Source organism: Salmo trutta, chromosome 29 (assembly GCF_901001165.1).
Source record: "Salmo trutta chromosome 29, fSalTru1.1, whole genome shotgun sequence".
Classification (NCBI taxonomy): Eukaryota; Metazoa; Chordata; class Actinopteri; order Salmoniformes; family Salmonidae; genus Salmo; species Salmo trutta.
Window position 1 is genome coordinate 5,844,253 of NC_042985.1, and position 216,160 is coordinate 6,060,412.

Sequence of the window (216,160 nt, forward strand, 5' to 3'; positions counted from 1 at the left end):
TCCTCCGCTTGGGTTCCCTCCCTAACACACAGTGTCAAGGGGCTACTGCCGCCACTCTCGTTCAGGGAGGCCGAGTGGAACTGTTCGTCACCCCTCCACTGTGTTAGACAGGAAAGGACCTCTTCTCTTGTCCAGCTAGCTGCCTCAGACCTGACAGGGCAGCAGAGCAGTGGAAGGATTAGCCAGTGTTGACACTTTACTTGAAGGTCTGCTTACTTAAAGGTCTGCTAGTAAACTGTTTATGAACATCGTTGTATACTTTGACTTATTTAGAAACAATTTACTAATAAATAATTTCCTATTAAACGATTTACTAATGAAAACTATTTACAATTAAACTATACAATTATTTACTATTAAACTATTTACTAGTAATCTATTCACTATTAAACTATTTACTTTTAAACAATTTACTAATGAAAACGATTTACTATTAAACTATTCACTATTACATGATTTACTATTAAACTATTTTCTATTAAACAATTCACTATTAAACTATTAAGTATAGCAACCTATTTACTATTAAACTATTCACTATTAGTTGACTACTATTTTATGACTAAACTATTTAGCTTTATAATGACCCCCTGTCCACCAAGCAGTATTGCATTCATAGCTGGTACCCATGGAGAGAGGAGAAGTGTTGTGGTAAATATGGGATATAGGAACCAAGAGAGACGGGTCATTAGACGGGTCACTAGACTGGTCACTAGAGTGGTCATTAGGGAGAGACTGGTGATTAGACTGGTCATTATGGAGAGACGGGTCATTAGACGGGTCACTAGAGTGGTCACTAGAGTGGTCATTAGGGAGAGACTGGAAATTACACTGGTCATTAGACTGATCTTTAGGGAGAGGCTGGTCATTATGGAGAGACTGGTCATTAGACTGGTCATTATGGAGAGACTGGTCATTAGACTGGTCATTATGGAGAGACTGGTCATTAGACTGGTCATTATGGAGAGACTGGTCATTAGACTGGTCATTAGACTGGTATTAAGGGAGAGACTGGTTATTAGACTGGTATTAAGGGAGAGACTGGTTATTAGACTGGTATTAAGGGAGAGACTGGTCATTAGACTGGTATTAAGGGAGAGTCTGGTCATTAGACTGGTATTAAGGGAGAGACTGGTCATTAGACTGGTCATTATGGAGAGACTGGTCATTAGACTGGTCATTAGACTGGTCATTAGACTGGTATTAAGGGAGAGACTGGTTATTAGACTGGTATTAAGGGAGAGACTGGTCATTAGACTGGTATTAAGGGAGAGGCTGGTTATTAGACTGGTATTAAGGGAGAGGCTGGTTATTAGACTGGTCATTATGGAGAGACTGGTCATTAGACTGGTATTACGGGAGAGACTGGTCATTAGACTGGTCATTATGGAGAGACTGGTCATTAGACTGGTCATTATGGAGAGACTGGTCATTAGACTGGTCATTAGACTGGTATTAAGGGAGAGACTGGTCATTAGACTGGTCTTTAGGGAGAGACTGGTCATTATGGAGAGACTGGTCATTAGACTGGTATTAAGGGAGAGGCTGGTTATTAGACTGGTCATTATGGAGAGACTGGCCATTAGACGGGTCACTAGAGTGGTCACTAGAGTGGTCATTAGGGAGAGACTGGAAATTACACTGGTCATTAGACTGATCTTTAGGGAGAGGCTGGTCATTATGGAGAGACTGGTCATTAGACTGGTCATTATGGAGAGACTGGTCATTAGACTGGTCATTATGGAGAGACTGGTCATTAGACTGGTCATTATGGAGAGACTGGTCATTAGACTGGTCATTAGACTGGTATTAAGGGAGAGACTGGTTATTAGACTGGTATTAAGGGAGAGACTGGTTATTAGACTGGTATTAAGGGAGAGACTGGTCATTAGACTGGTATTAAGGGAGAGACTGGTCATTAGACTGGTATTAAGGGAGAGACTGGTCATTAGACTGGTCATTATGGAGAGACTGGTCATTAGACTGGTCATTAGACTGGTATTAAGGGAGAGACTGGTCATTAGACTGGTATTAAGGGAGAGGCTGGTTATTAGACTGGTATTAAGGGAGAGGCTGGTTATTAGACTGGTCATTATGGAGAGACTGGTCATTAGACTGGTATTACGGGAGAGACTGGTCATTAGACTGGTCATTATGGAGAGACTGGTCATTAGACTGGTCATTATGGAGAGACTGGTCATTAGACTGGTCATTAGACTGGTATTAAGGGAGAGACTGGTCATTAGACTGGTCTTTAGGGAGAGACTGGTCATTATGGAGAGACTGGTCATTAGACTGGTATTAAGGGAGAGGCTGGTTATTAGACTGGTCATTATGGAGAGACTGGTCATTAGACTGGTATTAAGGGAGAGACTGGTCATTAGACTGGTCATTATGGAGAGACTGGTCATTAGACTGGTCATTAGACTGGTATTAAGGGAGAGGCTGGTCATTAGACTGGTCATTATGGAGAGACTGGTCATTAGACTGGTATTAAGGGAGAGACTGGTCATTAGACTGGTCTTATGGAGAGACTGGTTATTAGACTGGTATTAAGGGAGAGACTGGTCATTAGACTGGTATTAAGGGAGAGACTGGTTATTAGACTGGTATTAAGGGAGAGGCTGGTTATTAGACTGGTCATTATGGAGAGACTGGTCATTATGGAGAGACTGGTCATTATGGAGAGACTGGTCATTATGGAGAGACTGGTCATTAGACTGGTATTAAGGGAGAGGCTGGTTATTAGACTGGTCATTATGGAGAGACTGGTCATTAGACTGGTATTAAGGGAGAGACTGGTTATTAGACTGGTCATTATGGAGAGACTAGTCATTAGACTGGTTATTATACTGGTCATTATGGAGAGACTGGTCATTAGACTGGTCATTATGGAGAGACTGGTCATTAGACTGGTATTAAGGGAGAGACTGGTTATTAGACTGGTCATTATGGAGAGACTGGTCATTAGACTGGTATTAAGGGAGAGACTGGTTATTAGACTGGTATTAAGGGAGAGGCTGGTTATTAGACTGGTCATTATGGAGAGACTGGTCATTAGACTGGTATTAAGGGAGAGACTGGTTATTAGACTGGTCATTATGGAGAGACTAGTCATTAGACTGGTGATTAGACTGGTCATTATGGAGAGACGGGTCATTAGACTGGTCACTAGAGTGGTCACTAGAGTGGTCATTAGGGAGAGACTGGAAATTACACTGGTCATTAGACTGATCTTTAGGGAGAGGCTGGTCATTATGGAGAGACTGGTCATTAGACTGGTCATTATGGAGAGACTGGTCATTAGACTGGTCATTATGGAGAGACTGGTCATTAGACTGGTCATTATGGAGAGACTGGTCATTAGACTGGTCATTAGACTGGTATTAAGGGAGAGACTGGTTATTAGACTGGTATTAAGGGAGAGACTGGTTATTAGACTGGTATTAAGGGAGAGACTGGTCATTAGACTGGTATTAAGGGAGAGTCTGGTCATTAGACTGGTATTAAGGGAGAGACTGGTCATTAGACTGGTCATTATGGAGAGACTGGTCATTAGACTGGTCATTAGACTGGTCATTAGACTGGTATTAAGGGAGAGACTGGTTATTAGACTGGTATTAAGGGAGAGACTGGTCATTAGACTGGTATTAAGGGAGAGGCTGGTTATTAGACTGGTATTAAGGGAGAGGCTGGTTATTAGACTGGTCATTATGGAGAGACTGGTCATTAGACTGGTATTACGGGAGAGACTGGTCATTAGACTGGTCATTATGGAGAGACTGGTCATTAGACTGGTCATTATGGAGAGACTGGTCATTAGACTGGTCATTAGACTGGTATTAAGGGAGAGACTGGTCATTAGACTGGTCTTTAGGGAGAGACTGGTCATTATGGAGAGACTGGTCATTAGACTGGTATTAAGGGAGAGGCTGGTTATTAGACTGGTCATTATGGAGAGACTGGCCATTAGACGGGTCACTAGAGTGGTCACTAGAGTGGTCATTAGGGAGAGACTGGAAATTACACTGGTCATTAGACTGATCTTTAGGGAGAGGCTGGTCATTATGGAGAGACTGGTCATTAGACTGGTCATTATGGAGAGACTGGTCATTAGACTGGTCATTATGGAGAGACTGGTCATTAGACTGGTCATTATGGAGAGACTGGTCATTAGACTGGTCATTAGACTGGTATTAAGGGAGAGACTGGTTATTAGACTGGTATTAAGGGAGAGACTGGTTATTAGACTGGTATTAAGGGAGAGACTGGTCATTAGACTGGTATTAAGGGAGAGACTGGTCATTAGACTGGTATTAAGGGAGAGACTGGTCATTAGACTGGTCATTATGGAGAGACTGGTCATTAGACTGGTCATTAGACTGGTATTAAGGGAGAGACTGGTCATTAGACTGGTATTAAGGGAGAGGCTGGTTATTAGACTGGTATTAAGGGAGAGGCTGGTTATTAGACTGGTCATTATGGAGAGACTGGTCATTAGACTGGTATTACGGGAGAGACTGGTCATTAGACTGGTCATTATGGAGAGACTGGTCATTAGACTGGTCATTATGGAGAGACTGGTCATTAGACTGGTCATTAGACTGGTATTAAGGGAGAGACTGGTCATTAGACTGGTCTTTAGGGAGAGACTGGTCATTATGGAGAGACTGGTCATTAGACTGGTATTAAGGGAGAGGCTGGTTATTAGACTGGTCATTATGGAGAGACTGGTCATTAGACTGGTATTAAGGGAGAGACTGGTCATTAGACTGGTCATTATGGAGAGACTGGTCATTAGACTGGTCATTAGACTGGTATTAAGGGAGAGGCTGGTCATTAGACTGGTCATTATGGAGAGACTGGTCATTAGACTGGTATTAAGGGAGAGACTGGTCATTAGACTGGTCTTATGGAGAGACTGGTTATTAGACTGGTATTAAGGGAGAGACTGGTCATTAGACTGGTATTAAGGGAGAGACTGGTTATTAGACTGGTATTAAGGGAGAGGCTGGTTATTAGACTGGTCATTATGGAGAGACTGGTCATTATGGAGAGACTGGTCATTATGGAGAGACTGGTCATTATGGAGAGACTGGTCATTAGACTGGTATTAAGGGAGAGGCTGGTTATTAGACTGGTCATTATGGAGAGACTGGTCATTAGACTGGTATTAAGGGAGAGACTGGTTATTAGACTGGTCATTATGGAGAGACTAGTCATTAGACTGGTTATTAGACTGGTCATTATGGAGAGACTGGTCATTAGACTGGTCATTATGGAGAGACTGGTCATTAGACTGGTATTAAGGGAGAGACTGGTTATTAGACTGGTCATTATGGAGAGACTGGTCATTAGACTGGTATTAAGGGAGAGACTGGTTATTAGACTGGTATTAAGGGAGAGGCTGGTTATTAGACTGGTCATTATGGAGAGACTGGTCATTAGACTGGTATTAAGGGAGAGACTGGTTATTAGACTGGTCATTATGGAGAGACTAGTCATTAGACTGGTTATTAGACTGGTCATTATGGAGAGACTGGTCATTAGACTGGTCATTATGGAGAGACTGGTCATTAGACTGGTATTAAGGGAGAGGCTGGTTATTAGACTGGTCATTATGGCGAGACTGGTCATTAGGGTTCCTGCAGAGTAGTGACATTTAGAAGGGGAGAATGATGGGAATTCTTCATTGTAGTTTGGATGGATGTTCAATGTAATATACACTGGACAGAGCCCATTGTGGTGTGGATGGATGTTCAATGTAATATACACTGGACAGAGCCCATTGTGGTGTGGATGGATGTTCAATGTAATATACACTGGACAGAGCCCATTGTGGTGTGGGTGGATGTTCAATGTAATATACACTGGACAGAGCCCATTGTGGTGTGGATGGATGTTCAATGTAATATACACTGGACAGAGCCCATTGTGGTGTGGATGGATGTTCAATGTAATATACACTGGACAGAGCCCATTGTGGTGTGGATGGATGTTCAATGTAATATACACTGGACAGAGCCCATTGTGGTGTGGATGGATGTTCAATGTAATATACACTGGACAGAGCCCATTGTGGTGTGGATGGATGTTCAATGTAATATACACCGGACAGAGCCCATTGTGGTGTGGATGGATGGATGTTCAATGTAATATACACTGGACAGAGCCCATTGTGGTGTGGATGGATGGATGTTCAATGTAATATACACTGGACAGAGCCCATTGTGGTGTGGATGGATGTTCAATGTAATATACACTGGACAGAGCCCATTGTGGTGTGGATGGATGTTCAATGTAATATACACTGGACAGAGCCCATTGTGGTGTGGATGGATGTTCAATGTAATATACACTGGACAGAGCACATTGTGGTGTGGATGGATGGATGATCAATGTAATATACACCGGACAGAGCCCATTGTGGTGTGGATGGATGGATGTTCAATGTAATATACACTGGACAGAGCCCATTGTGGTGTGGATGGATGTTCAATGTAATATACACTGGACAGAGCCCATTGTGGTGTGGATGGATGTTCAATGTAATATACACTGGACAGAGCCCATTGTGGTGTGGATGGATGTTCAATGTAATATACACCGGACAGAGCCCATTGTGGTGTGGATGGATGGATGTTCAATGTAATATACACTGGACAGAGCCCATTGTGGTGTGGATGGATGTTCAATGTAATATACACTGGACAGAGCCCATTGTGGTGTGGATGGATGTTCAATGTAATATACACTGGACAGAGCCCATTGTGGTGTGGATGGATGTTCAATGTAATATACACTGGACAGAGCCCATTGTGGTGTGGATGGATGTTCAATGTAATATACACTGGACAGAGCACATTGTGGTGTGGATGGATGGATGATCAATGTAATATACACCGGACAGAGCCCATTGTGGTGTGGATGGATGGATGTTCAATGTAATATACACTGGACAGAGCCCATTGTGGTGTGGATGGATGTTCAATGTAATATACACTGGACAGAGCCCATTGTGGTGTGGATGGATGTTCAATGTAATATACACTGGACAGAGCCCATTGTGGTGTGGATGGATGTTCAATGTAATATACACTGGACAGAGCCCATTGTGGTGTGGGTGGATGTTCAATGTAATATACACTGGACAGAGCCCATTGTGGTGTGGGTGGATGTTCAATGTAATATACACTGGACAGAGCCCATTGTGGTGTGGATGGATGTTCAATGTAATATACACCGGACAGAGCCCATTGTGGTGTGGATGGATGGATGTTCAATGTAATATACACTGGACAGAGCCCATTGTGGTGTGGATGGATGGATGTTCAATGTAATATACACTGGACAGAGCCCATTGTGGTGTGGATGGATGTTCAATGTAATATACACTGGACAGAGCCCATTGTGGTGTGGATGGATGTTCAATGTAATATACACTGGACAGAGCCCATTGTGGTGTGGATGGATGTTCAATGTAATATACACTGGACAGAGCACATTGTGGTGTGGATGGATGGATGATCAATGTAATATACACCGGACAGAGCCCATTGTGGTGTGGATGGATGGATGTTCAATGTAATATACACTGGACAGAGCCCATTGTGGTGTGGATGGATGTTCAATGTAATATACACTGGACAGAGCCCATTGTGGTGTGGATGGATGTTCAATGTAATATACACTGGACAGAGCCCATTGTGGTGTGGATGGATGTTCAATGTAATATACACCGGACAGAGCCCATTGTGGTGTGGATGGATGGATGTTCAATGTAATATACACTGGACAGAGCCCATTGTGGTGTGGATGGATGTTCAATGTAATATACACTGGACAGAGCCCATTGTGGTGTGGATGGATGTTCAATGTAATATACACTGGACAGAGCCCATTGTGGTGTGGATGGATGTTCAATGTAATATACACTGGACAGAGCACATTGTGGTGTGGATGGATGGATGATCAATGTAATATACACCGGACAGAGCCCATTGTGGTGTGGATGGATGGATGTTCAATGTAATATACACTGGACAGAGCCCATTGTGGTGTGGATGGATGTTCAATGTAATATACACTGGACAGAGCCCATTGTGGTGTGGATGGATGTTCAATGTAATATACACTGGACAGAGCCCATTGTGGTGTGGATGGATGTTCAATGTAATATACACTGGACAGAGCCCATTGTGGTGTGGATGGATGTTCAATGTAATATACACTGGACAGAGCCCATTGTGGTGTGGATGGATGTTCAATGTAATATACACCGGACAGAGCCCATTGTGGTGTGGATGGATGGATGTTCAATGTAATATACACTGGACAGAGCCCATTGTGGTGTGGATGGATGTTCAATGTAATATACACTGGACAGAGCCCATTGTGGTGTGGATGGATGTTCAATGTAATATACACTGGACAGAGCCCATTGTGGTGTGGATGGATGTTCAATGTAATATACACTGGACAGAGCCCATTGTGGTGTGGATGGATGTTCAATGTAATATACACCGGACAGAGCCCATTGTGGTGTGGATGGATGGATGTTCAATGTAATATACACTGGACAGAGCCCATTGTGGTGTGGATGGATGTTCAATGTAATATACACTGGACAGAGCCCATTGTGGTGTGGATGGATGTTCAATGTAATATACACTGGACAGAGCCCATTGTGGTGTGGATGGATGTTCAATGTAATATACACTGGACAGAGCCCATTGTGGTGTGGATGGATGTTCAATGTAATATACACTGGACAGAGCACATTGTGGTGTGGATGGATGGATGATCAATGTAATATACACCGGACAGAGCCCATTGTGGTGTGGATGGATGTTCAATGTAATATACACTGGACAGAGCCCATTGTGGTGTGGATGGATGGATGTTCAATGTAATATACACTGGACAGAGCCCATTGTGGTGTGGATGGATGTTCAATGTAATATACACTGGACAGAGCCCATTGTGGTGTGGATGGATGTTCAATGTAATATACACTGGACAGAGACCATTGTGGTGTGGATGACTGCATGTGTGTGTGTGTGCATAGATCAATGTGTGTTTGCGTGTGTCTGTGTGTATGTTTACAAACTGGGGACTTTCCTCTGATTGTACCCATTCATCCACACACTGTAACGACCCCGGCCAACCACTTCTGTCAGCGCTGAAGGTCGCTGAAGGTCACCCCGGCTGTTCAGAGCTATCAAACAACCTGACATGTGTCGTCCCCCCCTCTCTCTCTCTCTCTGTCATTCTTTCTCTCGCTCTCTTTCCTCCTCTCTCCCTCCCCTCTTTCTCTCTCTATTTCTCTTTCTCTATTTCTCCCCTCTTTCTCTCTCTCTGTCTCACTCTCTCGTGAGATACTGCGGAGTGCTGATCCAGACCCTTCATCTGCTTGCTGGTTACGGCACATGTTCCAGTCTCTCCAGTTACCAGCCTTTAGTGTCTAACTGATCTCCTTAAAGAGTGTGACCCAGTCATCCTGAACACCTCTCCGTTTCACTTGGTTTCATTAGGACACTATTCACTTAGCTTTATGTGCTTCGGAGGACATGTGAGGTGAAAATCTGGTCTATTCTCTCTCTTCGCTCTTTCTCTCTCTCTCTCTCTTTCTTTCAAACACACACACACACACACACACACATCATATAAGTAGCTACATCAGATTTCTCACAACACTTGCGTTTGCGATGAAATGCGTTTGGATACTTTACATGCCCGGGGAAGAAAAATGAACAAGTTTATTTGTACATTGTATCAGCGAGGTGTGAGTGAGTACCACAGACAACTGTCTCTGAGAGTACGCTTCCTTGTTTGCCCTGCGTTTACTGCCGTGTACACAAAGAGCCCCTTCCAGCTGTCTTGTCACAATGCCATTTGCATCCATGTTGGTGAATACATTGACAAGCACTGCACTATGTATGGCTGCCACCCCCCAGGTTACACATACATATGGAAGTGGTTTGATAATCCCACTGAAGTGAAGTGGGGGGGGGGGGGGGATTTGCTCCAGTAACCATCCTACCTCGCGGTTAGCTCTTTGTTTTACCACGTTGAAAACACAGTGCCATGGGATTGAAACAGAGAAAGCCAATTAGCTTAACCAGCGTCCAGCTTTTTCTCCCGAGGTGGTCCTTGCATTTTTTACCTCTTTTTACTCCTCCGCCAGGAGACTGAAGAGGTTAGCGAGAGAAGAAAGTCCTCTTCTTTTGGTTATTTATTTATTCATGGAACCATTTAATATTCATGATTTTTCCAGGACTATCTGGCTGCAAAGGGGAATTTACTGCTCTGGAGGCGACGGACTGGGGACAAAATCAAGTTTTAGCTCCATTGAGCTTTGTGGTTGAAGGGAAGGGAAAAGGAGAGAGGGGGAGGGAGAAAGAGAAGGAAAGGAGGGTTTATGTGCTCTCCAGTAAATGGGAGGTAGGCCTGTAAGGTGACAGGCTGTGTTTATTACTGATCTGTCAGCCGGTTAATAGGTAGAGGAGAGTGGAGCAGAGCAGCTCATATAGAGGCCAGGCTGTAACTGCATGGCAGGCAGAGAGTGAGCTCTCAGCAGTGGTCTGGATTCATAGTACTACTTCTGGCAGACCCAGTCTTCAAGGTTGCTTCCACAGTCCCAAAATAATAACCCCATCGCTTTCTCTAGATTCTCGACCGACATTCTCTCCCAGACTTTATTTTCAGTTTCCCCCTCTCCCTCGTATAACAGGCAGAGAGAGCTCTTAACAATGGGACTCAATGATAGTACTATTCTAACAGAATCAAAGATAGTACTACTCTAACAGAGCCAATGATAGTACTACTCTAACAGAGCCAATGATAGTACTACTCTAACAGAGCCAATGATAGTACTACTCTAACAGAGCCAATGATAGTACTACTCTAACAGAGCCAATGATAGTACTACTCTAACAGAGCCAATGATGGTACTACAAACAGAGCCAATGATAGTACTACTAACAGAGCCAATGATGGTACTAGTAACAGAGCCAATGATGGTACTACTAACAGAACCAATGATGGTACTACTAACAGAACCAATGATGGTACTACTAACAGAGCCAATGATGGTACTACTAACAGAACCAATGATGGTACTACTAACAGAGCCAATGATGGTACTACTAACAGAACCAATGATGGTACTACTAACAGAACCAATGATGGTAGTACTAACAGAGCCAATGATGGTACTACTAACAGAACCAATGATGGTAGTACTAACAGAGCCAATGATGGTACTACTAACAGAGCCAATGATGGTACTACTAACAGAGCCAATGATGGTACTACTAACAGAACCAATGATGGTAGTACTAACAGAGCCAATGATGGTACTACTAACAGAGCCAATGATGGTACCACTAACAGAGCCAATGATGGTACTACTAACAGAGCCAATGATGGTACTACTAACAGAACCAATGATGGTAGTACTAACAGAGCCAATGATGGTACTACTAACAGAACCAATGATGGTAGTACTAACAGAGCCAATGATGGTACTACTAACAGAACCAATGATGGTAGTACTAACAGAGCCAATGATGGTACTACTAACAGAGCCAATGATGGTACCACTAACAGAGCCAATGATGGTACTAGTAACAGAGCCAATGATGGTACTACTAACAGAACCAATGATGGTAGTACTAACAGAGCCAATGATGGTACTACTAACAGAGCCAATGATGGTACTACTAACAGAGCCAATGATGGTACTACTAACAGAACCAATGATGGTAGTACTAACAGAGCCAATGATGGTACTACTAACAGAACCAATGATGGTAGTACTAACAGAGCCAATGATGGTACTACTAACAGAACCAATGACGGTACAACTAACAGAACCAATGACGGTACTACTAACAGAGCCAATGATGGTACTACTTTAATACCAATGATGGTACTACTAACAGAGCCAATGATGGTACTAGTAACAGAGCCAATGATGGTACTACTAACAGAGCCAATGATGGTAGTACTAACAGAGCCAATGATGGTACTACTAACAGAGCCAATGATGGTACTACTAACAGAGCCAATGATGGTACTACTAACAGAGCCAATGATGGTACTAGTAACAGAGCCAATGATGGTACTAGTAACAGAGCCAATGATGGTACTACTAACAGAGCCAATGATGGTACTACTAACAGAACCAATGATGGTACTACTAACAGAGCCAATGATGGTACTACTAACAGAGCCAATGATGGTAGTACTAACAGAACCAATGATGGTACTACTAACAGAGCCAATGATGGTACTACTAACAGAGCCAATGATGGTACTACTAACAGAGCCAATGATGGTACTAGTAACAGAGCCAATGATGGTACTAGTAACAGAGCCAATGATGGTACTAGTAACAGAGCCAATGATGGTACTAGTAACAGAGCCAATGATGGTACTAGTAACAGAGCCAATGATGGTACTAGTAACAGAGCCAATGATGGTACTAGTAACAGAGCCAATGATGGTACTAGTAACAGAGCCAATGATGGTACTAGTAACAGAGCCAATGATGGTACTAGTAACAGAGCCAATGATGGTAGTACTAACAGAGCCAATGATGGTACAACTAACAGAACCAATGATGGTACTACTAACAGAGCCAATGATGGTACTACTAACAGAGCCAATGATGGTACTACTTTAATACCAATGATGGTACCACTAACAGAACCAATGATGGTACTACTAACAGAGCCAATGATGGTACTACTAACAGAACCAATGATGGTAGTACTGACAGAGCCAATGATGGTACTACTTTAATACCAATGATGGTACCACTAACAGAACCAATGATGGTACTACTAACAGAGCCAATGATGGTAGTACTGACAGAGCCAATGATGGTACTACTGACAGAACCAATGATGGTAGTACTGACAGAGCCAATGATGGTACTACTAACAGAGCCAATGATGGTACCACTAACAGAACCAATGATGGTACTACTAACAGAGCCAATGATGGTACTACTAACAGAGCCAATGATGGTAGTACTAACAGAGCCAATGATGGTACTACTAACAGAGCCAATGATGGTACTACTAACAGAGCCAATGATGGTACTACTAACAGAGCCAATGATGGTACTACTAACAGAGCCAATGATGGTAGTACTAACAGAGCCAATGATGGTACTACTAACAGAGCCAATGATGGTACTACTAACAGAGCCAATGATGGTACTACTAACAGAGCCAATGATGGTACTACTAACAGAGCCAATGATGGTACTACTAACAGAGCCAATGATGGTACTACTAACAGAGCCAATGATGGTACTACTAACAGAGCCAATGATGGTACTACTAACAGAGCCAATGATGGTACTACTAACAGAACCAATGATGGTACTACTAACAGAGCCAATGATGGTACTACTTTAATACCAATGATGGTACCACTAACAGAACCAATGATGGTACTACTAACAGAGCCAATGATGGTACCACTAACAGAGCCAATGATGGTACTACTAACAGAGCCAATTATGGTACTACTAACAGAGCCAATGATGGTACTACTAACAGAACCAATGATGGTAGTACTGACAGAGCCAATGATGGTACAACTAACAGAGCCAATGATGGTACTACTAACAGAGCCAATGATGGTACTACTAACAGAACCAATGATGGTACTACTAACAGAGCCAATGATGGTACTACTAACAGAGCCAATGATGGTACCACTAACAGAACCAATGATGGTAGTACTAACAGAGCCAATGATGGTACTACTAACAGAGCCAATGATGGTACTACTAACAGAGCCAATGATGGTAGTACTAACAGAGCCAATGATGGTACTACTAACAGAGCCAATGATGGTACTACTAACAGAGCCAATGATGGTACTACTAACAGAGCCAATGATGGTACTACTAACAGAGCCAATGATGGTACTACTAACAGAGCCAATGATGGTACTACTAACAGAACCAATGATGGTACTACTAACAGAGCCAATGATGGTACTACTTTAATACCAATGATGGTACCACTAACAGAACCAATGATGGTACCACTAACAGAGCCAATGATCGTACTACTAACAGAGCCAATGATGGTACTACTAACAGAGCAAATGATGGTACTACTAACAGAGCCAATGATGGTACTACTAACAGAACCAATGATGGTAGTACTGACAGAGCCAATGATGGTACTACTAACAGAGCCAATGATGGTACTACTAACAGAGCCAATGATGGTACTACTAACAGAGCCAATGATGGTACTACTAACAGAGCCAATGATGGTACTACTAACAGAGCCAATGATGGTACTACTAACAGAGCCAATGATGGTACTACTAACAGAGCCAATGATGGTACTACTAACAGAACCAATGATGGTACTACTAACAGAGCCAATGATGGTACTACTTTAATACCAATGATGGTACCACTAACAGAACCAATGATGGTACTACTAACAGAGCCAATGATGGTACCACTAACAGAGCCAATGATGGTACTACTAACAGAGCCAATGATGGTACTACTAACAGAACCAATGATGGTAGTACTGACAGAGCCAATGATGGTACAACTAACAGAGCCAATGATGGTACTACTAACAGAGCCAATGATGGTACTACTAACAGAACCAATGATGGTACTACTAACAGAGCCAATGATGGTACTACTAACAGAGCCAATGATGGTACCACTAACAGAACCAATGATGGTAGTACTAACAGAGCCAATGATGGTACTACTAACAGAGCCAATGATGGTACTACTAACAGAGCCAATGATGGTACTACTAACAGAGCCAATGATGGTACTACTAACAGAGCCAATGATGGTACTACTAACAGAGCCAATGATGGTACTACTAACAGAGCCAATGATGGTACTACTAACAGAGCCAATGATGGTACTACTAACAGAGCCAATGATGGTACTACTAACAGAGCCAATGATGGTACTACTAACAGAACCAATGATGGTACTACTAACAGAGCCAATGATGGTACTACTTTAATACCAATGATGGTACCACTAACAGAACCAATGATGGTACCACTAACAGAGCCAATGATCGTACTACTAACAGAGCCAATGATGGTACTACTAACAGAGCAAATGATGGTACTACTAACAGAGCCAATGATGGTACTACTAACAGAACCAATGATGGTAGTACTGACAGAGCCAATGATGGTACAACTAACAGAGCCAATGATGGTACTACTAACAGAGCCAATGATGGTACTACTAACAGAGCCAATGATGGTAGTACTAACAGAGCCAATGATGGTACTACTAACAGAACCAATGATGGTACTACTAACAGAGCCAATGATGGTACTACTAACAGAGCCAATGATGGTAGTACTAACAGAGCCAATGATGGTAGTACTAACAGAGCCAATGATGGTAGTACTAACAGAGCCAATGATGGTAGTAGTAACAGAGCCAATGATGGTACTACTAACAGAGCCAATGATGGTACTACTAACAGAGCCAATGATGGTACTACTAACAGAGCCAATGATGGTACTACTAACAGAGCCAATGATGGTACTACTAACAGAGCCAATGATGGTACTACTTACGTAGCCAATGACCGTATTACTCCAACAGAACCAACGATAGTACTACTTACGTAACCAATGACAGTACCACTAACAGAACCCATGATAGTACCACTAACAGAACCCATGATAGTACCACTAACAGAACCCATGATAGTACTACTCTAACAATACCAATGATAGTACTACCCTAACTATACCAATGATAGTACTACTAACAGAACCTGTGATAGTACTACTAACAGAACCTGTGATAGTACTACTAACAGAACCTGTGATTGTACTACCCTAACAGAACCTGTGATAGTACTACTTACCTAACCAATGATAGTACTACTAACAGAACCTGTGATAGTACTACCCTAACAGAACCTGTGATAGTACTACCCTAACAGAACCTGTGATAGTACTACCCTAACAGAACCTGTGATGGTACTACCCTAACAGAACCTGTGACGGTACTACCCTAACAGAACCTGTGATAGTACTACCCTAACAAAACCTGTGATAGTACTACCCTAACAAAACCTGTGATAGTACTACTTACGTAACCCATGACAGTACTACTTACCTAACCAATGATAGTACTACTAACAGAACCGGTGACGGTACTACTAACAGAACCGGTGACGGTACTACTAACAGAACCGGTGACGGTACTACTCTAACAGAACCGGTGACAGTACTAGTCTAACAAAACCGGTGACGGTACTAGTCTAACAGAACCGGTGACGGTACTACTAACAGAACCGGTGACGGTACTACTAACAGCACCGGTGTCGGTACTACTAACAGAACCGGTGACGGTACTACTAACAGAACCGGTGACGGTACTACTCTAACAGAACCGGTGATGGTACTACTCTAACAGAACCGGTGACGGTACTACTCTAACAGAACCGGTGACGGTACTACTCTAACAGAACCGGTGACGGTACTACTCTAACAGAACCGGTGACGGTGCTAGTCTAACAGAACCCGTGACGGTACTAGTCTAACAGAACCCGTGACGGTACTAATCTAACAGAACCCGTGACAGTACTACCCTAATACCAATGATAGTATTACTAACAGAACCCATGATAGTACTACCCTAACAATACCAATGATAGTACTACTCAAACAGAACCAACGATCGTACTACTGAACAGAACAGAACCAGTGTCCAAGGCTCCTTTGCAGTACATCCACTTCTCTCTCCATCTGCTAAACCCTTCTGTAGTATTGATCGGGCTCAACGCTGTGCTGTGTAGGCGGTGTGATTAATATCCTTGATTAGGAAGAGATTACCCTGGTGTGGGGAGTTAGCGCTGGCCCTGCTACAATTCATTGCACTTAGACTGCTGCCTTGTTTTTGTTCATTTGTCAGGTCAGAAATCAAGGATCAATCGCTGGTTTATTTGCCTAGTTCAAGTAGCAATGCGGGGTGGGGATGTTATTATGGACACTTTCAATCTGACTGGTCACAGTCGTTGACATTGAGTGGGCAGCGATTGGCGTCATTTGTTTACAGATTCTGTGTCTGATTGTGAAGAATTGTGTTGTTACTGTGAAAAGGGTTGTGTGACATGATCCACTTGGAACCGTGATTGCCGTATCGTAATATATTTTCTGTCGTGGTATGTATTGTGAGCTTACAATACTTATCCCTACTATTTCATGCACCCACCTTTTTTTAAAGCAATTCAATTCATGTATGTATTATTTATAGAGTTGTTTTGATTCACGCGTAGTGTGGAAATGTTCATGTACAAACTGCATGTTGTGTTATTTACAGCGGACTGTGTTGGCCCCACTGTGTAGCCAAAGCATCAAAATCCAGACTTCAGTAAACTGTTTACCCAACATGCTCATTCACCACATCTGGCAGAAGGATCAACATTACTCAAGTCCTTCATCAGCTTTCTGTCTCCAACCTGCCTGTCCTGAATACAAAAAAACATGTGGCTACTTGTGATTCTCACTCACTTAAAGCCTCTTCTCCATTTTGAGAAGACCAACGCAATAGCTATTGTTGTCATGGAGACCGCACAGTCCATGTTTAACGGGCTGGTTTTTTTACAGTCCAAGAGAAGACTATGCAAACAGTGAGCTGTGTATGCCCTGTGTGGTTGAGCAGTGATCCAGCAGTGACTCCAAACAGACCATGACTCCAGTCCTCATTATAACAGTGGGACGGACCACCTGAGGACCGAACATAAATAATGCAGAGAGAACCAGAGTTCTGCCGCCACCACCTCGCTGACGAACCCTTCCCCCTCGACCACATGGTTGAACCCCTAGCCCTGGAGGGCATGGTAAAGACATCCCTTACGACACCATACCACACCGTTATGACACTCTATTCCTGTGAGTGACGTATTTTCTACCTCTCCACGGGGCTCTATATGGGGTTTCCTATGGATGTGGGCAAGGGCCAGCAGCTTTGGCTCTGAAAAATAACCAGCAGCAAAAAAATCGAATTCTTTATCTAAATTTGCTCATAATTTCCTCCGACAGTCGCAAAGAAAAGTGTGAGATGAAAGAGTTGAAATTCCAATGAAGAGGTAATGACCACGGCGAGTCGATAGTGATATTGGTCTTTCTCTGCTGTGTGTTTTCCCCATCTCCCGTCTGTATGTTTAGCTTGGTCTCTCTTAAAATGTAGACTGTTTCCTACTTTGTTACCAGAGGCAAGGGCCCTTGACTCACTGCCACCAGCCTCTGCCAAGACAGCCTTTTTAAGCTGTGATAAAACATTTACGAGAGAGAGAGAATGCTATGGTGGAGAACAGAGGCCACATTCGGAGTGAAGCAGCTGCTCCCTGATAGCGGTTGGAAGGTCTCCTCAGTACTCGGCAGTGTTCTGCTCTCCCATGCCCACCATGAATATTGCATTAGCCCACTACAGGGCCCCTTGTGTTTGCCCCCCAAGAGAGGAGAGGAGAGCAGCCATGGTACTGAAGCGTACGAGGAGTCAAGCCCACACTCCCCCACACCGCCAGGCCCATACACATTTAGCTTGCACAGGCAGACGCTCCAAACTCCAGACCAGCTTTCCATCAGCATAATCTCCCAGACTGACTCAGAGGACTCCTGTCTCATAATGTGTCAACCTCAATTATATTAATGTGCACACCTGAGAAAAATGTCTGACATTTGCTGGCATTTACAGGACGAGTAACTGTTTTCTGGCTGGTGTTTTTTGCTCAAGCTGAGTCGTCTTAGAGGCCCTTTTGAAATGAATAAACCACATATTGGCTCTGTGATGACCCGTCTCCCACTGATTAGCTAAAGAAACAAAGCTATGGTCAATAGCAGCACCGAGGCCACAATTATGTCAAAATACAATTTTTTTGTTCATATAATCTCCACATCAATTGAAAATTGGCACCTCTTTGAACAAGGTCAATGATGGTACAAGTGAAGAGGCCATTTTGAGAGGCTAGCCTAGCTGGCTGTTATTAGCCATTAGCTTAATTCCCTGGCCTTTAAACACAAACACCTGGAGGCCAGGGGCAGTCCTGACCGTGAGGTCAGCCCCTGTTAAGCTGAAGCTTTCGTCTCGCGAGCTCCCTCCTTCCCCCCCTCCTCCATAGTGTTTCATTAGTGTTTCACCGACTCCATTACCCTGCTGTAATGTGCACTTAGCTGCCTAATCTCCATGCGGCTGACATGTGACTCCCCCAGTGCACTTTGCACACCTTCTCTCATTTGATCAGGGGACATCCTCTGAGAATGCCAATTTACTGGTTAATGCAGAAGAGGCATGTGTTCCTTTCTTGCTATCACTCAACCTTCCTGTCGCTGCACTCTATCGCACCCCCGCCTTAATTCTTACGTAATTTTTAAAATTCTGTCCCATTTCCTCATTGCTGTTTCTGCTCAAGGTGTTATTTTCAATGCTAATGAGGCACAGCAGCGAGCAGCGGTTTGTGGCGAGGCAAGCTGAAAAGATGGTGATATGCTAATGAAGACGGTTCAAACACGAGCGATTCTCCTCAATAAAGCTAAAGCGCTACATGCTGTTATGCTTGAGGTCAATGTGTTCACTTCAGCACCGTTCTTCACTTTTTCCTACAACCCATGAGACCTGCAAATGGAGGACCAGTAATTGAAGAAAGCGCATACTTTCTCAAGACTAGCACTTAAAAACAGTTCAAGGGTTCAAACTACCTTGAAGAGGTAAACAACTTGTTCTGGGTTTTTGTTGAAGGCATAGGTTTTGCCTGTCCATCTGTGTTTACCTCAAGGGCTTATGTTGTCTCTATGCATCATGCTTGCTAGCACTGCTGCACTTTGCCCACTCTCACTGTGAGCACATGCCCAGCCACTAGCCATAACTCTCTCTGGTAGTCTAGGAGATGTGCTGATCTGTCCAAGCTCTTGGATAGGTTTGGAATTCCATTTGTAAGGGTGGCAGGTAGCCTAGCAGTTAGAGCGTTGGGCTAGTAACCGAAAGGTTGCTAGTTCGAATCCCCGAGCACCAGGGTTGACGTTGATATTGGCAGACCCTGGCCGTGACCCCACTCTCCAAGGGTGTCTCGGGGGGAGTTGGGATATGCACAAAACACATTTCCATTCCACACCTGCCTGTATATGTACATGTGTGAAATAGGACAAATATAAGCACCTAATTATTATTATAAGCCCCCAGCAATTAGGCCAATGTTTCTGGCATTCCCTATCGCTAATTAACTGGAACCAGCAAAGCTTTCCTCTGAATCTCGACTGGGTTGTGTGTCTTCCAACAGATCTCATGTCCCAGTTTAGTATCCCACACAGTTTTTCACACCAGAGATATAGCCGCAGATCGAGACCGTAATCACTGGGAAATATCACATCTTTTCCCTCCATTTTGACAGTTCACATTGCAGAGATGTACAGCTCACCAGCCTGTGCATCTGAAAATAATCTCCTTCGTCTTGACTTGTCAGAACAAAATGTGAGAACCCAGAGGGGTTCTCCACTGAGTCAGCGATGAGGGAGGGAGATGTCAAAGACGTTGTGGCTCTATTTCAAACCAGTTCCACCTGCAGGCAGCTTTCGCTAAGTAGTTCCTGTTGTTTAGCTCGCCACAGCTAAGGCCAATGAAAAGAATGCCGTGACAAGAGCTAAAGCAACGACTAAGTAAACTGATTAATGCGTAACTGTGAGCAAAGTTGGCCCCAGGTAGTAAGCTACATCTGTTACAAATGACTTCATAGATCTATGGAGAGAGACTGGCATGATGTCAGCTAGCCTCACTGCAGGTGTTTAGCTTCAACGTTATGTTATTAGCTTCACTGTTTTGCTAATGGGAAGAATTTATTCAAGTAATCCTTTTGCTTGTAGTCTGTAGTCACCCACTTCTTTTTTAATTATATGGATATGCATGCATATACTATCTCAGTCGGTAGAGCATGGCACTTACCATGCCAATGGTCTTGAGTTGGATTCCCGCTGGGGCCACCCATATGTACAAATGTATGCATGCATGACTGTAAGTTGCCTTGGGGAAAAGCATCTGCTAAATAACATATTATACTACTATAGCATCTACTTTCCTTTCCCAGATTATTCCATTATTATTATTATTATTATTATTATTATGATTATTATACTATTAAGTAGCACAACTTGTCACCAAAGTTTCATCATATAAACGAATATATCAACTTTAGCCCTAAAGACTCTTTAGTTCTACTTTACACTTGTGGTGTTAGGCTAGTTGTTGCATTGTTCTGACCAACATGTTATCTCTGCTAATGTCTGTTCTAACCAACTTAGCCCAGGATCAGGGACCTGAGCAGGATAATCCCTCGTCTGGCTCCACCCCCCCCACACCCCCCTCCACGTTGGGCCAGCAAGCTGTCTTTGTGCCATGCATCCTGAGTTGGCCTGAGGTGTGGTGGGGGTTCTACTTAATATAAATGTCTTAGAAACAACACCCCTTTCCTCACTTTATGGCTATGCTAACATCTTTTAAAGCTAGAATCCTTGGTTGCTACATCCACTTTTGGACTTATAAATGAATGATATATACCCATTGATTCTTGAAGACTATAACGTGTACAGTAAATGCCTCATGAGCTTAGTTCAACTGTCTTACCCCATCATAATCCAATATATAAACTTGTTTTACGCCAATGTTTGTAAACAACGTAAATGCAAACGAACAATGTACAGCTTCAAAACATGGTTAAAACTATACATTTGGTATCATGGATGGTCAGTCCTTGCATCCATAGCTCTGTCTATTAATTTGAGAGTGGTTACATTTCTCCAGCCTCATCCCTTAGCTTTTTAGAAAAAACAAGGGGTACAGAGCACGCTTTGTTATTGTTTCAATTAAGGATTCTAGCTTTAAGCTAGCAATTAGCTATGCAGCGAACGTCTAACAATTGTAACTGTTACTTACCGCAAGTGATCTGGTACGTGCTTCCTTTCTTCCTGCCTTCCTTGAAGCAATCACTGATCCAATATTATTGGAATGGTGAAAGCTACATAGAGGAATACTTGCTTTCACCCATACTATCGGGTAAGATCTGTGAATACATGAAGAAAGATCATTTTGGGGGGTCTTTAAAAAGCTTCAGATTGTGAATTTGTTTGCTTACCCTACAGTAACTAACACATAAACCTCCATTGATGTGACTTGTAGACAAGAGCTAGCTTTATGAAGCAGGCTAGTTGCTACACTCTAAGAACAACAAGTGCTATCTACAACCAAAAAGGGTTATTGGGCTGTCCCCATAGGAGAACCCTTTGAAGAACCCATTTTGTTTCCAGATATAACCCTTTGAGGTAGAACACTTTTGGATTCTATGTAGAACCCTCTCCACAGAGTATTGTACATAGAACCCAAATGGGTTCTGCCTGGAACCAAAGAGGGTTCTACCTGCAATCAAAAAGGGTTCTCCTATGAGGACAGCCTCAGGAACCCATTTCAAACCCTTTTTTCTAAGGGTGTAGATAACCTACAAATCATACCGTGTGCAACAATTTCCTAGTCCAATGAAAAAAAACACTTCTTGGCTTTCTTGTTTGAAGTGTGTTCTTCCAACGTTAGAGTGCTACCAAGACTGGTGTACAGTACATGGGAATAGATTAGAGAGAGAACTGAAGACAGAGGGATTTTAGAGAAGGCAAGGTGAGTTTTAAAGACAAATGGCAGTAATAAAGAGATATGAGTCATAAGAGTTCAGAGTATTTCCGTTGTATGAACTTTGTTAAAAGTCAAGGAATTTAAAGTAATAGAGGAAGCTGGAACAATCTAATAATGAATGTATCCATTGAATTTCAGTTGTCAAAAAGGGATATTTGTTCTTGGGAAAAGTGGATGTAAAACAGGTGGAACTGGTTATATAAGATATGTCTCTGGTGAACTCAAAATAGTTGTGGCTTTGGAATCTGCTTCAAATTCCTCACAAAGAGTTATAGCCCACACCTTTGTATTTGAAGTCGGCTGAGAAGACTGAAGACAACTCTTAATGTTTCAATAAATGGTTTATTTGGAAAGGTGGCTGGGGGATTATAATAATCCTGCAGCCTATGTTTTATTATTAATGGCATGCATTTCCTCTGTGCCATGAACATTCATCTCACTCATTACTGGATTCCTCCTCCCTGATTTTTCAGCAGACATATTTATTCCGACCGGGACTATACCAGTATCACGATGCTTGTTAGTATCATGGCAAGGAAACAAAACACAAAGCGGATTTAACTTCTTTAGGAAAACAGACGTGATGTTGGAAACAAACATCATTATGTTCTCATTCAGAGTCACATGTATTTATTTTCTATCTATAGCTCACAATATTTTACATACAGCAGGTGTTTAAAGGACTAAAGAGTTTGATCTGCTTCGTGTTTTCATTTTTCCCATGGATTTTTTTTGGCAACACTGGTATCGTCACATTGCTGATATATTAAACAATATTAAGAAAAATGTTCTTTCACATTATAAATTGGCTCTATTCTTTATAAATCCATCATTTGTTTTTAGTAATCAATTATCTTTAGTGTTATGACATTTTTGTCATTTAGCAGACGTTCTTGTCCAGAGCAACTTACAGTTGCTGTATTGACGTAAAGATGGCTAGGTGAGACAACCACACATCAGATACATTTTCCCTCAATAAAGTAGTTATCAGCAAAGTCAGCGCTAATAGGAGGAGGTAAGTGCAGGGTTAGATATATTTTAATATTTCAACTTTTAAAAATGCAAATTGGTGGATCATCACTTCAAACCGATGGTTGAGAATCTTCCATCTCATGTCAGACACCAGGCACATGATCCCACCAGCACTTATTTAGTGCTTGGGCATGGAATGTTTAGGCTAATGTTCATATTGAGTGATTTGGTCATTGGCTGTACGTTGGGTGCATCTTGTCAAGTAGTTAATGCATTGACATATTGCATTCTATTATGTAGGGCCGGGACGATACTAGTAACGCTCTATTGTTTCCATGGCAAAAATGAAAACACGAAGAAGATCAACCTCTTTGGTCCTTTAAAAACATGCTGTATGTAAAATATTGTGTCCTATAGCTTGGAAAATATATAAATACATGTGACTCTGGATGACATCATGATATTTGTTTTCAACATAAGGGCTGTTTTCCTAAAGAACTTAAATCCGCTTTGAGGTTTGTTTGCTTGCCACGATACTAAGGAGTATCTCGATACTGGTCTGGTCCCAGCCCTACTGTAGTACTATGGTAAACTGACGTTTGTGTCCCCCCAGTATGACTTGTTTAAAGACAGTAATTGGCTTACGGAAGATATTGTACACAATCCGACTGCTTGCTTCAAACCAAAACCAGTCCAGAACCAGCTGAGTAGACAAGTAACAGCAGATTGACCTTGGGGTCAACGTTGATTAAGCAGGCTTATGGAGCGAACCAGTTAACTCTCAAGCATATGTTCTGCCTCAGCCTGTTTTTGCTGCATCAAGCAAAAACAATTAACCAACCAACTGAAATTGTCACAGCGATACAGTACCTCCCATCTGTTTCCTCCTCCTGCGTGATACTTCCTTACATGCTTTTTCACCACATAATGTTAGCCTGCACAGTCCGTGTTTGTAGACGGATGTCGGCTTCTTTTTGTAGACCATATACAGTACCACGTGCCACTCTAAACGTTTCTGACATGTGGCAGGCAGGACCCTTGGGGTTGCCCTCTGAAGTTTTACGTTGCTAGCTACCTAGCTAACTGTGTTGGCTGCCCTCTGCCTTGCGTCACCGGTTTGTTCTTCTTCACACACCACCTAAGAGCAACTGAGCTTCCGGAATACTATGTACGCAAGTGTCAGTCCCAGCTGAGCCTCTCTTACAGTGGGCTAAATGAGCTACTTAACGCCCCCAGGCTTGCAAATAACCTGATTACCAATGACTGTAAAATGATGTCGCTACTGATGCTGACAGTCCTTTATATTGTTTTGGATTTTGGTCTTCAGCTAGGCTCTACATTTAAAATGTTCCCCAATCAGCCCACACCAACCTCACTCTTCATAATTATGGAGCACGCCGTCTTAAATCCTCTGGCTGCTCGTTAAGCTCTGGAGGAGCAGGGTTGACCCACTTTACATGGGAGCCTATGGAACCCCTGGTGAACAGACAAGCCCCTCCTGCACCAGGAAGCTCTCTCTCCTGACAGAATATAATATGACGTTTAGCAGACACTTTTATCCAATGACACTTAGTCATGCGTGCATACTTTACATACAGGTGTTCCCGGGAATCAAACCCACTATCCTGGCGTTGCAATCGCCATGTTCTACTAACTGAGCTACAGAGGACCGTGCTCTACTAACTGAGCTACAGGGGACCGGGCTCTACTAACTGAGCTACAGAGGACCGTGTTCTACTAACTGAGCTACAGAGGACCGTGCTCTACTAACTGAGCTACAGAGGACCGTGCTCTACTAACTGAGCTTCAGGGGACCGTGCTCTACTAACTGAGCTACAGGGGACCGGGCTCTACTAACTGAGCTACAGAGGACCGTGTTCTACTAACTGAGCTACAGGGGACCGTGCTCTACTAACTGAGCTACAGAGGACCGTGCTCTACTAACTGAGCTACAGGGGACCGGGCTCTACTAACTGAGCTACAGAGAACCAATCAGGTTTTTAGAGCCACATGCAAAAAAAATTATATGAGTCTTATGCATTATAACCATTGATGCATTTATTCAGGCTTTCATAAGGGCCTTTTATGATAGTATGTTTTTGATGCCTAATGTCTGTATGTGATTAATTCTGAATGCATCTGTAGCGTAAGGGCTGTTCAAAGGAGCTGTGGGCTGTTAGCCAGTCTTCTCATGCACTGCTACTGGGTGATAGAAGGTACTATACATTAATTCACTATGCATTATACACAGGTGGTTCTGGTAGAGAAGTTCTGCCCGTACTGTGGTCCACTCACTGAATAACAGAGGCTTTTAAATAACTCTCTGTGCCTGGCTTTGCAGGTTGATCTCTGACACAATCGATCACTGTTAGAATGTAAGATTTAGTTAAGCAATAAGGCACGAGGGGGTGTGGTATATGGCCAATATACTACGGCTAAGGGCTGTTCTTATGCATGACGCAACGAGGAGTGCCTGGATACAGCCCTTAGCCGTGGTATATTGGCCATATACCACAAACCCTCGAGGTGCCTTATTGCTTAATTAAATCTTACATTATAGTTATTTAAAAGCTATTATAAACTGGTTACCAATGTAATTAGAGCAGTAAAAATACATGTTTTGTCATACCCGTGGTATACGGTCTTATATACCATGGCTGTCAGCCAATCAGCATTCAGGGCTAGAACCAGTTTATAATAAACCATATTCCATTATTGTATTTGAGGGAGCTCCATGCTGTAATGTTTATACACCCCTCTGACGTGTACAAAGTAATGAAAGTGTAACGAGCTCTGAAATTGGACCATGTAGATATTCAGACATTGACTCCTCTGATCTTATTAGCAATGTATCAGTGATGAAGAATGGGGCTTCCATCATGTAGGCAGTGCACACACACACACACACACACACACACACACACGAGTGTCAAGCAGAGCTCTCACACAGAGAAGCCAGCGATACAATACACAACGTTAATTATCCATTTAAAACCATGGCCCATTGGCAGTGCTGAAGCACCGCTGCTGGAAAAGCCTCTCAGAGAGCCATAATTGCTTCTTATCTTTTGGAGGTCACACTGTGTCCAGTAGAACTAATCAATCTCTGGCTCAGACCTGCTGTTAGCCCCAAAGAGCTCCATAAAATAACATTCTGAACATTTGGACCATTTTAGATACCCCACCTTCTCCTAAAAGAAATCAATAGCTGCTCATGGCGGGTGGGTAAGTCTGCTCTGTTGCTAAGGAATAGTGATGGGGAGCTGGCCGGTGGGTAAGTCTGCTCTGTTGCTAAGGAATAGTGACGGGGAGCTGGCCGGTGGGTAAGTCTGCTCTGTTGCTAAGGAATAGTGACGGGGAGCTGGCCGGTGGGTAAGTCTGCTCTGTTGCTAAGGAATAGCGACGGGGAGCTGGTCGGTGGGTAAGTCTGCGTTGTTGCTAAGGAATAGCGAATGGGAGCTGGCCGGTGGGTAAGTCTGCTCTGTTGCTAAGGAATAGCGACGGGGAGCTGGCCGGTGGGTAAGTCTGCGTTGTTGCTAAGGAATAGCGACGGGGAGCTGGCCGGTGGGTAAGTCTGCTCTGTTGCTAAGGAATAGCGACGGGGAGCTGGCCGGTGGGTAAGTCTGCGTTGTTGCTAAGGAATAGCGACGGGGAGCTGGCCGGTGGGTAAGTCTGCGTTGTTGCTAAGGAATAGCGACGGGGAGCAGGCCGGTGGGTAAGTCTCCTCTGTTGCTAAGGAATAGCGACGGGGAGCTGGCCGGTGGGTAAGTCTGCTCTGTTGCTAAGGAATAGCGACGGGGAGCTGGCCGGTGGGTAAGTCTGCGTTGTTGCTAAGGAATAGCGACGGGGAGCTGGCCGGTAAGTCTGCTCTGTTGCTAAGGAATAGTGGTGGGAGCTGGCCGGTGGGTAAGTCTGCTCTGTTGCTAAGGAATAGCGACGGGGAGCTGGCCGGTGGGTAAGTCTGCTCTGTTGATAAGGAATAGCGACGGGGAGCTGGCCGGTGGGTAAGTCTGCTCTGTTGATAAGGAATAGCGACGGGGAGCTGGCCGGTGGGTAAGTCTGCTCTGTTGATAAGGAATAGTGACGGGGAGCTGGCCGGTGGGTAAGTCTGCGTTGTTGCTAAGGAATAGTGACGGGAGCTGGCCGGTGGGTAAGTCTGCTCTGTTACTAAGGAATAGCGACGGGGAGCTGGCCGGTGGGTAAGTCTGCGTTGTTGCTAAGGAATAGCGACGGGGAGCTGGCCGGTGGGTAAGTCTGCTCTGTTGCTAAGGAATAGCGACGGGGAGCTGGCCGGTGGGTAAGTCTGCGTTGTTGCTAAGGAATAGCGACGGGGAGCTGGCCGGTGGGTAAGTCTGCTCTGTTGATAAGGAATAGCGACGGGGAGCTGGCCGGTGGGTAAGTCTGCGTTGTTGCTAAGGAATAGTGACGGGGAGCTGGCCGGTGGGTAAGTCTGCTCTGTTGATAAGGAATAGCGACGGGGAGCTGGCCGGTGGGTAAGTCTGCTCTGTTGATAAGGAATAGTGACGGGGAGCTGGCCGGTGGGTAAGTCTGCGTTGTTGCTAAGGAATAGCGACGGGGAGCTGGCCGGTGGGTAAGTCTGCTCTGTTGCTAAGGAATAGCGACGGGGAGCTGGCCGGTGGGTAAGTCTGCTCTGTTGCTAAGGAATAGCGACGGGGAGCTGGCCGGTGGGTAAGTCTGCTCTGTTGCTAAGGAATAGTGACGGGGAGCTGGCCGGTGGGTAAGTCTGCGTTGTTGCTAAGGAATAGCGACAGGGAGCTGGCCGGTGGGTAAGTCTGCTCTGTTGCTAAGGAATAGCGACAGGGAGCTGGCCGGTGGGTAAGTCTGCGTTGTTGCTAAGGAATAGTGGTGGGAGCTGGCCGGTGGGTAAGTCTGCTCTGTTGCTAAGGAATAGTGACGGGGAGCTGGCCGGTGGGTAAGTCTGCTCTGTTGATAAGGAATAGTGACGGGGAGCTGGCCGGTGGGTAAGTCTGCTCTGTTGATAAGGAATAGCGACGGGGAGCTGGCCGGTGGGTAAGTCTGCTCTGTTGATAAGGAATAGTGACGGGGAGCTGGCCGGTGGGTAAGTCTGCTCTGTTGATAAGGAATAGCGACGGGGAGCTGGCCGGTGGGTAAGTCTGCTCTGTTGATAAGGAATAGCGACGGGGAGCTGGCCGGTGGGTAAGTCTGCTCTGTTGATAAGGAATAGTGACGGGGAGCTGGCCGGTGGGTAAGTCTGCTCTGTTGATAAGGAATAGTGACGGGGAGCTGGCCGGTGGGTAAGTCTGCTCTGTTGATAAGGAATAGCGACGGGGAGCTGGCCGGTGGGTAAGTCTGCTCTGTTGATAAGGAATAGTGACGGGGAGCTGGCCGGTGGGTAAGTCTGCTCTGTTGATAAGGAATAGCGACGGGGAGCTGGCCGGTGGGTAAGTCTGCTCTGTTGATAAGGAATAGTGACGGGGAGCTGGCCGGTGGGTAAGTCTGCTCTGTTGATAAGGAATATCGACGGGGAGCTGGCCGGTGGGTAAGTCTGCTCTGTTGATAAGGAATAGTGACGGGGAGCTGGCCGGTGGGTAAGTCTGCTCTGTTGATAAGGAATAGCGACGGGGAGCTGGCCGGTGGGTAAGTCTGCTCTGTTGATAAGGAATAGCGACGGGGAGCTGGCCGGTGGGTAAGTCTGCTCTGTTGATAAGGAATAGTGACGGGGAGCTGGCCGGTGGGTAAGTCTGCGTTGTTGATAAGGAATAGCGACGGGGAGCTGGCCGGTGGGTAAGTCTGCTCTGTTGATAAGGAATAGCGACGGGGAGCTGGCCGGTGGGTAAGTCTGCTCTGTTGATAAGGAATAGCGACGGGGAGCTGGCCGGTGGGTAAGTCTGCTCTGTTGATAAGGAATAGTGACGGGGAGCTGGCCGGTGGGTAAGTCTGCGTTGTTGATAAGGAATAGCGACGGGGAGCTGGCCGGTGGGGTGGGTCAGATTGATTTAGTATTACGCCGCTCGCTTTTTTGAAATGAAGGGTCCTCAGTCCGACCGCTCGCCTCTGCTGCTCCCATTTCTTGGGGTGATGGCCAGTGTGATGAGGTTACCAGTATCACGTTAAGTAGGGGGGGAAACGTTTTGAAATAGCACGATCTGAAAAGGTCATTTTGGTTGCCAAGAAAGAATTCCTATGGCTTCAGTTCCTACTAATTTGTGTGACGGGAAGTAATGCTTTGCCAAACAGGAATATGAGGGCGCTAGTTGTGTGTTGTGACACGTTTTCCATAATTATCAACCCCCCACCAAAGCCTGCATTTAATTGTTAACCCTCTTAAGTGTTTCAATAGGAAACATAACAGCAAACCGTTAATCAGAAGGGGCTTTATTACCCCCTGTCGGTTTCCTCTTCCCCTCCCCCCACCTCTCCCTATTCATTTCATAGCCATGCAGGCATTTGATGTGCTAGTTTGCTGCCTGAGGAACAGAGGAATGTAGTAGTATCTAGGGGAGGACATAGGGAGGTGGTAGGCTTTGAATTGGTCCCGTCGTTTAAATGTCACCAGGACAGCTCTGTGGGAGGTAGGGGTGAGGAAGGTCGGGCGGGGAAGGTGAGACGATAGCTGCTGGTAGTGTGTGTGTGTTGTGTGTGTGTGTGTGTATGTGTGTGTGTGTGTGTGTGTGTGTGTGTGTGTGTGTGTGTGTGTGTGTGTGTGTGTGTGTGTGTGTGTGTGTGTGTGTGTGTGTGTGTGTGAGAGAGTGATAGCAGCATGGCTCAATTTCCATTTTTATTAACAATCCAGTTACCTCTTCATGGAGAGGGATGGAATGGGCCCGGCAGATCAATGTCATCGTGCCTCCAGCATGCCAAGGAGCCTGGCCGCGGTGTTAACCACTTCCTCCCCCCCTCTTTACACACACTGCCCTCTCCCACCAATCAGTAGCCTGAATAGAGATTGGCAGGCCCATCAACACTGCACTCCCCACTCTGAAGACCGACATGGACATCCACAGCCCCTGGAGACTGCATCGTAACCTTGGGCTAACATAACCTTGGGCTAACATAACCTTGGGCTAAATGGACTACTTAACCAGACCACTTGATCTTCCTGTTAGCAGCAATGTCACATTCACAAATACCATTGACTCCTTTAAAAATGGCAAGCTACTGAACTGTAAAAGACTTGTCAGAAGAAAATCCAGACATTTCTAGTCATAAATATGGCTATTAAATGATGTCAGAAGTGTGTTTTTTAAGCCATTGACGAGGCTCAGAGAAAGTGTTGCTCTAAAACACAGCTTGTCCAACCTAAGAATGAAGTCTCTGACGCCATATTAGACAGCTCAGAGGAGATAGAATATCCTGTGGTGTGACTGTCACAAAAACACATTCCCCTGTGTCTGCTTATAACTGTCAAAATTCCAAAACAACAATTCCATGTTCTCTAGTCTACTTTAAGTTGTCATTCTTTGGCACCAACAACATCTCGCCAACACAATGGCCAACGTCTTTCGACGGACATTTCAATTACCAACGTTTTCATAGCTCAAATGGGTAACAAACAATGTGAGAGCTGTAAGAGTCATTTGGGAAATGGCAGTCAGATGAATATAATGGGATTGAATAGATAAGATGCTTAGATAGGGGACATTGGACATTGTTTAGCTAGCAGTGTAGTGCTCCTACAGTACTCTCACCAGAGTGGGAACACAGAGGCTCTGTATGGAGAATGGTTGCTGAGTTAACATGAACTGGGGCTGGTGTTGGATACAAAGCATTGCTCCTCTTTCTCCTCACCATTGGTCCTTTTAAAGCCATGTGTGCATGTCATAACAACAGTGTATATATCTATTAATAGTTTTGTTGTGGAAGTGGAGCAACCCAAATATTCATCCCCATGTAGGTAAAAAGTCATGTTATATTTATAAACCAAGCTATAGAGGGGAATAAGCTACTGTAGGGATTTAGATCCTGACTACATAATGTTTCTCTTGTTATGTCTCTAGCTTACTCTCTCAGTTTCACACACACACACACACACACACACACACACACACACACACACACACACACACACACACACACACACACAGATGTCTCCGTGTGCATGGAGGCACTTCACTGGGGCTTTTCCCCAGAGATGAGCCTTGCACTTGAGCTGACCGTTAAACAAACGCTACTGTACACAGTCACGTGGGAACACAGCAATCCTCCCACCTGATGTCTGTTGTGTGTGTGTGTGTGTGTGTGTGTGTGTGTATCAGAGGGAGCCTGAGAGAGCGCCTGCAGGGGTGTCAGTGAAGGTTTAAGATATTCAGCTTGCTGTCAACGCTGACACATTTCTCCCTCTGCTCCGCTGCACTGATATGCAAATGAAGCCTCCTCAGAATGCGGAGCACTAGATCAGCATAAACGTATTCCCCCTCTGCTCTCTCTACCCCTCTCCCTATCTCTCTCCCCTCTTTACCTCTCTCCCCTCTCTCTTCTCTCTTTCTCTTTCTCTCTCCCCTTTCTTCCCTCTCTTCTTGCTCTCTGAGACTCACTCTTTCTCTCTCTCTCTATGAGACTCTCTCTCTCTGAGACTCTCTCTCTCTGAGACTCTCTCTCTCTGAGACTCTCTCTGAGTCTCTCTCTCTGAGGCTCTCTCTACCTCTGAGTGTGTCTCTCTCTCTCTGAGTGTGTCTCTCTCTCTGAGACTCTCTCTCTCTCGGAAACTTTCTCTCTCGGAAACTCTCTCTCTCTGAGACTCTCTCTCTCTCTCTCTCCCTGAGACTCTCTCTCTCTGAGACTCTCTCTCTCTGGGACTCTCTGTTTGGTCTTGACTGTTCTGTTCTTGACTTATGCCCCTGATAAAGGATTTGATTGTTTCTCTCAAAAGAAACTGTGATGTATAGGCAAGAGAATTGGTCTACACACACACACAAGCGTTCTGAAGGTTGGTGTGTGTGTGTGTGTGTGTGTGTGTGTGTGTGTGTGTGTGTGTGTGTGTGTGTGTGTGTGTGTGTGTGTGTGTGTGTGTGTGTGTGTGTGTGTGTGTGTGTGTGTGTGTGTGTGTGTGTGTATAACCCCTCTCCAAATCCCAAATGATAGAACAATGACAGCCCCTTACCGCCAATGTAGAGATACAATTAGTCTTATCATCAAAGCCTCTGAAATAAGCTATCTCCCCAAAATACTGTGTCATCAGTAATCTAGTCCCGACACAATGTCATCTAAATGCCAATGTCTGTCCCCAGTGATCCATTCAAAGCCCACGCTACATTTCCATTCTAATTAGATGTGGGCAGTCAACAGGCTTCTTTATAGGAACAATTTTTTAATAACCAGCAGTATTGACTTTTTCAGAGTCCCTCATTGGCTGTTAGAAAGAAGTTCCTGTTGATATGTTGTCCCTTTGACATTGGGGCTGCAGGGGAACGAAGTCTCTGTCTAGAAACCCAGCGTAAACACACGCCTATCGCTAAAGCCTGTCATGCTGTTTCTTTGGGCTCTCTGTATTTGCAGTGGTGTGTGAAATATACATCAAAAGAAAGCTGTCCCTGCAGGACTTTACCACTGACCCTATTCTTATGACCGGTTAATTAACACGCAGAGAAAAATAGAATAATCTTGATTGAATGACTTCTTTTAATTCATTACAAAATGATTGTCACTTACCATTAGAAGAGGGTTGAATATAACCCAGCTTCCTGATCCACCATGATGGGGCAGTATGTCATTCTTACAACTTTAATACAGGCATTGTGATATGCCACTCAAGTTATATCAATGTCTTATTATGATTGAAATAATACAAAATATGAATTTGTGTTGCCCCCTCAGCGGTTTAGCTGATTTGATGATTTTTATAGCCGGGCCAATGTTTCTGAGGCATTTGACTACCTGAGGAGACATGGGGATTTTAGCGACGGCACTTTGCGTTAACCAGAGTGCCATGATGGAAGCTAATGAGAAAGGAATGAAATGTCTTCTGGACACGTGCCCTCGCTGCAGCAGCATTGCCTTGGGGGCGTTTACTTCACACGAGGTCGTGGTGATTCAGCATTAGCACAAGGCGATCCCACTGTATCTAACACACTGCGTCGCTGCTGCACCAGTCACTCTGGCTCTCACTGTAAGAGCCCAGGGTGATTGATAACCACTGGGGAGCTGGCTCCATACTGGAATTACTCATGTACACAGGAGGAATCTGTTTCCCTCGGTTGGGGCACATTAGTATGGGTGACCCTTGTCACTGGGAGATTTTTCACTGGAAAACCCCCAGTCAATGTTATGTGAGTAGGTTATAGAGTTATTAGACCAGAATGTGCTCTCTCCTTTTCTCCCTCCCTCTTTCCCCCTTAAACATGTCCGTTCTGGGCATTCTGTCCATTCTGGAAGTGGCCAAATATCCGGGAGTAGATTTCTGAAATGCTTCTTGATTATTTAAACCAACTCATTTGAACATGGTGCCATTTTACTGGCCAATCTCCTGGAAAGAGATGCTGTGAAGCAGGATTAATACGATGATGAAGTCATAGAAGAAACATGGACGCCACACATGGCAGCCAGACTGATTCCCTCCTTTTCGGCTCATTCACTTCCATTGGCTTTAGCTCCCCCATGTAGCAGGGTAAACCTCCAGGAGAATAGTTAAATATGATTCCACAAAGCACTTTTCTATTTCTCTCTATCTCATTATTGTCTCACTTCCCCTCTTTCCAACCCACCTGAACCCACTCCCTGGGCAAGGTGCACAGCAGCAGGTGCGATCGACGGAGCGTCAGCCCCTATTTGGGACAGCGGCGTAAACACGCTGTCACCCTGCCTCAGAGTCGCTAGCTACCCACGCTCTGTCATTTGTCCTTCCCTTCCTGACCTGCCAGACTCAGGCTGCCGGCCCGGTTAGCCTAGCCTGTTGTGTGCCTGACTAAAGCAGCGCTGCAGCAACAGTAGAAATCATTCAGCCATTTCAGCCCCTCGGTGTCTATGAAAACAGCTTGAGGGGGAGAATGGAGAATGGAGAATGGAGAATGGAGAATGGAGAATGGAGAATGGAGAGAGAGAGAGAGAGAGAGAGAGAGAGAGAGAGAGAGAGAGAGAGAGAGAGAGAGAGAGAGAGAGAGAGAGAGAGAGAGAGAGAGAGAGAGAGAGAGAGAGAGAGAGAGAGAGAGAGAGAGAGAGAGAGAGAGAGGAGAGAGAGAGAGAGAGAGAGAGAGAGAGAGAGAGAGAGAGAGAGAGAGAGAGAGAGAGAGAGAGAGAGAGAGAGAGAGAGAGAGAGAGAGAGAGAGAGAGAGAGAGAGAGAGAGAGAGAGAGAGAGATATCCTCCAAGGGGAAGCTGCCTGCAAGTCGACTCACACAGCAGTACAACCCCCACTTGTAAATCTACCAGCCAGGGCTGAGGAAGAGAATGTAAATTAGGTGTGACTAACACCGGGATGAGAATCCAGGCAGGTTTCTTTCTTTTCCCCTCCCTCCTGCTGAATGATGTGTACACATCTACTTGGCTGCAGTAGTCAGTGTAGAGCCAGGAGATGTAGTCTAGGTCTGGCAGGTAGGGATTCTCTTGAGGCTCACTGAGTACGAGCTCTATTGGAAAAACCAGAAACAAGATGGATGCCATAGTGTCATCCCCATGCCTTGGCTTTAGGCCCTATCTAAACATAGATTTATACCCTGGGTATTCTCATGCCCGGTTGTATTCCCAAGCAACATTAGAATGTAGACTATTCTTTAATAGGCCATCATTGTAAATAAGAATTTGTTCTTAACTGCCTTGCCTAGTTAAATAAATATAATAATGCATTTGTATGCTTTTACTCTCCTCGTCCTCATCACAATCCTCTGTTGGTGTGGAGTAATTGCCTGTAGTCTGAGTGTATCAAGCTTTGGTTATATTTGCACAGCAATCGTAAATCACCTTAGTGAATGGGGATTATCATTCTCCAATACAAGGTATGAATACAAAGAGCTCCCTAGCTGATTCATTGATTGGCATATCGGATATCCATTATTCCTTGTTTACGCCTAGAATTATTCCATTATCCCTCAATCGACAGTGAAGTGTTGCCTTTCAGTGTTTATGATCATCTCAAGGCCATTGTATTTAATTGGTGCGGTTGTCAATGGTCCTCCATTACAGGGTAGTAGTATACAGACAGACCTCTTGGCTCCATCTCTTGGGTTCTGAGGCTGGATGTGAATGTTTATCAGAAACGATTTGGGCTCCTTCCCATCGGGCTGTAATGAGAACAGTGTGTGTATAGTATAGGGTCAGAATAGTGGTGTGGAGTGTGGACACATATCAACTGGTTAGTCTGTGTCCATAAGGAAAAAGGCTATTTTAAGCTTAGGTTCAGGGTTACGATTAGAGTAAACAGGGTTGGGAGTTTGGGTTAAGGTTTAGGGAAAATAGGATTTAAATGGAAATTAATTTTAGGTCCCCATGAGGATAGAAGAACATAACGTGTAGGGGTGTATTTTACAGGCTTGATGATGTAGCGCTAGCCCTCTGCAGACACACTGCACCTATTATTGGGCCTCCCCAGCTGTAGTGTGTGGGTAATAAACCTCTCTACAGCAGCCCCCAAACAGACCAGCAATCAATGGGAAATTATCTCACCGATCGATGTGACAGCCTCTCTCTTTCTGTCTCTATATCGCTGTCTCCCTTTCTCTTGCTCTCTCTCTTCTCCCCATCTCACGCTTTCAGCATCCAGTCTGAAATGCTGTTGCTCAGCAGCCCACTCAGCAGCCCACTCAGCAGCCCCTTCAGCCATTAACAGAGAGGATCTAGACTGAGCTGGCATTAGCACTTCCCAGACACAATCAGCCGAGCTGGCCAAACGCTAACTCTTAATTACGCACTTGACAAGTGAACTATCAGCTTGCCATGTCTGGCTTGTTGTTGTTTAGCTCCGTGGGTTTCATGGTAAATCGTTTAGGGGGGAAATACTAGTTGATTTTATATTGATGCAAAGAAGCAGTCAAATACTATTCCTGATTTGGTATGAGTGAAACTAGTGTACATGTTCTGTTAAAACCAGTCACCTGGTTTGGATTAGCCTATGCAAGAACACAAGTTTTCTGCAAGAATTCATGCTAGATGTACAGTATGTACACAACTTCAGGGGAAATGTTATTTTCACTCAGCCCAGAAACAAAGTCCTCTGTGTGGTGCAGGGCATTGGTCTGTGACATAAACATTCCCAAGCACTCAACATTGTCACTTGGGCAACCACTGTATTTTTAGCTAGTTGCCAGAATCCAGAGGCACTCCCTTTGCTGTGGAGATTTGGCTTCAGGCATAACAGAGAGACACACAAATAATACATGTCAGTATTTGAGGCAAGTTTGGAAATGGTGAGCAAACAGCACTTCTCCTTAATACCGTGCTTACACAGCCACTACCAGGGCATGGAGTTGAGCTCTAATGTGACGAGACAGATAGAAAAACAAACAGAAGTGACAGCCACTGCTGCCTGTTATACATACATCATGTTTGTCCTACCTCAGCCCCTTGGATAACCAACCTCAGTGCTAACTGTCTGAATAGTATGAGTGTTTCTGGGCTCTGCCGTGCTAGATTACAATGTGTTTAGCTGTTAACTGCTGCTTCCACACAGACGATCTAACCTAATATGGCTTGTAGTGGCCAGGGATCGCTTGAGGGGCCTATGTGATGTCAATGACCTGTGTTGGGGGAATAGAGATGCTTATTTTGGCACTAGCTACAGTATTAACGTTTTGCAAGGGCTTTGAGAATAAGTAGGTAGGGTTATGTTAAATGTCGAGCCAGGTGACTGGTTGAATAAAGAATAAATGGATGGGCTATGTTGGCGCTAAACTCCCAGATGGCTTCGATACGGCAATGAATAAGTACTGCTGAGAAATAGCCATATTAAGAGCAACGCAAATGCTAATTCAAGACTTGCAAAGAGTTCAATGTCACCAGAGGGCCTACAAAGCAGAGACCAGCGTACAGCCAACTCTTGATACCTGTTGTGCTGCTTGAATATCCACAGAGCTTTCTAGGTCAAACAGCCGCTGCTACATTTCAATTTGAGTGATTTAGGAGACGCTCTTATGCAGAACAATTTACATGAGCAATTAGGGTCAAGTGCCTTGCTCAAGGGCACATCGACAGATTTCTTTACCTTGTTGGCTCGGGGATTCAAACCAGCGACTGTACCCACCTGGAGAGAAACAGAACCAGGGTTAAAACACTACACTAACCCTCCAACGCTCTTAACCTCTAGGCTACCTGGCTGCTAGCCTGCCATTGCAGATTAACTTGAGAGTTTTCTGCACAGCGTGCCATCTGCAACTGGCCCAGGGTTGGCTTTCAACTGCTTAGCTTGTTTGTGTTAACAAGCTAACTAGTAAACATTGCTTAACCTGCGATTACAAGATATCATGACTATGCTGCGGTCCTGATTGGCGTCAAAGTCTTGGCTGTTCAAATAATCCAGTCATACAACTAGGCCTACTTCAACATAAAACTCTGCTGCTGTTTTGTACAATCTATCCTTGCCAGCAGCAGTCATATTGAGCCCTGTCATCACCCAAAGAGGAAAGTCTGCTTAGAGAGCTTCTAGTGGACGACTGTAACTTGAAATGGTTGGGTAGGATGAGAAAAGGCTGGTACTCACTACTCAGATATACTTCAGAAAAGCAATCAGACTCATGTTTGCAATGGAGGAAGGGACAGGATCTGCCGGACATGTCTTGAATTGATGGTGTCAAAGACCTGTGGAAAGCTTCTATTAGGCTCTTATCTCCTCCATTGCAGGCTATGAGGCACGTTAGTGTATGTATGGGGGGTTTCTTTGCCACTTTGACTGGTCCATAAAGCCTATTAGGAAGTCAGTCAGTGGTGTAAAGCTGGGTTAACACTATGCTCTGTATTGATGGTCCTTTGAATGTAATGTGCTGTCACCGTAGTAGCCTAGCGCCCTGTGAGGACACATCAAATATTTAAACATTTTTATTGATTTTCCACTGCAAAGGAATTGATCCCCACTCTGATAATGTAATGCAAATTATATGATTAAAGGTTTGACTAAATGATTTCACTCAGAAACCATATAACCTGTTGAAATGTATTCGAAATAAGGCTATAATAACGGGTTAAAAACTATATTCCAATACTGTGTGTGAGTAAGACACTGTTACTATTTCAAAATGAACAGGACATAGTTGATAAGACGACCTTGTGAGAGGAACAGGAACAGGGCCTCCCTAAGTTAGGGAGAGAAACAACGGCCTGGGAACAGCTAGGCTGGCAAAAGATAAGGAGACAGGTGGTCTGGGTACTGTGGAAAAATACAGCCGCCTAAAGCTGGGTGGAGTTCTTTACTGGTGTGTGTGTGTGTGTGTGTGTGTGTGTGTGTGTTAATATAAAAGGCTTTGTACATTGTAAGGATTTTCAGAGCTCTCATAAATAATCGTTTTGACCCTTTTAGGCTGGGTATCCGTCTGCTTCATTCAACCAGAATCTTACACACTCTGGTGGGGTAGACTGAGTAGTTTCATTGAAGTTCGGTTTAAGAACATTGATAACTTAATTCACGTAACAGATAACCATCCAGTATATATTCTTAATTATGAACTGGGTGGTTCGAGCCCTGTATGCTGATTGGCTGACAGCCGTGGCATATCAGACCGTATACCACGGGTATGACAAAACATGTATTTTACTGCTTTAATTACATTGGTAACCACTTTATAATAGCAATAAGGCACCTCGAGGGTTTGTGGTATATGGCCAATATACCACGGCTAAGGGCTGTATCCAGGCACTCCTCGTTGCGTCATGCATAAGAACAGCCCTTAGCCGTAGTATATTGGCCATATTGCTTAAAAGTAAACCACCTCGTATAGGAATGGTTCTGTCCAAATGGCTACTATAAGCAGGGGCTTATTAGACCTAGTTAAAAGTGTAGTGTGATGTAGCCTAGAAAGACTTGACTAGATGTACCCAGAACAAAAAGCTGAAGGCTAGTCTGTGGTAGCAGCAGGATAAACAGCCTCGCTGGCCTTTTCCCTCCTATCTGCCCCGGACGCCTCTAATCAGCAGGCCTTGAGCTCTCTGAAAGGTCATTCTGTCCCTTTGATGGTGTTTTGATTCATTCCTTCCTCCTTCTCTTCCCTCTCTCCTCCCCCTCCCTTCCTCTCTGCTTTCCCCCTTTCACAGTCAAGCTGGAGAGTCAATATCATAGGGGTGCGAAGATGGGACTGGTTCCGTCGGCGGCCGTGTGACGTTGGCGAGAGAGAGCGAGAAAGCAAAGAGAGAGTGTGGACCAGCTGGAGGAGAGGCGGAGTTTGACGAGAACATCCAGAGAGGGTCATATTCTGACTACTGTGTTTTATCAGGAGTTCCAGCAAAAAATAAATATGGACACACTGGCTATACATGGCATCCTCTCAAGGGATTTACAGTTTAAGGACGATGACTAAGCAGACATTCACCACACAGGAAAGTTATTACCAGATTCTCTACATTCTATACTGTGTACTCTTGAACAGTTGTATTTTCTGCAATAAACAATGTTGAAATTTAATTTCGGTCTTTTATTTTATTTTGACCATAGACAGGTTGGTTGTTTAGCAACAAAACCGAGGCGTTTGCAAATATGGGGAAAAACAGATGGGGTTGGCTTAGATTTTTGACCGCTTGTAAACTACAGTATATTTTGTCTACAATGTTTATTTAAAACATAAATACATTTGCACAATGAGCACTTGTCTTTCAAATACGCTGTTACAGTTGTTGGTTAGCTAGCCAGCTATTTTTTTGTTGTTGCCATATTGACATAAAATCAGTCAAAACAGAACAAGATAATACGAGCTGAAACGAGCCACTTACGATTCCCTGCATGTTAGTTTCTTGTCATTCTTGCTAGCAATCTGGCCATCCATAATCACAACAACCCACTGACTTGTACACCATGGAGACATCGTCTCATGACGTTGTCAGCTAACCCATCTATAATGAGAGGGGAAATCCAAACGAGAAAATGAATCTAAAAGAAACGTCAACCATAGCATCAAGCTCTCTTGTCCTATCAGTCATCCTCTTGTTCACTCATTCAACCGTCATTCAACCGTCACCATGCATTTTTTGTACATTTGTGAAATATAACTCTTTCCAGAAAAAACACTCCTTTCAGATGTAATGGGGTGGTGGAGGCCGAACAGGGAATTCCGTGGTGACTGACGGACCAATTGGCCACAAGCGATTAAGTTCCTGTTCTCGCTCTCCATTATATAGCTGTCAGAAGCAGGCCTCTTGAAGTCATGTCAGGCTGGCCCTCGGTGGGATTGAGTGTCCTCTTGGTGACAGGAGCATCTTTACCTCAGTAGGAGATTAACAAAGGTGCCAACCGAGCATCATGACCACACAGAGGCCCAGTCATTGAAAGCCAGCAGCGCTGGAGCCCATTAAATGACTCTTATTTAGTCTGATTTGCACCGTTCTCACCTTCAAGAAGTCACTCAATTGTCATTTTCTTCAAAGCGTGTGCTGTTTTTACAAGTTTTGATTTGTTTTTGTGTCGATGCATAGTAATTATGTGCTTCTGTGTTTTAACCACTTTTGCTCGGCGGTATGGTTATTTCCATCAAGATGTTTTGTTTGAGTGGTTGTTTGACTAAGCCCTTTCTTGCCCGAGGGGGTTCTTTGCCATGAATCACCTCACACACACACATTGCAAGTTGTAATGTGTTTGTGTATCCATGCCTAGCATTGTAATTGGCCATTGATTAGCCTAGATTTTCTCTTGTTTGAGTTGCAGATTAAGCCACAGCCCTCCCATAGACAGCCTTTACCATGAGCCTACCTAATTGCACCAATCCTCCCAGTCATCTTTGCCACCCAGAGAGCGTAAGCGCTCTCCTTTGTAAAAGTTCCCCCCCACAAGGGTGTACAAGAATTCTCCAAATTTCAGCCTGACTGAATCAATGATGACAGCTACTTGCCCTGTGGGTGGCCTTCTTTCCTCCCCCACCAGATCAGGGCCTTCACTGGACAAGAACAGACACCCGGTTCACACAAACACAGGCCATGTTTGTGTTATTCCGACATTCAAACATTTGCAATGTCACTAAGCATGTTTAAATAAACACGACTTAAATCACTCACGGCGTTCCTCGTGCGCAAAATGACAGAGATCTAATGATGTTAACAAAGGGCCAAGTGTGAGACATTATAATGAGAAAGGACCCGGTCCTCTGCTCTCTGAAAGGAGAATGAACTCTAATAGGATGGAATGTGAGCAGCAGCGGCACTTCCTGTTCTCTTCCTGTTCTCTTCCTGTTCTCAGTCACGCCAGCTTCCTAGCAGCAGTTTTCCCCTCTCTCCCCTGCCCGAAGCTAATGCTACTGCAACTACTTCACACGTCCCCCCCTCTGTTATCCACTTCCCTGAATAGGAGAGGACAGACACATGACTGTACCTAAGGCTATGAATAAGGGGGGCTGCACCCAGGCCTCTCACGAGCTAAAGACACCCAGCGACCACCTGCTTTATAGTGGGGGTTCCAATTCCTATTCAATTATTTCCAATCCAATAAATTGACTAATATGCAATAAGTAGCAGCAACTAGTTCATGTTGGTCTTTTTCAATTATATTCACTTGAATGTCCAATTGAATGTCTGAGTTTGAATGTAGATCAATTGAAATGGAATTCATTGGGGTGGGCTCTAGTAGTGGTAGCAGCAGGTCTTTAGTGTTGTTGGCTGAAGGTTGATTGGAAAGGGGATTGGGGGAAATCCCTCCCCCCTAGGCTTGGATGTGGAATGAGGAATTGTAGGAGGTGGCTGGGGAACAATGCAACACAGGAACGGCTTGTGGCGCGTCATCCATTACTCTGTCGTCAACTGCCCCCCCCCATTTTGGAACAATGTACCTTCAATAAAAATTCTTCATAGTCTTCAAAATGGCTGAGAATGCTATTTTGAATCACCTTGAAATTGGCTGAAATTTGTTCTCAAGCAGCCAACATCTAAACAAACCTAAGATTTTTTTCCATAGTAAAAAACAAAACTTGTTCACCACTTGTGAAACCCACCACAGATTGTCAGTTACTGTCTGCTGTCTGTCTCATCCAATCCCTCCTCCCAAGGTCTTGTGTGTGGAATGCATCATTTCCTCATCACACCCTTGATTGCTTGTGTGTTCGGTATGCCACGGATTCCTTGATGTAAGACTGGCTGATAAAGCTGTTAAGTAGAGCAGAAGTCCTGTCTGCAGCCGTGGCCTGCCAGCTCCAGTGTTCATCTGCCCAGCCCGCATTGGGGCTCATGGCTCGTCAGCTTCAGTTAGTCAGGAGGTCGCAGGCAGGCCCAGTCAGAGGAAGTGAAGCACATGAACCTTTGAACGAACTGCCTGTCTGGCTCCCCAAAGGCAAGTCAGTGTGTAAGATGGAGAGGGAGAGCATTTTTATATCTGACGTTCTCCTGTTATGGAGAAAGCAGCTGGAGAGCCGACCTGATTGACCTCCAGGGCGGGCCTGAGCTCGTAACCGTCCGCGGCAGATACTCAGATCTACAAGTCAGCCAAACCTCCAAACAACAGGGCATAAAGATGTACATGCCAGGCAAAGATAAGTGAGTCTGTGCACCAACCCTAGTGAACAACTCCTCCGGCTCCGCGTGATCATGGGTATTGGTTTCTGAACATCCCACAGCTGTGCAGAAGCATTGATCTATACCTTATGGACGTGTCCATTACAAATTGGCTTTATCGCCAGGCAAATTCAACTGGCCCAATTTGTCTTGGCCCCTTTTGACCTGACCAACTAAGATAGTAGCTGCAACAATTGTCAAATTCTATGGGGATTACTCAAAATGGTACAGGTATAGTATCCCCTTTATGCATGAAATAGCCAACGCAGTGCTTCTTTGCCTGACAATAAATCTAAACCACTTGCAGAGATACAAGTCAGATATGCAGGATATACTATATGGACACCAACGCCATTATCATACCTGGACATTTCTACTCTCCATACTAAGCTTCCTACTGGGACTTTTTATGGAGCTTTTCAGAACTGTATTGTATTACTGTCAGCTGCAGAGACGTCTGTCCAGACGAGTCACTCCAATTTGGGACCTAATCTGTCATCAGAACTAAATCGGGTCACATGGGTTGGTCTAGCGAACAGCTATGCTCTCTGTAAGCACTGCAAAGGAAAAAAACGTAGCGATCCATCTTTCAAGCCTCAGGGATGGGTTCTTAGTCAGGTATGTATTATATCTATGTATTTCTAGGAGACTATCAGCATATCATCGCAACATGATGGGAAAGCAAAGCACTGCGGTTGTTTACTGCAGGAGCTAGAGACGGTCGTTTACTCATTCATTTACTCAACCTCAAAAACTGTGATGGAATGATGGATGGCATAATTGGTGCAATTTGCCAGTGGAGAGAGAGAAGGAAAAAAGAGCCACAGCGGAGGTGGATAGGATACACCCTGCCATCTCCATCCCAAAACTGTAGTTAACGTCTTCTGAAGTGTTTTTCAACACCAGTCAGGGAGATCAAATTGAATACACAGTTGTCTCCTCATGACTGTACTGGAATCAATGTGTGGCTGTTGTGATAAAATGCCCTTGCCTACCTGCCACATGGTTTCTGCATTCTCACTCTTGGATGAATGTGTAGTGTTTCCATCCATCTTAGTCACATCGTGCCAGTCTGAAGAGGTAACATTCTCCTCTGAGCCCTCCATTATAGTACTTTAATGTATGATTAATGTGGCCAGGACAGGAGTAAACAGTATTTACATTGTTTGGTTAGAGACAATGCCTTTTAGACAGCAACCACAGTGAGGACATCCTGTAATCAGATACGATGGTGTAGTCCAGCTCAACTGTCATTAAGTACAGGTATATCACCAAGGTATGCTGATTACCTTCTCACTCCTATCTGGAACATCTTGTTCCAGGGGTTGGGGTCAATTCCATTTCAATTCAAAAAGTGAACCAAACTCCAATTCAAATTCTAATGTTTCCTCATTGAAAAGCATTGAAGAGAATTGGAATGTTAGTGTACTTCCTGTAATGACTGGAATTGAAATGGAATTGACCCCAACCCTGCATTGTTCATCTTCAGTGTATGCTGTACATGATCCCATGCTTGTTACTCTTTAACCTACCCATATCAACCATATTCATATTAACATGTTCTCCTTTGCCAGACTGAATTTGAGCCATCATCTATCCTTTCTTTCTACTTTCTAAATTAATTCATGTTTATCACCAATCCCACTGTTGTGACAAGCAGTGTTGTGGACAAAAAAGAAAGGTGCATTATTTGAAAATTAAAAAAATTTGCGGTTGGCTCAAATTATTCATAATTTGTGTTAGAACAATGCCTAAATTAAAAGAGTGTTTATCATCCCTGGGTGAGCTTCAAGGCTCACAGTGTCTCTTTAATGTGGTAATGGAAGATCATACTCCACAAATCAAACCGGTGCTTCTGTTATTCCAAATGACTGATTGATTTGCCATTTTTCAGCAAGGGAAAAAATATTACACTGTCGACACAGCTTGTTCATTTGGGTTCTGGCTGGCACGTCAGGCAGACAGACAGAGAGGGGCCTGGTCTAATGCCTGCGACTTGAAGGGCGAGTCATCAGTGATCTCTCTCTCCCCACTGTGCTCATTCACTGACTGTTATTTATCTTTCCAATGGAGACTGGCTGCTCCTTGGGGGAGGATGAGTGTGCCTGCCAGCGGGGAACGCATGGGAAGATGGAGGACGGTGGCTGACTGCTGCTTTGGCTCTGTGTGAAAATGAGCCCATTAATTCAGTTTCCCCCCAGGCCTCCCTGTGCCTGTTGTCTCTGTTTGTTAGTGAGATGATTCCTTCTGTCACGTCAAAGGGAACATTATCATATTCTTGTTGCCGGGGAAACCGTGCAGCAGCCAGAGAGAGGGCGAGGATCTCTTTAAGCCGTTTGAAGCGGGTAAACATGAAAGGTTATCTGTGGCGCTTTATGAGAAATGGCAATATGACAGACACATTTTTTTCCTTGTGTCTCCTTCCTGTACTGTAATTCTTCTGCCTGCTTCCTAAAACGATACAACATAAAATATCTTGGTTGAGATGTAAGTCTTTCTGAACAATGGAATTTAGGTACTGTGAGTGAATCTTGTGAGGCCTTCAGACAGCTCATTCCATCAAAGTTAGGCTTATATAAAATCTCCAACTGACCTGCACTTCAAATAGTTCAATCCAAAAAAGGAGTGCGGATCAAACCTCACTGAAATTTCTTCCTGTGTCAATTGTTGTGTAATTACCTTGCTGTGTGCAATCAAAACCATCAACCCTGCAGTGAAAACTCTTGGAGATTCATCCAGCCAGTGTAAGCCACACTATACCATTGAGGTCCCAGGCCATAAATGAAGAGCCACACTGACCTGGTCCAGGAATGTCTCCTAGGCACTTCTGAAAAGGCTTGAATAAGTATAAGCAACATGGGGAACATGTGGAGCTACTATATCGCTTATACTTACATTTTTACATTTTAGTCATTTAGCAGACACTCTTATCCAGAGCGACTTACAGTAGTGAATGCATACATTACATACATTTCAATTCATACATTTTCTTTTCTCCCCGTACTGGCCCCCCGTGGGAATCGAACCCACAACCCTGGCATTGCAAACACCATTGCAAACACCATGCTCTACCAACTGAGCCACAGGGAGCATACTTAGCTATCAGTGGAGGCTGCTGAGGGGAGGATGGCTCATAATAATGGCCAGAATGGAGTATATGGAATGGTATCAAGCACATGTTATAAAAAATGTTTTCATGTGTTTGATACCATTCCAGTCATTATTATGAGCCATCCTCCCGTCAGCAGTCTCCACTTTTAGCGATCCAATTCATTCAGATATACAACGTGCCTACAGGGTGTGGGGTCTAAGGGTTGTTTCTGCACTGGACCTGTTTAAAGACAATAAAGAACAGAACAACTCATGAGTCAAGACATAACAGTATTGCTGGTAGTATCATTCTCTCATTACATTTTTGGCCAATAAAATATTTCCTCTCATCTCCTCAAAACCAATAGCTGACAGATATATTCTACCCTGAAATATGTCATGGCATCCACATGGGAAATGTATTCTGCTCTCCAAATATACAGTTCTGAGTACATTGTGTCAAATAGGCACTGGAGAAATTGTTTTTATTATCCCTAATTGAAGGAGGCACTCTATAAAATACAATTTCCTTCAGGAAATTAAATGTTCTTATTATGTTATGCATTTTTTGTCAAATGTTATGATAAATTGTCACTCATAATGCAGGAGGACACATAATTAATTTATCAAGCCAATGTTTTTTTTGCCATATAGTTTATGTATTATGAATGTATTACTTGGAGATGTGTGCAGATTTCATTACATTTTAGCAAACATTTGGTCAAAACAACAATATAATCCATTCAAATTCCAGTTCTGTCTGTTTTTACTCAAGCGCACCCCTCCTGCCAGATAGTTCAATCCGAATGGAACGTTTGTCCTGGATTTCCTAGCAGCTCGTTCTGCTTGTTGGTTACGTTGTATCAAGCTCCAGTATTGGAGGGTACTAACAACCAGCAAGATACAGATACATCGAAAGCAGAGGAATTAACCCGGGGAGGAAATCTGTTCAATGTTGGATTTACTGTACAGAGGACCAAAGGGAAATATTAAATCATTGAATGGTTTGAGATTTAACCTAAAAATGACCGCCCGAGCTGGTATTTTCGATTTGGAACGGGATCTCAAAGTGTGATGGCAGCAGTCCAGTGAATTGCTGGCCTCTCCTTTTCCTTGCCGTTGGATTTCTTGTGGAGTGCATTGGTCTGTGGTTATTTTGACACATTTTGTTGTCATTCTCGTCAATTACTTTTACTCTTTCTATCTATGGAGTGTACGTAATCCGTCGTTGTACTGGGGTTTGCACACGGGGTAAGTGTCGCCTAAATATAATTATCTTGTATTTTGATATGTGGTGGGACTGGGAGAGACTGCATGCCAGCTAGCAATGAAGCTAGCTAACGTTAGCTAACTAGCTGTGCCCTGAGAACTCATTGTTTGAGACACCTAGCTAACTAGCAATAAGTTTGTCACAGAAAGCAACGTTATTTGACATGTATACAGTTTAATGCTAGCTACGAAATTAAGGAACTAACTAACCAATATTTATTTTAGAAGAAGCCCTTTTGCCATGAACACAGAACAATATACTGAATCTGGGTATCAAATCGTGCAGCTAGAAGCCAACTAGCCTAGCTAACGTTAGTTAGCAAGCTAGCTTGACACGCTTATTTCACAATATGCTACAGGGTAATAACAGTCTTTGGAAGTTAGCTAGGTAGCCATATTGGCATTCTGTACATTTATAAACTGTGAGGTGATTGGGGTTCATATTTTGGTTCTATGCTAACCAGTAACCTAAGGTCAACTCGAGCAGCAATGTCAGGGCTGAGATTAACACCTCATGCACGCTGTGACATTATTTGATTGCTCAGCCACATGCATTGCAAGGATTGCCTGGAGTGGAGTTTGTCGGCCAACAGAACATTACATGCCAATACAACTCTCCCTGGCTCTACATGTGTAAACTTGCTAGCTAAACGCTGTATTCAAATATCATACCATTTCCCAATCTCAAGCATATCTGCTATTATTACAGTAAGTACCACATGTTAGAGCCTGACAGATGATTTATCTAGTTTGGACATGGCTGTGGTTCTCAGCAGCCAATACTGGTATAGGATAGGCGTTGTGAACATTCACTGCCTAGTAAAATGAGGAAAGTACAATGTCAACATGGTATGAAGTTATTCTAGTACTTGAAATTAATTAGGAAAATAACAAGATGTTGGCTGAATGCCTTGGAAGTCTGATGGGGATTAGGCCCATGTTGGCTTGGCGCTTTTAAACATTTCCACTACTAACAAATCAAACCAGATGTGGAAAAACATTGTTTGTTGTGAACCACACTTATCTTGGTTACTTATCATTACCTTCCCTAATACATAGTAGACAGTACTTTCCCAATAGTTGCGTGTGTATTCCATAGTACTGCTAGATATCCCTAGTGAGTCAACGCATTGTAAAGGCTACAGGTTCCATGCATGTGGGCAATTCCATGGTAATGGAATTACGCTGAGACTCAGATTTTTCACTTTAAAATCTAAACCAAACAAAAACCATAGATTTTGTTTTTACCGTTATTTTGTGACCAAACTTTGAACAGTTTTTCCAGTAAATTTTTTTATTTATTTAACTGTGTAAATTGTTCAAAGTAGTCATTGTTCATAGATCTGTATGGTTTGTTAAACTCGGAAATCACTGGTTTTTGTTTGGCATATATTTTAAAGTGTGAAACCAGAGTCTCAGCGTAATTCCATTACCTTGGACTGGCCCACATGGGTGAATCAGTGATTTGTAGTCTTCTCTATTCTGACGATGGAGAAATCAAGCTTGCTAGCAGGACTTTGATCTGGAGTGTGGACCCACGGAAGGAGTGCATTCTACAGTGACTATGTTCCATGGAATATAATGGTATGTCTCAGAAACAAACATGTTTTCATTTTACCTGTCTTGGATCAGCCAATTACCTGAGGTCACTTTGAGAACCAGGAACAGTAGAGCATTAAACTCAAGTAGAGCATTGAACTACAGTAGAGCATTAAACTACACTGAACAGTGACTTTTCAGCCTTTTTGTTTAGAGGCTAAAAGCATCTGATAGTTTTATTTCAGGAAAGGGATTACGTCAGTGTGGCTCCAGTCATCTGATGGTAACATCAGCTGATGACAAACTAGAGAGCATTTACATCCTAAAAGGTAGCTAGCAATTTGAAACCTCAGGGGAGTCACTGACAGTCACTTGAACAAAGCCAATTCTCAGAGGTTGGCTGGGATTGAAATGAGGCTTAAAGGAGGGTTCCAATTGATTAAAGAATGTTGTTTTGAAATGTGCCGATTTATGATTGAATTGTTTTCTCAATTGTGTTTGCTTCACCTTATTCAAGGACGTGTATTTCTGACCTAGCCTATAGCCTTACTTGAAGTGTGTTTTGCACACATTTTTCAGCTCCCCTGCCACTTCCTATTACGGTTTGACAAAGCTTTCAGTCCAGTGGGCTTTACCTTTATCGACAGGTCATGAGTAACACAGCTTCTTTACTGTACATCAGCATCTCTTATAAATACACAGATTCCCACTGGGCAACACACAAAGCGCTCCTCTCCCCTAACAAAAGTTCCAGGTATACAACTTCAAAGCCTAATGACCACAGGGTGAAGGTATCGTTAAAACTCCAATGGACTCTGTGCATATGTTGTGATCTTTATCCAGATTTTTTACATTTATCCATTTATGGATGTTTATGTTCTTGAAGCTTGTCCTGTTTAATTGCATTGCTTTAAGTATCATTAACAGCTCAATATGATTGAATAGCAGAACCCGTGTGGTGAGATATTGAGTTTTGTGAGAACCTCAATTTATATTCAGTAGGCTTAGCTGCATTACATTTTGTAACTGAACTTTAAGCCTTTCTGAAGTCTTGTGTCAAGGATGTGCCTGGTTTGTCTACTTTTATCAGTCTCTGTTGTAAGCCGTTATTGGACACACTACTCACATACACTGAGTATACGTACGGGATAAACGCCAATGTTCTGTGTGTTACCTTGGAATTAATGGACGACGCAGCGGGAAGATGTGGAGCCGAGTCCCTTTGCAGAGTACATTTTTCCGAGGTAATGTACAGAACGGAAGCATTTATCCCGCTTAAACCAAAGTCGCTAAAGAAAACAATATAAAAGCACACTGGTAGAAAAACGTTCATTGGTATTTTTCAATGCAAATTCATACTTTCTCATCTTTTGGTTGCTTAGAGACTTGACCCAGTCGTTCGTTCTTTGTTCCATTGCCATGCTCAGTGGCAACGTTCTTATTCTTGCTTGCTGACACTTACCCAACTAGCTATGGCTACACAGTCACGACCTCTGCAGCCAGAAAAACAGCCAATGAGCTGTTTTGTTGACATTAATTTGGATACATCCACAACCATGTGCTGATAATGCCCGATGATGCCTGGCATAGCTAGAAGAGTTTGCCTTCTCGTCAGGACACTCAACATTGACTGTTAATTATGAGGAGATTGCTTTGCATATCAAACACTAGACTAGATGCTAGCTAAATAGTTTGTTGCTAGCAAAACTGCCAATATGACAACCAAATTAAAAAAAGATCAGTTTCTGAAAACAGCTGGTCAAACAAGAAACATGGGAGGATTTGACAGCTTGAGTGGCGGAGGGGATAGGAGAAATTCATGTTAATCACTCACCACGTTGGTTCAGATGCTCAAATGTCTCTGTAAAAACAAATCAATGCTAGCTAGCTACGTCTTTTCCTCGGTGGACCTGCGTTTACAATGTATCCAATTTCAGTTTGTGTGATTGTTGGTTTAGCTTTCTGTAACTATGTAGCAAGTAGTCTGCATGTGTACGTGCATATTGCGTCATGATTTGAAGGTTTCCCGATGTCTGGTTGTAATGTCCATTCTAGAATGCCCTTCTAGCCAATCAAAAACGACTATTCAACAATGTTGTGGTATAAAAAAAACATTAAGGACACCTGCTCTTTCCATGACATAGTCTGACCAGGTGAATCCAGGTGAAAGCTATGATCCCTTATTGATGTCCCTTGTTAAATTCACTTCAGTCACTGTAGATGAAGGGGAGGAGACCGGTTAAAGGATTTTTAAGCCTTGAGACAATTGAGACATGGACTGTGTATGTGTGCCATTGAGGGTGAATGGGCATATCAAAGGATTTAAGTGCTTTTTGAACGGGGTTTGGTAGTAGGTGCCAGGCGCACCGTTTTTGTCAAGAACTGCAACGCTGATGGGTTTTACATGCTCCGTTTCCCATGTGTATCAAGAATGGTCCACCACCCAAAGGACATCCAGCCAATTTGACACAACTGTGGGATGCATTGGAGTCAACATCAGCCAGTATCCCTGTGGAATGCTTTCGACACCGTGTAGAGTCCATGCAACTCAATATTAGGAAGGTGTTCCTTATGTTTGGTACAGTGTAGTTGACAGCTATGAACTGGTGCGTATAGCCATTCTGTCAGACTATCGAAGGACCTTTCTCATCATTCAGGCTAGTGAGGTTTTCAATTGTCCACAGATTTCTGTATTACTTCTCCCTTACTGAGCTCACTTTGCAAAATACCGGTTTGTGGCCAATTCACCCAGTGTTCTGGCTGTGCCTCTTTGCATTGGTACTGATTTATGCAGCAGGGAGTCCTCTCAATGCAGAAGGTAAAGTCTGTAGCGGTTTTCTAGGCATTGGTCACTGAGCCACTGTCTGGATCAGCAACACGTCTCTGTACTTGCCCCTTAGTTTATTGTGGCCTCTGCAGATAATTGGATAAGTGAGAGAGAGGCAACGTTTTGCTGTAGACTGCTTCCTGCCAAATGGAAAAGGATTCCAGTGTGTTTTCATGCTAATCGCACCGGGCCTAAATTACCAGCTCTATAATAACGTTATCTAGCTACTTCTGTTGGACATAATCACACACAACCTTCCTCATTCTGGTTTGGTTCGATTTTTATAACTAAACCAAGATGCAACACAGTCTGTTTCAAATGGGATCAAATGAGCCATAGTGGGCAGAACAAGCAAGGAGGTGGGCAGTGCCAAGCACGAGCTAGCAAGATCCTATTGGCGCGTTCTAGCATTAATTTGCATATTTCCGTTGAGGAACGCCTACTCTGAAGTGTGCGTGTGCAATAACTCAATTCGACCTTTGCACTCCTTCTAAACAACATTTTATTTTTTTTACTTTGGGAAAGGGTTAAGTCTACTAAACTTAGTCCACTCTGTTTGTAACAGATTGTAGTTCTGGGAACATGACTGTATTGAGATCTAATGTTTAATCGATGAGTAAATGGCCAGAATATCGGCATAAATCCATCTTCTCCCACTGCCGGCCACTAGGCTTCCTTTCACTACCATATTTGGTAGTGAGTGGAAACGCCAACCGGATGCTTCACATTTATACATCATTTGAAATATCTGTCTCATTTTTCTGTGCTATTAGTACCTGATGCCTGGTTTGATCTAGCCATCTGACTGAAATGCATAAGTCTAGGACAGTTGATAAGACTTAGTTCTGTGTCTTTTCCTAGCGCTTTGTTTACATTGTTCACAGCAAGTGATTTGCAATGCCAGTTGTGTCAAACAAGGCTTATTCTCATTGCAAAAGCTGCTTTATGGGGACTTGGACTAGCCTCCATGTACAGTCACTGCAAACAAAGATGTTGCTTATGATGAGACAGTAGTTCATAGAATAACTAGTATAGAAGCCATGGCCTTGTGGTGTCTCCTTGTTAGACTAATTATTATACAATTGGCCTGTCTCTAGACAGGTGTCGGGCTGTTGACGAACTGTTCAAATAAGGTGCTTGTCTGATTGCGTTAAATACATTCAACAAGTTATTGCTTTTGAAATGTGTGTGAGTGGTACCGCGGTTTTTAGAACGGTCTTTAATCCCCTCTTATAGCTCTGAGCTACATGGCAACATTAATCACTCTCACCCCACATCAAGATGCTGCTGTTGTCCAGGCCTAGGAACCCCAGGAAGAGTAGCTGCTGCTTTAGCAACAGCTAATGGGATTCTAATAAAATACCAAAAATACTAGGGGCTAGTCTACATTCAGTGTGTTTTAACGTATGACTTACCATTCTGGTTAGGTGAGATGTTCAGTGTCCCCCATACAGACTTATGAAAGGAGCAGTGTCTATTTCCAGTGAGGTATTTGGCCCATGTCCTATAATCCAATTGTAGGCACGGTATTGATTGACCAGATACTGGTATGAATGTAATTTTTAGGTCTAATATGCTAGTCATTCTCCTTTTATCGTGCTGAACACAAGGAATGTCCCTTGAATTGGTCGACTCAAGTCCGTTGGAAATGAATGATGTTTGGTTAATGGCCCAGAGTCTAGATTCAGCCCAGTTCAGAATATTGACACACATTTGAGTCACTGTTGTCTAGATCTACAGATGGACTCTTGTTGGCTGCTCACTCACACAAACGTTCATGCAGTGAATCCATCAAGTCTGTTGTGAATAAAGTTGAACTATGCATTCTGGATAGGAATCATTCAAGATGTCCGCTGGGTTTGATCCAATTCATCTAGGAAACAGTTTTTTTTTGGCCCATCTGAGCTTTTGAAACGTTCAACATGCTGAGTGGGGTAGGCTAGGTCTTTACATATCGTATACCAGGGTATTTGGAAATAGCCATGGGATGGTTTTTCAATACCATCAATACTTTGAAACTATTTCTTTTGAAGTTTTTCAATACTTTTTTTTATATTTGTAGCTACTTATGTGAATACCTGCAGTCAACTCGTGCGATATGATTTCACCTGTCACATTATTTTACATCATAAAGCTTTTACCATAGTTCCCCAGAACAGTTGAGCCAGTCACTTGTTTGTAAATAGCACAATGGTGAAAGCAGGAGCAGGTAAGTCAAGCTGTCTATTGACGGTCGGCTTTCAAGTTTTTTTGTTGTTGTTGTTGCATAAATATAGTGATCAGGGACGTGCAACTTGTTTCCCTTCACAGAAAATACATCAGTGCAACACATTTGGTAGAGAATAGCTTCATTTTCATCAGATGACAACAGAAGTGCAATGCTATTTGGCTGGCAGCCACAGTGAATTAGTAAATGAGCTGACAATGAAAAATCAAGGTCTTTTTTTTTTGCTTAAATGATGCATGTCCATCCTATTTCTAATGTTTATTATAGAAAGAATGCAGCCAGCTACATTTCCTAATGTTTTGCTTCAAGTTAATCTGGCATTTTACCAGAGAAAAGTAGACTACACTGAGAAAAGTACCTGAGAAAAGTAGACTACACCAGTCAGAGCGCTGTCTGCTGATAGAATCCCGTTTTACGAAGCACAAAATGAGTCTGATGACAGCAGAAATTACAATAAGAAGCATTTTAGGTTTAACTTGCTAGTTATCTAAATAAGTGACTTAATTAATAAGGTGATGGTGCATCATATTGTGTAAGCTTTCTGCCGTCTTTGAGAAGTCAAAGCCCTTTGGAGGAGTTATCTTTATATCCTCTTCTTTCTCAGCCTGTCTGACCCTCCCTCCTCTTCTCTGAGCAGAGCAGGCAGGCCCTTTCCCTTGTGACTCCAGACGGGTGTGTGTGTGTGTATCGATACAGTTAGGAGTTTTGGCGCAGGTACCTACATATCGTAATATTATTTTGGACAATATTACATCGATATTCTGACTCCAAATATTCATTTGTAAAAACAATCTAGGTAGCGTTAGCGCCAGTCAGCTGTACCAGCACCAAAACTCTGGTATTTTTCATCTTATAGCTTGTTCTCCTTTTTAAATAGTGAGCCAACCTGTTTTCAGCACTTTTATATCCATGACTTCTCATGCTCTCTCCTGTTCCTCTTCAGCAGAGCATTATGTTTGGATCATTGAATCGCAATGCTTAGGTGCTGATATGGTATTTGCGATTCTAACTATCGTGATAATATCATACCGTGAGAACCCTGGCAATTCCCAGCCATACATGCTATCATTTGGTTATGTTCAAACCAAATCAGATCAATTATTGTTATTATGTTTCAGTGGGTTTTATTTGAGTTAGGCAAAAATTTTACTTTGGCTACCTCAAGTAGCCTACTACGCAGAGCTTTTTGGTTTCAGAAATAGGCACTTGCTGTCAGGCAGGCATGTGTTTTTCATTTTCATGCCAAATTGCATTGGAGGTTTCCCTTCTATGAAAATGTCTTCTCTTCTCATGATTAGAGCTGTTAGCGATAAGCTGTTTTGCCAGCTGTTAAAAAGGTATGCTAACACATGGAACATGAGGAGGCCTGTCAACCAAGTGAAGGATCTCTTTGCTTGAATTCCTCTAATTCCGCATTGGCAAGTAATGCAGTTTCTTTGGGTGTAAAATGAAGGCCAGATACCTTGCACAAGGAAGAATCATCCAGGTTGATGTGATGGAATAGGCCTAGAGATTGCTTTTATGAGCAGTTGGTATTCCGTACTGTGTTTTTGTTGTAATTTGGAAATGTGAAATGGTCTAAGGTAATGCTGTCCTCCAGGACCAGATGGTGCTTGATGTAGGCCTACTTGACTCCATTTAACTTACTCCACTTAGGCTACTATATTAAGGTACGTTATCCTATTGATTATTGCCAATTGGTTAGTTCCAGCCTCACTAGATTTTTGTCAATGTGTAGCCTATTTCAGCCATGACAATTTATTAGGAAAAGTGTCTTGCTTAGACTGTAATAATCTCATGTAGGCCCTGGCCTATGTTCTGCATACAATGTGTATCAACATCTCTTCATAGAAAGTGGCCTTGGGCAGTGAAAACCTCTGGTCATAGGCTAACGATTCAGTAGTCTGAGTTTCTGCTACACAGGGTTATTATATTTTCTTTGGGTTAGGTAGTGTTTCTGAAGTCCCAAAGCTCTTTGATGGAAAACTTGTTCTGTTGGCCAACTCACAGTAAAGTTTGGGGCGGCAAGAAATTGGTCTTGAAAAGCAGCATGAGTCGACTTATCCATCGACGTGGATAAGGTTCAAGTTCAGAACAAGCTTCATTTTCGCAATTGGTGTGTGGGGTATTACTGGGAGAGTCCATGACTGTGAGGTCACTTCTGGTTACTGTTTTAAAGGGCATTCTACTCCAAAAATCCTTTGAAACTCAGTTGAATTTAATCTCTTGATCTTAATGACATCACCAGCCCGGCGTTACTGGATTTGATTTGATTTTGTTCATGCTCGCTGTCGACACAACTGAATTCTGTACAAATCACATTTAGACAATAGTACGTTCAATTAAAAATGTCCTAGCTTACAAGATTTTAGCTAACAATTATTTAGCTGTGCACCCTTTTACTAAATTGAATATAGGAGAATCACTGATCATGCTGCTCACATTTCAGTCTGACTTAGGGATCTGAAGTCAGTTGATTAGGTTTGATTCAGTGCAGGTTTAGTGCTGATGCATTTGGCCTACATCGTTTAACAGCTGCAACAGCGTGCTTGTATGGCTTTACATTCCTTACACCATCTGCAAAGATCAACTGGGAGTTTTCCTTGAAAGTTATTTTGTCTGAAAGTAGACCAGAAGGAAGTATTGAGAAAGGCAGAGGTAAGGAAAGAAGAGACCATATGGAGGGATAGGGACGGAAGGAATGAAGAGACCATATGAAGGGAGAGCGGGGGAAGGAAAGAAGGGACCATACGAAGGGAGAGAGGGTGAAGGAAAGAAGAGACCATACGAGGGGGGGAAGGAGAGAGGGGGAAGGAAAGAAGGGAGAGCGAGGGAGAAGGGACCATACAGAGAGGGAAGCAGAAGGCTGAGGTGCAGCAATGTCTACCTGTGTCTGGGGAGTTCTCTGAGATTGCCTGCTGTTATGGAGAAATCATGTCTGAATGGCGCTGCTGAGCCTATTAATGGAGTTGCTCTTGTTTCTGCGAAGTTGTCAGCCTCTGAAGAAGGGTCCTCCCTTCCACCCCACACCCTACTGTATCAACTGCCTGGAAGAGATCAGTGACATGAGGGCCACAGACAATTTCTCTGCAGGTACATTAGCGAGAAGGCCTTCACCCAATTTACTGAAGCATTTTCCCCTTGGACTGGAGGTGTGATGACAAACGTTATTTGACTCAAGTACATTATCTCCCGAGCCCAGCCATAGTGGCAGTACATTATCTCCCGGGCCCAGCCATAGTGGCAGTACATTATCTCCCGGGCCCAGCCATAGTGGCAGTACATTATCTCCCGGGCCCAGCCATAGTGGCAGTACATTATCTCCCGGGCCCAGCCATAGTGGCAGTACATTATCTCCCGGGCCCAGCCATAGTGGCAGAATTGCAAATGAAAGTACAGAATCTTCTTTATCATGCAGCATCATGGAGCCATTTGATTGATTGTGAGTGATGGGTTACATTATGAGGCAGCTGGCCATGGGTCGGCACCGACCATTACACTATTGTTAACCAGTATATTGATTCTCCCCTTTTGGCTCATATGCCGCTGAAAAGACACTGCATTGCTTGATAATGTTCAGTGGTGTCTGGCTTCAGTTCTTTTTCCACACAGACACAGAACCGGCAATGGAAAAGATTACTTTTCATAACATCGCTCACAAAATTATATTGCTTTGTTTATGTGTACTCTGGGACTAGATAAAATATACAGGAAATAGCCTACTTGAAGTGTTTTCACCGCTTAGGTTTTAGACTGTGTACTTCACCACCGTTTGAGCAATGGGGATGTTTTCAAAGCACTGTAGACACTTCACACACAAGATGGGAGTCTGGTTAGTCTACATGCTACAGTTGAATCAGATAAAATGTGTCAGATTGTGATGTGGCAGCTGAGCATTACTCTTGTCGTATTGATGTAGGGCTTCCCAGCTACGTGGCAGAAAGGCAGTAGCAAGTTAATACTGGCAGTATTGTATATCAATATAGCAGTAACCATTGCTGCCTTGCAGACACATAAACCGGTAGTGGACAGACTGGACTCTTTTTAATGAGCTCTGTCGCATGCCACAGGAAATGGAAGTCCCACTGTGAATGGGAGCTTGTTCTCCCCAGGTTGACATTAGCCGATATGGAAGCTGGCTGACCCGCAGGCTCCTGATTCCCATCACCTGGAGTTCCCTGTGCAGTTCTATTTTGGTAACCAGCTCCAAGCACACAATCCAATTACATGGAGGTTACTGTTTGGCTCTTTGGACGGGGACCTGTCTTATACCAGGAGGCAGGGAAAAATTGCTCCTGTGCCAGGTTCTGCACTATTCAATTGAGGTTTTATTGGGTTATTACTCTGCCGCAGTAAATTATTGGGAAGCTCTTGGCAGGTGCCACAGAATCTTTTTAATCTGCCGACGACTGTCAGCTTTCTCTGCATCATAACCCTGTGACTTTTTGCACACTGATGTTGTGTGGTGAGAAAACCCTCCATTTATTTCATGGCACTCAAACAGCCAATGTGTTGTTGAGAAACCCTTACCCTGGAACTGTTCACTAAGTTGGGAGTGGTGTTCTGCTAACTAAGAACCGTGTGTGTAGCTTTAACATCCGATCCATTCCAATAAGACACGGTTAGGAGAGAAGGGCGGAATGAGTCTAGCGGTGTTGCTTGTCACTGATTCTATTCAGGTTGTGTTGGTGTCTGCTTATCCATGACTGATTAGCCTGGGCTACGTGTTCTAGTCCCTAGTGTCTGCACAGATGGTACCCTCTAACATTAGGATGTAGAAACTAGCCTATATCAGCTCATTTTAATTAAAGGGATACTTCAAGTTTTTCTACTTACCCAGAGTCAGATGAACTTGTGGATACTATTTATATGTCTATGTGTGCACTATGAAGGAAGTTAAGAGGTTGTTTCGCCAGCCAATTAACTAGTGTTAGCGCAATAACTGGAAGTCAACAGGTAAAGTAGCATACACTAGCATACTTATAGACTTCCAGTCATTGCGCTAACGCTAGTTAGCACTGGCTTGTGCAACAACCTAAAACTTCCTTCATACTGTATGCATAGACATCAAATGATATCCACAAGTTCATCTGACTCTGGGTAAGTAGAACAGCTTAATTTGAAAGGTAAATCTTGTAGAGTTGGTACATTCTGTGTGCAAATAATAGAAAGTGGACAAATCCTTTCTGTAAAGAGGTGTGTCTCTTTGGACAGGCCAGATATAATCCCCAGCCTGACATGGGTGTCTGATGGATTGCTGGGGGAAATTGGATCTCTGAGAAAAAGACAAGCACCGAGGGGGGTACATAGCCTCGTGCCCTCGGTCAACAAGCTGCTCACTGGGACGTTTCCTCCGTGGGTCTTTTCAAAAGGCTTGCTCTGCAGTTCTGGCGAAGGGCAGTACAGTAGGTCAACCGAAAATAGAGCTACAAACCCTCTTTTATGAAGGTGTCGGCTGATTTAGACCCCACCACTGTTTAGCCAGCCAAACGTCACAGCTGCAACCCCCCCCCCCCCCCCCCCCCCCCCAGTTTTACCACACTTCCATGTAGGCTCATCATATGGCAGTTTACCAGTTTTACCACACTTCCATGCAGGCTCATCATATGGCAGTTTGCCAGTTTTACCACACTTCCATGTAGGCTCACATGGCAGTTTACCAGTTTTACCACGCATCCATGTAGGCTCATCATATGGCAGTTTACCAGTTTTACCACACTTCCATGTAGGCTCATATGGCAGTTTACCAGTTTTACCACACTTCCATGTAGGCTCATCATATGGCAGTTTACCAGTTTTACCACACTTCCATGTAGGCTCATCATTTGCCAGTTTACCAGTTTTACTACACTTCCATGTAGGCTCATCATTTGGCAGTTTACCAGTTTTACCACACTTCCGGGTGGCGGTTGCTGTGAATCGGCCCTTACTGAAACCTGTTGAGTTGTTAGGCTGCCATGAAAGCGCCCATTTGGGAGGCTTCCGTTAAGGATGGCTGAATAATGTGGACGCCTCCTGCTTCATTTCCCATCTCCATTACAGGTCGACCGACTAAGATTTTTCAACACCGGTACTGATTATTGGAGTACCAAAAAAGGTACGCGGCCGACTCTTCTTTTTTAAGTGTGTGTGTGTATATACATACATACATATATACATACACACACACACACACAGTGAGGGGGGGAAATTATTTGATCCCCTGCTGATTTTGTACGTTTGCCTACTGACAAAGAAATGATTAGTCTATAATTTTAATGGTAGGTTTATTTGAACAGTGAGAGACAGAATAACATATAAAAAAATCCAGAAAAACGCATGTCAAAAATGTTATAAAATGATTTGCATTTTGATGAGGGAAATAAGTATTTGACCTCTGCAAAACATGACTTAGTACTTGGTGGCAAAACCCTTGTTGGCAATCACAGAGGTCAGATGTTTCTTTGTAGTTGGCCACCAGGTTTGCACACATCTCAGGAGGGATTTTGTCCCACTCCTCTTTGCAGATCTTCTCCAAGTCATTTAAGGTTTCGAGGCTGACGTTTGGCAAGTCAAACCTTCAGCTCCCTCCACAGATTTTCTATGGGATTAAGGTCTGGAGACTGGCTAGGCCACCTTAATGTGCTTCTTCTTGAGCCACTCCTTTGTTGCCTTGGCCGTGTGTTATGGGTCATTGTCATGCTGGAATACCCATCCACGACCCATTTTCAATTCCCTGACTGAGGGAAGGAGGTTCTCACCCAAGATTTGACGGTACATGGCCGCGTCCATCGTCCCTTTTGATGCGGTGAAGTTGTCCTCTCCCCTTAGCAGAAAAACACCCCCAAAGCATAATGTTTCCACCTCCGTGTTTGACGGTGGAGATGGTGTTCTTGGGGTCATAGGCAGCATTCCTCCTCCTCCAAACACGGCGAGTTGATGCCAAAGAGCTCCATTTTGGTCTCATCTGACCACAACACTTTCACCCAGTTGTCCTCTGAATCATTCAGATGTTCATTGGCAAACTTCAGACGGGCATGTATATGTATTCTTGAGCAGGGGGACCTTGCGGGCGCTGCAGGATTTCAGTCCTTCACGGCGTAGTGTGTTACCAATTGTTTTCTTGGTGACTATGGTCCCAGGTGCCTTGAGATCATTGACAAGATCCTCCCGTGTAGTTCTGGGCTGATTCCTCACCGTTCTCATAATCATTGCAACTCCACGAGGTGAGATCTTGCACCTTGCACGGAGCCCCAGGCCGAGGGAGATTGACAGTTCTTTTGTGTTTCTTCCATTTGCGAATAATCGCACCAACTGTTGTCACCTTCTCATCATGCTGCTTGGCGATGGTCTCGTAGCCCATTCCAGCCTTGTCGGTCTACAATCTTGTCCCTGACATCCTTGGAGAGCTCTTTGGTCTTGGCCATGGTGGAGAGTTTGGGATCTGATTGCTTCTGTGGACAGGTGTCTTTTTATACAGGTAACAAACTGAGATTAGGAGCACTCCCTTTAAGAGTGTGCTCCTAATCTCAGCTCGTTACCTGTATAAAAGACACCTGGGAGCCAGAATTCTTTCTGATTGAGAGGGGGTCAAATACTTATTTCCCTCATTGACCTCTCTTGGGTATGTGGGACGTGACCGTCCAGCCAGTGAAATAGCAGGTCAGCAAATTCAAAACAACCAAAATCTCATAATTCAAATTTCTCAAACATACGACTATTTTACACCATTTTAAAGATACACTTCTCCTTAATGCAACCACATTGTCCGATTTCAAAAAGGCTTTACGGCAAAAGCATAACATTAGATTGTTAGGACAGCGCCGAGACAAGAAAAATCGTACAGCCATTTTCCAAGCAAGGAGAGGCGTCACAAAAACCAGAAATACAGCTAAAATGAATCACTAACCTTTTGATGATCTTCATCAGATGGCACTCATAGGACGTCATGTTACACAATACATGTGTGTTTTGCTCGATAAAGTTCATATTTATATCTAAAAACCCCATTTTACATTGCCGAGTAATGTTCAGAAATGTTTTGCATCCCAAAACATCCGGTCAAGCACATCAATTTACAGAAATACTCATCATAAACGTTGATAAAATATTCAACTGTTATTCAAAGAATTATAAATACACTTCTCCTTAATGCAACCGCTGTGTCAGATTTCAAAAAAGCTTTACGGCGAAAGCAAATATTGCAATAATCTGAGTACAGCGCTCAGATATCAAGACAAGCCATACAGATACCCGCCTTTTGAGTCAACAGAAATGACAAAAATTACATCATAAATATTCACTTACCGTTGATAATCTTCATCGGAATGCACTCCCAGGAATCCCAGTTCCAGTATAAATGTTTGTTTTGTTCGATAAAGTTCATCTTTATGTCCAAATTCCTCCATTTTGTTTGAGGCGTTCAGTTGAGTAATCCAAATCCACTGTGCTCGCGCAGTGAGTTCAGACGAAAAGTGAAAAAAGTTATATTACAGTTCGTAGAAACATGTCAAACGATGTATGGAATCAATCTTTTAGGATGTTTTTATCATAAATCTTCCATAATATTCCAACCGGACGATTCCTTTGTCTTCAGAAATGAAAAGGAACACAGCTAACTCTCGATTGAGCTCATGTCATTTTCTCAGTCATCTGATTCCAATGGCTCTTATTCTCTCCCCATTCACAGTAGAAGCATGAAACAACGTTCTAAAAACTGTTGACATCTAGTGGAAGCCTTAGGAAGTGCAAAATGACCCCATTGACACTGTATACTGGATAGGGAATCACTTGAAAAACTACAAACCTCAGATTTCCACACTTCCTGGTTGGATTTATTCTCAGGTTTTTGCCTGCCATATGAGTTCTGTTATACTCACAGACATCATTCAAACAGTTTTAGAAACTTCAGTGTTTTCTATCCAAATCTACTAATAATATGCATATCCTACCTTCTGGGCCTGAGAAGCAGGCAGTTTACTACGGGCACGCTTTTCATCCGGACGTGAAAATACTGCCCCCTACCCCGATGAAGTTAATATGGTCAAATCCGGAAACAAAACCTTTATTCTTTCAGTGAAATACAGAACCGTTCCGTATTTTATCTAACGCGTGGCATCCATAAGTCTAAATATTGCTGTTACATTGCACAACCTTCAATGTTATGTCATAATTACGTAAAATTCTGGCAAATTAGTTCGCAATGAGCCAGGCGGCCCAAATTGTTGCATATACCCTGACTCTGTTGCTCAGAACGCAAGAGAAGTGACACAATTTCCCTAGTTAAAAGAAATTCATGTTAGCAGGCAAAATATATACTTGTGTATTGATTTTAAGAAAGGCGTTGATGTTTATGGTTAGGTACACATTGGTGCAACGACAGTGCTTTTTTTCGCGAATGTGCTTGTTAACTTCTTGGAGCTATGTGGGACGTTAGCGTGCCACCCGTGGCGCACCCTATCAACAGCAGGTGCATTTCAAGAGCGGCAAATTTGAAACCAAATAAATGTCAAAATTCAAATTTCTCAAACATACAACTAACTTACAGCCATTGAAAGATAAACATCTTCTTAATCTAACCACGTTGTCCGATTTCAAAAAGGTTTTACGGGGAAAGCATAAAGTTAGGTTATGTTAGGAGAGTACATTGATAACAGCTGTGTGTAATGCATTGTCGATTCAAAGACAGGCGTCACCAAAAGCAGAAAATCAGCTAAAATTATGCACTAACCTTTTACAATCTCCATCAGATGACACTCCTAGGACATTATGTTAGACAATGCATGCATTTTTAGTTCTATCAAGTTCATATTTATATCCAAAAACAGCGTTTTACTATGGCGTTGATGTTCAGGAAATCGTTTACCTCCAATACCGGCAGTCAAGTCATGACAACAAAATAATTAATTAATATTAGAAAACATTGGTAAAATATTATATTGTCATTCAAAGAATTATAGATTTACATCTCTTGAACGCAATGGACTTGCCAGATTTAAAATTAACCTTACTGGGAAATCGCACTTTGCAATAATCTGAGCACTGCGCCCAGAAAAATACGCTTTGCGATAGACTAACCGCCATGTTGGAGAGATCTAAAATCGAAAATACTATGTAAATAATACATTACCTTTGATTCTCTTCATCAGATGTCACTTCCAAAGAATCCCAGGTCCATAACGAATGTAGTTTTGTTCAAAAAAGCTCATCATTTATGTCCAAAAACCTCCGTGTTGTAGCACATGATCTAAGCCAGCCGGACTTCACTTCAAGAACGGAAAAAATATATTTACGTTCGTTCAAACATGTCAAACGTTGTATCGCATAAATCATTAGGGCCTTTTTTAATCAGAACATGAATAAAATTCAAGGCGGACCATTGGGTTCTCTTTTAAAACGTTTCGGAATGAGAGTACCCACCATCAACTCGCGCGCCAGGTGTCTAATGGGCCATCACGTTCCAAGGCTCTTCTTCAGTCAGATCTCACTGTAGAAGACTCAAAACACTTTCTAAAGGCTGGGGACATCTTGTGGAAGCAATAGGAAGTGCCAAAACATTCCTCAGCCCCTTTGTTTTTCAATGGCATAGGCTCAAAGTCAATTCAACACATCAGGTATCCACTTCCTGTCAGAATCTGTCTCAGGGTTTTGCCTGCCAAATGAGTTCTGTAAATACTCACAGACACCATTCAAACAGTTTTAGAAACTTTAGGGTGTTTTCTATCCATATATAATAAGTATATGCATATTGTAGTTACTGGGTAGGATTAGTAACCAGATTAAATCGGGTAAATTTTTTTATCCAGCCGTGAAAATACTGCCCCCTATACCCTAACAGGTTAAATCACCCATTTGGCGAAGTAGGCGATGATTCGATGATAAATTAACAGGCACCGCATCGATTATATGCAACGCAGGACAAGCTAGATAAACTAGTAATATCATCAACCATGTGTAGTTAACTAGTGATTATGATTGATTGTTTTTTATAAGATACGTTTAATGCTAGCTAGCAACTTACCTTGGCTCCTTGCTGCAGTCACGTAACAGGTAGTCAGCCTGCCACGCAGTCCCCTCGTGGAGTGCAATGTAATCGCCCATGATCGGTGTCCAAAAATGCCAATTACCGATCGTTATGAAAACTCGAAATCCGCCCTAATTAATCGGCCATTCCGATTAATCGGTCGACCTCTAATCTCCATTAGGTCTGCAGGGACAATCCTGAGAGCTGAATAATGTGGACGCCTCCTGCTTCCTTTCCTCCCATCTCCATTAGGTCAGCAGGGACAAGCCTGCGAGTGCAATTGTGCCAAAAGCAGAACAGCTGATGTCAGAGCAGCTTAAGCAGACGCTGCGAGTGCGTCTGGAGCACAGGAGGTTGGTGGCACCTTAATTGGGGAGGACAGACTCTTGGTAATGGCTGGAGCAGAATATGTGGAATGGTTTCCGTGTTTGATGGCATTCTGTTCCAGCCATTATTATGAGCCGTCCTCCCCTCAACAGCATCCACTGGTTGGAAGTCATTGGAGAAAGTGGCCAACTGAATAAAAAAAAAAAGGTGTTTCCAATCAGACGATCCACAAGGCTTTGTCTGCTGAAGTTGGGGAAAAGATGCAATAGATTTTTATCAATGCTGAAGCTTTCCTCCCTCCTCACACAAGCAGGAGCCTGCTGAGCACGCTTTCTGAGAGCAGCAATTGAAACGTTTCACGGCAATGACCTTCCAAATGGTGCAGATTCTTTTCATTTAATTTCAGATCCTAAATTACATCTCAGCGACAGAGGAATTAGAAAATGAAAGGTTTTGGCCAGCTATCAGAGGCAGGAGCCTTTTCTCTCCACAAACAGTTTGGCTGAAGTCCTATTGTGTACACTGTTTGGCCCTGTGTTTTTGTCAGTGGCAGTTTGCAGCACAAAGAGAATCATCAGAATTCAGTCTTCTGAGGCGGTATTGATCTCATCTCCACAGACCCCCTCTGAAGAGTCTTTTGTGCTGGGTTTATTTGCCCCTGCACGTTCCTTATCACAGGGGGAGACGAACAGTGCAGATGTGAGTGTTAATTATTCACTGGTTTGTGTTGGAGGGAGGGGTGCTGCAGGGGCAGAGGGGTCACGATGCTCAGAAAGGAGGCAGTGTCTTCCACTCTGCTCCCGTTCAACCCAGCCAGCCCAATGCTCAGCGACGTGGAGGAGAATGATAAGTGAGTTTCTGGAAGTTGTTTACAGTCCCTGAAAGGGCAGCACTAGCACAGACATGCTAAAACCTGATGCTTGTGGAGCTTTTATAGGAGTCAGTGGAAAGGACCATGTGTTTGGGCTTGAGGGAGTTATTGTCTGTTACATGCTGACCAGACCGCGTCCGCCTACCATCGTGCACATTTGATTTTGTCCCCCCACACCAGATGCGATCAGGACACGGTGGTTAAAATATCAAAACAAACTCTGAACCAATTATATTAATTTGGGGACAGGTGGTAATTTAGTTAGCTATGGTAATTTAGTTAGCTTAGCTTGCTGTTGCTAGCTTGTCCTGGGATATTAACATTGGGTTGTTATTTTACCTGAAATGCTTAAGGTCCTCTACTCCGACAATTAATCCACAGATAAAACGGTAAACCGAGTTAGTTTCTAGTAATCTCTCCTACTTCAGGCTTCTTCTTCTTTGGACTTTATATGGCGGGTTGGCAACCAACTTTAAGGTGCATTACCACTAGAGGTCGACCGATTGTGATTTTTCAACGCCGATACCGATTATTGGAGGACCAAAAAAACAGCCGGTACCGATTAATCGGCCGATTTTTATTTTCTTCTTTTTTTATGACAATTACAACAACGCTGAATGAACACTTATTTTAACTTAATATAATACATCAATAAAATCAATTTAGCCTCAAATAAATATTTGGTTTAAATAATGCAAAACAAAGTGTTGGAGAAGAAAGTAAAAGTGCAATATGTGCCATGTAAGAAAGCTAACGTTTAAGTGCCTTGCTCAGAACATGGGAACATATGAAAGCTAGTGGTTCCTTTTAACATGAGTCTTCAATATTCCCAGGTAAGAAGTTTTAGGTTGTAGTTATTATATTATTATAGGAATTATAGGACTATTTCTCTCTATACGATTTGTATTTCATATACCTTTGACTATTGGATGTTCTTATAGGCACTTTAGTATTGCCAGTGTAACAGTATAGCTTCCGTCCCTCTCCTCGCTCCTACCTGGGCTCAAACCAGGAACACATCGACAACAGCCACCCTCGAAGCAGCGTTACCCATGCAGAGGAAGGGAAAAAACTACTCCAAGTCTCAGAGCGAGTGACGTTTGAAACGCTATTAGCGTGCACCCGGCTAACTAGCTAGCCATTTCACATCGGTTACACCAGCCTAATCTTGGGAGTTGATAGGCTTGAAGGGGTGGGTATAATTTGTGGAATGTTCCAACAGGAATCTGTTCCAAAAAACGTTAAGTAAAAGGTTGCCAACCAACAACGCATACAAAGTAGCAACGCATACAAACCTAGCTAACTAGCTGCCGAATAGGCATCAACTCACCACGTAGCTTATTCTTAATGTTTGTCCATAGGCAAACAGACATGTGAGGAGAGACATTTTTCGGAATAAACGTGATGAGTGAAAAACGCAATGAAATAGACCACTCCCTACCCGGTATCTTATTCTGCCGCTATACAACTTTGTATGTGTTGTTTTTTGGAAACCTTGTTATTTACGAAGTTTTTGGAATAGATTCCTGTTGGAACGTTCCTCAAATTATACCCACCTGGGTTGAAGTCATAAACAGCGCAATGCTTGAAGCACAGCGAAGGGCTGTTTGAATGAATGCTTACGAGCCTGCTGCTGCCTACTTCCGCTCAGTCAGACTGCTCTATCAAATCATAGACTTAATTATAATATAATAAACACACAGAAATACGAGCCTTGGGTCATTAATATGGTCGAATCTGGAAACTATCATCTCGAAAACAAACGTTTTTTTCTTTCAGTGACATACGGAACCGTTCCGTATTTTATCTAACGGGTGGCTAAGTGTAAATATTCCTGTTAGGCATTGATGTTTATGGTTAGGTACATTGGTGCAACGACAGTACTTTTTTCGCAAATGCGCTTGTTAAATCAACACCCATTTGTCGAAGTAGGCTGTGATTCAATGAAAATGAACAGGCCCCGCATCGATTATATGCAACGCAGAACACGTTAGATAAACTAGTAATATCATCAACCATGTGTATTTAACTAGTGATTATGTTAATATTAATCTATTTTTATAAGTCTAATGCTAGCTAGCAACTTACCTTTTGCTTCTTGCTGCCATCGCGTAACAAGTAGTCAGCCTGTTAATCCTTGTGGAGTGCAATGTAAGGCAGGTGGTTAGAGCGTTGGACTGGTAACCGAAGGTTGCAAAAACGAATCCCCCCTTAACAAGGCAGTTAACCCCCGTTTCTAGGCCGTCATTGTAAATAAGAATGTGTTCTTAATCTGACTTGCCTAGTTAAATAAAGGTGTAAAAAAAAAAAAAAGGGCAAATCGGTGGCCAAAAATACCAATTACCGATTGTTATGAAAACTTGAAATCGGCCATTCCGATTAATCGGTCGACCTCTAATTACCACAACCAACTGGACTGGAGTGTGGACCTCAGTTCATCTTTCAATCACCCATGTGGGTATATGCTCCTAAAAACCAATGAGGAGATGGGAGAGGTGGGACTTGCAGCTCGTCGAGCATCACAAATAGAACCAAGTTCTATTTTAGTGCCTGGCTACGCAGATGTTCGTTGACTCGCGCAAGCTATGATTGAATAACATGTATGTGTAACTATATTTTGCAATGCAGGTGACGCAAGCGGTGTGGTCAGCATGTTAGAGCTGAGCAGGCATGTGTTTAAGAGCATAATGTCTCTTGGATAAGATGGACATTATGGATAATTAAAAGTGATGTCAACTCGTGTGTGTGTGTGTGTGTGTGTGTGTGTGTGTGTGAGTTACAAATACAGAGGCCATGTTGGAGAAAGCTATCACATCTGGTGCAGTAGACTGTATTTGAAGAAATGGTAGGCCTAGACCTAAGCTTTAATAACCTCTTATGGATCTCTTAAGCGCGAATCCTGTTAGCGGGATTGATTTGACAACATCCAGTGAAATTGTAGCGCGCCAAATTCAAACTACAGAAATATCAATATTCAACCTTCACAAAAATATAAGTGTAATACATCAAAATAAAGCTTAGCTTGTTAATCCAGCCGCCGTGTCAAATTTCAAAAAGGCTTTTCGGCGAAAGCAAAACATGCGATTTTCTGAGGACAGCGCCCTGCATACAAACACAAAAACATATTTCAACCAGGCAGGTGCGACAAAGTCAGAAATAGCCATATAATAAATGCCTTGCCTTTTGAAGATCTTCTTTTTGCAATCTCAAATGTCTCAGTGACACAATGAATGGTCTTTTTGTTCGATAATGTTCTTCTTTATGTCCCAAAAATGTCAATTTATTTAGCACGTTTGATTCAGAAATACACCGGTTCCAACATGACTACAAAGTATCTAATACGTTACCTGTAAACTTGGTCCAAATATTTCAAGCAACGTTCCTCATCCAACCTCGGGTATCCTAAAATGTAAATTAAACAATCAAATTTAAGATGGAATTAACTGTTTCTAATACTGGATAAAAACAACGTGAAGCGCGCTTCAGTTCACGTGCAACAAAAGACAAAAGCCCTTCAGAGTGACACCTACAAAGAACAGCCCTACTTCTTAATTTCTCAAAAGAAAAACATTGAACAATTTCTAAAGACTGACATCTAGTGGAAGACATAGGAACTGCAATCTGGGCCCTAATAAATCAGGTCTCCCATAGAAACCCATTCGGAAAACACAGTGACCTCAAAAACAAATTCCTTGGATGGATTGTGCTCGGGGTTTCACCTGCCAAATCAGTTCTGTTATACTCACAGACATTATGCTAACAGTTTTAGAAACTTCAGTGTTTTTTCTATCCAAATCTACTAATTATATGCATATCCTAGCTTCTGGGCCTGACTAGCAGGCAGTTTACTTTGGGCACGCTTTTCATCCGGACGTGAAAATACTGCCCCCTATCTCAGAGAGTATATGAAGCTAAGTGCTAACATGATCACAATGCGTTTGTGTAAGGCATGCCTTTTAACAGCACTTTATTTAGCCTACATTATGGTGTTGGGCTGTGCCTTTCCTCTGGCATCATTCAATGTTAGTGTTTTCTTAAGCTGCCGTGTTGATGCAGGGGTTGTCAGTGTCCACTTGACAGAGTATGGCTATGTTAACCCTGTGAGCGTGAGCAGTGAGGCCAGTTAGTCTTCGTCCCTCACCAGTGACACTATCAGCAGTCCTTCTGGAATGAGCCAGTCACTCAGAACAGTGGGGCCACGGTTGGCCGTCAATCAGGATTTACGTTTCCCAGGGTTGCCATGGTGACTGTGGGAAATGGTTATGGAGACCAGGATTTCTGTGCAACGCGGTAGCACCTTTGGGATTATGGTGGAGTTTGGGCAGCTTTTAGATAATGTAGTGTTAAAGGATGGATCATTGTCCCTGTTTAGTCACATTTGGTTAACAAAATGCATCTTTTGCTACAAGCATTTGGTTGTATTTAATCAAGAAAACAATGTCTCTACTACTGGGTGAAGAGAACTGTGGCTCCAGGATAAACAAGCCAATTTGACACCTATTTATTTACTTACAGGACTAGTTGAATCTTTCTTTACCTTTACCTTACCCCCGACCTTGTTCATTACCAGTTTGATTGAATAGGTCCCAATGTAATGGCATGTCGTTGTTTTTTTCTTGATAGTAAAGACATCACAAGCCTTCCTGAACCGAATAATGTTAGATCAAGCTGTAGGCCTGTCAGTTGTGAATAGTGTTAGATCAAGCTGTATGCTTATGTCAGTTGAATAATGTTAGATCAAGCTGTATGCTTGTCAGTTGTGAATAGTGTTAGATCAAGCTGTATGCCTGTCAGTTGTGAATAGTGTTAGATCAAGCTGTATGCTTATGTCAGTTGAATAATGTTAGATCAAGCTGTATGCCTGTCAGTTGTGAAGTGTGTTGGATCAAGCTGTATGCTTGTCAGTTGTGAGTAGTGTTGGATCAAGCTGTATGCTTGTCAGTTGTGAATAGTGTTGGATCAAGCTGTATGCTTGTCAGTTGTGAATAGTGTTGGATCAAGCATCTAACTTTAAGAATCAGCTGTCAGAGCAGCTTACCAATCACTGTACCTGTACACAGCCAATCTGTAAATAGCACACCCAACTACCTCATCCCCATATTGTTATTTATCATCTTGCTCTCTACTTGCACACCATCTGTACATCTATCACTCCAGTGTTAATGCTAAATTGTAATTATTTCACCTCTATGGCCTATTTATTGCCTTTTCTCCCTGCTGTTCTACATTTGCACACACTGTACATCAATTTTCTATTGTGTTATTGACTGTACGTTTGTTTATGTGTAACTCTGTGTTGTTTTTGTCGCACTGCTTTGCTTTATCTTGGCCAGGGCGCAGTTGTAAATGAGAACTTGTTCTCAACTGGCCTACCTGGTTAAATAAAGGTGAAATAATTAAAAGCTGTAGGCCTATGTCAGTTGCATGAATGGAGAACATGTGCTTACATGTTTTGCCTTGTGGTCTGCACTCAGTCTTCATAGAGGTCTGGAGGGCTGCACTGAAATGTTATATTTTCTCATCATTAGAATTTGCAATGGCCCTCTGTCCATAAATAAAAAATAAAAATAAATTATTATCGAATGTTTCCTAACTCTGTAGCTTTTGTTTCAGTAGTTGTTTGCAAGCTGGACAGAGTGAAGTGACAAATTGTAGAGCTGTTATCATTTCAACACAGTGTCGGTTTAGTTTTTGTAATTTAAATGTAGATTTAGGCTGTAATTTGCGAATCGAATGCACACCAATTTTACCTGTAGAATTGCATGAAAATGTCAGCAGTCAGACATCTACAACAGGTGGTCCCTAAAACACAACGAGCTGAACGATTTTCAGACCAACGCTAGATCCACATTAGTGCAATGAGTTTGAGCCTTGAGGTTGTTTTCATTGGCAATTAAAACAATTCTTGAACCTTTATTCTTCATTGCTGTGAGGAGTTCAAAGGTTTTATCACCTTCAAACTTCCTGTGAATTTTTGTTGTCTTCTGTGGTGCTGCTCAGCCCTTTTTGTTTTATGTCATTGGTTGGCTGAGCATTACCTACTGTATTGGATAGATGTAACTATTTTTCTCTTTTTCCCCCCAGGGCAAAATGTGGGTAAATAGGAAGGGGATACCTAGACCCTAAGGATTCTCTCAACCCAGTCCCCCAGCAGTCAGAGAAGGTGGCGGACCTCATTGAGGCAAACCTGGGCCGTTGGCACTAAAATGTCCTTAAGTAGTGGCACTGCAGGCGGGAAAGGTGTGGACTCGAATGCGGTGGACACTTACGACAGCGGTGATGAGTGGGACATCGGTGTAGGAAATCTGATTATCGACCTAGACGCTGACTTAGAAAAGGACAAACTTGAGATGTCTGGAACCAAGGACGGAGGGGCTATGACGGCTCCGCCCAGTGCTGTTGCAGCTTTGCCTGACAACATCAGATTTGTTAGTCCTGTACCTGGCCCTCAAGGCAAGGAGAGTAAATCTAAATCCAAACGCAGCAAAAACTCAAAAGACAATAGTAGCAAGGTCTCAGCTGGAGATGGGGCCAAGAAAGAAGGGCAGACGCGAACCCAAGGGGAACCAACCAACACTGGTGCTACTGCAGGAGCCACTAGCAACAATTCCACTACTGGCAAAGGAATGGAGAAGGGTGGCAAAGTCTCTCGGAACAGTGGTAAAAAAGACAAGGAAGGGACAAGTGGGAAAAGTAAGAAGGAGAAAAGCGAGGGAGTGCCAGTGGTGGTAATAGCTGCCACTGAAAAGGAGGTGGTTTCTCAAGTAGCTTTGGGGGTTAACCGTAGTACCCCCTTTGAGAACACACAATCTACAGACTTGGTAGGGGATGATCAGTTGGGGAATATTGCACTTGAGTCTGTTGGGATTGTTCCAGCATTGACAATTAAAACTGAACCGCAGGAGCTGGACAATATAGAATGCAGAACATTGAAGAAAGTGAAAAATGAAAAGGTGAGTGCTATTAAACAAATTATTGCTTGGAATGTTTAAGCTGAATGTGTATCACTATGCAAGACCAATTTCCAAACCTTTGCCAAGCTGTAGGTTCAGATTTAATTCCATTTGAGATGTGGTTTTTGGTTGAACTATATTCTAACTTTATTGGAACAGGATGTAGCCTTGTCAGGGGTTTGGAGCTGTGCCTGCTGTTTCTCACCACTTTAGTTTTGTCTAATTGAAGACATTGCCCTCATTTCACATCAGTTGTGAGTATCAGTCAGGACAATCTGGTCATGATGGCGTTTCTGAAATATCTTGTCCCTCTGCCTTTCGTTAAACAGGAAAAGCCTGGAAGAACTTTAAAGTGCTTGGCTACAGTTCATTATTATTATTATTATTATTATTACAATTGTGTCTGTGGTTATTAAACTTCATAAATATCCTAACATGTTCTACACAGGATATTTGTATTTCAAAATCAATCAATTAGCTTGCTGACTAGCTAGTTGATTGCTGATGGCAACGCCTGTTTTCCCCTCTTCAAACATAGACATTGTCATGCAAGAAACTCATGAACAGTTGCTTAACTATTTACCAGCACTTATCCTGTCTCCTCATTGAGCTGGTCTATCAGTGTGTCTATTGTGTGCTCAAACAGCCTTTTCATGCTCTGTTAGTACCAGCACTGGAGGGAGGTGCTGGGGATTGTTTTGTCTGTCGTCGTGTTCCATTCTTAATCCCACAAGCCCCGGCAATGCCTGGTGGGTGGGGGAGGGGGTGGCAGAGCACTCCCTCACTTTCACTGCTGCTATGAAAGTGAAGTGGGGGGGAAGGGCCTTCGAAGAAGCAAGTTTCCCTCTGTCAGGAATGCAAAGCTGTGAAGTCTCCTCAGATAACTCAAACAGGGAAGGAAATCTAAGGACAAAAGGTTTAGCAATCAGAAAGGACTCGGGCAACCCAATCAGCTCGGCATGGATTGGTTGACGACCTTGAACAAAGGCAAAGGGTCAGACTCAGCACTGGGTTCTTAGACTCATCAGGGTCTCCAGAAAACTGTTGCCAATAGTGTTTCACTGAATTCATATCTGATTCCTTGAGAATCTAAAGGCCTATGTTTAAACGGAGGCCTCAATACAATGGACGTCTAGACCACATTAATGATGAATACAATGTATGTTGTATTGTTTTGTATGTATGTTTTATGACATTGACATTTAAAACATTTTTTTTAACCTTTTATTTAACTAGGCAAGTCAGTTAAGAACAAATTCTTATTTACAATGATGGCCTACCAGGGAACAGTGGGTTAACTGCCTTGTTCAGGGGCAGAACGACAGATTTTTACCTTGTCAGCTCGGGGATTCGATCCAGAAACCTTTCGGTTACTTGCCCAATGCTCTAACTACTAGGCTACCTGCAGCCCCAAAAATATGGCATATTCAATGTTGTCCAACATGTCTCATCTTCATGCCATGGGTGTTCCAGAGTTCAAATCACATTTGCCCAAACTGTGAACAGTATCTATAATAAAAGTCATAAGATATTTGAATAGCATGTTAAGTCATCCAGATGGTTCCCAGTTAGTAGCATGTTAGAGCTTCTGAGCTGTAGCTTAATAAAGGTGTTGTACGTGACGAGGAAAGTGCTCTGCCTTCTAGACAGTTGACAGTAACTGGGTGTGATTTGTTATTCGTCATCTCAAATACATTCTCTTTTTATTTATTTATTTATTTATTTAATGATGACTTACTAACTCATGCTCTTACCCTCTTTGAGTGTGTGACTGTGCTCGCACAGTCTCCATCTTAGGACAGAGCTCCTAAAGCATTGGCTCTTGTTTCTGGAATAAATCATCTCTGCTCCCTCAACTACAGCACTGCCCACCCTCTCTCTCGCTCTCTCTCGCTCACTCATTATACAAGCCTGGAGGAGCCAGGCATTCATTCGTCAGCTGCCTCGACGTGATGCTGGCCTTGACGAATGGAGCAGCTCTTATGGAAAATTACATTAGCAATGTCAGTTCAAAAGAGGAAGGAGGAAAAAAGGGTCTGTGCTTGAGAGTGAAAGAGCCTGGCCACCACTGTGTAGTTGCTGATGTGCAGTTAGGGGAGAAAGGGCTCTCATGAGAACTAGCTTTATTTCCTTTTCTTGCCTCTGACTTACTGGTGCTATTGTGTTAGAGCTCATTCCTTTTAAATAACACCAAGGCTTTGATGACTCTGGACGAGGAGGGAGGGATGACTGGTTTTGAGGGGAGTGTCAATTGCGTAGAGGGTAGACTATACCTGTTCATATATGCTGGTTAGCCCAATTCCAACAAGAGACTTGATGTGTAGTCCTAAACACAGAACTTGCTATTCTCCCATTTATATTTTTGTGTGGAAAAACAAGGCTACACAGCAAGCAGGGATTGGGGAAAAACTGTATTTCCCTAATCTGTTCAGCCAAATCCTACCTGGAATGTTAACTTGCTTGGTCCTGCTGAGGCACCTTGACATGAAGCCACATTGTTTCAGCCCTAGCACCATGACGGTGCTTTCTTTTCAGCTGTTAGTCGTCTAGCCTAGACGTGTTCCCTTTGAGCTGCTGAACAAAGCATTATGAAATGTAGCCGAAATCTACTCCATGTCGACCTGTTCATTTCAATCAGTTATTTTTTATAGATATTTTACCACCTTTTTCTTCCCAGTTTTGTGATATCCAATTGGTAGTTACGATCTTGTCTCATCGCCGCTGGAACTCCCCAACAGACACAGCCTGGGATCGAACCCGATGGATGCTGTAGTAGCGCCTCAGCACTGCGATCCAGTCCCTTAGACCGCTGCGCCACTCGGGAGGGCCTCAATCATGTTTTGGCCCTAGCACTATGACGAAGCATTCTTTTCAGCGTCTAGCCTCGACGTGTTCCTTTTCAACTGCTTCCTCACCAATATCAGTCTGGGTTCAAACTGAGCATTATGATATGCAGCCTAAGTCTACTCATGAGTCAAATGTTAAATGACTACACTTCACCCCGTGGAGCGCAGAGGGACTGAATTTTTTTTGCCCTAATTCCAGAGCAGAGAAACCATCCGATAAAGAGGCGTGCAGTGCTCTGTTGTCGCCTCAAGCGAGTGTGGAGAAGTGATTCCTCTTGATCAGCAGACTTGTATGTTCCATGTGGTTGCAGCAAATGAAGAGCCCCCATTCAGGCTGTCGTGAGAGGCCTCTGTAGGTAATGGGAATCTCACAATGAAATTGTTATCTTGTTAAATGCTTTGAAGGCAAGAATGACTGAATATCCTAATGCTTGGAAATGTGTATCATATGTTGAATCAATGGTGTTTTCTTTTCCTGGGTGGTAACTATCCATGCTTGAATTGCTTTTCCTGGTGTTAGAAACCTTGATTTCTCATTCCTCAAGGTGTTATTCTGTTCACTAGGATCCTGACAGCCATGTCTGTGGTATAAATCATTAGCATAATAGAAAATCCAATGTGGAAAGTGAAAAGACACTCCTTCCCCTGGCTCTCCTTAGCTCTTTTCCTGTGGTTGGCCTCCACCATTGCCCAGCTTCAATTTCATTGAAAACAAAGCTTGTTGGCCCTACATGCCTATTTTCAGTTGATTTGACAACCTACTGTTGAGAGAACCTGCATGTGTGTTTAGATGCGTGTGTGTGAGGAACAGATGAAGGGAGGCATTTTGCAGCAGCGAACTCAGTCAGTGCTGCTGTGATTCCTGTAGTGCTGCCTCTATCTGTTAGAAACACTCTCCCCCAGGGAGCCCCCCTCTCTACTCCAGTAAAAACACTCCACACTAATTGTTTTCCACGTCTGTCATTAGCCTCTGTCTCCACAACAACGTAAAAGGCTGTGAGGCTAAACACAATACAAGGGAGGGTTAGTGACGGCGAAACTACTTTGCCCACCTATTTAGAAAAAGCTATAGCCTTGGATTATTGAGGCTAGGTCAGTTAACTTTTGACCCCTGAATGGTGTTAAGGAGATAAGGATTGGGTAAGCTGATCTGACTACTTTTTGGTTGAGCTAGCCTGTTTGTCTCAGATCCAGAAACATTTAGGCTGGAGTTTGCCTGAGGTTGCGGTTGAATTCAGTGTTTTAATGTGTTTCCTTTTGTCTCTTTATGAAAAGGACACATTCATTATCCTCTTTGTTTCCTCAAAGCATGTGCAGGCAAGCTGTTAAAGGCCTTTTGTCTCGGCTCTTCTGAATTTCTCAAACTGTTGGGAAGCATAAACACGTTTCCTTTCAGTGTTTTATATAAACTCAGATCAGACAAGCATTCATAATACTGAGGAAAAGACCCAACATTTGTCACAATCTTTAGGCTGTCAGTTGCTGCAGATATTGCCATGATCTATTCGCATCAATATTATGCTACATTCATTTTTGGCATGCCAGCAAAAAGCAGCCTTGAACCTGGAATGTGTGTCAGTGTTGCTACTGGCTCCTCTGCAGTATACGTAAGGAGTTTGCTTCGGTATGTGGGTCTTGTTTCCTTTCCAACTTTCCCCACTTAAGAAAGCCTTGTTATCTGGGGTTGCTATTGTCGTAGGGTGATGAGGCAACACGATGAAGTGGGAAATACTGATTCCTACTCCGCAAGCAAGCGGGTGAAATCCTGTCAAGGCATATTCTGCTGTATAGCCACCACTTAGCCTTTTGCTCTGTCTTTACAGTCACCCGCTCAGAAAGACCCTCCTATACAAATGCGTTTCTTTGTTCTGTAGGCTAGATGGCTGAATGATTCATTATCAGTCGGTCACAAATGTCTACCCTCAAGAGGTCTGTATTTAAGCAGCAATTTGCAAAACCGTTTGTTTGCTGTCAGCTAGCACAGTTCTCTCTAGTCCTTTTCCAAAAGGGTACAGGTGTGACAATTTACATTACTGCCAAGAACGTCTCACCAAATGTTTGTGCGGTGGCCTCAATGTACCATTACATAAGGAGCCTTAGCTCAGGGCTATTTTTTGTGTGGTTGTCGTATTCCTGATGTACAATGTCACTTTACTGTATCTGGGATTAAAGAGACGGGAGAACATTCCCAGAGCTGGTTCTGCCTCAGGAACAAGCTTCCTCCCCATCCCCCACGGTCAGACCAGAGGCCTCGTCAGGGAATGGGAAAGCTGCGGCCCACTGAGTTTATAGTGCTGTCGGACAATGTTCCAGGAAATCCTTGTCAAGAGCCTTGAGAGACCCTTGTGTGGAAATATTTAATATTGGAACCCAGTCCTGGCTGGTCATAAACTGTGTCTGTAGACATTTAGCAGGCTCCTTGACCTGGAGAACCGCGGGCTTGATTTGTGCCCTCTTGTTCCTTTCTGAAAGCTGCTGGGAGCACTGAAAGATCTGCTTTTGTACACAACAGAAGACTTTTACTTCCAGCTAGGTTTACATTGAATAAATCAAACTCTCACCGTCATCACAAGGACTACGATGAATTTGTGAAAGATAACACCATTGTCTTAAAGAAGAGTTGAAATGTGTTAGGCCTTCTGTACGTTCTGCCTTCTATCTGCTGTTGCTCATAACCTAGAGACTGGTTTGGAACACTAAGCTAACCATTGTTGGCTTAATCATTGAAACCATTTTAATCATGGATCTTTTGAAAATGGATAACTGTTGGCCTGTGCCTGTTCTGTAACCTATTTTCTTTTGTTGTAACATATGGGGTCTTTGTCAATATGGGGGATGTGCCTGTTTTTAATTTGCTCCTGAAGGTGTCGCAATAAAATGTTGACTTTCGCAAAGCTTGTGGAGGAGCCTATAAACCTCGCTGCACCGTGCTGGGAGGCCACATGTTGTTTTGTTCCTCCTCTATTGGGATAACAAGGCGATTTTGCTGGGAATGGCAGCACTGTAGCCTGAGCCTTCATGCTGAAAAATGTCACTACCAATGTCGATTTTGATCATTTCTATTTTTTTTGTTTTAGTTTTAAAATTCATGATGTTCTGATATCTAACAGAAGCGTACAGTTATTTACCTTCCTATTGAGGGGTAAACTGGGTACCACCTCGGAGGCTAGATTGTAGATTAGATTAATGTATAGCAAAGGAAATGGAGGAGTAGGCTTATAATAATTGTGAATGAGCCTGTGAATTGATCTGTGTTCATATGGTTTGAGTTGCTGAGGACTGGGGTCTTTGAATGCCCTCATGTTTTCCTCAGGTACCATAGGCTATTTCTGTTAAAACGTGAGCTTTCGCTGTGTACACCTAGCAGCAATATCCTCATAGAAAATGTATGGGGAGGCTGGCTTCAAGGTCGCAAAACATCTTTGACTCGTCCTGTAAAAGTGATCACAGTTCTGAGAAACAAAGCCCTTTCATGCCTTGTCTCTCTCCTCCCTCTGTCTCCTAAGCTTTGTACAAGACTAGGCGTGTGCGTGTGTCTGGATCAGTGTGCTGTCAGAGAAGCATGTGGGGGGGAAGGGAGAGAGGCTAGCCCGCGCTGCTAATTCAGCTCATGAAAGACTTATGCAGTGAGAGCAGCTGTCTTCCATTGTCAGCCAGCAAATTTCCAATGCGCCTCATTTCGCCTATCAATGCGTGAGTAGCAGGAAAGCCGGGGGTGGGGGGGACAGAGGGGAACAAACAAACAAAGAACGAGAGGGGGGGAAAGGGAGAAGGCCGAGATTTTGATGGTATGGAGTCGATGTATTTTCTCTGCTTAGGGGTGGGGAGGATGTGGAGTTGGGTCAGCGGTCTAGTAATAAACCATCCATCTATTCATACGCCAGCTACACAAGGAAAAAGGGCTCTGCTGTTATGAGGGAAGAGAGGGCAACTGATGGGTAGAGGAGTGAGGAGGGAAATGGGGGGGTAGAGGACCAACTGGGGTTAAGGGAGGGGTAGAGGACCAACTGGGGTTCAGGAAGGGGGAGGGGTAGAGGACCAACTGGGGTTAAGGAAGGGGGGAGGGTGTAGAGGACCAACTGGGGTTAAGGAAGGGGGGAGGGGTAGAGGACCAACTGGGGTTAAGGAAGGGGGAGGGGTAGAGGACCAACTGGGGTTAAGGAAGGGGGGAGGGGTAGAGGACCAACTGGGGTTCAGGAAGGGGGGAGGGGTAGAGGACCAACTGGGGTTAAGGAAGGGGGGAGGGGTAGAGGACCAACTGGGGTTAAGGAAGGGTGGAGGGGGTAGAGGACCAACTGGGGTTAAGGAAGGGGGGAGGGGGTAGAGGACCAACTGGGGTTAAGGAAGGGGGGAGGGGTAGAGGACCAACTGGGGTTAACCTCTATGGGCTATGTGGGACGCAAGTGTCCCACCCCTGGTACACCCTATCAACAACAGGTGAAATATCAAGAGCGCCAAATTTGAAAACAATTAAATGTCATAATTCAAATTTCTCAAACATACAACTATCTTACACCCTTTGAAAGATAAACATCTCCTTAATCTAACCACGTTGTCCGATTTCAAAAAGGCTTTACGGCGAAAGCATAAAGTTAGATTATGTTAGGAGAGTACCTTGAAAATAGCTGTGTGTAATGTTTTGTCAATGCAAAGACACGCGTCACCAAAAGCAGAAAACCAGCTAAAATTATGCACTAACCTTTGACAATCTCCATCAGATGACACTCCTAGGACATTATGTTAGACAATACATGCATTTTTAGTTCTATCAAGTTCATATTTATATCCAAAAATAGCGTTTTACTATGGCGTTGATGTTGAGGAAATCTTTTCCCTCCAATACCGCCAGTCAAATCAGCACAACAAATTAAATAATTACTATTCGAAAACATTGGTAAAATATTATATTGTCATTCAAAGAATTATAGATTTACATCCCTTGAACGCAACCGGATTGCCAGATTTAAAAATAACCTTACTGGGAAATCACACTTTGCAATAATCTGAGCACTGCGCCCAGAAAAATACGCTTTGCGATACAGACTAACCGCCATGTTGGAGAGATCTAAAATCGAAAATACTATGTAAATAATCCATTACCTTTGATTCTCTTCATCAGATGTCACTTCCAGGAATCCCAGGTCCATAACGAATGTAGTTTTGTTCGAAAAAGCTCATCATTTATGTCCAAAAAGCTCTGTGTTGTTAGCACATGATCTAAGCCCGCCGGACTTCTCTTCATGAAAGAGGGGAGAAAAAATATTTACGTTCGTTCAAACATGTCAAACGTTGTATAGCATAAATCATTAGTGCCTTTTTCAACCAGAACATGAATAATATTCAAGGCGGACGATTGCATTCTCTTTTAAAACGTATTGGAACGAGAGTACCCAACATGAACTCGCGCGCCAGAGTCTTGTCGGCCACCACCGTTCCATGTCTCTTGTTCGGTCAGATCTCACAGTATAAGACTCAAAACACTTTGTAAAGACTGGTGACATCTAGTGGAAGCCATAGGAAGTGCTCAAAGATTAATAAGCCCCTGTGTGTTTCAATGGCATAGGCTTAAGGGTAATTCAACACATCAGGTATTCACTTCCTGTCAGAATTTGTCTCAGGGTTTTGACTGCCATATGAGTTCTGTTATACTTACAGACACCATTCAAACAGTTTTAGAAAATTCAGTGTTTTCTATCCAAACCTGAACAATAATATGCATATTCTAGCTTCTGAGTTGGTGTAGGAGGCAGTTAAAAATGGGCACATATTTCTTTTCAAAATTCTCAATACTGCCCCCTATCCCCAACAGGTTGGAAGGGGGGAGGAGTAGAGGACCAACTGGGGTTCAGGAAGGGGGGAGGGGTAGAGGACCAACTGGGGTTCAGGAAGGTGGGAGGGGTAGAGGACCAACTGGGGTTCAGGAAGGGGGAGGGGTAGAGGACCAACTGGGGTTCAGGAAGGGGGAAGGGGTAGAGGACCAACTGGGGTTAAGGAAGGGGGGAGGGGAGGGGTAGAGGACCAACTGGGGTTAAGGAAGGGGGAGGACTAACTGGGGTTAAGGAAGGAAGGGGGGAGGGGAGGGTTAGAGGACCAACTGGGGTTAAGGAAGGGGGGAGGGTTAAGGAAGGGGGGAAGGGAGGGTTAAGGAAGGGGGGAGGACAGCGTTATGAATGGATCACCACTAGCGGAGTTGCCAATAACCAGATGAGAACTCCGTTCAGGCATTTCTTTTACACCAGCTACGTTAGGTTATGAATGGATGAAGTCTTTAACCCCCTACACACTGAATGGTTTGTCTGCTCAGCTTCAGCTGCATGGGGCTGGTGGAATGACAGGGAGAGGCCGGCTGGAAGGGCTGCTCTATTAAGCCGGATACAGTTCCAGGGTTCTTGAATCCTTGAGGCATTTGGTCTGATTAGCAGAACAAAACCCACACAGTGGGGAGGAGCAGACGTGGCTTTCCTCTGGCCTGGAATGTTCTGCCTGTGAGTGAAAGCTGGCACAGTGTCTGTTAGTCACTCTTGTTCTACTGTGTGTTTCAGGATTGTTGCCTGTTTTCAAAGTGTTTGGCTTAGTGCATTCTGTGGTGTGTCAATAATTTAGACCTAGGCTGTACGATACATGAAAGTGTCTTCCCCAGGCCTTAACTCATTTAGCGCTTTGTCATTTTGTTCAAAGTGTTAACTGCGTTATGAAACCACTCACTGTTGGACAAGCTTCTTCCACACGGAGACATTCATGACTCGACCACTCATGGAACAACTATTTTCAGCTTGAAAGAAATGTAGATTTGTGCGTACTGTAGTTGTTGGTGAGGCAACTCTTCAGAAAAGGTTTAGCTAGGGCTTTCAAGGTAGGAATGTCAAACCCCCCATTCAGGTCCTCTTTATGGAGGAATGTTCTTTGCACAGAAGTGCAGTGGGAGAGGAGGAGGAGGAGGACTAGAGGCAGCTTCTAGAAGACAGGGAGATAAAAGAGATTGTCTGTGTGCTGCGAACCTGCGGCTGCCATTAGTAATCTTGTCTTTTTGCCTTCCCACTTTGCGTTGGGAAAAAATAATGATTTTTAGAGATTTCTACTTCTACTATGAGGGGTTCTTTTACATTATGGGTAAACCAGAGGATTGCCTTTGAACAGTCCATTTACATGGCTAGTTTTAGCCTGGTTTGGTTTTGAGAACTTACATAGTACATTGGAAATCACCTAAGTTTCTGCTTGTTGTTTTAAAAAAAGCCCTTATGTTGGCCACTAATTGAAAAATCCCCTGGACATTTTATTTCCACTTAAAGCCTCCTGCGTCAATGCAATGTTCATCCTAAGCATTCGTTGAGACTGGCTGAGATCTGCTACTCCGCTGTATGCTGCATACTGTACTGTATACTGCATTCTAATGGGTGTGCTGTGTCCAGTGGCCAAAGCATGCCTGCTATTTGCTCGTGTGGTTAGCCTAATTAGTCAGTTAAATCGAGTGAGTCAGAATGAAACACTGGCATTCATTTATATTTATCACCCTGTTTCTCAAGCTACTTTTATAGGCTTGAAATGCAAGTGGGAGTTTACAGGTTAGCCTGTTATTCAACCTGAGTCGTTCCCTGTTCCTTTCCCTTGTAGCAAGTCATTTTACTACAGATTGAAAGAGTCTGGTTACAAATAGGATTATCTTCATAAAGGCAGGCTATATATCCAGTTCTGCGCTCATCTTGAAAGAGAGGCTTTGGTATTTTGTTGGAGACTGAGGCTCCATTCTACTCTGTACTCTTAGGAATATTCCAAAACCTGTGTCTCATTGCTTGATAAGAACCAGGGTAGAAAGGTGTCAGGACCTCACATTTCACCCTGGTACTGAAAACACTACCATCATTTAAAAACTAGACTGCATGGTTAATGCCAGCTGCTCAATACAATAAGGGTAGCTGTGAAGTCTAGCCTAATGCCTTTCTTTTCCTCTTGCCATTGGGCCTCTGTACCTTAGCAACTGTACCCTAGCAACAGTCTCTTACCAATGGACACCATTCTCATTGAAATACTGGTGAACCTACATAGGTGGTTGACCGAGACATTCTCCATATTTGCAACATGGACTTAGCCCTGTAACTGAGACTGTTTGCCTTGTTATCCCGTAGGCTTTTTCAAACATACTAATTAAAGCACACTTGCAGTGTACTGTTCTACTGATAACTTCAGGAAATTGCTGAGGAATTGTTTACGTCAGCAAGGTGGGTTACATTTCTGGGCAAATGGGTTCAGTCTGGCTGGGCTGGATTCGGCTCTATACATTTAAATATGTCCAACGCGGGACGATCAAGTACAATTTATATGTGGCTTAGCAGAACAGCTAACGTTAGCATTTGCTTTTTGGTGGAGATAATTAAAAAAACTACAAAATAATGTGCAAATAATACTTTGTGAAACAAATATGGAAAATCATATGGAAGTGTTTCTTCAGGAAAAAACACTGCTCTTGTCACAACTAGTGAAAGTATGTCAATATTTTCAGGTTAGGTTAGTTGACCTTGGAATTCTATAGAATAAAGGCTTGTTCTGTATTAGAAACAGACCATGAGTAGGCATTTGGAAGACCCTCTCTCTCTTGCTGTTATTTATCACCACTCTTCAAGCTCCAACCACAATTTTTTCTATGTTAAACCACTACTCCATCACATTACTCAAACCCTATTTAACTCCAACCACAATGTCTAGCCACATTGTTGCTGTTTTTTTCGATGCCTTGTAGACTATAGCTGCATAATCCTCAAATACTTTGTCGGTGTAATTGTTACTAGACATGTTGGTCACTGTGGGCTTTTTGAAATGCCAAATAAACCCGGGTTTCAAATCAAATTGTATTAGTCACATGCGCCGAATACAACAGGTGTAGACCTTACAGTGAAGGTGCTTACTTACGAGCCCCTAGTCGACAGTGCAGTTTCAAAAAATATGGATAAGAGATAAAAGTAACAAGTAATTAAAGAGGAGTAATAAAAAAATAACTATACATACAGGGGGTGCTGGTACAGAGTCAATCTGCGGGGGTACCGGTTAGTTGAGGTAGTATGTACATATAGGTAGAGTTAAAGTGACTATGCGTAGATGACAACCGAGAGTGGCGGTGTGTGTGTGTGTGTGTGTGTGGAGGGGGCAGGCAGGCGGGGGGGGCAGTCAATGTGAATAGTCTGGGTAGCCATTTGACTAGATGTTCAGGTGTCTTATTGCTTTGGGGTAGAAGCTGTTTAGAATCCTCTTGGACCTAGACTTGGCACTCCGGTACCGCTTGCCGTGTAGTGGAAGCAGGGAGAACAGTCTATGACTAGGGTGGCTGGAGTCTTTGACAATTTTTGGGGCCTTCCTCTGACACCGCCTGGTATAGAGGTCCTGGATGGCAGGAAGCTTGGCCCCAGTGATGTACTGGGCCGTTCGCACTACCCTCTGTAGTGCCTTATTGTCGGAGCCCGAGCAGTTGCCATACCAGGCAATGATGCAACCAGTCAGGATGCTCTCGATGGTGCAGCTGTAGAACCTTTTGAGGATCTGAGGACCCATGCCAAATATTTTCAGTCTCCTGAGGGGAATAGGCGTTGTCGTGCCCTCTTCATGACTGTCATGGTGTGCTTGGACCATGTTAGTTTGTTGGTGATGTGGACACCAAGGAACTTGAAGCTCTCAACCTGCTCTACTACAGCCCCGTCGAAGAGCACGCCCCCATTCTCAGTCTCTTTTTCCTGCAGTCCACAATAATCTCCTTTGTCTTGATCACATTGAGGGAGAGGTTGTTGTCATGGCACCACATGGCCAGGGCTCTGACCTCCTCCCTATAGGCTGTCTCATTGTTGTCGGTGATCAGGCCTACCACTGTTGTCATCGGCAAATGTAATGATGTTGGAGTCGTGCCTGGCCATGCAGTCATGAGTGAACAGGGAGTACAGGAGGGGGTTGAGCACGCACCCCTGAGGGGCCCCTGTGTTGAGGATCAGCGTGGCGGGTGTGTTGTTACCTACCCTTACCACCTGGGGGTGGCCCGTCAGGAAGTCCAGGATCCAGTTGCAGAGGGAGGTGTTTAGTCCCAGGGTCCTTAGCTTATAGATCAGCTTTGAGGGCACTATGGTGTTGAACGCTAAGCTGTAGTCAATGAATAGCATTCTCACATAGGTGTTCCTTCTGCCCAGGTGGGAAAGGGCAGTGTGGAGTGCAATAGAGACTGCATCATCTGTGGATCTTTTGGGCGGTATGCAAATTGGAGTGGATCTAGGGTTTCTGGGATGATGGTGTTGTGAGCCATGACCAGCCTTTTATCGATGCACTTATTGATGAGGCCAATGACAATGCACTCCTCAATGCCATTGGAGGAATCGTTGAACATATTCCAGTCTAGAGGTCGACCGATTATTCGGAATGGCCGATTTAATTAGGGCCGATTTTCAAGTTTTCATAACAATCAGAAAACAGTATTTTTGGACGCCGATTTGGCCGATGACGCCCTAGGAACGGTGGGTTAACTTCCTTGTTCAGGTGCAGAACGACAGATTTTTACCTTGTCAGCTCGGGGATTCAATCTTGCAACCTTACGGTTAACTAGTCCAACGCTCAAACCACCTGCTTTACATTGCACTCCACGAGGAGCCTGCCTGTTACGCGAATGCAGTAAGAAGCCAAGGTAAGTTGCTAGCTAGCATTAAACTTATAAAAAACAATAAATCAATCATAATCACTAGTTAACTACACATGGTTGATGATATTACTAGTTTATCTAGCTTGTCCTTCGTTGCATATAATCGCTTCGGTACACGTTGCTCCAACCATAAACATCAATGCTTTTCTTAAAATCAATACACATAAGTATATATTTTTAAACCTGCATATTTAGCTAAAAGAAATCCAGGTTAGCAGGCAATATTAACCAGGTGAAATTGTCATTTTTCTTGCGTTCATTGCACACAGTCAGGGTATATGCAACAGTTTGGGCCGCCTGGCTCGTTGCGAACTAATTTGCCAGAATTTTATGTAATTATGACATAACATTGAAGGTTGTGCAATGTAACAGGAATATTTAGACTTGGGGATGCCACCCGTTAGATAAAATACGGAACGGTTCCATATTTCACTGAAAGGAAAAACTTTTTGTTTTCGAGATTATAGTTTCCGGATTCGACCATATTAATGACCAAAGGCTCGTATTTCTGTGTTATGTTATAATTAAGTCTATGATTTGATAGAGCAGTCTGACTGAGCGGTGGTAGGCACCAGTAGGCTTGTAAGCATTCATTCAAACAGCACCTTCGTGCGTTTTGCCAGCAGCTCTTCGCAATGCTGTTTATGACTTCAAGCCTATCAACTCCCAAGATTAGGCTGGTGTAACCGATGTGAAATGGCTAGCTAGTTTGCGGGTGCGCGCTAATAGCGTTTCAGACGTCACTCGCTCTGAGACTTGGAGTAGTTGTTCCCCTTGCTCTGCATGGGTAACGCTGCTTCGAGGGTGGCTGTTGTCCATGTGTTCCTGGTTCGAGCCCAGGTAGGAGCGAGGAGAGGGACCTATACTGTTACACTGATAATACTAAAGTGCCTATAAGAACATCCAATCGTCAAAGGTATATGAAATACAAATCGTATTGAGAGAAATAGTCCTATAATTCCTATAATAACTACAACCTAAAACTTCTTACCTGGGAATATTGAAGACTCATGTTAAAAGGAACCACTAGCTTTCATATGTTCCCATGTTCTGAGCAAGGAACTTAAACGTTAGCTTTCTTACATGGCACATATTGCACTTTTACTTTCTTCTCCAACACTTTGTTTTTGCATTATTTAAACCAAATTGAACATGTTTCATTATTTATTTGAGGCTAAATTGATTTTATTGATGTATTGGAGTTAAAATAAGTGTTCATTCAGTATTGTTGTAATTGTCATTATTACAAATAAATAAAAAATTGTCCGATTAATCGGTAGCGACTTTTTTTTGGCCCTCCAATAATCGGTATCGGCGGTGAAAAATCATAATCGGTCGACCTCTATTCCAGTCTGTGCTAGCAAAACAGTCCTGGAGGTTAGCATCTGCTTCATCTGACCACTTTTTTTTTTTATTGATCTAGTCACTGGTGCTTCCTGCTTTAGTTTTTGCTTGTAAGCAGGAATCAGGAGGATAGAATTATGGTCATATTTGCCAAATGGAGGGCAAGGGAGAGCTTTGTACGTGTCTCTGTGTGTGGCGTAAAGGTGGTCTATAATTGTTTTCCCTCTGGTTGCACATTTAACATGTTGATAGAAATTAGGTAAAACTGATTTTAGTTTCCCTGCATTAAAGTCCCCGGCTACTACGAGCGCCGCCTCTGGGTGAGCGTTTTCTTGTTTGCTTATGGCGGAATACAGCTCATTCAATGCTATCTTGGTGCCAGTCTCTGACTGTGGTGGTATGTAAACAGCTACAAAGAATATAGACAAACTCTCTCTGTAGGTAATGTGGTCTGCAACTTATCATGAGTAACTTTACCTCAAGTGAGCAATGGCTTGAGACTTCTTTAGATATCGTGCACCAGCTGTTATTTACAAAAATACATAAAAAAATGTATTTACAAAAACACCGCTGTTCTATCCTGCCGGTACATCGTATAACCAGCCAACTGTATGTTGATATTGTTGTCGTTCAGTCACGACTCCGTGAAGCATAAGATGTTACAGTTTTTAACCTGTTTGGTATAGGGGGCAGTATTGAGAATTTTGGAAAAAATATGTTCCCATTTTTAACTGCCTCCTACACCAACTCAGAAGCTAGAATATGCATATTATTGTTCAGGTTTGGATAGAAAACACTCTGAATTTTCTAAAACTGTTTGAATGGTGTCTGTGAGTATAACAGAACTCCTATGGCAGGCAAAAACCTGACAAGGCTTCAAGCAGGAAGTACCCTGTCTGACAAGGAGTCGTGCGTCTTACCTCTTTTTATTGAAAAGTAAGGATCTTAGCTGTAACGTGACAATTCCCAGGGCTCCAATAGGCTCTCAGAGCCCGCGAAATAACTGAAGGTTTACGAGGGAACCTCAGGTTGAAATATATTATCGCCTTTTGTAAGTGGATGCTCGGAGGACCTTTCAATGATGCGCGTGCATGAGTCGCTTCTGAGGAGAAATTTTATTCGGCTGTTTAGGCTCAATGCATACTCCCGGTCGGAATATTAACACTTCTCTATGACATAAATGGCATAAAAATTGGTTTTAAACAGCGGTTGACATGCTTCGAAGTACGGTAATGGAATATTTAGACATTTTTGACACGCCAATGCGCCATGCGCGACACCGCGAAGAAGCATTCTAGAACTCACGAACAAAACGTCGCTGTTTGGATATAACGATGGATTATTTGGGACCAAACCAACATTTGTTATTGAAGTAGAAGTCCTGGCAGTGTATTCTGATGAAGAACAAGCAAGGTAAGAACATCTTTCTTATAGGAAATGTGATTTTGGTGGATGCTGACCTGGGTGGGTATCTAAATAGCTAGCCCTGTAATGCCGGGCTATGTACTTAGATTATTGCAAAATGTGCTTCATCCGAAAAGCTATTTTAAAATCGGACATATCGAGTGCATAGAGGGGTAATGTATCTATAATTCTTAAAATAATTGTTATGCTTTTTGTGAACGTTTATCGTGAGTAATTTAGCAAACTGTTAGTAAATTCACCGGAAGTTTGCGGTGGTTATGCTTTTTCTGAACGTCACATGCTAATGTAAAAAGCTGGTTTTTGATATAAATATGAACTTGATTGAACAGACATGCATGTATTGTATAACACAATGTCCTAGGTGTGTCATCTGATGAAGATTATAAAAGGTTAGTGCTGCATTTAGCTGTGGTTTGGGTTTATGTGACATGATATGCTAGCTTGAAAAATGGGTGTCAGATTTTTTCTGGCTGGGCACTCTGCTGACATAATCTAATGTTTTGCTTTTGTTGTAAAGCCTTTTTGAAATCGGACAGTGGGGTTAGATTAACGAGATTCTTGTCTTTAAATAGCTGTGAAATAGTCATATGTTTGAGAAATTGAAGTTATAGCATTTCTAACGATTCAAAAATCGCGCCACTGGATTTCAGTGGCTGTTACGTAGGTGGGACGAGTTCGTCCCACATGTACTAGAGAGGTTAATGTCCCGTTGGTAGTTTAATCTTCCCAATAACTCGTCCATTTTATTGCTCAAAGATTGCATGTTTGCGAGCAGAATTGAGGGGAGTGGGGGTTTATTCCATCGCCTCCTACTCCTCAGAAGGCAGCCTGTCCTCCGGCCTCTTTCTCCGCCTCCTCTTCACGCAGATCACTGGGGTCGGAGCCTTTTCCCGAGGGAGCCGTATATCCTCCGCCTCGGGCTCGTCAGTCGTGAAAGAAGAAAAAGCATTCTGCTCGTCCGTGGTGAGTAATCGCAGTCCTGATGTCTAGAAGGTATTTCGGTCATAAGAGACGGCAACATTAGTAGTGGCAAAAATAGGGTTTAGCATAATCGACTAAATGGCAAATTCGCTAACCCTCGTGCAGCAGGTAGGCCTACCCTGACACATCTAACAGTTTTGTGCAGTGGCTTTGTGGTTTCATCTTGTTCTGCTCTGATGAGGTTAGTGTCACCTAGCAGGAATCCTTTAATGTGATTAAAAGCATTCTTACAGACTGGCAACAGACATTTGATGGAAAAGACATGCGTTTTTTTTCCCTCCACTTAAGGCGTCTGCGTGCTTCAGTTAGGCTGGCGTCTAGCTAAAGTTGGCTAACCAAACGAGTGTGCTTGCGTACTTCCTTAAGACCTTTGCTTGAAAACCGAGAAAAAAGCAGCATAGTACCATTTGTCCATTTTGAGACACCGTAGCCAGTTCACTTCTTCAAAATAGTCAGAATTAATCTAAGAAATCTATCATTAATTTTGAAGAGGAGATCTTAGTCGCACAATTTTACATCTAAGATGTTTGCAGTATTTCCCAATGAAAAAATGTGCATGGAAATGAGTCGTCTCCTTTTGAATGACAAGAATCTCTACTGTTGACCAATCATGGATGAAGGAGCATAGAATTCGGTTTGCTTCCAGAAAAAATGCCGTGTGCCCGAACCCCCCCCCCCCCCAAAAAAAACAACTCACTGAAGTCCAAAACTAACTAAAATGTCACAAAATGTAATCCTAATATATGCACAAACTCTTCTGAAATGTTTCTGCTGGGAAGCATGCGGACACCTTTTAGAGAAGTCACTCTGCAAGCAGCACTTCTGTAATTGTTTGAAGAATGTCTTCTCAGAAATCACACTCAGATGGAACATGTCTCTCTAAAATGAGATTGCCAAACAATCGCAGACAAACAAGTTTATGGTCGTGGGCCTTTTATTATACCATGCAGAACATTTAACAGTCAATGTTTTAACTGTAGATAATCTGTCATGTCGTAGGAATATCAACTTTTGGGAATTGTGGTTACTTATGTTTTTAATTAGTAACCTTAAAGAATTGTAGGTCCATTGTTGCGATATAGTCTAGGCCTAGACTTTGTCAAGGAGACTTTGGTTTAGAGGTCGACCGATTATGATTTTTCAACGCAGATACCGATTATTGGAGGACCAAAAAAAGCCGATGCCGATTATTCAGCCAATTATTTATTTTTTTATTATTTTTAAATTTGTATTTATTTGTAATAATGACAATTACAATACTGAATGAACACTTATTTTAACTTAATATAATACATCAATAACATCAATTTAGCCTCAAATAAATAATGAAACATGTGCAATTCGGTTTAAATAATGCAAAACAAAGTGTTGGAGAAGAAAGTAAAAGTGCAATATGTGCCATGTAAGAAAGCTAACGTTTAACTTCCTTGCTCAGAACATGAGAACATATGAAAGCTGGTGGTTCCTTTTAACATGGTCTTCGATATTCCCAGGTAAGAAGTTTTAGGTTGTAGTTATTATAGGAATTATAGGACTATTTCTCTCTATACCATTTGTATTTCATATACCTTTGACTATTGGATGTTCTTATAGGCACTTTAGTATTGTCAGTGTAACAGTATAGCTTCCGTCCTACCTGGGCTCGAACCAGGAACACATGGACAACAGCCACCCTCGAAGCAGCGTTACCCATGCAGAGCAAGGGGAACAACTACTCCAAGTCTCAGAGCGAGTGACGTTTGAAACGCTATTAGCGCGCACCCCGCTAACTAGCTAGCCATTTCACATCGGTTACACCAGCCTAATCTTGGGAGTTGATAGGCTTGAAGGGGTGGGTATAATTTGTGGAATGTTCCAACAGGAATCTGTTCCAAAAAACGTAAAGTAAAAGGTTGCCAACCAACAACGCATACAAAGTAGCAACGCATACAAACCTAGCTAACTAGCTGCCGAATAGGCATCAACTCACCATGTAGCTTCCACAAATTATACCCACCCGGCTTGAAGTCATAAACAGCTTGAAGCACAGCGAAGAGCTGCTGGCAAAACGCACGAAAGTGCTGTTTGAATGAATGCTTACGAGCCTGCTGGTGCCTACCACCGCTCAGACTGCTCTATCAAATATCAAATCATAGACTTAATTATAACATAATAACACACAGAAATACCAGCCTTAGGTCATTAATATGGTTGAATCCAGAAACTATCATCTCGAAAACAAAACGTTTTTTCTTTCAGTGAAATACGGAACCGTTCCGTATTTTATCTAACGGGTGGCATCCCTAAGTCTAAATATTCCTGTTACATTGCACAACCTTCAATGTTATGTCATAATTACATAAAATTCTGGCAAATTAGTTCGCAACGAGCCAGGCGGCCCAAACTGTTGGATATACCCTGACTCTGCGTGCAATGAACGCAAGATAAGTGACACAATTTCATGTTAGCAGGAAATATTAACTAAATATGCAGGTTTAAAAATATATACTTTTGTATTGGTTTTAAAGAATGGCATTGATGTTTATGGTTAGGTACATTGGTGCAACGACAGTACTTTTTTCGCAAATGCGCTTGTTAAATCTACACCCGTTTGTCGAAGTAGGCTGTGATTCAATGAGAAATTAACAGGCACCGCATCGATTATATGCAATGCAGGACACGTTAGATAAACTAGTAATATCATCAACCATGTGTAGTTAACTAGTGATTATGTTAAGATTGATAGTTTTTTATAAGATAAGTTTAATGCTAGCTAGCAACTTACCTTGGCTTCTTGCTGCCCTCGCGTAACAGGTAGTCAGCCTGCCATGCAGGCTCCTCGTGGAGTGCAATGTAAGGCAGGTGGTTAGAGCGTTGGACTAGTAACCGGAAGGTTGCAAAAACAAATCCCCGAATCCCCCCTGAACAAGGCAGTTAACCCCCGTTCCTAGGCCGTCATTGAAAATAAGTATGTGTTCTTAATCTGGCTTGCCTAGTTAAATAAAGGTGTTAATTTTTTTTTAAACGTAATTAAAATAAAAAATATCGGCCAAATCGGCGTCCAAAAATACCGTTTATATATATATTTTTTTTAATTCGGCAAATCGGTGGCCAAAAATAGCGATTACCAATTGTTATGAAAACTTGAAATCGCCCATTCCGATTAATCGATCGACCTCTACTTTGGTTTGTTCCGCCTGCTCCTTCCTCTGGTTGTTCAGTTGCAGATAACGCCCATATTTACTTTGCCACCATGGCCTTTTTTTGCCTTTACCTCTTATCTCACCTCATTTGCTCACATTGTATATAGACTTATTTTTCTACTGTATTATTGACTGTATGCTTGTTTTACTCCATGTGTAACTCTGTTGTTGTATGTGTCGAACTGCTTTGCTTTATCTTGGCCAGGTCGCAATTGTAAATGAGAACTTGTTCTTAACTTGCCTACCTGGTTAAATAAAGGTCAAATAAATAAATATAATGTGCTGTTATGACCATGAGTCTGTCCTGACAAAACGCCTCCACACTAAGGTTGGTCCAGAGAGAACGACTTTCATATCAGCTTGTCTTCAATCTAGTAGATTAACTCTCGTTTTAAACAGAATTGAATCATCTGTCATCTATTAAACAAGGCAAAGATGACTTGTTTTCTTTACAGAAGAAAATTTCACACAAACACATTTCCCCATCTGGTGTGTGTGTGTGTGTGTCAATAAAACGTGTGTGTGAGTGAGGAAGCTGGGAAGTGCGGATCTGAGATGAAAGGATTTTCTTTGCCATTCTAATCCACGTAGACCGCAAGGGCCTTGGGATTATTACCAGCCCCTTCTCTCTCCACTCATCTCTTTGAATACGGCGCCTTTCTAATTCACCCTAAAAAGGGTTTCAAAAGGGGATTATGCTGCTGATAGAAATGAAAGAGGGAACATGGCCGTCCTTGGGGAGCAATGTCTAACACTCATGATTATTTGTGGAAAGCTTGCACAGTGCACACAGTATGGGATTTTTATTCTGAGAGACTGTAACTGTTGTGCTCATATTGGAAACCTGAGCCATCCCCCATTCCGTTCCAACTGTAATAACATTAACCCACTGGCCTGCTAGTATGAAATGGAAGAGATTACACTGTTATACAATTGAATCGTTATGTTCTGTTTCCAGTTGCCTGTTCTGTAAATGTGTGATCTGTGCACCAAACCCCCCCCAATAAAATCTGTTTTTTTTTTAATCAGATGGTACAATGATCTTACTACGAAGGCTCTCCCTCTTTTAAAGCATTTGCTAATTGGTTTAAAGGAATTAATTTGATTGGAGATCATCTTGGGAGCTCTTTTGACAGAGAACAGGCTTGATTGCACAGTAGTCATGGCTACAAGGCTTGTCTTCAGAGTAGCACAGTTGAGCTGTTCTTGAAGAACATGGAGAGACGTGTGTGTGTGTGTGTGAGAGGGGGGGGGGCATACTATCCTGGGCCTCAGCCCTGGTCTTTGGACTAAGGCCTCATCACCACAGAATCACTAAATCCTCACCCAAATCAAATGCTCCCAGATCAGGTTGTTATTGGAGAATTAAGGTCCCAGTCCTGTTGAAATCTATTTCTGTTCAGCACTGGTTGCTGCCAAATTGTTCTAAGCCCTGCGACATGGAGCCATTGGCTTTGGCACAGTCCACCAGTCAGTTGGTGTTTACATGACATTTACATCTATTCAATTGGCACACACTCTGCCATTATGGCCAAATTGGCTGAATGTATTAGAACAAGGCATGTCAAGAGAAGTAGCTCAGTTGGTAGAGCATGGTGTTTCCCTGTAGCTCAGTTGGTAGAGCATGTTTCCCTGTAGCTCAGTTGGTAGAGCATGGTGTTTGCAACACCAGGGTTGTGGGTTCGATTCCCACGGGGGGCCAGCACAGAAAAAAAAAAAAATGTATGAAATGTATGAAGTTGTATGAAATGTATGCATTCACTACTGTAAGTCGCTCTGGATAAGAGTGTCTGCTAAAATGTAAATGTAAAATGTAAGTAGCCTATAGATACCTCACAATACTCATATAGTTACGAGGGACCGGCAGGGAGGATGTAGAAACTCACCGTAGACTGTAAACAGCCTAGTCAAACAGAGTTTGGAGTGCACGCTAAGTTGCAAGATATTTATTGCCGTACACGAGCCATAGCATGTTTACACAGCCCAGCTGAATCGTGGTCTCGTTTCTATCAGTGTACAATTTGATGTTTGTCTTTCTGTGAAAGGCAAACAGTTTGAGGAAACTATTAAAGGATGCCATTATTATTTAAATATATCTTTATTTATAAGTGCTAGTCAAGCGACATTGACATCTCATACTAAACTTACATTAGCAGATTCTATAAAGCAGCCAGTGAAAAATTGTTCAGGAAGTCTAATGGTATTTCTTTACAGTTGAGGTGAGAAGAAACCCTTTCGCGGGTCTGCTTTTCAGAAGACATCCTCAGCATATCGTACCTAGATTACAGGAGGCTGCTGAGGGGAGGACGGCTCATAATAATGGCCGGAACAGAGCGAATGGAATGGCATCAAACGCATGGAAACCCTGTTTGATGTAGTTGATACCATTCTACTTATTCCGCTCCAGCCATTACAACGAGCCCGTCCTCCCAAATGAAGGTGCCACCAACCTCCTGTGATCTAGATGCTTGATCTCTGTATGAATTACATTTAATTCATATTTATAAATGAGTTACCACTTGAAAAGCACTAAATGCCATCCGTGAAAATGTAGCTCATCGAGTGGCACAGCGTCTAAGGCACTGCATCTGGTTCGAATCCAGGCTGTATTACAACCGTCCGTGGTTGGGAGTCCCATAGGGCAGCGCATAATTGTCCCAGCGTTGTCCGGGTTTGACCGGTGTAGGCCATCGTTCTAAATAAGAATTTGTTCTTAACTGACTTGCCTTGTTAAATAAAGGTAAACAAATAAAACATTTCTCCTGCCTACTCCTCTCCTCTAACCTTGGTAGTGTGCCAGTGGATTTGATGTTCTCAGGAAGGAGAAGGTTATCTTTTTTTTCCCTCACTGCTATTTTCTTCAGGCGATAGTACCACATGCGTCAGTCACCCAGCCAATGAAGAGCTCTCTGATGAGCTCTCTGATGAATGCTGATGTGCTCAGTGGAGACTGCGGTGGAGTGTCCTTGAATAAGCTGTCTTTACACTGTCTGTTATGGACAGGAAAAGACTCCTTGTCAAAACACTCTGATCTCTTTGCTCCATCTCCCCTTGACGCATTTTTCTTCCACCCCCAACCTGATCTGGATCCTGATCCAGGACCTGATAGGAATGGATTCTACCAACTCATTCCAAATTCTTTCATCTTTGCCACACAGACGCAGCCCATTTTTAATTAAACTACAGGGATATTTGTGATAATTACATATTTTTGGTTTCTCAGTATTCCCTGTGGTGTTTCTCGATTTGAAGGGATTTAGAAATTAAACCTAGGGTAGTTTCAACATTGTAGAGAATCCATGTATGTGTACTCTGATAACTCGATGTGAAGGATCACATTCCTGAATTATTGATTGACTTTGGTCTGTGTGGTAACTTTGATCTGACATCCAGAATGTGTTGCCGCTGGGCTGCGTTCTTTTCTAAATAAACAAAGCATTTACTTATCCGCATTATTTAGGAACGGTACGCTCTATTTACAAAGCCTATGTATGAGAAAATAACACTCTGGAGCGTCTGCTAAGTGACTCAAATGTTAATGTAATAACACTCCCAAAATGGCTTCTATGCTGTGTTTTCTGCAGAGCCCGGGACAAGATGAAAAGCCCCTGGATCAATAAAGGTGAAGTTAGAAGGGAATGAGTTCATTGGAGAGGCTGGGGACTTGCTGAGTCCTTGGATTATGCTGAGCTCACACACTCCATTATGTTCTCCCATCTGGAGAACCAAATTGTATTTAATCATATCAATTAGCTTTATGTCTTTTAAGAGAATGAGACGGCCTGCTGTGAAGTCTAGTCACTCGGGTCAAATGTAATCATTATGGCATTTTACTAACGTTAACAACATAGCTAATGCTAATAGCGGAGAAGTCATAGAATGTGTTAAACACCCTATAGGATGAACTGATAATACAGATCCTCATGCTCTGCTAGATGACCTGATAATACAGATCCTCATGCTCTGCTAGATGACCTGATAATACAGATCCTCATGCTCTGCTAGATGACCTGATAATACAGATCCTCATGCTCTGCTAGATGACCTGATAATACAGATCCTCATGCTCTGCTAGGTGACCTGATAATACAGATCCTCATGCTCTGCTAGATGACCTGATAATACAGATCCTCATGCTCCGCTAGATGACCTGATAATACAGATCCTCATGCTCCGCTAGATGACCTGATAATACAGATCCTCATGCTCCGCTAGGTGACCTGATAATACAGATCCTCATGCTCTGCTAGGTGACCTGATAATACAGATCCTCATGCTCTGCTAGGTGACCTGATAATACAGATCCTCATGCTCTGCTAGGTGACCTGATAATACAGATCCTCATGCTCTGCTAGGTGACCTGATAATACAGATCCTCATGCTCTGCTAGGTGACCTGATAATACAGATCCTCATGCTCTGCTAGGTGACCTGATAATACAGATCCTCATGCTCTGCTAGGTGACCTGATAATACAGATCCTCATGCTCTGCTAGGTGACCTGATAATACAGATCCTCATGCTCTGCTAGGTGACCTGATAATACAGATCCTCATGCTCTGCTAGGTGACCTGATAATACAGATCCTCATGCTCTGCTAGATGACATGATAATACAGATCCTCATGCTCTGCTTGATCAGCTGCTCTTGGTTTTGACCTCTGAGAATAGCTTCTGCTTGTTTTCCTCCTCCATACTGATAGAATACAGTAGAACTGGAGTTGTCGATGTCAGAGATTGGGTTGATTGTTATGCACACTGGAAGCACTACCCACTCTGGTCTTTAGTTGAAGTGTTGATATAGGTCTCAAGGCACAATGCTCACTCCTCCCTTTGCAGGTTTGTGCCAGTAAGGACTTGGTGCCAACCCCTTCACTCACTGAGAGATTGGTTCATGCAGTTTGACCATGCTCCCTGCTGTAACCTCAATGGCCATGACGGTATCAGCTGTGCCCGTGGACAGCAGCTGTAGAGGGTGGAATACTAGCAGGCAGCTGCCCTCCCCGTTTTCTTTTTATCCAAGCATTAGCAGATTAGGCACTGGAACTAACGAGGTCATCAAACTATGATGGCTGTGCAGACTTCTGGGACTGTCAGGGGGGAGTTAGCTGTATTTTCAGGGTCATTTACTTCATTTTTCTCTTCCTTGACACCTCACTGACTCCACTGTTCCTTAATGATTTGAATGGCATGTAGGTGTCATTTGTTTAGTGTGATCCCTTACCAGTGGCCGCTCGCTGTGGTCGACCCACACGTCTCTCTGCACGTCCTACCAGTGGCCGCTCGCTGTGGTCGACCCACACGTCTCTCTGTACGTCCTCGCTGTGGTCGACCCACACCTCTCTCTGTACGTCCTCGCTGTGGTCGACCCACACGTCTCTCTGCACGTCCTACCAGTGGCCGCTCGCTGTGGTCGACCCACACGTCTCTCTGTACGTCCTCGCTGTGGTCGACCCACACGTCTCTCTGCACGTCCTACCAGTGGTCGCTCGCTGTGGTCGACCCACACGTCTCTCTGTACGTCCTAGCTGTGGTCGACCCACACGTCTCTCTGCACGTCCTACCAGTGGCCGCTCGCTGTGGTCGACCCACACGTCTCTCTGTACGTCCTCGCTGTGGTCGACCCACACGTCTCTCTGCACGTCCTACCAGTGGTCGCTCGCTGTGGTCGACCCACACGTCTCTCTGTACGTCCTACCAGTGGCCGCTCGCTGTGGTCGACCCACACGTCTCTCTGTACGTCCTCGCTGTGGTCGACCCACACGTCTCTCTGTACGTCCTCGCTGTGGTCGACCCACACGTCTCTCTGCACGTCCTACCAGTGGTCGCTCGCTGTGGTCGACCCACACGTCTCTCTGTACGTCCTCGCTGTGGTCGACCCACACGTCTCTCTGCACGTCCTACCAGTGGCCGCTCGCTGTGGTCGACCCACACGTCTCTCTGCACGTCTTCTGATTAAGAAACTGTCTTGGGGATTTCAGGGGCCTCCATCTGGGATCACAGCTGTGCTCCTATCGTTTATTGTTACACCGTAGTCCATAGTGTCCCCCTGAAAAACCTTCACAGGCAGGTTACACTAGGCTAGATTTAGGAGCAACATGGTTTGTCAGATTTGGAGTGGCTTTATTGGCACATGAATTCGCACCCACCTACCCCTTCCCTTCCTCCTCCATGTTTCTACCTCCTTCATGTAGATCAGTACTAGTAGAAGGCAGTAGCCTATTTAATCACTATGGAATGATGCTTGCAGCAGACTACCACCTGCTGTGATTCTGCTCATTACTCTATGGCACATGTGTCAAACACATTCCACGGAGGGCCGAGTGTATGCCGGTTTTCGCTCCACCCTTGTACTTGATTGATGATTTAAGGTCACTAATTAGTAAGGAACTCCCGTCATCTGGTTGTCCAGGTCTTAACTGTGGAATGAGTTTGACACCCCTGCTCTATGGCCTTTGGTGCAGTGTGTGTGTGTTTCTACTATATCCTGTAATGCCATAGCCCAGGAACTGCTCTTTGCAGTATAGTGCACATCACTATCCATCAAGCTTGAGGCCTAGACATGGCTCAATAGAACCGTTGTGAGACGCCCAACAGAAGAGGTTCGTCAGAGAAACAGGATGCAGTCTGAGAGAGAACAGGGGACTGTGTTAGTGTGTCTATCCTGTCTGCAGACGGGGATCAACCCCCATACAAAAGGTCATAGTTCACTCCCAGCTCGTCTGCCCATCTGTCTGCCCTGTAGAAGACCCCATTGGCTTTTTTATTTTTTTCAGTCAACAAACAATTGTCTGTGGATAATATTTAAGCTATAGCCATGGCTCCTGAAACAGACTCCAGAATTATACTTGTATTTTTACATCACAATGTAGTAAGGTTATGGGACTGCAATTTCGGTTGATGGGTGATTACATTTTTGTTATCAGATTTCTTTTCGAAAGCAAATTATTTTTAACCGTTGTCTAGAAATGCAACCAAACTTCTGAAAGCATGGATGCTCAACTGAAGGATAGGGTTTTGTAGTTCCTGTGGTTGGATGACGCACCACCCACAGAGGAGCATCTGCACAAAGGAAACAGGCAAATGCAGAACATCTCTCTAAATAGTGTTGTGGTTGTGGTCTCTGGTGAAATCTCACAGGCTGCATAACAACTTGTTTTCCTTGTTTTAATATGCGGGCTAGTAAAATGTCTATTGTGTTCTTGCCGTTCACTACCTCGAAGGATCCATCCAGTAGTGACTTGAAGGCCAACCGTTTATTGTTGTAATTTGACCATACAAAACCCTTCAGGCGTTTAGCCTTGAGGAAGCCAAGCTCCCTTCTCTTAGCTTCAAAGAAGAACCTCATACAGGCTCGAGTGTTGTGTGAAAGCCTCCAATAACATTGGGGGGAGAGAAACTATGAAGTGACCAATTTGGGGGTTTGGTTCTCGTATTTCAATAAATACCGGGGTCGTTTTATATATAAAACGCAGGTGAAAATGTTTAAAATGCAGATTTTGTGATGGTCTGCATTTTGACAATGCAGATTTCTGAACTCATAACATTACCTCTGGAATACAGCGGACTATGCTTAGCAAATAGCAAGTAGCCTATACCAACAACTGTATCAGTTCTCTGTTATGGAATTGTACTCATTTCCTACTAGAGATTTATCATGTCATATTATTTATAGATGAAATAGTTGCATAATGCACAAATGAGTAAACAAATGTTGGCTTAGCGTTAGCAAATTACCCATAAAGCTTGCATGTTTTTCAGCTTCTTGTCTACACATTGGCTATCCCAATCACCTTTTTGTAGTCAGGGAATGATAGGGGTGTGTTTTGGGTGGGATTTCATCCTGCTGAGCAGTGGATGGCAGCTCCCTGGTTTGTTGTCAGGTTTTTCCCTTTGGTGTGAGGTTTATGACTATAGAGAGGGCGGGAGACAGAATCCTTCCAGGCTCAGCACAGCTTATCTGGATTTCTGCTCCTAGTCTGTCTCTCTCTCTCTCTCTCTCTCGCTCTCGCTCTCTCTGAGCGGGTGACCTTGACAAGAATGTGGCTTATTATTGTAATCGATGCCGTTGTTTTGGAATGACTTTCTGTCAGAGTGGGAGTCTGGGCATGGGGGTGGGAATATCCAGTATTTTCCACCACACAGATGGGACTTTGTTGGAACAGGTCATGGTAGTATTGACATTTTGAGTTTCTTATAACAAGGCCAGACTCAATTCATTGGATATTCACAGTAAATATTTTAGTTGACAATGAAAAAGAGCTGTAACGATATCAGTATCGCAATATGTTTTCCATGGCAAAAATGAAAACACGAAGCAACACTGGTCCTTTTCAAAACCTGCTATATGTTAAATATTGTGTGTTATAGCTTGGAAAATAAATGTGACTGGAAGACAAAATAATTCTGTTTGTTTTCAGCCTTAGGGCTGTTTTCCTAAAGAAGGTAAATCCACTTTACGTTTTGTTTCCTTACCATGATACTAAGGAGTATTGAGATACTGGTCTCGTCCCTGCCCTATAACCAAGGCTGCCCAGCAGTAGAATCACATTTTTCTCTGTTGTTTATCTACCAGTAGCACTATGAATGGAACTCCACACAGCCAAGCTTGCGAACTAGGCAAGGGAAATACTTCCTGTTTGTAACAAGGGAAATACTTCCTGTTTCTGTTATAGCAGTGGGGGAGTAAATGGTTGCAGGCAATTTCCCACGCTGTCATCCACCACCTTGGTCTGCAGCAGTGCATAGTTCAGGTTGCTACTAAGGGAAGAAGGAGGCCTTCTCTGCTTCCAGTCTTCACAATATATCCTCTGTCTCCAGCCTACCACACCATCCTCCAGTCCTGCCCAACCCCCACCCTGACAGCTAGCAAACAATACCAGGCACAGCCAGCTGCGCCGGAGGAAAGTGGGAGGTTTGGGGGGCAGGGTCAAGCTGGATCTAACTTTCACAAGAGAATAGTGTACCAAAACACCTGCTGGGTGCAAGCCAGCCAGCCAACCAGACAAATCTCAGAGCTGAGGAGGTACAGCTGCAGTCCACCTCCCTGAAAATGAGTTTACGTTAGCAAATTAGAATGAGCTTTCCCCAAGCTGTGCGAGTTAGTCTATTGCCAGGATGCTGTTGTGGCTAAGGGAGAAAGACGATCACCTCATGGAACTGGAATTATTTGAAGTCTTGCTCTCTTAGCTAAAGATCAGTGCTTTGGAGTTAGGTAGGGAGATATGAATGTCAAGCACATTTTACCTCCGTAGTTGGAATTGATGTTTGATTGGCGTGATCAAACTAGGTCTATTCTGGAGAAATGGCTATCATGGCAGTTTATATTTGTAATGTTTTCTATTTGTCTGGCCTAGTTTTTCCCCAACCCTTGGACAGTAGAAGCTGTAGTATGGCCTTCACGATGAGCCATTGCAATACTTTGACAATCCCAAGGAGGTTATTTATTGTGGAACAGCATGGTCAGCCCCAGCTGATTTGATGGAAGCTTACATCTGAATGGTAAGCTGTAAGCCCATCACCTTATCTTGGTTGTTGTGCCACCTACAGATAAGATGCTTAGCCTCCGCTCTCTCTCTCTCTCGCTCTCTCTCTCCAATCGTATATTAAGGCCACATCACATAAAGAAACAACTGCTGCTTCTCTCCTAGAGCGAACCACCGTTTCCCCTCTCGGAAGCAAAGCCCTGTAGATACCTTCGGCGTACACACGCTTGAGTGAAAACTGAATTGTGCTGGAAGTGGGTGTTGGCAGCTGTAACAACCTAGGAAAGAAAAAGGCCTCATAAGGAGAATGTTGTCAAGACAATCCCACATTTAAAAGCTCTTCTGCTTTCTTTCATAAGGTTGGAGTAGAGTCGCTTGAGGAATGTGTTGCCCATCTGGATGCCCCAACGAGGCACCGCTTTTAGACTGGGTGCTTAATCTTTCATTGTTGACGTTGAAAGGGCTAAATTAGTGGTTGCTAATTTCCCCCTCTCTTCTGCCTGACCTAGCTGCCTCAGAGGCGTCAGTGCCGTTTATGATTTAGGCTGAGCTGTGTTGTGCTTCGGGGCCTTCAATGCTTTGCAAGAATTTTGGCTCAATTGTTTGTTTGATGTGCCTGTCAGTTAGGCTTGTAGGGATTTAAATGAGCTTTTGTGTGAGTTTGTTTCCATTAGAGCAGACAATCTGTTTCTCTTTGAACGCAAAGCTACTAAAGGTAGAAATGATGGATGTAAATATCTGTACATTTTGCTGCTGCCTAACCAGCCCTCAACAAATGGTACGTTTCTTTCCCCCCAAAAAATGAAATGCCATGACCAACAGAAAATATGATGCATGTATACAAGGGTTGGACTTAATGAAAACATGCAACGAGATGAATGAAAACATGCAACAATAGCAAGCCTATTGTCTTACAGGGCCTAATGAAGTAGCTAATTAAAGTCATTTTCAAACATTTGCCAAAATTCACTTTGTAGGAGTTGGAATATGTGCAGTGGTTAAATATGTGACAGCAATGAAGCTCTCTGTTAGAAACCTAGAAAGAGGGGGAATTCAATAGCAAAAATTAGGATGGGTTATTCCCGATTTGGAGCTTTGGTCTAAGGCACTGCATCTCAGTGCAAGATAGTACCTGGTTCCATTACAGGCTGTATCACATCCAGCTGTGATTGGGAGTCACATAGGGCGACGCACAGCGTCGTCCGGGTTTGGCCGGAGTAGGCCTTCATTTTAAATAAGAATTGGTTCTTAACTGACTTGCCTAGTTAAATAAAGGTGAAATAATAATATGACTAAGATGGTGCCTTTTTGGTTTCTGGACCAGGAAAGAGAGTTGATTTGAAAGTAATTGTAGTCCCTGAAGTTCCCATTATAAAGTGGTGTGTGACGTGCTGACAGCCTGCCCACCTACCCTTCAATATATCCTATACACTCCAATGGTGAATGACAAGCGCACTGCTAATTACAAGTTGAGCTTGAGAAATAAAGCTGTGCTCTTTTTCTTTTATCGTGTTTCATCAAAACACTTTAACATGCGATTGTATTTAGAATGGTTATTTGTCGCTCAATGACTGGGCTTATAAAAGCCTGCTTCACTCCAGTAGCAGCTTTTTGGGGAGGCAGGCAGCCTAGTGGTTAGTGTTGGCCAGTAAACCGAAAGGTTGCTAGATCGAATCCCCGAGCTGACAAGGTAAAAATCTGTCCTTCTGCCCCTGAACAAGGCAGTTAACCCACTGTTCCTATGCCGTCATTGTAAATAACAATTTGTTCTTAACTGACTTGCCTAGTTAAAAACATTTTTTAGGAGCTTCTCACACTGTCTGACAGGTGATAGGCTTTTCCACTCCTGTTAAAGGAATTTTATATCTTTGATGATAATAATCAATAATCAATTCGCCTTGACTAATGCCCAAGGTTTGTAAGACAATGGGTTAAAATAATTAGGCAAGGACTCAGCTTTCTGCAAAAGGTCTCTGTAGCTTTATTCAGAGAACGTTCTGAGGTCAGGATAACAAAACAGTCATTATATGGTTCTTGCTTTCTTACGCACATGCATTTACACACAATCCGTTGGTGACCTGCATCCCCCACAACTTCTCACACTGTTTATCTCTATCCCGAGCTCGCCTGTTCCTTTCCCTCAAGGTTAGAAATGCTTTGAAGCTTTTACTCCCAGGACCATCTGTCTCCTGGTGTCCATCCTAATTACATACACACATTTCTTTCCCTATCCCGTGGTTCCTGGACTTTCCAGAACTAATCAAACTAATCGATCCCTACATTGATCATTACATTGATTATTCATTAACCATGCTGTATGACTAATAATTCATCATGGTCTATTGATTCATTTACCTTTAATAGATAATTCTCTTATCAACTCCTCAAACTAGACTCAGTATGCTGTGTGATAAGAGATGAAAATACCTCCCTTATCCACATACTGTCTTGGGCCTTCTGTCTGTTTCGGTCACCTTCACACTCATTCACACTTCTTGTAGGACAGGGAGGAATCTAGTGTCTCTATGTGAAGCACCTGCTGTTCTTTCATCACTGAATACAGATGTCTCTTCAGGTAAAGCTCTTCACATCTGCCTCAAGTGGCTCCTCTGGCTGGTTTACCTTCCCTGCCTCTGTGCTTTAGCCTTGGGCAACATTGTATAGGTGGTGGTGTCAGGTTGACACTGTCTTTGTTTGCTTAGGAAGAGTTGCTTAATTTGCCTGGAAGTGCTTTGTTTCGTTCCACTTAGTAACAGGTGAGCTGCAACCCAAAGCAATTGTTAAGGACTGTCAGATTGATGGGAACCCACATGGTACATTCACATCTCATGTTTGTGGGGCGGCAGGCAGCCTAGTGGTTAGAGCGTTGGACGAGTAACTGAAAGGTTGCAAGATTGAATCCCTGAGCTGACAAGGTAATAATCTGTCGTTCTGCCCCTGAACAAGGCAGTTAAACCACTGTTCCTAGGCCATCATTGTAAATAAGAATTTGTTCTTAACTGACTTGTCTAGTTAAATAAAGGTAAAGTAAAACAATGAAATGTTTCGTTTTTTAGATGTGTTCTGATCTCAGATTCCCCTGTTTGGCTCAGCTAGTCACCGTTTCTTAGTCTAGGTTGTCTTACTTGGCTTCTAGGCTACATTCTAGTTCCTTTAAAAATATAATCTGAACGTACGCCTTGTGAGATGTTACTGTAAAGATTGTCAGAAGCAGAATTGTATTATAATTTTTTTTTTACATCTAGGCTAGTAGCCGATACACCATATCAGCCATCTTGTTTGATGTAGCCCATTTCATCTCCGGGAGAAAAAATCCACTTGAAACCTTGGCACAGGCCTATACATGCAAAGGAGCCATATGGCATAAAGCATATTTCTTGTATATGTTATCTACTTGAAATGAGCAACTGGCTTACTGTTCATGGTTATGGGTGACTGACTCCATCACTGCTTAGTTTCTCTTCTGTATTATTTATGAGTGTTACAAGTGTGGTCCTAAAAGCCTACAGTTAGCAGCTGAATCAGAGAGTTGCCTAGAAACCGAAAGTGCCCGTTTAGCAGCTGGTGGTAATAGGTCTACTTCAGGTTGTTTGTATTCTCTGTGTAGTTCTCTTGCAGTGTCTGGAAGCTTCAGCGTCTGCAATATTGTCAAGCAGCCTTAAACAGCCTTAAACAGCCTAGCTCTCTGGAAACTTGCTACATCCAAGGTTGTGTCATACTAGGCTTTTAGTCACCTCAAATGTGAGGGGCATAACCATTTAATTGTTTTCTGAGGATCATTGGTTCACTATAGGTACTGCAATTTGTACACTCGGTCCAAGTCTAACTTTTGCATATGAGTCATCGCAATCAATGCAGTACTGGAGAATCTCTAAGTAGGCTAACATGGCTTGAGAGGATCAAATAACTTAGCCGAGACGTAGTGTCCTCATTGAAACTGCAGCATAGGGACACAATCAGTGTGGCAATATTCACGTTAGCGTTTGATTGCAGGATGGCTTTATTTCAAGAGAACATCAAGCACGGCTGTTTTCATCCACTGTCTTGTACCAGGAAACTAGGCTACTGTGTGTTAAAGTAAACATGAAGATGTACTGACTAATCTAATAAGGAATATGGCTGCTGTTCTCCATGAACCGCTGTGCTTGACTGGTAGACGACGATGCAGAGGGGGGGACTGGTAGACGACGATGCAGAGGGGGGGACTGGTAGACGACGATGCAGAGGGGGGGACTGGTAGACGACGATGCAGAGGGGGGGACTGGTAGACGACGATGCAGAGGGGGGGACTCTGGACTCTCACGGCTCAGGTATTCAGGTGAAGCCTGCAGAGGGTGACGTCACCTCTGATGGACTGACTCCAGGGAAGCCACCGATCCACACAGCACTTTCCCTGGCATCAAAATGAATTGGAAACATGAAGTGGAAACATGCAGTTTGGCAATTTTCTAAGACTACTGGCAGTTTCTTTCCTGCTTAATACCCTCTTACCTCTGAGAAGTCACACGTTTCCTCTTCTTTCAACAGTGATTGTGCTTTCTTTCTTTCTCTGGTGTTAAGATTGAATTCCTCATACCTCACCCACGCTGAAAATGGATACAGATGACTGTTCAATGCTCAACATACCTCATAGTAACTGGTGTTTTGCATAAGCCAGGGGGCCGTGTTTGGGGTCTGGAGTTGTGTTCGTCGCTGAGTTTCAACAGGGCAGGAGGCATTACAGTTGATGGCGTTATCTTGGTACTGTCTATGGGATTTGCTATTTTCATTATTTTTCATTCTATTGTGCGCTTAAGTAGGATCAGTCATTCAGAAAAACTAGACCGAATATTTATGTCCATGAGTGTAAGTAAATGACTAATTACTGGGATGCTCCAACACAGAGCGTGCCTTCCGTTACTGGGACGCTCCAACACAGAGCGTGCCTTCCGTTACTGGGACGCTCCAACACAGAGCGTGCCTTCCGTTACTGGGACGCTCCAACACAGACCGTGCCTTCCGTTACTGGGACGCTCCAACACAGACCGTGCCTTCCGTTACTGGGACGCTCCAACACAGAGCGTGCCTTCCGTTACTGGGACGCTCCAACACAGAGCGTGCCTTCCGTTACTGGGACGCTCCAACACAGAGCGTGCCTTCCGTTACTGGGACGCTCCAACACAGAGCGTGCCTTCCGTTACTGGGACGCTCCAACACAGAGCGTGCCTTCCGTTACTGGGACGCTCCAACACAGAGCGTGCCTTCCGTTACTGGGACGCTCCAACACAGAGCGTGCCTTCCGTTACTGGGACGCTCCAACACAGAGCGTGCCTTCCGTTACTGGGACGCTCCAACACAGAGCGTGCCTTCCGTTACTGGGACGCTCCAACACAGAGCGTGCCTTCCGTTACTGGGGCGCTCCAACACAGAGCGTGCCTTCCGTTACTGGGACGCTCCAACACAGACCGTGCCTTCCGTTACTGGGACGCTCCAACACAGAGCGTGCCTTCCAGTCCAAACAGCCTGATTTGATTCAGCTTGCGTTGTTATTCCTTTCAGAGGACTATCTGATTTTGTCGTTCTGATACGGTTATTCGATCCACAAAAGAGAACCCATCTGGTACAAGACAAGCTCCGAGGTTTTGTTAAATGAGATAAAGATTAGGTTAACTACTCCCTTTTCCAAAACACTAATTGTACCCTCTGACAAACAAAGCTGGGTCTTGTCTTTTGTGTTTTGTCACTGTTCTATCTCTGAGTTTGTACTGTAGCTAAGTTGATTCAATTTGGGGTTCAAATGAATTTACAGCCAGTTGATCCATCTGGGATATCTCAACCTGTCAATCTAGAAGTACGCCTATGTTGTTTCCAGAAAGCATAGCCTACTCTTCTATACTGGTGGATCCTACTTACTCAACCTTTTGTCATGGGGTGGATCCTACTTACTCAACCTTTTGTCATGGAGTGGATCCTACTTACTCAACCTTTTGTCATGGGGTGGATTCTACTTACTCAACCTTTTGTCATGGGGTGGATTCTACTTACTCAACCTTTTGTCATGGGGTGGATCCTACTTACTCAACCTTTTTGTCATGGGGTGGATTCTACTTACTCAACCTTTTGTCATGAGGTGGATTCTACTTACTCAACCTTTTGTCATGGGGTGGATCCTACTTACTCAACCTTTTGTCATGGGGTGGATCCTACTTACTCAACCTTTTGTCATGGGGTGGATTCTACTTACTCAACCTTTTGTCATGGGGTGGATTCTACTTACTCAACCTTTTGTCATGGGGTGGATCCTACTTACTCAACCTTTTGTCATGGGGTGGATTCTACTGATATGACACTGTAGCGTAACAACCCCAGACGGGGGTCTTGATGTGACACTGCAGCGTAACAACCCTGACGGGGGTCTTGATGTGACACTGCAGCGTAACAACCCCAGACGGGGGTCTTGATATGACACTGCAGCGTAACAACCCCAGACGGGGGTCTTGATATGACACTGCAGCGTAACAACCCCTGACGGGTGTCTTGATGTGACACTGCAGCGTAACAACCCCTGACGGGTGTCTTGATGTGACACTGCAGCGTAACAACCCCTGACGGGGGTCTTGATATGACACTGCAGCGTAACAACCCCAGACGGGGGTCTTGACGTGACACTGCAGCGTAACAACCCCAGACGGGGGTCTTGACGTGACACTGCAGCGTAACAACCCCAGGCGGGGGTCTTGACGTGACACTGCAGCGTAACAACCCCAGGCGGGGGTCTTGACGTGACACTGCAGCGTAACAACCCCAGACGGGGGTCTTGACGTGACACTGCAGCGTAACAACCCTGACGGGGGTCTTGACGTGACACTGCAGCGTAACAACCCCAGACGGGGGTCTTGACGTGACACTGCAGCGTAACAACCCCAGACGGGGGTCTTGACGTGACACTGCAGCGTAACAACCCCAGACGGGGGTCTTGACGTGACACTGCAGCGTAACAACCCCAGACGGGGGTCTTGACGTGACACTGCAGCGTAACAACCCCAGACGGGGGTCTTGATGTGACACTGCAGCGTAACAACCCCTGACGGGGGTCTTGATGTGACACTGCAGCGTAACAACCCCTGACGGAGGTCTTGCTGTGACACTGCAGCGTAACAACCCCAGACGGGGGTCTTGACGTGACACTGCATCGTAACAACCCCAGACGGGGGTCTTGATGTGACACTGCAGCGTAACAACCCCAGACGGGGGTCTTGATGTGACACTGCAGCGTAACGATGGCTGAGCTCTAGTCAATGAACAGCATTCTTACGTAGGTATTCCTCTTGTCCAGATGGGATAGGGCAGGGAGATGCCGATTGCATCATCTGTGGATCTGTTTGGGTGGTATGCAAATTGCTGGGTGTCGGGTAAGGTGGAGGCGATATGATCCTTAACTAGCCTCTCAAAAGTACTTCATGATGTGTCACGAACCGGCTCGAAGCCCGTAACAAAAAGGGAGACAACATGGAGATAAAGAATAGCAAAATATATTTATTAACTGAAGTAAAGTTAATACAATTAACAATGGTGTGTGTTTAGTCAGTAATCAGTAGTGTAAGTGAGTGGTCGCGTGTGTATATATGTGAGAATGAGGGGTGTTGAAAGGTGTCAATGCAAACAAGCCAAATAGCCACAAAAATGCCACAATCAAAATCTGTGTCTGCATGGAGAGAGTCTCCCCAATGAATGGGGAAGAGGTGCATTTATCCTGGGATACACCCGAGCCCGGGTGTCCCATTTCGCTGACGACCCTCCCGGCTCCGCCCACCGACATCCTATTAAGGAAAACAAGAGCAAAGAGAATTCGGCAGACAGAGTGGGAGGATCGTCACAGATGACAGAAGTGAGTGCTACGGGGCGATAGTCATTTAGTTCACTTACCTTCGCTTTCTTGGGTACAGGAACAATGGTGGACATCTTGAAGCAAGTGGGGACCGCAAACTGGGATAGGGAGCGATTGAATAGGTCCATAAACACTCCAGCCAGCTGGAGGATGTGGCTAGGGATGCTGTCTGGCAGCTGGTCTACTTATGCTCTGAGGACGCGGCTAGGGATGCTGTCTGGACCGGCAGCCTTGTGAGGGTTAACACACTTAAATGGCTTACTCACGGGCCTCCCGAGTGGTGCAGCGATCTAAGGCACTGCATCGCAATGCTAGCTGTGTCACTACAGATCCTGATTCGATCCCAAGATGTGTCGCAGCCGGCCGTGACCGGGAGACCCATGAGGCGGTGCACAATTGGCCCAGCGTAGTCCGGGTAAGGTGAGGGTTTGGCCGGCCCAGTTGTCCTTGTCCCATCGCGCTCTAGCGACTCCTGTGGTGGGCTGGGCGCAGTGCACGCTGACTCTGTCGCCAGGTGTACGGTTTTTCCTCCGACACATTGGTGCGGCTGGCTTCCGGGTTAAGCAAACATTGTGTCAAGAAGCAGGGGTCGTGTTTCGCAGGACGCATGGCTCTCGTCCTTCACCTCTCTCGAGTCCGTACGGGAGTTGTAGCGATGGGACAAGACTGTAACTACCAATTGTATAATATAAAATTGGGGAGAAAAAGGAGTAAAGCTTGTCTGGGCGCAAGACGTCGGTGTCCGGTTTTCCCTTGATGATCTGTGATTCTCTGGAGTCTCGTGACTGAGCCGTTAAAATGCGACCCCACTTGGCCTCTGTACTGACGTGTTTGATTACCTTACGGAGGGCATAGCTGGACTGTTTTGTATTCGGTCATATTCCCAGTCACCTTGTCATGGTTAAATGTGGTGGTTTGTGCTTTCAGTTTTGCATGAATACTGCCACCTAGCCACAGTTTTTGGTTTGGATAGGTTTTAATTGTCACAGTGGGAACAACATCCCCTGTACACTTCCTGATGAACTAAGTCACTGTGTCAATGTATACGTCAATATTATTCTGAGGCAACCCGGAACATGTACCAGTCCGCGTGATCAAAATAGTCTTGAAGCATGGATTCCGATTGGTCAGACCAGCGTTGAATAGACTTTAGCACGGGTACTTCTTGTTTTGAGTTTCTGCCTATAGAATGGGGAGGAGCAACCCAGACAGGTGTGTTGATATGACACTACAGTGTAAATCCCTTTGTAATCCTTGCCCGAGCCATAAGCTCAGTTTCTAAATCCCAATTCCAATAAACAAATTCAAGCCAAGGTTTATGTCCGGCAAAAAGTGCAGCAGCATCCCCAGTCAGGGGAAATTACTGTGAGAAGATGAACTGAAAATCCATGCAAAGATTTTCCTCTCGTTCTAATACAGTTAGTCATTCTGTCAGCAACTTGGTATGCTCCACATCACTCCCCAATCCATTCAAAATCCTTTCACTCAGTTGAACATCTTTCTTAGCCATTGTGGCTTTCTCAAGAAATTGGCATGGGGCTGTTTTTGAAAGGAGGGCTCGCGTGACACTGCAGAAACCTCTCAAACATTGTGGTTTGGGGGAGTTTTTATAAACCGGACTGTAAATCCTGTGGGAGGGTAAAGCTACTCAATTCAGTGTTGGCTGAGTGTTGAGGCAGAGACTTGTTTAATCTATCAGTTTTGTCCTTTCCTCAGCATGCGGCTTTTGGAACCCCAGAATGGACAAGCACTTCACTGTGTGTGTACAGCCTGCCACGGAATGAAAGTGTTTGTTGTTTTGTGCGAAGTATGGGGGAACCTAGAAATAGAGTTAGTCATCTCTTGTCGTTTCCCTGCGCCTCTGGTTCAGGAGGACGTCCTTTCCATTTCATGCTCCTTAGTCATTCAATACATGAAGCAACTTATCAATGAAAGTAGTCTAAATGTATCAGGTCATTTATCATGGTATTTTATATTCTTGGACAGGCGTGGTGAATAGAATTTCACAGTCCCGTATCATTCAGACAGTAAGAGCATCTAAATCATTATCACCCTCAGAGATCCTCAAGTTGGTGACGTACCCAACTGTTCCAGCCTCTCACCACACACAAGGAAACAACCACTCAAGGACCAGGAACCAACCATGCTTTCATTGTTGATACCTTCAGCCTCTCTGCTCTCATAGAGGATCACTTAACATTTGCTTTGAACTTAAGTGGAACAAGCAATAATGCAAAATGTGCTTGTCTGTTCACCACTCAGCCCTGTGCCTAAGTGAACACTACTACTGTACTATGCTCAAAGTACAGAGGATGCTAATGGCTTCAATGACCTTTAAACTCTTCAGTTAAGAGGTTGGCTAGGTTAATCCACTGTGAACATGAGAACATTTACTCCAGTATTAAAATCCCTATAGAATTTCTTAGACATGATTTACACTCCAACAGCAAACAGACTCTGACGCCCCAGCTCCCAGCGTCTTAATGGAGCTTCTGTTGAGGCCTCAGCTCCCAGCATCTTAAAGGAACCTTCTGTTGAGGCCTCAGCTCCCAGCATCTTAAAGGAGCCTTCTGTTGAGGCCTCAGCTCCCAGCGTCTTAATGGAGCTTCTGTTGAGGCCTCAGCTCCCAGCATCTTAAAGGAGCTCTCTGAGACCTTGTGGTGAACAAAAGGCCTCTCCTACTGATGCTTAGTGGTTGCCATCTGTTGCAATCCCTTTAATTCAACACTTCCTGGACACTTAACCTGTCATCGTCACCCTGTTGTTTCTAATGTTGTTTCCATGCCACCACAACGGTCTCATTAGTTTCCCAGGGATCTAAAGGAGGCTGTAAAATAAGTCACAGCCCAACTTGTGATCATACTTGCCTCCAATTTACAAAGGAAATATGATGGAGGAAGAGCGGCCGATTTCTCTCCAGGGTAGTTTCCCTCTGTTGTAGCCCGCTTGTTTTATTTACATTCCATCTAGCCGATCTAGAAATCAAGAATGAGCAGTGAGCGGACTGCAGTGTAGAAAATAATATTATTCTGCAGAAAGTTTCAGGACTAGCCTGCTTTTGTAATGCCTGTCTGGAAACGTGGTTTGAGAAGCAAAGTGCATTAGAAGAGTTGTGTTCTGTTCTGTTTGCGTCTCTCTTTACATGGCTTTCACTTTGAGGATCGGGTTCTTTGTGTAGGCTTGTCTGCTGGCTCACTGTGTCTCCATAAGGCCCAGGAACAGAACAGGTTGACAGCAGGCTGATTACCTGTCCTGTCCCATTCACTCAGCACACTGCAGCCACAGTTTGGCCACGTCATGCATCATAAACTGACACAGAGTGATTACGATGTCATTAGGCCCCTCTCACCGCAGCTCGCCGCCACATTGATTTGCTAGCTCCTCTCTCCCATGGAGTGAACAAATACCTTTCGGAGGCTAGTAGGGAGAAATGGCCTTTCAAGCGCATTTCGAAAGCCATTTTGGAAAGATTCATATCTTTTACAGTAGAAAAAATGTACATATATTGTCTCCCCGCAAATATACCTACAGATCAAACTGGAATGATGGTATTTTGAGTATTCAGGCTGCATTCTGTCACACGGTTCCGGCCACATTGTCACACGGTTCCGGTTAAAGTTTGGACAACTACTCATTCAAGGGTTTTTCTTTAGTTTTACTATTTTCTACATTGTAGAATAATAGTGAAGACAAAAACTACGAAATAACACATATGGAATCATGTAGTAAACAAAAAAGTATTAAACAAATCAAAATATATTTGAGTTTCTTCAAAGTAGCCACCCTTTGCCTTGATGACAGCATTGCACACCCTTGGCATTCTCTTAACCTCCCTGGGCAAGGTGGGACGCGTCCACCCTAGTCAACAGCCAGTGGAATCGCGTGGCGCGAAATACAAATACCTCAAAAATGCTATAACCTTAATTTCTCAAACATATGACTATTTTACACCATTTTAAAGACAAGACTCTCGTTAATCTAACCACATTGTCCGATTTCAAAAAGGCTTTACAGCGAAAGCAAAACATTAGATTATGTCAGGAGAGTACCCTGCCAAATATAATCACACAGCCATTTTCAAAGCAAGCATATATGTCACAAAAACCAAAACCACAGCTAAATGCAGCACTAACCTTTGATGATCTTCATCAGATGACACTCCTAGGACATTATGTTATACAATACATGCATGTTTTGTTCAATCAAGTTCATATTTATATCAAAAACCAGCTTTTTACATTAGCATGTGATGTTCAGAACTAGCATACCCACTGCAAACTTCCGGTGAATTTACTAAATTACTCACGATTAGCGTTCACAAAATACATAACAATTATTTTAAGAATTATAGATACAGAACTCCTTTATGCAATCGCGGTGTCCGATTTTAAAATAGCTTTTCGGCGAAAGCGCATTTTGCAATATTCTGAGTACATAGCTCGGCCATCACGGCTAGCTAATTTGACACCCACCAAGTTTGGCCCTCACCAAACTCAGATTTACTATAAGAAAAATTGGATTACCTTGCTGTTCTTCGTCAGAATGCACTCCCAGGACTTCTACTTCAATAACAAATGTTGTTTTGGTTCCAAATAATCCATAGTTATATTCAAATACCTCAGTTTTGTTCGTGCCTTCAGGTCAGTATCCGAAAGGTGACGCGCGAGCGCATTTTGTGACAAAACATTTCAAAATATTCCATTACCGTACTTCGAAGCATGTCAAACGCTGTTTAAAATACATTTTTATGCAATTTTTCTCGTAAAATAGAGATAATATTCCAACCGGGCGACGTTGTATTCATTCAAAGGCTGTAAGAAAAAAATGGAGAATTCTCATGAACGCGCATCTCCAGTGTCACTGTTCCCAGCCTGACCACTCACAAAATCTCCTGCTGTTTTTCGCCCAGAGACAGGAGAGACGTCATTCCACTTTCTGGCGCCTTCTGAGAGCCAATGGAAGCCTTAGAAAATGTCACGTTACAGCAGAGATGTTGTATTTTCGATAGAGATGCCACAGAAGGAGAACAAATTGTCAGGCAGGGCACTTCCTGTATGGAATCTTCTCAGGTTTTGGCCTGCCATATGAGTTCTGTTATACTCACAGACACCATTCAAACAGTTTTAGAAACTTTAGTGTGTTCTATCCAAATCTACTAATTATATGCATATTCTCGTTTCTGGGCAAGAGTAGTAACCAGTTTAAATCAGGTACGTTTTTTTATCCGGCCGTGCAAATACTGCCCCCTAGCCCCAACAGGTTAACCTCTTACATCTAGACGTTCCGCTAGCGGAACACCTGCTCCAATATCCAATGATAGGCGTGGCGCGAATTACAAATTCCTCAAAAATCCAAAAACTTCCATTTTTCAAACATATGACTATTTTACACCATTTTAAAGACAAGACTCTCATTTATCTAACCACACTGTCCGATTTCAAAAAGGCTTTACAGCGAAAGCAAAACATTAGATTATGTCAGCAGAGTACCCAGCCAGAAATAATCAGACACCCATTTTTCAAGCTAGCATATAATGTCACAAAAACTAAAACCACAGCTAAATGCAGCACTAACCTTTGATGATCTTCATCAGATGACACTCCTAGGACATTATGTTATACAATACATGCATGTTTTGTTCAATCAAGTTAATATTTATATCAAAAACCAGCTTTTTACATTACCATGTGACGTTCAGAACTAGCATTCCCACCGAACACTTCCGGTGAATTTACTAAATTACTCACGATAAACGTTCACAAAAAACATAATTATTTTAAGAATTATAGATACAGAACTCCTTTATGCAATCGCGGTGTCCGATTTTTAAAATAGTTTTTCGGTGAAAGCACATTTTGCAATATTCTGAGTAGATAGCCCGGCCATCATGGCTAGCTATTTTGACACCCACCAAGTTTGGTACTAACCAAACTCAGATTTACTATAAGAAAAATTGGATTACCTTTGCTGTTCTTCATCAGAATGCACTCCCAGGACTTCTACTTAAATAACAAATGTTGGTTTGGTTCCAAATAATCCATAGTTATATCCAAATAGCAGCGTTTTGTTCGTGCGTTCAAGACACTATCCGAAGGGTGACGCGCGTTTCGTGACAAAACATTTCAAAATATTCCAATACCGTACTTCGAAGCATGTCAAACGCTGTTTAAAATCAATTTTTATGCGATTTTTCTCGTAAAAAAGCGATAATATTCCGACCGGGAAACCCTGTTTTCGTTCAAAGACGAAAAAATAAAAACATGGTGTCGGCTCGTGCACGCGCCCCCAGTCTCATTGTTCTCAAATCGACCACTATCCAAATGCGCTACTGTTTTTCAGCCATGGCCTGCAAAGTCATCATTCACCGTTCTGCCGCCTTCTGAGAGCCTATGGGAGCGCTAGAAAATGTCACGTTATGCCAGAGATCCCCTGTTTTGGATAGAGATGATCAAGAAGGCCAAGAAATAGTCCGAGAGGGCGCTTCCTGTTTGGAATCTTCTCAGGTTTTGGCCTGCCAAATGAGTTCTGTTATACTCAGACACCATTCAAACAGTTTTAGAAACTTTGGAGTGTTTTTAATGATTATATGCATATTCTAGTTTCTGGGCAGGAGTAATAATCAGTTTAACCTCTACGGGCTAGGGGGCAGTATTGAGAATTTTTGAAAAAATATGTGCCCATTTTTAACTGCCTCCTACACCAACTCAGAAGCTAGAATATGCATATTATTGTTCAGGTTTGGATAGAAAACACCCTAAAGTTTCTAAAACTGTTTGAATGGTGTCTGTGAGTATAACAGAACTCCTATGGCAGGCAAAAACCTGAGAAGTTTTCATGTTGTTCTTGCTTCTGTTTATTGAAGAGTCAGGATCTTAGCTGTAACGTGACAATTCCTAGGGCTCCAATAGGCTCTCAGAACCCGGGAAGAACCTGAACGATGACGAGGCAGCCTCAGGCTGAAACACAGAATCCCCTTTTCCAAGTGTCCCATCAGAGGACAATGGAATTAGGCGCGTGCGCGATTCGACCCCGTGCAGTATTTTCCTTCGGCTGTTTAGCTAATTGCAGATTCCCGGTCGGAATATTATCGCTTTTTTACGAGAATAATGGCATAAAAATTGATTTTAAACAGCGGTTGACATGCTTCGAAGTACGGTAATGGAATATTTAGACATTTTTTGTCACGTTCTGCGCCATGCGCGCGACCGTGATTTACCACTCTGATGGTGTCTAGAACGCACGAACAAAACGCCGCTGTTTGGATATAACGATGGATTATTTGGGACCAAACCTACATTTGTTATTGAAGTAGAAGTCCTGGGAGTGCATTCTGACGAAGAACAGGAAAGGTAAGACCATTTTTCTTGATTGAACAAAACATGCATGTATTGTATAACATAATGTCCTAGGAGTGTCATCTGATGAAGATCATAAAAGGTTAGTGCTGCATTTAGCTGTGGTTTGGGTTTTTGTGACATTATATGCTAGCTTGAAAAATGGGTGTCTGATTATTTCTGGCTGGGTACTCTGCTGACATAATCTAATGTTTTGCTTTCGTTGTAAAGCCTTTTTGAAATCGGACAGTGTGGTTAGATTAACGAGAGTCTTGTCTTTAAATAGCTGTAAAATAGTCATATGTTTGAGAAATTGAAGTAATAGTATTTCAAACGTTTTTTAAAAATCGCGCCACAGGATTCAACTGGCTGTTACGTAGGTGGGACGAATTCGTCCCGCCGGTCCCATAGAGGTTAAATCGGGTACATTTTTTATCCAGCCGTGAAAATACTGCCCCCTATCCATAACAAGTTAACTTGGGACACCTGTTAATTGAAATGCATTACAGGTTACTACCTCATGAAGCTAGTTGAGAGAATGCCAAGAGTGTGCAAAGCTGTCATCAATGCAAAGGGTGGCAACTTTGAAGAATCTCAAATATATTCTGATTTAACACTTCTTGGTTACTACCTGATTCCATATGTGTTATTTCATAGTTTTGATGTCTTCACTATTATAATACAATGTAGAAAATAGTAAAAATAAAGAAAAACCCTTGAATGAGTAGGTGTCCAAACTTTTGACTGGTACTGTATGCCAAACAACCATTGCTTTCTAAGTTTAACGAACCATACAACTATATGCACAAGGATTACTGTTAACAATTTTACCCTGAAAAATGTACACAAACAAATTCAGTGAAAGAACTGTGCAGATGCAAACTCTGGTAACTAAATTACATAGGATTATCTCACCCCGGTTTTTATGCGACCATGTTTTCCAAAAACTTCTGTTCTAGATTAAGATTCAAAGATGTCTGCAGATAGAATGGGTAGTCAGCTATGACATTGCACCTTTAGTTTCAAAAATATATATATTTTGGTTATTGAACTACACTAAGTGAAGTGGATTTATATCTGGTACCATAATTACATTATGGGTCCCTGATCTATACTACACAGAAATGCATCAGTATGGATATGAATGTCATTCTCTGTTTTACAAGTTTGGACATCACAGTAGAGTACAGTGCAGTACAATACAGAATAGTAGATTACAGTGGACTTCTGTATAGTACATTACAATATACTGTGCTGTACTCTTTTATTGTATTGTACTGTAACCTACTCATTGTACTGTGCTATCCAAACTTGTGAAACATATGTCAACAATAAGTTCAGATTTGGTCCAGTCACGTCTGTGGACGTTAACATCAAGGCCAGGGTGGACTGACCAAATTTCAACTACTTTTCTACTTCCATGGACGTCCGGTGTCGGTCGGTGCTCAGTGGCCGAGGATGCTGGTTTCAGTTAATGGAAAGGGAGGGGTAGGTGTCAGTAAGAGCTGGGAGAGGTGACATTTAAGTGGAGAGAGAGCGGGCAGTCTGCCTGTTTTAATACTCTTGGTTTGACCAACAGAATGAGCTATGAGCTGAACATAACAGTATGTTAATAACGGAATTACAAGTTTTTAAATAATTTCAATATTTCTAAATAAAATGTCAGTAATACTTGTTACTCCTGTGAACTTTAATTATCCTCCTCATGAGAGGAGATATCTGGGTTTTAGGTAACGGAATCACAAGGCAGAAAGCAATATTTCTTAAACTTACAGAAAGTAAAACATTTCTCAAATGAAATGTGATATTATTTTGCTGTGGTGTTTACGTCAACGTTATTGTGGTTTGATGTATTTCTGACACCTTAAGACGTTTTCTGGTAGATGTTTATCCACAAATCAAAGCCTTTACTTCTGCCCTAAAAAATTGTGATGGAATATGGTTGTAAAATGTATCTATCCTTAATTTCCCCAAAAGATGCACTCTTAGCTTTCATTTTACACCCAATTTAATATGCTCTTATGAACTTCTCATGTTGATTCTCATGGGTCCTTTTACATGGAAATGCCCAGGGGTGGCAGGCAAATTGTTATATTTAAACATTATTCATGTGGTCAATAGGCCTATAAGCTGCATGTCAATTGTTATTTACTCAAGCCTAATTGGATCCTGCATTTGCAAAAAATTAATTGGAGCAGGGAGTGGTTTATGCCCAATTAATGCACCGTGTTTGGCTGTGCCCTGTTCCTCACGCAGATCAGAGCTAATCATTTTGAAGCACTCTAATGTTGACTGCCTTGAATTAATGAGCACTGAGCTCAGTGTCACCATGGAGCTTAAATCAGCCAGTATCTCTCTCGTGCGGTATCTCTCTGATGCATTGAGCGCACACACACCGTCTCTCTTCCCTGTACCGTCATAGTGCCTCGGAATCAATTACGGTTCCTCGCCGCCTGTTCCTTCACCACAACCAAGTCTTTAATTGAGGGAATTAGTGAGTGAGTCCATGAGATGATGCAGTGTCAGATCTGGCTGAATTCGTGATGATCAGTTCATGAGATGATGCGGTGTCAGATCTGGCTGAATTCGTGATGATCAGTCCATGAGATGATGCGGTGTCAGATCTGGCTGAATTCGTGATGATCAGTCCATGAGATGATGCGGTGTCAGATCTGGCTGAATTCGTGATGATCAGTCCATGAGATGATGCGGTGTCAGATCTGGCTGAATTCGTGATGATCAGTCCATGAGATGATGCGGTGTCAGATCTGGCTGAATTCGTGATGATCAGTCCATGAGATGATGCGGTGTCAGATCTGGCTGAATTAGTGATGATCAGTCCATGAGATGATGCGGTGTCAGATCTGGCTGAATTCGTGATGATCAGTCCATGAGATGATGCGGTGTCCGATCTGGCTGAATTAGTGATGATCAGTCCATGAGATGATGCGGTGTCAGATCTGGCTGAATTCGTGATGATCAGTCCATGAGATGATGCAGTGTCAGATCTGGCTGAATTCGTGATGATCAGTCCATGAGATGATGCGGTGTCAGATCTGGCTGAATTCGTGATGATCAGTCCATGAGATGATGCGGTGTCAGAGATCTGTCTGAATGAGTGATGATCAGTCCATGAGATGTGGTGCCAGATCTGTGTGGCAAGAGAAGAGCGGGAGAGACGAGAGGGAGACCAGAGGAGGGAGAGTGCTTAACACCAGTCTCTCTCTCCTTCTCTGACCTCCAGTGGTTGGGATTGAAGCAGTTCAATGCCTTCCTGTCTGCTAATCATGGTGGTGGAGCAGAGAGAGGGAGAGAGGGGCCAAGTCCACACAACAACCACCCTTTGACTAATCAAGGCATCAGTTTACATCCAGGCCTTACTGGCATTCCTGGATGTCTCTCATGCGTTGAGACGCACTTCCTCTCTGTGGCATCCCCTCCCACACAGTATCTGCTGCTGTATACAGAGCTTTTTAAGTGATGTCTCGTGTGTCTTCCCCTTCTCTCTTGCAGATGGAATCTCCTGTCTCCACACCGGCCCCTCCCCCCCTCCACCTCCTGGCCGCCGTGGGGGACAACATCGCGTCCCCGTGCGAGCAGATAATGGTGCGCACTCGCTCGGTGGCGTCCAACACATCAGACGCGTCCCTGGCAACGGAGCCCGATTGCCTTGGTCCTTGCGAGCCCGGGACTAGCGTCAACCTGGAGGGCATTGTGTGGCAAGAGACCGAAGACGGTGAGTAGGCTAACGTTAGTCCCTGCATAGCCCGACAATTGTTGCCACTGGTGTTCCTTTTGAACAGACAGAACAGCTGTGTTGTATTGGGCCTCAACAGGTTTTGTTCAGTCTGGGCCTTGAAGATAACAGAAAGCACTTGTTTTACTCTGCCCACGGGTAAAGACGTGCATCACCTCAAACATTGGTTCATTCAAGCCTTCCACTGAGGTCAAAGTTCAAGGTCTGTTGTGGGACTATAATAACTAGCTTTCTCAGGAATTTGCCTTAAGGTTCATGTTATGCTGCAAAGACTGACCTATTGAAGGTCTCCTGACTCAAACCATGACTGGTGAAGCTGCTTTGTCAATGAAATCACACAACTGTGGGCGGGTTTGGCCTAACTGTGGACGGGCTTGGCCTCTTATATTCCATGTTACACAATTCGGCCAATTTTAGCAGTAGTTCGCACTTGGCAGGTAGATGGGATCTTCCTGGATAGAAAGATGGACAGTTCCTAGATGACTTAATGATTTGTTAATATCCATACTAGAGGTCGACTGATTAATCATAATGGCCGATTTCAAGTTTTCATAACAATCGGTATTTTTGGACAACGATTTGCCGATATTTTCTTTTTATACACTTTTATTTAACTAGGCAAGTCAGTTAAGAACACATTCTTATTTTCAATGACGGTCTAGGAATGGTGGGTTAACTGCCTTGTTCAGGTGCAGAACGACAGATTTTTACCTTGTTAGCTCAGGGATTCAATCTTGCAACCTTACGGTTAACTAGTCCAACACTCTAACCACCTGCTTTACATTGCACTCCACGAGGAACCTGCCTGTTACGCGAATGCAGTAAGAAGCCAAGGTAAGTTGCTAGCTAGCATTAAACTTATCTTATAAAAAACAATCAATCAATCATAAACACTAGTTAACTACACATGGTTGATGATATTACTAGTTTATCTAGCCTGTCCTGCGTTGCATATAATCGATGCGGTGCGCATTCGCGAAAAAGGACTGACATTGCTCCGTGTACCTAACCATAAACATAAATTTCTTTCTTAACCTCTCTAGTACATGTGGGACGAACTCGTCCCACCTACGTAACAGCCACTGAAATCCAGTGGCGCGATTTTTGAATCGTTAGAAATGCTATAACTTCAATTTCTCAAACATATGACTATTTCACAGCTATTTAAAGACAAGAATCTCGTTAATCTAACCCCACTGTCCGATTTCAAAAAGGCTTTACAACAAAAGCAAAACATTAGATTATGTCAGCAGAGTACCCAGCCAGAAATAATCACACAGCCATTTTTCAAGCTAGCATATCATGTCACATAAACCCAAACCACAGCTAAATGCAGCACTAACCTTTTATAATCTTCATCAGATGACACACCTAGGACATTGTGTTATACAATACATGCATGTCTGTTCAATCAAGTTCATATTTATATCAAAAACCAGCTTTTTACATTAGCATGTGACGTTCAGAAAAAGCATAACCACCGCAAACTTCCGGTGAATTTACTAACAGTTTGCTAAATTACTCACGATAAACGTTCACAAAAAGCATAACAATTATTTTAAGAATTATAGATACATTACCCCTCTATGCACTCGATATGTCCGATTTTAAAATAGCTTTTCGGATGAAGCACATTTTGCAATAATCTAAGTACATAGCCCGGCATTACAGGGCTAGCTATTTAGACACCCACCCAGGTCAGCCTCCACCAAAATCACATTTCCTATAAGAAAGATGTTCTTACCTTGCTTGTTCTTCATCAGAATACACTGCCAGGACTTCTACTTCAATAACAAATGTTGGTTTGGTCCCAAATAATCCATCGTTATGTTCCAACAGCGACGTTTTGTTCGTGAGTTCTAGAATGCTTTTTCGCGGTGTCGCGCATGGCGCATTGGCGTGTCAAAAATGTCTAAATATTCCATTACCGTACTTCGAAGCATGTCAACCGCTGTTTAAAACCAATTTTTATGCCATTTATGTCATAGAGAAGTGTTAATATTCCGACCGGGAGTATGCATTGAGCCTAAACAGCCGAATAAAATTTCTCCTCAGAAGCGACTCATGCACGCGCATCATTGAAAGGTCCTCCGAGCATCCACTTACAAAAGGCGATAATATATTTCAACCTGAGGTTCCCTCGTAAACCTTCAGTTATTTCGCGGGCTCTGAGAGCCTATTGGAGCCCTGGGAATTGTCACGTTACAGCTAAGATCCTTACTTTTCAATAAAAAGAGGTAAGACGCACGACTCCTTGTCAGACAGGGTACTTCCTGCTTGAAACCTTGTCAGGTTTTTGCCTGCCATAGGAGTTCTGTTATACTCACAGACACCATTCAAACAGTTTTAGAAAATTCAGAGTGTTTTCTATCCAAACCTGAACAATAATATGCATATTCTAGCTTCTGAGTTGGTGTAGGAGGCCGTTAAAAATGGGAACATATTTTTTCCAAAATTCTCAATACTGCCCCCTATACCAAACAGGTTAAAATCAATACACAAGTATATATTTTTAAACCTGCATATTTAGTTAATATTGCCTGCTAACATGAATTTCTTTTAACTAGGGAAAATGTGTCATCTCTTGCAACAGAGTCAGGGTATATGCAGCAGTTTGGGCCGCCTGGCTCGTTGCGAACTGTGTGAAGACTATTTCTTCCTAACAAAGACAGCCAACTTCGCCAAACGGGGGATGATTTAACAAAAGCGCATTTGCGAAAAAAGCACAATCGTTGCACGACTGTACCTAACCATAAACATCAATGCCTTTCTTAAAATCAATACACAGAAGTATATATTTTTAAACCTGCATATTTAGCTAAAAGAAATCCAGGTTAGCAGGTAATATTAACCAGGTGAAATTGTGTCACTTATCTTGCGTTCATTGCACGCAGAGTCAGGGTATATCCAACAGTTTGGGCCGCCTGGCTCGTTGCGAACTAATTTGCCAGAATTTTACGTAATTATGACATAACATTGAAGGTTGTGCAATGTAACAGGAATATTTAGACTTAGGGATGCCACCCGTTAGATAAAATACGGAACGGTTCCATATTTCACTGAAAGAAAAAGCGTTTTGTTTACGAGGTGATTGTTTCCGGATTTGACCATATTAATGACCAAAGGCTCGTATTTCTGTGTGTTTGTTATATTATAATTAAGTCTATGATTTGATAGAGCAGTCTGACTGAGTGGTGGTAGGCACCAGCAGGCTCGTAAGCATTCATTCAAACAGCTCTTTCGTGCATTTTGCCAGCAGCTCTTCGCAATGCTTCAAGCATTGCGCTGTTTATGACTTCAAGCCTATCAACTCCCAAGATTAGGCTGGTGTAACCAATGTGAAATGGCTAGCTAGTTAGCCGAGTGCGCGCTAATAGCGTTTCAAACGTCACTCGCTCTGAGACTTGGAGTAGTTGTTCGCCTTGCTCTGCATGGGTAACGCTGCATCAAGGGTGGCTGTTGTCGATGTTTTCCTGATTCGAGCCCAGGTAGGAGCGAGGAGAGGGACGGAAGCTATACTGTTATACTGACAATACTAAAGTGCCTATAAGAACATCCAATAGTCAAAGGTATATGAAATACAAATCGTATTGAGAGAAATAGTCCTATAATTCCTATAATAACTACAACCTAAAACTTCTTACTTGGGAATATTGAAGACTCATATTAAAAGGAACCACCAGCTTTCATATGTTCCCATGTTCTGAGCAAGGAACTTAAACGTTAGCTTTCTTACATGGCACATATTGCACTTTTACTTTCTTCTCCAACACTTTGTTTTTGCATTATTTAAACCAAATTGAACATGATTCATTATTTATTTGAGGCTAAATTCATTTTATTGATGTATTATATTAAGTTAAAATAAGTGTTCATTCAGTATTGTTGTAATTGTCATTATTACAAATACATTGAAAAAAATCAGCCGATTAATCGGCATCGTCTTTTTTTGGTATCGTGTTGAAAAATCATAATCGGTCGACCTCTAATCCATACTCAACAGAACCCCTGGCAACACAAAGCCAGACTTCTTTTCAACTCTGCCTGATGGGTAGTAGGCCATTGGCAACTCTCCCACAACGTCGGTCTGAGTGAAACACTACTTCTTTGATCACACACATGCTATACATTCATTCCATTTGAAATGTGTATCACCAGCAGACCCAGTTTACAGGGCCTGAATAACTTCCCCTAATCTTCTGTCACACATGTAAAATAATGCAAACACCTAATCTTCAAAGCGGTGCATGTTCAATCGCTCAGTAGGCATGCGGGGTACAAATCGCCCACACAGCCACAGTCAGTGCGCCCTTCGATGCGCCCGTTCTGAGCCACTGAATATAAAGGCCGCCGCCTCATCAACATTCCCAGTCCTCCATGGCGGCTCCAGCCGTGGGCACTGGGTCTTATTTATCCCAGTCCTCCATGGCGGCTCCAGCCGTGGGCACTGGGTCTTGTTCATCCCAGTCCTCTATGGCGGCTCCAGCCGTGGGCACTGGGTCTTGTTCATCCCAGTCCTCTATGGCGGCTCCAGCCGTGGGCACTGGGTCTTATTCATCCCAGTCCTCCATGGCGGCTCCAGCCGTGGGCACTGGGTCTTATTCATCCCAGTCCTCCATGGCGGCTCCAGCCTCAGGGAGAGCACACAGCCAGCTGCCCCCTGACTCGGTCTCCCAGCAAGGGAAGAGAAAGCGACTGCCGGGTCAGGGAGGTTGTTGGGAGGATGAGGAGGCGGCTCCAGACAAGGCTACTACATCTGTTAGTGACATGTCTGTGGCTGCAAGCCAGCCAGCCAGCACCTACTATGAGTGCTGTTTGGCTCGCTCTCCCTGGGGGCTGTTTGGCTCGCTCTCCCTGGGGGCTGTTTGGCTCGCTCTCCCTGGGGGCTGTTTGGTAGTGGTTGATAGACCCCAGTGTGCTAATGTGATTCCACTCTGCTGGGCTCAGGGAGGAGGTGGGAGGGGGTCAGTGGTTTCAGAGCAGGGAGGAGGTGGGCGGGGGTCAGTAGTTTCAGAGGAGGTGGGAGGGGGTCAGTGTTTTCAGAGCAGGGAGGAGGTGGGAGGGGGTCAGTGGTTTCAGAACGGGGAGGAGGTGGGAGGGGGTCAGTGGTTTCAGAGCGGGGAGGAGGTGGGAGGGGGATCAGTGGTTTCAGAGCGGGGAGGAGGTGGGAGGGGGATCAGTGGTTTCAGAGCGGAGAGGAGGTGGGAGGGGGTCAGTGGTTTCAGAGCGGGGAGGAGGTGGGAGGGGGTCAGTGGTTTCAGAACGGGGAGGAGGTGGGAGGGGGTCAGTGGTTTCAGAGCGGGGAGGAGGTGGGAGGGGGATCAGTGGTTTCAGAGCGGGGAGGAGGTGGGAGGGGGATCAGTGGTTTCAGAGCGGAGAGGAGGTGGGAGGGGGTCAGTGGTTTCAGAGCGGGGAGGAGGTGGGAGGGGGTCAGTGGTTTCAGAGCGGGGAGGAGGTGGGAGGGGGTCAGTGGTTTCAGAGCGGGGAGGAGGTGGGAGGGGGTCAGTGGTTTCAGAGCAGGGAGGAGGTGGGAGGGGGTCAGTGGTTTCAGAGCAGGGAGGAGGTGGGAGGGGGTCAGTGGTTTCAGAGCAGGTGGGAGGGGGGTCAGTGGTTTCAGAGCGGGAGGAGGTGGCAGGGGGTCAGTGGTTTCAGAGCGGGAGGAGGTGGCAGGGGGTCAGTAGTTTCAGAGCGGGGAGGAGGTGGGAGGGGGTCAGTAGTTTCAGAGCGGGGAGGGGGTCAGTGGTTTCAGAGCAGGGAGGAGGTGGGAGGGGGTCAGTGGTTTCAGAGCAGGGAGGAGGTGGGAGGGGTCAGTGGTTTCAGAGCAGGTGGGAGGGGGGTCAGTGGTTTCAGAGCGGGAGGAGGTGGGAGGGGGTCAGTGGTTTCAGAGCGGGAGGAGGTGGCAGGGGGTCAGTAGTTTCAGAGCGGGGAGGAGGTGGGAGGGGGTCAGTAGTTTCAGAGCGGGGAGGGGGTCAGTGGTTTCAGAGCGGGGAGGAGGTGGGTGGGGGTCAGCTGTTTCAGAGCGGGGAGGAGGTGGGAGGGGGTCAGTGGTTTCAGAGCGGGAGGAGGTGGGAGGGGTCAGTAGTTTCAGAGCGGGAGGAGGTGGGAGGGGTCAGTAGTTTCAGAGCGGGAGGAGGTGGGAGGGGTCAGTAGTTTCAGAGCGGTGGGAGGGGGTCAGTGGTTTCAGAGCAGGGAGGAGGAAGGAGGGGGTCAGTAGTTTCAGAGCAGGGAGGAGGTGGGAGGGGGTCAGTGGTTTCAGAGCAGGGAGGAGGTGGGAGGGGGTCAGTGGTTTCAGAGCAGGGAGGAGGGGGTCAGTGGTTTCAGAGGAGGGGGTCAGTGGTTTCAGAGCGGGGAGGAGGTGGGAGGGGGTCAGTGGTTTCAGAGCAGGGAGGAGGTGGGAGGGGGGTCAGTGGTTTCAGAGCAGGGAGGAGGTCGTAGGGGGTCAGTGGTTTCAGAGCGGGGGGATTGGGAGGAGAAGCACTCTGTTCTGCAGGTGTAGACTGTTGTTATGGTCCCCGGTGCTGGAGAAACATTTGGGGTTGCCGAAGTGCATATCCCCTCGCTTTGAAGCCAGTGTTTTGTCTCTCTGAAGTGGACAGATCTATATCTCAGTGACACCCTATGTGGGTGGACAGTGAGCGGAACAAACAAGTCCTCTGGTAGAGATCACATAGATAAAAGCACTTTAAAACACCTCCCCATAGCTTGTAACACATCTCTACATTTATTTTTGTTTGTTTAAAAAAATGTGTACCTTTTTTATTTAGTCAGGTAAGATTGATAAGAACACATTTTCTTTTATAATAGCATAGATTCTCCTATGCTAGTTTTATCCACAGTTGAACAACAACCTATTGGCTAGGGTTTAATCGGAGCCCAGTTACTCAGTTCCTTTTCAAGGCTCTATGTTCCCCTTCTCCACCGAGAGAGACTTAAAAACACACAACTTAACACATGGGAACCAAATGAGTAAACCTAGGCATGAGCAGAGCAACGCTCCGCAGAGCCCCAGAGCCAATCAAAGAACAGTGTGATTAGCTGTGATGTTAAGCAGTTCTGCCTCCTCCTGCATGGCAACTCTCACATGGAGCTGCTCAGGCATGCAGTGTGGCGAGCATGTAGCTTGTTTAGCATGCCGCACAACAGCTGCATTTTCACCTCTGCCTTTTGCCCTTGTGGGAGTCAATGAACAACAGACACCAGTTAAACGTCTGCACCTCGCCGGAATGAAGCGCTCCAGAGAAAGGAAGGGTGGTTGAGGTGGAGGGAAAAAAAGAAGAATCTAGTCCCAAAAAAACATGCCCTGCCGGATTCACCTTTTCCCCAGGCTTCTGATATTATGTCTAGTCTCAGCATGAATGATTTATCCAATGTAATATGCGCTTAAAGGTAACAACCTAGATAAATTTGACCTCCAAATGACCACCTTTTAAAGGTAAGTTATGCATCCGTATGTGAATCAATTAGCTTTTCACCCATGTGAAGGAGCTTGTGCAGTCTCCACCCTCTGACACATTCAACCCTGAACATGAGAGAGGCGAAAAGAGAGAAGGAGAGTTTGGCATGAAGGTGTTTGTCGGCTGGCTTGAAGTGCAGGAAATGAAGACTAAGGGAGGAGCAGGAATGGTATTTTAAGGCTGAGCTCTGACACACATCCCTCAGCGTGGATATGGTGACAGGCTAGGGTCTCCGCTGCAGTGCCCTGGTCCAACCTTCCCAGGCCTCGCACGCCGCTGATACTTCCAAAATGTCAGCTCTGAAAATCGTAGGAAAGTTTATTGCTCTTGAAGTGCGGCCCAGAAAGCCTCTCGCTCCGAGGGCCAGGGAACACAGCTGATTCCCAGCCAACGCTGCAGCCCACGCCAAAGCTGTTTTACCCCTGTCAACCTCTCTTTCTCTCTCCACACACAGCAGACTATTCCCCTAGCGGTCACACAGGCACTATGCCTTAATAGATCAATAATACAGGCTGATTGTTTATACATTTACATCATTGGAGGATTAAGACTGTTAGCTTTAGCCGCCGTAGTTATTTGGCATTGGAGCAGAAAAAGAGGTCGCTACAAAACGGATATTATCATATAAACATTTGGAGAAGTCTTTTAAGCAGTGCTGACTTGTCAGTGTTTGGAGGAAGCATGTTGTATGAAAGGTCCTCTGGGTTCTGGAGCTCACTGCCGGCCATGCTGTCTTACTCTTTTCATCACCCCCACCTGTCAAAGGCTTCATTGAAATGTTTTTCTAAAGGGGTGACGCCTTGCTCTCGTTGAGCTTGCTCAGTGCTATGTCCTTGATGTACCGGAGCGAACATTGACAGGGGGCCCGTAGCTGTCTACACTGGCCAGCGAGGAAGAAGGGGAGGGGAAAAAATCGAACTCTTGTTTTAAGAGTAGAGGAGGACATGTCAGGAAGAATTAAATGGATGTTCAATTGAGCCTTGACTTTCTCCCTTCACCTCCTTCCCTCCACCTCCTTCCTCCTTTCTGTAGTCTTCACTTCATATCAATGGGCTTTGTCCAATTGTCAAAGTGGCCAATTTCCCGAGTGCTGCTTGCAGCTCACCACACAAGACACATTTGGAATTGAAATTCCATGCTGTCCAGAGGGCAGGCCCATTCTTTCTGGCTGACAACTGCGATCTTCCATACACTCCAATAGACCGCAACCTTAACCCACTCCAATAGACCGCAACCTTAACCCACTCCAATAGACCGCAACCTTAACCCACTCCAATAGACCGCAACCTTAACCCACTCCAATAGACCGCAACCTTAACCCACTCCAATAGACCGCAACCTTAACCCACTCCAATAGACCGCAACCTTAACCCACTCCAATAGACCGCAACCTTAACCCACTCCAATAGACCGCAACCTTAACCCACTCCAATAGACCGCAACCTTAACCCACTCCAATAGACCGCAACCTTAACCCACTCCAATAGACCGCAACCTTAACCCACTCCAATAGACCACAACCTTAACCCACTCCAATATACTTGATGTAAAAGCAATAGAGGAGCCAGATGGCCCCTGACCACTGAAGTCATTAACCTCTCTAGGGTGTGTGGAACGAAATCGTCCCACCTACGTAACAGCCAGTGGAATCCTGTGGCGCGTTATTCAAATACCTTAGAAATGCTATTACTTCAATTTCTCAAACATATGACTATTTTACAGCATTTTAAAGACAAGACTCTCGTTAATCTAACCACACTGTCCGATTTCAAAAAGGCTTTACAACGAAAGCAAAACATTAGATTATGTCAGCAGAGTACCCAGACAGAAATAATCAGACACCCATTTTTCAAGTTAGCATATAATGTCACATAAACCCAAACCACAGCTAAATGCAGCACTAACCTTTGATGATCTTCATCAGATGACACTTCTAGGACATTATGTTATACAATACATGCATGTTTTGTTCAATCAAGTTCATATTTATATCAAAAACCAGCTTTTTACATTAGCATGTGACTAGCATGTGACTAGCATTCCCACCGAACACTTCCGGTGAATTTACTAAATTACTCACGATAAACGTTCACAAAAAACAATTATTTTAAGAATTATAGATACAGAACTCCTCTATGCACTCGCTATGTCCGATTTTAAAATAGCTTTTCGGTGAAAGCACATTTTGCAATATTCTAAGTAGATAGCTAGCCCTGTGATGCCGGGCTATTTAGACACCCACCAAGTTTAGCCCACACCAAAGTCAGATTTACTATAAGAAAAATGTTATTACCTTTGCTGTTCTTCGTCAGAATGCACTCCCAGGACTTCTACTTCAACAACAAATGTTGGTTTGGTTCAAAATAATCCATAGTTATATCCAAATAGCGGCGTTTTGTTCGTGCGTTCAAGACACTATCCGAAAGGGTAAAGAAGGGTGACGCGCCCGACGCGTTTCGTGACAAAAAATGTCAAAATATTCCATTACCGTACTTCGAAGCATGTCAACCGCTGTTTAAAATCAATTTTTATGCGATTTTTCTCGTAAATAAGCGATAATATTCCGACCGGGAAATCGTGTTTTAGTACAAAGAGAGAGAAAATAAAAACATGGTGTCGCCTCGTGTACGCGCCTCAGTCTGATTGTCCTCTGATAGACCACTTACCAAAGGCGCTAATGTTTTTCAGCCAGGGGCTGGAATTACATCATTCAGCTTTTTCCCGGGTTCTGAGAGCCTATGGGAGCCATAGGAAGTGTCACGTTACAGCAAAGATCCTAAGTTTTCAATAAACAGAGCCAAGAAGCCCAAGGAATGGTCAGAGAGGGCACTTCCTGTACAGAATCTTCTCAGGTTTTTGCCTGCCATATGAGTTCTGTTATACTCACAGACACCATTCAAACAGTTTTAGAAACTTTAGGGTGTTTTCTATCCAAAGGCAATAATTATATGCATATTCTAGTTTCTGGGCAGTAGTAATAACCAGATTAAATCGGGTACGTTTTTTTTATCCGGCTGTGTAAATACTGCCCCCTAGCCCTAACAGGTTAAGAGATACCATGTTACACACCACAACTACCATTTGACTAATGTTCTTTTGACAAACTCGACCCTCCCCACTCCCCATTCATTTATCATAAAGAGATGGAAAGTTGGAAGTTTTGGACTTGAACCTTGAGATTTAACCAATACATCAGTATTTTCTTTGTTCAGTGCCGCTCCAAAAGTAATTTATCATGTACATTCAATAGAAATGTCAAACAGGAAATGTTATCAATTTATCCTCTCCTGTATGTTGCTTTCAGAATGTTGAGTGCACATTTGTACAGAGTGACTTACACACAATAAGACCCAACAGGAGCTCATTTTCAGGAGAAAAACGTTTTTCTGCTAACAACATTACCATGTGAAATGCACACACATAACCCGGATATCACCCAAACCATGGAAAAATATGACCTTTCAGACTTAGCTTTTCTGGTGAAAATGTTAAAACGGCAAGTTAATCAAATGTTGAACTGAGGTCATAGTTTGAGGATGTGTTACACACACAGCGCCCAATAGAAACGTATGTATCTATTAACCCTTCATCACCCGATGTGAGACAATGCATGATGAAACAAGCCTTGGATTTCAACTTCCACTCTGATTTTAATGTATGGTGGCTGATGGGAAATCAATGTTACTAGTATGCTTTCAGACATTGACAGCACAAGAACTAAAGCCACTGATGTGTTCTTTAAATTGAGACTCATATTTTAATTTGAATGCCACTAAGTTTGATATGCATCTTGCGCACATCAAAGTATTTCACCATTTCAAATGACACATGAATTGAATCTTTCTAGCTAGCTTTTTGTTGCACACCATTAATGCCAGCTTCAGTATTAGCACAATGCCTGTATCATTCCCCTGTAGTTAACTGATGTGTATCCCTTACATACCACCATCATCTAACACTGTTCTAACACCATTAATGCCAGCTCCAGTATTAGCACAATGGCTGTATCATTCCCCTGTAGTTAACTAATGTGTATCCACACCATTTTTCTCAGAGTTTTCTCTTATCTCCACGGTCCCTTGATGAACCAGGCTGTCATGGCAACATGGCTGGTGTGAGCAAAGTGCTTTAACCCCCACAGGGACACGTAGAGGTTTACAAACCTTATTAGCAGGCATATTTACATCAGTCGCTCGCTGTGTGTGCACACTGATAATTACCTCAGCTGATTGTACGGCACGTTTTCTCAGGGCTTTTAGCAGGATTATTAAATCAATTTACACAACCTTTTCTCTTAACCGAAACTTTAAATAAAACCGTTTGTGTTCAACCTTCTCTTATTTCAGTGACATGATGCCATGATTGATAATTTGGCTTAGCTGCATTTGTAGCAGTTAGAGATTGAAACAAACTCATATTATCTCTGAACCTTAAAGGGGCTAAACAAGTGGCGGGCTGACCAGTTTGTTGTTGTTTCAACTGCATATCAAATGAAATCTAATTTGATTTGTCACATGCGCCGAATACAACTGGTGTAGAGCTTACGTGAAATGCTTTCTTACAAGCCCTTAACCTGCAGTTCAAGAAATAGATTTAAGTAAAGATTTACAAATAATAAAATAAATAGTAACACAACAAAATAGCAATAACGAGGCTATATACGGGGTACCAGTACCGAGTCAATGTGTGGGGGTACAGGTTAGTCGAAGTGACTGCATAGATAATAAACAGCGAGAAGGAGCATTGTAAAAACAAAGGATGTGGGGTTGGGGGTGTAAATAGTCTGGGTGGCTACCCTCTGTAGCGGGGATGCAACCAGTCAGTATGCTCTCGACGGTTCAGCTGTAGAACTTCTTGAGGATCTGGGGACCCATGCCATATCTTTTCAGACTTCTGAGGGGGAAAAGGCTTTGTTGTGCCCTCTTCACATGTCTTGGTGTGTTTGGACCATAATAGTTTGTTGGTGATGTGGACACCACGGATCTTGAAACTCTCAACCCACTCCACTACCACAATGTCAATGGGGGCCTGTTCGGCCCTCCTTAATCTATAGTCCACAATCAGCTCCTTTGTCTTGCTTACATTGAGATGAGTTTGTTGACCTGGCAACACACTGCCAGGTCTCTGACCTTCTGCCTACAGGCTGTCTCATCGTTGTCGGTGATCAGGCCTACCACCGTTGTTGTCAGCAAACTTAATGATGGTGTTGGAGTCGTGTTTGGCCACGCAGTCGTGGGTGAACAGGGAGTACAGGAGGGGACTAAGCATGCATCCCATGTTGAGGATCAGCGTGGCAGATGTGTTGTTGCCTACCCTTAGAAAACTGGGGGCGGCCCGTCAGGAAGTCCAGGATCCAGTTGCAGAGGGAGGAGTTCAGTCTCAGGGTCCTTAGCTTAGTGATGAGCTTTGAGGGCACTATGGTGTTGAACGCTGAGCTGTAGTCAATGAATAGCATTCTCACATAGGTGTTTCTTTTGTCCAGGTGGGAAAGGGCAGTGTGGAGTGCGTTTGAGATTGCATCAAATACCACCTAACGAGGGTGGTATTTGAAGAATCAACATGTAATACCCACAGGAGACTGGATGGCAGCTCTGTTCTACTGTTCACTCGTCGTCCAATGAAAATGCAGTTAAGAACATTAGTGTTTGATTTTAGTTTGAATATAGAAGTTTGTGTGTAGTGGAAAGCAAAGCTTTTTGTTGATGATCAGACCTGAAGTTAATGATCAGACCTGAAGTTGCTTCAGCTGTTGGGGCGGTATGCGAATTGGAGCGGGTCTAGGGTTTCCGGGATGGTGGTACTGTGAGCCATGACCAGCCTTTCGAAGCACTTCATGGCCGCCGACGTGAGTGCTTAGTCATTTAGGCATGTTACCTTTGCTTTCTTGGACACAGGGACTGTGGAGGTCTGCTTGAAACGTGTAGTTATTAGATTCGGTCAGGGAGAGGTTGAAAATATCAGATTGCCCCTTTGATTGGAATGGTCAGAGTAAAGGCCAAAGTCATTTTGATCCATGTGGAGCAGGAGAAATCTGAGGTACCTGAAGGACTTGTATTTGCTTTAAACCTTCATAATCACAGTCGGAGATGGAGAATGCTGAGAAGTGGCTAAAGGCGTGTTCAGTAGGAGAGGTTCAGCCGTGTCCCTGTGACCGGCAGGCTTGACCAGCTGCAGGGGAGCTGATTATGGAGCTCCCAGTAACCTAATGAAACGTGTCAGTGGGGACCTGGGAGCCGCTGACCCATGCATCCAGGAGCAACCTCCTGACTGATATTCTCTGCCATTAGGGTCTTATTCATTAGTAGTATACAAGAACCAAGGAGCCCAGTGGTGGAGGGTTTAGGGACAGGGGCGCTATTTGTTGCCCAGTGGAAATGAGAGGTGAAATACAGGCCAATCGTTCTCATTAATGTTGGTTTCAATCACTTGGCTCAGGCGACCCTAATGAGGTTGATGGAAAGGGGGGAGGAGGAAGAGGGGGTAAAGGGAGGGTGGAGGGTGAAAGGGGGAGGGTGGGCCACTGGTATCTCTGCCTGCTTCCCCCACTGAACTCTCATTTGAAAGGGTTGACCTTGTTTTTTTTAACTGACCCTGTCTGGTCCCTTTACTGCAAACAAGTCCAGAGACTACACCGAGAGAGATCACGCGTCTGGTCCCTTTACTGCAAACAAGTCCAGAGACTACACAGAGAGAGATCACACGTCTGGTCCCTTTACTGCAAACAAGTCTAGAGACTACACCGAGAGAGATCACAAACACTCGTCTTCTCGATAATCAAGCTACAAACACCTTGAGGATTTCAGCCTGTCAGTTTAACTGCCTTCTGAACTGTTGAAATGATCTGCTTCATTTGTTATGTTCTAGGATGACTTTGTTTGCTGATATTGGCGTTGAGATTTTGGCAAGGAGTGCATTGGTGATTATTAAGTTATGTTTCCATATGTACGCCGACACGGCTACAATAAACCCCTTTCCTAACCTGATTAGCTGTACAGTTTAGCAGATAGTATTTCGATCAACATTTTTTGTTGCTTTTAATACGTATTAACACGCGCATACAAATTCTGCCAATATTGGAGCACAGCACAGTCACTGAGTGAGTTAAATGCTGACAAAATGCCAAAGACAACATAGCTGTTCAGTTGCTTTTTCCTATTCAGCCAGTATTGGCTGCCAGTATCATTTTGCATTAGCTTGTCTGTCGAGGGGGGGGGGGGCAGGGTGTTAAAGGTGCTGGATAAGCCCTCTAACGTCACGCAAGGCCAAACTCAATGGCCTGGCCGGCCCATCGCAATGCTTTCCAGTTGGTGCCGGTTGAAAGAGCAAGGGCTGGGGGTGAGCACTAGTGTTTACCATCTGGACTGGAGTAGGACGGGGCCAGTGGCCAAGTGTCACCAGGTTCCTGTAAACGTATGTAGAAATGCCTTATACGCTCACCAACTGGCAACCACTTTCAGTGCCAGAGGCAGTCCTGCAGCAGAAAGACAGACGAGACCTGCACTAGGGAAGATGGAGGGGAGAGGGTTCGACACAGGAAAAGGAGAGGAGGGGGAGAAAGAGGTTTCTTGAGCTAATAAAATACGTGCAGGAATGGAAGCTGCCAGCCAGCATTCTTGTGCTATTAGACAAGTTACTTCACTGCAGACTCCAGTTTCTACTGCAGTGCTGAGATGGCATGCTGAGGTCACCGGGCTGTGGGCTAATAAATCTAGGCTGTTTTTAAACCAGACTACTTGCTCTCGTCTGCAACCCTATGCTTTTTTTTGTAGGTGTTTTTATTATTGAATTTGTCAACGAAAAAAATGACTTACCTTGCAAATTATCACCTGTCATAAATTCTCATCAGCTTTAGATAAGTTTGTCATATTATGATCAGCCTTAAACAGTTATGTTTTTATTTTATGTGTGGTCATTGATGAGTAACAAAGTTCTGGAGAGAGGTGTAGCAGACTTAACCTATCAGTGTTGGTGTATCTTGTATTCTCCAAACTGATGTGATTTCCACTAGTGTGTGTGATTTTGGCTATTGTATGATCTCACCTCAAGTCATCCCATTGGATGATCTCACCTCAAGCTAAAGTTGGATTTAATGTGCCAGGTCATATATCTCCTAGCCTGGTCATGCATGCCTAGAAAAACGAGTGGTTCTGAGTGCTGCCAACTTGACTCCAGTGAAATGACAACACAGTAACCCCCTAGTCAGCCGCAGTCAGCCACATACCAGAACAGTTGAGGATATTCCTGCTTCTCTTCTGCAGCGCTGGCTGCTGATGCCCAGAACATCAGACATTAATTTAACAATATCTTTGCTCTGGCACTCCGCTAAGGCCTCCTAGCAGAATCATTAAGCTCTGCTGGATCGTTACACCCTCAGGCTGAGTATGAACTACAGAGCCATCACTAAAGCAAAGGCCTCATATGTGTTTTTCCCTGTAATAGCACAATCTTTTTCTCACTGTGAAGTCTGATGCTTGGTAACAAAGTCAAGACGGAGGGCAGAAAATCTTTTCAAATACGAATAAGAAAACTATCGGTGCTACCGAAGCATCTTGCAGTGGTAATGTAGAACCGACAACATTACAATAGACAGCAGTAATGTAGAACCGACAACATTACAATAGACAGCAGTAATGTAGAACCGACAACATTACAATAGACAGCAGTAATGTAGAACCGACAACATTACAATAGACAGCAGTAATGTAGAACCGACAACATTATAATAGACAGCAGTAATGTAGAACCGACAACATTACAATAGACAGCAGTAATGTAGAACCGACAACATTACAATAGACAGCAGTAATGTAGAACCGACAACATTACAATAGATAGCAGTAATGGAGAACTGACAACATTATAATAGACTGGAGTAATGGAGAACTGACAACATTATAATAGACTGCAGTAATGTAGAACCGACAACATTACAATAGACTGCAGTAATGGAGAACTGACAACATTACAATAGACAGCAGTAATGTAGAACCGACAACATTACAATAGACAGCAGTAATGGAGAACTGACAACATTATAATAGACAGCAGTAATGTAGAACCGACAACATTACAATAGACAGCATTAATGGAGAACTGACAACATTATAATAGACTGCAGTAATGTAGAACCGACAACATTACAATAGACAGCAGTAATGGAGAACTGACAACATTATAATAGACTGGAGTAATGGTGAACTGACAACATTATAATAGACTGCAGTAATGTAGAACCGACAACATTATAATAGACTGCAGGAATGGTGAACTGACAACATTATAATAGACTGCAGTAATGGAGAACTGACAACATAATAGACTGCAGTAATGGAGAACTGACAACATTATAATAGACTGCAGTAATGGAGAACTGACAACATTATAATAGACTGGAGTAATGGAGAACTGACAACATTACAATAGATAGCAGTAATGGAGAACTGACAACATTATAATAGACTGGAGTAATGGAGAACTGACAACATTATAATAGACTGCAGTAATGGAGAACTGACAACATTACAATAGACAGCAGTAATGGAGAACTGACAACATTATAATAGACAGCAGTAATGGACAACTGACAACATTATAATAGACTGGAGTAATGGAGAACTGACAACATTATAATAGACAGCAGTAATGGACAACTGACAACATTATAATAGACTGCAGTAATGTGGAACTGACAACATTATAATAGACAGCAGTAATGTGGAACTGACAACATTATAATAGACAGCAGTAATGGGGAACTGACAACATTATAATAGACAGCAGTAATGGAGAACTGACAACATTATAATAGACAGCAGTAATGGACAACTGACAACATTATAATAGACTGGAGTAATGGAGAACTGACAACATTATAATAGACAGCAGTAATGGACAACTGACAACATTATAATAGACTGCAGTAATGTAGAACCGACAACATTACAATAGACAGCAGTAATGGAGAACTGACAACATTATAATAGACTGGAGTAATGGTGAACTGACAACATTATAATAGACTGCAGTAATGTAGAACCGACAACATTATAATAGACTGCAGGAATGGTGAACTGACAACATTATAATAGACTGCAGTAATGGAGAACTGACAACATAATAGACTGCAGTAATGGAGAACTGACAACATTATAATAGACAGCAGTAATGTAGAACCGACAACATTACAATAGACAGCAGTAATGGAGAACTGACAACATTATAATAGACTGCAGTAATGTAGAACCGACAACATTACAATAGACAGCAGTAATGGAGAACTGACAACATTATAATAGACTGGAGTAATGGTGAACTGACAACATTATAATAGACTGCAGTAATGTAGAACCGACAACATTATAATAGACTGCAGGAATGGTGAACTGACAACATTATAATAGACTGCAGTAATGGAGAACTGACAACATAATAGACTGCAGTAATGGAGAACTGACAACATTATAATAGACTGCAGTAATGGAGAACTGACAACATTATAATAGACTGGAGTAATGGAGAACTGACAACATTACAATAGATAGCAGTAATGGAGAACTGACAACATTATAATAGACTGGAGTAATGGAGAACTGACAACATTATAATAGACTGCAGTAATGGAGAACTGACAACATTACAATAGACAGCAGTAATGGAGAACTGACAACATTATAATAGACAGCAGTAATGGACAACTAACAACATTATAATAGACTGGAGTAATGGAGAACTGACAACATTATAATAGACAGCAGTAATGGACAACTGACAACATTATAATAGACTGCAGTAATGGAGAACTGACAACATTATAATAGACTGCAGTAATGTGGAACTGACAACATTATAATAGACAGCAGTAATGTGGAACTGACAACATTATAATAGACAGCAGTAATGGAGAACTGACAACATTATAATAGACAGCAGTAATGGAGAACTGACAACATTATAATAGACAGCAGTAATGGACAACTGACAACATTATAATAGACTGGAGTAATGGAGAACTGACAACATTATAATAGACAGCAGTAATGGACAACTGACAACATTATAATAGACTGCAGTAATGGAGAACTGACAACATTATAATAGACTGCAGTAATGTGGAACTGACAACATTACAATAGACAGCAGTAATGTGGAACTGACAACATTATAATAGACTGCAGTAATGTGGAACTGACAACATTATAATAGACAGCAGTAATGGAGAACTGACAACATTATAATAGACAGCAGTAATGGAGAACTGACAACATTATAATAGACAGCAGTAATGGAGAACTGACAACATTATAATAGACAGCAGTAATGGGGAACTGACAACATTATAATATACTGCAGTAATGTGGAACTGACAACATTATAATAGACAGCAGTAATGGAGAACTGACAACATTATAATAGACAGCAGTAATGGGGAACTGACAACATTATAATAGGGAGGCTGCTTTGGGAGTATGTCCAGGAACCTCTGTCTGATCTATTTAAATGGGAGCTGTTGCGGTGGCCCCGGTTAGTTGCGGTGGCCCCGGTTAGTTGCGGTGGCCCCGGTTAGTTGCGGTGGCCCCGGTTAGTTGAAGAATACAACGTGAGGTCATTCTTAATGATGGAGCAACTGTTAAATTCTGTCTTGTCACTATGGTGTGAATGTGAGATCATTAATCCAGATTATGTATAGTAGTCTCGTTACTCTTATGAATGACAAATTTAAGACTTGTTCTTTTCCTACAGGCATGCTGGTGGTGAATGTGACCTGGAGGAACAAGAGCTACGTCGGCACCCTGTTGGACTGTACTCGACACGATTGGGCACCTCCCAGGTAAGCGCGTTTCAATACATTATCTCCACTGTTATTCCAAACTGTTCACATTTTTGTACTTTGTCCTTCATTAATTGGATTCAACTGAACATTTTGAAATAAGGTGTCGACGTTAGGCATATGGCTTCCGTATACTGAATTGTATTTGAAAAAGGTTCGCTGGCCGTAATCTTTACACCGTATCATAAGTCATGTAGTTAGTAGTGTTTGATGTATAATAAGAGCATTACCAAGGGCCATCAAACATCAGATACTCCATTTAAAAAATAAAAAATAAACATTTACCCTTCCAGCACTTGGTTCCTCACCTTTCCTTGCATAAAGAGGGAACTCCGATATGAATCTACCAATCTGCCACCTATATCACGCTAGCTGTTGGATATTAGTCCTCACCTCTCTGTCTCTAGGGGGCCAGCAGTGCTTGCCTATCCACTGTAGTCTTTAACTTGGGCTCGGAGATACATTCTGCAAACTGCTGACGTCCCGAGAGGAAGTGATAGAAATAGAATCCTCCAACAAGCCAGATTGCCGGATCCAATTATTGCGCTAATAGCTTTTCCCAACACTGTATCACATTCTGCACTGCCGTGGTGGGACCACGCCGCCTATCAGCAGCATTGTCTCAGCACTGGCTCATTTTCTCATGCTCTTTTTTTCTTCTACGCGAGATATCTTCATTCCAGGAGTCCCCATCTCATTTAACTACCGCAGAGAGTTTAGCTTACATTTTTTGATAGACCATACCACTCAAGCGCTGCACATCCACGGCCAACTTGAGTCACTCTCAAAACGGCTCACTGTGTACAAGGAAACGTGGGAGAATGACTGTGTGTTTGGAAAGTCTATCGCTTTTATCCTGTGACAGACTGGCTTTCAGAATTGCATTGTAGTTGGGCTTACTGTGACACAGTTTGATTGAAGGCTCTCAGCAAAGTAACAGCTCAACAAACTTTCAGGAAACCAAATCCGCAGGCTCTCCAGCTCCACGATGAGTAATGACTAATGAGTCTGGATTCCTCAATCTCCGAGGGCCTACGGATTTACTCTCATCCCCTGTTGCTGGTGAAATAGTTTGGAGTGATTGGAGGGGGAAGTTATGAGTCATCCCAGGCCCCGGTGTCTTTGTCACGGACTGTTAACCTTCACTGCTGGGATAATTACATTATTATCATAGAGACATGGGGGCCCATCTCTATTTTAGGGATGTGAATTATGCTACTTATGATTTACCAGGCAGGTACACTGCATGATCAAAAGTATGTGGACACCTGCTCGTCGAACATATCATTCCAAAATCATGGGCATTAAGAGTTGGTCCCCCCGTTGCTGCTATAAAAGCTTTCCACTGCGGGGACTTGCTTCCATTCAGCCACGAGCATTAGTGAAGTCTGGCACTGATGTTGGGCGATTAGGCCTGGCTCGCAGTTGCATTACAATTCATCCCAAAGGTGGTTGATGGAGTTAAGGTCAGGGCTCTGTGTAGGCCAGTCAAGTTCTTCCACACCAATCGTCAAACTTTGTGCACGGGAGCATTGTCATGCTGAAACAGAAAAGGGCCTTCCCAAAGCTGTCATTGTATGTTGTTGCTTTATAGTTGGCACTATGCATTGGGGCACAGGTAGCGTTCTCCTGGCGTCCGCCAAACCCAGATTCGTCCATCGGATTGCCAGATGGTGACGCGTTATTCATCACTCCAGAGAGCGCATTTCCATTGCTCCGGAGTCCAGTGGCGGCGAGCTTTACACCACTCCGGCCGACGGTTGCCATTGCGCTTGGTGATCTTAGGCTTGTGTGCAGCTGCTCGGCCATGGAAACACATTTCATGACGTTCCCAACGAACAGTTCTTGTGCTGACGTTGCTTCCAGAGGCAGTTTGGAACTTTATAGTGAGTGTTGCAACAGAGGACAGATGATTTTTATACACTTCAGCACTCGGCAGTCCCGTTCTGTGAACTTGTGTGGCTTACCAGTTCGCTGCTTAGCCGTTGTTGCTTCTAAACGTTTCCACTTCACACTAACAGCACTTATAGTTGACCGGGGTAGCTTTAGCAGGGCAGAAATTTGACGAACTGACTTGGTGAAAACGTGGCATCCCATGACGGTGCCACATTGAAAGTCGCTGAGCTCTTCAGTAAGGCCATTGTACTGCCAATGTTTGACTATGGAGATCGCATGGCTGTGTGCTAGATGTTATACACCTGTCAGCAACGGGTTTGGCGGAAATAGAATCCACTAATCTGAAGGGAGTCCACATACCTTTTGTGTATATATAGTGTAGATGTTCACCCTCTTCCTTCTGCAACTAATGTTCACTCTTTATTTGGTCAAATGAAAGACAAAAGGAATTCCACCCCATATTTTTTGTGTAAGGCTTGATGATACAGACCCAATTTAATGTTGTCTTATCTAGAAATGTAGAATTTGAGCATTACTTTTGAGCAAATCATTAACCAGGTTTCCTTCCAACCATTTCATGTGAATTAATTACCTGACGCATGAAAACAGTCACAGCTGGGCTGATGGAAACAGGATATGCCGATACAATTTTAAAAACGGTGACAGACTGTTTGTTCGACATGGTGGGATCTTTTTGTGTCGGGGAAATTGATTGTGAGAAATGGTGGTCGAAACGCCTTTATGCGCAAATATTGATGTAATAACCATCATACTGAAATAAACGTATGTTGTGTGGTCCTCCCACTACGACTCAGGAAAGCATGCAGTTTATTAGGCTACAGATGATATGTTGTGTGGTCCTCCCACTACGACTCAGGAAAGCATGCCGTTTATTAGGCTACAGATGAAATAAGTTATGATGAACTTCACAGGGTGGTGAAAGTGCAAGGTAATGAGCTTGATGCTCCTTTCCAATAAATATCGAGGGTCTTATTCTGGTGACAGGATGATCGATGCTTTGCTGCCATTTGACAAATACAAATAATATTGCTCTTATCCATAATAATCTCATAATGAAGGTAGCCTACCCACACTGTATCTGCCAGCTGTTGGGTAAAGTGCACGTGCCAAGATCAGAGTGGGCACCCTTGCTCTAAAACCAAAAGGCTTTGTGACAAAATATATGTTTATGTGCACTATGTCATCACACACAGCCTTTTATCCACAAGTTAATTTGATGGAAACCCAACTCTGGTGGAAAATGTGCATATTCTCATCAAAATCTGTCGCAAATTGGATGGAAACCTAGCTATTTAGTGTAATTTGTATTCTGCCTACATTTCTGTCAGTCAACCCTTTTTTAACCCCTGTGCCATCCAGCGAAAAATCCTATCGCCATTAGCATAACAAAATGTAATCATTTTTTTTTTCCATTTTTTTTTTCAAATTATATCGTTTTATAGATACACCTCTCCTGAATCGAACCACGTTGTCCGATTTCAAAAAGGCTTTACAGCAAAAGGAAAACATTAGATTATGTTAGAGGAGTATATCGTAAAAGTAGCCACATAGCCATTTTCCGACCAACCACATGCATCACAAATAACCAAAAAACAGCTAAATGCAGCACTAACCTTTGACAATCTTCATCAGATGACACACCTAGGACATCATGTTACACAATGCATGCATTCTTTTGTTCGATAAAGTTCATATTTATATATAAAAACAGCATTTTACATTGGTGCGTAACGTTGACTAACTATTTTCCCTCAAATGCATCCGATGAAACAGCGCTACAATTTACTAAATTACTATTCGAAAACATTTTTAAAATGTAATATTGTCATTCTAAGATTTATAGATGAATATCTCTTGAAAGCACCTGTAATGCCAGATTTAAAAATAACTTTACTGGGTAATCACACTTTGCGATAAAAGGGGATGCGATACTCAGAACAATAGGCTAGCAATACAGGTCAGCTCCATCTTGGAACAATCGCATATCAAATCTAGTCTTGTATACTATTGTCAATAATCCCTTACCTTTGATTATCTTCATCCTTAGGCACTTCCAGGAATCCCAGGTCCACAACAAATGTATTTTCGTTCGAAAAAGTTCATCCTTTATGTTCCATTAGCTTGTTGTTGTTAGCGCGTTCTGAAGGCTGCACCAAAAGTTCCGACGTGCGCGGGGCTACTCTTTCAACAAAATGCTTTTTTTTCTTATTTAGGTTCGTTCAAACATGTCAAACGTTGTATAACATAAATCTTTAGGGCCTTTTTCAACTAGAGCTCCAATAAGATTCGAGGGGGACAATTGCATTGTGTTTCAAAACGTTTCGAAAGGGGAGGGTAGCTAGGGGCGCCGGCGTCATAATGGTGATGGCCCTCTCCGTGTGACCACGTTCCACAGCGTGTCATTGTGTCAGTTTTCACAGTAGAAGGCTCAAATCACTTTGTAAAGACTGGGGACATCTAGTGGAAGCCTTAGGAAGTGCTCAATGAACCATAGCTCATGGTGTGATTAATAGGCAACGTGATGAAGTTGAGTCCGCAATTCAGAATTCCACTTCCTGTTTCGATCTGTCTCGGGGTTTTGACTGCCATATGAGTTCTGTTATACTCAGACACCATTCAAACAGTTTTAGAAACTTTAGGGTGTTTTCTATCCACAAGTATTAATTATATGCATATCCTAGCTTCTGAGTTTGAGTAGTAGGCCGTTTAAAATGGGCACAATTTTTTTTACAAAAATCGCTGTAGCGCCCCCTATCCTAGGGGAACGCCAAGAGGTTAAATGACGCTTGTTTTTGGCATGGGTAATGTAATTTGCTAACGTCTACTTCCTCTTGTCTCCTCAGGTTCTGTGAGTCTCCCACCAGTGACTTGGAAATGAGGAATGGCCGGGGCCGGGGCAAGAGGATGAGGCCCAACAGCAACACACCCGTCAACGAGAACAGCAACTCGTCGGACAACAAGGGCAGCGGCACCAGCAAGACACGTGCCGCCAACAACAACAGTAAGGGCCGGCGGGGCAGCCAGACGTCGTCGGAGCGCCGCACGCCGCCCAACAGCAACACAGAGGACGTCAAGGCCAGCCCCTCATCGGCCAGCAAGCGCAAGTCCAAACCTGCCTCAGACATGGAGCCCAACTCCAGCTCTGAGGACACCAAAGGCAACAAGCGCATGCGCACCAACTCCAACAGCGGAGGAGGAGGGGCGCCTCCCCCTGTCCTTCCCCCCATCCCCTCAATTAAAACTGAGCCCCCGACGCTCGACCGCAACTGCCCCTCGCCGGTCCTCATCGACTGCCCGCACCCCGGCTGCAACAAGAAGTACAAGCACATCAACGGCCTCAAGTACCACCAGGCACGTGCACACAACGACGACGACGACATCAAGCTGGACCTGGATGGGGACAGTGAGTACGGGGAGGACTCCACGCTTCACCCTGAGCCGGGGAACTGCAACGGGGCCTCCAGTTCTCACAAAGGCTGCCTGTCTCCCGCACGGTCCGTCACCCCCAAAGGAAGGGGCTTGGACTGCCAGAGTCCGTCTCCTTCCCCAAGCAAGTTTGGTTCCAAACACAGTAAAAAGAAAGGTGGTGACGCTGACCCTGAAGCAAGCGGCATGCCGATGGAAGGCTGTGACGACGGGCCCTGTCTCACCGACGAGGCCAGCAACGATGGCATGGAAAAGTCCAAGTCCCACAAAAAGTCCAAGACCGACAAACTTTCTCAGAAGAACATGAAGTCATTGTCCCGGCCTGTACCCCCAGGGAGCGTAGCTTCCCAGCAGCTCTACTCCTTACAGGCTGCCTCTTTCCCTGCAGGGGGGAACCCCAATGCCTCCCTAGGGATCCCCCCTATGATACAGGGCATCCCCAAAAGCCCCCAGATGAAGGGCGCCCAGCCCACCAAACCCCCTGCCGCGATGGGAGACCCTGCCGCGCTGAACCCTGCTTCCGGTGCCTCAAAAGAAAAGAAGAAGAAGGAGAAGAAGAAGAGAGACAGCAGGAAGGAGGCAGACAGCCCCAAGCCTCCGGGGAAAGGGGGGAAACCAGAAGAAGGCAAGAGCCCCTACTCTGAGTCCTCAGAGCCAGGAAAAGGTGACGGGCTACTTAACGGCTCCTCGGACCCCCACCAGAGCCGTCTTGCCAGCATCAAGGCAGAGGCGGATAAGATCTACAGCTTCACCGACAATGCCCCCAGTCTGTCCATAGGGGTGGCCAGCCGGATTGAGGGCACGGGAATGCCTCAGCCACTCACGCCCCTCCACGTGGTCACCCAGAATGGTGGCGGAGCAGACAACTCCTCAGTCAAGACCAACAGCCCGGCGTACTCGGACATCTCGGACGCAGGGGAGGACGGCGAGGGCAGACTTGTGGAAGGGGTGAAGGTCAAGGTGGAGGATCAAGGCATCAGAGAAGGAGCCAAGAAAGCTTTGTTCCCCAGCCAGACGCCCAACAAGGAGTCTCCGTACTATGCCGGCTATGAGGCTTACTACTCGCCCAACTACACCTGCCCCAGCCCGGGTGCCGCCAACCCGGGCATGCCGCACACCGAGAGTCCGGCGGTGAAAGTGAAGCGTGAGGACGAACAGGAGAATGTGGAAGACAAGGTCAAAGTGGAGCCTCACGAAGATCGCAAACCCGAGATGAACGCCTCCAGTCAACAACAACAACAACAACATCATCATCAGCAGCAGCAACAGTCAGTCATCCAACAGCGCTCCAACATGTACATGCAGCCTCTCTATTACAACCAGTACTCCTACGTTCCCCCGTACGCCTACCACCCGGACCAGGCCTACCACAACCACCTGCTCAACACCAACCCAGCCTACCGGCACCAGTACGAGGAGCGCCAGCGCCAGGTGATCTCTGAGCAGCACAGGGCGGCAGTGGCGGAGAAGAAGAGCTCTGACGCGGCGGCCATGAAGGAACGCGAGGCCTCCATGAAGGAGGAGTGGAAGCAGAAGGCCTTGGGGCCGCCCACTCTCTCCAAGGCCCCTGGCAAGACAGACAGCCTGGCCAACAAGACCCAACAGAACCAGGGTAAGACCAGAGACTCTCCATCGGAGCCCTCCAAGGCCTCCGCCACTGGCCTGAAAGGAGAGGTATCTAAGTCCCAGCAGGCCGAAGGGCTGAAGATGAAGCTGAGTGAAGGGGGGCACCATGGGAAGGAGGACTCCAAGCCAAGCCTGGACTCCAGAGCGGGGATAGAGCAAGCCATGTGGTACAGACAGGTAAAAATAAAAAAACATACCCTATTATTCATACTTAGGTGTGTTTTTATATTCTATTATTTGTATATATTTTATTATGTTAATGATTACAGTGTAATGTGGTGATTGATGCTCATTTTAGATCATGTTTAGATCACTTGTAACCCTTCTAGAGAGTTGTGTAGTTGTTTTAGAGAGGTATCCCTGAGTTAAGTCATTCACACCATCTATCTACCCCAAGCAGACCCAGATGGAGGACGAGCAGCAACAACCACCACCGCGGTGGAAAGACGAGAGAGACCGAGAGCGAGAGAGAGACCGCGACCGCAAAGGAAAGGACGACAGGCCCAACAGGCCCAAGGAGAGTGGCGGTCCCAAAGAGGAGGATGGCGCTGGTCCGAAAGAGGGCACAGACCCCAGAACGTCTTCTGCTGAGGACCAACGGGCCATGGGCAAAGACCCTCGTGCCAATGCCCACATGCAGTTCTCCTCTGCCCTGGCGCAGCATCAGGGCTACATGCCCTATATGCATGGTTACCCTTATGGGCAGGGCTATGACCCCAGCCACCCCGGGTACAGAGGCATGCCCACAGTCATGATGCAGAATTACCCAGGTAACCACACCAGATCAACTATTGGTATAGAAAGGAACCACTTGGGTGAAAGCGTATTTGCCCAAAAAATCTCTATACAAATGATTTGATATTAAGCCATGAATGAAATTAACACAATGACCTGTCCCCCATATTAGGTTCCCCCTACCTGCCCGCGGGCTACCCGTTCTCCCCTTACGGCGGCAAGATGGCTGGTGGTGAGGAGGAGGTGAGGGGAGGTGACAAGTCACGCGCTAGCCCCACGGTGAGTGGCAAGGCAGCTTCGGTGGACTCCAAGGCCCTGGACATCCTGCAGCAGCACGCCAGCCAGTACAAGAGCAAGTCCCCCACGGTGGGCGACAAACCCTCCCATGAGAGGGACAGGGGAGAGAGGAGCGGCGGGGAGAGGGAACGAGAGAGGGACATGGAGCGGCCACGCTCCTCGCCCTCCCAGCGCATCATGCCCTCCCATCACCACCTGGGATACCCGCTGCTCTCGGGCCAGTATGATCTGTCCTACACTACAGGTCAGTCGCAGCCAATCACCACTTAGTATTATGACTGACGAGGCTCTCGGAAACTCTTACTGATGTACCCACCCCAACTGATGTACCCACCCCAACTGATGTACCCACCCCAACTGATGTACCCACCCCAACTGAAGTACATACATTTTCTGCCTCGCACAGGTCTCTCGTCATCAGCTATTGTTGCCAGTCAGCAAGCCACAGCCCCCTCCCTCTACCCCCCGGCGCGGAGATGAAAACGGTAAGGCCCCTCGTCAGACAGACGGACGGGCACACAAAGAGAAAAATACATTAGCAGACAGAGCGCAGTTCAATAACCAAATTGACGGTATCACACCAAATACTTGGTACTGTGTACACACTAACCAAACTGTATCATGGTGTCTTAGCCGACGCCAATGGAGACAGCTAGTCCTACTGGGAACTGATATATATATATATATATATAAAAGACATTACACACAAAATACTTTACCATTTACATACTTTTAAAACATGAACATATAGTGTGTGTTTGTGTGTGTGCATCTATCAGTTACACATGTACGTCAGTACATACACACAACAAGTAGATCACACCAATGGGAGTATCACGGTCTCATTAGCCAGACAAATAGACACTGGGGTCAGACGGACACTGGGGTCAGATGTGGCCGTATGGACAGAGAGCATGGTGGGAAAAGATGTAGACATGCAGTACTTTGACAACCTGTAGCTTCTATGCCTCATTACATATGAGAAATTATGCTTTCCTTTACAATCACACTGACTTAGTACTACTGTCCTGTACAACAGTCTGATACACAGCTCTCTGGGAAAATACTTAGTACTCCTGTCCTGTATAACAGTCTGATACACAGCTCTCTGGGAAAATACTTAGTACTCCTGTCCTGTATAACAGTCTGATACACAGCTCTCTGGGTAAATACTTAGTACCCCTGTCCTGTATAACAGTCTGATACACAGCTCTCTGGGAAAAGACTTCAACAAAGGCCCGACTGTGCTAGCTAGCAGCCTCAGTATGCAGCAGCAACAGCTCTTATGCCTTCAGTTCAGTTGTTCGTCCTAAGCAGGTAGGACAGCAGCAGAGCCCAGTGAATCACAGTAGTGATACTGTGATAATAGAGAGTGTTATCACAGGCTGCCCTGACCTCTAGTGGCAGAACTCTGCCTTGTTTCTGGTTGTGGAATACCTTATCTAGAGTCTTTGTTGGATTTGCTTCCTCAGCTTGGTATTCAAGTGTAAAACGTCACTCACATAGACGTCAGTGGTCAAAATGGCTGCATATAAATGTTTTAGTGATTTTTACATTTTGAGGTAATATTGTAATTTACAATAGTAGTGGTACTAGTCATTATATTGGGTAATCTACGTGTCATTACATTGGGTAATCTACGTGTCATTACATTGGGTAATCTACGTGTCATTACATTGGGTAATCTACGTGTCATTACATTGGGTAATCTACGTGTCATTACATTGGGTAATCTACGTGTCATTACATTGGGTAATCTACGTGTCATTACATTGGGTAATCTACGTGTCATTACATTGGGTAATCTACGTGTCTTGAACGTGGTTTTGAATGTGAATTTCTTTTGTGTCATTTCCACAGGGAGACGTGACCAACACGTGTGTCATTTGTGTCATTTCCACAGGGAGACGTGACCAACTCCTCGCCACCCTGCAAAGATTCGTGTGACTGGCTCACATGAGGAAGCCCTGGGCTCCGAGTCCATTTTAGACATCAGTTGAATGGTGTTTCTATACTTTTAGTTTGCTGCCTGAATGTCCGGCAGATTCTTTATTTTTTTCTCTCCTAGCAGCATCTTTTTCCCTCGTTTCCCTCCTGCCCCACCGTGGATTAGGACTGAACTCAGCCAAGGTTTCCTTCCTGCCCCACCGTGGACTAGGACTGAACTCAGCCAAGGTTTCCCTCCTGCCCCACCGTGGACTAGGACTGAACTCAGCCAAGGTTTCCCTCCTGCCCCACCGTGGACTAGGACTGAACTCAGCCAAGGTTTCCTTCCTGCCCCACCGTGGACTAGGACTGAACTCAGCCAAGGTTTCCCTCCTGCCCCACCGTGGACTAGGACTGAACTCAGCCAAGGTTTCCTTCCTGCCCCACCGTGGACTAGGACTGAACTCAGCCAAGGTTTCCCTCCTGCCCCACTGTGGACTAGGACTGAACTCAGCCAAGGTTTCCTTCCTGCCCCACCGTGGACTAGGACTGACCTCAGCCAAGGTTTCCCTCCTGCCCCACCGTGGACTAGGACTGACCTCACCCAAGGTTCAAAGCCATCACTGTCTGCCCATGTGCACACCTCCGCTGATATCTATTGGTCTTTGCACTGTTGATGAACGAACACATGCAAAAATAGACCTTCTGACTGCATAGTTTTTTTTGTCCCGTGCAGAACGGGGCTGGGTGGCTGGGAGGGATGATGGGGGAGGGGTCAAACTAAAATAAAGACTGACAAAACTAAACAAGTGAATCATGTTGAAATGTTTGAACTTGCTGTTGTTGGCCTGTTGTACGCAGTGTGCCAGTATATCTTGACAATTGTCATTAGTAGGTTTACTGTGTGTGGTGAGAGGACGCTTGAGGAGAGAGGCTCAACCTCCTCAGACTTCTATAGGTGTTGAAGGGTTTGTTTTCTCGTCCCTCAACCAGCCATTTGCTCGCTAAACACCTCTTGATTCACTTTTCAGGGATAGACATAATTATTGTGTGAAGGGAACACATTCACCTCAATATAGTTCATGTTTTGTGTTTTCTTGACATTTGCATTGTTCATTTCACGGCATGAGTGACTTTTCTTTCAGTTAATTTGATTCCTCCCGACTTCCCAATCCATCCTAATGTGTTTTTGATACGCCAGTCTCACTTCACCCTTTCCGTACACTGAATCAACCAAATCACACAAATACCGTGGCTCACTCTGATCAATATTGCACTGACTGATGTTCAGTTGTAACCATTGTTTCTGTTCAGAAGTGTAGAGCTGTTTGTTACCTCAGAACACTGGGGAACATCTACTGAAGAGGTCGGCCATTTTCACCTTACTGGTCCTGCAATCGGCACAGCAAATGGATCAGCTCGTTATCCTGTCAATTTCCATGGAGGAAGAATCAAACAACTGATTGCGGAGGAGGAGGATGAGGAAGGATGCACAACGTAAAGTCAAGGCAGAACCAGGGAGGAGCGATGCCCGGCTAGACAACACACAACCAACCACGCACATCTAGCTCAGAGCGACCCCATCCCGTCAGCAACACCACTTGTGTGGGCAGCGCTTCAATCCTATATACCCTTGGCTTAGCAACCCTTCCCCTGTGTTAGTGCAGCGGTGCAGCACTGAGCCAATGGGGGAGTCCTAGTAGATTCAACCAAGCCTGGCCAATGTCTGGCACTCCTATCACTGGGTGGCCCTTCAGGTGACAACTGCCAGAGACTGTTACATGGTCACATTACAGCTGGGCTCCCCTCAGTAGAGGGACGTCACTTGTCTTGACTCCCACTCACCTCATTCAACCCCGTCTCTCTGCCACTCACCTCATTCAACCCCTTCTCTCTGCCACTCACCTCATTCAACCCCTTCTCTCTGCCACTCACCTCATTCAACCCCTTCTCTCTGCCACTCACCTCATTCAACCCCGTCTCTCTGCCACTCACCTCATTCAACCCCTTCTCTCTGCCACTCACCTCATTCAACCCCGTCTCTCTGCCACTCACCTCATTCAACCCCGTCTCTCTGCCACTCACCTCATTCAACCCCTTCTCTCTGCCACTCACCTCATTCAACCCCGTCTCTCTGCCACTCACCTCATTCAACCCCGTCTCTCTGCCACTCACCTCATTCAACCCCGTCTCTCTGCCACTCACCTCATTCAACCCCTTCTCTCTGCCACTCACCTCATTCAACCCCTTCTCTCTGCCACTCACCTCATTCAACCCCGTCTCTCTGCCACTCACCTCATTCAACCCCTTCTCTCTGCCACTCACCTCATTCAACCCCGTCTCTCTGCCACTCACCTCATTCAACCCCTTCTCTCTGCCACTCACCTCATTCAACCCCGTCTCTCTGCCACTCACCTCATTCAACCCCTTCTCTCTGCCACTCACCTCATTCAACCCCTTCTCTCTGCCACTCACCTCATTCAACCCCGTCTCTCTGCCACTCACCTCATTCAACCCCTTCTCTCTGCCACTCACCTCATTCAACCCCGTCTCTCTGCCACTCACCTCATTCAACCCCGTCTCTCTGCACTCACCTCATTCAACCCCTTCTCTCTGCCACTCACCTCATTCAACCCCTTCTCTCTGCCACTCACCTCATTCAACCCCTTCTCTCTGCCACTCACCTCATTCAACCCCTTCTCTCTGCCACTCACCTCATTCAACCCCTTCTCTCTGCCACTCACCTCATTCAACCCCGTCTCTCTGCCACTCACCTCATTCAACCCCGTCTCTCTGCCACTCACCTCATTCAACCCCTTCTCTCTGCCACTCACCTCATTCAACCCCTTCTCTCTGCCACTCACCTCATTCAACCCCGTCTCTCTGCCACTCACCTCATTCAACCCCTTCTCTCTGCCACTCACCTCATTCAACCCCGTCTCTCTGCCACTCACCTCATTCAACCCCTTCTCTCTGCCACTCACCTCATTCAACCCCGTCTCTCTGCCACTCACCTCATTCAACCCCGTCTCTCTGCCACTCACCTCATTCAACCCCTTCTCTCTGCCACTCACCTCATTCAACCCCTTCTCTCTGCCACTCACCTCATTCAACCCCTTCTCTCTGCCACTCACCTCATTCAAACCCCTTCTCTCTGCCACTCACCTCATTCAAACCCTTCTCTCTGCCACTCACCTCATTCAACCCCGTCTCTCTGCCACTCACCTCATTCAACCCCTTCTCTCTGCCACTCACCTCATTCAACCCCTTCTCTCTGCCACTCACCTCATTCAACCCCTTCTCTCTGCCACTCTCTCAGACCAGTGGGGCAGTAGGTGTTTTGGAGATGAGGGGGGAGTGTAGTCTCTCAGACCAGTGGGGCAGTAGGGGTTTTGGAGATGAGGGGGGAGTGTAGTCTCTCAGACCAGTGGGGCAGTAGGGGTTTTGGAGATGAGGGGGGAGTGTAGTCTCTCAGACCAGTGGGGCAGTAGGGGTTTTGGAGATGAGGGGGGAGTGTAGTCTCTCAGACCAGTGGGGCAGTAGGGGTTTTGGAGATGAGGGGGGAGTGTAGTCTCTCAGACCAGTGGGGCAGTAGGTGTTTTGGAGATGAGGGGGGAGTGTAGTCTCTCAGACCAGTGGGGCAGTAGGGGTTTTGGAGATGAGGGGGGAGTGTAGTCTCTCAGACCAGTGGGGCAGTAGGTGTTTTGGAGATGAGGGGGGAGTGTAGTCTCTCAGACCAGTGGGGCAGTAGGAGTTTTGGAGATGAGGGGGGAGTGTAGTCTCTCAGACCAGTGGGGCAGTAGGTGTTTTGGAGATGAGGGGGTGTTAATCAAAGGTTATTTAAAAACAGTCACAGTGGTCTTAGATTTGTTCTTTACCTGTTTATTTATTCAAGAACCCTTTTTGAAGAAGATCTAGGGATGTTGTCTGTATTGAAGCATGGATGAACTCTTGAGTTGAGAAGCTTATTTTAACCTTTGTGCCCATTTAAGCAAGGAGCCATGAAATGATGCCTCTGTAGTGGGATACGGCACTTAAAACACAACACAATGTCCTCCCCTCCACTAATGCAGGCGCTGCAAAAAGACTCCTTTCCTATTCACACAAAGTAGTCGCTATACAATGTATAGAAAAGGCTTCATATGGTGCGTGAGCTGGAGTCGTTGAGAGTGAAGCTAAACCAGTCATTAAAAGTGAAAGATGTATATTTATTTTTTCTATTTTCAGGGAGGGGTACTTGCGCTATACCAACGAGGCTTGTTGACAGTCTGCCCTGTAAGAAACAATGTGGAATGTTCCAGAAGTCAACATACTGCTGGCCAGAACATTATCACGATTGTCAGGTAGCCTCTTTTTTATTTTTGTTCAGTATTGAAGTACATATATACACCTGGATTTCACTAACTTGAACCTGCTAGATTGGTGGTGTAACACCTTGTAAAGGACTAGGACAGTTAACATATTAGTCTCATTGTGTTGCTAGTTTCTTGTCCTATAGGACTAGGACAGTTAACATATTAGTCTCATTGTGTTGCTAGTTTCTTGTCCACAAGTGTCATGGTTCATAAATGGAATGGTGTTGCGACCTGTATATCTGAATGTGACAGTGTGTTGAGATGTCCTGTACAACTAATATCTAATAGAAATATAGACCGCTGTGACGTTGTATGACGCATCAGTGGATTGTCATTTCTACATGTCCCAAGCAGGTGGTGTAAGAATGGCTTTCCACTATACTGGAGGAAGAGACTAGTGCATTGCTCCAAAGGACAGAGATTTAGACTTGGTAGTAGGTTGAATAAGAATCGTATTGCCTTAGGGGTATGATAAAGCCACACAAGCAAGTACTTACTATCCAGCAACTTAAAGGAAAAAGCTCTTGATTTTGTCTTGTTATTTTTGGAGGACATCCTTTTTGTTAGCTACTCTTTGACTGAGTAGTTTTTTTGTTCTCCAGAACGGCAGTTGCTTCAGTTGTCTCAATTGGTGCTTATAAAAACATCCTTTATCCCTTGGGAACAAAGACACTCTTTCCGACATCTTAAATGACCAGATCATGTCTTGTCTCCTTCCTCACCTTCCTCTCGTGTCACTCAGAACCCTCAAAGTATCACTCACTGGTACTTGCAAGGATGTTTCCAATGGTTTTCATTTCTATGGTTGAGCCCTGTCTCCTGTGGTCTGCCCCCATCCCTCCCTCTTCTCCTTCATCCTCCCCTTCAGGAGTTTATGTGAAGTGTGCATTACCACCACGGTTCTTTTTTTATACAATACTGTAACTTGCCTTTGTACATTTGGGCGAAAAATAAATCTTTTTATGAGACAATCATATGTCATGTCTGACTGGCTTGCTTTATTCAGTCATTGTCCACTTCCAACCCCTGATAATCTAAATAATAGCTATTGCATATGTTGCAAAATTATTTTATCAAATGCATGTCAATGCTTCTTCATGAACTTGAATGTCAATAATTGACAAACTTCTGTTAATATGATCGAAGATATGATTCTGTGGTTCAACAGTAGTGTGTTGACTTGGCACTGTTTCTCAACCTCTGGTTCCAGGACCAGCACCGGCCCCTGGGATGTTGCTGATTGGTCCCTTACAAGGATGTATTAAAGCAATGAGCTCAAATAACCACTAGAGGGTAGTCTTCCCTAATAATTATGAGAAGAGGGGTATTATGCAAATTGTCTATATAGAATTTCATAATACACACCGGTAACATAAGCCTCCATTGACCTAAACAGGCAATTTACATAAACTTACCTCAAAGTGAAATTTGAGGCTTAGTACAAAGAACATAACATTTGAGAACATTTTCATCATCGATCACCACTTCATCCATACTTCAATGCACCTTTTGGTAAACCTTTCAAATGTTTAGTTTGTCTAAATGGCTGGTGAACCAGCCCAGCCAACAGTTAGGATATTGTCCTAAATACACCCCAAGTCCCTTCTCCCCATCCAGGGTGCTGCGCATGCAACAACATGATGATTCTGCTGCCACAGCGGGGAAGAGATTATGCAAGGATGATTTTGTTCAGTGTAAATGTGAAATCTGATTATCCCCTGTGTTCCCAGTGGGGGAGGGAGAGTAAGGTCCGGGGGGAGGTGGGTGAGTGGGGTTAGCGAGAGGAGAGGGTGGAGATGTGCTGAGGCAATGGCTTTTACAGCAGGCGCCTGGGAGTAGGAGGAGCAGGGTAGAGACTCACTGGCAGGGACGACGTGGGGACGCGGTACGGCACGGTAGTACGCAGCGGAGGCTCCTCTTGCTCTGCGACGACAAGGGTGCGGTGGCTGACAGCGCAGGGGTTAATGGGATGCACTATCTACGCAGCCAGCCCTGAGGCCCTGCCAGGCGACGAGGCCACAGGCCGGGACCACCGACACCACCACCACCACCGACCCCATGGTCCCTGCAACCAGAAGATACCAGCCAGGTCAGTCAGCCCTGTTACCTGCACTGTCAGTCAGCCCTGTTACCTGTTCACTTTCTTTGGTGAGGAAATACTTAGGTTGGTTTCTCAGACCCAGATTAAGATCATTCCTGGTCTAAAATGCACTCTTGACGAAGATTCTCCATTGGAACTTGCTGTCTAGTCCAGTAGTAGCCATATTTAGGGTTGAAGAAACCGTCCTGTACAGTCCAAGCATAAGGAACAGCGGTGGGATTTCTCCTAGTGTGGAGGTTTGTGTAATGGCTTCCTTGAACTGAGATGCAACTTCTATTTACTTGATGTGACTTTTCCCCTGAACCTCAGAGCTGTGGAACATCCACCTTCTATACTACTAGTAAATAAGGTCTATGCTAGCCTCTTCTCTAAATGTATTAGTATGCTCACAGCACACAGGCAGGTGTTGTGTATTCACAGTGTAAACCGTGTCTGTCCTCTACGTTGACTTTATTCACCCCTGACGTTGTTCCATGATTAATAGAGCTCAAGGGGGTGAGTGTGCATCCTCAGAGTGGCAACAGAAAGGTCAAAGGATATCAGAGACTCATGTGTTCTGGTAGTCAGTTAGCCTATAAGCACTGATGGGGGTACATTGAATAGAAGGGATACAGTAACAATATAAAACTGGTCTGGTGCAGGAAATAATACTAGCATGATGGAGAGTAAAAGTCATGGTGGTGATGGTATGGTGTTCCCGCTAGTAGCAGGATTTTCAGCACCACAGATCTTTGCACAGTGTCCTCCCTGCACAAGCTAAATAACACCAATATGCAGTGTTATTCAAAATAACTTTTGAACTGTAACAGACCAAATACAGCTATATTTGGGGGGCCTTAGGCCTACTCAGGAAAATTGTATGGCATTTTATTGACGTATAATTTATTCAACTCAGACATGGATTTATCAGTTGTATTACCATATAAAGTCTGAATCAACTTCATATAACAATTATAAACATCTTACTTGAAATGGCTATTATGGTAGGCCTAATGTGATTTGCTTACACCACTCAGTAGGGTTAAAATGTGCAGTTACGTTCTGCCTTGGAATTATAAGAAATATATAGATTTAAATTGCATTCGGTTGTATCATTACGGTCAGTACAAGCGAGCGTAATCGCACGATTAGGTTATTTTAAATCCGTTGATCAAAGTTTTACCAAGCCGTGAATGACACAGCGGTGGCGTATTCTCAACCAACCTCACGGATTCCCTGCGCTACAAGTTGACACGCGGCAAGTGCTTGTTGTTTCGCCGCATGTCCCTTTGTTTCAAATTGTGTCATTTTTCGCAATTCAATTTCTTTTTTTCCCATGGACATTTCGCTATAGCTCCTTTGCGACATGTGAAGCTGTGGCTGGTACCAATTCAACGTTGTGGAGGACATGACCGTTACTTTGGCTGAATAAAATAAGACGACTAGCCTACCTGTGCAGCGGTACATTGCGGAAGGTTATTCGTAAAGGCAAAGATTGCGTGAGTTTAGTCTGTCTCATCTCTGGAGTTGGTCGTCTATTTTTTATTGACAGTTGTCAAAAGCATAAGTTGTTTATAATGAATCTAGGCCCTAATGTAAGTACCTCAGATGTATGAAGTAGGGCAGGCTGTATAAGCAGGTTATTAGCCTAGTTTGTAAATCAATTGGGGCCGTCCTGCCAATAACCTCAAATGATTATATAACTTGTGTTTAATTTATCACAGGCTTATTACTGTATAAAAATGGTCAGATTTATTTATCACATTTTAGCCTCTATACTTTCTATGTTTAGTGCTCAATGAGTGACATCCCTACACTATTTGTTTCTGAAAATTATTTGAAGCTCGCATTTGTTGACCAAGGATCAACAAAACTTTAAACAATGTAGGTACAGTATGCTACTTTTTTTACAATACGTTTTTTGGTTAAAATAAGGGTAGACAGTCATACTAATGCCATTTGCGTATTTGAGTCATATTCTTCAAAAACCAAGGGGTTATATCTAATTAGTTGTGGAAATCTTAGCCTATGTGGCTTTAAATCTATGTACGCGTCAGTGACGGCTGGTCTACGCGTGTTTACTGTAGACAGTAGCCTACCTAATCAGAGCCTTTTGAAGGGGCGCAAGTGGTGTCACCCTCTACACACTCACGTTTGCTTGAAAGGAGCCCTCAATGTAGCTCCTTTGAAATTCAAATTACTTTTATTTCCTGTTAGGTAACTTTGTGTGGTGACGAATTGTTCAAGACACATCAACATAGACCTCGAAAACATGTAGGCTACAGTATAAATGCAAGCAATGTGTCAAACAAAACATTTTGCAAATGATCTGGCCTTGCAATTCAAGTACATCCTGTCTATGATTCTGTAGAGTAACTGTCAAACTCACAAACTGGATATTGACCAACCTCCACTCATATTGTCATCTTATTTATCTTGTGGGGAGAGAACAGGTCCAGAGAACCGGTCCAGGAAGCCTATATACTCTACAGTGTCCGCTTGTAGTGTAGCAGTGTAGATACAGTATCTCACAGGACAAAGTCCTTCTTTGTGTTATGGTTTCATAGACAACTACCTGCATCACAATTTGCCTGATTTTAGTCCATATGTAGGCTACAGGTACAAATATGGACTAGCCTTCATAACTACTAATAATGGAGGCTACAGATATATTAGGGATTAGGCTATATCAGGACCACAATATGACAAAACCCAGCTGCAGCCAATTATGCAAAGCATGCCTTTTTCAGATGCAGGTAGTAGCTAAAGTACTCGGGGCCCCTATTAAATCCAACTCCACTTCCTCCCTTACCTTGACTGAGCACAACTGTAATTAATAGGCCACCTGACTGCAGGCGTTCAGCTTGAAGAGCCCTTTGGTTTGCACAGCTGTGGTGATCCATGAGAGAGGAGAAATGGTTGATCACATTCTGTGTTCTTTTTAATACATGCTCTTAAGGATAATTTATTCCCCATGGTTTGGCTTAGACTTCAATTTGTCCTGCCATTGCTGACTCTTGTAAGCGTCAGCTGTTCTGGAATAAGATAGCTGAGATTGATAATGATCCTTGTTGAGGCCTGCCTCTCTCAGCCCCGTCTGACGCTATAGTAAAGTGACACCACCAGACACTGTCTGTGATCAAGAGGGAGCAGCGCATCATAGCCTCTCTGGGTGTGAGGGGACACAGAGAGAGTGTGAGACTTTGAGGTATAGGCTACCACTGACTGCTTACGGGGTATGTTGGTCACAATTAACAGAAGATGGATGATATGAATGGCTTCATCATCAATGAAAGATGACATGATCTGTACAGTATGTATCATTATACTGTATTGTGTAATTAGATATCATGATAACTATATAGAGGTTGTTGTATTGTTTTGGCTCATTGCAACTTCTACCTGGAACTTCATTGACCTTGACAGCCTATAGCCTCCGTTAGATTGTGTCCATTACGCAGACCTGTTTGTTTTCCCCGTCACTCTAGAGAAGACCACGAGACAGGGAGGTGAAGGAGAAATGGTGTGATGCACCTTTAACAATAGAGGTCCTAGAAACTGCAGCTAGCTTAACTAGATTAGAGTTAATTCGATTGGAGGACGTCTTGTGATGGCTCTGTAGATGTGCCCTAATCAGCAGGAGGACAAGGAGGAGGAGAAGGAGAGGGATGAAGGCTCACATTTAACATTCATATATGGACAATGGTGTGGCCTTTGTCACTGTTAGAAGCCAAGTCAGAGTGAGAGTACTCAGTACAAGGAGCCAAGAGGTCCGTTTTGATTTGTATTCCACAGATCGTTTTCTTGTAAGTATTCCAAACTAGTTAACATCTCAGATCATCATTGCTTGGTGTCTCAACCACCCAAACCGTTTTTCGTTTGCATAACTTGGTTCCAGTCTCATGTTGTTTCTGGTCATTCTGTTATAACCAAAGTTGACATTGACAAGAACGTCCATAGCTTGTGATGTGTTGGCTACCGTCTCTTGAAACAACAATTTCAGGTTGTGTTTGTGCTGCATTCACAGAACACAGAGACTTGGTCCACAGAAAAGTCTGCTCTCAGCAAATGAAGGGAAATGGCTCACCCCACCAATCTGCCCCACTGTTAAATCAGACCAAGTGTGCACAACTCAGGGCCTCCAGTTCTGCTGTCCTGATGACTTTCTGTTTGTCCAATTGATAACAACGAGTCACACGTGACAAAATGTCCCTTGGTCTTCTGACTGTTCGGGGAATGGAGGGGTTTAATAGGGTATTATGGGTAAACAATGTCCACGCCAACGGGCCGTAGAATTTGGTGACATTTTCTGGAAATGATGATACCCAGCCCTGAAGTTGCTCCCTCTCGGCCAGTGAAGGTTTTAGGAGGATTAAAGATGTCTTTAGGTAAAGAGGGGTTTAAGATGACCTCTCTCATATTCCCCAATGTGGAGCTATGATTAATTGCTTTAGTTTTCTCCCATCTGCGTTTCATTCTAAAAAAGTTTGCTTCTGTTTCATTACTTTTAATTTACCATAGACACCTGTTTGCAGCTGGAATAGTTGAATACAGCAACCAAGAAGCTATTGTTCACCAGCCTCATCTACTTTGACTGGCTAGCTACAGTTCATTTGGTTATGGACAGGCTGGGGGATTTCTGTGGGAACCATTGAACTAGGACCTTCCGCAACAGGAAGAGGCTTTTTCGTACAGAGAAGTCATTGGTTCAGATGGAATGAACCAGGCCAATCAGAGATAATAAGCAGGAAACTCAGCATGTGATAAATGGCCAGACTGAGTCAGGGGTTTTCTAGAGAACACAAAGCTATTATCTGTCAGTCACACCTGTGACTATACAGAGGATGTGGTAACTACAGCCTTTCCCAAAATGGTCACCGTATCCAGTGTACGTGTGTGTGAATTAGTGGAATGGTGTGCACGTGTGTTTGAGGAGCACAAGTGGTTGCTCAACAGTGTGCATGAAAGAGCATGAGAAAGTCACCCAGGCCCAGTGCACAGCTTCATTAACCTGTGCATATTCGCTTGTATATTGATGTAGAATTTGCATGAATGGGTGTGTCCAAGCATGGATATGAGCTGTGTTAGAATACATGACACATGCTTTGAGCCTGTGGATCACTGATGACAGCTCAACACTGTGTGGTCTGTGTGTTGAGGCCCAACACCATGACGGAACACCATGAGCAGAATGAAGAGGGAGTCCTCATCTCAACACAGGACCTGGAGACCTCAAAACACCAGGATACTCAAGGAGGCCATCCACAATTCAGGTAGGTAACATGTACACACACACATACTTTTTAAAAGTATCTTTGTCTATAGGAGTTATCCCTCGGACGTCAATGAACTGGTTGGTGGCTGAATTTAAATACAACTAGAAAGAGAATTTGGCTGATTAGTTCAACTCTCATCTTGTTTGATTTTTACACATTATTATGAGTGTTCTGCCTCATGTCCACAGCAACAGGTCCTCTGTATAGACTATTAACACAGACAGGTCCTCTGTATAGACTATTAACACAGACAGGTCCTCTGTATAGACTATTAACACAGACAGACAGGTCCTCTGTATAGACTATTAACACAGACAGACAGACAGACAGGTCCTCTGTATAGACTATTAACACAGACAGACAGGTCCTCTGTATAGACTATTAACACAGACAGACAGACAGGTCCTCTGTATAGACTATTAACACAGACAGACAGGTCCTCTGTATAGACTATTAACACAGACAGACAGACAGGTCCTCTGTATAGACTATTAACACAGACAGACAGACAGGTCCTCTGTATAGACTATTAACACAAGCAGACGGGTCCTCTGTATAGACTATTTCCACGTCACGGTGGTGTCACCTGACTCCACGTCACCTGGTGTGACCATCTGGTGTCACCTGACTCCACGTGGCGTTGACAAGTCGTTCTCAAGGCTGAGTCCCAAATGCCACAACCTATTCCCTATATTGCCATTGGACTCTGGTCAAAAGGAGTGCGCTATATAGGAAATAGGATGCTCTAACTGTGGAGCTGCTGGGGCTTATATAACCAGGATCTAAGGCAGGAGGGGTATTCTAATCCTGGTGAAGCTGTCCTGGGATGGGATTTGGCAGGGTAGGCTACCGCGGTGTGTTGTGACTGTGGTGTGTTGTCTCTGTCATTGACTAGTGGGTGGGAACTCTGAACTGTGTTGTTCATGGGTGTGTCCCATTGGTCTACAGTGGATTTATTTTCATGGGTGCGTCTCATTGGTCTACAGTGGATTTATTTTCATGGGTGCGTCTCGTTGGTCTTCAGTGGATTTATTTTCCTTATTTTGTTTCCTTCATGAATTGATGTGAAAGACAGAGAAGGGAAAGCAAATGGCTGGCCAGTGTCCACCATGTTGCTTCACCTTTCCTATGGTTTTAGATGAATGCAGACACTAGGTTTCTGTCCTAAAGGTGATAGTTCAGCCAAATTACAAATGGAAAGGTGATAGTTCAAGTAAATACCAAAACGACACAGAGGTAGGTCATGGCATTGACCTCTCACCTTTGACCTCTGTGCTCTTTGCCTCATTTTCTCTTTTCTTCAGCTGAATTATTGACTGTGAATCTGTCTTTGTCTGCCTGAGGGAGGTATTCCCTTTCTAATGTATCATTCCTCAGGCTTGTAATTAGCTTTGCTATTCAGCGCCGCAGCCAAGGACACTTTGAGACACACTGCAGCCCTGGTTACACGTTCCACTTCTCACAGGAAGATAAACAATGTTCCTGCATAAATCAATGTCCTGTTTTGTTTTCAAGCCTGATGACTAAGGTTCAGGTAAGACAAGGGACATATATGTTTGATAGATTTTGAACTGTTGGACTCTGCTGGACTTGAATATTGTTATTCAGAATAGTCTTGGTATCTTTATGTCTTCAAATATCTAAAAGGTGTTTTCCAGTAGGTTACTGCAGGGAGAGGGAGATGGATGAAAAGAACAGCAGAGAGGGTGTATTCCAGTAGTTTACTGCAGGGAGAGGGAGATGGATGAAAAGAACAGCAGAGAGGGTGTATTCCAGTAGTTTACTGCAGGGAGAGGGATATGGATGAAAAGAACAGCAGAGAGGGTGTATTCCAGTAGTTTACTGCAGGGAGAGGGAGATGGATGAAAAGAACAGCAGAGAGGGTGTATTCCAGTAGTTTACTGCAGGGAGAGGGAGATGGATGAAAAGAACAGCAGAGAGGGTGTATTCCAGTAGGTTACTGCAGGGAGATGGATGAAAAGAACAGCAGAGAGGGTGTATTCCAGTAGTTTACTGCAGGGAGAGGGAGATGGATGAAAAGAACAGCAGAGAGGGTGTATTCCAGTAGTTTACTGCAGGGAGAGGGATGAAAAGAACAGCAGAGAGGGTGTATTCCAGTAGTTTACTGCAGGGAGATGGATGAAAAGAACAGCAGAGAGGGTGTATTCCAGTGGTTTACTGCAGGGAGAGGGAGATGGATGAAAAGAACAGCAGAGAGGGTGTATTCCAGTAGTTTACTGCAGGGAGATGGATGAAAAGAACAGCAGAGAGGGTGTATTCCAGTAGTTTACTGCAGGGAGATGGATGAAAAGAACAGCAGAGAGGGTGTATTCCAGTAGGTTACTGCAGGGAGAGGGAGATGGATGAAAAGAACAGCAGAGAGGGTGTATTCCAGTAGTTTACTGCAGGGAGAGGGAGATGGATGAAAAGAACAGCAGAGAGGGTGTATTCCAGTAGTTTACTGCAGGGAGAGGGAGATGGATGAAAAGAACAGCAGAAAGGGTGTATTCCAGTAGGTTACTACAGGGAGATGGATGAAAAGAACAGCAGAGAGGGTGTATTCCAGTAGTTTACTGCAGGAGAGAGAGAAACAGGAGAGTGAGAAACAGAGCACAGTGCCTGTGTTTTTCAATAACCATGCTTCCCTCCACCTGGGAACCAGACCAGCTGTTATTTATAGCCAGCCTCCAACAGGCAGGCAGGCAGGCAGGCAGGCAGGCAGGCAGAGGGACAAACTGTATTAACAACTCACCCACCTCTCTAATATGGTGCCTACCCACGATAGATATCAGCTTTGTTGTTCAAAGTAATAAACGTGTTGCCACTACTCTTAGCACCTGTTGATGACAATAAATATCTAGAGGAGTGGAGCGAGCATATTGTCTTTGTCTTTACTGTACAATATTACAGGATAATAAGCCGTTCTGGATTGTCCCCACCAAAACTGAAATGTTGAGGAAATCAATTCAGCAGAACTCCCATGCCCATGTTTATTGTCATGTCTTAATTATTTAATTGGTGCCCATAAACATTTTAGAACCTTTTTATAAACATTCAATCATTACCTCAATCATTGCCTCCAACTGCTCTTAAATACAAGTACAACTAAATGCATGCTCTTCTACCGATCGCTGCCTGCACCTGCCCGCCCGTCCAGCATCACTACTCTGGACGGTTCTTACTTAGAATATGTGGACAACTACAAATACCTAGGTGTCTGGTTAGACTGTAAACTCTCCTTCCAGACTCACATAAAACATCTCCAATCCAACGTTAAATCTAGAATTGGCTTCCTATTTCGCAACAAAGCATCTTTCACTCATGCTGCCAAACATACCCTCGTAAAACTGACCATCCTACCGATCCTCGACTTCGGCGATGTCATTTACAAAATAGCCTCCAATACCCTATTCAGTAAATTGGATGCAGTCTATCACAGTGCCATCCGTTTTGTCACCAAAGCCCCATATACTACCCACCACTGCGACCTGTACGCTCTCGTTGGCTGGCCCTCGCTTCATACTCGTTGCCAAACCCACTGGCTCCAGGTCATCTACAAGACCCTGCTAGGTAAAGTTCCCCCTTATCTCAGCTCGCTGGTCACCATAGCAGCACCCACCTGTAGCACGCGCTCCAGCAGGTATATCTCTCTGGTCACCCCCAAAGCCAATTCATCCTTCGGCCACGTCTCCTTCCAGTTCTCCGCTGACAATGACTGGAACGAACTACAAAAACCTCTAAAACTGGAAACACTTATCTCCCTCACTAGCTTTAAGCACCAGCTGTCAGAGCAGCTCACAGATTACTGCACCTGTACATAGCCCATCTATAATTTAGCCCAAACAACTACCCCTTCCCCTACTGTATTTATTTATTTTGCTCCTTTGCACCCCATTATTTCTATTTCTACTTTGCACTTTCTTCCACTGCAAATCTACTATTCCAGTGTTTTACTTGCTATATTGTATTTACTTCGCCACCATGGCCTTTTTTGCCTTTACCTCCCTTATCTCACCTCATTTATTCACTTTGTATATAGACTTATTTTTCTACTGTATTATTGACTGTATGTTTGTTTTATTCCATATGTAACTCTGTGTTGTTGTATGTGTCAAACTGCTTCGCTTTATCTTGGCCAGGTCGCAGTTGTAAATGAGAACTTGTTCTCAACTTGCCTACCTGGTTAAATAAAGGTAAAATAAAAATCAATAAATTACAACATTGTAATAAAGAATAGATATAGCCTTGCTAAATGTTATCCATGGAAGATAAATACAGGCATTCTCTGTTGACTAGAGGATGATATGAGTGAGGCAGAGCTCTGTCCCAAGAGGAGAAAATAAAACCCCCAGCTATCCTCCACAGGGTTGCTAAGATCCCCCGTTTACTGCAGATGCTTATAGAATGAAAACATTGCCTTTTCCTCAAACAACCTTTCCCGAGAGAGAGAGAGAAAAAGAGAGTGAGACCTTTATCATGTTATTTTATTTGTCTCTCACTAGATCATGTTATTTTATTTGTCTCTCACTAGATCATGGTATTTTATTTGTCTCTCACTAGATCATGGTATTTTATTTGTCTCTCACTAGATCATGTTATGTAAAGTCAGCAACCGACTAGAAAATCTCTCCGTTGGATCAAATCAAAAACTGATCCTAAAGACAAAACCGGTCAACAATGCAGCCCAGTTGACCAGGATTGTGCACATCCATACTCAAACTCAACCTCATTGTACTACAGTACTTGTGCAACAGACTGCCTACTGATTTCAGCTTGCAGTAGGCGATGGTCTCACTAGCCCCGGGGACATGCAGCCCCTTTCCTCTCACAGCCGTGGTGCTCAGCTGCAAGCAGGATCTATTTTCTCTCCTCACAAACCCCACAGGATGTCTTAACACCTCCCAACTCTCCCTGCTGCTCAACTAGAATGAACCAGCAGAATCAACTAGAATGAACCAGCAGAATGAACCAGCAGAATCAACTAGAATGAACCAGCAGAATGAACCAGCAGAATGAACCAGCAGAATCAACTAGAATGAACCAGCAGAATGACCCAGCAGAATCAACTAGAATGAACCAGCAGAATCAACTAGAATGAACCAGCAGAATGAACCAGCAGAATCAACTAGAATGAACCAGCAGAATGAACCAGCAGAATCAACTAGAATGAACCAGCAGAATCAACCAGCAGAATCAACTAGAATGAACCAGCAGAATGAACCAGCAGATATAGACACACACTTTATTTCTACACTGAGGGTGGATGGATGGATGAAAAGGCTTGCTCATTCAACATTTTGCAGTATAGCTACTGTATAAACCAGCACGCCATTTTGATTTGATTTGAGGGTTTTCCATGAATTTTGTTTAGCTTGTTGTATGTTTGTATTCACATAATAACAGGTAGTTTGTTAAAGTAGGTCAGAGTTGAGAGTACCGCGATGTCTCGTGGGAAGTTGTTGGTGTATTGGTATATATTGGTGTGTATGAATCAATGATTTATATATACACGCCTTAGACTGTTTTCAACATGTAAACTATATATTGTCTCCAATGTTTATTGATAACATTCATACATTTGCACTATGAGCACTTGTCTCACACATATTGTTAGTTGTTGGTTAGCTAGCGAATTTTAGCCATATTAGCATAGACGTGACATCAGTCAAAACACCTCAAAACAAGACATGTTATCAAGAACAGAATAAAACTAGCTGAAATGAGCCACCTACGATTCCCCTCATGGCAGCTTCTTGTCATTGTTGCTAGCTATCTGCACATCCAGAATCACAACAACACAGACTTCTGCCCCATTGAAGCGTGCACATCCTTTTCGTGACGTTGTCAGCTAACACGTCTATGCATAGCATCAACAATCCAGGGTTTATATACATCATTGGTATGAATACACCAGTCTCAGGGCTGTTTCTACCTCAGAGGTTTGATAGAACAAGATCTATATTAGTAGCCTGCTAACTAGCTAAATGTCCCCTAAGAGAACAATGTGATCAACCTTTCTGGGAGCCCCTCTCTTTCTTTATAAAGGCGTCTGCATGCTTCCCAGCAGAAACAGCTCAGAAGAGTTTGTGAATATATTATGACGACATTTGATGACGTTTTTGTTCGTTTTGGACTTCGGTAAGGGTTTTCTCGGCTATTCAGGCACACAACATTTTTTCTTGATGCAAGCCGAAGCCAGTAGCCGAAGCCAGTAGCCGAAGCCAGTAGCCGAAGCCTCGCGGGCACACTCGTTTGGTTTGGATAGCGGAACTGAAGCATGCTGACGTCTCGCTCTCTCTTTCAATTTAAGGGCTTTATTGGCATGGGAAACAAATGTAAACATTGCCAATGCAAGTGAAGTAGATAATAAACAAAAGTAAAATAAACAATAAAAATGTACAGTAAACATTACACTCCCAAAAGTTCCTAAACAATAAAGACATTTCAAATGCCATATTACGTGTGAATAGTTAAAGTACAAAAGGGAAAATAAATCAACATAAATATGGGTTGTATTTGCAATGTGTGTGTGTTTGCTTGCTTGCACACATGTTTGTGCTTGTACTCATGCTTGCCAGTCAGATGTACGAAATAGAGTGTGTGTGTGTGTGGGGGGGGGGGAGCACTGAGTTTCCATAATGTAACTAGTCATCCCAGTTTTATTAAAGCACATTCACCTCCCTTTATGTATGGTCGTGTTTGTGTGGTCGCGTAGTGTTTGTTTCTGTTTGATTGAGTGAGATACCATTTGTCTGCTGTCACGTCTGCTTCCCTTCTCTACAGTCCTGCACATGTTTGTCTGGTAGCCGACCCTGAACCATGCCGACATTACTGTCATAAACAGCAGACAAATATACACTACTACTGTTTGATTTGATGCTGAGGTCAGAGTTCACAGATTACAGTTGGATCAGATTATAGTTGAAATGTCCCACTATTCTCCAAGATTAAGATCAAACAAATGATCCAATAGGTGTTAATGAGATCAATATAATCCCTGTGGACCAGTGGAAAAGCTACATCACCATGATATTCACGATAGTGTTTAGTTGAGTCTATGTCTCTAAACAAACAGTCACTGGCCTGATATATTAAAACACTAGAAGATGTCTTCTTTTCACACCATTTCCTTCTTCATTTCCTTCACAGGTTGATTGACGACCTATCATATGAAGATGTGAAGAAATGCTACAGGGGTTCGGTGAGTAGCAGGTTTCCTTTCTAATGTATTATAGATCATGTCTGTACCTTATTGATTTTGCATCTTGCCTAACAAAGATAAGCCAATTACAGCCGAGTTGGATGCAGGCCAAGTCAATTGTCTATTTCCTATCAGAGTTATATTCTACACTTTATATTGGTTGACCCTTACCTCTCATATGTACTGCACATTCTGGAATAAAGTTCATTTGACCTTTTTATGCACAATTAATATGCACTGACTGATTTTAAGACCTGTGTGACAGTGAACCCTGTTATTGCTTGCTTTTAGGAGTGGTCCTTTGAGGAGTTTCCTAGTATCGAGGGTGGCCGAGGCTAAGCTACAATTTAAACGATGCATTGCAATCCTGAAATACAAACATGTATTAGATCTGTCTATAGACTTAGACCAAGGTTTGATAGTAGCCTTGAGACTCTATTAAACATCCCACTAATCCAGCCCCAACAACTGATTATCTCCAGCCATTAAGATGTAGTACCGGTGATTTGATTGTATTCTTCAGGCTCAGAACTCAACGGTTATTCAATAGGTGAGGAGGTCATCCATTAACTCAAACCCACTCTCTTTTGTCGAGATCAGCAGGCCATCATGCCAGATTAAAGGAACTGTACCGTAGCTGCGATTATTATCTCCATGTCTCCCAAAGGGGAATATTAAGTAGAGCTGCTGAGCCCCACAGTCACACCAGCTGGCTGCAGATATTAACAGGGGTGACAGTTCTGACTGTCTCATGTGCTTGGTGAGAGAGGAGGGAGGGAGGGGGTGGTGCCTGTGGCCAGCAAGCTGTTATCAAGACAAGGATAGGAGGGTAAGGAGGCAGCAGCATGGGTTGGGCTCGCATGGTGTGAGCATAGGGGGGAGTCACTGTGCACTGTCGTGTTGAAACAGCAACAGAGAGTGCAAGAGAGAGTGGCAGCAAGAGAGAGGCAGGAAGGGAGGACTCAGGGTGTCTGTGGCTGAGAAGGGCAGTGTATGAGAGTGTGTGTGGTCGGGTTTCAGACCAGTGTTGAAGGGTGAGAGAAAAAGAGAAAGGGTTCAGTGATGGTCTGAGGTGCACACTGTGTCGTAGTGGTGTGTGTGTGTGTCTGTCTAACGGAGAACTGCCCCCTCAAACCTGCACAAAGGACACCGGTTGACATCTGACGAGTTGGAGGACAGTCTGTGTCTTGCAGTGGGGTCCGCCACGCCGTCGATGTGTGTGTGTGTGTGTGCGGCTGTGTGTGCGGCTCCAGCATGCTGAGTCTGGTGCAGCAGAGCTCTCGTCCTCTGAGAGAGAGGGCGGCTGCCGGTTTGCCGGTGCCGGTGGGAGGGAGGCCAGCCAAGGAACTGCTCATGACTCTGCCCTGTCCCTCTGCTCAGACTGTCAGCAAGTACAACTCGCAGTACCACAAACTCTTCCAGTGCGTTCCGAAGGACGAGATCCTAATGAAAGGTACTGTCAACAACAATGCTACATGCTAACATCTGTTGTAGTATCTCTGTATGATGTATGTTTATTTAGGTTAACATGCTAGTGACTGTAGCATGTCTGTAGCTTACTGTCTATATGCTGTGCATTGACTTCAGGCTATCGCCCTATTAGCTCCATATGCTTTGTTTATGTACCGTTAGCTAACCTGCTAGCTACGGTAGCATCTAATTTTTCCCATGTCAAAAATGAAAACAAACACACTTAACTCTTCAGTCCTTTAAAAACCTGTTGTATGTAAAATATTGTGAGCTACAGATGGAAAATAAATACATGTGACTCTGGATGACATCATAATGATGTTTGTTTCCAACATTAGTGCTGTTTTCCTAAAGAAATGAAATCCACTTTGTGTTTTTGTTCCCTTGCCATGATACTACGAGTATCGCAATACTGGTATTGTTCCAGCCCTAATTACTATTTTTAGTAGAAGTACTTTCACTGTCAAATGTTATCTACAATAAGTATATACTTTCTCTTATGTTTCTGTCCCCACATACTGTATGAGTTTTAGTCATCACTTTTTGAGTTTCTGGAAAGGATTTCTAGTAATGGTTTCTGGTAAGGGTAACCAGCCCTCAGGCCCTGAACAGGAAGTTGTATGGTTTGAGGTCAGGTTATGCAGATTAGGTCAGGGTTGGGTTTCCCAAAAGCTTCGTAGCACTAAGATCAACTTTCGTCCATTTAGATTCAATGGAATTAAGATGATCATAGTGCTACAATGCTTTTGGGAAACCCAGCCCTGTTCTATTTTAGACTAGGGGTAAAGTGATGATGGTAAATAAAGTTTTGATCTGTTTAACTGATATGTACGTACCAGTTACTTTATTCAATGCCTATGAACCTATTTTAGAAGCATCTATAGGCCAAGTCAAAGACACATGAGCTATAATTATATATAATATATGCCGTTTAGCAAACGCTTTTACCCAAAGCCACTTAGTCATGTGTGCATACATTTTTAGTGAGAAGCTACAAACAGTGTTAGCAATGTCCTTGTCTTGAGTTAGCAGCTACTTTTAACCTGTTTATGTCTCCTCTCCCTCAGTATACTCCTGCGCTCTGCTCCGAGACATCCTGCTGCAAGGCCGTCTTTATATCTCCAGAAACTGGCTGTGTTTCTATGCCAACCTCTTTGGCAAGGACATCAAGGTAAGTCTAGGCCTGGCAGATAATAGACAGATCGTCAATAATAAATAATATATGACACTTTTATCTGAGTGCATACATCTTAGAATGTGTGACCCCAGCTGGAACAAACCCACAACCCTGACATTGCTAGCACCACACTAATACCAACTGAGCCACACAGGACCGCAGGACCCTCGATATCTAGATGGACAGACAGAGAGAAGTAGACAGGACCGCAGGACCCTCAATATCTAGATGGACAGACAGAGAGAAGTAGACAGGACCGCAGGACCCTCAATATCTAGATGGACAGACAGAGAGAAGTAGACAGGCCTGCAGGACCCTCGATGGACAGACAGAAGTAGACCGGACTGCAGGACCCTCGATATCTAGATGGACAGAGAGAAGTAGACAGGACCGCAGGACCCTCAATATCTAGATGGACAGACAGAGAGAAGTAGGCTGAGACTTCCAAGGCCAACTATGTCACTACTCACCTTCAACCCCACTTCCAATTGGAACAATGTGCTGGGAGCTGTTAGTCAGGCAGCTGATAGAGCTGTTAGTCAGGCAGCTGATAGAGCTGTTAGTCAGGCAGCTGATAGAGCTGTTAAGTCAGGCAGCTGATGGAGCTGTTAGTCAGGCAGCTGACGGAGCTGTTAGTCAGGCAGCCGACGGAGCTGTTAGTCAGGCAGCCGACGGAGCTGTTAGTCAGGCAGCCGACGGAGCTGCTAGTCAGGCAGCCGACGGAGCTGCTAGTCAGGCAGCCGACGGAGCTGCTAGTCAGGCAGCCGACGGAGCTGCTAGCCAGGCAGCCGACGGAGCTGCTAGCCAGGCAGCCGACGGAGCTGCTAGCCAGGCAGCCGACGGAGCTGCTAGCCAGGCAGCCGACGGAGCTGCTAGCCAGGCAGCCGACGGAGCTGCTAGCCAGGCAGCCGATGTCCATGAGCAAATCATGTGCGCCCAATCAAATCAAAGTGTGTGTGCGTGCGTGTGTGCAGGTTTTCAGTGAATTTATGTAAATCGTGAAGCTCATCTGCAGTGCAGGAAAATTCTCAGCAACAAAAGAGTGATCAAATTAAGACCCGGCACCTGTCTCTGGCTCTCTGGCCTGCAATAAGCTGGTTAGTCAGAGTGTGTCTGGCCCAGTATGTCCCCCGTGTCTGGCCCAGTATGTCCCCCGTGTCTGGCCCAGTATGTCCCCCCGTGTCTGGCCCAGTATGTCCCCCCGTGTCTGGCCCAGTATGTCCCCCCGTGTCTGGCCCAGTATGTCCCCCCGTGTCTGGCCCAGTATGTCCCCCCGTGTCTGGCCCAGTATGTCCCCCCCGCGTCTGGCCCAGTATGTCCCCCCCGCGTCTGGCCCAGTATGTCCCCCCGCGTCTGGCCCAGTATGTCCCCCCGCGTCTGGCCCAGTATGTCCCCCCGCGTCTGGCCCAGTATGTCCCCCCGCGTCTGGCCCAGTATGTCCCCCCCGCGTCTGGCCCAGTATGTCCCCCCCGCGTCTGGCCCAGTATGTCCCCCCCGCGTCTGGCCCAGTATGTCCCCCCCGCGTCTGGCCCAGTATGTCCCCCCCGCGTCTGGCCCAGTATGTCCCCCCCGCGTCTGGCCCAGTATGTCCCCCCGCGTCCCAGTATGTCCCCCCCGCGTCTGGCCCAGTATGTCCCCCCGCGTCTGGCCCAGTATGTCCCCCCGCGTCTGGCCCAGTATGCCCCCCTCTCTACAAGGTATGCTATTGTGTCCTCTTTTTTCCCACCTCTTTCCCCCATCATAGGTTGCTATCCCCGTGGTCTCTGTGAGGCTGGTAAAGAAGCACAAAACAGCAGGTCTGGTGCCCAACGGCCTAGCCATCACCACAGATACCAGTCAGAAGGTGAGCGTTAGCCTCTTAGCGCCTCTGGGCACAGTGAATGGAAACACAGCTAACTGGCATTAGCGCCGCACCACGTTCTTTCCATCAACCACAGGTAGATTGAAAATAAACAACACCTCATGCTAACATGCTAAGCTAATGCAAGTCAGCACATGGTTCGGTAACACTGAAAGGGTGTCAAGGTCGCAGTCTATTTTGGTAGTGTCCCTTCTTGGTTCCTCTCCAGTGTGTGGGAGAGAACGGTTCACCTGCCTGCCTGCTCCTTTACATTGGAGTAAATGTCTGGAAAATGTTTCTTATTGCTCTGTAATCTTAATGTGTTGTGAAATCCGTTGTGAATGTATTGTAATGTTTTTAAAATTGGATAACTGCCTTAATTTTGCTGGACCCCAGGAAGAGTAGCAGCAAATGGGGATCCATAATATATACAAATACACATCTTTAATTTCTGATATTTTATGACTGTCTATTGTCTGGTAAGTGATTTAAGGATTCATACACTCTCATTGAAAATGATTTATGAAAGAGTGGTGTTTTCAGTAGAGGTACAGTACAGACACCATGTAAGAGGAATGGAATATCACTATTGAAATATCCTATGTCAATTTACTAGATTAAGCCGTAATCTGTCAAATATAAACCGTGGTAGATTGAGTTACTGTTCACAATAACTATTTAGAAAAAATTGCATTCCTAGTAATGAGTTGATGTCCTAATGGATCTTATAAATCTTCCTGACATCGGTTTTATGAGCACATGATGAAATGCTTAATACATGTGTTTACATGTGTGCATGCATGAGTGGGAGTGTACGTGCGTGTGTATGCTTTCATTCACATTTGAATTGGCTAATGCTCTTTCTTTCTCTTCCTCACTCTCTCCCTCGCTCTCTCTCCCCCTGTCCGTCCGTACTGCAGTATGTCTTTGTGTCTCTGCTGTCCAGGGACAGTGTGTATGACGTGCTCCGAAGGATATGCACACACCTCCAGGTCAGAGAACACACACACACTCACACAACCACACACACTGGCTACCACTACACACACACCTCCAGGTCAGAGAACACACACACACTCACACAACCACACACACTGGCTACCACTACGTACACACACACACACACACACACACACACACACACACACACACACACACTGGCTACCACTACACACACACCTCCAGGTCAGAGAACACACACACACTCACACACACACGCACACAACCACACACACTGGCTACCACTACACACACACCTCCAGGTCAGAGAACGCACACACACACACTCACCCACACACACAACCACACACACTGGCTACCACTACACGCGCACACACACACACACTGGCTATCACTACACACACACCTCCAGGTCAGAGAACACACACACACCACACACACACATCTACCACTGAACCAGCTCACTCCCACATCAACAGGTCTATTGTCCTTAAAAGTGTCTATTGTAAAAGGTCTATTGTAAAATACTGTACTGAATATTTCCCATATCTCATTGTTCCCTCTCCAGGTCAATGGGAAGAGTCTGAGCTTGAAACACTACATGGAGGTTCCCCATACCTTATCTCTGGTAAGTAAGCTTTGGACTCTAGCCCCTCACTCCAGACTGATCCCTGTCTCTTATTGGTTAGAACATTGACCAACTCCAGACTGATCCATGTCTCTTATTGGTTAGAACATTGACCAACTCCAGACTGATCCATGTCTCTTATTGGTTAGAGTATTGACCAACCATAATGTACACAAGTACAACATGAATCACATTATTATGAACAGTACTGACGTCAAATGGGAGAATCAAGGACACGGGTGGTTCCTAATGATGTGAGAATCTCGCTAGTGTTTACAGAACAACTGGTTCTGCGAGATTAGGATCAGGATTTCCAATTGTAACAGTAAGCAACTGTAACAAAATGGATCACTGCAGTGTAGACGTTATTATGAGTACATGTTGCATGGATTGCTAAGGCATAAGAATATGAAAGTGTGTTTTCTTATTTTAAATGTATGTAGTTCTGTACCTGTCTAGTAATGATATATATTATATTATATCATTTTATGTAGTTCTGTCCTTCAGCTGTAATTGTCTAACAATGTTATGAATTATGTCGGCGGGGAGCAACTGCGGCCCTTTATGATGAATTCAGATTTTATGTGGCCCCCACCCCCATCAAAGTTGCCTATCCCTAGTCTACTTCATTTCTGGATTTAGTTAATGTATTATTTAATGTCTTAGTTAACTGCTTAGTTAATGTCTTAGTTAATGTCTTAATGTCTTAGTTAATATAATAATCACTGCACCTGTACATAGCCCATCTATAATTTAGCCCAAACTACTACCTCTTCCCCTACTGTATTTATTTATTTTATTTATTTTGCTCCTTTGCACCATATTATTTATATTTTAACTTTGAACTTTCTTCAAACTACAAATCTACCATTCCAGTGTTTTACTTGCTATACTTTATTTACTTTGCCACCATGGCATTTTTTTGCCTTTACCTCCCTTATCTCACATCATTTGCTCACATTGTATATAGTCTTATTTTTTTCTACTGCATCATTGATTGTATGTTGTTTTACTCCATGTGTAACTCTGTGTTGTTGTATGTTGTCGAACTGCTTTGCTTTATCTTGGCCAGGTCGCAATTGTAAATGAGAACTTGTTCTCAACTTGCCTACCTGGTTAAATAAAGGTGAAATAAATAAAATAAATTAAATTAAATATCTTAGCTAATGTCTTAGTTAATATCTTAGCTAATGTCTTAGTTAATATCTTAGCTAATGTCTTAGTTAATGTCTTAGTTAATATCTTAGCTAATATCTTAGCTAATGTCTTAGTTAATATCTTAGCTAATGTCTTAGTTAATGTCTTAGTTAATATCTTAGCTAATATCTTGGTTAATGTCTTGGTTAATATCTTAGCTAATATCTTAGCTAATGTCTTAGTTAATATCTTAGCTAATGTCTTAGTTAATGTCTTAGTTAATATCTTAGCTCATGTCTTAGTTAATGTCTTAGTTAATATCTTAGCTAATGTCTTAGTTAATATCTCAGCTAATGTCTCAGTTAATGTCTTAGTTAATGTCTTAGTTAATGTCGTAGCTAATGTCTTAGCTAATGTCTTAGTTAATGTCTTAGTTAATATCTCAGTTAATGTCGTAGTTGATGTCGTAGCTGATGTCGTAGCTGATGTCGTAGCTGATGTCGTAGCTGATGTCGTAGCTGATGTCGTAGCTGATGTCTTAGCTGATGAATAACGCAGGAACTACAGTATTACAAAAGATAACGATAGTTTCAGAATATCCATTATTGGGGTAACGTCTGTGTCATAACCTATAAGACGTGTTTGGGTTAACGTCTGTGTCATAACCTATAAGACATTCTGTTTTTCCTTGTGTTGCTGCTCCTCCACTAAACACAGAACCATTAGCAGTGCTGTGCTTTGTGTCAAATTGATTCTCTACTGAAATAACATCTATTAGCCCGTGGTTAAGATAAGAAGTCTGTTGTGGTTAACAAGGAAATCGCCGGTCTGAATATCAAGCTGACTCACAAGCTATAAAGCTGTACTATCTACAATCTGAGTCTGTAATTGCAGTCATTCGAATGCAGCTGTTACAATGAAAACCAAAACAGAAAGGATGTGTGTGTCCTACTGCTGTATCCTACTGCTGTGTTCCACCTGCTGTCCTACTGCTGTGTTCCACCCTTCTGTCCTACTACTGTGTCCTACTTTTGTGTTCCACCTGCTGTCCTACTGCTGTGTTCCACCTGCTGTCCTACTGCTGTGTCCTACTGCTGTGTTCCACCCTTCTGTCCTACTACTGTGTCCTACTTTTGTGTTCCACCTGCTGTCCTACTGCTGTATCCTACTGCTGTGTTCCACCTGCTGTCCTACTGCTGTGCCCTACTGCTACCCTATTAGTCTAATAATGAGTAATCATAATAAATAATTAACGTTTTTCTAAAGTGTATGTACTGTATTTTTTATGAATCAATATCCATATGTAACCTTGTCTCTAGATATGTGTAAGAGTAGGCTGACCCAAGTCTGCCATGGCCATGCCCCTCTGTGACCTTCAACAATGACCTTATCAATGACTTCCTGGAAAAAATGGAAGTAATCAATATTTGGTTCATTGTTGTCTGACTCTTACTCTGTCTCAATGACTATTCTCCTGAGTGGGCCATCTTGCAGCCATCTTGTATGACAGTTGACCTTCGTAACATATGAACGTAATATGTATTAATAATGTCTAGTTCATATGTCATAGATTTGATTATGGATGGATGGATATAGGTATGTTCAGTACCAGTCAAAAGTTTTAGAACACTTACTCATTCAAGGGTTTTTCTTTATTTTTACTATTTTCTACATTGTAGAATAATAGTCAAAACATCAAAAATATGAAATAACATATGAAATCATGTAGTAACCAAAAAGTTTTAAATCAGAATATATTTCAGATTCTTCAAAGTAGCCACCCTTTTGCCTTGATGACTGCTTTGCACACTCTTGGCATTCTCTCAACCAGCCTCATGAGGTAGTCACCTGGAATGCATTTCAATTAACAGGTGTGCCTTGCTAAAAGTTAATTTGTGGAATTTCTTTCCTTAATGCGTTTGAGACAATCAGTTGTGTTGTGAGAAGGTAGGGGTGGTATACAGAAGATAGCCCTATTTGATAAAAGACCAAGTCCATATTATGGCAAGAACATCTCAAATAAGCAAAGAGAAACAACAGTCCATCATTACTTTAAGACATGAAGGTCAGTCAATCTGGAAAATTTCAAGAACTTTTAATGTTTCTTCAAGTGCAGTCGCAAAAACCATCGAGCGCTATGATGAAACTGGCTCTCATGAGGACCGCCACAGGAAAGGAAGACCCAGAGTTACCTCTGCTGTAGAGGATAACTTCATTAGTTACCAGCCTCAGAAATCAGCAATTAACTGCACCACAGATTGCACCTCACAGAGTTCAAGTAACAGACGCATCTCAACATCAACTGTTCAGAGGAGACGGTGTGAATCAGGCCTTCATGGTCAAATTGCTGGAAAGAAACCACTACTAAAGGACACCAATAAGAAGAAGAGACTTGCTTGGGCCAAGAAACATGAGCAATTGACATTAGACCGGTGGAAATCTGTAATTTGGTCTGATGAGTCCAAATTTTAGATTTTTGGTTCCAACCGCCGTGTCTTTGTAAGACGCTCTGTAGACGCAGAGTAGGTGAACGGATGATCTCCACATGTGTGGTTCCGACTGTGAAGCATGGAGGTGTGATGGTGTGGGGGTGCTTTGCTGGTAAATTCAAAGCACACTTAACCAGCATGGCTATCACAGCATTCTGCAATGATACGCCATCCCATCTGATTTGCGCTTAGTGGGACTATCATTTGTTTTTCAACAGGACAATAACCCAACACACCTCCAGGCTGTGCAAGGGCTATTTGACCAATAAGTAGAGTGATGGAGTGCTGCATCAGATGACCTGGCCTCCACAATCCCCCGACCTCAACCCAATTGAGATGGTTTGGGATGAGTTGGACCACAGAGTGAAGGTAAAGCAGCCAACAAGTGCTCAGCATATGTGGGAACTTCTAAAAGACTGTTGGAAAAGCATTCCAGGTGACTACCTCATGAAGCTGGTTGAGAGAATGCAAAGCTGTCATTAAGGCAAAGGGTGACTACTTTGAACAATCTAAAATATATTTAGATTTTTTTTTAGCTCTTATGTGTTATTTCATAGTTTTGATGTCTTCACTATTATTCTAAAATGTAGAAAATAGTTTAAAAAAAATAAAAAACCTTGAATGACTAGGTGTGTCCAAACTTCTGACTGTTACTGTAGATAAACTATGCAGCATTGAGAGAGTGGAACACTTTCTTTCCTGAAGATTTGGTCAATTCAGATCAATAATGCCTCGCACATCTCTGATTTAGAGGGGTTGGGTTAAATGCGGAAGACACATTTCAGTTGGACAACTGACTAGGTATCCCCCTTTCCTTTCTATACCTCCAGGATGAGTTCCCAGTGGCGGATGAGTTCCCGGGGGTGGATGAGTATCCTCCGGTGCTGAAGTGGAGGAGAAAACCCTCGGTGGTGTCCGTGTCCTCGTCCCTCCCTGACCTCCTGGGTAGCTCCACCGGTAGCCTGACTGCGGTGGACTCCTCCTTCCAGACAGACCAGCCTCTGGAAGGTGAAAAGGGAGGACAACCTAGCCTGGACCAACATTGGTTTATGCTGTATTATAGCCAACTCTTGTTTGGCATGAGAATGACCGTAGGGGTTTGGCAAGACGACACAAGCAGATCTGGGACCAGGCTAGGGACAACCTATTTTTCGTGTATTTAATTTCACAAAGGTTGACAAACTGACAGATACAATGGCGAACACAGCATTTCTCATGAATAGCATAATATAATAGCCATATCTATTGAGGCTCTGCCACATGAGGTGAGCTCTGCATTTTTTCTGGTGCATTAAGAGATTGGAGGTGTTCAGCTTTGTCCACTCCTGGCCGGAGTTATCCATTGATGTTAGCCGGCGGGGGCTGGGCCATCACATGTTTGCAGAATGTTCAAATCCCTGATTATGTGTAGGAGGGGAACTGGGAAGGGAGAGTTGTGTTTGGATGGGCACAACCCTCTTATGCAATACAGGATTAAGCACCAAATGGAGATTTTAGCATGTAGGGACTTGCTCTGTCCTGCTACTGTGCCCTACTGAACCCTACTGAACCCTGCTACTGTGCCCTACTGAACCCTACTACTGTGTCCTGCTGCTGTGTCCTGCTACTGTGTCCTGCTACTGTGTCCTATTACTGTGTCCTATTACTGTACCCTACTACTGTGTCCTGCTACTGTGTCCTGCTACTGTGTCCTGCTACTGTGTCCTGCTACTGTGTCCTGCTACTGAACCCTGCTACTGTGTCCTACTACTGTGCCCTACAGTACCCTACTACTGTGCTCTACTGAACCCTACTACTGTACCCTACTGCTGTACCTTACAAACTGTACTCTACTACTGTACCCTACTACTGAACCCTACTACTGAACCCTACTACTGAACCCTACTACTGAACCCTACTACTGAACCCTACTACTGTGCCCTACTGAACCCTTGAACCCTACTGCTGTACCCTATTACTGAACCCTACTACTGTACCCTACTGAACCCTACTACTGTACCCTATTACTGAACCCTACTACTGTGCCCTACTGAACCCTACTGCTGTACCCTACTGTTGGCTACATTTAGATGATCTGAAAGAGACTAGAATAAAGTGCCCAGTTATGTATACAGTACATGACACTACTATTGTCTCATAATTGTGACGTCTGTATGCAGGCTTTACTATGACATATACGACGGGTTTCCCAAACTGACTGCCTCATTTTTTTTTGGGGGGGGGGGCATAAACGACTGTAAAAACACCAGCAAATCACCTCCAAGTGATTTTAATTTGGGAAATCTCTTCCAAAGTATTCCCACGCATTATAGAGATTTATTATATAAACAAATTTAAGCAAGGTTTGAAATTATTGTTTTAGTCAAATATTATATCTGTTTGGTCTTCTTGCGGTCAGTTTGCAGTCTACAAATGATTAGTCATAATGTTCCGGCCCCCTGACCATCCGCTCTAGAGGAAATGGTCCCATGGCTGAATGTAGTTGATGATCCCTGATATAGGACAGTCTGCCTCTACCTCTTATCTACTGCATATGGTGCATATTGTCATAGTGGACTTTTTCCATATTTCATATTTGTTTAAGATGTGTTTACTATGACGTAACTGTCTGGGGTTGCAAAAGAGTTGGAAAAGCTGAGTGTAGATTGATCAAATAAAAACTTTGACCCACTTGCATACATACAATACTTTTGCACAGCCAGATGTGGTCACATATATATTAGCGTCCTTGCACTTTACAATGAAGTGCAATGGAGCAGAATGTTCAGGGGGGTTTTTCTTTTCAAAACTGTTGAATGGCTCCCGTAGGCACCTGCAACTTACCACACTATATTTGATGGCATCTGTAAGCAACAATACACTATCACCTACGTAGTCTATTAGATGGCTATATTAATGTGTGTGTGTGTGTGTGTGTGTGTGTGTGTGTGTGTGTGTGTGTGTGTGTGTGTGTGTGTGTGTTGTAGACCGGGGCTTAGAGACAGAGAAGATCCTACTAACAGAGCCTGTTCCAGAGCTGGGCCCGATGGAATATCAGCTTCTCAAGTTCTTCATCATACTGTAACTATTTCCATGCCCCACAACTGGCTTCCTCACAGCAACAATCATATCATTAGGACCATCATTGTTTTATTTGATTTTATTTCACCTTTATTTAACCAGGTAGGCTAGTTGAGAACAAGTTCTCATTTGCAATTGCGACCTGGCCAAGATAAAGCAAAGCAGTGTGACACATACAACAATACAGAGTTACACATGGAGTAAACAAAACATACAGTCAATAATACAGTAGAACAAAAAGTCTATATACAGTGAGTGCAAATGAGGTAAGATAAGGGAGTTAAGGCAATAAATAGTCCATGGTGGTGAAGTAATTACAATATTTACCTTGTGTTGTCGAATAAATATACATTCATTGGCAGCATTATGCTCAACATTTTTTGGTACGAATTTTATCTGTGAAATAAAATCTGAACAAGGCCTAATTTAATATTCTAAAATGGATATGATCACAAAATAATCCAGTTTTACTGCCACCTAGTGTACACACACACTTGGTACATCCTAATGTCAAACCTTACTGTCCATTACTTCAGAATCATCCTCCTCATCCTGTCTTCCTGTTACCTGGCCTTCCGTGTCTGCAGCCTGGAGCACCAGCTGTCCTTCCTCAACAACCCAACACGGCCCCCCCGAGAGAGGTGAGGTGGAGCCAGACTTAACTTTAGCCAAGTGTGTGTGTAACTGTTTTGTCATTCTGTTTTATACTACTGATAATAATAATAGTTAGAATAAACTGTTACGTTTATTAAATTAGGATTCCACCCTCAGAAAATCCTGTTCATAACTGTTATTCAAATGTCACATTTTTGGAGGGAAAGCTATTTTACTGACAATTCTATTGTCTTTGGCCTCTTCCTCCTAGGTAAGTGCTGCTCTGCACTGTGATCCAATACCACTTGACTGTCTCCCTTTATGGATACATTCCTCTCTGTGACCACCTCCAGACTATGCAAACAGACTATTTATTTTTCAGGATTTTACTTCATTGTAGACTAAAAGAGGGCAAACCCCCCCCAACTCCACCATTTTATTGTAGGTAAGAGACACTTGCAGGTGAAAGACAATGGGCAGGCCGATTGAAGCGCCAGCAAACTACACTCAAACCAATTGTGGATGGACTGAAAAGCCCGGGATTGGTTGAAATGGCTGGGAGTCAGGACTGGGAAGGATTCTGATTGGTGGAGTTTGTCTGATGGTTTTTGAAGATTTCTGGCCATGTTTGCCAACATTAGAGTCAACTGTGTTTTTTCCCTCCCGTCAACTCAACCAGGAATGAACTACAGGACTTCAGAGAAAAGTCAAAACCATTCATCTTTCAGAAATATATAAATATATGGTACTTTCAAGGAAAGGATTTGGATGCATTAACACACTGACAGTGGAAGAAGCCAATATTGGCTTTACAGAATTTTAAAAAATTGCCCATATGAACTTATGAGGATCAGTCCACTATTTCAAATGTTCATCATCATCAATGAGGTCTAACTATGTTGCCATTCTAACAGGCATGTTATTCCTGGTAAACAGTGCAATACAATTTGCAAAGTATCCAGCCTAGACTGACTTTTTAAATGTTGAAATATTGTTCTTTAACTCTGTTTGTGTTATCATGACACCACAGGTATATGTTTACCAAAGTGGGTAGGATGGTACTCTTTCATTTCTGAAAAATATTGTTTAGTATAACATCTTGTCTTTTTGTTTTAATTTGTATAAATGCCAGTTGTCAGCTTTGTAAGCTACCTTTAGCCAGACACAATGTGTCACAGTGAGTTATCCGTCTCCTATCTAAATACTGAACACTGTTGTCTGAATGAGTAAACAATGAAGACATTGACTGAAGTGAAAAATATGTTTTCTTTCTTACACTCTGTAAACTTAAAAGTTAAATCTGCATTTCAGCCAGGAAGAAAACTAGCAAAAGATTTCTAGTTCTTTTACTCAGAATGTCTGAACAGATGCATTAGGAACAAACACACCCCACTTTGACTATTACAGTAATATTGTTGAGGAAACAGAGCTGCAGTATGTACGGTATACTTTACTACCATAACTTAGTATGTATTATCTGGTCTGTTTTGGGTCTAGACACATCTGCAACTATGTAATAGTGGTCACTGATCTTCAGTCAATGGTGAAAGAACAAACTGTCCCTGTAGACACTGAGAACAGATGAACCCTGTAGCACCCCTAAACAACCCATTACAAGACTAACACTGTACAACCCAACTGTGACGGTTACTAATACACTGAGAACAGATTAACCCTGTAGCACCCCTAAACAACCCATTACAAGACTAACACTGTACAACCCAACTGTGACAGTTTCTAATAAACAGCCATTTGATCTTGAGATGGTGTCACCTTTTTGGAAAAGTCACCGGTCTTCGCCGACGCATGTACCAAGAGGTACTTTATATGTCCACCTCTTTTAGGGGCCATCAGTATACCCCCCTGCATCCCACTGCTGGCTTGCCTCTGAAGCTAAGCAGGGTTGGTCCTGGTTGGTCCCTGGATGGGAGAACAGATGCTGCTGGAAGTGATGTTGGAGGGCCAGTAGCAGGTTCCCTTTTCTCTGGTCCCAAAAAAAATATCCCAATGCCTCAGGGCAGTGATTGGGGATATTGTCATGTGTAGGCAGCTGTTTTTCGGATGGGATGTTAAACCGGTTTCCTGACTCTGGTCACTAAAGATTCCACAGCCCATATTGTAAGAATAGGGGTGTTAACCCCAATGTCCTGGCTAAATTCCCAATCTGACCTTCATACCATCATGGCCACCTAATCATCCCCAGCTTCCAATTGGCTCATTCATCTCCCCTGTAATTTTCCCCAGGTCGTTGCTATTATCTGTGCATAGTCACTTTACCCTTACCTACAGTACCATTCAAAAGTTTGGGGTCACTTAGAAATGTCCTTGTTTTTGAAAGAAAAGCCAATTTTTTTGTCCATTAAAATAACATGAAATTGATCAGAAATACAGTGTAGGCATTGTTAATGTTGTAAATGACTATTGTAGCTGGAAACAGCAGATTTTTTTTATGGAATATCTACATAGGCGTACAGAGGCCCATTATCAGTAACCATCTCTCCTGTGTTCCAATGGCAGGTTGTGTTAGCTAATCCAAGTTGATCATTTTAAAAGGCTAATTGATCATTAGAAAACCCTTTTGCAGTTATGTTAGCACAGCTGAAAACTGTTGTTCTGATTAAAGAAGCAATACAACTTGACTTCTTTAGACTAGTTGAGTATCTGGAGCATCAGAATTTGTGGGTTCGATTACAGGCTTAAAATGTCCAGAAAAAGACCTTTCTTCTGAAACTCGTCAGTCTATTCTTGTTCTAAGAAATGAAGGCTATTCCATGTGAGAAATTGGCAAGAAACTGAAGATCTCGTACAACGCTGTGTGCTACTCCCTTCACAGAACAGCGCAAACTGGCTCTAACCAGAATAGAAAGAGGAGTGGGAGGTCCCGGTGCACAACTGAGCAAGAGGACAAGTAAATTAGAGTTTCTAGTTTGAGAAACAGACACCTCACAAGTCCTCAACTGGCAGCTTCATTAAATAGTACCCACAAAATACCAGTCTCAATGTCAACAATGAAGAGGCGACTGGGATGCTGGCCTTCTAGGCAAAGTTGCAAAGAAAAAGCCATATCTCAGTCTGGCCAATAAAAAGAAAAGATTAAGATGGGCAAAAGAACACAAACACTGGACAGAGGAACTTTTGATGTTATTTTAATGGACAAAAAAAAAGATTTTCTTTCAAAAACAAGGACATTTCTAAGTGACCCCAAACTTTTGAACGGTAGTGTACATGTACAAATTACCTCAACTAACCTGTACCCCCGCACATTGACTCGGTACCGGTACCCCCTGTATGTAGCATCATTATTGTTATTTTGTGTTAATTTTTTACGTTAGTTCATTATTTAGTATATATTTCCTTAACTCTACAGTCGTGGCCAAAAGTTTTGAGAATGACACAAATATTAATTTTCACAAAGTCTGCTGCCTCAGTTTGTGTGATGGCAATTTGCATATACTCCAGAATGTTATGAAGAGTGATCAGATGAATTGCAATTAATTGCAAAGTCCCTCTTTGCATGCAAATGAACTGAATCCCCCAAAAACATTTCCACTGCATTTCAGCCCTGCAACAAAAGGACCAGCTGACATCATGTCAGTGATTCTCTCGTAAACACAGGTGTGAGTATTGACGAGGACAAGGCTGGAGATCACTCTGTCATGCTGATTGAGTTCGAATAACAGACTGGAAGCTTCAAAAGGAGGGTGGTGCTTGGAATCATTGTTCTTCCTCTGTCAACCATGGTTACCTGCAAGGAAACACGTGCCGTCATCATTGCTTTGCACAAAAAGGGCTTCATAGGCAAGGATATTGCTGCCAGTAAGATTGCACCTAAATCAACCATTTGTCGGATCATCAAGAACTTCAAGGAGAGCGGTTCAATTGTTGTGAAGAAGGCTTCATGGCACCCAAGAAAGTCCAGCAAGCGCCAGGACCGTCTCCTAAAGTTGATTCAGCTGCGGGATCGGGGCACCACCAGTACAGAGCTTGCTCAGGAATGGCAGCAGGCAGGTGTGAGTGCATTTGCACGCACAGTGAGGCGAAGACTTTTGGAGGATGGCCTGGTGTCAAGAAGGGCAGCAAAGAAACCACTTCTCTCCAGGGATTGGACTGCTGAGGACTGGGGTAAAGTCATTTTCTCTGATGAATCCCCTTTCCGATTATTTGGGGCATCCGGGAAAAAGCTTGTCTGGAGAAGACAAGGTGAGCGCTACCATCAGTCCTGTGTCATGCTAACAGTAAAGCATCCTGAGACCATTCATGTGTGGGGTTGCTTCTCAGCCAAGGGAGTGGGCTCACTCACAATTTTGCCTAAGAACACAGCCATGAATAAATAATGGTACCAACACATCCTCCGAGAGCAACTTCTCCCAACCATCCAGGAACAGTTTGGTGAAGAACAATGCCTTTTCCAGCATGATGGAGCACCTTGCCATAAGGCAAAAGTGATAACTAAGTGGCTCGGGGAACATCACATCAATATTTTGGGTCCATGGCCAGGAAACTCCCCAGACCTTAATCCCATTGAGAACTTGTGGTCAATCCTCAAGAGGCGGGTGGACAAACAAAAACCCACAAATTCTGACAAACTCCAAGAATTGGTTATGCAAGAATGGGCTGCCATCAGTCAGGATGTGGCCCAGAAGTTAATTGACAGTATGCCAGGGCGGATTGCAGAGGTCTTGAAAAAGAAGGGTCAACACTGCAAATATTGACTCTTTGCATCAACTTCATGTAATTGTCAATAAAAGCCTTTGACACTTATGAAATGCTTGTAATTATACTTCAGCATTCCATAGTAACATCTGACAAAAATATCTAAAGACACTGAAGCCGCAAACTTTGAAAATTAATATTTGTGTCATTCTCAAAACTTTTGGCCACGACTGTATTTTCTTAAAACTGCATTCATTGTTGGTTAAAGGCTTGTAAGTAAACATTTCACAGCAAGACCTGTTGTATTCGGTGCATGTGACAAATAAAATTTGTTTTGATTTAAATGAGAATTTGTTCATCTACTGTCAAATCTACCATTCCAGTATTTTACTTGCTATATTGTATTTACTTCGCCACTATGGCCTATTTATTGCCTTTACCTCCCTTATCTCACCTCATTTGCTCACATTGTATATAGACTTATTTTTCTACTGTATTATTGACTGTATGTTTGTTTTACTCCATGTGTAACTCTGTTGTTGTATGTGTCAAACTGCTTTGCTTTATCTTGGCCAGGTTGCAGTTGTAAATGAGAACTTGTTCCCAACTTGCCTACCTGGTTAAATAAAGGTCAAATAAAAATAAATAAAATAAAGTCAACTTACCTGGTAAAATAAGAGTTAAATAAAATGATCTTTAAAACGGGTAAACCCATGGATTGATTCGAGGTTCCCTCAAAAGTGTTTTAGGAATAAAAATGTTTATTTTTAACCTCATAAAGTGTGATGCAAGAAAGTAGCACAATGAAGTGACAACGGAACAAAATGTAGAATCCACAATACCACTTTCTGCAAAGAAAAATCTGTCGTTTCTTTTCTGATCACAAGATGGAAGCACAGACCTGAAACCCAACCCTTTCTAATTTCCAAATGTCCCCTTTGCCCCATGGGTTATACTCAGTGGTGACCCGTCATTCAGAGCAGGTGGGTCTTTCGAGCACCCCACTTTTAGGTTAAAATAAATAATGCCATTTATTTTTTTGGGGGGGCTTGCCTGTTTTGCTTGTTAATTTGGAATTAATACGTGTCTCATATCAGTTTGCAAACAATGTAAAAACAAAAAATCTAATTGAATTAGTAAAGCCGCATACAAACATGGTCTCTTTTTTGTTTTCTTGAGTAAAGCAGCTCCAAAATGCAGGCGTTTCAGCCTCCTAGCTCAGTGCTTTCTGTGGTGGTGGGGCAAGCCAGCAAAAAATAAGAGCATTGCGCCGTGATTGGCTCAGTGTTCTGTCACTCATGGGGACACTACGTCATTGTGAAGTTTATGTCCATAGTAACTGTAGGCATCCAAAATTTCAGCCCTTTGGGTCCTGCCATAGAGTTATTAGACGTGCCCATCCAAGAAGGCTCAATCGATATAACGTGATTTGATGTCATTCTATCTACAGTAGCTTTGATTGGACTGATCATGTCAACATTTCAATGTCTTAGCTAGCAGTCATCATCATGAATCAAGTCGACAATCTACTGGCAAGTCATTTTTAATCCTTGTCATATGAAGAGAAATAATGAAGATAAATTATAGATAAAACATATCGGTGCTCATCAGCCATTGTACATAAAGATTACACAAGTTGGAAATGCAAATTCAACAATAAGTTGTTTGGAAGATATCAGTGGCTAACTGCAAGCTTTGCAAAGAAACCGCTAACGTTAGTCTGCTATTCAATGGAATGGCTATGTTTTTTCCCCGAGTTCCATAAATCCAGAGAATGCCAGACTTTGATGACAAAGTTTGATGACAACATTTGCCCACAAAGGACCTCTACGTGAGTCCAAAAATGTCTTGTATGCTGCTGCATAAATGATGTAATATGCCAGGGGGAAATGTATACTGTAGTTAAGAAAGTAATACACTAAGTGTATGTTGTGTAGTAAGCAGTTAGTAGCCCTTGTGCCTCACCATAATAATTGGGTCTATTTTCACCAACATGGTATTGTAAACATATAACGTTGGCTTGCACATGCAAATTCAGCACACACAACATTATTTTATACAATTGTGTTATTTGACGTGTCAAATTAAAAGCTTATTTAACACGTCAAATAGTGTTTGTTATATGACATGTATCTTTTTTGACACGCAAAGACCCAAACGGCGTTCAATGTGCCTCATGAGCCCTAATAATTTGGTCTATTTTCACCTCTTAATTTCGCCTACAACAGTAGATGAAATGAAGAGGTTCTAACTTGGTGGTGAACAAATAGCCTATAACCTGTTTTAGAGAAATGTAATCATTGAACATTGTAAGAGCTGTCATTGTCTGTTTATGTGCCCCCTTTATTTATCCTACAGTTCTGATGTGTACAAGGAGAACACTGTAAGAACAGCCCATGTTCTGAATTCTGTCACTGTACATTTCAAAAGTGCTGAACAAATAGTTATATTGACTACGTCTGTCGTCGCTTCCTCAATAATGTCTTAATCAAAATTACGGATTGCCTCTTATCCACTTGTCGTCCCCTTATGCCATAATTTGTACATCTCAATTGTCAGTGGTTTAGTAGAAACCACATTTGTTTAAGCAAGTCAGCCATATCAGCTATGTTTCTTTAAAAGGCAGTAAATGAGGCTGAATTAACTGTTTCGCTGCCAGACAAGGCTCCGCTGAAAGCCAGGTGTAGCAGTGGTAAGGTGTTGTTGGGACTCTGAGGTTGGGACAGCTTTATGTAGGTCCTAACAGTACACTGTGGGCACTGTTTGTCACCATTATAGTGCAATTAATGTATGGTTTAGTGTTGTGTTGTGTAGTGGCTTTGCTGGCATGCATCCCACTTTTTTTTGTTTGCCCCACCACGATTTACATGCTAAAACCGCCACTGGTTATACTGTGGTTATACTGTACCAGTGGTGAGCAAGAATTTAGTCTCGAGGGTCACATCAGGATTCCAAAATTCAGCAGAGGGCCGCACAGATTTTTTTCTCCCAACGATTTGCACGTCAAAAGCAAAAGCCCAGTTATTTGGAAATGTATAGGTCCATTATCATTTATACATACTATATCTAGTTTTAGACATTCAAGCTGCAATTTCAGGGGAATGTTACCGTGTTGCATCTAATTTGATTCAATGCAATTTCATCTTTGAAGACTGCAACCATAGAAATACTATGTATTTATGCCAATAATAAGCCATTGTCAACTTCCTATCTATGGTTATTTTGGTCACCGCCCACTGTCACACTATGTTTACATATTATTGATTTAGTAGAGATTTTTTTTGTAATTCAAAGCAACTGGGGCCATGTAAATAATTGTTAGATTACTAATTTGGAATCCACCTGTGGCACCTCCTGTGTGTCCCATAAAAGTCTGTGTGCAACCTGGCACACTTGAAAAGGTACTGCCCCTACACTTTAAGGCCCTTCACATGTTCCTAGCCTTCACCACAGAAATGTAACTACCATGGTAATTTGGAATGTCCAGTCAATGTAGTCGTCATTCTACAGATTCCAAATTGGTTTACATCGTTTACATTATGCCATCTTAATCTCCCAAAGAAACCGTAAAAACAATTGGAAAATAAACAAAAATACAAATCACAGTGGTTTAAAAAGTGGAGGGCGACTTGCTCGCAAAATTGTAGGAGTAGACCCTCCCCGCAGCTGAGAGGTTTACGGTATTATAATACACGCAGCCTAGATCATATACAGTTTAGAATGGTTCATCTTGAAATCATCCAATAAACATTATACTTTTAAACTAAAAGCCTATCTTCCCGTGTCTAATGTCACAATGGATCAATGTTGTTATATTTATAGGAAACGTTTGGATCAAGAAATGACTGTAGCTTTAAGCTGCAAATGAGCGCAAACTAAACCATAATGGTACAATGCATCATCTGATTTGACGGTTGATGATTGAATGTGTCACAGTTTTCAATAAATATATTATTTGAATGTATTTATTTATTAGGGACAGATACAATTATTAACCGTCAAATCAGATGATGCATGTAAGAATCACATTGTATCTATTACATATTAGGCTATTATTATTATCTCAAATCTATTAACTCTACCGCCTAAAAAAACCTATCTACTAATATAAAGTCGTACCAGTTTTAGTTAAAAGCCCATCTTTTATTTAAGCAGACTTTAACACCTTTACACTACCAGGGGTCGGGAGGGAGAACCGGGAGGGGGCGGATAGGTCAGGTAGGTTACCCGTCCTGTCTAACGCCTCCTGCGGCCGCCTCTCCTGCGACGACGTCGGGACACCCTGGGGCGGCGGCGCCTGCGGACAGGTCGTCTGGAGGATCTGCGTCTTCTGGGCATTGTGATTGATGGACAAGACTTTTAGACGGGCCGTGCTCCCTTTTATAGGGCTGGAGTGATGTCATTATGGGATAAATGATGATGCAATAATTATTAACGACAGTTTAAATTGAGAAAACTTGTGAATTCTGTGATGTCATAGTAGCACTGGCAGGATGATGCAATGATATTTTTTATTTTGTAAATTTAAAAAGTGATATTTCTTTGGCAAACACAATGAACCATGGTAGAAATAATCAATCAGGTCTTTATTTAATGGTGATTTGGAATGTTGTTAGAGGAGATCCTACTGCAGCATAGAATGCTTAAGGCATATTATAATACAGATAGGCTATCATGTGTAAAATAGAACAGAGGATTTAAGGAAAGTCTATTTAATCATCCATTTCCTGCAGTCAAATAACCTAGTGGCCTCATGGGTGAAATTACATTAATATGATTCATAATTTCATAATTAATAAACATTATTTCAAAAAAGCTGCCGAAAATCCGGTGTTTCTATGTCAAACGGTTTTGTTATATTTCAGTCTTCTGTGATGTATATAAAGTGTAATATTGGGATGCAAACTCAAAATGTAATACATGTCAACTCTACATCTGACATGGTACAGGTGTCTCCTGTATACACCTCACACCCATAACCATGTGTGTGAGGTGTATACTTTTGTTTCAAAGGAGTTTTGACTACCAAGAAACACTGTGTGACCCTGATTCAGCCCACTGCAGTAATTATGACTTCTGCTATTACCCTTGACATGTCAGCCATATAATTAATTAGATAGTCTGAAACAACTGAATATGTTTATTACAACCAACCTCTCAACTACTGAGTTGGCTCTCATTTAATCTCTTATCCATTTGATACTGTATCTCAGCGGTCAGTTGAATCAGCTTCTTTCAGCTAAACTGTTCAGAAAGTCTGTAACTACTGCAACCAGCCTCTCAGAGTCAGATTGCTGTGATGTCACTGAAACTGCATTGTGATTCAATGGCACCACCACAAGTTGTGCATAAAGCAAGTCATTATGCTCATCAAATGCTGGTATACAGTAGATTCTTATTAGAATGGGGTATTATAAAAGTAATTTCCCAAATAATAAACTCAGTCAAACATTTCATCCTCTACATATTTTATTTGATCTCATATAGAGAATGCTCTCTAAAATGGTGGATCTTCAGGAGCCCACTCCACCTGGATACCATGACAACCCTCAAGTGATTGACACTTGACAGGTTAGTTCCCACAGTCTGGTGGGCGGGACCAGAGGGACACCAGGTTCAGAGGTTCAAGAGGCCCTACTCTGACTCTCTCCTAGTGATGCCAGGAATTCCCCTAGCTAATTACCTAGGGAAGCTAGACACTGAACACACAGGCTTTAAGGTTGATAGGCCAGGCTAAACAAACCACACTGGAGCTAAGTGGCTCTGTTCGTGTGTAGACCCATCTCTCTAAATATTCACATTTCTCTATCTAAATAAATTGGGCACAGACATCAAATTACCTTAGCAATAGATTTTGTTGTTTTTGTTCAATGCATAACCTCTTGTTGATCCTATAGGTATACCTCCCATGCCCTAACTGACGTAGGTCTCCATAACAAAGTATTCTTCATACAAAGAAAAGAGACAGAATGGACACAGTTCGGAAATCCACAAGATCCACATTCTATGATTTCAGTACACTTGATTAAAAATAAACATATCCAATGTTGCATAATTGTTGCATAATGTAGAACCAAAATTCTGAGAGGGGGCTGTATTGGGCTGGAGAGAGGCAGAGGTCAGGCTGAAGCAGATGGCCAGACACACTACAGCCGAGACCATTCCTTTTGGGACATACGGTATACTGGTGAATGTTAAATTTGCATTTCAGCCAGGAAGAAAACTAGCAAAAGATTTCTAGTTCTTTTACTCAGAATGTCTGAACAGATGCATTAGGAACAAACACACCCCGCTTTGATTATCAAATCAAACTTATTTATAAAGTCCTTCTTACATCACCTGATATCTCAAAGTGCTGTACAGAAACCCAGCCTAAAACCCTAAACAGCCAGCAATGCAGGTGTGGAAGCACGGTGGCTAGGAAAAACTCCCTAGAAAGGCCAGAACCTAGGAAGAAACCTAGAGAGGAACCAGGCTATGAGGGGTGGCCAGTCCTCCTCTGGCTGCACCGGGTGGAGATTATAACAGAACATGATCAAGATGTTCAAATGTTCATAGATGACCAGCATGGTCAAATAATAATAATTTGCAACAGGTCAGCACCTCAGGAGTAAATGTCAGTTGGCTTTTCATAGCCGATCATTCAGAGTATCTCTACCGCTCCTGCTGTCTCTAGAGAGTTGAAAACAGCAGGTCTGGGACAGGTAGCACGTCCGGTAAACAGGTCCGGGTTCCATAGCCGCAGGCAGAACAGTTGAAACTGGAGCAGCAGCACGGCCAGGTGGACTGGGGACAGCAAGGAGTCATCAGGCCAAGTAGTCCTGAGGCATGGTCCTAGGGCTCAGGTCCTCAGAGAGAGAGCATACTTAAATTCACACAGGACACCGGATAAGACAGGAGAAATACTCCAGTTATAACAGACTGACCCTAGCCCCCCGACACATAAACTACTGCAGCATAAATACTGGAGGCTGAGACAGGAGGGGTCGGGAGACACTGTGGCCCCGTCCAACGATACCCCTGGACAGGGCCAAACAGGCAGGATATTACCCCACCCACTTTGCCAAAGCACAGCCCCCACACCACTAGGGGGATATCTTCAACCACCAACTTACCCTCCTGAGACAAGGCCGAGTATAGCCCACAAAGATCTCCGCCACGGCATAACCCAAGGGGGGCGCCAACCCAGACAGGAAGATCACGTCAGTGACTCAACCCACTCAAGTGACGCACCCCTCCTAGGGATGGCATGGAAGAGCACCAGTAGGCCAAAATTATTTATTTCAGTTTTTATTGCTTTCATCACATTCCCAGTAGGTCATAAGTTTACATACACTCAATTAGTATTTGGTAGCATTGCCTTTAAATTGTTTAACTTGGGTCAAACATTTCGGGTAGCCTTCCACAAGCTTCCCACAATAAGTTGGGTGAATTTTGGCCCATTCCTCATGACAGAGCTGGTGTAAGTGAGTCAGGTTTGTAGGCATCCTTGCTCGCACACACTTTTTCAGTTCTGCCCACAAATGTTCTATAGGATTGAGGTCAGGGCTTTGTGATGGCCACTCCAATACCTTGACTTTGTTGTCCTTAAGCCATTTTGCCACAACTTTGGAAGTATGCTTGGGGTCATTGTCCATTTGGAAAACCCATTTGCGACCAACCTTTAACTTCCTGACTGATGTCGTCAGATGTTGCTTCAATATATCCACATAATGTTTCTTCCTCATGATGCCATCTATTTTGTGAAGTGCACCAGTCCCTCCTGCAGCAAAGCACCCCCACAACATGATGCTGCCACCCCCGTGCTTCACGGTTGGGATGGTGTTCTTCAGCTTACAAGCCTCCCCCTGTTTCCTCCAAACATAACAATGGTCATTATGGCCAAACAGTTCTATTTTTGTTTCAACAGACCAGGGGACATTTCTCCAAAAAGTACAATCTTTGTCCACATGTGCAGTTGCAAACCGTAGTCTGGCTTTTTTATGGCGGTTTTGGAGCAGTGGCTTCTTCCTTGCTGAGGGGCCTTTCAGGTTATGTCAATATAGGACTCGTTTTACTGTGGATGTAGATACTTTTGTACCTGTTTCCTCCAGAATCTTCACAAGGTCCTTTGCTGTTGTTCTGGGATTGATTTGCACTTTTCGCACCAAAGTACGTTCATCTCTATGAGACAGAACACGTCTCCTTCCTGGGCGATATGACGGCTGCATGGTCCTATGGTGTTTATACTTGCGTACTATTGTTTTTACAGATGAACGTGGTACCTTCAGGTGTTTGGAAATTGCTCCCAAGGATGAACCAAACTTGTGGAGGTCTACAATTGTTTTTCCTGAGGTCTTGGCTGATTTCTTTTGATTTTCCCATGATGCCAAGCAAAGAGGCACTGAGTTTGAAGGTAGGCCTTGAAATACATCCACAGGTACACCTCCAATTGACTCAAATGATGTCAAATAGCCTATCAGAAGCTTCTAAAGCCATGACATCATTTTCTGGAATTTTCCAAGCTGTTTAAAGGCACAGTCAATTTAGTGTATGTAAACTTCTGACCCACTGGAATTGTGATACAGTGTATTATAAGTGAAATAATTTGTCAGTAAACAATTGTTGAAAAAATTACTTGTGTCATGCACAAAGTAGATGTCCTAACTGACTTGCCAAAACTATAGTTTGTTAACAAGAAATTTGTGGAGTGGTTGAAAAACGAGTTTGAATGACTCCAGCCTAAGCGTATGTAACCTTCCGACTTTAACTGTTTTGAGAAGAGCACAGTTGAACTTAAGTTCAAAACATAACACAGCATTGAATTAGACAGCAATTTGCTACATTTCTACAGTATTACTGTATTGAAATATATTTCAAATCTAAAAAATGAAATACTACCAAAACAATTAGACCAACCACAGCTGATTCCCATTGTAGCTGAACACCTGCCCAGGTGTTAGTCTTTCAATTACATTACCATCTATACAAAAGGGGACATCTTAGGAATAATGCTGTACTGTAACGAAAACATGGACCCAGCCAGAGATATAGAAGTGGCTGACAAAAAGAAGAGTGAGTGGCTGGGAGAGGGAGAGGAGTACATATGTGTGGTGGTGGAAGAAGACAGAGGAAAATCAAGAGCTGTAGTCTCAGATGAGATTAGAGTTACTATAAATGATTATGTAATAAATCATGGTCTATCAATGAGAGAGGCTGGTCTGTGAGTGCAGCCAAATCTGCAATGCTCAACAGTGGCATCTATTGTGAGAAATTTCCGGCAAAACAACAGGTAAGATGTGCATTCTGCAAGGGGATCTGACTGAACTGCACATTACTGAAGTAAATTGAGCAAAGCCTCCAAACCCACTTGTGTGTAATTGTTTTTGTATTTCTGCTTAGGACCCAACAGTTACCTCCCACAGGCAGGAGAGGTAGGATTTTCACTGATGTGAACTGCAATCGTTGATATGGTCATCAGAAACAATGGCATAAAACTCACAGAGATTCGGGACAGAGTGTTGGCAGACAACATTACATTTGGAAATATTCACAATGTAAGCATAACTATTTCTAGAGTCCCGAAACAACATCAAGTCAGGATGAAGTAGTTGTACGCTGTCCCCTTTGAGAGGAACTCTGAACGAGTCAAACAACTCAGGACCAATATGTCCAGGTAAAATGATTATAAAATACATTACTGGGTTTGAACAAAACCAAACAGGGCAGAGGCACATAATGGCATGTTTTTAGGTATGATGTAAACTACCATAATAGCCTAACTCTTATGTTGTCTTGTGGATTTATTTTAGAGAGTCATGGAGATTGAAGCCAGGCAAACACCCCACATATTCATCCTTGTGGATGAGGCTGGTTTCAACTTGGCCAAAACACGGCGGCGAGGAAGGAATGTTATTGGGAAAAGAGCCACAGTGGATGTCCCGGGCCAGAGGGGTGCCAACATCACAATGTGTGCAGCAGTATCCTCTGATGGATTTCTGCTACACAAAGTGGGCCATACAACACCGAGCGTCTCATTTCATTCCTGGATGACCTCTATGGAAGGGTTGTGCCAGGTGAGGAAAGGGTTGCAATGAGGCGAAATCGGTCAACGTTTGAAATTGTAATGGACAATGTGGCATTTCACCACTCCCGTGCCGTCACAGAGTGGTTTGCAGTTCATCCCAGGATGGTGTCACTTTTCCTCCCACCTTATTATTCTTTTCCTCATGGAGGTGGAAGGTTTAAGACCACCATCCATGATCAAATGTCCCTCCTGGACGCAATGAATGCTGGATGCCTGGACATACTTACTGTGCAAAAGTTTTAGGCAAGTGTGAAAAAATGCTGTAAAGTAAGAATGCTTTCAAAAATAGACATGTTAATAGATTATATTTATCAATTAACAAAATGCAAAGTGAGTAAACAGGAGAAAAATCTACATCAAATCAATATTTGGTGTGACCACCCTTTGCCTTCAAAACAGCATCAATTCTTCTAGGTACACTTGCACACCATTTTTGAAGGAACTCAGCAGATAGGTTGGCCCAAACATCTTGGAGAACTAACCACAGTTCTTCTGTGGATTTAGGTAGCCTCGGGTGCTTATCTCTGTTCATGTAATCCCAGACAGACTCAATGATGTTGAGATCAGGGCTCTGTGGGGGCCATACCATCACTTCCAGGACTCCTTGTTCTTCTTTATGCTGAAGATAGTTCTTAATGACTTTCGCTGTATGTTTTGGGTCATTGTCATGCTGCAGAATAAATTTGGGGCCAATCAGATGCCTACCTGATGGTATTGTATGATGGATAAGTATCTGCCTGTACTTCTCAGCATTGAGGAGACCATTAATTCTGACCAAATCCTCAACTCCATTTGCAGAAATGCAGCGCCAAACTTGCAAGGAACCTCCACCATGCTTCACTGTTGCCTGCAGACACTCATTCGTGTACCGCTCTCCAGCCCTTCGGTGAACCAACTGCCTTCTGCTACAGCCAAATATTTCAAATTTTCATCAACCCAGAGCACCTGCTGCCATTTTTCTGCACCCCAGCTCCTGTGTTTTCATTCATAGTTGAGTCGCTTGGCCTTGTTTCCAGCTTGGATGTATGGCTTTTTAAATCAAATCAAATGTATTTATATAGCCATTCTTACATCAGCTGATATCTCAAAGTGCTGTACAGAAACCCAGCCTAAAACCCCAAACAGCAAGCAATGCAGGTGTAGAAGCACGGTGGCTAGGAAAAACTCCCTAGAAAGGCCAAAACCTAGGAAGAAACCTAGCGAGGAACCAGGCTATGAGGGGTGGCCAGTCCTCTTCTGGCTGTGCCGGGTGGAGATTATAACAGAACATGGCCAAGATGTTCAAATGTTCGTAAATGACCAGCATGGTCAAATAATAATAACCACAGTGGTTGTCGAGGGTGCAACAAGTCAGCAACTCAAGAGTAAGTGTCAGTTGGCTTTTTCATAGCCGATCATTGAGAGTATCTCTACCGCTCCTGCTGTCTCTAGAGAGTTGAAAACAGCAGGTCTGGGACAGGTAACACGTCCGGTGAACAGGTCAGGGTTCCATAGCCGCAGGCAGAACAGTTGAAACTGGAGCAGCAGCACGGCCAGGTGGACTGGGGGACAGCAAGGAGTCATCATGCCAGGTAGTCCTGAGGCATGGTCCTAGGGGTCTGGTCCTCCGAGAGAGAGAAAGAAAGAAAGAAAGAAAGAAAGAAAGAAAGAGAGAATTAGAGAGAGCATATTTAAATTCACACAGGACACCGGATAAGACAAGAGAAATACTCCAGATGTAACAGACTGACCCTAGCCCCCCGACACAAACTACTGCAGCATAAATACTGGAGGCTGAGACAGGAGTGGTCAGGAGACACTGTGGCCCCATCCGATGATACCCCCGGACAGGGCCAAAGAGGCAGGATATAACCCCACCCACTTTGCCAAAGCACAGCCCCCACACCACTAGAGGGATATCTCCAACCACCAACTTACCATCCTGAGACAATGCCGAGTATAGCCCACAAAGATCTCCGCCACGGCACAACCCAAGGTGGGGCGCCAACCCAGACAGGAAGACCACGTCAGTGACTCAACCCACTCAAGTGACGCACCCCTCCCAGGGACGGCATGGAAGAACACCAGTAAGCCAGTGACTCAGCCCCTGTAATAGGGTCAGAGGCAGAGAATCCCAGTGGAGAGAGGGGAACCGGCCAGGCAGAGACAGCGAGGGCGGTTCGTTGTTCCAGAGCCTTTCCGTTCACCTTCACACTCCTGGGCCAGACTACACTTAATCATAGGACCTTGTCCTGACGTTGTATTAGTTAATGTGACGACTGTTGCTCATCGAATGATTAACGGTTTATAATTGCGTGATTAAATGAATTAAGCAATGAATCAAGCAATTATTAACTCATTAACCTGGGGCACCATGGGAACATTATTTTGATTGAGTTTCTATTTCCCAAATTAACTCAAAGGATATCAGAATATCGATTTTACAACAGTCGCTAAATTAATCAACCTCTTGTCTCATGTCTGAACGTCGCATAATCCGGGAATCTGCACGAACCCGGGCTACACCAATGAGTTTACCACACCAATCTTAGTTGATTATTTATTTACTAGCAAGCTAAAATGATGATAAAAATACACATACACAAAACACAGTCTAGGCTATTGATTAGGACTTAGTATAACGGGCCAACACACTATGGCACGTGTTACCCAAAATGGGGATTTAAAAGAGAGAGAAACAAAGAAAGTACACGAGAGAAATATACATTTGGGTTCATTTGTCAGCTATGCTTATTTAAACCTAGCCTTGCCCCGAACTGCCGCTCTTATGGGTCAGAATATAATGATGTAATTACGTGTTGGAGGTCTCAGGTGGGAAGCTCCGCGTGGGTCGTTTAGGCTTCTCAATGACGCACTTCTCCGGCGCAACTCTCTGGTTGTCCTCACGATGTCAGTGTCCTTCTTGGCTTAGTGGTCTGATCCCTCGCCCTTGATCTGAAAGGGGTCTTCTGAGGACAGACAGCTCTGTAGCTCAGAGCTCACAGCTTAGGGCTCGAACGGTGTAGATACCACGATTCAATGGAGAGTGGAGGCTGGGTGGTTCGGCTTGAATTCACCCGCTTAGACACAGCTACTCGTCCGTAGCTTGTGTAGAAAAAGATTTCTTTGTCTTCAACCTTGTGTTTCGTTTTTGGGGTTCGTTGACTTTGTTAGACCTTAGCTGCAGCTTGGGGTCACTTAGTCTGATATGTTAATTCTTCACTCTCCTGTCTTATACCCTCGGGTCAGAAGTGGGCGTAACCGCCTTTAGGGCAATTCTCTTGGCGGACCAAGTTAAGGGGCAAGGCCTAGATAAGGACTAACATCCAATTTTAGACACTAACTTCACATTTCATCCTTACCAAAACATTCTCTTTGATTTGGATATTTCCCACACAACGTACAATGTATAAACATCAGGCATATACTGGGAAAACTCTTAAAGGTACAATGTTTTCATAATAACGTCATCTCTTAACCTTTAATAACAACACAAAAGTTACATACATTTTCATATTCCACCTCTCGTCATGACCACCATTGTGGCTGACAGAAACCATTGTTCCAAAGTCCCTTTATTGCATGTTTAATGTTCTGAGGCCAGTTCTCCATTGTGAGGGCAAAGGAATTTCTCTGTGGCCTAAGGTTTATCATGGGCGTGAGGGGTCATAAAACCCCCACATCTTCAGACCCCTAGATCTCTCCTCCTCTGTTGGGGGTTTGGGAGATAATCTGTAGGGTGGTGGTCTCCTGTACCCTGACCTGATCAGGACAGTCATGACAACCTACTGAAGAGATGAGTCTTCAGTAAAGACTTAAAGGTTGAGACTGAGTCTGCATCTCACACATTTAGCTGTAAGTCTTCCATGAAGGCCACTTCTGACCAGACTTCTCTGGACAGTAGATGGGTATTACCAGGGTCCCATGAAGGCCACTTCTGCCCAGACTTCTCTGGACAGTAGATGGGTGTACCAGGGTCCCACTGTTTTCTGCCAATTCTGAGCTGATGGCACTGCTGGACATCTGATTGTGAAGGGAAGTAAGCATGATGTGTCTTTCATCTGCTGCAGGAAGTTTCCTTGGCCGACCAATGCGTCTACAGTCCTCAACGTTGCCCGTTTCTTTGTGCTTATTCAAAAGAGCTTGGACAGCACATCTGGAAACACCTGTCTGCCTTGAAATGTCTGCCTGGGAGAGACCTTGCTGATGCAGTACCTTGTGTCTTGTTGCTGTGCTCAGTCTTGACTTTTGACAGTAAACTGTCTTCAGCAACCTCACCTTGTTAGCTGAGTTTGGCTGTTCCTCACCCTGTTTTATTCCTCCTACACAGCTGTTTCTGTTTCAGTTAATGATTGTGTTTCAACCTACATATTGAATTGATGATTATTAGCACATGTTTGGTATAATTGTTTAATCATGCAGCTGACTATATGCCTACCAAATCCCTGACTTTGTGCAAGTGTACCTAGAAGAACTGATGCTGTTTTGAAGGCAAAAGGTGGTCACACCAAATATGGATTTGATTTAGATTTTTCTTCTGTTCACTCACTTTGCATTTAGTTAATTGATCAATATAATCTATTAACATGTCTATTTTTGAAAGCATTCTTACTTGACAGCATTTTTCACACCCGCCTAAAACTTTTGCACAGTAATGTATCTGCAGAAGATTGCCAGGGATGGACCAGGCATGCCAAAATATTCTTTCCTAGATGTATTGCCCAAGATGACATAAGATGTGACGTGGATGAGAACCTGTGGCTAAATGCAGAAGACAGGGTTGACTAGCATTGCTACTGTATCTGTATGGGTAGATGGTGTATATACAAATTATTGTATTTTGGAATCACTCAATACCAAACAAATGACATAAACCCTATTGAGGCACATTGCATCATGTCTGATTCATTCCTGGAACATTCCATGCAGTGAATTCTAAACAGTAGAGAGGTGTCATTCTTGTTTTGTAAATACATTTTACAAAAGAAAACATTGCGTAATACCGGTTTAGTGTTTTTTAGGTCATTGTTTTATGAGTGATAAAGTGTGCTTGTTGGGTGACAGACAACCTTTGCTAGTGTTATGGAAGAATGAGTTGATTTGAGACATGTATGAAGTGTTTTGGTAGTTTTAGTGCATTTTGGATGTGAAATTAACTGCTGTGCCAAGCTAAAAGTTGGTTAGGGGAACTGTGTGAAGAGTTTTGAAAAAATGACCTAACTAAGTATTGAGAAATGGGTCCTAGCGAAAAACTGTAAGAGGTGAAAATAGACCAAATGATTAGGGTGAGGCACATGGCCTACTAACAGCCTACTACTACACAACATACACTTAGTATTACTTTCTTAGCTACAGTATACATATCTCCCTGGCATATTACATCATTTATGCAGCAGCATACAAGACATTTTTGGACTCACCTTGGCTTGTGAGGTGCTCACTTAAACATGAAGATGGCCATCAAACTTTGTGATCAAAGTCTGGCATTCTCTGGATTTATGGTGGGAACTCTGGGAAAAAAACACACAGCCACTCCATTCAATAGCAGGCTACTGGTTGCTTTGCACTTCTTGCAGTTAGCCACTGATTCCTTCCAATGACTCATTGTTTAAATTTGCGATTTCCAACTTGTTGTGTAATCTTTATGTACAATGGCCGATGAGCACCGATACGTTTTATCTATAATTTCTCTCCATTATTTCTCTTCATATGACAAGGAATAAAAAGGATTTGCCAGTAGATTGTCGACTTGATTCATGATGATGACTGCTAGCTAAGACATTGAAAGTAAGACGTTGACATGATCAGTCCAATCAAAGCTACTGTACATAAAACGTGATTTGACTTCATTTTATCTGTGGCCAATGACCTAGAGCCTTCTTGGAAGGGCACTTCTAATATACCTCTATGGCAGGACCCAAAGGGCTAACATTTTGGATGTCTACCCTTTCTAAGGACATAAATATTTTTTGCTGGCTCGCCCCCCACCACCACGGAAAGCACTGAGCTAGGCTGAAACACCTGCCTTTTGAACAGGATAGACAATAGACAGTAACATAAGTGTGTGTGTGTGTAGCGTCAGTATGCATGTGTGTGCATGTTATGTGTGTAGGCAGGCGTACGTGGTGTGTGTGTAGCCTCAGTATGCATGTGTGTGCATGTTATGTGTGTGTGTTCCAGATTTGGTACCGCTTGCCGTGCGGTAGTGGAGAGAACAGCCTGTGGTTTGAGTGGCTTTGACAATTTTATAAAATAAGTGAAACCATATATTGATTTGAGGTTTGCTCAAAAGGGTTTTAGGAATAAAACCGCATAAAATGTGATTAGAGAAAGCAGCGCAATAAAGCGACAACGGCACAAAATGTAGAATCCACAATTCCACTTTTTGCTTGGAAAAAGCTGCAGTTATTTTTCTGATCACAAGATGGAAGCACAGACCTGAAACCCAACCATTTGTCATTTCCAAATTGTTCCTTTCCCCAATGGGTTGTTATACTGTACCAATGGTGAGCCACATCGGGATTTCAAAATTCAGCATAGGGCCGCACATAAAAAAAATACAAAAAACATTCAGCGAAGGGACAAAAAAAAAATACAAAAAAAAAAATACAGAACTTAGTAGCTTATAAAGTGGTCAGTGGCATGTAACTGGAGAGGATCACGCGCTTCTTCTGGTCCTAAAACGAAGAAAAATAGTAGGAGTAGACCCTCCCCAGCTGGAGAGGCTTACGGTATTATAATACAGTCTAGAAGGTATTAATACAGCCTATAAGGTGTTATAATACAGTCTAGAAGGTATTAATACAGCCTAGAAGGTGTTATAATACAGTCTAGAAGGTATTAATACAGCCTAGAAGGTATTAATACAGCCTAGAAGGTATTATAATACAGTCTGGAAGGTATTATAATACAGCCTAGAAGGTATTATAATACAGTCTAGAAGGTATTAATACAGCCTAGAAGGTATTAATACAGCCTAGAAGGTATTATATTACAGTCTAGAAGGTATTAATACAGCCTAGAAGGTATTATAATACAGCCTAGAAGGTATTATAATACAGTCTAGAAGGTATTAATACAGCCTAGAAGGTATTATAATACAGCCTAGAAGGTATTATAATACAGTCTAGAAGGTATTATAATACAGTCTAGAAGGTATTAATACAGCCTAGAAGGTATTATAATACAGTCTAGAAGGTATTAATACAGCCTAGAAGGTATTATAATACAGTCTAGAAGGTATTATAATACAGTCTAGAAGGTATTAATACAGCCTAGAAGGTATTATAATACAGTCTAGAAGGTATTAATACAGCCTAGAAGGTATTATAATACAGTCTAGAAGGTATTAATACAGCCTAGAAGGTATTATAATACAGTCTAGAAGGTATTATAATACAGTCTAGAAGGTATTATAATACAGCCTAGAAGGTATTATAATACAGTCTAGAAGGTATTAATACAGCCTAGAAGGTATTATAATACAGCCTAGAAGGTATTATACAGCCTAGAAGGTATTATAATACAGTCTAGAAGACAGTCTAGAAGGTATTATAATACAGTCTAGAAGGTATTAATACAGCCTAGAAGGTATTATAATACAGCCTAGAAGGTATTAATACAGCCTAGAAGGTATTATAATACAGTCTAGAAGGTATTATAATACAGTCTAGAAGGTATTATAATACAGTCTAGAAGGTATTATAATACAGCCTATAAGGTATTATAAATACAGCCTAGAAGGTATTATAATACAGTCTATAAGGTATTAATACAGCCTAGAAGGTATTATAATACAGCCTAGAAGGTATTATAAATACAGCCTAGAAGGTATTATAATACAGTCTAGAAGGTATTAATACAGCCTAGAAGGTATTATAATACAGCCTAGAAGGTATTATAAATACAGTCTAGAAGGTATTAATACAGCCTAGAAGGTATTATAATACAGCCTAGAAGGTATTATAATACAGTCTAGAAGGTATTAAGCCTAGAAGGTATTATAATACAGCCTAGAAGGTATTATAATACAGCCTAGAAGGTATTATAAATACAGCCTAGAAGGTATTATAATACAGCCTAGAAGGTATTATAAATACAGCCTAGAAGGTATTATAATACAGTCTAGAAGGTATTAATACAGCCTAGAAGGTATTATAATACAGCCTAGAAGGTATTATAATACAGTCTAGAAGGTATTAAGCCTAGAAGGTATTATAATACAGCCTAGAAGGTATTATAATACAGCCTAGAAGGTATTATAAATACAGCCTAGAAGGTATTATAATACAGCCTAGAAGGTATTATAAATACAGCCTAGAAGGTATTATAATACAGTCTAGAAGGTATTAATACAGCCTAGAAGGTATTATAATACAGCCTAGAAGGTATTATAATACAGCCTAGAAGGTATTATAATACAGCCTAGAAGGTATTATAATACAGTCTAGAACATACCGTTTAGAATGATCTTGAAATTATCCTATAAACGGTATAAATACTTTGAAAACGAATAGCCTATCTAATAATGTATACTCTCGTATTTATTCTGTTCCTTAGTTGTCTGTCAATGTTGTGCAATGTTATAGCTATAGGAATGATTTATGGAATCCAACGGTGTTCAATAAATGGCTGTAGATTTATACTGCAAAATGAACGCAAACGTAACCAGGTGCAATGCATCGTCTGACTTGACGGTTAAATGTCTCAATAATGTTTTAAATAAAAGCATAGTTTGAATAATGTTTTAAATAAAAGCATTGTTTGAATAATGTTTTAAATAAAAACATTGTTTGAATGTATTTATTTCTTTGTTAGGGACAGACACAGTTCGTTAACTCTACTGCCTAAAACGTATAGCCAAAAAAAACCCATCTACTAATATAAAGTCGTAACAGTTTTAGTTAAAAGCCCATCTTTTATTTAAGCAGACTTTAACACCTCTACACCACCAGGGGTCGGGAGGGAGAACCGGGAGGGGGCGGATAGGTCAGGTAGGTTACCCGTCCTGTCTAACGCCTCCTGCGGCCGCCTCTCCTGCGACGACGTCGGGACACCCTGGGGCGGCGGCGCCTGCGGACAGGTCGTCTGGAGGATCTGCGTCTTCTGGGCATTGTGATTGATGGACAAGACTTTTAGACGGGCCGTGCTCCCTTTTATAGGGCTGGAGGGGGGCTGGAGTGATGTCATTATGGGATAAATGATGATGCAATAATTATTAACCTCTTTTAAAGACAGTTTAAATGTAGAAAACTTGTGAATTCTGTGACGTCATAGTAGCAATGCCAGTATGACGCAATAGTGATATTTTTATATCACTGCCCCTGAACTGCCCCTGAACAAGGCAGTTAACCCACTGTTCCAAGGCCATCATTGTAAATAAGAATTTGTTCTTAACTGACTTGCCTAGTTAAATAAAGGTTAAATAAAATATGTTGCAAATGTAAATCGTGATCTGTGTCTTTGGCCAACCCAATGAACCCTGGTAGAAAAAATGGTCTTTACTAAATGGTTATTTGGAATGTTGTAGGAGGGGATCCTACCGCAGCATAGAATGCTTAGCTTGTTATAATACAGATATGCTACATCTTCCATAGGTTATGCCAAACTAGAACAGAGGATTTAAGGAAATTCTCTCATTAATGACCTAGATCTACTATTAACATTGACATGTCAGGCATATAATCAATTAGAAAGTGAAACTACTGAATATGTTTATTACAACCAACCTCTCAACTACTGAGTAGGCTCTCATTTAATCTCTTATCCATTTGATACTGTATCTCAGCGGTCAGTTGAATCAGCTTCTTTCAGCTAAACTGTTCAGAAAGTCTGTGTAACTACACTCTTAGAAAAAAAGGTGCTATCTAGAACCTAAAAGGGTTATTTGGCTTTTCCCATGGGAGGACCCTTTTAAGTTCCCTTTCTGGTTCCATGTAAAACCCTTTTGATTCCTAGTAGAACCATTTTGGGTTCCATGTGGAACCCTTTCCACAGAGGGCTCTTCATGGAATTCAAAAGGATTCTACCTGGAACCAAAAAGGGTTCTTCTATGGGGACAGCTGAAGAACCCTTTTTCTTGAGTGTACTGAAACTAACCTCTCAGAGTCAGATTGTTGTGATGTCTTTGTAGTTCCATTGTGACACAATATAGTACCAAAGTATAAGTCATAATACCCATAAAACCTAGAGGTCAAACAGGGAAATGGTTCCAATAGTTTTCACACCATTCATTTTTCCCATAGGGGATTTTAGAAACGCTTAAAATAAGGTCTGTGCTTCGTGTAGGCTAACACTGTGGGGACATTTTGTTAACTGTGTAAATCTCTCTAGGACAAGGTGACTGTTATCAATATATTCACCTGTATTTTCCCCCCAAAATGAAATGTTAATTAGCTGCTAATGTGGCTATCATAAAGAACTAGAAATACCATGATGATCTGGACGAGACTGCCGAATCAAATCAAACTTTATTTGTCACTTGCGCCGAAGTGTAGACCTTACCGTGAAATGCTTACTTACAAGCCCTTCAACAACAGTGCAGTTCAAGAAGAGTTAAGAAAATATTTACCAAATAAACAAAAGTAAAAAATAATAAAAGTAACACAATGTAATCCAGTGGCCATGTGATTAATTGTTCAGCAGTCTTATGGCTTGGGAGGGCCTTTTGGTCCTAGACTTGGCACTCCGGTACCGCTTTTTCCACATTTTGTTACGTTACATCCTTATTCTAAAATTGATTACGGTAAATCGTTTTTTTCTCCCCTCAGCAATCTACACATAATATCCCATAATGGCAAAACAAAAACTGGTAAAACATTTTTTGGATCACATTTACATAAGTATTCAGACCATTTACTCGGTACTTTGTTGAAGCACCTTAGGCAGCTATTACAGCCTTAAGTCTTCTTGGGTGTGATGCTACAAGCTTGGCACACCTGTATATGGGGAGTTACTCCCATTTTTCTCTGCAGATCCTCTCAAGCTCTATCAGGTTGGATGGGGAGTGTCGCTGCACAGCTATTTTCAGGTCTCTCCAGAGATGTTCCATCGGGTTCAAGCCCGTGCTCTGGCTGGGCCACTCAAGGACATTCAGAGATTTGTCCCAAAGCCACTCCTGCATTGTCTTGGCTGTGTGCTTAGTGTCATTGTTCTGTTGGAAGGTGAACCTTCGCCCCAGTCTGAGGTCCTGAGCGCTCTGGAGCAGGTTTTCATCAAGGATATATCTGTACTTTGCTTCGTTCTCCTTTCCCTCGATTCTGACTAGTCTCCCAGTCTCTGCAGCTGAAAAACATCCCCACAGCATGATGCTGCCACCACCATGCATCACCGTAGGGATGGTGCCAGGTTTCCTCCAGACGTGACGCTTGGCATTCAGGCAAAAAAATTAAATCTTGGTTTTATCAGACCAATGAATCTTGTTTCTCATGGTCTGAGAGTCCTTTAGGTGCCTTTTGGCAAACTCCAAGCGGGCTGTAATGTGCCTTTTACTGAGGAGTGGCTTCCGTCTGGCCACTTTACCATAAAGGCCTGATTGGTGGAGTGCTGCAGAGATGGTTGTCTTTCTGCAAGGTTCTCCCATCTCCACAGAGGAACTCTGGAGCTCTGTCAGAGCGACCATTGGTTTCTAGGTTAACTTCCTGACCAAGGCCCTTCTCCTCCGATTGCTCAGTTTAGCCGGGCAGCCAGCTCTATGAATAGTCTTGGTGGTTCCAAACTTCTTCCATTTAAGAATGAAAGAGGCCGCTGTGTTCTTGGGGACCTTCAATGCTGTACCCTTCGCCAGATCAGTGCCTCGACAAAATCCTGTCTCGGAGCTCTTCAGACAATTAATTCAACCTCATGGCTTGGTTTTTGCTCTGACATGCACTGTCAACTGTGGGACCTTATGTTGACAGATGTGTACCTTTCCAAATCATGTCCAGTCAATTGAATTTACCACAGGTGGACTCCAATCAAGTTGTAGAAACATCTCAAGGATGATCAATGGAAACAGGATGCAGCTGAGCTCAATTTCAAGTCTCATAGCAAAGGGTCTGAATACTTATGTAAATCTGGTATTTCAGTTTTTTATTTTGTATAAATTAACAAACATTTCAAAAAAAATGTTTTTTACTAGTTTTTGCTTTGTCATTATGTGGTATTGTGTGTAGATTGATGAGGGAATAATGTAATCCACTTTAAAATAAGGTTGTAACGTAACAAAATGTGGAAAAAGAGGTCTGAATTCTTTCTGAATGCACTGTACATAGTTATCAAAACACCACGCCAGGGTAAGCCTAAACCAAACACAGACCTTATTTTTAATGTTTCTAAAACCCCCTATGGAAAAAATGAATGGTGGAAAAACGATTGGAACCATTTTCCTGTTTAACCGCTAGGTTTTATGGGTATTATGACACCTCCACTGTGGGGCTCCCAAAGAATACATTTCTCAAAGAATAAACAGTCAAACATTTCATCCACTATATCTTTTACTGATATCATAGAGCGAGAATGCTCTCCAAAATGATGGATCTTCAGGAGCCCACTCCACCTGGATACCATGACAACCCTCAAGTGATTGACACTTGACAGGTTAGTTCCCACAGCCTGGTGGGCGGGACCAGAGGGACACCTGGTTCAGAGGTTCAAGAGGCCCTACTCTGACTCTCTCCTAGTGATGCCAGGAATTCCCCTAGCTAATTACCTAGGGAAGCTAGACACTGAACACACAGGCTTTAAGGTTGATAGGCCAGGCTAAACTAAATAAATTGGGCACAGACATCAAATTACCTTAGCAATAGATTTTGTTGTTTTTGTTCAATGCATAACCTCTTGTTGATCCTATAGGTATACCTCCCATGCCCTAACTGACGTAGGTCTCCATAACAAAGTATTCTTCATACAAAGAAAAGAGACAGAATGGACACAGTTCGGAAATCCACAAGATCCACATTCTATGATTTCAGTACACTTGATTAAAAATAAACATATCCAATGTTGCATAATTGTTGCATAATGTAGAACCCAAATTCTGAGAGGGGGCTGTATTGGGCTGGAGAGAGGCAGAGGTCAGGCTGAAGCAGATGGCCAGACACACTACAGCCGAGACCATGCCTCTTGGGAGCCATACTGTCTGTACTGGAATGTTCCTCAGGGGACCCTTACTTACTCTTGTTGTGTCAATGTGCACAAGCTGCCTGCAAAGATACAGTAACAGTCCAGCTTAATTTTTTTATACTGCATTGTGATATGACATGACACCAGTTCTTGTTTGTGTTTGCTATGCAAAGGCCAAACAAATGGATTCATAAAGACGTTCATCTTAGATTTTGCTGAAGCGATAAGTGTATTTTTTTCTCATAGAGGTGGCAATGACATCAGCATTGTTTGCTATCCAAGCTAGTCACATTGAGATAGTAAGTTTTGCATGCTAGGCCTGTGACATACAGACTGGACCCCCTGATGTGGTAGGCTGTCATTGTAAATAAGAATTTGTTCTTAACTGACTTGCCTAGTTAAATAAAGGTTAAATAAAATAAAAATACATACTGTAGCGATCCTCGCTTTGTGAGCCACGTTACAATTCCTACAAAGTGGGTTAACCCTATTGGCACGATGCGTAGGGCGTTTGCCTATCACACCAGAGACATGGGTTTGCTTCCCTGGCCCTCCATTGTCGACATTGGTGTCAAAAGTGGGATGGCGGCTGTCATGGCCCGGACGTGTGAGGGGGCTGTGGTTAGTCGAAGCATGAGGACGTGCCTTCCCATTCGGAGGGGGCAGTGTAGCGATCCTCGCTATGTCAGCCACATTACAATTTCTACCAAGTGGAAACCCTATTGGCGTGATGCATAGGGTGTTTGCCTTTCACGGCAGAGATCGGGGTTGCTTCCCTGCCCCTCTGTTCGCTACAATACTGTGTTGATAATGAATAAATGAACATATAATAATCCTTGATACAGATGCAATTAAATAGAACCATTCATCTAGCTCTCACCCATGGTGAAGTGTAACCTGTAAACATTTCAGTATTTCACCCTGTTTCCTGTGATGTTGAAAGTAGGCCATATTGTGAGCCATGAGATGTCATGACCCTGAGGTGGTGAGTGTCCAGGGGAGATTTCCATGGCTGACAGATGAAGAGGTTGTCCTTGGGTTTGAGTCCCCCCAGACTTCTCTCTGGCAGTCTGGACCCCCTGATGTGGAAGGGAAATGGGAGCTCTATCTCGTTCTTCACGGCTGGATTAACGATTCCCCCACTAACCCTCTCTCTCTCTCTTCCTCTCTCTCTCTCTCTCTCTCTCCCTCTCTCTTTCTTCCTCTCTCTCTCTCCCTCTCTCTCTCTCTCTCTCTCTCTCTCTCTCTCTCTCTCTCTCTCTCTCTCTCTTCCTCTCTCTCTCCCTCTCTCTCTCTCGCTCTCTCATTTATGTTGCCATTTCAATTAAACTTGCACAATTCACAGAAACACCTCAATATCATTCCCTAGCATCCTTTCCTCTCTCAAACATTAAACTTAGAATGATAAAAATCCTTGGAACGTCGTGTCCTCTTCCCTCCGACTACAACAACCAGTTGTCCCTTCCTAAACCCGCCTCTATACCACTGAGCGCAGAACCAGACCAATACCTGGAGAAGGAGGAACATCCAATCTTCCAATATGTGCTAATGCTATGTTCTCCCTGATGCTAACGGCGATGCTAGTGAGTGTTTACAGGGAAAGAGCATTTAGGGTGGGTGTTCATGCTCCAGAACACTGACTGACTGACTGGCCTACCCAACACGACGCTGTCAGACCCAGAAGGACTGGTACTGGATAGTCCATACTCACTCCCAGTGCATTTCCATACAGGATTTACCTCAGTGTTTAACCCCAAAGGCTCAGACTTTTCTGTTTCCATCTACAGTACACGGGCTGGCACTCGTGTCTCACTGGGCCTTGGCTCCGGCGGACCTGGTCTCACTTGGGGCCAAAGTCAGTCAACTGGTACTTTTCAGCTTTAACACCTCACAAAGCAACTGTTTTGATGAACACAATTTCTCTAGTGTAACATAAGGGTGTATACACTAGTGTAACATAAGGGTGTATACACTAGTGTAACATAAGGGTGTATACACTAGTGTAACATAAGGGTGTATACCCTAGCGTAACATAAGGGTGTATACACTAGCGTAACATAAGGGTGTATACACTAGTGTAACATAAGGGTGTATACACTAGCGTAACATAAGGGTGTATACACTAGCGTAACATAAGGGTGTATACACTAGTATAACACTGGTGTTACAGTGGAAAAGCAGCATGTGTCTCCATAGCCGTCTAGAATGACACAGACAGCTTGTTGATGTCTAGACTGTGACTCTGTGTCAAACAGCCAGCTGGTGTGTGTATGTTCTCTCTGTAACAGTATGATATGACCAACAGTCCCATACTATGACACACCACCACTGTGCTAATGGAGAGACAGTGTCCTCCAACAGGTTAAATATAGAGATGAAGGGTCTAGCTGCTGTGTAGCTTGCTCAGTCTCTCCTTGCAAAATGTCATAGATGGAAATATGTATGTTGAGGATAAAGAGCATAAACATCTAAATGAATTATTATAAGATAACTTGAAATGTAAAAATGTTGTCTTGCTTGAACCGTAGATGTTGGACCAAATTCAGAAATAACAGAACACACCTTGCCACTTTCATTTTCTGAATGGTTTCAGGCACAGGAAAGGATAGCGCTTGTTCTCAATTAAAGTCACACATTTTGTTGAAAATGGGTCTAAAATGGTTTCAGGTTGTTGTAGTTGGTTTCAGATGTGTGTGTGCGAGTGCATGCATACCTACGTGTGTGTGCGTGCAGTTAACTCTGTTTGGAGTCCATCCTGAAAGACCTCTAAAAACAGATAATGTGAAACACCTGAGATGCTACAGGGAATCTCAGCTCCTAGTAAGAACTCCCCAACAGCCATGATAACAGACAGCGCTGATCAACAGACCAGATCAATTAACCCTGTAAATGGAACAGCGTGTGTGTGGAGGTTTTAACATCTCACATGAGTGTTTGTTGTGTGTACAAAGCCTTAGCCGTAGCAGACAGGCAGGCTTGGTACCGTCTGGTGAGTGTTCTCATGATGAGAGGGTGTTGGTGAGCTCCCTGCAGGGCAGATTCAACCTTGGCTCATAAGCATACCACCCACAGCCAGGTCTACAGAACTGTATCACTTGGAATGGGAAATCATCTGTGTTTTATCTTGGCATTCTCCACAGCCAACATGTACTCAATGCCATGACAGAGGGCATTACCCATGCAATTCTGGCACCATGTCTCTAAACAACTGTCCTGTTTTCTTTCAGATGGGTACTTTCACTGTTTTAGGAGAATGAATGTGTGGTTAAAATCCCTCATTCATTCACAGGTCAAATCCGCTCTCCTTTGTTGTGTGTTACTCTGCAGCGCTCAGAGAGGAGAGACAGAGAGGGGGAGATATTTCTCTAATAGAGATTGCCTGCCAAGGCAGCGAGTGGTCCCAGTCTTGTGTGGTTTATGGGGACAGTATTAAACCTTAATGGGATTGTCTGTCCGGGCAGCTAGGCACTCCTGGTGAAATATGACTGTCGGGTGTGAATGGGCACATGACGCCAGAGGCACGAGACAGTCTCCATGCGCCAAGCGGAGTAACTCTCAGAGCAACAGGGCCCTCGGCCAACGATACCATGGCAGTACCCGTCTCTCTCGCCCATTCTCAAGTGCATGGCACAACAGACAGTGGTCTAAACAGTACGGCTGCCTCTCAAATGACACCCTATTTCCTATACAGTACACTTTATTCCCTATACATTACACCCTATTTCCTATACATTATACCCTATTCCCAATACAGTACACCCTATTCCCTATACAGTACACCCTATTCCCTATACATTACACCCTATTCCCTATACAGTACACCCTATTCCCTATACATTACACCCTATTCCCTATACAGTACACCCTATTCCCTATACAGTACACCCTATTTCCAATTCAGTACACCCTATTCCCTATACATTACGCCCTATTCCCTATACATTACACCCCATTCCCTATACAGTACACCCTATTCCCTATACAGTACGCCCTATTCCCTATTCATCTCTGGTTACAGGGAATAGCTTTTTGTCAAAAGCAGCGCACTATATAGGGAGTATGTTGTCATTTAGTATGCGGTCCCAATACGTTAATTGATTATAGAGAACCAATAACGATAATCAACAACATTTGGGGCGGCAGGTAGCCTAGTGTTAGACTGGTAACCGAAAGCTGTGATTGGGAATCCCATAGGGCAGCACACAATTGGGCCGGATTGGACGTCATTGTAAATAGGAATTTGTTCTTAACTGACTTGCCTTGTTAAATAAACATTTTATAAATAAAAAAGACAGCCATTTTCAAGTCTTGCCATAGATTTTCAAGCCGATTTAAGTCAAAACTGTAACTAGGCCACCCAGGTACTGTACATTCTATATCGTCTTGGTAAGCAACTCAGGTGTATATTTGGCCTTGTGTTTTAGGTTATTGTCCTGCTGAAAGGTGAATTTAAACTCTGTAACTGTTTTAAGGTCACCATTGGCCTCATGGTGACATCCCTGAGCGGTTTCCTTCCTCTCCAGCAACTGAGTTAGGAAGGACGCCTGTATCTTTGTATGGACTCTCTGTATTGATACACCATCCAAAGTGTAATAAATAACTTCTCCATGCTCAAAGGTATATTCAAAGT

General features: G+C 43.5%; 3 protein-coding genes across 11 annotated transcripts in view; all 3 read left to right on the plus strand.

Annotated features, from left to right (window-relative positions):
- The window catches only part of LOC115166809 (activating signal cointegrator 1), a 75,343-nt gene extending 35,142 nt beyond the window's left edge, over positions 1-40,201 (plus strand). For 2 of the 3 annotated variants that reach the window (XM_029720644.1, XM_029720646.1), the window contains one exon: positions 39,835-40,201. In XM_029720644.1, the coding sequence (XP_029576504.1) occupies positions 39,835-39,899 (65 nt within the window). In that variant the 3' untranslated portion in view covers positions 39,900-40,201. Of the gene's footprint in view, positions 1-21,336; positions 21,453-39,834 lie in introns of all 3 variants that reach the window. The other variant, XM_029720643.1, reaches the window with a different exon arrangement.
- A 6,997-nt stretch (positions 40,202-47,198) lies between these two features.
- On the plus strand, positions 47,199-156,793 carry LOC115166810 (zinc finger protein 609). Of its 5 annotated transcripts, XR_003870366.1 has the most exons (10): positions 47,200-47,607; positions 72,503-73,371; positions 122,013-122,235; positions 141,450-141,537; positions 146,298-148,683; positions 148,904-149,276; positions 149,414-149,782; positions 149,945-150,023; positions 151,399-155,163; positions 155,268-156,793. XR_003870366.1 is itself a non-coding variant. In XM_029720647.1 (9 exons), exons 2-8 carry the CDS (start codon positions 72,625-72,627, stop codon positions 150,016-150,018), a joined length of 4,260 nt encoding a protein of 1,419 aa, XP_029576507.1. In that variant the 5' UTR covers positions 47,200-47,607; positions 72,503-72,624; the 3' UTR covers positions 150,019-150,023; positions 151,399-156,793. The 5 variants fall into 5 exon arrangements, 4 of the variants coding, with proteins under 4 accessions (XP_029576510.1, XP_029576507.1, XP_029576508.1 ...); XM_029720647.1 differs by having other exon boundaries at positions 151,399-156,793; XM_029720648.1 differs by having other exon boundaries at positions 151,442-156,793.
- Positions 156,794-157,587: 794 nt separating this feature from the next.
- LOC115166811 (GRAM domain-containing protein 2A) lies at positions 157,588-185,493 on the plus strand. 3 transcript variants are annotated; one of them, XM_029720651.1, is made up of 12 exons: positions 157,588-157,908; positions 163,059-163,172; positions 170,325-170,376; positions 171,556-171,829; positions 172,914-173,017; positions 174,768-174,866; positions 175,784-175,855; positions 176,392-176,451; positions 180,908-181,085; positions 183,044-183,137; positions 183,674-183,778; positions 184,003-185,493. In XM_029720651.1, the coding sequence occupies exons 1-12, from the start codon at positions 157,784-157,786 to the stop codon at positions 184,004-184,006; spliced, it is 1,281 nt and encodes a 426-aa protein (XP_029576511.1). In that variant the 5' UTR covers positions 157,588-157,783; the 3' UTR covers positions 184,007-185,493. The 3 variants fall into 3 exon arrangements, with proteins under 3 accessions (XP_029576511.1, XP_029576513.1, XP_029576512.1); XM_029720653.1 differs by having other exon boundaries at positions 157,589-157,908; positions 171,757-171,829; XM_029720652.1 differs by lacking the exon at positions 157,588-157,908 and adding an exon at positions 158,971-161,705.
- Positions 185,494-216,160: the final 30,667 nt, after the last annotated feature.

What these genes read in the sequence shown, in the direction of transcription:
- LOC115166810 (XM_029720647.1), top strand. Translation starts at nt 72,625, where the DNA reads ATGTCCTTAAGTAGTGGCACTGCAGGCGGGAAAGGTGTGGACTCGAAT. An exon ending in AAGCCATGTGGTACAGACAG is followed by an intron (nt 148,684 to 148,903) that starts GTAAAAATAAAA and finishes ATCTACCCCAAG; the next exon opens with CAGACCCAGATGGAGGACGA. An exon ending in TGATCTGTCCTACACTACAG is followed by an intron (nt 149,783 to 149,944) that starts GTCAGTCGCAGC and finishes TGCCTCGCACAG; the next exon opens with GTCTCTCGTCATCAGCTATT.
- LOC115166811 (XM_029720651.1), top strand. Translation starts at nt 157,784, where the DNA reads ATGGGATGCACTATCTACGCAGCCAGCCCTGAGGCCCTGCCAGGCGAC. An exon ending in TTCCCCATACCTTATCTCTG is followed by an intron (nt 176,452 to 180,907) that starts GTAAGTAAGCTT and finishes CTATACCTCCAG; the next exon opens with GATGAGTTCCCAGTGGCGGA. An exon ending in CTCAAGTTCTTCATCATACT is followed by an intron (nt 183,138 to 183,673) that starts GTAACTATTTCC and finishes CCATTACTTCAG; the next exon opens with AATCATCCTCCTCATCCTGT.